The 246,663-nt window shown below is 38.8% G+C and overlaps 22 protein-coding genes and 2 pseudogenes across 29 annotated transcripts; 13 read left to right on the top strand and 11 right to left on the bottom strand.

Moving 5' to 3' along the window:
* Positions 1-7,265: 7,265 nt before the first annotated feature.
* Positions 7,266-19,153, bottom strand: LOC116261387 (mechanosensitive ion channel protein 6-like). Of its 3 annotated transcripts, none has more exons than XM_050079598.1 (5): positions 16,754-19,143; positions 9,202-9,325; positions 8,761-9,054; positions 8,472-8,674; positions 7,266-7,923 (listed from the first exon to the last, which is right to left on the bottom strand). In XM_050079598.1, the coding sequence occupies exons 1-5, from the start codon at positions 18,715-18,717 to the stop codon at positions 7,641-7,643; spliced, it is 2,868 nt and encodes a 955-aa protein (XP_049935555.1). In that variant the 5' UTR covers positions 18,718-19,143; the 3' UTR covers positions 7,266-7,640. The 3 variants fall into 3 exon arrangements, with proteins under 3 accessions (XP_049935555.1, XP_031495986.1, XP_031493593.1); XM_031640126.2 differs by lacking the exon at positions 16,754-19,143 and adding an exon at positions 9,432-11,654 and having other exon boundaries at positions 7,270-7,923; XM_031637733.2 differs by lacking the exons at positions 7,266-7,923; positions 8,472-8,674; positions 8,761-9,054; positions 9,202-9,325 and adding exons at positions 14,638-15,285; positions 15,768-15,970; positions 16,057-16,350; positions 16,517-16,640 and having other exon boundaries at positions 16,754-19,153.
* A 2,620-nt stretch (positions 19,154-21,773) lies between these two features.
* Positions 21,774-23,681, top strand: LOC116259822 (heterodimeric geranylgeranyl pyrophosphate synthase small subunit, chloroplastic). Its single transcript, XM_031637761.2, has one exon. The coding sequence runs from the start codon at positions 22,298-22,300 to the stop codon at positions 23,369-23,371; it is 1,074 nt and encodes a 357-aa protein (XP_031493621.1). The 5' UTR covers positions 21,774-22,297; the 3' UTR covers positions 23,372-23,681.
* A 1,946-nt stretch (positions 23,682-25,627) lies between these two features.
* LOC116261369 (glutathione S-transferase-like) lies at positions 25,628-26,812 on the top strand. Its single transcript, XM_031640097.2, has 3 exons — positions 25,628-25,889; positions 25,972-26,020; positions 26,106-26,812. The coding sequence occupies exons 1-3, from the start codon at positions 25,737-25,739 to the stop codon at positions 26,579-26,581; spliced, it is 678 nt and encodes a 225-aa protein (XP_031495957.1). The 5' UTR covers positions 25,628-25,736; the 3' UTR covers positions 26,582-26,812.
* A 458-nt stretch (positions 26,813-27,270) lies between these two features.
* LOC116261368 (pentatricopeptide repeat-containing protein At2g17033) lies at positions 27,271-29,502 on the bottom strand. Its single transcript, XM_031640096.2, has 2 exons — positions 29,027-29,502; positions 27,271-28,935 (listed from the first exon to the last, which is right to left on the bottom strand). Exons 1-2 carry the CDS (start codon positions 29,333-29,335, stop codon positions 27,835-27,837), a joined length of 1,410 nt encoding a protein of 469 aa, XP_031495956.1. The 5' UTR covers positions 29,336-29,502; the 3' UTR covers positions 27,271-27,834.
* Positions 29,503-30,492: 990 nt separating this feature from the next.
* On the top strand, positions 30,493-32,136 carry LOC116259990 (uncharacterized). The gene is made up of 4 exons (XM_031638039.2): positions 30,493-30,934; positions 31,022-31,131; positions 31,233-31,490; positions 31,758-32,136. Exons 1-4 carry the CDS (start codon positions 30,748-30,750, stop codon positions 31,908-31,910), a joined length of 708 nt encoding a protein of 235 aa, XP_031493899.1. The 5' UTR covers positions 30,493-30,747; the 3' UTR covers positions 31,911-32,136.
* A 5,778-nt stretch (positions 32,137-37,914) lies between these two features.
* Positions 37,915-38,926, top strand: LOC116261281 (plastocyanin). Its single transcript, XM_031639969.2, has one exon. The coding sequence runs from the start codon at positions 38,202-38,204 to the stop codon at positions 38,709-38,711; it is 510 nt and encodes a 169-aa protein (XP_031495829.1). The 5' UTR covers positions 37,915-38,201; the 3' UTR covers positions 38,712-38,926.
* Positions 38,927-41,011: 2,085 nt separating this feature from the next.
* Positions 41,012-51,432, bottom strand: LOC116260173 (protein LPA3). 4 transcript variants are annotated; one of them, XR_007574329.1, is made up of 14 exons: positions 50,818-51,431; positions 50,353-50,383; positions 48,493-48,585; positions 48,297-48,359; positions 47,348-47,459; positions 46,517-46,602; positions 44,456-44,514; positions 44,276-44,378; positions 44,095-44,155; positions 42,986-43,068; positions 42,823-42,903; positions 41,650-41,737; positions 41,437-41,576; positions 41,012-41,331 (listed from the first exon to the last, which is right to left on the bottom strand). XR_007574329.1 is itself a non-coding variant. In XM_031638305.2 (13 exons), exons 1-12 carry the CDS (start codon positions 51,150-51,152, stop codon positions 41,678-41,680), a joined length of 1,167 nt encoding a protein of 388 aa, XP_031494165.1. In that variant the 5' UTR covers positions 51,153-51,431; the 3' UTR covers positions 41,012-41,576; positions 41,650-41,677. The 4 variants fall into 4 exon arrangements, 1 of the variants encoding a protein (XP_031494165.1); XR_007574330.1 differs by having other exon boundaries at positions 41,012-41,576; positions 42,272-42,903; positions 50,818-51,432; XM_031638305.2 differs by having other exon boundaries at positions 41,012-41,576.
* Positions 51,433-53,200: 1,768 nt separating this feature from the next.
* Positions 53,201-60,768, bottom strand: LOC116260315 (U-box domain-containing protein 44). Of its 3 annotated transcripts, XM_031638561.2 has the most exons (5): positions 60,554-60,766; positions 60,336-60,433; positions 59,225-59,786; positions 58,824-59,133; positions 53,201-55,268 (listed from the first exon to the last, which is right to left on the bottom strand). In XM_031638561.2, the coding sequence occupies exons 3-5, from the start codon at positions 59,777-59,779 to the stop codon at positions 53,683-53,685; spliced, it is 2,451 nt and encodes an 816-aa protein (XP_031494421.1). In that variant the 5' UTR covers positions 59,780-59,786; positions 60,336-60,433; positions 60,554-60,766; the 3' UTR covers positions 53,201-53,682. The 3 variants fall into 3 exon arrangements, with proteins under 3 accessions (XP_031494421.1, XP_031494422.1, XP_031494420.1); XM_031638562.2 differs by lacking the exon at positions 60,336-60,433 and having other exon boundaries at positions 60,554-60,768; XM_031638560.2 differs by having other exon boundaries at positions 60,336-60,766.
* Positions 60,769-67,057: 6,289 nt separating this feature from the next.
* On the bottom strand, positions 67,058-82,205 carry LOC116260981 (alpha-1,3-mannosyl-glycoprotein 2-beta-N-acetylglucosaminyltransferase). The gene is made up of 19 exons (XM_050079655.1): positions 81,824-82,205; positions 79,775-79,825; positions 78,616-78,703; positions 76,439-76,501; positions 76,252-76,286; positions 75,958-76,034; positions 75,814-75,859; positions 75,631-75,693; positions 73,620-73,686; positions 73,469-73,537; positions 73,259-73,328; positions 73,104-73,165; positions 72,889-72,978; positions 72,690-72,784; positions 72,181-72,243; positions 72,054-72,092; positions 71,774-71,944; positions 70,014-70,142; positions 67,058-67,495 (listed from the first exon to the last, which is right to left on the bottom strand). The coding sequence occupies exons 1-18, from the start codon at positions 81,890-81,892 to the stop codon at positions 70,026-70,028; spliced, it is 1,335 nt and encodes a 444-aa protein (XP_049935612.1). The 5' UTR covers positions 81,893-82,205; the 3' UTR covers positions 67,058-67,495; positions 70,014-70,025.
* An 898-nt stretch (positions 82,206-83,103) lies between these two features.
* Positions 83,104-86,001, top strand: LOC116260153 (uncharacterized protein At5g43822-like; annotated as a pseudogene).
* A 1,508-nt stretch (positions 86,002-87,509) lies between these two features.
* LOC116260101 (uncharacterized) lies at positions 87,510-91,471 on the top strand. Its single transcript, XM_031638195.2, has 6 exons — positions 87,510-87,811; positions 89,029-89,158; positions 89,620-89,793; positions 89,934-89,992; positions 90,932-91,019; positions 91,106-91,471. Exons 1-6 carry the CDS (start codon positions 87,719-87,721, stop codon positions 91,198-91,200), a joined length of 639 nt encoding a protein of 212 aa, XP_031494055.1. The 5' UTR covers positions 87,510-87,718; the 3' UTR covers positions 91,201-91,471.
* A 7,998-nt stretch (positions 91,472-99,469) lies between these two features.
* Positions 99,470-101,670, top strand: LOC116261149 (amino acid transporter AVT3B-like). Its single transcript, XM_031639780.2, has one exon. The coding sequence runs from the start codon at positions 100,044-100,046 to the stop codon at positions 101,310-101,312; it is 1,269 nt and encodes a 422-aa protein (XP_031495640.1). The 5' UTR covers positions 99,470-100,043; the 3' UTR covers positions 101,313-101,670.
* Positions 101,671-104,821: 3,151 nt separating this feature from the next.
* LOC116260291 (actin cytoskeleton-regulatory complex protein PAN1) lies at positions 104,822-120,456 on the bottom strand. The gene is made up of 13 exons (XM_031638506.2): positions 119,909-120,456; positions 116,363-117,536; positions 115,761-115,979; positions 115,342-115,574; positions 112,961-113,035; positions 111,742-111,813; positions 110,702-110,800; positions 110,407-110,478; positions 110,213-110,327; positions 108,844-108,912; positions 106,388-106,700; positions 105,893-106,022; positions 104,822-105,508 (listed from the first exon to the last, which is right to left on the bottom strand). Exons 1-13 carry the CDS (start codon positions 120,053-120,055, stop codon positions 105,074-105,076), a joined length of 3,153 nt encoding a protein of 1,050 aa, XP_031494366.1. The 5' UTR covers positions 120,056-120,456; the 3' UTR covers positions 104,822-105,073.
* Positions 120,457-126,474: 6,018 nt separating this feature from the next.
* On the top strand, positions 126,475-130,454 carry LOC116260993 (uncharacterized). The gene is made up of 4 exons (XM_031639564.2): positions 126,475-126,787; positions 128,340-129,080; positions 129,707-129,754; positions 129,864-130,454. The coding sequence occupies exons 1-4, from the start codon at positions 126,554-126,556 to the stop codon at positions 130,272-130,274; spliced, it is 1,434 nt and encodes a 477-aa protein (XP_031495424.1). The 5' UTR covers positions 126,475-126,553; the 3' UTR covers positions 130,275-130,454.
* Positions 130,455-137,257: 6,803 nt separating this feature from the next.
* On the bottom strand, positions 137,258-138,770 carry LOC116261464 (protein EXORDIUM-like 5). The gene has a single exon (XM_031640235.2). It carries the CDS (start codon positions 138,710-138,712, stop codon positions 137,636-137,638), a length of 1,077 nt encoding a protein of 358 aa, XP_031496095.1. The 5' UTR covers positions 138,713-138,770; the 3' UTR covers positions 137,258-137,635.
* Positions 138,771-157,255: 18,485 nt separating this feature from the next.
* On the bottom strand, positions 157,256-159,683 carry LOC116261254 (putative pentatricopeptide repeat-containing protein At5g43820). Its single transcript, XM_050079732.1, has 2 exons — positions 159,308-159,683; positions 157,256-159,214 (listed from the first exon to the last, which is right to left on the bottom strand). The coding sequence occupies exons 1-2, from the start codon at positions 159,560-159,562 to the stop codon at positions 157,859-157,861; spliced, it is 1,611 nt and encodes a 536-aa protein (XP_049935689.1). The 5' UTR covers positions 159,563-159,683; the 3' UTR covers positions 157,256-157,858.
* Positions 159,684-159,792: 109 nt separating this feature from the next.
* Positions 159,793-167,262, top strand: LOC116261237 (uncharacterized). Its single transcript, XM_031639908.2, has 7 exons — positions 159,793-159,951; positions 160,961-161,079; positions 161,218-161,315; positions 163,392-163,491; positions 164,461-164,643; positions 166,654-166,791; positions 166,920-167,262. The coding sequence occupies exons 2-6, from the start codon at positions 161,023-161,025 to the stop codon at positions 166,774-166,776; spliced, it is 561 nt and encodes a 186-aa protein (XP_031495768.1). The 5' UTR covers positions 159,793-159,951; positions 160,961-161,022; the 3' UTR covers positions 166,777-166,791; positions 166,920-167,262.
* A 6,302-nt stretch (positions 167,263-173,564) lies between these two features.
* Positions 173,565-175,609, bottom strand: LOC116260584 (dnaJ protein ERDJ7-like; annotated as a pseudogene).
* Positions 175,610-176,924: 1,315 nt separating this feature from the next.
* LOC116260583 (polyubiquitin 9-like) lies at positions 176,925-177,674 on the top strand. Its single transcript, XM_031639037.1, has one exon. The coding sequence runs from the start codon at positions 176,925-176,927 to the stop codon at positions 177,672-177,674; it is 750 nt and encodes a 249-aa protein (XP_031494897.1).
* Positions 177,675-179,167: 1,493 nt separating this feature from the next.
* LOC116260582 (polyubiquitin-like) lies at positions 179,168-179,866 on the top strand. The gene has a single exon (XM_031639036.1). It carries the CDS (start codon positions 179,168-179,170, stop codon positions 179,864-179,866), a length of 699 nt encoding a protein of 232 aa, XP_031494896.1.
* Positions 179,867-186,205: 6,339 nt separating this feature from the next.
* On the bottom strand, positions 186,206-192,008 carry LOC116260948 (WUSCHEL-related homeobox 8-like). Its single transcript, XM_031639494.2, has 3 exons — positions 191,643-192,008; positions 187,028-187,552; positions 186,206-186,705 (listed from the first exon to the last, which is right to left on the bottom strand). The coding sequence occupies exons 1-3, from the start codon at positions 191,869-191,871 to the stop codon at positions 186,623-186,625; spliced, it is 837 nt and encodes a 278-aa protein (XP_031495354.1). The 5' UTR covers positions 191,872-192,008; the 3' UTR covers positions 186,206-186,622.
* A 10,820-nt stretch (positions 192,009-202,828) lies between these two features.
* On the top strand, positions 202,829-216,542 carry LOC116260478 (transcription factor IIIB 60 kDa subunit-like). Its single transcript, XM_031638858.2, has 18 exons — positions 202,829-203,156; positions 204,899-204,980; positions 205,065-205,143; positions 206,264-206,349; positions 206,435-206,511; positions 208,040-208,096; positions 208,264-208,376; positions 208,470-208,579; positions 208,671-208,757; positions 210,677-210,757; positions 212,262-212,426; positions 212,527-212,679; positions 213,817-214,110; positions 214,308-214,388; positions 214,465-214,599; positions 215,012-215,101; positions 215,241-215,294; positions 215,668-216,542. The coding sequence occupies exons 1-18, from the start codon at positions 203,095-203,097 to the stop codon at positions 215,923-215,925; spliced, it is 2,064 nt and encodes a 687-aa protein (XP_031494718.1). The 5' UTR covers positions 202,829-203,094; the 3' UTR covers positions 215,926-216,542.
* A 1,740-nt stretch (positions 216,543-218,282) lies between these two features.
* LOC116259925 (uncharacterized) lies at positions 218,283-231,886 on the top strand. Its single transcript, XM_031637933.2, has 9 exons — positions 218,283-218,541; positions 219,965-219,991; positions 220,694-220,773; positions 221,498-221,570; positions 222,318-222,381; positions 223,655-223,706; positions 230,076-230,100; positions 231,119-231,210; positions 231,560-231,886. Exons 1-9 carry the CDS (start codon positions 218,428-218,430, stop codon positions 231,603-231,605), a joined length of 573 nt encoding a protein of 190 aa, XP_031493793.1. The 5' UTR covers positions 218,283-218,427; the 3' UTR covers positions 231,606-231,886.
* Positions 231,887-232,444: 558 nt separating this feature from the next.
* On the bottom strand, positions 232,445-237,843 carry LOC116260739 (probable protein phosphatase 2C 27). The gene is made up of 4 exons (XM_031639187.2): positions 236,766-237,843; positions 235,382-235,576; positions 233,411-233,616; positions 232,445-233,260 (listed from the first exon to the last, which is right to left on the bottom strand). The coding sequence occupies exons 1-4, from the start codon at positions 236,964-236,966 to the stop codon at positions 232,705-232,707; spliced, it is 1,158 nt and encodes a 385-aa protein (XP_031495047.1). The 5' UTR covers positions 236,967-237,843; the 3' UTR covers positions 232,445-232,704.
* Positions 237,844-246,663: the final 8,820 nt, after the last annotated feature.

Genomic DNA, 246,663 nt, shown 5'->3' with positions numbered 1-246,663 from the left:
ACAATGGCTCTCCACTCTCCAGCTAATAGACATCCTGCCTAAATCCTTATGCTCTGTTAGCCGAATTTTAACGGTTTTTAAAATTCAATAAAAGTACAAACGTGAACTATATGATCAATTGACTTTGAAAAATATATATTGTTTTATAAAGATGACGTTTTCTTCAGTTTCTTTTGTTTGTCCCTCCAGCGGTTGGACTTAAAACTGTGGTTGCACGATAATCATAGCATGCCAGATCTTATCTTGGGAAAGAAAAGGTAATTTTTAAATATCAAGCTCTTTAACAATGGTAATGTAGAAGCAATTCAAGCAAACCTATATGCAACGTTTATAACGTTAAGTTCAATCGATGTCATCAATCAAGCATGCGAATTGCTTTTATATTCATAGAACTCAACCTTTATTTTCATTTCTCGTCGACCAAGCTTGAAAATGACGACAGTTGATAAGTTATCATATTTTATTTAGATTTCTCTAAAAAGAATACTTGCAGGAAGTTTATTCCTTGAACTTTTAGTAGATGCCAAGTGATTGGGCAAACCGGAGGCCAGAAACATTTACTGTGGGAGGCTTCCTTAATGCCGTGAGCGATATTTAAAGATCATTCACGATCACCAAAAGATATGGGCCCAATTTTTAGATCAATAATGCAATTTTTAAGCAAATTGATTCTACCTTGTAGAGCATTCTCTGATTAGACCCACTAGGAATTAAATTTTAATTAGGTGACGCGTATCAAATGGTAACTACTAAACCGGACCCATAAATGTGGGGTATCAATGTGGGCCTTTTGTTTCTAACAAGCTCTAGATATGAAAATAATGTGGAGTAATTGTGTACACTATCCTATAATAAATGCTTTATGTTTATATTGACACCTCCACAATTTTTTGTTTACAAGTCAAATTGTCAGCGCTCATTAACTAAAAATTAACCCAAATGTCCATGGATGTTTTAAGTCCGGGGTGGTAAGCGGCCCACTTGTCAATTAAAGTGCAACACATCCACCGTTTGTAGTTCATAAGAGTAGCGTCTACAGAAATCAAACTGATAACCTGGCTTTTACTGTCTTAGCGATCTAAGAGCGAGATATTTCTTTTGATTGGAGAGAATACTACGGAAGATATTTTACATGCGAAGACATGAAATGAAAGGGAAAGGAAAGCTGCGATCCTCTTAATACAACAGAAAAATCAAACCATGGTTTCCTCACGACCGTTCGTCACGATAAATTTATAAATTATAATCTCGGGCTTCTTTCTTGTAGTCAGACTTCCACGCAGGGGCCCGCCTTTCCATTATAATTGCAAAAACGAGCTTCGGAATCGGGGGGTTATATTTGTTCGTGGGTTGCAGTTACATACGTCGAATTTTTGTTCTGGCCTGGGACATATATAAATCGGCCTTTTATTTTACAATTATCTTTATATGTTCTAAGATGAGGATTCTTGAACTTGACAGCTCCGTAAGTGAAGTCCATTTGTATGATTACGAGTATATATTAGGATTTCAAATTTCTTCTTTTATGGGAAAAAAAATATAAGATTTATTTAGAGATGACATTAAAAAAACACAATTTTTGGTGGAATACAAAACATGCACTGAATTTCTTTTGTTTAACTGCCTCTCTAGAATGTCACTAAGCAATGTTTAACATATTTCAAATTCTAATTTTTATTTGTTTACATTTATTTCTAAATTTTTTTGTATATAAGTGGTATGTGAGGAGCAAAAGTCATGTCGTTCGCTGCCTCCCATTAGAGTATACAGATGTTAGGAATTTGGGTGGTCATAATGGTACACTCTTTAACTTGAATATAATGCATGTTATTGTTTGTAGTTCGGAAGAGTAACACTTATGAGAATTGAACAGAAGACATGCCGTCTGCACATTTCTTAAGCTGTTCAACTATATTACATGTGAAAATGTGTGTTGAGCTGTTCATGTCGGCCTGCAAAATTCCTTTATTTACCTACCAGGGCCTCAAACATTTGCATGTTATTGTTTACATATATCGGCACTCCCATAAATCTAAGTCTTTCTAGGTCCATTTGGTATCCAATTGTGTGGGGCTAACAATCACGTCCACAAGAGTGGAAGAGAATGAGGTCCCCCTTTTTGAAAAGTAAGCTGGAATCTGGACTCCATGGCCCTGGTTGTCATCCTTATCTTAGTAACTCCCTTTGAAATTATTCGGAGTTGTTATAATCAAAATAGGTCCCACGGCCATTTGATATCTTATCAATCGAATGGACAACATTTCTTTTAATCTGAAATCCAGAGTTTTTTAAAATGCAGTTCAAAGTTCTTTTCTGTACAAGAAACCATACTGAACCCATCTAAGAAACTTGCTTTAATAAAGATATACGCCTCACAAGATAAGTTTTGAAAAGATGATGCAAATTACAAAAGGCAGAGATGAAGATACAGACGATAAGATCGATACCTCAAAGGATTCAGAGTTCTTTTCATATGCTTGAAAGACAGGTCGTCACCATGCACATCATGTGAGCAATGACACGTGATCACACTTGGACTTTAGGCTTCAAGGGGACGTTTGATGGCGCAGATGTTAATGTAGATGAAGGACATTTGTCCTTATTTTCAATTTAATCAACACCTCTTAATGCATGAGATACTCACAAAATGTTCTGTTGCCAAATAATGATATTTGTCCATGTTTTTCAATTTTATACCCACCTCATAATTTATGAAATACTTACAAAGTGTTCTGCTATCAAATGATTCTTAATAGTTGCATGACTGACAATCACCAAACAAATTTTCTTTTTCTTTTTTATTTTTATTTTTTTTAGGCTAACAAGAAATAGCAGAGCCCATACCATGAAATCTTTTATAACAATAACCACATATGGTGCCCATACCTAGCTGAGTGACCCGTAAGCACTCATGTTACTAAGTCAGAGACGGGACGGGCCCTCAGCCAAAATTTTATAGACAAGATTGATTTTGGAAATTCGAAGTGCGTGAAGTCTTGTCGGCATCGTTGAAGATAACATGTACATTATTCATATATATATATATAAAAGAATTGAGTCTAGAAGTGACATGAAAAAAAAAAAATCTAAGAAAGCAATCGATAAGGAAAATTTTATTTATAAAATTTTGAACACGTCTTCTACGTACATGTTCCAACTAATATGATATCACTATGAATATTCTTATTAAATTCATCAAATGTTGGGTATAGTCACACATACATTTGTCAAAATGAGAAAAAAGTGACTTGAAGCTTCTGTTCTCAAAACACAATGCTCTACCTAAAGTAAAAATCTACCTACCAAAACATTGCAAATGTGTTGGATTGGGAATGACCGTTTTAGAGTCGCGGCATCTTTAGTACTAGTGGATTAGTCCAGCTACCGTTCAACCATGGACCATTTTGTTTTTAGGTGCCCATAGGGACCCATTTGAGTCCTCCATGTACCACATTCCTTGATTAGACCTAGATCTAGCTACACGGGTATATACCAATGTACTTTCGATCTGGATTTGGGTTTAGTTGGACATTTCATAAGAATAATTTATTTAAAACATTAAGAGATATGCACAATCAGTGTATACCTTGCAAATAATCTTTTAGAGGGTTGGTGTAATGGATACGGTGGGGTTGGTAATTAGCCACTTTCTGATTGAATTTTCAGGATGTCAACTTCTTATGTTGGAGAGAGCAGAGAAAAGTGGGCACCAATACGCAAATTAAAGCATAGTGGGGGCATCAACTTGAGTCACAAAAAGAAGGAGGACGAGATATTTTTGGATTGTAGGATGAGATATTCCTCCTACTCACCCAACCATACCCAACAATTAAAATGTTTGCTCTTAAAAAGGCATGTTATGCTGCTACCATCGGAAAGAGTGGATGGTAGGATCATTTAAGTAATTTCACAAGGGCATTCTGACTGTTTCTGTTTTTAGAGCAAGTGATAAAAGAGGGAAATGTGAATGGGTGATAAGTTGAAGCCCTTTGATTAAGTTATAGCCTTGACATTCTTTTGCCTCAGCAGAAGACTCGCTCCTGACACTTCAGAAATTATAATGCCTGCTTAAGCTAACAAATAAATGTCATATATATATATATATATTATATATATATATTCTCAAACAAATTCTTGTTTGAAGATTATGATCACGAATCCACTGTTGGAAACAGATATAAAGAAGAGTTTTACCATTTAAAGAATCATTCCGCCCAACAAATAATAGCTATAAGGGAAGTAGTTATGAGCCATATAAACCATCTCATATCCCGGGATTTGAGTTGCCGATGGACCGGTGGTTGAGCACTCAAATGAAAGTCGAGCATCCCCCAAATGTGGTTACATGCACCGCTGTGTACGGTGCATAGTTTGCCCACTTTTATTAGGACTTTGGCTCACTCCTATATGTCATGCACAGGGGCCAAGGGGCTGGGCCATGACTCCACCCTAACAAATTGAAAAAAAAAATAAAATAAATTAAAAAATTTAGTTGTGTCATGTATTATTTAGATTTGGGTTCAGTTTGGTCCCACCTGAATCTAGAGGTTGGACTGTTTGGTCCACCCCTGAAAAAATCCTGGCTCAGCCTCTGCACATGGACATGTGCACAATGCAAAAATGCACAAGTCTGTGCATATAACTACCTTCGGGGCAACACCTACTCACTGTGACATTATTTGGTAGGTCTGCCTTTCTTTGGATGAGTGTATTCCTTTCCCCGCTATGCACAATTAGAGTTGAGAATGGGCTTCGGCCGGCTTGATTATATAAAATAGTGGGTCTAATTGGGCCCGGTCCAGGGCTTTTGCTCGGGCCTAGCCCATGTGAGGCCAAGTAGTTGAAAGCCTGTCAAATACCCAACTCAATGGACGGTGGAGGAGATGGCAAGTTGGCCACATTGGTTGCAGTTTTTTGCAATATTCAGGCCAAGGGGGTGCGGAGTGGTTCTTCATCAGGGCAAAAGCCAACCCTCCTCAAAAGTATTTTTAAAAGTAAATTTTAGAAAATTTCACTTGTCCAGTATAAAAATTTTGAAAAATGATATTTCAGCCCTTGTTAAAATTTAAAAATTTTAGTTGGGTCCCTCATAAAAAAATTGCTAGCTCGGCCCATGTTCTTCACGGTGACATAACTAGAAGAGGGAGTGCTTCTTATGGTGATTAGCAAGAGGAAATCCCACTACCAGAGCAAAAGCTGAAGTTTCCCTTCTATTCTTTTTTACTCCAAGGTCCCGAGTTGTGTTAACATCTCAGGGATGTGCTTGCATTGAGCATAAACTAGCATATTGTTGTCTCGCGATGGATGAAGACCTGGTTTGAACAAGATGCAAAGCCACTTATTGGTGTGGGCATCCTGAAGATTTCTTTATTTTCAATTAATATTTTTAAATATTTGGTTTGTTATGTAATGGGTGCTCCTATAAAGAATGATCCCTCGAGATTTTTTTTTTTTGACCGAGCCACTAGTTTAAACATGCAACTACAATTTACTGGCCATTGTCACACCAGAGTGTCAATACCCAGGGGCAGACCCAGGATTTTTTTGTCGCAGGGGCCAAACTATAGTTTTTGAAAGCGGAGGGTGGCCAAAGCCCCATCATGCCGCTCTTGTCAATGCCATTCATGCAAAAGCAGAGCCAAGGGGGACCTGTTAGGCGGGTCAGTCCCATGCATCCCGATCTATAATACCAAAGTTGCCACAACTTTCATGGTCATGGCATGGCGGAATCAATGCATGAGAAACCCAAACATTGGAGGTCATCTATGATTTCATAAATGATAAGATGTCATTACTAGAATGTGAGGCTGGTTTTAGTAAACATACTCATAATTTTTTTATATATTTTTTATTAATCTAAGCTTTCCTTTAGTTTCCAATCTATGCAGCATGGATTCTTTTTGGAAGGACATGCAAACACCATTTTATTTTTCATTAGAACTTTTCGAATCTTTTCCTTGGTTTCTCTAGTGGCATGCTTTTATAGTTTGTTCTGAAGTAAAATTGTCCGATGCCTTATTTTGAAGGGATCTGCTCCAAGTATTCACTTGAGTGTTTCTATTTTAAATATTTTTGTTGAGAAAAAGTTAAGTGAAAGAACGATGTCTAAAATCACATAAGCATCTAACCATGGCCATCCATCTAAAGTAGATGGATGGTTGAGAAAATAAGGGAAAAAAGGTATACATTAATATGAAATGATGAAATATCCATCCCCTTTTTTTCTTAACCGTCCATCCTGTTAAATTGGGCAGTGCATATTGGATAGCCGAAGACTCATATATCGACGACAACTCAGTCTACTTTCTCTTTAACAATGTTTAACGAGATAAACTCTCTTGTTATGGTAAGTAGGACTTGTTGAGGTTATTTGTGCCTTTCAGTATTTAGAAATGCTTTTATATATTATAACGACATACATGGATATAAAATCAATAAAAATAAAGATATTTAAGAAAAAAAATCATAAGTTTGACGTTCGGGTTGGATCTTGTGAACAAAAAAGTGGTGACTATTAATTTTAAACCCTTATAAAATCAGTATGTATATAATTCCCATGATTTTGTTTAAATTTTATGAACTTGACATTCATTTATATGTTTAGACTTATTAAAAATAATCTACATATCTTTCAAAATCAGAAAACTATAATCAACATGATTATATGTATAGTACATGAGGTGGAGAAATTCCAGTTAATTGGATTCGGATTTGGGGTCAGATTTTTACATGTATTTAAAACAGACTAGAAATCCAACTTAACATAACATTAGACAGATTGGATAGATCGTTCCAGATCCCAGTTGAATATCAGACAGGTTCAGTTGCAAACCATATAATACTGGACTGAATATCTGGTTTCCCTCGTCGAAACGGGCTAAATGATTTTGGCTTCAGCTCAGATCAAATCAACGCTAGGTTGGTTCTATGAGCACCTTCCAGATGCGACCAACGGTTCCTTCCTTAAACAATCGTCGCTGCAAAGAAAATGGCCTTCAGTAGTGTAAGAAAACGTATCCCAAGATTGAACACTTGTTCTACGTTTGATTCCAGTACGCCTACCAAAGTTTTTATTCTTGCAGATTAACCCGATTATCAGTATTGCTAAAGTTTTTCTTCTTGCAGATTATCCGGATTATCAGCTTTGCTCCTTGCAAAATATGATAACAGGAATATGAAGAGGATGAACAATTCAAATAATACTACCATTATTGAGATTTCTAGTTCGAGTCGTTACTTCTTTGATTTCGGTAAAAGGCCGATCAAACGTGTACAGGAATAGCATCAATGCCGATAACAATGGGTAAAATGATTTCATTGACTCAACTGAACCAAACTACTACAAAGTCTCGGTAACATCATCATATTTTCCAAGCCGCGGCCATGATATTTCTGCAGTTCTACAGACCATCACTAACTGTACAAAACCGTAGCATATCCAGGGAGATGCATGCAGGCATCAAGCAGCAAGGACACGTACATTCAGATGGCCCAACGAGGAAGTAACTATAAGCACCCTAAGAATCTCTAGTTCACAAGGACAAGATTTGGTTGCAGGTTTGGAATCTGCCATGAGAATGAAACTTTACAGAAGCTGACACATGGATGATCGTGCATCGAAGCAGAGGAGGAAGAAGCCTTTATGCAGTCATCCAAGTCGATGGGAGCCTAGCAGACGTCACTGGGGGCATGCTCCTCAGATTCACATCCACAGGCAACAACCGGTACTCCACATCCAGTTCCCTGAAGATTTTCACCATTTCTTCTACTAGAAGAGCTCTCCTCTGCCATCTCTCCCCCATGTCCTGATGATTCATATGGTGTCTCAACCAGACCGCCATTTCCAATTTGTTCATATCTTTCACATCCTTCACAATGACCATCGGATCTGGGTACCAGTGATCCTTCCTGCTCTCAATGTAACTGCGCCATTGAAAATAAATAATGTCAACTCTGCCCGCAACTAGGGGTACAAGAAAACGGAGCATACCGATAAAAAGAAGATATCTCAAGCATGAGAAAGGTTCCAAAAAGACAAAATGACTACAGAATATTCATATATGGCGTACATATATCTCTCATCACACAATGTGCTGAAGACATTGGAACTATCAACTTCCAGGACCACATACAAACAGTTATTTGTTGCAGCTCAACAGGCCACGAGACGAGCTACAAAGAAGAAATAGCAGATTCTTACAGAAGCTTAACTTAAAGAAGGATGTGTGTTGATCATGGTCAAGTTTAATTTGCCGATATAGCAGAAAAATAATCAGGGAAATTTACAAAATATTATGGCAATTGTCTTCAAAAGAGCCAATAAATTCTACAAGAAAAGCTTATTTTACTACCAGATATGCGTCAGCACACTTGCAAAGAGGAGGTCTTACAGACAAGATGATTCTACGATATTTAGCAAACTTTTTTTGAATTAATCAAGATAAAATTAATCATGGGGTCGTTTCACTTACGATTTGATTCGCTCCTTCAAGATGGCGATCTTCTCGGCGGGAGTTGCAAGATGGACGCAGAAGTCGACTGCATCCCCCATGTCAGGACTGCGGTAGAAGTTGCTGATGGGCTTGGTACATAGTACGCTGTTTGGGTATGTGATCTTCTGGTTGTCATACCTCAAAAACACTGTGGTTAAAATGTTCATCTCTTCTACTATCATCTGCAATTGCAAAGAGCGAGTCACGACACAATCTTCACTATATCTCCCGAGAACATACCTACTCCCCAGAGCACGGCGGTACATACCTGAACTCCATCTATCTCGCAACGGTCACCAACATCAAATGGATGCACGGCAAACAGGAAAATAATGGACTCGAACACCGTCTTGCAGGTGTTTCCGAAGATGAAAACCGCAAGCAGAAGCTGAGAACTGACGAAGACAAGAAGGTGTGTTGTCGCAATTCCTAGAATCAGAAGCCATATTATCAGTATAATGGCGCCGACCACTATGTTAACCATCTGATGGAGCTTGTTCACTGCTGTTTTGGTATCGTTCAGTGTCAGAGAAAGTGCCCTCCTTTCTCTGAATGCGTTAACCTACATCCAATCAGATGGGTATCTGTTATTGATTAAAGAATCTTAAAACAGAAGAGTGGGGGCAGCAGGAGGGTAGTGCACAATAAGCCATTGAAAAGACCGAATAATAAAAAAGGATCTGAAAAACAGGAATCTTGAGAATAGTACCACCCAGTTTTTGAGAGCAGATTTGCCAATTTTACTTGCATCTTTTGTTCCTTCAAATAGACTCAGAGCCTTGACGGCCTCTTCCTCGGTCATGAAGCGCATAAGATCAATCAACGTTATATACCTATTCAAATCATTATCTATTAGAAAGGAACAACATTCAAGCCCACCAAATGAAAAATATCATAACAAAGGAATCATTGGAGAAATCCCGAGCAGTGAGTTCTTACTTGGCTCCCGGCTGCGCCACGTTGTGGAAAATCTTCCGAGCAGCGGCTTTGGCTTCGAATTCACTACGTATCTGCATTGTATGCTCATCTTCGTTTTCAGCCCCCTGTATCGATTCATGCAAAGTAGACAACACCCCAAGCCTCACGATGTTCATCAGCCTCTTCATGTTCCAGGCAGAGACGTTTTTCTGGTTGAGCCTATGAAGATGGTCGATTGTGATCCCCCCTTCCTGCTGACGCGAAATAGCGCCTGACATTCTGTGGCTCCTTCCAATTCGGGGGCTCCTCTCAAAGGTGTCGCCCTTATTCACTGGATCACCCTTACCACCCAGAGTAGCTGCATTGCCTCTAGCAGCCGCCTTGATGTCGATCGAAACCTTCATGCCCGCATTCTCCAGCTTTCGCACCTCAGACAACACCTTCTCCTCCTCTTCCTTGTTCTGTTGTATCTCCATCAAAGGTGGCCCCGAGAGCGTTTCGATCACATACTGATTGAACAACGAATCTTGAATCCGATCAAAGTAGGCGCTCACATGGAAGGACGAAGCCAAGACCTTAACGAGCAGAGTCTTCACCAGCCAGATGAATGTCGCCACCAAGAAGCAGACCAAAATTTTGGTGACATAAGTCGGAGCTTTGGTGTTGGCTTCCCTCTCCACCTTCTTATCAAACAAGAAATGCCAGGCGATGAGAATAAGCCCCAACCAGAGACAGTTCTGGACGGCCTTTCTCAAGCCATAGACGAAATAGAGCAGCCTCTTCCTCAGGATGAAATTCCTCTCTATGAAGAGGACAACGATCCTGATCCCCCAACCAGAAACAAGCCTACCACAAAAGACAACCAGCCCCATGAGCGCCCATTTCCAGATATGAAGGCCCCAAACAGTCCTGCTGCTCAAGAAGCGGATGCTGAGGCTGCAGACGAAGACAGCTAAAATAAGGAAGAACCCGAGCCATTCAAGGACGGTGAAGGCTCCGACCTTTTCACGCTTGAATTCGTCCGGAAGATCCTCATCGAGAAAGGGATCTTCATCTTCCTCAAACTCGAAGCCAGCCCCCTTCCCACCGCCACCACCTACCATCCCCGATTTCTTCACCTGTTGGCAACAGGAAGCAGGACGGCTTGGGTTCATCGCGTGCGAATGCTGCATAGCGCGAGGGGGGTCCATCAGCCTCGACTTTGTCTTCGTCCGCAGCAAGCTTGCCTTCCTCTGGAACGACGGCGGCCTCGCGCCCGTGGACGCCACTGACGAGCATCCCAGAACCTCCCCGTCTTTCCCATCTGAGAAGCTATCGCCGGATTCGTCGCCGCTGTTATCGGAATCCTTTTTTCTCACCGACCTCCGGCGGATGCCTTCGGTGGAAACGCGGGAACTGATCTCCACAGAGTCCTGGAGATCCTTCGAGTGGTGGACAGAGGCCGGCGGAGGATACCTGGGAACAGACGGCGGCTTCTGCGCGAACTGAGGCGGATTCTGACGGCCACCCTCGTCTTCCACCGCACCATCATCGAGCTCCACCATGTTGAAGTCCAAGTCCAGCGCCACATCGCCAGAAGCCCGCTGCTTGTGGAGGAACTGTCCGATCAACTTGGTGGGCGGGTCTTCCCCGGGAGGCGGCCGGAAAGCGAACCCCGTGCTATCTTCCGTACTGCTGCCGTTGGCGCCACCGCCGCCAAAGTCCAACCGGCGATCGTTCCGGAAACACTCGCTCGAATCCCTGCATATGGTACCGTTGCCAGCGACAGCGCCGGGTTGCTGCATGGCGTTGGCATTGCCGGAGTGCCGATCAATATCGAGAACAACGACCTCTCTCTCCATGCCCGGACCGTGCGACATGCCGGGACGGCGCTCGACCTCGAAACGAATGGGCTCTTCCTCCGCGTTATCGTCTCTCCCCAAATGGCCAGGCGAGTCGTTCGACTTGAGTGATTTCCTTTAACAAGCCCACACGGCGGTCGTCTTTCTTCCTTTTATTGTCTCCCTTTCCCTCACTGTCTTTTCCCTTTAGTAATATGCCATACAGCGGGTCAGGTGACGTGTTCACTGAAAAGCCAACGCCATTAAAACTTGCCAGTCCGTCCGCAGGCACCAAACAATGGACAAAGAAGACAAAGATTGTTGGACCGAAAAGCTGAAAAACGTCGGGAATCGTGGACGAGGACGGGGCTCGTGGCACGAGGAGAAAGAGAGAGAGAAATAGAAAGAGCCGGCAACTGAGCGATTAAGGTGGTGGTGGGGAACTGTCGCTTTTCTTGTTCACAAGTATTGCGATTTTATCTTCTGGACCTTTCTCTTCTATGTTGACTATGTTTGTTGAATCGCCTGCTACTGAACTCCCTCCTCAGGCGGTTCCTGCCGCACACCGGTGCAGCTTCATTACATTCTTTTTCTTTTAAAATCCGCCGCTCGGGTTTCTATTATTTTACTGTAGCATGTGGAAACGATGATAACTTTGGATTCTTCCAATGCAAGCAAAAATATTAAGAAGCAGCTTACAAATGTCGAAACTTCACAAATGCTGGCTCTAAAAGAACATATACACGGCCCTCTTGGATCGGCGAATGAATTGAATCAATTCTTTTCAAGGATTTCAAGAATTAAAATCTGTCTCTTGCAATGAGAAATGATGTCAGTTTCAATCAGGTAGCAGTTTTCCACACAAAATAGTTAAGATTGATAGAGTTTCGGCTCCCATTGGTTAAATTTTGTCAAAGAAAAAAAGAATATCAGGTGAACTGTCTCCGTTATGTTGAAAAGGAGTTGATTTTCACCTGATTCGGCTTTAAAGTGAAACGATGGCGTTTTCGGTTTTGAGCAATCACTCGGAAAATGATAGGCATCCAATTGAGTGACAGCTAAAATGAGACGGGGCAAACACGGCTCTCTTAGAATGTTGGCCTTACTGGCAAAGGCATATAACTAAAATCGCAAACAATCGTTCGAGTTAGCTTCAATTGGCTCTCAATGACAAATTAATTCCGTTCAGTGGCCGATTCATGTATCAGCTATTAATTATTTTTTAATATCGTTTATTAATTTTATTGATCTTTAGTTTACTTTTATAGAGCAGATTCCAATTCCAACCTGCTTCTTAGTAATTTTGATTTTTTTTTTATAAAAGAACTAAAAACCAAGACAACCAAGTACTTAACGATTCTCTTTATAAGTCCCTAGATTTCTCACAATCTTATATACGAAACTAAACTATTTGGGTGTTACATGAAATAACAACATCATGTTACATGACTTAGGCTTTTTTGGCAGTGATAATTTTGACATATTCAACAGTTTCCTACTTGAATCTTGATCTTTCACTCGGCTCCTTTCATTGAATAAAGATTAAGTTATCACCAGCTACCAGAAAAAATTGCATATGCATGAAAGAATAGCCAAAACTAACGCTGATCAAAGTCAATAAACCCATATTGGGATCCAAAGGCAAGACAAATTGCCCCCAGAAAACGGAAGACTGTGTATTATTAAAAGAAGACTTGTTACATAACAGCAGACCAGTTTATGAATTACGGGGACCCAAGCCCTGCGATGAAGTTTGTGTTCATTTCTCTCCTAATAGGACTGCACCAGGAGCGGGCCATGACCTCTCTTTGATTTTTTAAAATTTTAAAAAAGTTACATATAAATTTTAGTTTAATTTATATAAACAAATATGAAAAATTATATTTTGGCTCCTATTAAAATTTTGCTTCTGCAATAAAAAATTCTAGCTCTACCTCCTGACTGCACATAAGTCGAGCTGCGCTAGCTTGAGCTTGACTCGACTCAAACAACTTGAACTCAAAGCTCCATAGAACAAGCTCAAGCTCAACTCAACGATACAGTGTCCAGCTCTATTAGTTTTAACTTTTTTTTTTTGTTAACTTAACCATTCTCATTTTTTTTTAACTCATTTAACTAGTTTCTTTTAACTAATTCAACTATGAATGTCCATCTAACAAAAAATCCAAAGGAAAATGCACATACTACATCCAAATATTTCCTAAAGAAAAACTTAATAACAGAAAATGTCTCGTTCATGACACATTTATGTAGTTTAGTAGAGCTGAACTTGATTCGTTTAACATTTCCAGCATAAGTTTAAACTCGAGCTTCACTCATTTATAAATCAATCGAGCTTGATTTGAGTTTTTTTTAAAAAAAATCAAGTTCGATCCCAAGTTGGCTCGACTATGCAGCCCTATGTGCGTGTGTGTATATGCAATACAACATTTTTAAAATCAATATCGAATAAGAAGAGAATGGATGTTAGGACTCGTTGAGGTAATTGGTGTCTCTCATTATTTAAATTTAATTTTTTAAATGTAGCCATGTCGACAAACATAAAAATAAACGCATATCTACAGATATTCAAGAAACGTTCATCGTTTACGTTGAATTTTATGACCCGATTTAAGATGGTAATAAATCATTTTCATGATATTCTTAAAATTTGATAAAACTTAGCATTTAGTACTCATTTATATGGTTATATTTATTAAAAACGAAACTGAATGTCCTTTAAAACAAAAAATACATAAAATCAAGATGAAACTCCGAAACATGTATGAGAAAGGTGTTAATGGAGACCAGAAAGGCTCTAACAATATGATCTCTAGAAAGTTGCCGACAACACTCCCCCATTTTAAACCATCCACCAAACAATTCATAAATGAGATCGACTTTAATCTTTAATTGTTTACAGCTGCCATGCAGAGGCCGAAGTGCAGCATCTACATTATTATCTTTTTTGAAAATTTTAACTCACATCTGGGGAGATTTTGTGCATAGTTGTGCCGACGCGTCATATTTTTTATTTTCTTGATGTATTATTTTTGTCTAGATATCAATGTTTATTTTAGAGGCATTTTTTTTCATGAAAGTTATTGATAATCATGTAAATTTATTTTTATATGAACTGCCTTTGTGTATAAATAAATTATTCACTTGATTGTTATTTTAATATGTGTAGCTTCATTTTGATTGTTGTACCTTACGTGGTACGTTTAAAAAATCTGAAAATAAAAGTCCAGTATAGCAGCTTTGGTAAGGCACGATTTGCAATTTGAGTCCAACTTTCTCTATAGCCAGCAAATCTACAAAATTCAAATATTTCTAGCATTCATTGGTTTTTCTAGTTCAAAGTAGGGGACCTAAGCCGTTTCCTGTACGATTTCTGACAAAATACGCAGCAGAATAGAATCACAACGTTGGGTAACATTATTTCCTTTTGATCAACTGAATCAAAACAATTCAAGTTTCACGATACCATCGTCATGTTTTCTAAGGCGTTAATGCATGACACCTCTGCAGTTTTACATGCCATCATCATACAAAACTGTAGCATATCCATGGAGATAAATCCAGGCATCTAACACCAAGGATACGTACAAGAAGATGGCCCGACAAGCCGGACGAGAAAGTAATGGTTAGCAGCCTTTGCCTTCATCAACGAACGCGATTGAGAAGGAACTCGAGAACCTCTTTGCTCACAAGGACACGCTTTGGTTGCAAAAACTCTACACAAGCTGACATTTGGAAGATTGAGTATCGAAGCAGAGAGAGGAAGAAGCCCTTATCAAGTCATCCAAGTCGATGGGAGCCTGGTAGACGTCACTGGGGGCATGTTCCTCAGATTCACATCCACAGGCAACATCCGGTACTCAATGTCCAGTTCCCTGAAGATCCTGACCATCTCTTCCACCAAATGGCCTCTTCTCTGCCACCTCTCCCCCATGTTCTGATGATTCATTCTGTGTCTCACCCAGGCAGCCATTTGCAACTTGTTCATATCTTGTACATCCTTCACAACGACAAGTGGATTTGGGTACCAGTGATCCTTCCTATTCTCAATGTAACTGCTCCATTGGGAGAAGAGATAATATTAGTTCTGCCCATAACTAGGGGGTACAAGAAAACAGAGCATGATGATAAAAAGGAGATTTCTCAAGAGTTAGAAACGTTTGAAAAGAGAAACGAGGAATACAGGATGCTCTTGTATGGCGTAGAATAGATTTCTCTCAGCTCACACTGTTCGTTAAGCACACGGAAACCATCGATTTTCACGACCAACTAAAAAATTTACCTTTTGCAGCTAATGATCCCGAAGGTAAGGCGGATCTTGGTCTGCAAAGTTTATTTTCTTGATATAGCAGGAAGAGTAATCAGGAAAATGTACAAAATATTGTCCACTTATTATCTACCGAAACAGGCTATAAGTTCTGAAATTGCTAGCAGTTATGCCAAGGCAATGGTGTTATTGAAAAGATGATTCGAGAACATTTAGAAAAGTTGTTCTGATTCAAGATGGAACAATTAATCAAGGGATTGTTTCACTTACGATTTGATTCGATCTTTCATGATGGCGATCTTCTCGGCGGGGGTTGCAAGATGGACGCACCACTCGACTGAATCACCCATGTCTGGACTGCGGTAGAAGTTGCTGATGGGCTTAGTAGATAAGACGCTGTTTGGATATGTGATCTTCCGGTTGTCATGCCTCAAAAACACCGTAGTTAGAATGTTCATCTCTTCTACTATCATCTGCAAGTTCCAAAGTACAAGTCAAGACACAAACCCACTGGATCTTTGAAGAACAGGACCTACTCCCCAGAGCATGGCTCACATACCTGAACTCCATCTATCTCGCAACGGTCGCCAACATCATAGGGATGCACAACGAACAGGAAAATAATGGACTCGAACACCGTCTTGCAGGTGTTTCCGAAGACAAAAACCACAAGCAGAAGCTGAGAACTGATCAAGACAAGAAGGTGAGTTGTGGCAATTTCCAGAATAAGAAGCCATATTATCAATATGACGACGCCGACCACTATGTTGATCATTTGATGGAGCTTGTTCACTGCTGTTTTGGTATCGTTCAGTGTCAGAGAGAGGGCCCTTCTTTCTCTGAATGCGTTTACCTACAGCCAGTCAGACGGGCAATCTGATTAACAATCATAGAATCTTAAAACAGAGAATCTTGAAACAGAGAGGAGTTGAGGCAGCAGGAGAGCAGTGCACTATATGGCATTGAAAATGTTAAAAATGGAAAAGGGATCTGAATGACAGGAATATTAAGAATATTACCACCCAGTTTTTGAGAGCAGATCTGCCAACTTTATTTGCGTCTTTGGTACCTTCAAAGAGACTCAGAGTTTTGATGGCCTCTTCGTCAGTCATGAAGCGCATAAGATCAATCAACGTGATATGCCTATTCAAATCCCTTCGATTAGAACTTAACAAAATTCGAGCACCCCAAATGAAAAAATTCACAACAAATGAACAAAGGCAGCATTGGAGAAATGTCGAGCAGGGACTTCTCACTTGGCTCCCGGCTGCGCCACGTTGTGGAAAATCTTCCGAGCAGCAGCTTTGGCTTCGAATTCACTAAGTATCTGCATTGTGTGCTCATCTTCGGTTCCAGCCCCATGTATCGATTCATCCAAAGTAGTTAGTACACCACGCCTGACGATGTTCATCAGTCTCTTCATGTTCCAGGCAGAGACGTTTTTCTGGTTGAGCTTATGAAGATGGTCGATCGTGATTCCTCCTTCCTGCTGACGCGAAAAAGCACCCGACGTTCTGTGGCTTTTTCCGATACAGGGACTCCTCTCAAAGCCGCCGCTCCTGTTCACTCGACCACTCTTACCACTCAAAGTCGCTACATTGCCTCTCGCGGCAGCCCTGATGTCGATTGGTATCTTCGCGCCTGCGTTCTCCAGCTTTCTCACCTCAGCCATCACCTTCTCCTCCTCTTCCTGAGTCTGTTGTATCTCAATCAATGGTGGCCCCGAAAGCGTCTCGATCACATACTGATTGAACAATGAATCTTGAATCCGATCAAAGTAAGCACTGACGTGGAAGGACGAAGCCAAGACCTTAACGAGCAGAGTCTTCACCAGCCAGATGAGTGTAGCCACCAAGAAGCAGACCAAAATTTTGGTGACGTACGACAGAGCTTTGTTCTTGGTTTCCCTCTCCACCTTCTTATCAAACAAGAAATGCCAGGCGATGAGAACAAGCCCTAACCAGACACAGTCCTGGACGGCCTTCCTCAAGCCATATACGAAGTAGAGCAGCCTCTTCCTCAGGATGAAGTTCCTCTCTATGAAGAAGACCACTATCCTGATTCCCCAGCCAGAAACAAGCCTACCACAAAACACAACCAGCCCCATGAGCGCCCATTTCCAGATATGGAGGCCCCAAACAGTCGTTCTGCTCAAGAAGGGGATGCCGAGGCTTCCGACGAAGACACCTAAAATAAGGAAGAATCCAAGCCATTGAACGATGGTGATGGCTCCGACATTCTCACGCTTCAATTCGTTCGGAAGATCCTCATCGAGGAACGGATCTTCCTCCTCCTCGAACTCGACGCCAGCCCCCTTCCCACCGCCACCACCGAGCATTCCCGACTTCAGAATTCCCGATTTCTTGACCTGTTGGCCAACAGAACCGGTATGACTTGGATTCATCGCGTGCGGTTGCTGCATCATCCGAGGAGGGTCCATCAGCCTCGACTTCGTCTTCGTCCGCAATAGGCTTCCCTTCCTCTGCAACGACGGCGGCTTCGCCCCCATGGACGCCAATGACGAGCATCCCAGAACCTCCCCGCCTTTTGCATCCGATAATGCATCGTCGGAGTCGGAGTCGCTGCTATCAGGATCCTTCTTCCTCACCGACCTCCGGCGGATGCCCTCGTCGGAAGTGCGGGAATCGATCTCGAAGGAAACCTGAAGATCCTTCGAGCTGTGGACGGAGGCCGCCGGAGAATACCTGCGCAATGTCGGCGGCTTCTGTGCGGACGGAGGAGGATTGAGCCGGCCACTCTCGTCCTTCGCCGCACCACCACCGAGGTCCATCATGTTCAAGTCCATGTCCAGCGCCACATCGCCGGAATCCCGCTGCTTGTTGAGGAATTGTCCGATCAACTTGGACGGCGCGTCTTCCCCGGGAGGCGGCCGGAAGGCGAACCCCGTGCTATCTTGTAAACTGTTGGCGTTGGCGCCACCGCTGCCACGGTCCAACCGACGATCGTTCCAGAAACCGTCGCTGGAATCCCTCCATGTGGTACCGGTTGCAGCAGCAGCACCGGGACGCTGCATGGCGTTGGCATTGCCGGAGTTCCGATCAATATTGAGAACAACGACGTCTTTCTCCATGCCCTGATCGTGAGACATGGCAGACCGGTACTCGATGTCCAAAAGAATGGGCTCTTCCTCCGTGTTATCTGCCCTCCCCAAATGCCTCAGAGAGTTGTTCGACTTGGATGATTTCCTAAACGAGTCCATATGGAGATCGTCTATCGTCTCCCTCTCCTTCACCCTTTTTTCTCCTCAATAACATGACAGACTGCGTGTCCTACGTGAGTGGTCAGGCAAGAGACCAACCTGAAGATAATGCCATTAAAAAATGCCAATCAGTGAGACCAAACATTGGGTAAAGAGGTCGAAAGAATTGAACCGAAAGGGCGAAGAACGTCGGGAATCGTGGAGGATGCAGGAGCTCGTGGCAGGAGGGGAATAGGAGAGAGAAACAGACGAGCCGGCGGCGGAGGAGTGATGGCGGTGGTGGGGAAGCGTCGCTTTCTCTCGGCGTGAGTTCGTCCGCCTGGATCTTGCTGGTTTCTATTAACATTGTGTTCGATCTGGAACCAGTGTGGGGACGGTTCCGCGTCGTTCTTGGCCTTTCCCAACGAGCCCACGGAGCTTCTGCGGACCAATACTTTATGACACCCTTTTCTTCAGTTTTTCACTTTACTTTTTTGATGAAATCTGCTGGCTACCAAGCCGATGGTAGCAAGGGGAATGAAAAAATATATATAAAAAAAAATATTGAAGGAAAGTACAAGGACTCGGACAAATTTCGGATGTTTGATTTGGTGCAGGTATGAATTTGGCAGGAGTTTTTTTTTTTCAAATTTAAATTGAGGTTAGTGATTATTCATTATACACCGAGAGGTTTCCGGATGTGAATCTCAACCCTGTTGTTAGTAGCAGGACGTTGAGATCGAAATCCTTCAAATTACAACTTGTCGTTATTTAATGGTTATTATATGATGTTGTTTTAATTCATTACTACTTTTTCCTGTGTTTCAATTAGAACCTTGTACGAGTTTAACTCGATCAACAGGTTCTTCACAATACATTCATATTAGCCTTTCACAATTCCTTCAAAGACATCGCTTACGATTTGACTTTGGCACATGATTGAAGAGCCCCATGTATAGCTATATATATATATATGTGTGTGTTTAATTACTCCATACATTTAAAATTAAATATTTTTGATAAATGTACCTTCCATTCAACGTAATTGGAGAGGGACTGAGGGAGCGACAATCTCTCTTCACTGCCTCGGTATTGGGAAGGGTTCATAACTGCTTTTAACTTTTTCAATTCAACTTACTGCAAGTTTGTTTTGTTTGTTGTTGTACCTCAACTTTTTCAATTCAACTTATTCCAAACTTGTTTTGTTGTTGTTGACTAATTTTTTTTATATAAAAAGAATACCTTTAAATGATAATATGAAGGTGGCTTTTTTTTTTATGTTTGTTTTTTTAAGACAAGTGATTCATTTTACTGCTTTAAGAGAGGCCAAAGACCCCCTTCTATACCCGGCCCCTTAGATGCCCCTTAGATTTACAAAATTTGGTTAGGGCCCTTTATGGACTAGAGGTATAGTGCTTCCTGAAACAGGTAAGTGACGCCCTAAGTACTTGATCCTAAGTTATTAGCAAAGATGAAACACTTGTCCATCCACTGCGCTACCACCCCTTGTCCATCCACTGCGCTACCACCCCTTGGGTAATCTTAATGTGGTTGATTTACTATCTTGTGCAATCAGTTTTGCTACAACACAACACATTCTTAAGCAGTCTTCTCAAGCGTTACTTATATGATGCAGATTACCATGTCCAAAGCAATACATGTTATAGCTATTCTAAGTACTTACCTCAAAAATTAAAATAGATTCATATACATATAGTTCTCATGTTTTATGAGTCTACCTTAATATTTGGGGTATATTTTATTCATGAAACACTCACAATTTTTTTCAACTATCAAACAACCTTTAAAGTATCTTAAAAAACATACAACTTCCTACATGTAGACGATGATATCTAGATAAACAAACCTTAAATAGATGTTATGATAAAGTGCCACATGAGTGATATTCTAAACCATTGGTACTAGGACCTATTAAGGCCAATTTTTACAACATTAGAAATTACAATGAACATAATTTTTACTTAATTTATTTTGGCTGATACGACCAAATAAAAGCCTTTTCCTGCCAGCTTGCGGACCTTATATCTTAGGCTGATCTGAAATTTCTTTTATATAGTAGAGTCTTCGAGTGAACAAACACCGGGTTTCATATGTATGTAAAAATGAGATTTTGATATCCTTAGTTTTGCTAGAACCTCATATTTGAAACCTAGTGGAAGGGAGGTCTGACTTGAAATCCTCAGATATGGGAATCTTAGGAGGCCTTTGATTGCTCTCGATTTGAAATCCATGGATCTGATGGGTCATGCTTTTGCTCATGTGGTGTACAATCCATGGTTCATCAAATTAAAGATCTTGGTCTGACTTAAGATCCTTATTTTACTTTTTTGCATTGGAAAAAAAACTAGATTTAAGTTCGAAAAGTGAGAGTAGAACCTTAAATCTATGGTTCTCAAATCTCGATGATCTCAAATCAAGACACAAATTTAAAGTAAACAAATGCCCCCCAAACCTTCCCAAATTTGCTGCAATTCTGAAGGTGACGTTGCCAATGGGCTACCAGTTAGGTTCCCCATTTGGTATGTATATTTTTTATTCTCATAACTTGGAAAAAGAATGATTGGTAACTTTAGGAGGATATCAGAGTTGAAAGTAAGCAACATAATATTGGAACGTCAAAATCAACAAGCGAACAACAAGATGGAGATGTTCAACGATCATGCTGTTAAGAAATTAGGTAAACCGTTGCCATACTTATAAGGCTGCCTTAAACAAAGAAAATGAGATTCCTTTTTTGTTTTCAAGGAAAGCCAACATACAATGCAACTCCTGATCACATCCGAGACTCCTCATTCTTTTGTTTATGCACGTCTTTCTTCACCTGACTGGAACTTCGGAACCGCTGTGTAATTCCTCCTCCCCTTGCTTCGACTTTTTCCTCTTGTAAAATATCATCGACCTGACAGATTGTATAAAAGGATTCAAAGAAACAACTAAAATGCAGGTCCCCATAAATGGCGGTTCAAATTTAATTTACTTGTGCTCTGGTTCATGTTTGAGTTTTGGATTCAATTTGAATTTAACTCAGATTGGACACATAGTCAACACATACAAGATCTGTGTTTGTCTGTTGGTTAGATTCTATTTTCACGGATAATTAAACATTGGTTTCATACTCCGATCAGCTTCATGACATCCCCATGGAAAGATATATAATAGCAACTCGTTCCTTCCTTCGTTCTTGCGTGTTTGACGGCAAACACGGTTGCATGATCTTAGCAAAGTTGCAGAGGTTCGTTCACACTTCTGAACGTCCACCAGTTGCTTGAAGAAAAGTAAGCGAAGTTGTTACTGACAGTGAGATAAAGAAAAGAAAGGAAAGATAAGGCGAGGGCTACCTGAATAAGACCTGTTTAGCTTCTCGTGGAGAATGTTTAGGCCATTTTGTGATGATCCTTGGCGATGATCCACGTGCAGGATGATGGTCTGAGGTGGGACTGTTCTCGAAACCCGCAGTTCTTGGACCTGTCCCACTTCCTAAAGCGCCTCCCCCTCTCTGAACTCCACTCGTCTTCCACTTCCCCTTCATTTCTCTTCCTTTCTGAAAGCACCCATTCGGGAAGACACCGAAGGAGAATCAATGGCATCTTCCTCGCCTCTCCCTCCCCACATCTGCTTCCCATCCACACCAGGAAGGCGACGCCCTCACCGCCTTCACCCGTTGAATTCCTTCAGCAGAAGCTTTCCCCAACTCCAGACATCCAGACCCAATCTCTCCATTCCGGCATCGCTGTCATCGCCTCCGCCATCAACGACACGCTTCGATCTGCAGACTTATTGGACGTCCCTCATAGCGGAGATTGACCAGCAGCTGGAAAAGGCGGTGCCGCTGCGCTACCCAGAGAGCATCCACGAGGCGATGCGCTACTCCGTGTTGGCGCGGGCGAAGAGGGCTCCGCCCATAATGTGCATCGCCGCCTGCGAGCTCGTCGGCGGCCACCGCTCCCACGCTTTCCCCACCGCCTGCGCGCTCGAGATGGTTCACTCCGCGTCCCTCATTCACGATGACCTCCCCTGCATGGACGACGATCCCCAGCGGCGCGGCCGCCCTTCCAACCACACCGTCTTCGGCGTGGACATGGCCGTCCTAGCCGGAGACGCCCTCTTCCCTCTTGGGTTCGAGCACATGGTGTCTCATACCCCGCGGGAGGTGCCAGCCGACCGCGTTCTCGCGGTTGTCGCCGAGATAGCCCGCACCGTCGGCTCCACCGGCATGGTCGCCGGTCAGTACCTCGATCTCAAGCTCGCCGACGCCAATGGTGGAGAAGGACAGGACATGGACCTCGCCTGGTTCATCAAGGAGAAGAAGTTCGGAGAGATGGCGGAGTGCTCCGCCGTGTGTGGTGGATTGTTGGGGGGAGCGAGCGAGGAAGAGGTGGAGAGGCTGAGGAGGTATGGTCGGGCCGTGGGAGTGCTGTATGAGGTGGTGGAGGACATGATGGAGAGTGAGAAGCTGCGGGGAAAGGAGGTTGGTGGCGAGAGGAAGTGGAATTATGTGAGGGTTTATGGGTTGGAGAGGGCCAGGGAGTTGGTGCAGCGGCTGAAGAACGAAGCCAAGAGAGAACTCTCTGGCTTTGAGGGGGATGGGGTTGTTCCCCTCTACAGCTTTGTTGATTATGCTGTTGACAGAAATTTTCAGCTGATCACAGACTAGGTCATGGGTATGTCTGCTCACCAAGAATAAGGGGAGCTCTCTCCCGATCCCCATGGCTTCTGAATTTGGGTTATCGTATTCGTACTTGGCTCTGCTAATCTGAGAAGTATATGAGGGTTTTTCTTCATGAGGAGTCAAGCACTGTCTGGTTTCATTTAGCATCTGTAATAATTAGATATGAAGTGTCAAGCAGTGTCAAGAAGGGGAGTTCTCTCTCGATCCGCTTGGAGCTTCACTTGTAATAATTTGTAATGGAGAGCCAATCTCCTTGTAATTTAATTAGATATGTTGAAATTTTACAGTAATCTGATATGGGTTTCCTTTTTTCTTCTTTTTCTGGACTTACCTTTTTAGTTTCAATTTCCATTTAGCTTCGTAAAGACCCCATAACCATGGGCACCATTTTGTTTTCCAGGTCTCCATCTCAAAGTGCCTCTGCTGGCAATGAAAGAATTCTATGATGATTTGGGAACTCTAATATAAATGAGTACATCCAGAAACTATTGCCTGAACCTCTCTCTTTTCTCCTGACCTTGAGAAACTTTTTTTGTGAGGAGATTATGAAGCTGATTTTCATTACCTCGAGACGGTACTGTTCTTCTGCGCTTCATTTTTTCCGAAATGAAGATATTCATGATTACTTTTCATTATTTATTTTCAATTTTAATATTCAATTTCAATTTCATTTCTCTCTGTTTGTTTTTACTTTTCCACCTACCAGAGGGGATAGCACTAGGAAACTAAGTTGCTATATCCACTCATCTTCTTCATGTCATGCAAGGCTGTTATTAGGATTCTTCTGTAAATAGGTTGATGGCTCTACATAACTGAGTATGAACCTCCAGGAAAAGCAATAGCAGGTGAAACTTTTGATGAAATGAATCTAGCATGCTAGTCATCATACGTGAAGATTAATAAGTCTGCCAAGGGGAAGAATTCTCAACGTGTTAAAGCTCTTTCGAGTCTGTTTAGTTGCCAAAATTTTAATTTTTATTGTTAATCGTGAACACTCGTTTCTGCAATCCCAGAAAAAGAAAGAACAGAAAAGCGAGCTTACTTCAAATTGCAATCTTATAAAATCTCTGCGACTTGGGTTTGGAGCTGAACGTATTGGATAAATTTTTTGTCTTCGAGCAAACTCTTATACTGTGAATGACTTACACGAGGGAAAGGGTTACTTGTCTGACAGCTTTCACTTCCTTCCAATCTGAACCCATGTGGTTTGAAATGTGTTACAGGTGACATCATATTTTGGTTAATTTAATCATCAGGTATCATGCATGATGGGAATGTGTGTCGGCCCTCCTTCCCGATGCTTACAGGTGATGAGCTGTTCAGATCAAGTGCAGATTCAACAAGTTCATCATTTCTTTTAATGCGGGGCTTAGTTATGTGACTGATCATTGACTGTACGTGTCCTTATCTACTTGAACGTTGTTGTTCCAACTTTCAAATGGAACAGTTCAGATCAAGTGGAGATTCAGTGTGTTCCATCATTTCCCGTAAGAGGAGAAATGCGGAGGTTTGGTATGTGAACTGCACGTCCTCATCTACTTGAATATCTGTTGTTCCAGCTTTTGAATGACATTACAGTAGAAAATTAGTAATGGAATGAAACACTTTGGTGAGGCAAAAACTTTACACTGATCATTGGTACTCTTGACTATAAACCATCTGAAATTTGATTGATTAGTTAGTCAAGAAATACTGCTGGGTTTTTTTTTAATTTGTCTCTTCTGTCTTCCTGTTGTAACGGGAGATGTGAGTTGGAAAACAAAGGAGAGGACCTAGACTAGCTGGGAAGGACTGGACAACAGTCCCAGGTACATGACCAAGCTTAAAGATCAGTATACAGAAGGATGGAACGTTTCACCTGATTCGGTGACTTCGTAACTCAACGTCCTTCATAACTCCGCTACTAGAGGTATGTCCCTTTTTTCAACAACACTCCTTGTTTCAACAACACCCTTCCGAACTTCGCCGTGTAGATTTCGCCTGTCATGCTTACCGGTGAAAAAACTTTGAGCTGAAGATATCTTTAATCCAGGAACTTTGCAAGCACGGTCTAGAAAAGATCATCAGATACTTGATTATTGTTTAAGTTTCTAATTAATTTGTTATTAGATTATTGGCTGGTGCGAGCCGATATCGTGACTGAATAGTGGCCGGATTTCTGAGAAGGCCTGACGCGTGTCTCGGCTGACAGGTGGCCATTCGCGCCCATATTTACAACGGGTTGCCAAAGGATAAGAACAGGAAAGTAAAGATATGTGGTCTACGTTGAAACTGTAGGCAAAGTCGCTCTTCTCTCTCTCTCTCTCTCTCTCTCTCTCTCTCTCTCTCTGTGCTAGCAGATCCCCAAGCAATGGCTGCACCCATCAAAGTGTTCGGACCGGCAATGTCGACGGCCACAGCCAGGGTTATGGCTTGCCTTCTTGAGAACCAGCTCCAATTTGATCTCGTCCCCGTCGACATGTCCAAAGGCCAGCATAAGAAGCCAGAATTCCTCGCCATCCAGGTCTGCTTCTCTCCCTCTCCCTCCCTCTCTTTGTGGTAGTGTATTTACCCTCTTCTTTTCTCACCTTTTCAACATTCCACAGCCATTTGGCCAAGTTCCTGCTTTCCAGGACGAACACATTGTCCTCTTTGGTAACACCTTCTCTCTCTCTTTCTCTCTCTTTTTGAATAGTAATGCTCAATTCCTCCCTGCTTCATGGTGCTTTTCGTTGTATAGAGTCGAGGGCGATTTGCAGGTACATAGTGGACAAATACACGGAGAAGGGGAAGAGGGGTTTGCTGGGGATGGAGACCCTGGAGAGGGCGTCCATCGAGCAGTGGCTGGAAGCCGAATCCCAGAGTTTCAACCCGCCGAGCTCGGCGCTGGTCTTCCAGCTTGCCTTTGCCCCCAGAATGAAGCTGAAGCAGGACCCCAACCTGATTGCTCAGAATGAGGCCAAGCTGAGCAAAGTGCTCGACGTCTATGAGCAGCGCCTTGGCGACAGCCGATTCCTGGCGGGAGACGAATTCACCCTCGCCGACCTCTCCCACTTGCCCAACGCCCAGTACCTCATCAACGCCACCGATAGGGCCGCCCTCTTCACCTCCCGGAAGAACGTCAGCCGCTGGTGGGAGGAAATCTCCGGCCGCAGCTCCTGGAAGAAGGTGGTGGAGATGCAGCAGACACCTCTCCCCTCTTCCTCTTCTACTTAATAGGTTAATTAGAGGGAACAGATGGAGAATTCACTATTCATCTCTTTACAGGCTACTCTCCTGGAGTTTAAATCTTAGAACTTCCTCCGGCGTGCTGATACCATTATCGTTTTTGTGTTTTTTTCTTTTCTTCATGATCCGAAATTTTCCCTATCGGTTTTAAGGTATGTTAGATGAATCTGATATCGTCTTTCATATATATGCTAAGAGTATTTTGGATTCTGATTTTAATTTCTACTTAGATTGAAGATGTTAAACACGCTATAGCTGTGTTCTGAGAACTCCACTTCAAAAGATTCCTTTTGTGGAAACCATGTGAATATGTCCAATGTAATCACGATACTCTCTACAGTCTTCCTTCGCACCACCACCACCAACAATTTCTGTAGTCTTGCCCCTGCAACTCTATCCAGTCTCTACACAGTCTAAGATGATGTGGCTGCAGGCTTAAGGACGACAGATTTTTACGACAGCCGTAGTTTTTAGGATTTTTTATCATGTTGTTTTCTCATTCTTGGTAATCAGACATCTATTCTTACGAGTTACGGTTAAATTTAATCGCTGAGGTGATATTTGAGGGTAAAGAATGCTTGCTTAATAAGATGAAGTAAATATTTAAAAGGAAAGACCAAGATTTCTGCGACACCTTTGTATCACCTAGGAATGAATGAGCCAATAAAAAAAGTATCTTCAAATAAAATGGCTTCACGGAGATCTTCCAATAACATATAATCATTTTGCTGCTAGCCAACACATATACAACCTTCATCTTCTGTTTGCAAGATGGAGCCTCATGAACACAAGAGGCCGCCTGTCGATTCCGTATAAAGACTCGCCATCCATGATGCAGCTGTGCTGCTACTTCATACTGTCCGTCGGACGTTGCTGATAACTCTTATCTGTTAATCTGGCGTCACAAAGCTGCAATCCTCAGTAACACGGTAGGGAATGACGAACACTTAACACAGGAAAAAGGCTTGTATATTCACAGGGTGAGGTTCAAGAGGAACGAAACAAGGCCACAGTATCTCTCACCAAACCAATGCAGGACATCCAAATGCTCCCATGAAACAATCAAGAATTACCTTAACCGAGAACTTAAATAGCCAATCTATGATTCTAATAGGAGCTGAAAGACAATGGTGAGCTGAAGGGCTCGATCACAATTACAGAAGGGCAGCCTGCTTTGGGGCATGATCAGAGACACTATTCTTAGGAAACGAAGTTTCCACCATGATTAGTAGAAGTATGAATTAATCTCCAGCATCGTTAATCATGGTTGCTGCAGAAAACCATTCTTTGACAGCCTTTCCCTTTGCTATAAACCTTCCACCATTCAACCTGTCAATCTTCAAGGGACTCCTTGTCCTGAACATCATCCCAGAAACCAGAGACCTAACAGGAGACTCCCCTCTGACAGTGCTGTGCTTCCCTGAACCACAGACGATCGACACCTCGTAAGGTGGCCTTGCGCCGCCGTCATCAATTCTTAGCCTCATCTCTTCCAACCACTGCAACAAATTTAAATAAGCAGCACAAATGTGGAATCCATGGAGATCCAATCTCCATTCTGAGCTCGACCACCCAACAGTTTCAGGCAACAGACCAATCGCGGAAACAATTTCGCCAATGAGCAGCATCTCATCTTCGCAATCTTCGGACGACCGGAGCCTCCGGAATAGTCCATTCACGGACAGAGGAATCGGCTCTGCTTTCAAGATGGAGGAAAGCCGAGGGCAGGAATTGGATACAGAATTATACGTCCTGATCGAGAAGCCGATCCCAAGATGCCTCATCTTCTTTATCCATTCGATCATCGTGGCGTGCTTCCCGTGATCGCCGAGAGACGTCAAGATCATATTCGAGCAGACCGTGTCGAGGGCGGAGAACCCCAATTTCTTCTGCATTCTATCAACGACACATTGCATCTCAGAGAACCGGCCGGCGCGCCCGTAAGCGAGAACCACTGACCGGAAATCGAAGGCAGATGGCCCGAAACCGGAAGCTTCCATCTCCTCCAGCTTCTCCTCCGCTTGGTCCGGAAGGTCCAGTCGAGCCAAGGCGTTGACAATGACGCTGTAACAGCGAGACATGGACGACGATTGGCTCGCCATCTCCGATATGAGATCGAAGACCTGTTGCTGCAAGCCATTTTTAGAATAGAACTCGACCAGGTCACAGTAGAACTCAGCCGAGCCACTCGAGCCTTTCATTCCCTTCAGCCTGACTGCGCCGTCGGAGATCAGGCTTCGAGATTCGGTCGACAGGCCGTGCTTCTCCAGTAGGGCCGCGAGTCGGGCGACCGTTTTGGGATTCCACCGGTACCAAGGTGTCTCCAGAAGCCTCACGTACAGCTGAGAGACAGAAGAACAGAGCGTGAAAAGGCGCAGATTTCCGTTAAAGGGACGGACGGCCAAGAGAATCGGGGAAGTGGTAGCGGCCTACCGGTAGAGCAAACTCCCAGTGAGAATCCGAGACCAGAATATGGTCGAGAGTGGAGAGGAGGAGGGGGCGGGACGAAGACGACACCAACCGGCGGACGAGACGGGCTGTGGCCACTGGGTCGCCTCGCGTCCTCTCCAGAGTCGACAGAAGGCGGCCGCCGCTCTTGGACAGCGCGCAGAGTGGGAAGCCGGTAACTGCTCCATCTTCCCTCTTGCTCCAGGCCGAGATACTCGAAGGTGCTGAAGTGCATGGTGGTGGCCTGAGTGTGGTCAATGCCGGACGGCCGAACAACAGCGGCGCCGTCGCCATCGTCCAATCGCCGAGCCAGCAAAAGGCGGTGAAGGGCTCCCGAGCGGGGACACCGGATGGAGTTTTTGAACAGTAGCTATTTCCAAATTGCCGTTTATGTTTCTCAAATAATTTGAAATCCCCCCTCCCCACATACTATTTGCTTAAAAGTATATACCAAATGAACGTTAAAATTTCGTTAGCCTCCGTTTAAGTAAAAAAAATTACATACAAATTTCTGACACGGCCACTAGCAAAATCTGTGATGCATGTGGTAGATTTTAATGGCTAACGGTTTTTATTATAATTATAGGTTGTTTGGTTGAGTTGGAAAATTAATCTCATTGTTTGAGCGAAAGCCAAAGTTTCCATTCTTTTTATTGTTTCTAATTGTTCAGAGGTTTCTTGCTACGGAATGGTTAGATCTCTATATACTTCAACTTACACTTAGAATCCACCTTTCTTATGGTATAAGAACATAACCCCTCGAAAATTGAATCAAAACATACCGCAGTTCATTCGTTTGAGCTATGTCCCTTAAACTTTTATTATAAATGTTCATAATTCTGAATCAAACTACAATTATGGAAGCAGTGTACCTCAGAACCTTGAGTCAAAGTCCCAAATAAACGGTTGAGCTACCAGTTTTGAGATTTGGTAATACATCTAATGTGTCATGTTGGATTCAAATATAATAGGTGTTCTTTTCCTTTTTCTTGCCGACTGAGCTTTAGTTGTATGATTTAGTAACGATCTGCTACTGCTGCTCCAAAGAGATTAGGATTTCACCTCCGGTTGGTTTTGAAGAAAAGAAAGGCCCCATACTCGGCCAATAGATATGGATGTAAATGGTTGAGGTTTGGGTAAAAACAGGACTTGAGGTGCATGGAGAGGTGAAACTTCATCTCCTTCCTTTGTTCCCGGGGTTCAGAATTAAAGCCTGTATACGTTACACAGATGCACATACTGAAGATGGGGAAGATTCAGAAATTCTCAATGTGTACAACCCTCCCCAAATTTACCTATGAACAGAAGAGAAAAAAAACTAAGATAGCTCAAGTTTCAGATTTCTAGCTTTATCTTCATTCTTCAAATAACAGAAACCAAAAGTATAAAAATTAAAAATGTGTGATGCCAGATATTCTTCAGTTGAGCCCAAAGCTCAGCGCCAATTGCAGAGCGTCGTATGGGGAGGTCCGCAAATTAGGTGCTTGTTCACCATTCATCTTCAGAGATGAACGAGAGGAGGCATCCTCTCTCACGTGAAGTCGAAAACACCATGGCGGGTTCGATTGATTCCGTGGGCCAACAATAGAAATGGTTGGTGGGATAAGTGCAACCCCAAAGCGAGCCTGATATTTTTAGGCTGTTGGGGGGCACCTTGGACACCTTGATCTCCCTCCCTCTCTCTCTCTCTCTCTCTGTTTGTGGAAATGGAGGCTCTCGCTGCCCCTGTGGCAACCATCTGCCGATCTTCGACATCGGCCGTCAGAATTCATCGAAAGGCTACAACAGCGAGTGTCGTATGCAGCAGCCTCTCCCTTCCGTCATCTCCCGGTGGCAACCACCACCACTCCCATTTCCCTGTCCTCTTTTCCAGCAGAAATAACTCCTTTTCCGGTATATATCCCTCCTTCCCTCTCTCTCTCCCCCTCTCTCTTTCTTTATATCGACGCCTATGTTGTACCGTTGTTGAATATTTCTCAGGTCGGCAAGGTGGCAGTTCGGAGTCGGAGGACCCATCATCTCCCGACTCGGAAAACCATACACTTATCCCTCTGTTCAAAGATAAAGTTTCCTTCTCTCGCCTTTCCAAGGTCTCTCTTCTCCTGCTCTCTCTCTCTCTCTCAATCTCAACTGTCGTTCTGATTGCAAAAGGAATTGCTAAAAAGCACCTGGCTTGTTGGGATGAATACAGGACGAAGCAATGGGCTTGGTTCTGAGCGCCGCCCGTAGGGGATGGACAACAGATTCTGGGATGGAAGGCCCACCGATTCCGGCCGGTGCCAATGAGCCGGAATCAGGTGCGCCGCAGGTGTCGACCTTCCCATGGTCCCTCTTCACCAAGTCTCCTCGGCGTCGAATGAGGGTCGCCTTCACGTGCAACGTTTGCGGGCAGCGCACCACTCGCGCCATTAATCCTCATGCTTACACTGATGGCACCGTCTTTGTGCAGGTATCGATCCCCTTCTGAATCTTGTGGTTGTTTCTGGAAACCATTATTTGATTGAAATAAACACGAACCAGCAAAAAATTGCTTTTTTTGAATGTCCTGCTTCGTCCCGTTTGAAGCAAAGTAGGCAACACTTCTGCGTTTCTATAAGTTTATTGGTTTAGATTATGATAGATTGAATACGGGCACTCCTTTATGAATGCTTTTGTGTGTTACGGTCGTTCTAGACAGCCCGAGTTATTGTTTCAATTTTCCAATTCTCTTCAACAGTGTGCAGGCTGCAATATCTTCCACAAGCTGGTTGATAACTTGAATCTCTTCCATGAAGTGAAAGGTTTCGTAGACCCAAAATTCAAGAACAAAAATCCAATGGATGATTTGCCGTTCAATTACTTGGACATGGATGACTTCCCTCTTCCTTGAGAGCGTTTTCTGGACTGAGGAGAGAAGTTGATCGGGTGGATGGAAAAGTTGTGTACAGTTTTAAAGGGATCTTACTCTGCAGTTCTTAATAAGGATCTAGGTTTATATTACATATCAAATATACTTGTTTATTGGAATATGGACTGTAAATATGATCTTAAGGGATATTTTCTTCAATTTGTACTGTGATTAACAATATAATAATGTCATATTTTTTTTTATTTTCCGATTGATCTTTCTCGCATTAGAAGGTTGCACTCCAGGAAGCCTTATTGATTCTTTGCTTGCATCGAGTCCTTCCCTGCATTTTGATCCCTTCGTGCCACTTCCAAGATTCAGTGTCTTTTTGAGAGTCAAAGGCAGCATTCTTCTAGTGTTTTGTTACCGGTAAGATGGTTCACCTAAAGGACATAATTAATTTGTTATAAGAATTTTTCGGATGTAACCCGCTTCCTCCTCATCCTTTGTTCTGTTCAAGTGATCTGATCTTTGGTGATTTCGAATGGTGGCCATAACTTCATTCAGCATTTCGGTGACATCATGAATTCATATTATTTGTTTGTATATCAAAGGGTCTTAAGTTTATTGTTCCTGTACCCTGTTTGGAAGGGAGATTGTAATCTAGCCACCTGATGGAAGACAATTTCAATACTGCGAGCTGAAACTGGTAGTTGATGGATCAAGCAAGAACGACATTCGGTCATAGTTTGGCCTCTTTAACTGTAGATCACTACAATAGAAAAGCGTCGTCACGATTTTCAGTTTTGTGAGTATCTTTCGCATCACCTTTCTGTTCTGAAAGTATTTTTATTATCTCTTATGTTGTGGTCTGGCAGCTGTGTTGTGCTAAAAAAAAAAAAATGCTTGGTTCTTATTCAAATGATTGCCTGAGTCATGTCGTTGGCACCTTAGTAGCTGCATAACTGTAAGTTACGCTGCCTGTTGATCAGTTTGGGGTTGCTGATGTATGGGAGGACTTTCTCTGTTCTTGTTATTTGTGACATGTTAGTGCCATATATTTACATGTTGTAGAACAATCTTAGTAGTCAAAAAATGGGAAGTTGGACTCTGTTCGGTCAGTTGCAGATCGAAGATGCTCTTCATCTAATGCTTTATTAATAATCCATTTCTCCACCCTCATTTAGACGAACTATGTTTGGTCTAAATCTATTTTCAACAGAGAAGTCACATGCATTTAGTTTCTTAACTATTAGGAGGAAGGGTCTTCCTCATAAACAGAGGATGCTTGTCCATGACGTACTAATGGGCGTTTTGATCTTCAAAATAGTATCAAACACTTGCTATGTTGAGAGATTTAAAGAATATAAGATATTGGACCTATGGCGGTGTTATCTGACTGACTGTGTCTCCATGTCCACTTTCTAGGATGGACAAGCTTGATGATGGCTGGTACATGTAGCAGTACTTCCAAATTTCTTTCCTGTAATTGAAGTGCCTGCCTCAAGGTCATATCCAGCCACTTGTTTGATTTTTTGCTCTTTGAGGATGCAGAATATCACTATCAGCAAATGAGCCCGAGTCGGTTAATCATGTAATGAGGCGACTGACATCCATACATAATGCATTAGCTGAAGTAAGATCGGTCTAGGCTGAATTTCTCCTCCTGAAAGCACTTGAGGAGCTTAGGTCCTGCTATCAGCGAAAGATTGAAAATCACTTATGCATCATTACCAGTTTCATAACAGCAGAGCCATGGAATAGTGTTCGTAATGACAAACCATGATCAATGAGGTATTCTGATGTTTCTTTAGATCATGGCAATGGTAGAAAAGTTTGTGGTTGTTGAGAACAAGTCTTTACTTCGTAGTCAGTCTTGACAGCCGTTACCTCATGGAGCTTGGCCCTCTCAAAAAAGCAGCTAGAGGGACCAGTTCTCGTCGAATTTCCTCCGGAACCTGTGGCTAGATGTTTAGCCGGACTTTGGTGTCACCAACTGGGAAGAGACCTGGGCTACTAGATGGCTGGCCATACATTAAGAACCCATTGCACCCCCAGTCTGCACTCAAGCATAATTCAAGGAGCCTTAACCGTCTTTTACGCTGTCAAGGAGGCGACCGTAGGTACAACAGGTTAAAGATACACCAGTTGGGCGTCCCAACCAAGAGGGGTTTCTCTGAAAATGGTGAAAGTGGTTTTAAGCTGTTATTACAGTGAAGGCCTTCTCCTCTTTCGGTGGAAATCTTCCCTGTTCAGTGCATCCTGAAACTTTTTCCTGCGAAAGTTCAAACTTGCCAACAGACATAGAGTAAGACACGGTGAAAGTGCCCCTCATTGAAAAGACCTCTGGTTTCTTTATTGTGGAAAAGGAAAAGAAAGTCACAAGGTACTGGCGCCTTTGGAAGTTACGAAAAAGGTTAAACTTTACAATCAAGAAGGCAGTGCATCACAATGTTTTACTGACATTATTTACAGTGTTTAATCATCTACAGTGCTTCACAAATGACTAAAAAGAGTGATTCCTATTGACAAGCTGGGAGTAGGCAGATGGCTTAACTATGCACAATGAGCAGGGTGGGTCATTAAACTCTTGATTTCTTTTAACTCGAAAGTCTGAAATAATTTCATGGTTCTCAGTCATCCCTTCAAAGAAACTCATTTTGCTTGCTTTCGCAACGGAGCAGATGAATGACTTCATCGCTTATAACTTATCTACAATCTGAATTAACCATATTTAAGTTCCTCCGTTGAAAAGTCCATGGAAGAAACGGATGCAGATGTATCCTTCAGAAAAATGTAAGGTTGTTTTTCTGCTTTCGGTTACTGAAAGAATCTATATCACTTCAATGTGTCAAATTTTTGGCACATTAAATTACGATGCAATCCTGCTGAGGGGTATTATGAAAGAATGAAGGAATAAAACCTGTACGAAATCCAAAAGAACCAAACAACACAAAAAACAGGATCTGAAACAAGACAGGCCAGCAAGATCTCTTTTTACAAAGTGAATCCCATGACAAGAATGAATTAATTGGCACCTCAAACTCAACCAAAGGGTTTCGATAGCAGGATTGCTGTCCCAGAAGTAGAATCTTCCGTCCCAAAGATTATTATTGCACTAATGTCGGCTTCCACATTTCTCTTCTTACGTTGATTATTGCACTTAACAAGTGTTACCTTCCTCGGGAATAGCTTATTTTGACGAACAAGGTTCTGTGAAACAAACTGTGTTCTTGGCAACGTTAAGTAAAATAAAGGGGTTCCGAATGGAGAATCCATTTAGTTGAACAAGGCAATGCCTGTTTACTCGTGTGATCACTGTAGTGTAAGAATCCATTAGATTCGTTCAGGCAAGTGCAGTAAGTCTGTCTTGCAATGAGCGACAGCAAGATGCTTCAACCCTCATTACCCCAGCCCCCTTCGGTTACTTACAGCAACTTTGCAGCCAGCAGCCTGTTTACCATTGTATCGAACTTTCATAGATAAAGAGACTTCTTTGAAAAAAATTCATGCACAAAACTCAAAATTTTGAAGATTTCAGCTACTGTCAATGTAACAATGTCAAACGGTTAATATATGAAAACTTTTGTTTTCGTACCTTGGGAGACGTATTCCATCAATCTCATGTTCAATGGATTTCACACACTGTTACTGTGGACAACCTTTCACAGGAAAACATTTGTTGACAACCTTTCACAGGAAAACATTTGTTGACAACCTTTCATCGGAAAACTTTCCGCATTAGAAGAAGGAAAGTGGAGGGCTCACAGGACACGGGGAGAATCCCATCCCACGACAAATTTTCGCACAAACGAAATGGAACGACTATGCAAAAGCGTACTATACATATTACTTTACTAAAGCGTACTATTCTTTTCCGTTTACAGGACAAAAACCACTTTTCTAGTACTTTGCTCGTATTTGCCTGTTCTCAAATTTCCACCGTCCTCTCTCCTAATGTGAAGTTCATTGGACGATTCTTCTCTTCTTTAGGCAGAAAAGGACCAAGATTGTAGGCCATGCTGACCTTTCCATCGCTAAAGAGCTAGAAATCGTAAGTCTCTGAACTGGAACTGGTTGTAGTACAAGGAAGAGTACAGGAGGAGATACCTGTAATACTGTGAGCGAGAACATTCACGAGGGCACTTTTGTCTAATTTATAATGTACTGCAGTACTCTGATGAAGTACAACGTCGGGCAGCTTTCTCGGTATATCAACCAAGTATCTTGCTTCTACAGATCTTTCTTTATGCAGAGAAGAACTGGTAGTATTGTTTCCTTCTTGGCATTGGTGACTTTCAGAAAAGAGAAAAGGGAAAGAAAATGTTTTCAGTGGGCGCCGATGGAGTTCAGTTATCCAGTGAGCGTACTCCATTTCGCAAGTCAAATGATCTTTTTTACTATTTTTCTTTTGGTCAAGGAGATCGACTCCGCAGGACCCATGGAGACGAATTCTTTGTTTTTCTCAAAAGATCGGCTAGAATCTCAGCGACAGAAGCAAGCGAAACACCACCAGGTATTGAACTCTAGACGGACGCTCGAAGGCGAACTCTTTTTTTCTCAAAGGATCGTTTAGAATTTCAGCCGCAGAAGCAAGCAAAATACCATCAGGTATTGAACTCTAGACGCCACATTAAACTGTTTGGCTCAGCTGCTCAAGTGTTTTTGAATTGTTATAATTCTGTATGCCTTCTAATTGTTGGTTTTTGCCATTTCTTCATCCCCATCCCTGTTTAATTGACCATACTATGTCTGTCATAGATTTGGGGCAAAAGACCAGTTTCTGGTACATAACTGCCACGGCAAGGGGCGGGGGGGGGGCTCAGACCTCCCTTTTGAAATAAAATTCAATTCAACCTCCATTTGAACCAGCAGACGACTTCGTTTATATATTTATGGATTCTGTGGAGCTTCTATTTTTTGTAGCTTGCCTCACTCTTAAACTCGTTTACGCATATAAATTTACCTTCTTAAACTCGTATACTCGTTAAAATCAAACCATGAAGTCTGCACAACAGCCACTGCCTGCCCATTACACCAAGCCCTTTTGGGTCGAGAAGGTAATGGAGAAATGGCACAAATTTTGTTCAAAGTGGCGGATTTTGATCACAAACGCAGAAAGGCTTTCTATTTCAAGAGTAACAATGTGCACCCATGAAAGTGGTTCTAGTAATTTGAAAGTGCCCAGTCTGATCTCCATGTCTTGATGTTGTTTTCTTCCCTCAATATATGGTGGCTTCTCTTCATTGGAGAGGAGTCCGTGCCCTTTCTCCATTACTGCTGCTTGATTGTGAGAAATCACTAGTGTAGTGTTTACAGTAACTGTGCTGTTCCACTGTAACAGTCTCCATGGAAGGAAGAGGCACGCAACGAAATGCTCCACATGGGGATCTTAGAAGGAAAAGAATTGATCGTTCCAGTTCTGCTGGGTTCCGCCATGGACTTTTACTGTTGAAGAAGCCCAAACGGAGTGTAAAGGTGCATCGGCTTGAAGATCGTTGGCAATAAGGAAAGAAGACGGAGTTTTAACCACCGAGTAACTCAACCAGGCCATACATGAAGAAGGTACACAGTGCAGACAAATTGATGATACGAAGAAGACTTACCATAGTTACAAATAGTTTTGAATCATTACCACTCCCTCACAAAGAAGAAAAAGATCTTTAAAACTTTGCTTGGCCCCCTCTGGTTTTCCGGTTCGGTTACTGCCACTAATATCTAGGTTGCGACAGGTTTTTCTTCTAGGGTACCAAACCCAGGTTATTAATTGCCGGATGCTGTTCCACGCCTATCAACCTCTCAAAAATATTTTGACCACTTGATTTCTCTGTCGTTATCTTATAATGAATGTCTATATTTATATAATCGGGCAAACCACTTGATTTGGTAATTCCAGGGGCCTTTCTCTATCATTGTCTTATATGAGGTAACGACCATCTATATTTTTATGTTCCGGAAATGAGATTCACAAATTCTAATTCTAAAAGAAAAAGAAAAGAAAAGAAAACACAGTACAGAGACAAGGAGGACAAGAAGAACCAGAGAAGAGAAAAAAAGGCTGATATTTGTGGGATGACATTGTCTCTGCTCCACCCAATTGAATACGGCAATTCTTGAGCCACGTCATCCATCAACATCCCAAGCAACCAATGAGAAGCAATTGCGAGTGGATAACCAAGCAGCTTCCAGCCCCATACTTTACACCCGTTACCCAAACTCACTTGCAATATATCCCTCTCCACCCTTCCCTGCTGTTTCTCCAATCAGCAATCCATTCCCAAGCACCGCTCTGCTCTGTTCATCCTTCTCAGAGCCAGACAGATCAGAGAACCAATGGCCACCACCTTTGCATCTGCAGCCGTTGCCATCTCCTCCTTCACGGGCCTCAAGGCAGAGACCCCCAAGACTGTCTGCGCGAAGCAATGCAGCAGCGGCAGCGCAGGAGCCGTCAAGGCCGGCGCCATCAGAGCTTCCCTTAAGGACGTTGGTGTGGCTGCAGCCGCTGCTGCCGCAAGTTTGGTGCTGGCCAGCAATGCCCTGGCCATCGATGTGAAGCTCGGCAGCGACGATGGCGGTCTCGTCTTCGAGCCCAGTGCGTTCACAGTGTCCGCTGGGGAGAAGATCACCTTCAAGAACAATGCAGGGTTCCCTCACAACGTGGTGTTTGATGAGGATGAGGTTCCATCTGGGGTTGACGCCGGCGCCATCTCCATGCCCGAGGACGCTCTGTTGAATGGGCCTGGGGAGACATATGAGGTGACCCTGAGCACCAAGGGCGAGTATTCTTTCTACTGCGCTCCCCACCAAGGTGCTGGCATGGCGGGCAAGGTCACAGTTAACTAGGAGAGGAAAGGGGGTAATGCCATCGTCTCATTAGTCCAATCTTGTCGACCTTGTTGTTTCGTTTCTTCAAGAAGCCTGAGGTGTTATTTGGTTTTGTACCTCCATCATCATTGTACATTTAGAACCTTCAGTTCAGAGACTTTTGGCCATTACTGAAACTGTGAATCCTGAAATATTTTTGCGAAAATCCATTTTATCCCCCCTATTAATTCCAATATCTCTCTCTCTCTCTCTTTCTCTCTCAAATGTGCTTCTACTTTAGCAAGGAAGAAACTTATCTGTACTTCGTTGTTCTTTAGCAGCAAATGCAGCATGAACTCAAGCTCAAATGAGAGGCACAGATAGCTCCGCATATTAGACTTAAACAATCACAATGAAAACGTGGCGAGAGCTCGTGTTAAGCAAACACCAAATTCGATTGAAAAGTTCACAAACCTCAGTTACGCCTCAGGCAAGGGCATTTCTTTTTCTCATTGCGTGAAGCTTCATCTCCATAAGGTGTTTTGTATCTTTCACGGTTTCCGAATCGCGAGAGATGAACAAAATTCCCAGGCCTTGCAATTCTTCAGCAAATAAATAAACTCACCATGGATTTAGATATCTCCAGTCCTCAAGCCCATAAAGTTCACTGGTTCTACCTGCGAGATAATAGGTGCAGAAAGACGGTGATTGTTAAAAGTAAAAAAAAAAAAAAATCCAACCGTCCAATTAACTCATCTTCTCTGCTTACAAGTGTTTCATGAAGACCTTTCTTCAACATACCATTACCCAGACCGTGATTACCTTTTTGTCCTTCTTTCTTTGCCATAAAAAAATGCAAGGGAAAAGAAAGCACGTAGCACTACTACCACTGATCTTTTTCAAACAATACTAGTACCGCTGGTTTTTTTCATCAATTTAATTGATATTTTCCCGTGAAGTAGAAAGCATGATATGTTCCGTTACATTTAAACTTTATATTGGTAGTAAAAATTAGAACAGTTTTCGAGTAAATTTCTGAGAAAAGGTTTTAGTTTAAGGAACATAAAAGAATGTTTCTTTCTTCTAATTTCATTTGGGAAGTTCTTGGCTATAACAATTTTTTTTTTCAAAAATTGAAGTTCATTTTTTTCTTGATCTTTTCACAGAACGATTTGCTCATAACATATACCAATACTAAAGCAACGTCTCATGCATTGCTGCATACACTCTTGGCTCTTCCTTTTGCTGAGATACTCGTTTATTGTGTCCATTCAAACCGCTGCTTCTCTTACACAGCGTTCCACCTCAGAGACCATACTGCAGATTTCATGAGTACTCACCATGAGAGTTCAGCTCTAAGCAAGAAAATCGGTTTTCTCCTCATTATTCATCTGTAATTTGAGGTGTTCTCCAATAGCTTGACAAGACCTTTACTTTTATACATTGAGATCCGGAACAAGGGTCATTGTGTCCCATTTCTATGGTAAAATGGATGCAACATATTCGATTACCAATTTGATGTCTAATCGGTCTAGTTGGATCTGGTAAAGATATGTTGATCTCATTACTAATTGAATCCAAATTCAATATGTGGTTTCGTACCCAAACCTGAAACCTAAAATAATGTTCGACTAAGACCCAAAAAAGCTAGTCGATTACACAATTCGATTCAAATGTGAATCTGATTAGACAAAATCAAAAGATGAATTCAGTAAAGGCCGGATTCAACCCGAATCCAAACTGTTCATAACTCTGCCAGTTGCATGCGCATTCCAGAACATACGATCTAATCGCATACATAGTTGTGCGGCCCTTCAAAATTTTCCCCCTTTTTCTGGTTCAACGCCGTCACCATAAATCCGATCTACTGTTATTTATCAGAACATGGGTACTAACCATGGAGCAGTGTGTGGGTCTGACACTGTTTGTAATTTGGAGTTGGACTGTTGTATACTCATTAACTATCTCGATTAATCAGCCGCATAATAATTGAAAATAGAGATAAATATGATCCAAAATACTTGCAAAAATACATGACGATATCTTGTTCAGCACTCATGGGGTAGTGAGTGGATCATCTATTGTATGTCTTTGAGATACATTTTCTCTATTTCTGTAGCTAATTAATGCAAATATGCAAGATCTCTTAATTGATTCTTGGTTTTGTTTATGCCGCTCAATGAGCAAGAAGTTTTCAGAACTGGTTCCTATATTTAATCATAAAATCATAAAGAAAGTCAAGACAACCACAAGCGAGTTCTTCACGAATGCAAAAATTCATGAACCATGAAATGAAATTTCTCGTGACTCAAAACCACATGCTTGAGATTGTGAAAATATGACCCAAAAGCATGATTAATAAATGAGCTGGGATGAATACACCTAAAATGTTGGGTCAAGTCTGTTGCAACATTGCACCTGTGACAGTCTTACTAGATTACAGACTAGCAAATCCAGCACGCGTCCACACACACACACCGAGAGAGAGAGAGAGAGACCTTGTCCAGGTTTAATTATCAATTTATCATGACTCAAATTATCACCGATACTAAAGCTAATAGGCCCAGATGGATCTTGAGACATAAAAACAAGCAGGTGAAACATTCACGATTCTGCCGCCCGACACGAGGATAGCAGGCCTTCCGCATACCATGCAAAACTTGTGCCATGCAAAAATGGAAGAATGGGTAGACGCAAGAATGAGCATCATGAGAAAGGCAGCAGTAGTAGCATGGAACAAATACATGGAATCTCCGAGGGTCACCTTTGACCTAACCATATCGCTTAGAATGTGTGCCACATGAGAGGTTGCAACTGCAATGGCAGAAAGCATCACGAATCCCACACTTATGCTTCTTGATGTCAAGATTCATATTTCTCTTCCCAGGCTTCTACTGCTTTCATCTGTCATTTAGTTGGATTAGAAAATCCGTGATGGTGTTGCTGGCCACTTCGTGCTATTCACAGTTAGTCATACCAGTTACATAGAAGGCAAGATTGTCTTGTCAACTCCGCCATGCAGAAGATACCTCAATGTCATTATCTTCTTCCCACCATGTTGATGTCTGCAGGCAAAAGAGAATTTAGAATAAACAGGATGCTGAAGAATGCAGGCGGTGGAGAAATACTTTTAAATCCTCTGCAGATAGCCGGACTATGATAGAGAACAATAAAGTTCATTGCGGACATCAGTTTGTCCCTCCTGGTGAATCCAAGAGACAGAGCCCATGCACGTGAGGAAAATCATGCCCTTTAAATGCAACTAGTACTTACAAATGGAGAGCAAGGCAGTGGCAATCATTATACAAACTCTGTGCTTTTCTTATAAATATCACCAACTAAACCATCAGAATTATGGACAAAGCGCCCAAACCAAGTTGATGAACGTCTTCACTTTCAATAAAAATCCCATGGAAAGAGCAATACCTATTGTGACCAAAACATTGGAAGGCCTGAGCTGAAGCATATCCTTACAATTCACATTTTTCTCAAATATATTGTTTGATAGTTGTATTGAAATTATTCTTAACAAGTACGTGTCAAACAACAAAAGAAACCAAGTTTTTTGTAAAGACAAAAGCAGGTTAAAATTTTCTTACCACTACCATTTCTTTAATTTTACCACCATCATTTTCTTCACTGCCATTGCCGCTTATTATTTTTGTAATAACCACATCACCACTTATTGACCATAATCACCACCACCCCCTTTTCGGCTGCTGGTCCCTGACATTACTACTGCATCTCTAGGATCACCATCAACACCACCACTGCCACCATCACTGATTCCACCAAAAACGGTCACCACTTCTGCAAACATCATCACCACCACTAAAACCATAACTTATTTGCTACCAATGCCATCCAACCAGTTCTTAGTGGCCATCAAGTATCACCATACACGGTTCTCCACTTAATCACAACCCTTTTGACCACCATCACCATCAACACTATAACAATAACCAGCTACTTCAGTGAGACTGTTACCACTGCCTGACTGCTTCTTCAGTTCTTCTTTCTCACATTTTTACCACTATCACCATTTATCCTTTTTCCCTTTTTCTTCTAGTCGAACGATTTATGATTTAAAAAAATAAGGAACAATAAAGTAAAAGAAAGATCCACTAGGACAAACAAAGAACTAACAGACCCTGTAACCCCTTCTGAGAAACTCCAATGAGCTCCCCTCTTCCTCTTGCAGTCCAAGAACCCTCAAGAGCTCTTCCTTTGCCTGAAGAATCGCCAGAAAAAATTAATTTGCCAATCACAAAAAAAGACACAAAATGGGCATAATCCATGGTTGAGAAGGATACTTCGCCCAGTGTGAAACGGCTAGAACTTTCAGCAACACAAACATAGGAGCCATCAGCCTGTTTGAGCATCACCTGCCAAGGGCCTGGAGATTTTGGAGCAAAAAAGGAAAAATAAGGTCATTCAATGTCTCACCCAAAATTTTCAGTTATGATTTCCTTTCCCAGCATTAACTCCTCGTACACAGGCACAGATTTGAAGCTATATGAAAGTTGAAAATGATGACAGGGATTAACTATGAACTGTGTGCTTGAAATGTCTTCCAAGTTCCTCTTTTTTTGGATAGTTTAACACTTCTAACGTTCTACATGCTTGCTTGTTCAATTTTAAAAACATGGACTCAAAAAACCATGTCTGAATAATGCTTTCGATAGAACACTGTACTTACAGCTAGTAACTCTAACATTAACAAAAATGAATAGAAATCCAACAGATCCGGTTCAGTTAGAACCTGCACCAACTTTTCCAATGAGTGGTCAATATGAGCAGTGGCAGGAACCCGATCTGTTATGATAGATTTAGATCCTATCTAATTTTCTACATCTCACGGGCTCTGTATGTGTGTATGTATGTGGTGCACATTTTTGTAGTTATACGTACATACAACTAAGTAGATATCACTTTTATACTTTTCTTTCTATGCACTAGTCTACAAGTATAGTAATGTACCTTCTCATTAGAGAATAGACCTGATCATGTGCTATAACGTGTAAGCATTAAGCAGGCTCCTCTAAAATTAGTGTCACTGGCTCAGACTGACGTACCACAATTGACTGACATAAGTTGTGTTGTAAGATCAGTAAATACAAAATTCTCTTGTACTTTGATGGTCAGGAAGGACAAGGTAATCCAATGTTCAAAAGTAGCAAGCGCTCCAACATATCAGAAACATGCACACACACAATCTAACATGCGCCCAGTAACAAAGTATCAACAAAACTCCATTAAGAAATAAAAATGATCTCCATCCGTAACAAACACCCCTCTATCTATACTCTTGAATTACCATGGGGTGTACTTTCCTCAATGATATTGAAATAAGATTTCACAAAGAAAGAAATGATTTGGCTGTGTAATTATGGAGATAAATATTATTCATATTCCACCATACCAGGATATTGGCGGAACAAGGCTCCACTGTAGTTCACAATATAAGGTGCAACTGCCACGGTCTGCAAAGTTATGAGAAAAAAGAGAGAAAAAATTATTCTTCAAATAGAATTTCTTGAAAAGACTACTTCAATGGTGGTATATTCAGTTTAATTCACCAAAATTTGAACAACTAAACTTACCTTGGAGTAGTCTCTGATTCGAATATAGAACACAGGGATGAACTGCGAGAGAAACCGATAATGAAGATCCTTAGGAGGAAATCCAAAGAGACCTAAGTCGGCACTGCAAAGAGAAGTAAACTCTTAATGTAGGAACTATCAAGATACATTTGAAGGTGGACAGTCCACACGGAGGCATACCGCAAAGTCTCCAATTCCAAGTTAAAAAGAAGAACTGGTGTGGACACAGCAAAGTTTTCCTACAAATTTACAAGAAATTCGTGAACAAGGACATTGACATTTATACAAAAGCTATATATTAGTTTTTGAAGAGTGTAAGGATGTAAAAACTAAATAGAAAAGTTTCAATGATTGCAGGAAACAAAATTTAAGTTATGCTCTCACAACTAACAAATCCTTTTTGAACCTTTCTTTTCCAATTCTGCAGATGGTGATTAACAGTTTCAACAGAACTATAACTGCCAGGATCATGGCAAACTAATTTCAAAAAACATATGCATTAACAAATTGAGGAACCAGAGTTGAAACAAAAAATAGATGGACATAAAAGAAAGAAGGAAAAAGCTGAAGCACAAAAAGGAGTGGGAATGAAATATTGGCAAAACAACAATGATAGGTTTCTCCCACTGTGCAACTGTTTTCTTACATATCTGTCAATCAGAAAATGAAAGCAGAGTTGTGCACTAATGAACAAAAATTAAGGCATATTTATAATGAGATATTGGAGTTAAACCACCTTGGAAAAGTATGATATGGAAAAATAAATAAAATATTAGGCAAATGAAATTCTAGCAAAAAAAGTAGACATGTCTAAGAACATGCAGGATAGAAACCACTGAAAGACTATTTTTAATAGCTAATGAAATTTAATTGCTCCTAGATATCAAAGGAAAGTGTATTTTTAGTTTACGAGAAATATTGCACAGTTTTCACAACATAGAATATAGAAATAAACGAACACAAGCACAGATGACCAAAAGTCAAGATATTTTGCAAATGATTTCTAAACAAAGGGAGCTCAAAACATATAAGTATGTTAGGTACAAAAAACAGTTAGTATTATTGAGAACTTGGCCTTTGGATCAGGGGTGGAGCCAACGAGGGACCAGCAGGGCCCATGGCCCCTTCCCTCTTCAGTTTTTGGAAAAATCTAAAATTTTACTGTTAAATCGTCCAAAATTTTTTATTTGGAAGATTTGGAGATCATAACAGCACCCCCCTTCCTTAAAAAGATCTTGGTTCCACTACTGCTTGGTATTCTAGCCGACACAAAGAACTACCACTAGGAGTGGTTCAAAAAAGTCCACATCAATGTTGTAAAAGACATCATATCGCATATCAGCCAGACCAACATATGTGCCGTATCATAACTTATTGTAATATATCGTAAGATTTTGTCAAATTCATAAAAAAATAAAAAAAAAAAGGAAAATTACAGAAAAAATCGGGAAAAATCATAAAAAAATGTTCTATACAAAAACTCATAGACCTAATAAACATTCATGATTCATCGTTCCTAAGCCATAATACATTTATCTTAGTAACACACTAAGAATAATTTAATAACATCACATCACAACACATAGCTTCTCGCTGCCAAATGAAAATAAAAAATATGCTTATGATTAATATCATTAATCCATATGAGTCGGTCTCCCACAAACAAATCTTCCTTCAAGATGGTTGTATTCTCCCTGAAATCAACGATTTATCACTCAAATCAGCATTTCTCTCAAAAAACCACAAAGACTTCCCTGCCCAAAGCTCCTCATATTGTTTGGAATGGAGGGAGTGGTGGGCTTTTAAAAAAAAATGAAACAAAAGGGTGCATGTTCTTTTAAAATGCCCTAGTGCTGTATCATACAGGCATATCAGCTGTCATACGATAAGGCCGACAGACTACCAATACATTTATGGAAAGTGTATCAGTGGTCTATGACATATGTTTATTTAACCTATATGATACATATCATACGATATGGGCCTCTTTTATCATATGATACGGATAACATCGGCCTACATTGACAAAGCCTAAGTTTGGTGTGTAAGACCTCAAGGAAAGTATATCTTCCAAAATCAGGATGATTATTGAAGATCATCCACACTTACAGTAGAAGGATCACTTCCTAATAAATTTGGTTGGACAAAGAGACTGATCTATATATTAGCAAATAAAAGGTTCATCAAACTAAAGACCTGCAGTGTAGGTTACTCAAGACTGCCAAAGCAAACAAAACATACCACATAACTCTCTATAACGGGAAGATCACGAGTGCTGCAATTGATAAATACAAACAACGATGGTGGTTCACCAGAATCCTGTTCCTCTGCCTCAATAGAAGCACAAAAACATATTAAAAGGTGAAATAACAATTTTTTAAGTGCAGAAGTAATCACAGATGCTGGCATGAATAAATACACAACCTCTCGATCAAAAAGGAAATGAACGGACATATCACGGTATTAATTAAACATCTTATTTGACACCAAAAGGAAGACACATAATGCACAAAAAACAAAAAGGAGAATAAGGCATTCAAGCTTGTCTTTCCTAGTCAACAGTTATCATGTCAGAGGAGAACAACTATACTGTGAACAAGTACCTTTGTTATCATTTAAAAGTTGTCAAGATGCATTTAGAAGCATTCTAGCAGTAACTTAGATACTATTTGCTTAGACACATCATATTTTTGCATGCATTTTTCATATGGAGAATGATGAATTAGTAAATACAACCGAAACAAACATTTACAGGACTGAATCCAAAGCATGACTTTGTGTTTGTTCCTCTATGATGATAGATTGGAGTAGAACCAGTAAGGACTGATAATTTACAATTTAAATTTTAAAATATAATGGTTACGTAGACCTAGAAGCTAGAAGTTCTTTAATACTAACCACTAACATAGATTGAGAAGAGCATTACAGTTATCCAAACTCTGAAAGAGGAACAGTTTAATCAAATATTTCTAGTTTAGATATTGGTCCTAGCAGTACACAATTACTCAAAAGTTCGGAGAACAATGAACAAGAACAAAGGTGTTTCTGTCAGGCAGCCATGATGATGCCAACCTTGCTCATTATCATCAAAATCAAAATCCAGTGTATTTCGTACAGACTTGAAAAAAGTAGAAACAAGCCCAGCAGGTACATCATCCAAGCAACCAATACGTAAACCATTAACCTGAAACAAGCAGAATATTCTTCTCAGAGAATTATATATTAGATGTTCTTTATGAAAAGTGCATCCAAAAGAGAAAGATTATTGATCAAGAATGAAAACAAGCTACACAAGAAAAGCATTTTGCCTACAAAAGAAACATCAATTTACATGGTATGGTGCCTATCAAGTATCAAGATGATATGAACTGTCTTCTTTAAGTCATCTATGAAAAGTTCCTTCGGATCAGATGAAGATTTCATGCAAACAATGTAAAGGAAAGTTCATAACCTTTACAAACCCTCAGGCTTTGAAGTTCCAAACGTTCTCCTAACCGACACTAAGTACATCAAAAGTCGATCCCTTCAAATCCTTGCATATCCCTTCTTTAAGGACGCATCACCATGGAAGTAGCAACAATTAATGAATATTTTGTTGATTTTGAGCTATGGAGGGCCAAAAATGATAACAGCTAAATTACAGAAAAGCATGCTAGCAGCCTTGTCACTATCCAGCTAAAGCAGGAAACAGACAACAATCAACAATAACTGAAACTTCCTCCCCATTTAAAGCTTCCTAGAAATCACATGCAAAGGAAGTTACTTTTACAACATCCATTGCTTAAAGACCACAATGTTTCTTACAGGGCAAGGATCTTTTGTTTTCAAAGATCATTAGATCAGCCACTGTCAAGAAACAAAATAAATTTATCTGCTACATAAATAAGCATTGACATGTCTGAAGCTGCTCAAGATCAAGAGAAAAAGTACCTCGTAAAAAAAAGAAATATAGTGATTAGTTGATCTACTAAGTATCACATAGAGATTGTAAAAGGTTTTTAAACCATGAAGAAGTTAATACCGTTTTAAACGCTGTATTAAACAGCTTGGAGGCCCTTCTTTTTTCTGGTCTATCAGGGAAAACCTGCAAAGCAGCAATAAGTGAAGCAAAAGTCACTTGAAGAATGATATACAGATGTCATGTACTTTCTTGAATGTAAAGAGAAAGAGTAACGAAAACGTCTGGCAAAACCAAAGTTAAAAAGTACAAAACTTACGATGCATGCTTTGATACCCTTTGCTTCATTCAGCTTCTTAACAACGGCAAGTGCAAGTTGTATGTTAGCATCAATAAACTCGTCCGAGGATCCCTTTAAAAGTCAGAAAGTAGATATAACCATTAGCAAAAATCTGTCTCTTCATAAGAAGTTTATGATAGGTCAAAAGCTTCCACAATAGGATCACAAATTTTCGAGATCATGGTAGAGAAATAAAAGAAAAGTACGAAGTTTCTTTTTGAAAAGAAATGTCATTCCTTTTTTTATTTTTTATTTTTTATTTTTTTACATTTGATGATTAAGATACAGGTACCTAAGACCAAATTTTTACAGAATTTCTCACTGAACTAATTATTGGAGAAATAAGATAGTTAAATATATCAGAGAAAAGAACTTGATTCTCTTTAAAAGTGGAGAAAATAAAAGAAGAAATGTCAAAATATATAATTATATATTGCCCTGGACAACGCCAAAGGACCAAGATATATGCAAAAAATTGTAAATTGGAGTCCCTCATACCCTTCCCTTTGACAAATTCCATGACTACTGTTAACAAGAAAGACCCAGTAACAATAAATAGGCAGAAGGTTGGAGGATGGCAGAAAGACATTGTGCTCTTTTATAATATTTCACTGAAGGATTCTGACCAATGTCACATGGGTACGAGTGTGGGTATGGGTGCTGACAAAATTCAAAATCATGGGTACACGGGTACGGCTGGCCATATATATATATATATATATATATATATGCAATATGGAAACATACATTCTTTTAAGATTACAATCCAATTCAATGCATATAATTACATTGTAATGTATTGAATATATAAATTCTATGTTGTATATTGAACAGATAATTACAGATACAGCAATACACGGATGTGCCTGTGCACCTGAAGTGTCGGAGGCGTGTTCATACCCCCATCCATGTCCAGGCGAGTCGACACCAACACTTCAGGTGCACACGTGCACAGCCGCACCCGTGTATCAGAGCTGACCAGTAAAATAATCAATTCGGGGTCAAGGGGAGCTTCTAGTTTCTCACTAGGTTAGTTTTGTAAAGGGATGTCACAGATGGAGAAAAAAAATGATACAAAGAACATATTAAGTATCCCATGCATAAAATAGCATAGGAAATAAATAAGAAGAAGTTCTCAACAAGATGAAGGCACAAGGTTTTCCAACTACAAGAAACGCAATCCATGTCACTGGCATTACAATCTAGACGACCTGACATCCATATGGCAAGTTTCATTTTTGCAATCATCCTTGTAAAATTCTTTCTTGCATCATGTGGATATGAGATATGACAACCGGGACACAGAGCTGCATCTTGACAAAGTACAACGCTGCAACATTTGTCCAAAAACAAACCATCTATATGAGGAGGTTTACTGAAACATTGCATGAGCAGAAAGGTGAAGCAGATAACATCAGAAAGAACAGCTTTGCAAATCCCCTCTCCCCACAACCCCAAAAAAGGGAAAGAAGGGTAGAATGAGATCGGTTCCACCAAGTTCCATGGTTTTATCGCGATGTCTCATGCAATGCAAGTGGCATGACAACAAAATCAATGTGGGCAGGACAGAACAGCTGCATCGAGAAAACAACGGCAGATTTGGCATGCTAATCTAAAATGTGTTAAACAAAGAAATGTTCATCTATCGCAACGACCAAACAACGCACTAGCAGACAATGACTTGCAATTTTACCATTTTTCAATGTAAATCAGGTCATATTTCAACCATAGGAAGTTGAACGTACTCACAGGCATAATATGGAACCCGTAGGAATAAAACAACCACAGGAAATGGAAAGATTGACGTACTAGATAGAAAGGGAAGTCGAAGAATCACACCTTATATGAAGAGAAGCTGCTGGGCAATGGTCTGAAAACACAACCGAGAACACAATTAAGGAAAAGTAGATGTGCACCACACGACAGAAAGATTTTGATCTCAATTCGGAACAAATTAATAAGGGAAAGCCCAGAAAAAAACTTAACAAAATTTAACAATTCATCCATATAACAAGTTCCATTAAATGGAACAAGGAGAAAGAATCTGAGGGTGCAAGATTTCAAATCCACATAGCAGTAACCATTTTGGGAACGTCCAATCCGCCGCCAATGAACAAAGAAGTAGCAAATCCATAACAGAGAGCTAAATGTATCCAGCATTCATTCTCTAGCTTTACACATTCCGCAGAAATGTTCATCTTATCGACGTGATAACGCCATTCCTCACGAAGCATTCAGAGAGAGAGAGAGAGAGAGAAAGAGTTTAACATGACTAAAAACAACCAAACGATGGGAAGCACTCACGGAAAATCGATCTCCAGGCGAACCTTGCCATCATCCAAGGCATAAGCCAGGGAATTCGCAGCGTCGTTCACGAGAACCTCGTAGGTCTTCGGCTTGTACACTGCAACTCCAGCTTTAGGATCGGAACCAGAGGGGCGTTGGAAGGTGGTGCCCTCGGCTTCAGCCTTAGCATGCACTCTGGTGGAAGAAGACCTCAATATGGGGAAGGTGGGAGCGTTCAGAGGTGCATGCCACTGAACGGAGGGCGAGAGGGAATTGAGGGGATGTCCTGCTCTTATTGATTTTGAGAGACTTGCAGGGTGTGTTGAAGCGAGGTACCAAGAGCACGCGCTCATGGTAGAAGCAGAAGCGTGGTATAACAGCAGCTAATGGCACCCAAGACCAAGCGAGGTGTCTGATGCGCACATACAGACTGATCTCCCTCTCCCTCTCTCTCTCACTCTCGTTCTCCCGTGAGGAGAGGAGACGACGGAAGATATGGTTGGTTGGCGGGAGGGTCGACAGTGGGGGCCAGAGACGCCGTCGCCACAAGAAAGTAAATGGCAGATGAGTGCAAAGATAGGCATCAAGAACCAAGATCAGAGAAGCGCAAAACAAAAGAGTGCTTACTACAGAAAAAATTGTTGGGACAAACTTACGTTTGGTTGGAGGAAAAAGGACGGAAAGGAATGAAAAGGATAGACTTCGGATAAGCAAGGAAAAAGCAAAATCATGTTTCGATGTAGAGGAAAGGAAAAAGACAAAAAAAAAAAAAATTAATGTATTTCCAATCCCTTAAAAATAAAAAGATAGTAAAGAGAAGAAAAGAATGACTCTCTCTTTTTTACTGTTCTCTTTTCCTCTCGTTCGGTCGTTCCAACTTTTTTTTATTTTTTTCTTCTTTTTTTTTCACAACCAACATTAATATTGTTGTAATTTTACTCTTTTTATACGGACACACACATGCATCAACTTTTAACATTGGACCCACTAACAGTATGTTTTGTTGAACCTCTTACAATTAAATATTTAAAAAAATAAACATGTATATGATAAAAATTTTATATAGTAACTATATTTTATTACTTATATGGGACGGTCTGATAAAACATTTAAAAGTCATTTAAAATAAACAATAAACAAATAAATAAAGTTAAGCTACATAAAATAATTTTTTTAATCACTCATTTTCTTTTCATTCCTTTTTATCCAAACAAAATTTCACATTAATGCTTTTCCTTTCCCCTCCTTTCTTTCCCCTTTCCCTTCTCTTCCCTTTCTTTTCTTTTCCTTTTTTTTTTTCGCATCCATTCCTTTATCTCCCTTTCCCTCAACCAAACAGGGTGAAGAAAGGCGTCCAACATTTGGTGGGATAGATCAATTTTTAAATAAATATATTAATTAAGAAAAGAGGATTGAAGAAAACACGTCCGACATTGGGTGATATTACAAGTACGTCTCAATTTAGAATTTCTTTCATTAAGCATACTTTTTTACCTTCTTTTTTTCACTTGAGAGTGTGTTTTCATAATTGAAAACAATAATGAAAGACCAAGGTTGGGAAAAGGCAAATCCGGTCAATTTAGACTGATTAGACCCTACGCATATAAAATCTTGATATCAATTACTAAAAACGTGGACAAGTAGGAAGACATTCAATACTCTTCTTAATTAAAGAGTCATGGGATTAAAGCGTTATATATAAATGTATTTTAAATATTTATTGTTACTATTCTGGTATTAAAACATCTCTTTTTTGGACAACTCAAAACAAAAAGAGCATGCTCACTGCGTCCCAAATGGAGAGAAAAAATCAGGTTAAATTTGAAGGATAACCTCAAAAAGGTATTTTTTTTCCCTTCTCATCCAAACAAGCTAGCATACTTTCTAAGCGCAGAGAGGAATTTTTCCGGCGCAACAGGAATGGATTTTTGCTCGCAAAGGGCCGACTGTAGGTGAACTGTGAAATTCATCAACTGCTCCGTCGAATGCCGATGTAGTGTTCTTTGTTAATAAAAGGTGAAAACCTAAACAACTTGAAGGAGAAAAAGGAAAAAAAAAAAAAAAAGAAATCTCCCTAAAACGAAACTGCCTGATAGCCACAGGCATGAACTGTGTCGCAGATGTGCTGGAAAAGGAAAACTTTTAAATCTATTATACTCGGTGAGAGAAAGGGGTAATAGTAATATGATTTTAAATTTTTAAGGGGCATCAATATATAAGTAAGAAAAGTTACCCTTAGGCATCAATATGAAAATAAACACTTTTTGTGGGCCCGTGTGGGCACTTGCCCACCCACACATTCCTTCACCATTGAGTGGAGTTCACTTTCTTTCATGCTGTGAATGGTACATTAGAGGGCAAAACAGAAGACTGGAAACAAGAGTATCCCCGTCACAAAAAATTTAACCAGCACCAACAAACCAAAGCATTGTTATTTAATTCCACAGCACCAGCAAGAAATTTTTGAACCGTCAAAGTACAAAGGCTTCTCGGTTGCCTAACATCTAAATATAGGTTACAACATGATTTATACCAACATGAATAAAAATTATAAAAAAATTCACGCATTCACAAAGAGAGAGAGTGGGGGAGAGAGAGAGAGAGAGAGAGATTGCTATAGGTTGGTAAGGATATATTTCAGCGCCTTGGCAGATTCAACGAGGAAAACCAAGCAGGACTCGTGTGCAGCAATCGCCTAGCAGAGCAGGGTGAGGAAATTAAAGAGTAACAGTCTCCGCAAAGAATGAAGCTGGAGCTTCAGCTTTCGTCAAACCATGAAGCATTAAAAGCTACAGCCTCCAAAAGAGCCCATTCCGGTCTCTGAAATGTCAAAATCAATGTGCTTCAGCAGACAGAGAATCATTCACACCAATCACCATTACGCTACCGAGGAGGCTTCGGAAATACACTGGAGAAGTTTGGGATCCTGTCAATATGCTTCAGTGCTCTCTCGGCAATTTGACGTGTCCGAAAATCTCCATGTTTGAAGGCATCTACTAGTGCTGAGCTCACATTAGGATCGGTAGACATCTCATAGGCGATATCCTCAAACCTCAAAAGCCTCTCTACTGCCCAAACAGCATGGTGCCTCAACCCTTCTGTCTTGTTCTCATGCAAGATTTCCAGAATTTCTTTGATAGATTCTGCTTCACATAAGACCTGAACTCCCTGCTCAACATCAACATTGTCACTTATCAACGTGCAAAGTGCTTCGAGTGATGCCTGTGCTACCATCTCGTTCCTGTGGTCTAAGCGTGAGACCAACTTGGATATACAATGTTTTCCTTCAAGAAGACAGAAGCTCTCCTTAAAAGAACAGATTCCATGATGAAGCCGACAGAGACCGATTATACTTGGTGGTTTATTGAAACAGAAAAAGACTGACGCACATAAACCAGGACTAGGCACCTCCGGCTGTCTACTCAACCTCTTCGACTCCGCAGAAAGGTTCTTCAGTGCTAAAGCTGATACCCGCTGAACCTCATCAAGCCCACTGGCTTGAAGCTGGTCCATGAACAAAGATGCAAGGTTGTGCTCCTGTGCAAATGTTACTGCATCTGGTTCTTCTTGCAGCACATAAGTGATTCGTGAGAGGACAGATACAAGACCTTCTGTATATGGTGTCACAAAGCGGCCACCCCGTACCTCACCCAGTTGAATTCTGTTCAACTGATCAATGACACTCTTGAAGATGCCTTCATCCAGTAACCTCCTAGTGAGGTTGGAATCTTCAGATGGAAGATAAGCCAATACGCCAATAGCAGCTGCTTGCTCTTCTGTGACCCCACTACCATCAAGTGAGATCAACCTGAATAGGCCGCTCAGTTGTCCTGTTGTGGCCCTAAGGCCATCAGCAAGGTCTTGACCCATGTGAGTTGACAGGTGGCTAAGAAGCTTCAAGGCTGCAAGTCTTAGTTCCCTTTGTGGAGCTTCAATAAACTGGATCAGGCTGATAGTGGCACCAGAGCTCCTGATGGCATTGACGACATTGTCAACAGTTGCAGAAGAACCAGTCAGGCCAACAAGCACCTGAAGAAGCTTGGCCTCTATAGCAGGTCCGGTGTTACTGATAAGATGGAGGAGATTGTGAACTATGTCTTCAGATACAAGAGTCTGGCCATCAGGTCCAAGAGGGATCGAGTCAAAGTCAAACCCTGAGCTGACAATATTGGCAAGAACAGTTGCTGAAACCTCTTTTAGCTTCATTGGTAGATGATGGAAACCAACAGTGAATAGATCCTTCACAAGGGGAGGGAGGACGCCAGCCTCAATGAGAATCTTGGAACCGGCCTCACATGATGACACCTGGTTAAGTGCCTTCAAAGCAGATTCTCTAGCCTGAGGACTGCCACTTCCCATGATGTTAACAAGTGCTACTCCCACTCTTCTTGCAACAAGTACCTTAACATCATTAGTCAGAGGTATCTCGCTCAAATATGTAGCCATATCAATCTTGGTTTCTGTTGACCCTGAAATCGATAGAGAAATCTCAAATGATACCTTCCATTATAAAATGGAAAAGTACAATAATTATGTTAATTTGTATATTAGTTGTTAGCCATGAGAATGACACAAAATTTAAATTGGAAGCAAATGAAAGAAGGCATATAAAGAATATGAAATTTTTCACTAATCATATGAAATGTGTAACGTCCAATTCATGAACAGAACAAAAGGTAAGGTGCATTTTCAAAGGAAGCTGCTAGTCTAAACTCTAACCTGACAATAGAACCTGTCGAACCTGTCCGTTGACAAGGTATTAAAGTGGGAGAACCAAGTATATTTTTCTTAAAAAAAATATGATTAGATGCACAACAAATACAAGATAGATACATCTTACAAAATGAATAATAAAAACTTGGAACACTTTCTTTATGGTAATTGGACAAAATATACAAAAAAGAACAACTAAATTTTAGAGAAGACGAGCACACTATAGGTACAACAGCAAACCCACATAAGAACCAGGTGGTGATGTGATCCTCCTGATCCAGAACTTTTTACTAAAACCTACGGTCTTGCATAGGTGTGATCACCCCGAACCCAAGTTTGTGCCCCACCTTTACCTGACCCACATTGTAGTAAAAGAAAACAAATGGGGCATCATACAAATATTGACTGCAGTCAGTTCATATAAGGTCCCAAAAACAAATGGGGCATCATACAAATATTGACTGCAGTCAGTTCATATAAGGTCCCAACTTGTGAAACCAAATGGATTCCAATACGCTAATAACTGAAAAATGTTCCTCACCAATAATGTCATTCTCAAACAAGAGATGGTAACAAAAGTTAAAGCCTCTAGCAGTGATCATGGCATATTGAAATTTCTACATTGTACATTTAATGGAGACTGGAGTATGTCAAAGTTCTTCCACTAGCCCTGGCCCATTCCTTCCCTCTACAAGGAAGAAATCCGAGCTTCACCATATAGACTACTTCTTACTTTAAATAGTTAGGAAGATTATTACTTGATAAAAAAAAAGTTGGTAAATAAGAAAATAGTATGTGATGAGATCATCAATAATTATTAGCATCATTTTGCAGCCAAGATGCCATAACAATGTTTCACTTAGCACATCATGCAACAGAAACAGGCAATTCTCAGAAACTAGTTGCATACAGAAATAGAATATTATCTATCCCTACTCCTCCCTAGAGCGCAAATGGTCCAAGAAAGGCAAGTTGATCATTCCGCTAACAAATGAGAAGTCAATGAGATATGTTAATAGTTAAATCAGGAGAATGGAATAGAGAGAATCATACATTAACAACATATACACGTTACCTATCTTCACTTTCTTTTCGGATCATAAAACCACTTATTAAAAATTCAAAAATAATAATGTTTTATACTTCCAAGATTTTGAAGATCTAAAATTTTGTCTGTTCTATTTCTTAGCTGGTAAAATATTTTTATCGCTTAGCTGGTTTTGTAACACTCTTTTCAAGAAACCCCTTGCTTTCATATTGTCCTTAGCCTCACTCCTCATTGCTGTACAAATAATTAGGGATATATGGTTACATGATGAAAATAATATGTTAGGCTGCAACATTAAATACATATATGCATATATCGACATCATTGTCACAGATATCATTCTCAGGGATTTATTTGGAAGGTCTGCATAAGGTACTTTTCAGCAAAATTGTTTTTCCGGGGAAATTCTTGGAAAACTAAAAACAAAAATAAGAACAAATAAATAATGAAATCATGACTTTCTATTAATTTTCTTACAAAAATGGTGACAAATATTCAAAATAGGCTTTAAATTGAAAAAGAACAAGAAATGGGAAGCATTCATTTAAAATACATACAAGAAAGGAATTCCTCTTAAAAGGTAAATATATCATAGCATTTCCTAATAAAAACATGCCACTTTTTTTTAGTGGTTGTAACACTCCAAAACTTTAATCTCGTATCCACAATTATGGGGAATCTTGGGGAATTTAAAAATGAGGTTGTTAAGTGATTGGTTGTCCTGGTTTTTAGTCTTTGTTGGTTAAAACTAAAGCTGCTACAGGGTAGGTTGGGATCTACCAGACCAAAGGCCAAGCCGAGTGTGGAAGTGGGTCGGGTCGTTATAGTAGTATAAGAGTCAGTCTCAGACCTAGGTTCCACATGAGACCGTTGATTGTAACACCCCAAAGTTTGATTCTGCATCTAATATTGTGAGGACATGGGAAACTTATCAAAAGCGTTGTTAAGTGATTGATTGTCCTGGTTTCTAACTTTTTTGGGGCTATTAGGTTGGGATCCGCCAAACCGAGTCGTTACAGTGGTACCAGAGCCAATTAACACTAAGACCTAGGGTCCCACACACACAAACACATGTGTCTTAAAGAGAGTGGATTGTAACACTCCAAAAGTTTACTCATGTATCAAAAGTTGTGATGAATCTTGGGGAACTTAGAAAGGGAGTTATTAAGTGATTGATTGCTTTGGTTCCTAGCATTTTTGGGTTGAAACTGAAGCTGCTATGAGGCAGGTTGAGATCCTTTGGACTAGGAGCCTGAACCCGGTGTGGGAATGGATCAAGTTGTTATAGTAGCAATATTGCAATAATTTTTCATATATTGCCAATATTTCTAACCATGGTCTATATGTATATGTATATCCTAATCACCACACAATAGCACAGTCTTTAAAAGCATCAACCTGAAAATGTAATGACAACATGCTGAAATTCAGTTTTTGATGCTTCCTTATTTGTTTTAAATTTTTTAAATTGCTACTTGCGGCATGGACACAACCATCTTAAAGAGACCTAACCTTCCGAAAACATCCTTTAGGTCATCTTATCATGTCTAAGCAAAATTAAACTAGGACAAATTTGCTTAAGCAGTATGGACAGACTCTAAATAACGCTTTCATAAGGCATTCAACATCTAGAAACTTTTATTCTATATATTGAGTCATTGACTGTTCAGCTTTAGATATGATCTGGAATTCAGCTGTTAGCCTTTCATATCTGTGTTTGAGATAGAGATTTTTCCATGGTTGGGACATATAGTATGCACCTTAGTTCTGCTACTCGAAGACCAAGTGCACCGCGTTCAAGGCTGACTTAAAAACGAGACATATACAAGTGCATATAAATTCACTGTGAGTATCTGTTGGAAATTTTTCTTTACACATTAGAGTAATAATGCATGGACCCCTAGCAAGTAACAGGTTTGTCTTCTGTTGGATACAAATGCTTGTACATGTTCCCGATAATGAATCCAAGTGTTTAACCACTTCCAAATCAAGAAGATAAGCTTTTTCAGAATTCTAACGTAATGAACTAGTTACCAGGATCCATAAAGAGCAGAATTGAGCTGAGAATCATTGGATGGAAAAGCAAGAATGAATTTCCAAGAATTCGGCAAACAACACAGCAAAGGTTCAGTTAATCAGTTTATGGGCACTGCAAGCGAAACCAGCCATAGGCACTTGAAGCAAGGTACAAGTTGAGAACTACAGGAATGAAGGAGACATTTTGTGGACAACTTTCAGAGAAGCATGATAAGATGTGAAGTACCTTCAAGGAGCAGTTTAAGGAGAGGTTCAAGTCTACCATTTTCAGCCATCTGTTTCACATTTGTCTCACAATTTTCCAGGTTCTCCAATGTCCTCTCCGCCTTGTCAATAGTTGACACGTTCTCCGACTTGCTGCTCGACAGTCCAACCAACAAAAGGATCGCCCCGTTCACTGCACCAATCTTTTCGCACATGCTCTCAGATGTCGAAAGCTCGTACAATAAAGATACTGCTTCTTGCCGCTCCTGGGAATGTTCATGTGATAAGAATTTTACGATAGTACGTACATTATTTCCTTCTGCCAAAGCTTCCTGTAGGGATTCAAAAAGTATATATATAAGCGTGTCTGTTTCTCACACACACAAATGGTAGGTAAAGATCTTTAGTAAATTGCAGAATAACCTTATTGTCATCACTCCCTTCGACCACTATCCGAAGTGTTTCAAGTGCTTTATATCTCACCCTCTTGCTACCACTTTTTAACATGTCCACAATCTTAGGAATCAACTCAGCATTGAGGATAACACGTTTATTTGTTCTTCTTTTCTGGCATAATTGTTGGATGAACCTCAATGAGCGCCACACTTCCTTCTCAGGACTTTCCACATGTAACACCTTCTTAACGATATCAAGCTGAACAGCTTCATTTCTTGCATACCATTCTTCTATTGTGTTGCGAAGAGCTATACTGGGGTTTAATTCAGTAGTCTTCAGTTCTTGAGATGTTAATGGACACATAGGTCTCCTCCCATTCTCTCTACATTCCCTGAACCATTTCTCAATTGCCTCTCTCTCGAACGTCTGGCCATTTTCTAGAGTGACAGGGTCACGCATGACTTCCTTAGTTAGAGGGCAAATGAATGCGTCATATATCGGCTCTATGTGCCTACTTCCGTAGATATAGCTGTCATCGGACTGGCAATCAAGATCGGAACTACCACTCCAACCATCAGCCATTTCTTTCCTAAACATCAGAAACAAATGCAAGAAATTAGAAGAAATTTTCATAGTTGAAGACGCTTGACTGCTGAAACAACCAAGACTCACACAGATGTACGGAAAGCCAATAAAATTACAGCAACCTTATTTAATGGCAGATCTCTCGCTAAGATTTCCGAAGTTCCATCTAAAATGAAAATGGCACAACCACTAGTTCGTCCATTTCATGGGAAATGAATCAAAACAAGATACGCGTAAACGGTATCACAGACATCAGCCTTAAAGATGGAAAATATTTGCCCAAAAAGCTAGACTTCCAAAGTCGACTGGTTCATTTACGAAACAGAAAGTGCAGAGAAAGCGAACGCGTGACCAGCGATGTCACCAAACGTATACAAGAAGAACCATAAAATGGAACCAGTACCCAGCATGGTGAACCAAAACAGGACAATCCGAAAACGCTTCAATTTAACACCAACCAGAACGCGCACACACAAGTCTACAAAATCATCTCCAACAAAGGATGCCCAAATCATCAAAACGACAAAAACTCCAGAAAAGAACACTATGTCACCTTCTCTCAGCAGAACATCACAAAAGCCGATCAAAGTAGTAAACAATTTCGTTAGAGAGGACCAATCAATCTGCCGAATCCCCACGTCTACCTTGGTACTGGAAGGAAGGAAAGAAGGATAAATGGAGAAAGCAACACACGAATTTCAGCAAGCTTCCTCAAACCGATTAGCATAAAGGGGCGTGAAGATAGAAATTAGGAGGAAAACGGGGCTCTACCCAATTTACAGACGAATCCAGCTGAAGTACAGGAAGGATATTTTTCTCCTCCTCTTCTCACCGAGGGAGAGAGAGAGAGAGAGAGAGAGAGAGAGAAGGGGGGTGGGAGGGTAAGCCTGATGAACGTAAGGGAAAATGGCTTGGTCCCATCAATCATCACCACCAACCAGCGGGCCACAGCGACTAAGAGGGGGAGAGAGAAAGAGAGTAAAGAAGCTGGACAATTTCAGATTTTGGAAGATTTTCAATGAGTCCACGGAACAATTCAGTCATCCTTCATGCTCATTCATCTTCGTCATTATCGTGATCGTAGTCCGATTAAGCAAGATGAGAGAGAGAAGGCCGAGGTGACTGTATTGACTGTTGACGAGCTGCTAATTGGGTGTCGGCCAGTAGACTTTTCACGTCCGACCCCGGACCTTTCTCCCGTGGATACGTGTGGACCCTCCCCTACTCCCGCTAACCCCTTGTTTACGCTATCCAGGCCCTTTCTTGCACAAAATTTAGCCCCCCATTCATAACCTCGTAAACAAATATATACATGGATTGTGAAATGAAAATGTCGAGAGCGAGTTCGGCTTTTACAACTATTGAAATCCCTTCGCAATGAATTGAATGGATTGATGTACTAAACTATGCAAAACCCAATTGATTTTCTATAAAATTAGTTTATTTAATGGTTTTAAGATTATTGGCTCGTAAAATTTGACATACAAATTGAAATCTTGTGCTTTCTTGTCAATACTAGAGTTTTAGATACTTTGGATATAATAGTATAGTTAGATTTTCCTACAATAGCTACCGTGGCTAGAAAAATTCCGCACATTCTAATTAGTCGAGATAGTTTTTTTATTTACTCAATCTACATAGCCTTCATATCCCAAATTTTGGTGAAAATACCTGGTCCATCAATTTTGAGGAGATTAGTTGATGAAGATTAAGTTGCAAATATAAAAACTGTGATGTATTTTTAAGAGTTAAAAGTATACTTCAAAGAAGGAGAGGAAAGAGGGAAACGAACAAGTTTTATTAAACAGGACCTTTTGTCGCTTTTGAGGGGTACTTCAATCTATTTGAAAAAATAACTTGGCCTCTAATTTCCATCATCTAATCTTAGAATCAGTGGTCTACATTATCCCCATCAAATGATGCTGATGGTCCGGTAGCTACCTGTTTTCCTTCTATAACCCAATATATATAAGAGTTGTGGAATACATTGACTAATTAACTACTGGGTATGAGTTATTCAATCAACTTAGTTTATGATTAAAAAGATGTGTTGATTCTTCAACTTGTTCCAGCTTTTGCTGTCAAATTGGCAGTATACCTTTTAATCTCTCGGTGTACAATTCCATGAAACTGAAAGAGAGATTCTGTATCTTCGTTCTACCGTCGAAAGGCAAGCTCATCCATTTCTTGAGGAGACATGTCCATGTTGTTGGCTGCTTTGAGAACTTGAGGCAACTGAAAAGGAAATTATGAACTTGGTCAATTTAGTTTCTCTTGCTATGCTGGTCACAGTTAGAATTCTGCAATTCAAAGAGTATCTTTAGAGGCATTTATGAACATTCAAGCTATCAGTTGAAAACAGATATTTCTTGTGCCTGTGATCTCATGCGAAATAAAACAGAAGATCAAGCTGGATGAGAGAGACATGCGGTTTTGGACATGAAAGGAATCTCTCTTCTGATTCGGTTGCTTTCCCTTGAGCAATATGAACCATCTGAAAGGAACTCCTTTGACTGTCAAAGACGTTGTTCAGGTCCAAACAGTTGATCGCCCGAGGGAATTCCACGGCTCAAAAGATTCTTGGCAGGTGTGCTGAATCAACATGAAAAGGAGGAACTAAGTTGGGAAGATCATAGTGAACAATCCATCTTTCGTGGATCCACTTGGGAACGCATCAGAAAAAGAAGAACATTAGAGAAAAAGAAGTTGTAATATTTAGATGAATGGCGGTAATCCCGGGGTTGCATGGATTTGTATTGCTGGTAACAACAGTATAGATACTGAATCAATTATGCAGAGATTTGAAATGAATCTTGCCTCTAGCTAAACAAGTGCTTTGCAAAGAATGGTATCTCGCATTCAAGTTCATAGAACACATGTTCTAGTGCTCATGAATCTAACAAATTCGTGCAGCGTTCACATAGTGTTAGTACTGTCAAAAACGACTCTCATAGTAACTAATATCAGTCATAAACTGGTATCATTACCAACAATTGGAGGAGATGGAACTGCTTTTTAGTGTATATGTTGCTTGGCTTGGATTGAGTTGGATCATCAGTGACAATAACACGGTCGGAACCTCAGATTGTCTAGCCATTAACGTTGTGCTGTGATGGCAAGAAATCATGATCGACATTACCATGTAAATTTCATGGTGAGCTAAGTGAAACCGAGACTTGTAAGAATTCAAGCAAAAAAAACTCCAACCAAGTTTTTATTTTCTTAAGAAATTGACTGTTTCAGGCCAAAAAAAAAAAAAACTATACGTGTGTGTGTGTACGTGTGAACGTAACGTGATGGTCAATGCAAACATGCACGTTGTTTGAAAAAAGTTCCACCATTGGTTTGTCGTTTATTATGTGAAACAACACGATTTGACTTTAGAATATGGACAAACAAAACCAACGCTTCTACTTAAGAAATAGAATATGTCTTAATCATGATCATGTTCATGCTAAATCATTGAATCAAAACCTTAATTGTAGCGAAAGCATACTTGAATCCATCTGAAGAACACGGATGGTAGATCGCAGTAGGATCTTTTAGGGTCTGTGTAGCGCACGTGCGGTCTCTCTCAGATAAGGAAGAGACAACTCTAGAAACCAATGTTTCAAGCAACCGTTGCACAATGCCAGGGACCACTACCCTTTTATATCAAGAGCAATTACGAATTCAACCCATCAAAGAGTCCGTAATTCCGTACAGGTATCTATACATTATAAAATACCTCATACCATATAAAATGACGTAATATCCCAAAATGAAATCACTTAAATGGATATTTATATTAAGACATTCATAATGCATGAAATTCCTCATTGACATATATCGGCCCACCAAATGATTCTTACAGGGTGGCCATCGTCGTGGTTAAACGTTGCTTCGAAGACTGACATGTTTTGATCTGTTTGAATTGAACATGTTTGAATTGAACAAAGGTCTTAGAGCACTCTCAGAGTTATAATTTTTTTTTATGGAAGCACTAATTCAATTCCTTTAATTTTTTTTGGAGGCATTTATATATAAACAAATCAAATATATCAAAATACTAACATAATATTAAATTAGTTTTTTGTGGTTAGCCTTCACCAATCACCATGTGGTTCCACCACTGTCTTAGAGCCAAAGATCCAACAGATTTGAAGTCATTAGTCGTGTCAACCTAGGTGGTTTAAATTGATTTCACTAGGACCTGACATTTCAAGGTTTGGGGAAGAGAGGAGATCGTATTAATAACAGAATCATAGAAACTAGGTTAAAGTAGAGATGTCAATGGATCAAATTCACATTGGATGCATTATTAACTATATCTGAGATGTTTACATATTTGTACAGGAATTCGGATTTAAATATTAATGAAGAAAAGTCAATGTTCTATCCAAATTCGAGTCCGAACTGCATTATGTTATGTTAATAACTGAGTATGTACAACGGACATAGGATATTTATTTAAAATTAAATTCAACCATAATACTAATCTGATCGGATATTTGTTTAAATCTGGATTTGATTGGATGTCATTTTTTTTAATTTGAATCTGATCCCATTTCTCAACCAAATGTTATATCTATTTTTTTTATGCAGCTCAGTAAATCGGATTTATTGACATTTAAATCTCTGTACTCACCCATATGTGATTGCATGTTTATTTATTACAAATTTTTCGAAACGTGTCTTTCCAGTTCACCAATTTTGGAAATTTATATAACCATGACGAAATATTCACGTCATTCAAAACGAATCCTTATCAAATCAGCCATGTTGATCTCCAATATAAGTTTAATTTAACAAACCAATTACTTACTCGTGGTGTTTAAATTAAGGGCTTCTGTGTGCAATCCATGTTCAGTCCCCCATCATCAAATGAGTCCTCGCCATGTGCATCCAGCTCACAGACAACTTGATACAATACATGGACAAAGTAAAAACCAGACCACCACTTGGATAAGTGACAAAAAACAAATTCATTAAAATTAATTATTAAAATATTTTTTCTGACATTATATATATATATGATTTTAAGAATGATTTGATGAGAAACATATAATTAGTCATTTTTTACTTAAGCAATTTTATAATTGAAAAATAAACTGTTTTTATGGCATCAAAATTTTGTTTGTAGAAAAGATCAATTTTTTACAACAAATAACTTGAAAACATGATTTATTTTAAATTAATGTTTACTAACACATTAGGAGGTTTACATTTTGTTTAAAACACTTTTTAACATAATTTAAGAGGTTTGGTTTTTATCTCTTACCCAAGTGGTTTGGTATTTACCAATTGCTTATATATATAAGAAAAGTAATAAAAACCAGACCATTAGTTCATGGACAACAACCAGATCGTTCAAGTGCGATGTTTAAAATGCTTTCTTCGCAATCTAATCTTGCTAACATGAACCTTACAATAGGTTGATGCAAAGAATATATTAAGTTGATCGCTTTTTGGACTTTAATAGTGTTTTTATAACAAGCAAAAATGAATGGCTCACAAAGCATCAACATTTTCATAATAGAAAAATCCATATTTTTCATGTTTTAAACAACTTAAACCAAAGCATGTTCTATATCAAAATAGTTTTTATACATATACTAAGGTGTTTATATTTTATTTAAAATGACTTTTTAGCAAAAAATTAAGGGGTACTGTTTTTGCTCCTGACCTTTTTTTACCAACTTCTCTGTCTTTCTCTCTCTCATTATTTATATATATATTAATGAGAGAATTCTGTTGATGGACCAACATGACTATTGAATAATTTGCTCTTGGAAGATATTTAATGTCAACAAGTTAATGATTTGGTCTTCTCACAGCTGTCCTTTAATGCCAGGCGCCAGCTAAGGGAAAACTAAAGAGGGCCGAAGTTGTCTAGACTCTAGAGAGCTTAGCTGGAGATGTGAGATGTGATTTTCTTTTCTTTTGTACTTTTAATTGTCTACAATATGACTTTGCATAAGCTCCATATCTTTTATTCATTAAGCACAGAACTAACAGTTGAGAGCAGATAATTTATGGTTGATAGTTCAATATGTTCGGGTTTGACCCAGACTGGCCTCAGATATGGGCTAGATTTGTTAACAAGAAAGACAGAGTGGAGGTCCGGTTCATTACCATAAGTTTTCCCAGATATGAAAAATTAATGAGCTCCATTAAATATGAAAATATGCAATAACACGACAAATTTCTCATGGTAAAAATTTTGAACCCTGCCCCCAAAAACCAGAGAGATTTCCTACCCAACAGATTAAAAACAGGTTGCTGCATCAACCATTCCACAACAAAACCCGAAATCTATCTAGGACATATATATATGTGTATATATATATATATATATATAACTGACAAGTCAGTTCTCTCATTTATGAACGTCATGACTGTCCTGGATCACCTGCTCAAAACTAAACTGTAGCAGGTGGACCAAGATAGATCAACATTACACGGATCTCATTCACAGGTGCAATCTTTAAGAAGCGAAGTTGCTTAAAAGGTAGCTTTCTCTCGCTGAAGGACGGCTATCGTTAGGACCCCTACATTCATTAGGAGGGAACACAAGTATGCAGAAGAGGATGGTCTGCTGTTGAACGCCAAAACTCTGCCAATCGAGTTCCACTGTTTTTCCCAAACCTGGTTATTTCTTATCTACTTGCTGGCTGGAAAACGGCCCAACTAGGGCCACCGGTCTTGCTCGCCGACTCCTGTCATTTCCGAGCTAACGGGCGGCCAGAAAAATCGCCCGTAAACTGAATTCTCTTCTAACTTATTTTAACCTGAAAAATGGACGAATTAATCCGAACTAAGGTGACCCATCTTGATACCAGTCTTACCATTGCTGAGTTGATACATGGCTGAGAAAAGGTGACCAACTCTATTTTGTTCTTTGTTTGGGGAATATTTTGAGCTTTTCCTTTCAGCCACCCACTGACTGGCCAAGGAACGGAAGGTCTGAGGTTGATCTCCACACGTCTCAATGTCAGTGATTTCCTGGCCTGTCGGCGGGTGGCCGGAAAGGCCACATTCTTTCAGTTCTAAAACCATTTGCGTTGACCATTTCTTATAGCCTACGCCAGAAAGAGAAACGGCCAGCTGGTCACTCACGATGCTGGAGACTTCAAGGCGGGGATTCCCTGTCTAATTGATGGCCGATAATTTATTTATTTATTTAGGCCAAGAATGATTGGACATATGAAAATAAAGCTATAGTAGGTACATGTCTGGTATCTGATACAACTATGTACTTTTCGATATTGGAAACAAGACATCCTTTTGTCAGAATGGGGAAAAGGAAAGCAGGGGGAATTAGTTCTTATTTGCACAAGAAGAAGTCCAACATGTTGAGTGATATTGGATCCCCCGTTCAGACATGATTCCCTGTCATAGAAATGAACAAAGAAACAAAATTTCCGGAAAATGGTGATCCCTCGTTCATACATGAATCCCTGTCAAGGGAACCAAAATTTCCTAAACTGGCAGGACATGTATCACGTTGAAAACCTTGAGACTGACCAAGCACCTCGTAGTCTCAAGGAATTGTGAATCACATAAGCAAATACATGTGGCAACAAGCTTTACATGATCATACCAGAAAAAATCACCCATTTCTCGTCGAGCCATGAAAACTACAGTCCCACGGGAAATCATCTGTCAGCAGGAACCTGCGTAAGAAACATCTTGGTTTCATATGTGATGCAGTTCCGTTGTGGTGCAGACAACCTGTTTGCATGGGAACTTGGTTAGTTAAATAGACCAGCAACAGGCATATCAGAAAATAGACTAACTAAGCAAAAGACAATCACAAGCTTCTCCTTAGAAAATCTTGAAATTTCAAACTTTTGGCCTCAAAGACTTATTTAAATGTCCAGACACCCATCAACTGATACATTTATAATCTAGCAAGAAATCACAGGCTAGAGTCCAGCGGGTGACTAGTCACATGGAACAGAAGGTTAGGATCCTCTAGATGTTCATCGGCATCACACAATCTATGACCAGAATCACTTCTAGTTTTTTTTTTTTTTTTTCTATTGTGTTTGTGGGTGTGTCGGCATGCATGCATGCTACAGTGCACCGGAAACACCTTCTCCTGCCCATGAGAAACAACAGGTGTAGATTGTACCTTTTGGTCAAACTTGACAAATGTATTAACCATAATTTATTTAAAAAGTTTATACTTTGGATCACTTCTGGAGTTGCAAAGGTTTGGTACATTGTGGGACCATCAATTTCATCAATTTTGAGGGTTGTAAAAGTCATGCATGCATCGCACATATCATTCCACCATTGATTTTAACTATAGCACATGTACATTTCCATTCAACAGAGACTTAAAAACTAACAAAAGATAATGGTCTTTCCAGGGCCAAACAACATATCTCATCATTACTAATATAAATAAGCAATCAAATTTTATGTGTGCGCATGTGCGTGTGAGTACATGACAATCTGGAACAATGAAACTTGAATGGATTACAAGACCAAGTTAACAGGGAATCGAGACAGTGGGACAGCGAGCTACCCTGTCTTAGAGAGAGATTTGTGTAGAGAGATACAAGTGTGAGCAGTCATCAGTGAGTGACTTAAGGACTAAGTAACATGGACTCTTCACAAAGGTTCGCACACCTGAGTCACGGCTGGGGTGCAGCTTGGGTACGGCGTCGGCGACAAAACAAATTGCTTTATTTTCCACTAAACCATCAATAAAATCATAGTTAATAATTAATTGTTATTTTATTACTTGTGAAAATTTTATTGTCAGTTTTATTGTTTGCAGAAAATTTTATTTACATATATATACACATATACATATATATGTAGATATATAAAATATATCCATCCTCGCCACACCGTACCTATGTTTTTTTTTTTTTTAATGAAAAATGCCACAGCTGCACCTGTATTCACATTCGCACCAGCACCCACATCCCGCACCTGTATGACAGCTTAAGGAGAACACAGCTGGGAGCAGGACCACTCACAGAAAGGGCTCCCACCCTCTCTCTCCTATTAGTATTTTTTCTTTGTTACTCTAGTTATGGTATGGCTAACTAATTGTTGAGTGGATGGCTCACGAAGTACCAAATGATGTGGCACATGCAGCCAAAAACAAACATGCACACGTACACATTTGTGTGTATATGTTTGGGGGATATTGTACGTGCACACTTGCATGAGAGATCTAGTCCTTGGACTTGCATAGAGTACACTTACCAGGCTTTTGCCTTCGTGGAACTTCTGATAATTGTGCGATCACCAACATTGTTCTCAACAATTTCTAATCAAAGGTTTCCATTATGGTTTTTCCAAAAGAAACATTGAGAAAATTTGAACATAAAGATGATAAAAAGATTAAAGTTAATAGATTTTCTAGTAATGTTTATCCAAAAATATAATGAAAGTTATGAAACAAGTAAAAAAATGGAAAAAACTCATACACTTAAAACATATGAAAAAGGAGCTTTTTGGAACCGTCCATAAAATCTTGGGTAACCTCATGATATCTTCCAGTAATATTTTGAATAAATATTTTCCAATATATTGTGTGGCTTCAAACGGCGATAATAGTTTGAGACTCTTAATTCTTAAACTAAGCCACATAGGTAGATATGGGTGCAGGTATGGAGATACTTGTTTGGACTTGAGAATTTTAAAAGACGCAGGTGCGAGGAAATGGCAGGGTGTGTGTGTCTATAAATATCATGCATGACCTACAAGATTGAAGCAAAACAATTCATAAGTCAATACATAATGCGTTAAACAACAAAATATATCTGCTCAATAGTTTATGCATATGATCCAACTAAATTAATTTAAAAATGATGAAAAAGAAATAAGTGAAGCCCTTCATTTAAAATTTTGAAGTGAACTGGGTCTGACTCAGACTGATGACATGGGTACACCAAACATTCCCACATACCCATGTTAATAATACATTGCAAGTCCTTTCTAACATCATGAAGCATCTTTTCTGAAATAGATGACACCTAGTTGGTTACATAGGGTTCACAATGATATCAAGTGTATTATACTTTTTCTCCATCGCATAACAGAGATTGGGATCACTTCCCCAAGCTTCTATACCTGAAAGTAAACTTTGACAATTCTCTTGTATTAACTGCTTCAGTTATTGCAAGTTTCTATAGAATTCACAGAGTTACCAAAGGTCATATCTGAACTAATTCTTGACAGAACCAGGTGTCCTCACAAAATAAAATTCAGCTAATGACACACTCACCAGTTTTTCTAATTACAAGCTTTTGATCCCAAGCTGCTGAGGGGAATCTGGGCCCACAAGAAATATCCGTCTTGCAGTCTGCCATCTAAACACAACTACTCCTTTATATGCAGTTCTGGGTATTCCATCCTGCAAATTGATAAAAAGATTAAGTCATAAGAGCTGTACTTCTCTTTTTCTGGAAATGAGAAAAAAAGTGCACTAGGTGCATTACTATAATTACTATACAAGTAATGTTAGGGTGCTCTGGCCTCAAGGTGCAGCAGGACTCACCTTGAGAATATCAATACCTACAGCTTGGTTAATCTTTATGCCAATCAACTATGACCTCCTATTATATTCAATAAAACTTAAGGTTTACATCGTGTAACTATGTTGCCTACCTACAAGTTTTACAAGATCAAAAAATGAACAACTCAAACTGTATGAAAAATTTGTTCTCTGAAAAGACAGGTTCTATGTCAGAAGAACAGTTTAAATCATGATTCAATCATATAGATTATATAAATAGACATATCAAAGCTTGTTGCATCATAGTTTCTTTAGGTGGCAGTAAGCAACCTGATGCACCATAGCATTATCTCATGGGCACTGCGCACACACATGCCTTTGTACATACACATATTCATAAATAAAACATAGATGTAGTATATATTAGGTACTCATAATCGCATAATACATACATGTATAGTACTATATATCATTTACTATGTAGTGAAAAACATTAGGCAAGCCTAAGCCATAGACCTGAAAGGGGACTGATAGGCAGCACCCAGGCCAGAAAGAAAAAAGGTATATAAAAAAAAAGAGAAGAACTAAGAAGGAGAAGAACGAAAAAAAGAGAAACGAGATAAATAAAGGAAAAAATAGAAAAAAAAAGGAGAAAAGTTTTCTAAAAGCTTCTGAAGTGGTTGCCTAGGTACTACAGTCAAGTAAAGAAAAATGGTTGCCAAGGGACTAGGCATACCTGGGCACTCTTTTGACTACATACATGACGTATCAGCAACTTCAAAATTCAAATTTGATTGTTAAATAAATACAGTATCACGAGTGAAAAACAACGGCAATTCAATGCAACAATAATAATAGTCGGATGTATCACATGTACCAGGGTACAATTCTTCAGACCAACACAAATTGAAGCAAATCAACCTTCAAAATTCAATTCATGGAAAAAAAGACATCATAAACCTTCAAACATTGGTCAACATGAAAACAGAACATGCATTGTCTTCCTATTCTCATAAAGAAAATTAAAAAGAAAAAATAGATTAGGAAAAAAAGAGAAAAGTTTAACCAAAAAAAAGAAAAGAAAAGAAACAGAGGCCTTATATAAAAGTTTAGAAATTAATTGAGGAGCAAAAACTTTATCCTTCAATTTAAATCAATCAGAATTGCTAATCTTGCTTATCTGCATCATCTGAAAGACCAAAATTTAAAGGAACATGAAAATAATGGTATAAAGCTTGTTTGTGTCAATCTTGTATTAGCTGCCAGGATACTTTTTTCTTCAAGTTTTGGAAACTCTCAAGGATTCTAGCTAAATGCATATTTGCGTTATATATGCTAAGTATCACCAGTCATTACGATGGTGAAATCCTGATAGAGGGACCAAATGTCATTAGGATGCTACTTACAGAAGGCATTGAGAATTCCTAACAACTGCATTCAGTATTTAGTTTTAAGATAGTTTAGTATTTATGCAGAATTTGAGAAAGTGCTTGGGAAGTAAAATTCATATAGAGAATCAGCACAATTGCCTTCCATTCTTCAAAAATTCCAAATTGGCGTGCAATTTGCTCAAATTCCCCCTGATCCTTATATTGTATCCGGACATCACCATCAATGTTGTAAGCCTTCAACACAACATTAGTTCCTTGAACAAGGGTAGCATTTGATACAAGCGAACTGAAATGCTTCAGAAAATTTCCCTGCAGTTTCAAACTCAATAATTTGTCAAATGTTTGTGGTGGAGTAGGGAGGACAGAGAGGAATTTGTCCAATAATTTTATGCTTTAAGGTTGAAGGAGAAGGCATTACCTCCAATAGATAACTTAAATCCATAGACTTCCAGTCCACCTTTCATTTAGAAAAAAGAGAAAAACATATAAGACATCAAATACCAGAAAGGGCAATTTTTTTTCTAAATGGGATAACCATTACACACATGAACATCATTCAACTTGATTGGTTCCAGGTACTGCCTGAAGAACTGTCCCATGCTTGAACCCTGCCAAGGAATGGAAACAATCATCAACGAAAATGCATCCATAGATTCCATACACTCAAAGTATGTGGATGAAGATGATAAAAAGGCAACAGAAGGTGATCTGACCAATTAGTGATAATTGTTATCTAAAAGGAAAATTTTTCCAAAACAAATATCAATGGCCACTTCAATCTGATTTTGAGGACTCTCCTTTGAGATTTAAAAAAAAAATTACAAGTACAACAAAATAAATCTAATGATAACTAGTTGCATAGAAACACAACATATGATGGAAGGATGAATGATCGCTCAGACAGGAACACAAAGATTCTATCATTCTACAATTAATTATTATAAAGCTTTCAATATGATCACATTGACAAAATGATAAGCTATTGTCTATCATTCAAGCTGGTACCCTTTTGGATAACACGTTAGCAGCAAACAGATGAATTAGGTAAGCATACATGTTCCCCAAAATTGTATGTTCTGCAAACTTCCGGGCGGACAAACTGCCGGTTCTTGTGGTTCTCTTTCAATCTCAGCCAATCATCCCAGTAAGTATGCCCAGTTAAGAATTGCAAAATGCCAGAAAATAGAACACAAAAGCAAGGTCCAAAACTAAAGAATTTAACCCAATAAAAGAATTTAAATAGAAAGGATATGCTCTTGGCCATTTTGGGGACAATTCATCCCATATAGACTTTGACAGCATCCATCCAAGTCCAGGAAAAAAATCTGAGCGGTAAAGAGCTTCTGCAGAAAGTATCACAAGAAATTCAGACAGAAGACGACCAACTGATTGTTTAACCTGAAATGGCTGCATCAGGCACTGATACTAAAGCGTGAAAAGGTCCATAACTAAAGCATGAAATTCTCACCAGGATCTTTTACAAACTGCCTCTGTCCATTGTCATTCCAAGAAGAAACAGCCATAATTGTTCTTTTGAAATAACCAAAAAAGGAGAATTTAGAATGGGTCTTAGCATACTTCTCGTTTTAAGGACAACAAATTGCAAGGTTAATTTGCACATACTTATCCTTCTCCAGGAGCTTCGCTGCTGCCTCAAAATAATCAAAGAAATCTGGGGCAATCTCCATGTCATCTGTCTTCCACAAAAATAGGTTTCTTCAGCAAATTAGACCACATAAAATGGACAAAGGATCACAAAGGAGACACTGAGGCCAACTGAATGAGAAATCTTCAATACATTTTCTACAATTACATGAAATATACTGCATTTACCTTCTAATATAATTACATGTGAGAAATTATACTTCCCAAATAGTTGATCCAAGGCCCACTTGTAGTGATCTGAAGAAAGAGAAAAAGTTTAACTATGCTAGGAAAAAATTAAGTTAGTCCTGAAACTACGCTCTTGAGGCAGCCAACTTACTTGCGATTTTATAATATGCAATAATTTCACCAGGCCTTTCTGTTTTCACTGGTTCAAGTTGCAGATGCTGTATCAAAAAAGATATAATCAGTATCCACAAAAAATAACATTTAGCTAGGAATCTTAAAAGAACGAACCATGTTATATGCAAATGAGATAACACTTAAATCTTGTACTACCATAAATGGACTCGTCATAAAAATGAAGTTTGATCTTAAGATATTGTAAGCAAGGATAAAACTAGATAGTCAGCGAGCATAAAAATGCATCAATTCAGAATTGACTTCTTACATCCAAATTTTTAGATATGAAAGAGGACCCCTTCATGATTGTACTTAGTTATTGATATGGCATGAATATCATCATGTACATAAATATGTATATGCATGTGTACTAGAAGTTGGCATTTCTATCCAGACACTACGTAAACAATGAATCATCTTTTTCCCGAGAACTCAGTTTTGCTAACGTGGTTCCTACAATAACTCAAAAAACAGGTTGAACTGACATGATGAAATGTCGGAAACTAGGACATAGCCAATTGCATAAATGACATATTTGCCATTACAAGTATAGCCAATTGCATAAATGACATATTTGCCATTACAAGTATGTTAAGACACCAAGTAGCTTCTAGCTACTTTTTTTATATAGAGTCGGATGAATTTGAAAGAGTTTTTATCAATTTCATTAAGAACATCCATTACTTAACCACACAAACTAGGTATTTTTTCTTTATCACAGTATAAAACTTATAATGAATAGCATTTCTTTGCTCTATCTGCCCTCAGCTGATAAAATATTTCTGAGATTCACAGATCCTCCATAATAACATGTTTTTCTACATGAAGGATATCCCCTAGTGAGGTTTTAACAAAAATCAGCACAATGTTAGCAGGCTGTCTGAAGAAACAGTTGACAAATTTTGTTTAGGACACAACCTGATATCTGAATCTTCAAATGTCAAGGTGTTCCTACTTACAAAAGGACTGATTTCAGAAGCTCATACTTTCCATGAAAAGTTTGGAAAAGTGAAGTTTCCAGTAGCAACCGAACCAATGTATTATGCTCACATGCAAACATAACATTCAGGTCCTATTACAGGAATCCTTGACTTCATGCTATATCAAGGTAGAGGATCAAGGTTCCAAAGAAGAGAATATCAATAAGGCTCATGCCACTTCCAGATCTACTCATACATCCATACCATAATCCCCTGAAATAACAATAGAGCTCTGGTTTATGATACTGGAAGTGGTGAACATAATACCAACAGAACCTCGACCAGAGCAAGAATCAATTTTAATCTCAACACTAATAAGGAACTTTGGGAGAGGGGAGGAAGACCAGGCTCAGATTTTTAGGAAAAAAAATACAGAAAATTTTGAAAAGTCATGGCCGAAAGATGACAGACCAAACCTAAATATACATTCAGTAATCAGTCAGACACCTGAAAGCATGTTAACCATGTATCTTATTGGTGAAAACACAGAGGCTTGCAATTACGCAACCATTAGAAAAGTAAACAATAGTTGTCTTTGACCTTAAAATCATGCTACTTAAGTGTGGACAAAGTGTGATGATTCAAGCAACAAAACTAAAAAATATTGAACACCATAACTCAATTATGGCCATCTATCACTAGATTTGGCGACAAAACCGTTCCTTTAACAATATGGTAAATAAAAGTATTAAGTCTAGCACTAAGAAAATACAAGACCCTAGTAAATTCTGTCACCTAATTAAAATAAAATGGCATCCAAATTTTTCCATCCTAATAATATTCTAGCTTTTAAAGATTTTTCGATCATGAACAAAAGATCTTGTATAAGATGCAAAATAAATAAGACAGAAATCTCATGCCATTTCATTTAACCAGCGGAAAATTTTACTACAGAAACATTTCACAATAAGATTCTTCATATGCATGCAAGTGAAGGAGGTTAGTGATAACTGATAACAGCTATCAAATTCATCTTAACTATCAAAACTAATTAAGTGGAGAATTGACCTGCATATATTGTATTTCACCATAACTTAGACTTTTACTTTTGACATCTGGATTCGTTCCATCCTACAAGTACATTAAAGCCCTCACATCATTAGAACAAGCAGGCCAACAACTCTCACATTGCAGAGAGAAATATTAACACAAGAACTTTAAACGAGTTATAGAAGTTACAATAGAACATGCCTGAGATATAAAAAGTGGAAACTTTGAAGCAACAGGATTGTGATACCTGAAAAATAGATATGCGCATCAGCAGACAAATGTGATACCAAAAAATGAACTAATGAATATCGTATAAGGCAGATCAAGTAGAAAATAAGGACATACTTCAGTATGGATTGAACTGTCCTTTCTAAATAATCAGGACGATTACAAGCCATTATCACAACAGCAGCCACTGGCTCCTGTAATTCAGACAGAGATTAATGCACGTTATTACATTTTAGCAAATACAAGTGCTAGTAAAAGTGACTACAGTTTGCAGTGTCAGAAAGTGTTTTGCAAAAAAGTGACTCCAAAAAGTAATGGACAGATTGGGAATTCCACCAGTGCCTTATCTCAAACCAAGAGAACAGAAAAACATCTTATGAATGTATCAGGAAGGATAGCATCTATCTTCACCTTTATTGTATTAAACAGCTGGTTCATGCCTTTTCCTGCATGGAAAGATACGTGATTAGTGGAGGCACATTTACGAGGCAACAACACATTGTGTGATGCATGAAATAGGTAAGGAGTCACAATCTAGCTTTGTGTATAATCATGCAGCGTATTATCTGTAAAAGGTGAGGAAAAACTAAGGACAGACTTTCAAGTTCGTGGATAAGAGCCTTCAATTGCCCAAACTCCTCATCTTGGCGCCTTTTTTCTTCTGCAATTGAAGGGAAAACCAAGTAATGAAAGGGATATTGAATAGTTAAAAAAGCTGTGAGTCAATCACACAATTGTAAACTATGCAACTCAACAAAGAAACAACAATAAGAAAAGAATCAAGATACCATAACTATTCATGTTGAACAGACAAAAGAATCACCCATGAACATTCATTAAATGAGGGGCCCAAAGTTGTAGCACGCTTGGACAGACAGTATCATGAAACCTGTACTTGTCTTCTACTAGTTGGCCATGTTACCCATGTTTTGAGGAACACACGCATACACACATGTATCATAGTCACAAATTAATTTTTGTCATTGCATTGTTAAATGGGAGATAAATGAAAAAAATGTATTCACGACCTTTTGACCAATTTCATAAAATGTAAAAGTCGCAGAGAGAAGCCATGTAGATTATATAATGCAAAGGGTGACTATTGTAACACCAGATTATGAGAAAGTTTAGAGTCTTTAGACCCTTATAACAGATTTTCGGAAATCATTGAAGGATTAGAAGGGATAGGAGATTGGTTAAGTGAGTAGTTATCATGGTTCCAAATCTATGTAATATGGACACTTTTGTAAATCAGGCCCAACAAGGCAAATACTTCAAAATATCACTCTTGAATCTCCCACCAACTCAACAAGGCAATACACAAGAGACCTCTAACAAGAGGATAAAGAAACATGTATTGATCTTCAACAATAAAACAAGAAGTGGCTTAAAAAGCCATAAGCTAAAAAGAGGGGAATCTACACTATTTATAGAGGAGAGAACAAAAGCAAGAAGAGGGCTAGCCGTTGGGACTAGTTCCGACGGCTAGAAATCTAGCCGTTGGGACTAGTACCTTTAGGGAATAAAGAAAAAGAAAGGGGGTAAAAGGGGAAAAGTAAAAATACATAAAAAAGGAAAAATTACATAACTATCCTAATATCCAAATATAATATATATATATATATATATATATATATATATATATATATCAATGCATACATTCTAACATTCTAACAACTTTAAAAGGGAGAAGTACAAGTGTCAACACAGTCAATGCACCCAAGACTGAATCGGTGCAATTTTGCCGAGTCCAAACTCATCCAACACTTAGGGTTTTCTTTTATTTTTTTTATCTTACCAAGTATGTTAGTGTGAATATTATATGAATATGATTTGATTGGGTATTATAATCTTATTTGTTTGTTAATAGCTTGTTTTATCATATTTTGTTTATGCTTATCCGCTACTGTTGTTTTATCATACGAGAAGTTATGAACTGATTTGGCAATTGGCCCTTATAATCTGATTTTGAAGTCTGATCATCTTTTGTTCAAAATCAAATTTTTAACAACTTTTTGACAGTGTTTTTCATGTTCAGATGCATATAAATATGAATATCTATTGTAAAATCAGGTCATGTTGTTGATCTGTTTTAATAACTTTTATTATTCTACAAGTTTAGCTATATGTATATATAGCACCTGTACCATATTGGCATCCATAACCATACCCATGTGAGTCTGTGACACAATTTCTGATCTTTTTTAGACAGGAACTGAAACTGCTAAAACGCATGTTTCAAACCCACTAAACTAGGAGCATGAGCTCGGTGTGGGAGTGGGGCAGACATGTGCTAGAAGCCTAGAACCCTCTTTATGGCTGCCCAAATAATGAAGGAAATGAGGGGCCCTTCTATAGTTGAAAAGAAAGTAGCCACCTTCCCCACATCATAGAGACGGGATCAAGATAGTGAGAGAGGAGGCTTCCTTAGAAAAAAGACCGATACCATTTAAAGGCAATTTACACTTGAAGCTCATAGTATGAAAATACAAGAAATCAGCATCATATCTCACATGGGAAAGAGAAGCAATAAAAGCAACAAGGATCGAGAAGTTCATTTAGCTGTGAGAAGAAATTGAATTGTTAATATACTAGAAAAGGAGGGTCCATTGGCCTATGAGAACTTGTTGCCAATAAAAACCAAAATGATACACTTGTTTGGATTATCTCCATGACAAAGTTGCAAACTTCAGAAATGTCACAGCTATAATTTCCATCACATATGCATAGTTGGCAGGCCATGGTAGAAATAGGCAAGTCTGGAAAAAGAGAGACCTTCTAGAGCAACTATCTTTCCCTGCTGCATGCTTATTTGATCGATCAATGACCGCATTTGACTTGTACACCCATTCTCAGATTCCACCTGTTTGTGCAATATCAGAGATACATTGTGCTCAAGTAATTGCTTGCATGGTCTCTTCAAGAAAGCAAAACATGATCACTCTAAGATAACCATCAGAACAAGTGAAGCAAGAATGAGGGGAGAAAAACCCACCCCACCAAACAATAACTAAACCATATGGGCCAAAACATCAACCAAATAGAAAACAGAGACAATGGAAGAACATGACAACGACACTGCCCGAGAAAAGGTCAAATTTCTAAATTATGAAAAAAAGACCGTGAAACATGGAATAAAAAGCTCAGCACATCATTCTAGAAAAATGTAAACTAATTGAAAACAAAAGTGGAAAACTGTTTCTTTACCAAATCATGCTATTGTTTCTATCTGAAGTGAATGCCTCTTTCTGAGAAAATCACAAATAGCTATCCCAGATATTACAAATAGCATGTATATGTTCCTTGACTCAGTGAATAAGTATTCAGTCTACAGAACTTTGGCCTCATGGTTATCAGTGTCATTTCAGACAGCACAACCTGATTACTGGGAACGGATGGTTAGTGGAAGGAATAAAGACTTTCTGTAGATAAAAAATGTAAGCAAAAGATGCTTCTTTTAAGGTTATGCTGTTCCAAAATCTTCTTAGTTCATCACCAAGCCACAGAAGACATAGTGCAGATCAAAGTTCATTAAACACAAAGAATTAACTAAATCTATTTATCTCGCATGATCCATAAGCAGAAGCTATCCTTATCACATGAACAAGAACATGCTCCAAAAACCTTAAATTCAAGTTTTCAACTAAGCTGATACTCTTATGTAATAATGTATTTGGAGAAGCTAATTAATAGTGGATAAAATGAATACAGCACGAGATGGAACAATTTGTTTTCCTTTTTCTTTCTCCTCCTCCTTTCCCACCCTTTTCTTCTTTAGTGGGGAAAGGATTGTGGTCTGTAGTGGGTGGTTTGTGTGCTGTGAGGAGGATCCTCCAGTGAAAACAGAAATACAAATCAGAGCATGAAAAAAATTGTCACCACCTACATAAACAAAAAATTCCCAGCAATAGTAAACAAATGACACACAACATACAGCTGCTGCGAGACGGTCTGCATACTTCGACTGTGTTGCAAAAAGACGCATCTGCAGTGAAGTAAGAAAATCATTGTTACAACTCAAATTAAGAAATAAGCACCTCCAAGATCTAATTATTTCGTTCATCTTTGTACACATCCTGTATTTTAAATAGATACCAGTTTTAGATTTACCATGGCCATGGATATAAAAAGAAAAAAACATAAGACTGCGAATGTAGAATTTCAGCATTTTGGCATTCATAAGACAGAAGATTGAGATGGCATTCTTAGCAACATAACTTGCGGAAAGAAAATTTGTCTTGTTAAGGAATCCACCCAAGGAAATAAATATATCTAAAAGAAATAAGTTAAGAAGTTCATTAAATCCAACAAATAGTCTTAGTTTCTCCTTATCAGAATTTATTTTTATTATGAAATTAAATTTCCTGAATCCAGTGTATATTAGAGATAATATTTAGTCATTCATTCTTTCGTTCATTGAGTACAATGAGCATCTTTTTCCATGTCCATAAGAAAGTTCTATAATTACACCTATGATGTTGTATTTCAAATTTTTTGTGTGTAAAATTGCATGCAGTATGGCATAATCTTTTCGTATCTGTGGTTACTTGTGTAAAAGGTATGGAAAACATAGGAGACTGCCTTCTTTCTAGAGAGAAAAGGCAGGCTAGATAATTTTTTATCTTTTTAGTATCTCTTCATGCAGAGTCCCTTTTTGGTCATTCACCACATTTGGCCATAATATGGATGTCTCAAAAAATGTAGCTACAACAAATATGGATTACTATATGTAGGCACATAAATGCACATGCAGAGTTATTAGATCTCCATTTCTGAAAAACATTCCCCTGAAGATATGCATTCTATTGTTAATATGAAATAAAAAAAAAAAAATCACAAATCCAGCTATATTGGGGAATTCAACATGTCTATGCACCCATGAACGAACACATAATATGCAAATTTTTTTGATGCATTAATTTGATTTTTAAAACCAAAAGGTTGAAGCTGTTCAATTTTATATGCTTACAAAATTTTATTACATATTAGAGCATGTAATGTGTCAATTGATAGGTTTTCTTGATATGAAATTTGCATCCATGTAGTAAAAAAGGAAAGACTACCAACATGGAAGTCATTAGGTTCAGGTGTTCAAGATGTTATAGAGTGCATCTGTAGATAACAGAATCTAAGGGCCTTATGTGTACATACATACTTTGTATGTACATATGCTACATGCACAAACATATATATCTACTTGTACATGAGCAAAGTTGGTTCCTCCTACAGTTCCATATGATATGGACAACTGTTATTTGTTTTATCTTTTGATGTATTTTGTATGTTGACTAAATCAGACTCTATAGATGTATGCAAGATTTTTTTTTTCCTCAAAAAATAACTCTTGCATCACATTTTTCATGAAAGGCATGATTTTAAAAGTTTAAGCTATAGGATGTTTATGAGCCATTGCTTTTTAAAATTCATCAAATGCATGTAGGTGTTATAATGATTTAGACCACATCCATGACTACTACTCCTTATGCAGATGACACCTTGTGACTGTTCTGCTTCCTTTAAAACTTCTACGACCATCCCCGATAATCACCCACTGAACTTGAAGCATGTGGAATGTGAAAAAGATCTTTGAGTTACTCCAACGCAACCCAATCAAATGAATAAAACCCTAACTTCTATCCTATGCTCTGCCAAATTATTCTCGAAACGGATCACCAATCTCCCCTGAATACTTTGTAAGAAGGCTCCGTTTCACAACAATTGACAACAACGGGCCGTCATAAAGTAAAATAGGAAATGTAAGATCCAAAGAAATAAGTAATTATTCGGACTCAATTTTCATCGTCCCTTCGCGCACTCGCATCCCTAACTAAAAGCAGCAGAAACAGCCAAACAGACACAGCGATGATGAGAAGGAACCAAATGAACTGAGAAGGAACCAAATGAACGACATTCCAACTGAAGATTCACATTCACATTAACAATTCGACGCTGGACAGAAAAATACCGAAGGATAGTAGCCGACCTGGATGAAAATGAAGGCGGCCGCTGCGGCGAGAAGAAGGATCCTCGCGTCGCAGAAATTCCTCGCCATCGCTCCAAGCGAGGATCGAGATCTAGCGTGCCCTCCTCCTCTCTTCTTTTCAACTCTACCACCCTCCGATTGGTACCCGCGTTCAATTCTTGAGAAGGACCCAGAGAAATCTCCGCTTTCGTCGGAGCTCGTTCTCTCTACTCCCGAGAAATAATCAGTCCGCCTGGAGTCGGTGGATGTATGGACGAATCGTCGAGGCTCGAGATGGAGGACTCCCGAAGGTGCTGCCTTCTGCTGCCTTCTGCTTCACGCTTAGCCATCAACGCAGGGGAATCGGTCGTCGGGAAAAGTCAAGTCGTTTCTCTTCCCGTCTCTACATGCAATACGAGTCTAAAAGATTCGGTTCTTTAATTCGATCCATGTTTTTTGGTTGGGGTAAAAAGCTTAGTGTGAGAGGATAATGTACGCGTTCTTAATCATATGAATGCTATTTTCATTAGCAATTTCATAAGAAGCAATCTTCAAGACTCTAACGTATGAAAATTCTATGTTTCAACTCAATCTTTCTCCTCAATAGTTAAATTCTCACACTTAGCAGAGTTGATACTTCAGACCCTGGCTGCGTTGCGTAGAAGGTTTTTTTTTTTTCCAAAAAAGTTGTAAAATAAGTAAAATTATCATCACTACAACGACCGTTGTTGATCACATAAGCAATTTTTTCCCATAGCAAATGTTCGATAAAGAATGGTGAGTGAATCTAATTTGATGGGAAAAATTAAAACTTCCAAGCACCCACTTGCAAACCCTTCGTTAAAACGTAATTAGGCTGCATTTGATCTTCTCCGAACTAATATCCATAGTGATTTGAGATGCACACACGTTTGAAAACAGCTGTTCTCGTATCAACTTAGTGTTACATTAACAACTTGTTCAGTAATCATTTGTTTAATGAACTTAACTGAATATATACATAGATAGTTATTTTGAAACGTTGAGATCATGAGTTCACCAAAAAATTATACTCAGAGTTCATATTGGACTATGTCGAATCAAGATTAAATCTTTAAACAAGAAACCTCAAAAGGTGTAGCACAACTAAGCGCAAGGTGGTTCATTTAAGCAAACAAAAACAGGAAACCATAATAGACTCTTTAAGTTTTACTGAAACGACGGTTTCCCGTCAGTAAACTTAAAAAAAAAAAAATCTACCGCGCGAATTTCGTCGGATTGAGCGATTTTTTTTTCGCGAGAAAATGTCGAACCTCTTTTTGTCTGTTTGGTTTTCCACCCGCGCATTCTCCCTTTTCCGTTCTTTCTCCTCTCATGCGCAGCATCGTCTCAGCGGCAGCTCTCAGCAGCGCCCTGTGCTGGTGAAAGGTAAGCCCCCATCCCCATCCCCCTCTCTCTCTTTCTCTCTCTGTCGTTGTTTGTCCCTCTTTCTCTCCCTCCGCTATTTTCGGCAATCATTGCTGGTGGAGACAGCCGCTCCTACATTCTTCCTTCGTCCTCTATTTCTTCTTCGTGAATACTCGTCTCTTCGGGCCCCATTTACCTTCTTCTTCGTCCTCTGTTTCTTTTGCTCCAACCCTCATTTCTTATCCTCTCTACGATTTCTGCTCGTGGTTCGTGTCCCATTTGCAATGACAACATAACCATACTTCGCATGGAAATTCTTCACGTGCTGCTCTATTAAACTACCCTTTTGCAATGACTAACACAAGTGGTCTATTAAACTATTCATCTAATCTATTTGTTGTAGGCTCATCTTTTCCTTCCCAAGTTGGATGACCTGTGTCCGACACAGATTTTCGCAAAAAATTGAACACATAGAGGTGGCTACTCAGTTTATTGTTTTCCTTGACAATTCTGTTTTTGATATGCTTTTTTTTTTGTATTTTCCTCAGTTCTGGAAGCTTTTATTACGATGGTTCTTAAATTTACATGGGGCTTAACCCATTTTGATGAGATTATACAAGAAGCTGATGATATTATTCTTTTCGGGAAAATCTTGGCATAAGAATTGCTTTCCAAAAAAATTCTCCAGGGCCATCAAACGCTACCGTATGGTGTGGGTATATTGTTATTTTTTTCCACATGAAGAAGCTAATGAAGAAATATCAAAGCAAGTACAAACGGGCCAGGGAGGAAATGGATAGATGGGACAACTTCAGTCCCTATTTCTCACGCAATTTGGGAATGCATCAGCCATCATTGGAAGACTGCCGGTAACTAAATATACATTCTGTTTATCAAGCTCTTCTTTCTTTTTTAACTTTGAGTTCCATATGATTCATAGGTTCTACAAGATCAAAATAATTTTGGAATCCTATCCGGCAATCCGGACATTAAGAAGGAGCTTTTGGCGAAACAGTTGGAGTCCTTTGAAATGAATTACTCGGCGTTGCTTGGTACAATGTAAAGTTCTATATTTGATCTTAAGCTTATATACTTCTTTAAAGTTTTACATGCTCGTTTTTCCTCTTACATGTGGTGCATCCACACCCCACCTGCCCCTCCAAACACACACAACATCTGATGTCTAGATCAAACAGAGGTAAGAGTATGCGCCACTACAAATTGAAATGGTACAATGCCACCATGCGTGTTTCCCATTATAGCGTCTCTATGTGTCCATGTGTACGAGATACAGAAGGGCGACACGAGGTAAAGGAATAATTTACAGAAAAAGAACAAAACTATTTGAGTTACATAGCTAAACAAGGAGGGGAATGTATTTCTCATGAACATTGTAAAAGGAACGGTGAAAAATCTGTTTGATGTTCATCAGAAAAATGTATAATCAGTCAAATATTTTGTAAATAATTCAAAAAGTAGGCAGGTACTATTAAATTGTTCGTCCTGTCTTTATACCAATTTCACGATGGGAGCGGTTTTTCTTACCTACGAAAATGAACTTCGAACATTGGAAAAGGGCCAAAAGGCTAACAGTTTTTTCCACCATGTTTCCTCGTCTATCTTCAGGCATGTATATTCATGATTTGGTGCAGTTCCAAGCATTCTGCATCCTATGAAAATTTAAGGGCTTGTCATATGGATGTTCATTTGATGGCATATTAAGAATGTCTCATTTTATGGCACATAGCCTGATATACAGAACTGAATACTGTCCCTGTATTCAGTTCTGCCTTTTGGAGCACCTGAAGGAGGTTATTTTTCAAAATCTTCTGATCCAATTACAGTTTCCTACTTCTTTGCCCTACTTGTCTGTTTTGGAACATTGCTTTCCTTGCTTTGATGTTTAGGGAGGCACAACCTTCGCTTTCCTAAAGTGGTTGTCCAGCTTTCCAGTTTTTGTTTCTCATGCTATTTTTTGATATTTACTTTGGAAACCCTTTTTCTCTTGCCCCTATTCTTTAATGCAAGCTCCACATAAGTTACCGGTGAAAATTGTATAGTGTCCTCAAGAAGCCAGTTGTGAGTTGGGCCACAAGTAATCAGCATAAATCTCTCCTATATGGCATTCGAATTGATTCTGATTCTTTGCCATGACATCACAGACGTTATAAATGCTTAAGGTTACTGGTTTCTTCTTGACATGCTCATAATAGTATATCCTTTTCCTGTTGAAGCAGCCCAAGTGATTTAACTGCCTTCAGTCATCTACTTGCTGACCAGCCCAACATCCCCAGGGTTCAAGGTTGTCCTACTACAGAAGAATAATGTACTTGTAAAATTAAAAGTTAATTTCCCTAATGCAGTTCTTGATAACTAGAATATTAATTGTATGACTTCTTTGTTTGCAGTGCAGCTGATTTATAACAAGATATTCATGGACGGTGTTGATTGATCATATTCCTGTGCATGGGGAGGGTAAAGTGATTGTCTCCTTGTTGCATATGACAAGTGGCAGCTAAACAAGGAATGACAAGCATGTAGGTCCGCATGCATCTATGGTTGAGACCTGGTGTGTGGCTCTGCGAATTCCAGGATACATCATTCTCAAGTTACTCTCTGCTTTTATTGTCCTTTATCTTCTTGATATTTCTTTGTATATAGTATTACTTTTCTGATAATCATGTGTATATTAATTCTGCCTGTTAGTTTCCCTCAAATATCACACATAGATGATATTGACGATCCATTTGCTGTCGAAGGAGGGGATTTGCCCTTGCTGATGATAATGTGTTAACTAAAATTTTGCCATTTTAGTGGTGCTCTTTCTTATATTCAATTATGAACAATTTATAGAAACATGCTTCAAGAATGGGTCATTTTACAAAAGCGTGCCTAACATTTCAGAACTTATATTTTGCCTCTCAGGCGTAGCCCTATCTCACATGGCTGTATTTTCTTACTGATTACTACTGTCATGTTATCGATTAAAGTTCTCTTAATTTTTTTTTTTTTGAAAGTGATATGGTTTTCCTTAAATCTAATAAGGAAAACAAAGTCATAGGGACTTGCTTGAAGATACCTTATCAAGCTCAGAACCTGACCAGTCAAACTAAAGCTGCATGTCCAACCTGCAAAAATCACACATAGCCAACTAGCCAAGCCCTTAGGCTTGTGTGCGTGCTCAGTGATGTGCCAAATTATGTGCCATGACAGGATTTATATAAGCTGGATTTGAATCCATAGTGGCTAAATGCTGTTGGTAGATCAAATTTGATTAGCTTTCCTATTCTCTTTTGTAAACTAAGATAAGTTCAAAAAGGTTAACCGTTTTCATAAACAAGTCTTAGCACCCTACTTAGTTTCACATCCAATTGCGGTTTGCTTTCTATTGGAACGGTCTACAAGATGATGTTTGGGCCTAACTCGAGGTTTACTTTTCAGGGGGCTTATACATTATATCAGAGGCAGAAAAAGGATCTATCGCCTCTGTGAAAAGTGGAGAATGCTTGGAGCGCTGCAAGTTTACCTTTTTTGCTACATTATTTTCTCCCTCGTTTCTGTTAAAATCTCCAGCACCTAAAATTGTGCAAGTCTTCGAAGCTTTATGGTTTTGACTTCTTTGTATTAAGGTCCAAAGACTTGTTTGTATCATGACCTTGAAGACTTGCTATAAGCGGTATAGCATAGCTGGTGAGAAGAGGTGTCACCCTTTTGATTCATTTTAAGCTTCAAATCAAATTTCCTAAAAATGTACCACTTTTTTGCATCATCAGATTTTTCCAAGGATAATGAGGTCGAATGGCGGCACTTTGACTGTGTTGTAAAGCCATGATATCATGTACTTAAATAAGACATGAACAGTTGGTATATGTTATGATTCTTAACAATGTATCATATGTAATGGGCTTGGCTAAAATACCCCTACCGGTTAAATGGAAGAACCTCCTCTTCTAAGGGTGAAATTGGAGCCTCAAAAGATTCCCATAGAATTGTAAAAATGCCCTCTAATAAAATGTGAGAACGGTCTTCCCATGAGCAGCATAACATGGAAAAACTAGTCAGTCCCAAAAGGCCTTTCGATAAAGCGTATCTTTTGTGAGAAACATGAGATTGGTTGAGCACAACCTCAATGTATTTGCTGATGAATAATAAAGATGAACGAATTATATCAATTTAAATTCATACATATCAAGTTAGATAGTTTTCGAATTTACGATTTGGTAAAACCATCGACCTGTACCTGGCAAAATAAATGATTAGGACAGCTCTGGAGGAATAAACCTAAAATGATGGTTGAGCACGTTAGTTCTTGGAAAAATAGGCCGCTAGCCTTAAGTGCGTGTCTGCACAGGAAGAAGACTGCAACAGGAAAAATTTTCTCGTGTGTTCGGTTTCTCGATTCCTCGGTTGCATACACAAACACCCGTTTGGTTCGTTTAGTAGTTCGTGAGTTATCAACGCTTCCACACAAGCAAGAACCGTTGTTGGGATCCTGAAATCGGGCGATCATTGCCTTCTTTTACCGCGAGGATGGGCGATCCTTCCCTCGATGTCCTTCGGATTTTGGACTCCTTGGACGAGTACCTCACCCTGTCAGATTCATTGTCTTCGACACTACGGCAGGTATCTCGTGGCAAAATCGCTAGATTTCTTCCTGCATCTTTGCGGACTAAATCTGGTCTCCTTCATGATTCTTGAGATTGTTTCGTATCATTAAGTAGTCGAATTTAGTGAGATTAAAAGCGAAATGCCATTGGTTGTTATCCCTTTGGAGAGTACCCCAAGGTTGCTGACTCTACATGGCAATTGGTTGATTAAACGATTAAGCGAAAAGCTTTTGGTTTCTGATTTATGCGTCATTTCTGGTTCTACTTGTCTATCTAATACAAGGCAACATGTTTGCGATCATTATGGGGAGGCAGTTCATACGTTATTATATGACTAAAAAAGAAGTGCCCAATTGCCGGAAAGGGAAATATTATAATTGTGTCCACCATTCTTTTGGCTTCCTAGCTTCACTCAAATGGCTGATGAAGCCAGATCAGACATCGAATCAGTTCAACCTGTTAGTAAGAGGTGGAAATCAAAAAATGGCTTTCAGGTTTACTTGGAGGCACATCTTGTACACATTTTCTTTAAAGTGATAGTCCCCCCACTTAGGACCTAATACCTGGCAAGTCTGAGATGAGCTCGAAGGGACATTTCTGTTAGAAGCTTCTGTATAGTAAATGCATCCATACTGATTTTATTATTTGTAGATTCTTATGCCAGTGGCGTTCAAGTTCTAGTTGAAGTTTAGGCTAGAGTTTCTGGATAGCTATGAAAGTTGGTTTCCACATGCAACTACGACTTGGGAGAAGGATAAGTGGATGAAGTAGGAACTATTAGCTTTAGGAGGAGCATATCTGTGTCATCTGAAGCCTTTTAGAAGGAAATATTATTTTAGTATATTTGCTTGTTTATGTATTCAAGAATATACACGGTAGTACCAAGTAAAAAGTTCATTAGGTGCCTTCAAATAATTCTCTTCTGTGGTTTAATCATTCGAATTTTTTTGTGCAAGCAAGATCTACTGAGGAAAGAACTAGGTGCAGTCTGTGAGAATCACTATTCGCAGAAAACGTATCATGCTAGTTTTCTACTCACCTTTGGGAACTTTAGTTTATATAATGAACAACTTCTGAAGTTGATTTACTTGTGTTTGTAGAATATGCAAGCTTAGGATTGTACTTCATCTTCAAACAGTTTTTGGGTTAAGTTTCTTTTTTCTGTTTTCCTTGTATCACGCAAGATCTATCACATCCACAGTCACCAGCATCCATCTGTTATTCCATATGCAGGGATGGCTGGATCTAGCTGGTGCACGGCATGCTATGGGTACTTCGCGGGTAACTGGTGCAGTTTTTGACCTTAAACCACATCCTGCTGCTGCAACTTTTCATGTAAAGTTAGAAGATGAAAGTGTATCAGGTAAGTGTGGATTTCACGAGACATATATATGATGCACAAAAATATGATGGACATTGGGGTTGTACCACTTCTAGAGTGGCCAGTTTAGGCTGCAGCATGCCGCACCTGAAACCTGATCAGGTTTACAATTGTGAATCTGTCCTGTTCCCATTTTGGATGAAATGGATTCGCAGATGCTCTCACCTTTACATGTATTGGCCTAACTTTTGAATGTGTTGGTTCAATTGTATTAATCCCACCTGCGTACAATATAAAAGCTTAGCTGGATTAATGACATCTGTCTTTCCTAAGGTCTGTTACTCTTGATGATTTTCAAATTGGGAGGTTTACATTATTCCTTCATAGATCTCCAACCCTAAGGGAGAACTTCATTTTCTTCTCTTTTCTCGTTAATCATATGAAGTTCACATGGTATGTTGTTGTTATATTGATTCTCTGGATGTGATACTGGCACCAAACAGATACGATTGCTGAAGTTGAAGAAGGAAGCCACATCACACCATGTCTAAGGCATCCTTCTTTTACTCTTTCCAAGGAGCATGTAGACAGTGAAAGAGGTTTAGAACCAGAAGGACAGAAACAACCTAACTCTGTTGGTGCAGAGTTGCGATGCCGGGTCCCTTCGCGAACTTGTGGTGATATTTCCCCTTCTTGTTTTGGACTGATTTATGAGTTCTTTTTTTACTTGGTTCTTTAGTCACAAAGAAGATTCATCGTACTCCTTATGGAATCCACATAGTTCTAATAATATGTATCCGTTGCATGCCTTTACTAGAGGGCCACCAGAAAGAACAATCAGCAAACGATGAAGTTCAAGCTTCTCTGGATGCTCAGGTATGCAAGCTTCTCCTTTTTTGTTTCTTAGTGGCATGGAAACCTGTTTCTTTTGTATCTTGGTGGAAATTTGTGATTAGTGGAATGCATGTTGGCCCATGCAAGTGCAGGAAATTTCCCATTAGGTGGGGTTGATTTTTTCATGCCGTTTCTAACGTATTAAGGGCATCATTAACATGTACAATCTAGGAACATGCCTACCTTACATTGCTAGGGTGTGACGGAGGGGCTTACCCATGCATACTTTTGGCTATATGATGCACATAGCAGTGCATACACCAACAATAGTCTACATGTGCCCCAACTGGATATTGGTTATCCTGCCATTAGAAACCATTCGCCAAGCCTGTTTTGAATTGGGTTTACCCTCTTAATCTCCAATAATGTTGACTTGACTTGAAGTGAACTAAGTATGGTCTATATCTAAATTCCTAGAGCTTGCTTCCTGCAAGAAACAGCAGATCATCCTAGCTAGTTCTAGACATCACCAAGATAGCATGGGTTGCAGTATTTTCAGCCACCTGTTCGCGTGGTGCCTGCTGCTGGCTTCATAAAGACATCCAGCACATCCTTCAGTCAGTTCTTGGCTGAGACAAGTTCCTTTGGCTTGCCATGAGTCTTCTTTACTGTGAGACGATACTCTGACTGATTAGATGGTGTTGATTGCACTTCAGTTTTTTCGCCTATGGCTCGGTTTTGGTACCTGTGGATGAGGACCTGTCACCTAATTGTTCATCTTCTATTGAGGTGCACATACACATATATGCACATACATGCACATATGCACTTAGACCCAGTAATGTGCAGCACGTCATAGGTGGAGGGAGAGGGAGAGAGAGAGGTAATATGGCACCTTCACTTGAATTAGAATGAAAGCTGACAGGCAAAGAAGTTGTTGGTGAGTTTTGTTATGTTTACATGTTATTTTACGTTTTTCAGGTGCAGAAGCAAAGGTCAAAGCTACTCTCTGTTTATGGAGTTCTGGTCTCTCCAAAGCTGAGAGGTGCCCAAATCTCATTTGAGAGAGGTTAATCAACATCCCCACTGAATATTTCGTTCATCCTTGCTTCTGTTTTTGTGGAGTTGTTTACTGAACTGAACATTTTTTTCCAGCACTACAAACCATAGTAGACCTAGCAAATGCACGTGCAAGAATGATGGCTGCTTTTGAACGAATTGAAAGAGATATGAAGATAAATCTCAAATAAATATGGTTGTTGATTGTGGGGAGCAAAGTGTAGACCATTGTAATTCTGCACGGATGGAGACTCATTTAATGGCAATATTGAACGCAACCAAGGAATGTTGACTTCGATCATGCGATGTGTACAATTGATACTTGTGTTCCTATATGTCCTTGCAAGTTAGTAGGGCAATTTTCCCACAGGCTTAACATCATCCATCCCTTTTTGATAGCACAATCTATGACTTTCTCTTTAGATTATCAGTAAAGTTTGTTGTCACTTGTTAATTCCTTTATGTGATTTCTTGATTGAGAAAGGCTACCGTTTGGTAATTGCGGATGGCATTTTGTACGTTTTTCAGGTGGATGTTCTATGATGATTCTATCTAATGAAGCCATTTCAGATTTAGGCCCTCACAGCCCAACCTTGCAAAAGGGAAAGAACCTGTGCGAGTCAGTTGGGGACGTAACGTTGTCCTCTGCAGGCTTAGCATCACAATATAATCCCTCTTTGGAGGAACTGCATGACTGGTGATTGCATGTTCCGAGGGTTTGGAGAGTCATGTGTCTCTGTTCAATGCTTTCAAGTAATCATAGTAAAACCTTTGTCACGCTTGCAATCATGTGAAATTTAAGCTCTCTTTAAAACCAATTTTGAGGTATAAATCAGCAGTTTTGAATCTAACTAACCTGAAGGCAAATTTAAGTAAAAATTCCCCCCCTCTCTCAGAAGGACAGATTTACCTGTCCCAAACCCATCTGCTTCGATCAATTGTACCCATTCCGGTTTGAGTATCACCCTGTTGATGTCATAATATATAGGACCTTCATTTTTTCATTAATGAGATACCATTTTAGTATTTTTACATATATAATAGTAACTAAAATGTTTGATTCTACACAACGAGAAAAATCATAAATGTGCCCATCAACCGAATAGAAGTCCACACAAAGGGGGTAACACATTTGGATAAGCGTGTTACAAATTGGGTTTACTAAAATGGACTAGCTAACACCAAACCAAGTCCAAACCCAAACTTGCAAATAAGGCTAGGCATTAGGTCAGGTTGGGCCAGCTCAAGGCTCAACAAAGCGGGCTTGGGATCACCCAAAACCATTGCTGGCAGACTAATTAAGCCCGATCCACTTAGTTATCGGCCTGGACCTGACCGTGAATTTTATACCCATTGGGTACTCGGTTTGACGTCCATCCATATTTGAAACCCTTAACATTTCAAAATAACTCAAAAACCCTTCGCGATGTTTTTAAGGGAACCATCAACGGCAAGAGAGTTTTTAAGGGAGTCATCAGTGATGCATCAAGAGTTTTTAAGTAAGACGACTGCTAACGTCATATAGAAGAACACACACACACACACACATACATACATATATATATATATATATATATATATATATATATATATATATAGAGAGAGAGAGAGAGAGAGAGAGAGAATAAATGTGGAGTGATGGGTTTTAAACATATATATTGAGTTCAGTCAATCTCATGCCAAACTCGAACCAATGCCCGACGAACGAATTTTTTTTTACCGGGCCGACCCTTGTGTCAAATAACCATCCTAAGCTCGCCCCATCACAAGCAAGACACCCAACTATCTATCAAGTGCTTCTACCTTTTGAACTGAACCTGGATTTGAAAGGGGGGTTGCTGGAAGCTTTGTTTGAAAGAGTGATATAAGACGAACTGAATAAGATCCGATAGAAAACGGGTCCAAAACTATCCAATAAAAGACCCGAGCCCATCCGTGGGAAGATAGGTAAGGTGTACTATTTTCCTTTGTTCTTGCGGTCAAGAAGCCACCACCCACAAGCCACAACTTAAGTGGGACCGTGGAGAGAACACGCGGTCCGCGTTTGACTCGACCACCTCCCCCTGTGACTGACTAGGACAGGTTATCTTCTTCCACACATCTTTTCAAGGGCTTTTTCTCAAACAAAATCAAGTTTCTTAATGACTTTTTAAAACTTGGTTCATTTGTTTGGATCATATACCTAAAAACCTGGTTTCTAAAGGGATCAAGGTTTTTCACTGTTTCTTACAAAAACAAATTTTGTCAAAAACTGAGTTTTATTTAAATGAGTTTCAACGGCACCCAAACACTTCTTCATTTAGTTTTTCGAGTAATTGGTTCTGAGTGTTAAACAGTTTCATGAACTTGCCTCAAAAATTGAAACAGATTCATGAAACTCACTCTAAAAAGTAGGTATCACTCTAAAAGGTAGGTACATTGATTAAGGTCAAATTTCATTCCGGATTTTATATACGCTTGAAACAATAGAAAATAGACAGAAACAATTCGAGTAATCCAACTAACAAAGAAGATTAACGTTATTATATATATTTTTTGAGATTTCCTAAAAAATACAACAAGAATTTAAAATAAATGGGTGTGTAACTTCTGGCGTTCTCGATGGACAAAGATTTGCCACCAATTCAACTTAAAGCGGCCTATTCAAGTAGACTCTGAAAAGGATGTAACAAAGGTGGCCGATTGCAGTTCCCTTTTACATGACAAAAGAGAGAAAAGACCAGTGGTTTCTTTCAACATGAAAAGGAAACGAAGGTCGGCCTGTGACGTCTGTTCCTTTTTTGTTCAAAGTAACCTACTTTGGATAAGGACGCTTCAAATATCAATTTTTAAAATTTTTATATAAAATAAGTAAATTTTTATAAAATTTATATATAAATTAAAAAAAAATTGATGTGAAGCTCGAGCCCTCCGCCCAAATGCCTCGATCGTTCGGAACAAAGCAAAGACATGTGTGGTAACGTGTGAGGCAATTTGCCCACACAGGACCATAAAAGATAATTATTTTTATATAGAGATCTTAAGACAATTGATGCCCGTCAGCCATAAACATCTACCTCTGCCCCTAGTTTGGAACACATGGAACGGACGAGCCACCCGTCCAAATGAACTTGCTGCAGTTTTTCTTGAGAATCCGGCGACGGATTTGTAAGAAATTCTGGTTTAGTTTAGCGTCTTTCTTTTGGATACGTCAACTAGCTGGGGCAAGTGGCGACCCCATGCATGTTTTAGGTCCACACATAATTCAACGAGAGAGACTTCCAAGTTTTAGGTTCCTTTTGATTGACATTGACAAATAATTATGGGTATAATTTCGTGTCTGCTTAGTTAAGTCTTAAAGAAATCCAGATCCAGATTCAATTATTGATCAGCTTTGGATTCATGATGCAGCTTCAGCCTAACCTGAATCCGAGTCTCATATTTGACTGAGATCCGCCTAATTACATATTAGTCTCCAATCTTATTCAAGCTAGCTAGTTGGAATCAAAATTGGTTTCAAAATTATGGTTTAACTGGGTCGTAGCTTAAAGGGGCAGGCAGGAACACAATATGCTTCACGTCTCTAATTCAACTCGTTGAGAACTATGTTCTTGTATCTTATTCTGCTGTAACCCTAAAAACGCTGAAACCAGGACAACCATTCGTTTAATAACTCCTTTTATAAGCTCTTGAAGATTCCCTCACAATTTTAAATACGAAATTAAATTTTTGAAGCTTTACAATTCACATCATTTAAAGTGCATGCGTCCTTACATGTGGGACCCCAAGTCTGAGTGTTGAGGCTCTGTGTAACAATCACCCACTTCTAGGTTCGAGCCCTTGGTTTGACGGATCCCAATCCACCCCTAACAGTTTCAGTTCCAACCAAAAAAAATGCTAGAAACCAAGATAACCATTTATTTAATAACTTTCTTTTATAAACCTTTGAAGATCCCTCACAATGTTTAATATAAACTGAAGTTTTGAGATGTTACACTTGGTACCGATGTAACTATGGACCTTGTGGGCAAGAAAAAGATGAGAAAAGATTTCAACACTCGCTCGGGTGATAGAATCAATCCTCTTTCTCCATCCGATCGCAGGTCACAATCTACGTCCAGTTGCATGAAATCCACGTAGGTGAAAATTGGGTAAATGTTAAGATCAACTCAAATATGAACCGTTAATTTACATCCTTCCAAAGAACATTCTAGGATCCACTATACTGCTTATAAAACATGACATCTCTGAAGAGGAAGACCAGTTCCTGATCATTTCAATGCAAAAAAAAATCTTCACACTTGATCGTCTGCTAGTGTGCTTGAGTTGTTACAGCACCTAGACGAGGCATTTTAGGCAACAATCTTTACAGACTAAGAGAAATTGAGCCAAAGAAGTAGAAACACAGGCCTCGACCAAATAAGAATTTGTAATGAATAGTTGCGCTTGAGGAGAGAGATAGGAAGAGTTCAGTTGTCTAAGTCATCATGTTTGTATTGGCTCCTCCTGTCAAACTCTGTTTGGGTCCTAATGAAAAGCATGATGCTGATGTTTTCATGAGGTTGTAAACGTGTTTGTCCTGTCTTATTAATTAAAAGACAAATCAGCGGTTTTGATTTTACAAGATCTTGATAAAAAAAAAAAAGATTCTATGCTTTTCACGGAACCAATTTGTTTTATTTTAGTATGTTTAACGATAAGTGGCCATTGAAAAGACATATATGTTTCACAAAAACAATTATCTGTCATTAATGACTTAATATCAAGCTTAAATGATAACCATAAAGCCTTTCAAACACCATAAAAATTCCTTGCATGACGTTTTCATGCTAACTTGAGGTCGCCGGGAATATGAATGGAAAAATTGAGAAGGAAAATTGAAACACGAAATTTGAGACTCATTATGCACCACGTCTCTGGTTAACTCGTGGTATGTTGTATCTAAGGGGTGTGAATTCTATGTGCGAATAGAAATAATGTTTAGTAGTTTTAAAGGTCGAGGTTTTTCTCAGGTATAATTCGACGAGCTTGAAAAAAAAAAAAAAAAAAAGATGATAAATTTTTAAAATTTATAAAAAAAATTAAAATAAAGAAAAAAATAAGTGAAAAACTAATAACACAAAAATCAAAAGATAAGTTGATTTATAACAAATAAAAAAGTAAAAAGAACTGTTTGGCATTAAAAAATAAAAAAATGCAAAAAACACATTCGGTTTTAATGTTTTTTTCAAAATAATGTTTTTTTTAGTTTTAAACTGTAATTTAATTTTCCATGTTTTTTTTTTTTTAAAATACGTTCTCTGTGAATTGAAACACCTAAAGATCTCACCACCTTGTATTGACATAGCACTGAACTCTTGGACAAAAAAAAGGAGGAGAGCTTCAACTTTCGCGTCATGAGATTAATCTTCCAGTTCAGCTGAGATTGCATTCCAATTATTTATAAAGGAGAAAGCCCAACTTTTTGGGCATTATTTCTTCAGATTTATGGGGTCACAGAACCAAGACTGCTTTTTTTTTTCAAAAACTTCTGTTAGCTATTAATCCGAATCCAGGAAAAGCCAAAAGTTCAAAGTAAAAAGCAAAACAACGGAAGAAGGAGACGGCTGCCCTTCTTATCATCCATCAACCTCTCAACTCATTATCCTTTCTGCTCTAGTAAAAATCTTGTGGACCTTCCCCCAGCAGGTCTGCACCCAAAAAAAAATCTGGCAATTCTCTAGTTCTCTCTCTCTCTCTCGATCGACTTCTGTTATTGTTTTGTTAGCTATTTTCTCTCTTTTTTTTTTCTTTTTGTTGCTTTTGGTGTTTGGTGATGCTGGTCACCATAACCTGTTTTTTAATGAATTCTCATTTTGTCCTCTCTCTCTCTCTCTCTCTCTCTCTGGTGGACATGCTTTTTTTTTTCCTGGTTATAAACCAACTGTTAAATCTTCTTCTGTGCCAAAAAAATATAATTCTTGAGATTCAAATGGTTATAAAAAATTTACGCTGTTGATTGTTTAAGCTTTTAGAGACCTACCCATCTTATGCGTTTCTTAAAGAGTTTTTAATTAAATAGGTTACTTGTGAGGATACTGAAACATAAATCGCTCTATTTCTGTTGACCTAAACAAATTAAATGCCTCTGTCGTCCACCACTTTGGTGAAGAAGATACATGATATTATATTGTTAGAGAACATATTTTGGAAACCGTTGTCGGTGAACTAGTAAAAAGGTGAAATTTTTTGAACGGAATTTGTGAGTGCACTGAGACATGCACGTAGAAAAAGATTTCAAGTTTTCATGATTCAATTCAACGATGCGTTTAGGAAGACGTTCAGGCACTGAACATATCTCGATTTATGCAGGTCTCAACAAAAATAAATGAAAGAAGCCCATCTATGCTGCCTATTCAAAATTGATTAATCAAGATTGTGGTTGCAGCTTTCATCCACTCTGGTAAAAGATTAGGATCCGGTTACTAAGCGAGATTATACATGCATTTCTACCATGAAGCCCAAGATTTAACAAGGATCCGACAGTTGCATGTAAAAGTCAGCTGCAGGTTTATTTTTAAATTCTGATCCAAAGTTGAAGGTGAAACCAAATCCAATAAAGCTGGATTCAGTAGAGACTTTATCTAAGCCAGATCCCCAAATCAAGGAATAATCTGCCAGACTTTTGATTTAGAATTTTATCCAACATGAATAGAATTTCTTCTTTTAATTTGAGTTTTTTTTCTTTCTTTTTTTGGCAAATGGTAGCACAGTAATCCAAAAAATTTAAGATCTTGACTTATTAGGATTTACAAATGCATCTCTAGATTTTCGTGTCACCTCACCTGCCCCAAGGAGCTAGACGAGAAATTAGACTAACCGTGGTTAATGCCTAACCATGGTTGGATGCATATGCACAATCTATCAGTATTCATGTAGCACAGCTTCAGTGAAAAATGATTTTTGAAGTAAAAATCTCCATCTCTGGCTACTGCTTAAGGTTTTAGTGACAAACTTTGCAACGGTTAACAAAAGGAAAAATATAACAGTTGTAACAAATCACGAGCAGGAAAGTTATCATAAACGGTTCAAATCTCTAACAGCTAAATCTTGGAAGTTGGTTTCTCAACTTAAATTTAGTGCAATAAACGGCTAAAAGTTGCGTATCAGACTGAGCCAGCCCAACTAACAAGCCGGAACACTGCCCTATAAAAAATCCGGCAGGTTTTTCCGAACAAAAGTCCTATTTCCAACTGGCTGACCCAGGCCCTGCCCATTAGATTGTTGGGCCGAGACGGACCAACCCGGGCTTGACAAGTCAGAGCTCGCTTAGCCCTGCTACTGGGCCCAGTCTGCACAGGCTTACAAATGGGCGGTGCAGAACCACCAAGGGCCGCCATAATATTCAATGGTACCTATGGAGTCAAATCCTTTAAAAGAAAAACAAATAGAGAATCAAGCTGTCTGGGGCACATCTGATCATACCAAGATGAACTGGGCGGCAACGAAAGTTGGTGAATTTTTCTTTCTTTTAATTATGTTCCAATGAAAGAATGATACGCAGATCGGTCGATATGGTCTGGCTGATAAGTACCCATGTTGGTAATACTGATAACATGTACGCAGAGAAGAAGGAGAGAAATTTCTTCGAAGGGCTCAAAAAGAGGATGAAAAGTTAGTGGGTTTCACCAAACATTTGTTTGCGTCTCATTCAGTGGCAGTAAACTGTGCACCGCCGTCTTTGTCCTTATACGAATAATTATTCAGAGTCTGGACAAAACACGCCTGACACAACTTGCCTCTTTCTTGAAAAATTAAATTCCAGATTTTTTTTTTTTAAATTTCTTCCACACCTCGTTTTTCCAGTCAAATGATCTATTTGTTCGCAATATATCGTGAGTAGAACCGTTTTGAACTCACGAATGGATTCAAAAGATTCACAGGAATTGACCAGAAGAAACAAAAAGCTGTGCCTTGTCAACACCGTAACGCAGCTGATTTTAGGGGGTTCACATTGATAAAATTGTAATCTCTGAGACTGAAGAAAGCAAATCACAGGCAAACCATGAGCCAAGTCAAGTTGGTGATCTCTTAGTTTTACTTTTTACAAGAATATAAAGAAACCACAGTTGGGTGAGAGGCTTGATGACAGTGGTTTAAGTTGCTGCACCTATGATCACTCTTAACAATATAAGACTCCAAACCAAGTGTAGGAAATCAAATTCCAAGATTTCAGCCGTTAACGTGTAGGCGAGCTAAATCTTCGTCCTCCCCATTTTCGACAGATCCCATGGAAGGAGGTCCTATTTTAGGAAGTTCAGTAGCCAGGTTTTAGCCATAGGGCCAAGTGACACCGAGCTATGACGCAAGAAAAACTTTAAAAACTCAATAACGAGTTGCTAATATCGGAGTCGGGAAACCAAAAATGGGAGAAACGAAAATCTTTCGACAGTGAAAGCAAATAATTTTGCAGAACACACATTAGGCCTCTGGCCTACCCTCCATTTGTCCCATATATATGGGAGGAAGATGGGGCTGCCTTCTTCCCTAGTTTCTGGTCACCCATCCTTTCCACCAATCTTGTCCCTTGTTTTAGTCCATTACCCACCACATTCGACCCCTCTGCCTGCCCACCACCTTCTCCTCCAATCTTGTTGATGAATTATTGATTCCTTCTCAAATTGCTCGGGAGTCATCTATCACCCCGCTCATCCATTTCTAGTCCCATCCCTCGCCCTGAATTTGGTCTGCAATTTTTCAGAGGAAGCAGGGTTGTCATCTTCATATCCTCTGAGTTGGAGGCTACCATTTTCGGAATCTTCAGCTTCCGTGGTAGACCTTAAAATTGCAGAACCATCAAAATCTAAGCCCGTGTGGGGGTAAGAATCCAGCCATCTGAATTGCTCTCCCCCCACAGAACAATCAACTCGTAAATTCCAAGTTTTTCAACTTTATTTTTTTGCACCTCTTTCTCGCTCCTGCTTCCAAAATTTTAATCTAGATCGACGGGGCGACCATCGGCTTCTTTTTCTGTTCCTTCTCCGAAGAAACCATCAAACCCTAAACTTAGAGCAAGATGGTTTTCACAAAGGAAGCGAGCACCTCTACCCATAACCTCTCCCTCCCGAGAGAGAACACCCCACTTCTTCACAGTTCTCAGAAACTCTCCTCCGTTCCTAAAACCTTCGCCAACGTCTTCATCGCCATCGTCGGTGCCGGCGTTCTTGGCTTGCCTTACACCTTCATGAAGACGGGATGGCTCTCCGGCGTCCTCATGCTCTTCTTCATCGCGCTCCTCACTTACCACTGCATGATGCTTCTGGTTCACGTCAGGAGGAAGCTCGAATCTGAGGGCTACTGGAAGATCGGTAGTTTTGGCGATCTCGGATACGCCGTCTGTGGGTCTCCTGGACGGATGGCTGTCGACTTGATGATCGTACTCAGCCAAGCAGGGTTCTGCGCAAGCTACCTCATCTTCATATCAAACAGTTTGGTCTCCATCTTCGTATCTGGCCATCAACCAAGAGTTCTGGGTTTGTTGCCCAAATCCCTGTTTATATGGGGCATTTTACCCTTCCAGTTAGCAGTAAATTCGATTAAGAGGCTGACCAATTTGGCTCCTCTAAGTATCTTCGCCGACGTCGTCAATCTTGCCGCCATGGGGGCCGTGATGGCAGAGGATGTGGTCATCTTCTTGGAGAAACAGACAGAGCTACACGCTTTCAGTGGCGGATGGGGAGTGCTGTTCTATGGTCTCGGGGTTGCTGTGTATGCATTTGAGGGGATAGGAATGGTCCTACCTTTGGAAGCCGAGGCTGAGAACAAGGAGAAGTTTGGTAAGGTGCTTGCTATTTCAATGGCCTTCATCTCTGTAATGTATGGAGCATTTGGTGCACTTGGTTACTTCGCATTTGGAGACAAGACCAAGGACATAATCACCACCAATTTTGGCAAGGGTCTGGGTTCTGATTTTATCCAGATAGCCCTTGCCATCAATCTTTTCTTCTCCTTCCCTTTGATGATGAACCCCGTACATGAGGTGATGGAGAGGAGGATCTCTGACGGTACGTACTCCCTGTGGTTGAGGTGGCTAGTGGTTTTAGTCACCACATTAGTAGCTCTCCTGGTGCCAAACTTTGCAGATTTCTTGTCATTGGTGGGAAGCAGTGTCTGTTGCCTCCTGGGATTTGTGTTGCCTGCACTCTTCCATATGTTGGCATTTAGAAGGGGCCTGAAGCCGAAAGAAATGGTGTTGGATAGCATTATTATTTTCCTGGGAATTGTCTTTGCTGTCTCTGGGACTGTATCTTCCCTCATGGAAATATTTTTTGGCATTAGGGGATGAAGTTACAGTCTACCGTGCACTCAACCTTTTAGGGCTCTCTTGATGTTTTAAAAGTATATATACTTTGATGGTTGGTTGTTTGATAAGGTAATAAGAGTTGCAGGTTTCGGGTGATTCGCTTTGTTGTGAATGTTTATGGTGTCCCCTGTTTAGGTATTTCTTGCATTTCTTAGTCATCAGTTTCCTTCTGGCGGTTTAGTTGAAGTATTTATGCTCATCTCAACCGTCATTTCTTTCATAATCTGGAAGTAGATTTGAGAGGAATGTAGTTCGCTCTGTCTTGCCTGTCAGTGTTGGCCTTGTAAAGACTTTAAAGCAATCAATAATATAAGGCAGTTCCAGTGGGACTTATTTTTTACTTCGCACTTGGAAAGATGCAGTTGTTATGATGCCCATTTTCTCTGTAATTTTTAACCTCTTGCCGACAGCAGTGGCAGAAAATTATTTTCCTTCATTCTGGTTTGCTTGGAGAGCCGGAACGGAATCGCTGTAATTGGTTTGCTTTGGTCGACAGTTACCGAGCGTGGGCCTTGGGTACAAGGTTCCTTTCTTCAGCATTTTACACAGATCAAAGTGCGTCCATGGTTATGTTCAGGAGCCATGAATTTAGATGGATGTGTTTCATGTGTTTGCAAAGCATGATGTGCAAATTTGTGGTCTCCTTTAAATTTTCAGCTAATCTTTTTCATGCAAAAGAAGGGAGCTATCATGCTGGAAAACAATGAGGCCACACTAAAGAATTACAGTGCCAATTCAGGACTTATTGAAGCATCCCTTTGATGATGGAGTTGGTTTGTGAGCTCAATCTCTGTAAATGAGCGTTTGGGCGACAAGGCGTTGTGGACGCCAGAATTTGCAAACGGCGCCCAAGTCTCACTGCCCGAGTTGCATTTTCTCCGTAACCCAGTGCCGGTGAGGCTCATCAAACCACATATCAACAACCAAGCGGTGAACAGTGTTATTCCAACGTCAACACAATGAGAACAAATTCTGCAATAAAAATGTGAAATTGATCCCATGACCCATTCTGGTTTTTGTTTGTCCCCATTTACTGTTTATTGCATTAGCCTGCTGTGGCGGCACTAAACATACTACGATATGCAATGGAAATTCTGAGCTGTTGTTGCTTCTTGTATAGATTTATCACGCCTGGCGAGTTAGGTTATTCTTATTAGCAACATGCGGACAACTGAAATATGGTCTCTAACTTACGAATTGCAAAGCTCAGAGATTGTTTGGAGGGTCCTTGTTAGCTTTCAGGTTTCAGGGGACATAGAGAAGTTTGATGGTCGTTCCTGCTTCTTTGTTGGTGGTACACAAGACGCCTATCCTGCCCCCTCCACCCCAAGGCCCAAGGTTGTTTCAGGACTTGAGGGTCTTATAGTACACCTTTTAACTTTAGTCTTGTGCATGCCACTGTTTGCAGTTTAGTACTCATATAAGTCAAACTGAGGGTGTGTTGTCAGCATGACCCTTAGGCCGACCAGCTATACTATGTCTGTCTGTCTGTCAGGTCGCTTTGTTTTCATGGTTTGTGGGAGAGTTATATTGTTGAATTTCATTTCAAATGCAACCTAACTTATAGCAAGAATAGAGCTCCCAAACATTGGAATTCATTGTAAAAACTAAATATACTCCTGAGAGCCTGTAATATCCTGTCCCTCAGATGAGTGTCTGACTAGACACCCATCTGGCTAGAAGTTGGATTTGGAACTTTACGAGCAGGTGCGTCTTGTTCGCATAATGTGGTATGGATCTGCATAAACCCAGCTTGTCTGCCAGAAAGGAATATAACCAAAACAGCGCTAATTGTTTTCAACTTTCACATGAGAGGTAGTACATTCCAGGTGTGGGCGTTAGAGCATTGAGAGGACCTCTCGTTATTGTCTGATCTTTGCAACTATGCATTTGTTACTTAGATGTTTAGTTTTTTCCTTTTTTGTCCAGGGGATCAAGTTGTCAAATTAAATATGAAGCCCGTGCTAATTTGAAATTCCTTCTTGGCATTATTCACGCCCATGTTTGAAGAATTCATGGCTGAAAGGCGTCCAAGTGTCTCTATCATGGATAAACAAAAGGATCCTGGCAGGTTGATATATATATTTTCTATCTACAGGCCTTCTTTCGTAGACATAGCGCTTTCAGAACAGGGGTATTACGTGCTACTCGAAGGGAAGAAACGTGTAGATTCAGTACACTGTTTTTTTTTTCATTTTTCATGCATAAGGACAATTCGATATTCTATTTAAATCACCATGTAATTTTCTATTAGGCTTTATTAAAATAAAAACGTAAGGGAATCTTGACATCCACAAAGTGTGCAGCTCGCAAATCGAAAGCTAAACTACCAGAGTTAATGGCGCTATCTATAATAAAGCATTATCATCATGACAAGCGTGTGAGAGAAAGGGAGGATTGGCTTACAAATGACGGCATGGAAGGCACGGTTTAGATTCAGCTTCATTTTTCGCCGCAATCCTTTCGACCAACTTTTGAGAGGGCGTTCCACCAGTAGCTGCGAAAAGATTTGGAGGTTGTGGATTCTCTCTCTTTGGAATGCAATACGGGAACAGCAGGAACACTGCATCTTCCAATGACTTTTAATAGAATCCACTCTGACGTTCATACTGCTCTCTGCAAAATCTGAAAAGATGCTGAGCCCTCCTACTTCTCGTAAGAATCCCCTCTGGCGTCCATAATGCTCTCTAATAATTTGAAGAGATGGTGAGGCCATACGACGTCGTGCAATAGCACCGGGTAGTACTTGTCTTGGAATGGCTTGTAGTTGTGACCAATGTATTGTATGTTTTTTAAAACGTAAGCAATTGGAGTCCAAATCCTGTTACTTCTAGGTTTACAGTCTTTCGGAGACCAGAAAGACCAAGCTCGGGCTGGAGCAACCAAAGTTCGGTGACCATTGTTTGCAACGTTCCTCAATAATGTATTAGCCTCTCTCTGTTAAGCAACCAGCTCGTTCCATAATTGCGACACTGCTTGGTTCAGGCAGGTCTAAAACAAGGCCTTCTCTATGCGAAAAATCACCATGGAGGAACAACGTAATCAAAAGGAATATCTAGTGCGCCTTCACTTAAAACCATCTGCTTCATGCCTCAGGTTTTTTTTTTTTTTTTTTAAAAAAAAGAAGAAAGAAAAGAAAGAAAAAAGGTACTTGCAGAGGAACGTCGGATGCCACTTGGTAGATTTCACGTTCTAATGAAATCGAAACCTGAACTTGCAGTTTTTACTCTTTAACTTGGTAACGATGGTAGGTAGACAGCAGCAGACTAGGAAACCTATCCACACACACACACACACAAAAAAAAAGAAAAAAGAAAAAAGAAAAAAAAAAAAAAAGCACACAGGCCTTGAGGAAGTAGTAGGCAAAACAAAAAGATGATAATATATGAATCTGTATATAAATACTAATTAAGCAGATTCCGGCAGTGCTGCAATGTTGAATTATACAAATTCCAAAGTCCAAACTAGTCAGAGAACAAGCACAGTAAGGATGGCATAAAATCATATGGATCTTCAAACTGAATGCCGAAGGTAAAAATTACAGACCAATATTCTTACACAAAATTTGACCCACCAGAAAAAGAAAAAGATTTTTCATAAGAATTAAAGGAGGGAAAAAAAAAAGATATCAGACACAAGCATTTCATCCATGTAGATTACATCAACCGGAGCAAAGTTCCAGTAGAGGGGGAAAAAGAAATACAAAAAAAAAAAAAAAAAAAAAACACATTACAACGAATCTTCTAGAATGCATTCCAATTATCTGATCTCTTCCTTGGAGTACTATTATCCGATTTAAATGGCCCCGTTGTTCCAAAAAGATCCGTGTCATCAAAGGATGAAAAACCATGGCTGTGGTCAAAATCACTAGTACTTCGAATGGAGTCAAACCGAGCAAAGGTAGCGTTATGTCTAGGAGAAGTGCTGTCTTGCATGCTAAAAGAATCGAATTTTGTGAAGGTGCTCCCAAATTGGTGATCTTCAGAACTTATGCTGTATGTAGGTGAATTTGAATTAAAAGATGGTGAAACAGGTACCGAATCTCCAAACAAGAACGGGCTCTTCTCTTTCTTCTCGAATGAACTGCTTGCACCAGGTGAACCTGTTCTGATGGGGTTTAAACCCATGTCATCCGACCCAAAGAAAGAATCTTTGCTCCACTGCCCATGATCAGGATCCTACAAAGCCATGATCACAAACATAAATATGAGAGAGAGTCACTAAAAAAACTAAAACGTGGACAATAGTAGAGACCCTAAGTTTTACACATGCTAGCAAAACAAAAATAAATAATAAAGAAGATTCTCAAGACCCACATCGCTGTTGCCCTAATCACCAAGGATGATAAACCAAACCATACTTAGAAACACCACTTGCTAGGTAAAAAATTGCCATAACGCAATGAATTTTTGCTGGTATAACAACAACAAACAAGGCAAAATGAAGCCAGAGAAAGGTAAGTCCCAAAAGAGGCAGAAGAGCACATGCACTATCATTAGTGTGAGTTGCGATAGGACAAGAAATGAGAAGAAAACAACATAGCTATATGATAGACAAGTTACCTTGGAGCTAACTGCATTAAAACCCCACACAGAATCAACATCGTCATTTGCATCATTGAAGGCTGCTGCCCAAGAGGATTCGTCACCAAACATGTCACTAGTTCGGGTAGATTCACCAATATGATGATTACTGCAATATATGAAAATGATCATTTTCAGTTCCACCTATCAGCCCATGTATCCAGCAATCTCAACGACATGGTTCTGCTATGAGGTATGCATGTGTTTTTTTTCTAGAAACAAAATTCAACCGAAATGAAGGGAAACTAAACCCAACGAATACACCCAAGTATAAACTACAACTTGGTAGTTGGCACATGACAAATCTAAATGAAATAATGACAGCTATTTATGAAACAAATTTAGGCCTGAAAATCAGAATTCACAGTGCAGTTTCGCAATCTGCACATGCAGTTTCAAGATAAAAAAAAAAAAGACATAAAAACAATAAAATGAAGAACCACAATGACTAATTCCTAATATGATCCAACACACCTTTGGTTGTCCTTGATAGTGGGAGAAGAATCCAACCTAACGCTTTCATCATACTGTGAGGCAGAAAACTCCTGAGGTGGACTATCTGATCCACCTTTTGCAGGACTAAAAGGCCCACTTTTTGTTGATTCATCTTCACTTTGAGGATAAGCAGATCCACCTGCAGTGACATGTTGACCTGGAGCAGAAAGTTTTTCCACTGGACTATCAAAATTTGAGATTGACATGGCAGAGAATTCCTCCTTGCCTGTCGGTTTTGCACTGGTTGCTGCTATTGCTTCTTCAACTGTAAGTTCTTGTGCAATCGTGAAGCCTGAAGAACAAAGAATATCAAATTCTTCATACTGCAAATGTGAACGCAAGGCTGTATCCAAACCCAGCTAAATTATGCCTGGCTAGTAAAGCTTGGTTCTAGGCATTTGCAGGCCTGGTCTCAGCTTGAGGAAAAAATAGTGAGATTCTGTTTCCCTTTCTCCCGCACTCAAGGGCTGTTTGGGGCAGTATTTGTACCATAACCCCCCAAATGGACAAAACAATATTTCTAATACCATCGCGTCACACAGATATGCACATGCATGAACATTATTGGTACCCCAAACAACAACAAATTTCACCACTAAATCAGTTCACACTGTCCCTGAACTGAAACAAGATGGTAGACATACACATATGTGCAAACATGAATTCATGAACACAATTAAAACTTTACCAGTTACCACCCATACACAAGATTTCACATCCAACATAGATGGCCTGACAATCTATATAGAAGATTTCACAACGCAAGAATTTTGGTAGATATGAAAGCCCATAGACATTTCAGACACAAATTTATGCCCCACGGGCAGAGTAGTTCATTTTCTCACTTAACATCGGAACCTGTCCAGTAAACTGAGATTTTTTTTTCTTTCTCCTAGGAGCTCTTATCCAAAAACAGATGATAAATAGTACCAGGCTACCAGCATCTTCACTTCCAACAGAAGCTAATTATATGCTAAGTCACACGAACGCTTTATTTTTGCGGCCGCACCCACATTGACACGACTAAGGTGCTGGTGCGGCTTCGACTCGCACCTGCAATTGGTCAAGAAGAGTCAGGTGCGGTACCATTTCTGTCCATTTTTGACACGCACCCAACTCGCATTTGACTCGAGTCGGGTGCAGTCAACCCGTGTCAAGTCTATATGTGTCCTTTTTTGTTTTTTAATTATTTCATTATAAGTAAATGAAAAGGGGTTAGGGCTTCGATTGAAGTCCGTTGACTGCCCGATCCCTTTGGAGTTCGGCCTTCCGTGTGTGTGGAGAGACTTGATAGACGATGATTTTCCGACGATGGCGACCTGAGACCAGCAAACTGTCTTCCAGCAGCCACCTTCAGCGCTTCTCTAGCACAAGGCAATGAACATTCAGTCCTCTAACAGCCAGTGCTTTTCTTTTATTAGTTTTCAGTCCTTCGGTGACCGGGGCGGCAGCGACCTGAGACGGAGGGCTGTCTTCCAGTCCTCCAACATCCAATCCTCTCACGTTCTCTGTTGAGTTTTATTATCCTATCAAGTATCAACTATCAACCTTTTATGTTCATTTTTTCACTGTTGTCCAGTTTTTTTTTCAGTTTTTTTTAAATGTGTGATGACTGATGAATAATTGTTCTCTCGCTGCAACCCTATTTTTTCTTTTATATTTGCTGTGTGTTTTTCAGTTCTTATTTGTGATGTACCCTTTTTTTAGGATTTTATAATTGTTGTCTGAAATATGTTATTGTTTTATTGCTGTTTTCATAGTATACGATATACAGTTGTGTTGTAACTTGCCGTTTTAACATTTTGTTGTACACTTTTACTGCTGTTTCATATCGTGGTACACATTATACGCTATTGGTTATAATATATTAATATATAAGTTTTGTTACTTGTATTATATCAACCGTATTCTACTTTCCAAATGTTAATTTCGATTTCTGCTTTTGTATATATGTCAGTATCTTATGTTATTAAGTTACAGTATTTACTATTTACTATATATAATATATGCTGTTCTAAACTTCTAATATGGTTGTATATATTAGGTTCTATACATTAATAACTTAAAGACTGGTTGAATTGTTGATTTGCAATTTCAAATTTCTTATTCGATAATTTTGTTGTTTATAGACAAATTTGCTATATATATAATAATAATGATAATAAATTAATAATAATAATAAAATATTCTCGCCGCACCAAATCTTTTTGGGATGTGCCACTCCGGCACTTGCACCCCGCACCTATGTGACATAGATTATAAGAAATGAAAATAGAAGGATTCAGCCAGTCCAAATCTGAATATATATCCAACCAATTAGGTTGAACAAACATGAAGACTAATAATTGTTCAAGGACAGAAATTATGAATAATACCAACAGTGGCTGAAAATTTTTCTTAACAAATTCAAACATCTGTACTTTTGGCCAACGTACCTTCATCTTCAAATTTATCCCAGTCATCATCCCATTCTGCAGCATCCTCTTGAATGCCAGGTTGCCAACCTTCAAATGAACAACACATCTGAGTTAGGTCCATATGAAAGTAAAAAGTGAACCAATGAAACTATCACTTGGAGTGTGTAGAAATGCTGATTTCTGTTTATCTATCAGAATCTTTACTCCCTGACATGAGCTTAACTTCCTATGATGATCACAGCTGTAAACAAAAGTTTACTGTTAGAATTTAAGAAAGGGAATAAGGGTTGTACACCCTCCTAGATATAAGGAAGAGTGTTGTATGAGAAAGAGAGACGACCGAACAAAATCGGGGCTTCTTCTTCTCCCTCTTCTCTCCCTACTTCTTGCTTTCTATCTCTCTCCTTCTACTTCTTCTTCCAGCTTTTGCAGGTAATTGGCAGAATCCCTGCTGTTGGATCAGGGTTCAAAGAAGCAATTTTACTGTTCGGAACATATGGTCCTAACATTTCCAGACATGGGGTTCTGATTCCTGTCCTACTCTACATTAAATTTGCCTTGGATTCTCATTTTGAGTCTTCATTTGTCAAAAATTTTACTTATTTGTGTCAAGTTATTACTATTTAATACTATTCAGCATTGTCCCCCAAAAGATCTCATGTTGAACATCGCATATTCTGCTTGTTGAATTTTCTAAAGTTTGCAGGACAGGTTCTGATTCTCATATTGCTTTTGATTTGCAGAGCCGTCCTTGGAAACTGACATAGTAAAGTATGTTAAAATTCAAAAAAAAAGAAAGGATAAATGTTTTAGATGGTAGGAAAATCTCAGATTTGATCAACTAAAAGAAATGTGGTTTCCAAATGTTTCTTTTGTTCCATCTTACCTATGCTTTTTAAAGCCTCATCATTTTCAGTCTTGACAAAATTAAGAGCTTCCCAATAAGAAGCACTTGATATAACAAAGTTGCAAAAAGTCCTGATTTTATAAAAGAAAAAAATGGTTTCCACAGCTTTCCTTTCGCCATCATTTGACCTAACGCTTTCCTCAGGGAAACCTCATCCTTTTCCCGCTGGAATAGGACAGGAAATTTCTAATGAGAACCATTCCAAGAATAAAATTTGCTTCTTTGTTTTTTAGCCTGGGAAGGACAGGACAAGCTACAATACTACAACTTATAAAGCAGACTTCCACATTGCCCGATCCTTGTGACAGAAATAATTTTCTCTGGACACCAGTATGTTCTCATGCACATGAGAAATTTAATTACAGAAACATCATCACCACAGAGGTCCCTGGTATTTAACATGTTTCTTCCAAATACCGAGATCTATATAAAGTAAATCTAATGAAATGAGAAAAATATTTGGAAGCATTGCTGATATACCAGATGGAAGCTCCATTATGACCATTGGTTTAACTCGCAATCCATAGCGCTTGCATCGTTCTTTCAAGGATCTGACTAGCTCCTCCAAGTCTGACTGTATTTTATCTGCACGTGCCTGGGAAAAACAGCATCCGAAGTCAATATCAGGTCAGCAGAAGATACTTTCAAAGATTAACACCATCATAAAAATCTACCTGAAGCACACCATCAGCAGTTCCACCTTGCTCCATCTTAACAATAGCACGGTATATTTCCAATTTCTTTTCCTACAAGCAGATTAGAAATACTTTAGCATGCAGTTCAAAAACAGATTAACATGTGCATGCCAGTTATGGGGTTGATATTACTGAAGGCTGTACTAAAAAGAAATCATCAAGAAAAGCACACAAGCAGTACACAATGTCCAAAAATATCATAAGGCACCCACAATGATAAAAAAGAAAACGATTCTGAAACCAAGATTTTTTAGTTAAACAGGAGAAAACACACCTGGATTTCACGAAATGTAGCCTCCTCTACAGTCAATTTAGAAGCCACATCGCCAGTATGCTTGTACTTTTCTTCATATTTCTTTGCTAATGACTCAACCTGAAATTAGAATGTGTAGAAGCATGTTAGCTCCATAATACCACCCTATTGATTCTTGTCAACAAGAAAAAGAAAAATTGTTTGCCAACAGTTTCCTCATTCTTAAAGAAAGGGAAAATGCGAAGAGAGATAGGTATCTCTTGCAGAGTATGAGTTAACTTGAAAACCGCATATTTATTTATTTCTTTTTTCTTCTTCTTCTTCTTCTTCTTCTTCCTCCTTTCATGATTAAAATGATGATGTGACTCCACACACTTGAGTACCTTTGATGTACCTTCAACACTGACGCGTTCGACTAGCTAATTGATGCATTATTTGTTTGACTCTGCAAAAACCTGAGTCTCATCCTTTGATACATATCCTCCTGTAAATGCTCCAGACAGTGCCGCTACTACCAGCATCCATGGCCTGTGCTGCCTCCACCTTTTTTTACCTTCTTTGTCAAACCTTCCTCCAGTGGCATCTTGCCTAGACATCATAATCCTTTTCGCATGATGGAGGATTTGCAAGATCATGTGCTGAGAGACTCTCCCCTTTTCCTTCACCTTCTGTCTCATCAAATCCAATCTTCAGCTTGTTCTTTGACCTTACAATTGCATTGTTGCTTGGATCATTTGGGAGGCACTTCTGGTTCTATGTAGACCTTCATGGTCATGGGCTTATCCTTTCCACTTTTCTGCTTTCTTGATGGCTATCTTTTAAAGTGATTTTCAATTTCACAGAGAAACAGTAATAATGTGCAACATTGAAACCTTATGAAATTGTGGCGTGATCAAAACCAAAATTTTGCAAGATCTTTTCTTTTTCTGGGCCAGTCTAACTCTTCCCCTCATCATTCAATGATAATAATTGAGCCATAAGAGAGAAATCAGACTGTCCATCAGTTTCTGAAAGCATTCTGATTCCATATCAAGCACATAAATCATAAAGAGAACTCCTACCTCACGCTTATCAGCAGAAGCTCTTTCAATGATCTCATTCAGACGACTATCACATCTGCTCTTGTACAAAACCTGTAATAAACCAGAAGAAAAGAAAAGCTGATGAGTTCAGACCCTAGGATTCCTTGAACCCCAGTGAAGACCAAGGGGCCTACGTGGAACATGGTACGTAGAAATAATGGATGCGAATCAGCGATTTGTGGACAAGGACATGTGGTCAAAATCGGATTTTAAGGAAAACCTAAAAGTACAAGCAAAATAATTCTAAACTAAACTGAAGAGAATGCCAAATGGACAAGTGGACATGCCCAAAAGGCAGCTGCATGCATGTTAACACAGCAGGACACAGTCAAAGCCATCCCATCTGCAGCCAAATGCCATCTGCAGCCAAATGCATTTATCTGTTTCTTCCCAGTTTTGGACTCGCCCAACTTTAACTGGGTCCAATTTTACCTTTTTCATAGCCTTTTAAAATTTACTTATTTCTTTACGACATGTCGAAAGAGAGACATACAGATAGGGTTTTGAGGATTAAGAAAAAAAAGGGACAGGGAAAACCTCATGCAGCACTAAGTTAGTTCATTGACATTTTTCTGAAGCTTGAATCTCTTTTAAGGCTTATTGAATTTAAAATACTATGCAAGTGATGGTCGTCCAAGAGAGAGAGAGACAGACAGAGACAGAGACAGAAAGATTCATGCATTCTTTTTAGTTAGCAATCATGTCAATAATCTCTTTTTCTGGAAATGCAACCCTCTTGGAATACTCATTTCATAGTGAAACATAAATGCTCCTTCCCATTTTAGGCTGTTGGATTCTATTCAATTCAATCGCTTGTAAAGAGGTGTGCAGCACCATTCTCCCCATCATTATTCAGATATGCATAGTTGTCTCTGTGCCCAAGTTTCCGGAAATTGCATTGCTCACGGCTGCAGAAAGACATGATATAGGTCCAGTACTCTCAAAATACAGGAAGTATCTTGACTATGGTGTAGCCTTTTACAAGAAGATGTCATACTATCAAAAAGAAAAGCTAGCGACTTTCCAGACCAAAGAATGCATATAATCTGGAACTACAACCTTCAGTATAAAAACTTATAAGGCATGAAAAATTTTGCACGAGTGAATGAAGATTTACCATCGGTCGGAAGAAAAAATCTCTTATAACAGCATAGTACCATGTAAACAGACAAACCATTAGCATAAAAGAACAACTGACCAGCTCTTGCATTTTGGCCCGATAGAACTCTATCTTTTCCTTAGATTCAAGTATCTCCTTCTCTAGTTCTTCAACCTACAGTTCAAAAAGCTACTTCAATGATAACACTAGAAATTCAAAAACATGATGTAAATGAAGAACTTGGAAAGATGCAGCAATTAGCTGGAAAAGAGATCAACTTTGAAGTTTGCCCAAAAATACCCAAATCTATAGATAGCAAAATAAAAAGTATTACAGTTTTGGGGTTAAAATTTCTCAATCAGTTATTTCTGATAACTATCCAATAATGTTTAAATAGAAAATTAGACAGTATAGTTCTCCTAGCTATTTGAAACAAAAGCACAACGAAAATAAAGGTTCCAGTTCTGTCAAACATGGTAAAAGATAGTTGTCAGGGAAAAATCCCTTCCCACTACAGGGGATGTTGACAAGACCAAAGGCGGATAGCTAAAGGTGTCATCACCTACAAGAGAAAGCCATGCCTACAGTCTGATCTTGCATTCTGGTGTTAATTGTACTTCAACATGTAAAATAATATCTAAATGCTTAGTTGCAGGTCAAATCCTTGAAACCAGAAAGGCTCCACACCCTTGTTCTGGCTAAACATGCCCCTAAAAGTTAATATCCTGTCATATCAGTAAAGGACAGCAAATACTACTCCCTCGAAGGGACCACAAAATAATTGACATAACGACAGGAAAAGCTCACCCATCTTCTAGATCCAGAACTAGTAATATTATAATAAAAAAGTCATTCAAAAAGATCTTCCAAAGCTTCTTTTGCATAGCATCCCAAATGATGAATGTATTTAACATGGAAGCAAAAGAAACTCCAATTCAATGGATTGGCCAATTCAAATCCAATCAACACCAAACCAATCCATTCAGTTGCTAAATTAAGGGTGCCAAGTGTTATGCTTAACTATTTTTAAACATCTTAAGAATTTTCCTATTGTTACTTACTTTTACACATAGTTATAAATATCGTTTTTGTGTTTTAAACAGCTAGGTTCTTCTCGGGTATAATACAGCGAGCTTAAAATATGGTAAATTTTTAAAAAATTTAACAAAGTTTTGAAAATTAGGGAAAAACAAGATAAATGAGAAACTAGTAAGGCAACATCAAAAAATAAGTAGATAAGCAATAAATGGAAAATGGAAAAAGCAGTTTGGCATTAAAAAACGTGAAAAAGTGCCTAAAATAAGAAAGGGAAAAAACATAAAAAGAACATGAAAAAGCACATTTTTTCTCTCTTTTTTTGTTTTGGCGTTTTAAAAAAATTTACTAACTTTTTTTTTGTATTTTAACGCGTTTTTTTTCCAAACAATGCGTTTTTTTTGACCATGATTTTACATTTTCTTCATGTATCTTTTTAAAAAAGATTCTTTAAGTATTTTTTGCCAACTTCACAACCAATGTGGCTGAATTGGTGAATTCGCAGATTCAACAAATTGGTAGTTTTGCTGATTCAACCCATAAAGTTTAGACTCAGGATTAGATCCTCCCACCTACATATGAAAGTTAGCAGTGATCCATTGGATGCTCAAGATGGAGTTACTCAGGGTAAAAATCGTTTCAATGTGTGAAAAAAAAAATCACCAGCTAATTCAGAAAGTGATTTTGATTCTTAGTCAAAAACAGAATTCAATAAAGATGGACTTTGCAAGGTAAATTATTCCAATTTGTGCGACTGAGAATGAACGTCCACAGCTACATCAGAAAAATATTTTTGATAGTTCATCAAATATGGAATTCAGTAAAGATGGCCCTTGCAGATTTCCACCTGTTGTGATTTTGAGTAGCCCTTACTGTTGTTTTTTCAGTAGATTCCATCTTAACAGTGACTAACTACCTCAAAGGTTCTTCAGCAAATGTTACTCTGTTTATGTAAGAACCTAACTATCTTCTGAACCCTAACCTTTCTTCCCACATGAAATCAGTGTCCTTTTCTAGAGTTGATGCTGCCAAAAAACATGCACTGGATCTGCACTATTTTCCGTTGTCCCACAAAAACATCAACCATTTGATTGGGGCAAGAAATGGGTCCACAATACATGGTTTTCATTGATTTGTGCAATGGTCTGTCAGTGATTTTTCCTTCTTTTTTTTCCTCCACTCCCTAAACTAACAAGCATCTTTGTCCCACTTTTCTTGAAACTTCTTCTAACAACTATAGGGAATCAAAACATATCAGATACCTGTCAACCTGAGAAATTTTAACCAAGATAAGCTACTAAAAAACTCACTTCGAAAAGCACTGACTCTGAAGTCCATAATGGAATGCACAGAGTAGGAACACTATGTTATTTAGTTAACAGACCCTATGAGAAATAGATGAAAAGGCAACCATGAAACCAAGCAACCAGAAGGATAAATTGGACCTTTTTCTCAGACTCCGTAGCTTCTTTGCATTTGGAGTTTAATGAAGTTTGTTCTTCCTGGCTGAGTTGGTTCACAAGGTGTTTCTCTAACACTGGAACTTTGGATTTCTGCTGTAAAGGTTGTGTTGCATTAGCTCCATCACTTGAAGGAGGCATCTGATACTGCCCTGTTGCTTTTGGGACAGCTGCAGGAGCAACAGGATGTGTTCCAGAAGCCATTTGCCGAGGGATGCCTGCAATGGAGTATTAATCTTCAGATTGGTGAACAAAGTAGTAAGAAGGAGAACACAAACAAGATGACAAAAGAGACATGAAAAATGTAGTTGTAGAAATAGTAAAACTCCAAACAAAGACAATACATCTACATATAACCTTTTAATTTACTCTAAAAAGAAATAAGCAATAATCATAAAGCACACCATGTGTTGGCCGCCAGGCTGCACCACCAAAAGTCCCAGCATGTTGACTCACAGCAGGCAAGAATGCTTCGTCAAACTTCATACTATCTGGAAGTACTGCTGGGAGAGGTCGGCCTTCCCTGTATCTTTCCATCAAGTACAGTGCAGTACAAAATTCTTTCAGTGAAAGCATGCTGTCATTATCCTGATCAGATAAGTCCCAGACCTGCTTCAAAACCTCTGGAAGAGCATGACAGTAAACAAGTGTAGAATAAGCATTACAAGGACATCTTGATGTATGAAAAAAAACAAGGAATCCCTGAGCCAAAAAAAAAAAATATAGGCATGATCATTTATCAAACATATGCAAACGAGGCAGAGCCATCTCTTTGCTGAAAATCTTGGTAAAAGCCACATAGATCCCACCTCGTGGAAGTTACAGCTTAAGTACGTAATATCAGCTATTCTACTTTGACTTGAAGAAATAGTCGATATATCATCATGGCACTTTGTCTACTTTCTATGTGAAATTGAATATACTCTTACAATCATATTTTCTGACCAAGTATTTACAAAACATAAAAAATAAAAAAGAAAATGCTGATGGTAAGAATCTTCACTACCTCTAGGCAACCTCCAACTGAGGAACAGATTCCGAGCCTGCTCACCAGTAATTTTCCCATCACGATCTGTGTCTACCTCAACAAAGATGGCATTGTACCTCTGAATGTCTGATTGGGTTATTTTTGGCCAAGGAGTCTGAACCAGATTTGATACAGGACCAGAAACACCAACTGAAATTCCAGGTCCACGTAAGACTGGAGCAGTCTGTTGAGAATCAATCTGGTTCTGCTTAACTAAAGATAAATCTTGCTGCAGCTGGCCACCAGCTGGTGCATTTGTCAAAGAGCTCTGAATCATGTCAGGGCCCTGTTTTCCTGAAGTTTGAAACCCAGAAGAAGTGACTGGGACAAGTGCAGATGAATTTGAAACATTTGACGCAGTAAGTGTAGGGGATGGAACAATGTCCAGCTTAGGTTGAGATGGAGTGGCAGAAAACACATCACCTCCAAATATTGAATCCAACGACAAAGTTTTTCCAGAATGAATACTCTTAGAATCCTTGGTCATGGGCTGAACTACAGACAATGCCATATCTTGAGATGCTTGTGGAGGGATTGATGGCGTAACTGCAGATAAGGCATCCAGGGGTGCACTTGAGACTACAGCTCCTCTACTAAGAACCTGTGAAGTGGCACCTGCTGTTGAATTGATTGTCCGATTTCCAACCCAATCAGCTGATATATTTGAGCTTGTAATGTGTGATCCTGCCATACTACCTGGAGGAACATTTTGCTTAATCCCTTGAGCTGGAATAGAAGAAATTTGTGCACCTGGAGGTCTCATAAATTGATTGTCAAAGGATGGAGCAAATTGTTGGCTCAAATTGTTTGGTGGTTGTGGTCCACGGATGCCAGGATTGTGAGACACAGGTAGTGCTCCAGGATTTATCTGAGGCATAGTCTGTGCGACAGTGTTCATCTGAAATCCAGGTGTTCGAACAACATTCATTTGCACCGAAGATGGTGCAACAGCATTCACCTGAGGCACAGGTGCAGGCCCAGTACTTATCTGTGGTGGGGGAATTTTAGCCGAAGCAGGACCAACCAAAGCTGCCTTAACTATGTCTGGAGTTAATTCCCTCCCACTTTGTGCCACCGTCACAAGCTTCAAAGCATTATAGAACTCCAAACGACCTAAGAAACCTGTCCGGTTCTGATCTGCATGCATCCATATCTGGAGAACACCAGTAAATAGACTAAGCAGGATGTAGTTCAGAAAATTGATACAGATGATTTCATGTCATAATATTACATCTAAATGAAATAAAGCAACAAGAATGACATGATATTTGCATTTGAAATAAAACAATGCAGTCTTTTTTCCTCTTGAACTTCTGAATGTTATTCAGAATCAAAAGTTTGTCATGAGCAATTGATTCTATTTGGTCCTGCAGTAGAAGTGAAAAAAAAGGCAAGAAATCTAAATATGATCGCAATGTTTTATCCAACTAATTGGTTGCTCCTCCAACCGTCCGGTGCTAAGAAAAAGGGAGCAAAGCATCAGAGATAAGAGATGGATCTGTCCAAAATGAATCAGCATTGCATTTCGAGTAGTACTTAAATAACTAGTACGGTATTTACATCTTGCCATTCTACCTAAATAGATGTCATACACAAAGTTCTTCTAACATGAAATTACTGAAATGCACTTGGACCAATTAAATACACATCCTACTCCTACCTTGCCCCTCAAATTGTATGCAGTATAACAGATCCCAACCTGCCCCTTAGACACTTTGATCCGTACTTTCAAAAAGTTATAAAACGCAATACAATAGGTAGCATGAGATCAAGGTCTAGATGGCAATCCAAATACCCAATATCTTATTATTTTGCCAAACTCCACATTCAATGCGTTACAACCCATCCCTCATAACATATTTTCTTGAATGTTAAAGCCCAGGTCCATCATCCCAAGTGTATGGTTTGGCACGCTTGACAAAAAGCATGAACCAAAATGTGTTTGTATATCAGATATTTACATTTGCAAATACATAAGTCATGACAATTGACAATTATGGTGTATGTACTTTCTCTTTATGTGTGTAAGCATCAACAGAGATGGAGAGAGAGAGAGAGAGAGTATTGTCAAGAAAAGTAATATTGCTTATATAGAAGACCTGAATCTAATTTTTGGAAAATTTCTATATGTCCACATTAAAGTTGCACAAAATCACTATAGAAATTTCATAATAATCTAAGCTTTCAATCAAATACCAAAAAAAAAAAAGAAAGAAAGAAAAAACAAGGAGTAATAAGAAAATGCAATAGCAACTTAGACCAGAAGGGCTTCAGAAATTAGCAGGAGATCAAATGGATATTTGATCCAAATGTATTAAAAGCAGAAAGCCAGAAACATATAGACAAAAAATCAGTACTTATACCCACAAAGCTAAACATAAATCATAGAAAAAGCATAAATTTTGTCACCCTTATTGCCTTTTATAAACCTCAGCAACATTAATTATTGAATTTCGGTGATGACAACTATAAACAAGCAATCACCTACAATAGACTATAGTAAACCATGAGATAGCTCTAAAGCAACTTCCTCTGAAGCTTAACCACATAGTTTAACAGCCATTAGCAGAACAAGAAGCATCAGGAAATCAGATTTAGGTAGCAAGCTACATATCCTGAATAATAAGGATCAACTGCAGAGTGAATATGAAAAATAGAAAAAACAAATAAACAAATATATCGACTAAAAAGGAAATATAATGTGTAATAAGACTTGCCAACACTATCAGTGCAAGACATGAAACATATATTTTAAATAGTATATCACGTATATCATTTTAAAATAACTAAGCACGCTCCAATTATATACTTTTAAATAATTTGCTGCATTGTTAAGATCCTGAAGATATGCCCCTTGGATGCTTCTCCATCTAGTTAAAGGTAAGTTGCAACCCAAGGTCCATTCCTCAACCATGGGAACAGCAGAGTACCACCTAATTTAAGAATTCATATGCATCTCACCCAGTCATTTCGGGTATGGACCACAGTTAAGCATGAAAAGCACACGTATAATCAACCAAGGACGTAGAAGGCGCCAATTATTTTCACAATATCCACAAGTCTAGTGATAACCCCGTACTCCAATCACCGGAACTCCACATCTTGCAAACCACTGTTCTCGACACATTGAGTTCACCCAAATTAGAGCCTACTGAAGGCGAGGACAGTCCCTGAGCTCAATTTGGCAATGTCAAGAATTGAAATATTGAAGGCTGAACATCAGGTCATATTAACAAAGAAATCCCTACTAGAATAGCTACCGCCACGAGATAATTCTTCCTTGATCCAAACCTCACCAATGGAAGCGCTCGTGACTCCAAAAAAAGAATCTAAGATATCAATTAACATAATGCCGCATCTCGAATCGGATCCAACCTTAACATCAAAGAGTGAAACTCAATTTTCCAGCCGCTACATTAGAGATCAAAATTTAGTTCATAAGAGAGAGTGGGAGCGAGAGAGAGAGAGAGAGAGATACTGAGCTCGAGCAAGACCAGACAGATTCAAATTTCTTCGGAAACCTACCTGCGCAAGAATGTGTTTTGGCAGATTCGATCCTTGAAAAAACGCAACTGCCTCATTGCCACTGATCCTACCGTCCTGATCCAAATCCGCCCTCCGGAAGTACAAGTCGAACAAGTCCATATTCGGTGCTTGGTCTCGACGAGCCATTGGCGAAAGATCCCTCAGATCAGACGACGAAGCGGCCACCCGAAATCATTCCAAAACCGAAATTCCAGAGGAAACCCGAACCCCTGCCAAGTTTTCAAGAAAACCCAAATTCGAAAACGCGATTCACATCCAACTTAGGGCGCCGACCGAGAGGAACAACAGGAGGACACGGTGCCTTGAGGTCTGAAAAATCAGAGAAACAACGCCTCGAATTCGAGAAATCGGAGTTACGGGTTCTTCTTGGGCGGCGCAAAGAGCCCGACGAGTTCGCGAAGCAGGGATCCAGGCCGTCGGAATCGCGAGGCGGGAACGGAAAATTACCTGGATATTTCAGGAATTAGAACGAACTACGGGAAAATTTGCGGGAAATTATTAAAAAAATGCTCTGGCGAGCACCTAGTTCGCGCAAATGCAGGCCGACATTGACAGTGGATTTTATAGGTGCTTCATTACCTAGAATGCCCGCCCTTTCTTCAGAAATTATTTGATAACGTCTCGGTTTGTTCTTCAACCGAATCGAATCGTCCGAGTCTAACGTACCTCCGATGAGTCTTTGGTCCGCTCCTCGGTTCAACAAACCCCATGGTGTTGGAAGACGAAGAACAGGGAAGCGCATTGATAAGATTCATATTACATATCCAACTGAACCGCTTCAAAAGAGTTGGAGATGGAAAAAAAAATGCATCTGATTTAAGAAATCAGGTCAGATTCATATTTAAGAAATGGCTTCTCAACAGATTCAGTTTTAAAAGTAAACATTAATCGGATTTGGATTTAGTTTTAAACAAATACCCATTATCCATTATCCATATATTTTGAAATTCAATTGTTAACATAACATAATGCAGTTTGGATTTGGTAAAAGTCGAAATTGAATTTAGCTGTGAAAAATATAAGATTCATGAGAGTCTTGTAAAAGTGAGACAACGTAAACTGCGTTTTAGTTATGAAGGCTTGATGTAAATCCAATAAGATTAATCGATTTGGGTTGGTCAGATGTCCCAGTCGAGTTTGGTTTGTGAAACGGAGGTCACCCGCCCCTAATGGTGGAGACAAGTTTTTTTTAGTTAAGGGTGACTTGAGTCACCGAACTTAGGTGGATCTGTTGTCTGCACGAACTTGGGCTCAGTTTGATTGTAATGTAATTTTTGATCGGCTGGTGTGAGCGCTTCAAAGGGCATAGCGTAGCAGGTCGGGTTAGAGGCTTGTAAAAGGTAGGTCTCTAGTTCGATTTTCGTGGGCGTTATGTTCCTCTGTCTTAAGGCGGTAGGGCGCGGCATCCAAATTGAAGGATGTCTCGTTCTATCACTGACACCGACACAGCTCAGGACTCTGCAGGGAGGCTACAAGAAGGGTCACTTTGTTGCTTTTAAAGTTCAATTTGCAACTGGAACAGGGCTCAAAAAAGTCGACTCGTGTCGGGGCTCAATTCAGTCTGATTTATTTTTATTTAATAACAATGTATTTTATTATTAAAAATATGTTTTATATTTAAAATGTTTTATTTTATATTAAAAATATTAATCGAACCGGACCGAGCCAAGCCTGGACTTAGATTTCAGACATCGGGCCTAGCCTGAGCTTGTGTTTCGGGCATCAAGCCTGCCCGAACCCGACTCTTATTGGGCCTGGCCGGCCGGATGCATAGACATAATGAAACGTACCCAATGGAACCGAACAGAAGCATGCATTGAATTTAATTGAGCTAAAAAAACGTCTTTTCATCCCTCCCAAATGCCAATGACGTCATTGTAAACATGTTCCTTTTTTAATTCTTCTTTCTTAATGTAGAACCATATATATTTTATATTTTAAGAGGGTCAGGACAAGAGATGATGGAAGGAGGTTGATAGGTGGCCAGTATTCATTTTGAGTTCACAGGGTGTCAACTTTCTTTGTTATAAAAGGGAGATGAAAGGAGGGCACTGTAAGTTGAAGTATAATAAAAGTAAAATTAAGTTGAAGTATAATAAAAGTAAAATTAAAGATCGTTTGACAAACAAAACGCTTTTTTTTAGATTACAAGAATCTACCCCAAAGTTTATAATGAATTTATGCACACCTAGTTCTAGTGTTTCATAAATTGGTTCACATCTTTAAGATAGATTCATAAAACACTCATAGAGTGTTTCTTATGGGGTGTTTGATCGTGGTATGATCTAATGGTGAGATTAACCTTAAACCTACAACTTTAGCAAACTGCAGATTTGAAGACCAGGCGCTGTGATCCCTATTAACTTCAAATGAACTCTTGTTCTATTACTAAAATTTGGAATTTAACTGTATATTTGATATCTGTGGTGATAATCAAACACGTGGTAAGTGACTCCCTATCATCGCACCTTGCAAGGTGAACGCCAGGGGAAAGGCTTGTGCTGCAGGATGAATGAGGGCGAAGGGATTCGATTCAGGATCTCTTCAACTTACGAATCGGATTATAGGTTTTCCTAGTTGGTATGGTATTGGTACTCATTCTTTATGAAGACTTAAAATCATGCAAGAACAGCAAACATTCAATGGTCACATATATCTTATCAAAGTATCTGATCAAAGGGATTTCGACTTAAATGCTGGAGTCGAGCGAAGGTACATGAACATTAATGCTGATAATGGCGGCCATCTATAATCAGAATTATAGTCAACATTGCAATATCGCTTTCGAATGGTGATATGACAAACTGTATATACATGATCTGTTTGGTTTAATGCATCACTGTGGAGAACTAAAATAGTGCATTTAAATATATATATATATATATATATATATATATTTCTTTTTCAGGTGAAGTTAGATTTATGAATTTGGATAACGATTTTGACATTTAAGGCCTCCTACTTTGGGAGAGGCCACGGATAAAGATATACACAAAATTATATGAATTATTGAAAAAATAATTAATTACTACCTCAGCCTTATGCACTATGATTTTACAAACAAAAAAAAACTACAACTCGTGGAATTTTAAAATGGCCTAGCTTTTTCGGAAACTAATTGCTGAAGACCTCCTAGCTTGACTCAATTAGTGTTTCGACGAAAGTAAAATACACTATCTGTTCCTTGAATTCAGCTTCAGCGACACTGTCTTCACTGACGGAGCTTTCACGCAGATAGTAAATATGTTACTGACGGATTTTTGTTTGCTACTGACGTTTTCTGCCGTCAGTGGAATTAATATTTTTTGTAGTCCAATTTGATGGAACAGATAGAATGTGTTCATTTGAGTCCAAAAAAGGACGCATTTCCAGATTCACTTGCATGGTTCTGTCATGGGAAGATCACAGGTAACATTGTCAGGTGTTTTGCATATTCAAACAGTATCTTCTTAAGTGTATTCTGTTCTTTATTCTTTATTTATTTTTTTCATAATAAAATGGGATGGCAGCCGTCTCTCGCAGCAGCCTTGCATGGAAAACATTTTCTTAAGAAACATGCAAGCTATTAAGGAGTTCGTAAGAAGAATATTGTATTATTGGAACACTGATTTTTTTAACACCTTCCAAGAATGTTACATTGGTCAGGAATTGTAGTATAACTAGCGTTTGATTACTTGATCAAGGAAAAACTTGATACTCTTGACATGTTTTTTGGAACACGAACGCTATGTTCTTGGATGATGTGGTTTAGCGACATGTGGTTAAAGAATACAAGGTGGGGTTAGCTATTCGAATGTAAGAGGGTGTCAACTCTCTATATTATAAAGGTTCACTGATGCTCAAGTTAAAGTGCTGCAGGGGGGACATCTAAAGGTGTCAAAAGTACACCTTAAGAGAACAAAGGTTGGGTGAGAGCTTTAGATCCTTCTCGGACGACAGGTTGAGATACTTCTCCTACAGGCCCAGAAAGAATACGGTGTTCTTCTTTTTATTAAACTCATTCTACCTAGAAAACTCATTTATATGCGACCTCTATGTAAATACCAATATGTGGTGAATCAAACAAAAAACAGTGAGTTTTGGATGATGAGGTTTAAGAACAACTGTTTTAAAAACACAATATTGTTCTTCTTATCAAACACACTCCCAGTCAGGGACATTTTCTTTCTTCTCATCTTTTGTCAATAAAGATCAGGGGCTTAACTCTCAGCATATGGTTTTCCAGAGAAAACATCATTTCGGGATAAATGATCCAACAAAAACTGGAAACTCTGAAGTAAAGTTGTCTTGAACTCTAAAAACCTTCAATCCAAAGTAAAACAAAGAAGGTGACGGCCACAGGAAAATTACAATGAGATCTGAAAAAGTGTACCACGGCTGACATGTTATCTAGGCACTTTCCCAGTGCATTATTGCCAAAAGGGGCATCTGTCTCCCCAGTTTGCAACAAAACAATTACTTTGCATGTGAAATTAAGCTTTTCTCTCATGTGGACGCTGCAAACAAAGCAGGATAGAGTCCCTTTACCAGCATGCTTCATAGGGAAGTCTAATATTTGAAATCCGTCGCTAGAAGTATCATGAAACTATCATGGAACTGTCATTAAAAACATTGCCAACCGTTGCTACATGATAAACTGTTGATAATGTTCTATGGCTAAAGCTTTTTGTCCAAAGATTTTAAATATATACATACATACATACATATATATATATACACCAGCGTGAGACCATTGATCTCAATACAAGCGGCGATGGCTGGTGCCCTATATAAAATAATGCTTATTCCTCCATTAGTGCAGCCAAGTCTGTACTGTATTGTCGCTGGTGAAGGAACTTTTGGAAGATGATTTGTCTATTTGGTGTAATCATAAATTGCGTTAAAAGAGAAAATTTTATACATTATTTCTCTTTGCCAACAGGCCAAGCCAAATTAGATCAGCAATCCATCTTCAAGTGTTTAATATGATTTTAGCTTGTCAAAGTGATCGAATTCACAAACAGAGCATTTAACGTCTCCAAATTAGATTGGCATACCATTTTATTGCCAATGTGATTTTAGATTATCAATTTGATTGCATTCGTAAGCAATGTATTCAATGTCTAGAATCACCATTTTGGAAAAAAAGAGAAAAAGTGTTTTCTATTGAAAGAGAAAATAAAGGGCATGCCAAAAACTTAAGGACCAATAAATGAGTAGGTAATTAAGAAGGTGAGGACAAACTTGTATCAGGTAATTAGGTGCTTTCTCATGGAAAGATGGGATGCTCCCACTTTTCTACTTTCTTTTTGAAGTTGCAACCAAAGAGCTGGATATGTATTTTTAAGTATATTTCTCATAATGGAAGGCCTAGGCGTTTATGTGCTGCGAGAACAGCTTGAATGAGCAAGAAAGTTCTTCATCAGGAATCAAGTTTTGATTAACTCGATTCACGTACTGATCACCTTTCATTAATTAGTCTTAGTTTAGCTTATGAAGAGATCACTTTCAAGATTGATAGGTCTATCATGTCGATTGTGCCCGGAAAATCCATCATGATACACGAACTCTCAAGACAAATTCTTCCTTTTGCAGCTCATAACAACAGTTACCAGTTTACTACGATTATGGTCTCAATAAAATCTGATTATGTAATTCATACGACCTTTTCCTTAGAAAACTTGTTTCATTGGTGAAAAAGGTTCTTTTCTATCAGCAAAATTTAAACTTCAACCACCATTTTGGAATGGTTATCTGCGGCTATCAAGTAGGAATGAATATGCCACTGCCCCAAAAAGCAGGGATCAACATAAAAACAAACTCAAACAGTAATTTCTCGTGATAATTGAACTGACAGATATCTACTTAACCAACATGTATAAAAAGAAAGAAGAACAAGAGAGAGAGAGAGAGAGAGAGAGAGAAAAGTTGGCATCAGCAGGACCCACTGTACATGGACCAAAAACTCCAAATGGGTACAACAAATATAAGGTCTTTCTTTTTTTTTTTTTCTTTCGAGGAAACAAAAAGGGCTCATGATTTTCACATTATAAGCTATATGCCAAGATGGAGGTAGGAGTTTCCATGCCCTGCCGCATATCCTACTCTAAAACAAGCACAATCTGAACAACTCACTGATCATGACAGGGATCCTATGTGCAACTTTGGTCCCATTAAGATCTAATAGATAAGAAACCAATGCATAAATTAACGGGTTCGAGACAGATATCCAAATGATCCGATTCATATATAAAAACTAGTAGTTGGTCGGAGCAGATTATGTCTGTAGATAGGGATAAAGGAATTTGGTAGTGGGAACTTTTCAAAATCTGGTTCACGATAAAGCCAATTGGACTTGTTGATCCGAATTAAGGATCCAAACAGATTTTGGATTGTTGGGCATCGCCTTGCCGAGACCATCCATATGACAGCTGAAAAGACACTATTCTTGGGCTTGGGAGCCAATCAGAAAATAGAAAAGTAAGAACATATGGTTTTTCTTTTCCAGAATTAAAATATAAAAATAATAAAAGAGAAAGGGGAAGGAGACCAAACTGCTTGGATGACCAAATCAACCACCCCACTCATTAAGAAAAGGAACACCGAAGGGAAAGAGGAAGAAACAGAGGAGAGAGAGAGAGAGCAATGGCGAACAAATGGAACCAGATCTCTTCCATATACCTTTCCTCGAAGGAAGAAGAAGAAGATGATGATGAGGAAGAGGAGGAGGAGGAGGAGGATCGAGAGGAATACAGGAAGGGAGGATACCATTTCGTTCTTCCTGGCGATCAATTCTTTGGCTCGCGATACGTGGCTCAGAAAAAGCTTGGTTGGGGGAATTTCTCGACCGTCTGGCTCGCATATGACACCGAAACCAAAGTATCGCAGCGTCCAATTCCTTGTAATTTTACGTGATTGGTTGTTCGGAGGACGACCCACGTCTTTGTTTTAATCATTTCTTGTTCAATTGGCTTCTGTCCATGTTCATCGTTTGATTGCAGAGGCGATCTGATTTCAATTCCCTCCTTTCCATGATTGATTCTGCATGATCTATGATTCCAGTGATTGCCCATATCGTGTTTTTTCATAGTTGCGGTTCCCGTGGTATCTTGTGATTATTCTGTTATTGAATTAAGTTCCACGGCCGTTTTCCGGAGGAAAACTGTGTATACTTTTTGGCGTCCGTTAATAATCCTCTACATGCAGTCTATCTTGTGCTTTAATATTGGATAATTTTGACTCTCTTCTCTTTTCATTTTAATTTCCAGGGTTTCTATACGACAAATTTTCCCCTCTTCCCACATATACAATGTTAATTCCATTTTCTCATCCAATTATATTTGATTAGTCCTGGTGTCCTTGCACCATATTCCCTTGTTTGCAATATGGCTCTAAGATTGTCTATAGAGAATTCCTTTTCAGTTTTCCCTCTTAGTAAGTATATTTCTTTTTTTTTTCTCCTATTCGTGGTTTTCTGTTGGTTTGTTACCTCTGTAGATAATCTTTTATTGATCTGATTTTCTTCTAAATGGCGTGAAACGTCTTGTTCTTGTATTTCCTTAATTACGTTTACGCTGTTATTGCCTGTTTAGCCTGCAGTTCCATCAAAATCATTCTCTTCTTCATTTCTTACTGTTCTTTTATGTTTTTGCGTTGCTGTCATTTCGTCAACCGATTGTTTCAGACGTAGTCTTCTTTGTTTCCGACTTTAAGCATTTTCCCACCCGCCCTGGTTTTCGATCATCATGTACGCAGTAGAGAAGTTCAATGTGAATTGCCATTAGATTTACCTTAATCGTTGATGTCCAACGACTGTATGACCAGTATTTTTTTATTCTGAGGTGTGCAAAATTACAACTTTACATTTTCTTTATTCTTAAGGTTGCAAAAAAGAAAAAGACATTTCCTTTTCCTTCAATTATTCAATGATCCTTGAAACGTTTCTCCTCTTGTACTCATAGTTCTATGGGATTCAATTTAAGATTTTGAGAGTATTATTCATATCTCAAACAGAAACTAAGGTATTACTTTTTGTATACAAGCATGGGTCTTGCTCTCTAAAATTGTTGTTCTCCTTACGTATGGCGTAACTTTCATCATTCTCCTTGTTTTGGTTGATGTGTGGATTGTCATATTCCTTTCCCTCCTTTCTTTTTTATTTTTTTTTTTAATTTTTGCTTTGTCTTGATAACTAATTCCACCTCATCCATTTCTATAAAGCTTTATTCTAATGTTGAATATTATTGGTCACAAAAAGTTTCTGTTTGCTATTCATGATTACAACACCCTCTCTGGCCTCTTCTTTTCTTTTCTGTTTTTGACAAGCAGTTCGTTTGGAATCTGTCTTAATTGTTTTTATCTGTGCAAAAGATCATATTAATCACCTGTCTTCTCTTTCTCATTTTTTTGTTTCTTTCGATGATGTTTGCAGAAATTTGTAGCCCTCAAAATCCAGAAGAGTGCTCAAAATTTCACAGTGGCGGCACTTGAAGAAATTGAAATACTCCGCGCTATTAGTGATGGTGATCCCAAAGGCTCGAAGGGTGTTGTTAAATTGCTGCACCATTTTAATCACACTGGGCCAAACGGGAGTCATGTGTGCATGGTTTTTGAGCTCCTTGGAGAGTCACTTCTTAAACTTCTTAGGTACAATCGTTACCGGGGTTTGCCACTCCCTAAAGTTAAAGATATTTGCCATGGAATTATTTTGGGCCTAGATTACTTGCATAGGGAACTCCGGATAATTCACACAGATTTGAAACCTGAGAATGTGATGTTAACATCTAGTATTGATCCTTCAAAAGATCCACATAGATCGGGACTCATCCCCATTCTTGAAAGGCCTGAAAAAAAAATGAACGGTGGAACAATTGGAGTTGCGGGAAAGAAGCTGAGGAAAAAGGTGAAGAAGCCAGCAGAGACAGAAAAGGTCAGAAGCTTAGAAGGCATTGACTTCAGCTGTAAGATTGTGGATGTGGGAAATGCTTGTTGGAAAGACAAGAAATTTTCTGCCGAAATACAGACTCGACAGTATAGAGCACCTGAGGTGATTTTGGGATATGATTACAACGAAGCAGTTGACATGTGGTCCTTTGCTTGTGTTGCATTTGAAATAGCTACCGGTGACATGCTTTTTGAACCCAAGAATGGGGAAGGATTTGAATGTGATCAAGTAAGCAACCACTGATTTCTTTTACTCTCGTAATTTGCTAAGTGTAATTTCTTGTTCCCTTTCCTATAATTGGTGTCTAACAGCTTCAGACATGGTTTTGGTTTTCTCGCTATCGAACAGCTAATTACATAAAGTGTCTCCTTACAAAATTTCAATGTCTATGTTTTGTAGTGATTACATCATTATGACAGCATGAAGCTCAAATTGGTTTAGGAAGGTTTTGTAATGCGAATGCATAATCTCAACATGTTCTAGAACACTTTGACAAATTTGCTGTGTTAATGTATCCCCTTTCTCTCTCATATGGTATGGTGCTAAACTAATTCAAGGAACCACTCTTTTCTTTATGAAAAATTTGAGGTTGATGAAAATTTTTCCTATGGTCATCTTATGATCAAAGCACCTGAGTTCATGTGTAATTACCATATTAGAGTCTTTATTTGACCCTTTCGGTTTCCTTAATAATGCTTCTTTATTTTACTTTTTTTTTTTTTTTTTAATCGTCAATCTTTTGTCCCATAGTACAGTCTTTGGAAATTCATAGTTTCTGAATCAGCTTACACTTTTTGAGTTTTCTTTATGATTTGGTTGTTTTCTGTTTATTTACTAATTGAAGTGCATTCCAGGACCATTTGGCTCTGATGATTGAACTTCTTGGAAAAGTTCCTCGGAAGGTGAGACTTGCACACCGTTCTCTATTCAAAATTATACCACAATATGTCCCATGCTCTTTTTGCTGCATAATTGTGGTATGAATTGAAGGCATTGTTGAATGGGTTACAGATTGCAGTTGGTGGGTCACGGTCCAAAGATTTCTTTGACAGATATGGTGATCTAAAGAACATAAAGAGGCTAAGATTCTGGCCTCTAATCAAGGTTTTGATCGAGAAATACAAGTTTATGGAGGCTGACGCAAATGAGTTTGTAGATTTCTTGTCTCCTCTTCTGGATTTTGCCCCAGAGAAGAGACCAACAGCAGCACAGTGTCTGCAGCATCCATGGATTTTGAGCAGGAAGTCAGCAGCGGTTGCTGATAAGAATGCAAAACCTTTGGAGAACATAGAGGTTGGGGTGAGTAAATTAAATATCAAAGAAGTTGGGGTGGGTAAACCAAGTGTCAAAGAAGCAGGCCTGAGTAGGCAAAATATCAGAGAAAGCGGGTGGAGTAAAGTAAATGTCAGACTAGGCAAATGAAGAGGCAGTAATTGTGTTCGGGTCGTTTCGTCCTCTATCTTCCTAATCGGTTTTGGTTTGTAAAATTTGTAATATCTGTAATAATATTCATTCAATTGATTGAAATACGGAATATTGTAACTTCAAAACTGTTTCTTAATTATTGAAAGGCCTAACTACTTGCGATGATTCCTTGTTGAATTGGCAAAAAGTCTCCTCCTAAAGTGAAGAGTTGAACAGCCAAATTTTCAGTCTTCAATTTTATAAAGACATCATCCGCTGCCTCTGGCCATTAATCGGGTACATGGTCCGTTTGATCGTTTCTATCCCTATGAAGCATCGTTGCTTGTATCATGGTATGGGGTTGTATACATAGGGGGCAAGTATGTTGAGGAGCCTAAGGTTTTCACAATGAAAATTGAAACTTGATGATCCAGGAAAAGCTATAAATTCTGCCCTTCCATATGCACGACATGCATTACAACAAGATTTGGACAAACATGCAAAAAAAGAATGCTGAGTAAAACAAACAATAGAAATGGACAGATGCCTTTAGAAAGTAGGCGCCAAAGTGTTTGAATCTTCCCTTGTGGACGTTTGGTTTGCTGCTGAACTTGTTGCATTTGGCTTTTGTCTACTTTGATGAGGGTTGATGCTAGATTGAGGGGAGAGTAGTTCGCTCCATAGCGTTGCATTGCACTTTTTTCTTGGTCACTTTGTGACAGATCATGTTCTGCTGCGGAACCCACATAACGTTTCATGGAGGGAAAAGTTGCTGGTCTCTCGGTTGTTTGTTGTTCTTTCTTGTTTCTTCCTTTTGGATGCATGTGGACATGATCATATGTTTTCATGCCGCCATAATTCATCGTGGTACATCCTCGTTGTACATCGCTTGATCATGCTAACATTTGGAGCATATTTAGGTAGGATCCATTTAAGGCTAACATTACTTTTTTTTTTTCTTTAATGTGCTTCCTGAAACCTCCCGATGCTCATGTATCGTAGCGTTTGAACCTTTTTGCTATACTAAAAAGCTGATTTTTTGAGCAGTAAAGGTGATTAAACCTATTAGCATGGGAAATAAAATTATTTTAAATATATCTCCGTGCTATCTGTTTGCAAAATTCATGCCAAGAAAGAGCATAGGATAACATGGTAGCACCACCAAAGAACTCTCTCTCTCTCTCTCTTAAACATAAATATCAGGTCTCTGTCCTATCCTTCCAATAGTTTGTTGTTTTGATGAATATCTTCTCTAATGGGGCCATAAAAAGGACCACCCAGTGAAAATTTTCTGATGACGGTATTAATCTTAAAGATCATAATTTACTGCAGGCTACTTTATACCAAGAAGAGCTCATTGTCATGACTCAAAAGTTACATGCTATGCCCACACCAAACTTACATCACCAACTCAAGTGCCCCTTTCACAAAAAAGTTGTGGCTTTGCCACTGCTAGGTTCCTTTTGTTTTGCCAGCATTCACATTCCACATTTAAGCAGCACCATGAACCTAAAGGAGTTCAAGAAATTGTGGTCCTATTAAATTTGGTCCTAAGTCCTAATCTTTGCCTTTTACAAAGCGACTGCTCACGAAATCCGGACCTGCACCAAATCTACGAGTAATGGCCGTCTTCCACTTGAAAAGACATAAAGTCTAGTCTTCCTCTCAGCATTGTGGTGGTTGGTTGTTCTACAAGTTGCATTTCGTGCAAAAAATCTATGTAAACGTCTCAAAATGGAAAAAAGGACGTTCGTTTTGGTCCAGCTTTGGATCAGCACTAGCGTCCAACTCAGAAGGGAGCTACTGAACAGTCCACTGTTCTTTCTGCAAGTTGTAAAACTCAGTGTTGTGTTACTTTGAGTGGGCGAGAGGATAAAGTATTTTTCCTGCCAGAAAAAATAGGAGAAATTGTCCTTTCAGCTGACATTTTTTTAAAGATTTTTCAAGAAAAGCGATGTCAATTAGAGGGCGTTTGATGGCCCAGAAGAACTTTTCTGGAAGAAAATTCCAGAAAAAAAAAATCTGGAACAGGGTGGAAGAGGGAAAATTATTCCTTATTCCGAATAGAAGAGATGTTTGATAATTCCATACTATCCTTTTCATTGTTTGATGGGCATGAAAAGTTTATCTGGAAAATATTTACCGCTGGCTAATTCTGCATTCAGAGTGTTTTTTTTTTCCCTTCAAAAGTGCATGCACCTAAAAGGTGAGATTTTCACCTCTTCTACCATTTGCTTCAAATAAGGCATTTTTTTTCTTTTAGAAAAGGTTTCACTCACTTTTCTATTTTTTTTTTTCACTCTAAGCTGAGCACTTCATTACACTGCCTCGAAGAGATACCACTTCCTCCAACCCCCAGAGTTCAAGAGTTCAGAAAGCATGTGTCCAGACTTACTATGCTCCAGAGGAGGAGCACAATAGGTCGTGTGATAGCGACCATAGAAAATTTGACCACAAATCCCTTTTGAGGTGGACCGCCTTACGGCTCAGTGCGCTACAACCCCTTTGAGATACTCACTTTCCAACTTAATAACTTGAAAATTTTCAAAAAAAAAAAAATAACGTCATTATTGGGGCCTGATATATAGAGGAGAAATATTTTTAAGGTATACTGGGAGGATGATATTTTCACCTGCTTACACTTCCTCTACACTTTGCTCTTCAAACAAGGTGATTTTTTTTCCTGAAAAGTTTCACTCATTTTACAACCCAACAACTAAAAATTGCCAGGGGAAAAAGGATACTTAAGCATGGGAACTCCGACCTCCATACTATTTCGACCGCCATACGCATGAAAAAAAAGAGAGTTTATTTTCAACTTCTTTCACGCCATCAAATGCCCTCCTACGTTCAGGTGTAGGTCTCCTCTCTCACTCTTTCAAAAAAGTAGTTCTCCTCTCTCTCGCTCTCATCAGTAAATAGCCTCATAAAGGCAAGTCTTATTGCTCTGTGTTATATATAAAGGTCACCAAACTAATGTTTTCCCATAATCTGTTCTGTCAATCTGATGCAACTTAACATTAAACAGAATGAATTCAGGCATCGGTCGCCATACTCACCTTAAACCATTTCCACAGCCTCATGCGTGCTGTTAAGTAGGAATTTGGTCACTAACAATTATAGTAGAAAACGAGCTTGAGCTCATGTGAGATTGTCAAATTCAAGGTTGGTTCCAGCGCGTCCATTTAAGATCGTACACTAAGCCTGAACCTGTTTATGAAAAAAATTAACAATCATAAAAAAATATTCATTGGGACTGCTTAAACTTGATCAAATGAATTCACGTATAATATATCATAATATTAGAAAGCCAACAAAGGCACATGCACATACGCGTATACAAGCATGCAGACAAATCTCAAACAAAAAGAAAAGAAAAAACCTGCTGACTGGTCGGGGTTAGGCCTTTAAATGAAGGTTGGAGTTTTGTGGATTCCCGAGCAATGCAGCTTCACTGTGAAGTAAGATTCCGCAATAATATTGATCGATTCAATGGCAGAGTCAGAAATCTCTGGCTGAGAGGCACTAATGCTTCAAATTTTGGACTCTTTTAAGGGGCAACAGTATGTAAATGAGAAAATGGCTCAGAAATCACATCCCAAGTGCAGATCAATTAAGTCTGGTGCAATTAGATCCAACCGTGTTGAACTCCTAGCGCTAGCCCACTTACACGCGCATCTATAAACTGGTTCAACTCTGGTACTGTCAAGCTCGAATCATGCAAGCGACCAAACGCTTTGGCTGGCAAAGCTTGCAATCACCAGCGCAACAGCCAACGGCGCGTTGTCTGCATCCGATCCTCCCACCGTATTCTTGCAGAGGACAAAAGCCATTTACTTCACAGATCGTCCTGTCCCAAAAATTCTACGTTGAAAACTCATTCGCTTTCCCCTGCGTTTTTCTCTTGTGTATTAATGGCGGTCTTGAAAAAATGTAGCTGGGGATGCGTTGACAGGGAGCAGAAGACCAAAAAGTCCACAGTTTATCAGGCCGCAGCTTTTGTCTCTGTTTCCCTATTATCCATCTCTCACCTCATTCCTGCAGAACCCATCACTTTCGGGAAGCAGGATCCAAAGTTCACCGGCGGTGGCAATTCGACGGAGAACTCTTGTTTGGATTTCATTTTCAAGCTCACTAGTGAAAACAGAATCCTGTTTCAGTTGGCTTGATCTGCCATTTGTGAAAGATCAACTTTCCGATAAAACATATGCACATTGGTCCAATCTTGCGTTTATGAAATTGCCTGGAGAGAGCGTAACTGCGTTGGAATTGGGTAGTCGGAGGATCTTCACAGACATGTCTGTTTCAGGGAGTCTTTCTCTGAAACACCACCAGATTGACGGTAGATGATCAATGTGGTCGTCTTTCCCAATGCCCAAAATGTTTTTTATCACAGAATGAATCAAGCCAACGATTTCCCAAGTTTGTCTTCGCATCCAGCACTTCAAATGCTCAAAGAAAATTCTACATAATCTGCAATCTTTTCTATAGATAGTTCAGAGTGTTTCTGGTTTACTAAGTTTTGTGTGATTGTTTATACAGACAAAGGGGAATCTTGCTTGCCATTCGAAAGGAGACTTTTTTTTTACTGCAGCAAGCTGCCAATGTTCTGTTTACTGTATTCACCAAATTAAGTCTGATATCCTTGACTCCTTGTTGTTACAGAATCTTTTCAACTTTTTTATCCAGGAAAATTTCACCTTGTTTCTAACAACATCTCCAAGATGGTCAGCCGTATTCTTAGTTTATATAATTAAAAACCCAATAGGCTTATGTTATTAAACCTGTCCCTTTCCGTGTTTGCTTGCTGGTATCATCAGGGTTCAACCAATCTCATCATGCGCTAATCACAATCAAACTTTACCAACTCAACGCTGGGGAGCGCAGGCCTAGTGGGCAAGTGGGTCTTGTCTCATTGTTTTTAATCCACAAAAATAGAACAGAAAAGGTACAAACATTGGTGAAATTGCACATCAAACAAATCAGAGCTTAATTTTTTTCTGCCCTCACATTGCTTATGTAATGAACTCCAGAATATCAAGAGTCCAATTCAAACGTAAATGTAACTATTACCTTGCCCTGGAACTAAGGACCTCAACTTTTCTTTTTCCTTTCACAACACAATTTCCTTTCACAACTTTTCATCAATGTTTCCATGCGATAGCACCCAATAAAATGAAGTTTTCCCCTTCCAAGTTTGGACAATGGTAGTACTTGGCTCCAAAGATCTGCACCTTAAAAATTGAGCTGCTTAGAAAAAATGTTCAGAAATTTTTTCATGTAACTTGTTAATTTTGCTTTTGACAAGATGACGCTGTGCTTCATCTTTTTTGTAAAATCTTCTTAGTTTGTTAACCTTACTTTATATATGCTTAATATAACGTTTCTTAAACCAAATGGAGCTGATTCTAACAATAATTCTTAGAACCAAGGACAGGAATACTGCATTTTTTCTTCAATACATTTACTTCAGTCACGGGTTGAGAAATTACATGATTGTTGGTCACAAGACTAAAAGTTCACATTCTGGTGAGGAATTGCAGCTACCTACCTGAAGTGCATGTGACTGTCACAGGTTAAAAGGGTCTCAACATTTACAGATGGAATTGAAGAATGCACTTTTTTTCGTCTGTGTAATTCCTTAAGTCACCAGATCAACTCGAATTAAGGTAACACCTTAAAAGTTTAGTTTTGTATTGAAGATTGTAATGAATCTTTAAAGGTTTATAAAGGGAGACCATTAATGAGATGATTGTCCTGGTCCCTAACATTTTTAGGATTGAAGTCGAAATTATTAAGGGGCGGGTTGGGATTCGCCGAACCAAGGGCCTGAGCCCAGGAGTTGGTCGGGTTGTTTTAGTGGTATCAGAACAGTTTCAACACTTGGACCTGAAGTCCCACACGCGCGAACGCGTGTGCCTTAAGGGGGGTGATTATAACACCCCAGAAGTTTAGTCATATGTATCGAAGATTGTGATGAATCTTTAAGAGCTTATAAAAGGAGATTATTAATGAACTGATTGTTCTGGTTCATAGTCTTTTTAAGATTAAAGCCGAAACTACTAGGAAGAAGTTGGGATCTGCCGAACCAAAGGTCCGAGACTAAGAATGGGTCGAATTGTTATAATTAATCAAACATGTCTTCTAGGTTTTCTTATCAAGAAACTCATCACTCTTTAAAAGGCTTTCTTAGTAATGTTACTTAAGTCTGAGTTTTTCGTTTCCCAGGAAATGATTTAAGAACAAGGCCTAATTATGAATTATGAAAAGGCAAAAACAAAGATCGAAAGAAAAAAAATTAATAAAAAGTTCAACTTGTTTCTATCATACAACGTTGCATCAATCAACCCAATTATGGATTTTCAAAGTTAGCAAAACCTTTTCGTCAACAGGCGGACCAAAATCAAGAAAGACCATAGAGATTAAAAAAATAAGTTCAAAAATCTCATTGACTTTCTCGGTTGCTTTTATGGCGATTTGAACAAATTCATATGAAAACAATTTCAACTAAAGACATTTCTTTTCAGAGTAATGTGTTCCAACTGAAATCCCATTTCCAAACAGTGAACTACCCACCTTCAATAATCTAGGCATCCCAATGATTTCATATAAAAAACAGTTCTTCATTTATTTATTTATTCTTTTCATGACAGGAGTCCGACAGATCTAAGGACGTCGGAAAGAACGGATCAGATGCTCAGAAAAGCCATTTCTTGGTGAAATATAGAATAGGATTATCAGAACATATAGGTATATTTCCTGACAAATCATTAAAATAAAAAACAATTGAGTCTTGATCCAAAATCTCTGTCTAATGGGGTGCAGCCCACATTTGAAAAATCCCCACTTGGGCACAATCATAAATTAGAATAACTTCTTGCCTCCTGTCTTCCAAACACCGAAGTGTTTGAAGAAATTTGAAAGGAAAAGAAAAGATTGAGGTCACACAACTGTAGGAGTTGGTGTTTGCAGAAATTTGTAAGGAAAAGAAAAGATTGAGGTCACACAACTGTAGGAGCACAGTAGCATTGCTCATTCTATCATTATTGATCAACAAAAATTACTATACAGAGGAGAAAAAGAACAACAAAAATTCACATTATTTCTACCTCTACACCAAGAAAAAAGGAAAAAGGAGGGGGAAAACCCACATTTCCTGACCCCAGAAACGAGAGAAATGACAAAAAAATATATAAAAAGGAAAAAAAAAAACAAGTTCTCTTTTTTTTTTTAACCCTATTAACCTAATAAAAAAAATTTTGTTTTTTTAGGTTTCAATCCCAGCCCTTTGCGAATTTTCCACCGCCCGTCTCTCCCCTGCCGTTGCATCAAGTGGGCCGCGATTCACGAGCAAGCACAGAACCGTCCAAAATTGCCAATCAATCCAAGGCATTGGGCCCCACGCAGGAGTTCACGACGGGGCTCCACAGCCACTGAACCAGGAACCTCCGGCCGCCCTTTCCGACCATGTTATACTGCCTTCCGGCGCCGTCCGTCAACACCTGACCGATGTACGCCCCGCCGCCACCGGTCCCGTAGACGCCCTCGCAGAGGTCAGCGATCTCCGTCGGCGCCGTGGGGTCCTCACCGGCGTACCAAGCATTGATAAGCGGGTTGGACGACAGCTCGGCGATCTCGTGCCCGATCACGCTGATCATCCCATCGACGGCCACGTCGCCGTTAGGGGGACGCAGCGCCACCGTCTTGCCAGACATGTAGGCCGGCAGCGCGAACGGGAAGGCGCAGGTGTCCGGGCACTGGGTAGCGCTGTTTCCCACCCAGGCGTAGGGAAGGGTGTAACCGACGATGGACGGGAAGGTAAAGTAATGGAAGCCGCAGACGGCGCGGCAGAAGTCCTGCATCTGAACGTCCGGCGAGGTGAGGACCAGGTAGATGCCGTTCTTGGGGTCGATGGGTAGTGCGCCGCGGCTGCTGGTCACGGCGTTGCGGATGACGTACTGGACGCTCAGGCGGGTGAGCGACTTGCCGTTGGAGTACCGATAGTCGTGGAATTCGCCGGAGATGCGTACGCTGCTGCTAACGTTCGAGCCGGTCTGGTCCGTGTAAAGCTGCACCGTCCGCCACCAGTTCGACACCGTGGAAGTCGCCGGCTTCTTTCCGCCAGCAGGGTTAGACTCCGAAGAGAGCGAGACGATGAAGTCGCGAATGATCTGCTGGCTGGGCCGGGACCAGGAGCCGTACCATATGAGGTGGACATTGATGAAGTTGGTGAGCACTGGTCCCATGTGGTACCGGAGCTTCACCAGGTCCGACGACCCCTCGTACCGCTTCGACTCCGTCAGCAGCGAGGGGGCAGGGGCACCGCTAGGGTTGAGTTTGGCAGTCGTGAGAGTGGGCTCTCGCCATGCTCGCAGAGCGAAAGCCTCACTTGAAAGAAGGAGGAGGAGGAGGAGAAGGACGGTAATGGGTGGTGGAATCGAGAGGATTCCGGCCATTTTGGTGGCTGTCGGGTCGGAAAAGTTCTACCTGGTGGTAGTAGTGGTGAGGACAGGAGAGGGAAGACGAATATATATAGATACACATAAAGAGGAGGAGGAGAAGCGCGCCGAAGCAAGAGGGTGGTGGGCTGGAGACAGCTGCCAGTTGGATATTTAGTGGCGCGCCAAAAGACGATATAGTCGTCGACCAATGTCGATAATGGCGACTATGTCCCCTTAGTACGCCATCGGAGATGGTGCACAACGGGCTTTTCATAATAATTCACTGAAAACGCAAAATTTCATTTTTAACGTCCTTGGCAACGCAAGCTTATTTTATCGCTAATTTATCTTTCTAAAAAGAAAAAAAATGTTGTTGAAGTTTGAAGATGAGGGGAACGTCATAAAGAAGAACTCTTACAACCCGTCGAGAAGTATTGATCGTTCGATCTGAAAATAACGCGTTTTATATTCATGCACCGGAGGAGAGGGTTGTTGAATCGTTCAAATTCTTCCGGACGTACGCGTCGACTCCAGAAAAAGTTCAGATAACGAGAACGCCTTTTTTTTCCGTCGATTCACCGATCGAGGGTACTTTCGTCAAATCGTTGGAAAAATTTAAAAGGCCAGAATGAACAGTGAGGTGCACCAGCTACGCAGGAGACGTCAGGGTACGGCAATTGCATTTTTCCTACAAAATGACGCAATTATCCAACTGCTTTCAAATGACCGCGACGCCCTCACTCTTGGTGTCGCGACGAAAACGAGGGCAGGAACGGGAAAATGCCGCTGCCGTCCTCAGCGCCATCAACGCGAGGCGGGAGAACGCAGCCCGTTAGGTTTTAGGGCGACGGCCTCGTCATTCACGATAAAGGTTGGGGGTGTTTTCGACCTTCCTCCTGTATGTCCACAACGGTCCCCAGCGGCTTCAATGATAAACGACAAAGGGAGGGATCATATCCGTTTCAAATTAGGGGTAATTTTGTCCTTAAAGAAAAAAAAGACTACTCCGCCGCAAGGATTCCGCCCAGCTGGAGTCCTGTTGTCCATCCCCTCCGTTGGCTAAATTACAAGAAGGGTGAAAAAGTTTTCTAAATTGACAAGCAAGACCCCGCGGAACCTGAAAGGGTAAATTGGTCAAATTCTCGCAAAGGTTTAAGAAACGTGGTTAGTGAAAAACAGTGAAAGTCGCGTGGGCATGGAAGTGGGCGTTGACTGTTTTTTGACCACTTTGCCGTTGGGGGATCTCCGGTCTACTCTCTAGGGAGGGCATCCACACTGTCCAGACTACCCTTTTATTATTAGGTCATTTACGGGTGGTCCTGCAAGGATTTAAAATCTCAGGATTTTGGTTCCCGGAGACATTAAATCCCGGTGATGAAACATCCCGCGTTGCCTTGTTTGGATCCGGTTCCCAAGAGTAGTAAGCATGGACGCATCTTCAAACTATAAGAAGCATTGACTCTCCACGAACCATGCTGGATCCAACTAAAAAAAGCTCATTATAGAATCCAATCATGCCCAGATTGTAGTTTGACCCTGGAAAAGATTGGGTTTAGGTTGGGCCACCGAGTTAATCCGGTGCTAGAATGAGACCATTATTGGACCGGAGCTGGCCCATTTTGGGTCCTAATCCACCACGCTCGGCCGCCTGGGATCCGAAGCCATTCTCATCAAAGACCAAAATCCCGTTGGACCCACACGGCGCATGCGCCATCTAGCCACCCGGATTTGATTCCAAGATTAAGAATATAGTTTTCAATTCCAAGGGCGGCCAAAAGGACGCATACATGTATTCATATTAAGCATTTTGCCAAGTCAAGAAGGGTTACGTGGCTCCATGATTGGAGATGGAATCATTCAAGTTAGACTAGAAGGATGGGCTTCACATTCTAGGCTGATCTGAATTTCTTACTACTATTTATCACAGACTTTTTGTCACATCGGCTTCATATCAAACATACATGGGTCTCAAATATGAAACAAACAACGAAATGCCCTTTAAGGAACCTTGAATTTGAGGGCTGATTGAATGGGAAGAATGGGACTTCAAATCCTAGGATTCATGAGACGACGAATGAGACTTCAAATCCATGGATTTGTGATCCTTGCTACCTATAAAAAAACCATAAACATAAATACATGGGTCTCAGTATCCTTTTTTAAAATTGAGTACAAATCACACACATTTCTTATATGATGAAAGAGGGAAATTGTTATAGATATGTTATGTTTTTCACGCGATTGACTTTATAAACACTATTTTCAAGTTTAAAAACCTAGCAGAAACTTGTTTTTCTAAAAAAAATATATATATGTATTTATTTAAAATAAAGATTTGAAAATGGAGATGGATGGCCGAAAGTATGTGGGGAGGGGTGCAATAATTGGGGTGGTGCACGTATTGACATGGTCCACGCGCTTCTACCGCTCGTGGACGCAGAGTCCTTGCTTGAGCATTAAGTCTGTTTCGCTTTCTCATCCTCCTCCTCATCTCTCTCTCTTATCAATTCTCTGTACAATCTCTCTCTCTGAATTTGCCTTTTCCAAAAAGCGCTGAGGCCTGTTTGGGTGCTTGGCTCTAAAGCTTGACACATTTCATGAAGAATCGGGAATTCCAAATTTCTTCTCAGTAAATGAGTAAAGAAAAACGTTTGGAGTTCATGAACTTAGTTCTGTCCTTCACATATGAAACTTCAACAAAGTGGTCAGAGTTCATGAAGTTGGACCATCTTTGGCCATGTGATGCTCTCTTCGTGATATTTTGTCCATTTTAATGTGGAGGTTTCTCTTTATACCTTATGCCAACCTCCTTTCTTTCATCATACCACAGTTTGTTATCGTTTTCAAGCTCAAATTTGGATGTCTATCCCTTTTCTCCCCTTGACTCCTTACACATGACCCTCGTTTCTCTCCTTTCAGGCTGAGCTACAGGTGAGTCCAACATCGGTTTTGAACTCTTGAGGGCTTAACTTCATGTGTTGTAAAAGAAGATACCAATATACAAGTTGAAGCATCGCGAAGGCACCTCTTGGTCCTGGTGCCTTAAAAGGAAATGTGGGCTTAGTCGACAAATTTGCTCGATGTATGATAGTTAATATACTAAAAATGCTTTTATATTATATTATATATAATAATAATAATAATAATAGTAATAATAATAAGTGAAGGATGACTGGTTATCCAGAGTCATTAAGCCGTCTAATCAGGTTTATCCATTTGATTTATATAGATGGTTGAGCAAAAAACAAGAAAAAAATGTGTTAATTAGTACTAAATGATGAAATTACCCATCACTTTTTTCTCTTAACCGACAATTTTGTTGGATCAAATGGTTTTAATGAGATGGTTGAGTTACTTTGTAAAGCTAGAGTGTCATTTAATATTTCTTTATATATAGATATATAAATGTATATAGATGTTCAATGAAAGACAAGAATAGGAAAAAAAAAAAGATTGAAGAGAAAAACGAAAGGAGCAGCTAATGGGTTGGCAACATGAGAAGGATGTCTGCCTCAAAGAAAGACGTTGGTTTAATTGGAAAATGATTGGTTTGGTTGGAGAACAACGAAAGGCCGATGGATCACTGTAAATATGCCGACGCGCGTCGCCTATGAGGACCACTTCATCACAAATTTTTTTTTTTTTCCCTTCATTTATGAACAGCATTTGGTGCCCTCACAATGAAGTAACCTCACAAAGCTTCGATCCAGCTACGCCATGTCTTGGCTGCGCTGCCAACCCTTTACTTCTGGTTTATCAAAGCTCAGTTATTTCCTTGTCTTTTTCGGAAGCATATTTGGTTTTATGTCGTAAAAAACTGCTGTCTCTGCCTCACTTTGTCTTCTCTCCTCCATTGCCCTCAAAGACTTCAATGTCTCTTCTTCTTCCTTCTCCTGTCTTTGCCTTCCCTTGGTTGGTTCATGTTATTTCTCACTGCAATTTCTTTCTGTTCACCTCCACTGCTCCATCAACTATTTCTTTATATCCTCCAATAACCAATTTAAACCTTATGATCTTTAGCGCTTCACGTTTTGCTGTATTTATTTCTAAGCTTCTGAAGCTTGGTTTCATTCTTGTCCCTAGGATGTCCTAGACCCTCGCTTTTCCTTTAGTAAAAGCAAACAGCAAATTGGCATTCGGGAACAAATGCAACAAGTTCTTACTTATATTCATCGTCCCCGAAAAGCCATGAAGTGTCTAACACAGTGCAGCTTTATTCTAGAGAAAAGCAAAGATGTTGATGGATTCCACTTGCTTTCAAACCATTCAATTCCAGCGCCCTTTGACAAGTAAAGGTCCTTAGGCTGCCACTGATAATTGAATCGACTCCTGGTTCTCTCTCTTTCTCCCTCTACCAGCTGTTTAAAAACAAATAAGGTGGCTAGCTGCGCAAGAAACAGAATCAAAACTATAATTGTTTTCCGATGGAAAAAGACGATTTTAGTTTGCCTTGCATTAGAAAGGGAAATAAATCAAAGAAAAGAAGAAACAGTAAAGAAAGAAGAATTTCAGTTTGTCCTGAATTAAGCATGGTGGACCTAAAGCTGAGGGCGACTCCCTCTATATTTGATGGCTTTTAATGCTCGTCCATGACTGGTAGCACCAAAGTTGCTATTGTCATTACTGGCGTTCTTGAGTGGCTAGCTGCAAGGACATGTTGAAGATATTTGAGCCAAAAACCTCACCAAATTCACACTTCTCTGTGTGCTTGTGAGGTTGGGTGATCTGTCAAATTAATGCAAATCCAAGTCAAATTTTGGTCCGTAGGTCGGGTCCAATTCGACGGATCCACGTGGATAACTATGTTTATATGTCATTTATTTAAGGATGTCTTGTTCTCTTTCTAGAAAATATTTTCAAATAAATAAAAGAAAGAGAGAAAGATGAGGGGAAAGAGAATTGGTGTTGTATCTTTCAGCAACCTGACCAAAGTTATGAGGCGCTTGACCTAACACTGGAGGGAAGGGAAGGAAGGTACCACCACCTCTTCTGATCCTCAAGCATGGATATCATGGAGATGCTGTCAATTTACAACCCAAAAAAACAAAAAAAAGTGATGATAACTATCTAAATCAAGATGGTTTCAAAGTATCATGATACAATCAAGTAATTTTTTACATAGAGGTGTATTTTACTTTTGAAATTATTCACATGTTTATATTTTGATTTGATTTAGCGGTTTAGCTGGTAACTTTGATTCAAAATTTATTTAACAACATAATTAGTTGCAAATAAATTGGGTGGGAAACACACCAAAGCAGAAAGAATAATAGAACCCTAAAAGAAGGTTTTTTTTTTTTTGGTGGTAGTAGAAGACAAAATACTTTATCGCTCATCCGGCAGCGTAGACCCTTAAAGCTAGGGCAGATACCCTTGGTCCAGAGGCCTATTCCTACTTTTCATGTGCCTATGTAGTTTAGACTTTGAATGCATGCCAAATCTCTAAAATCACAAGATCGAAATGACAAGAATGTTCATGTCAAGTTCAATCTTCTTTTCATCCTTCAAGTGATCATGTTGTTAACAATCCACCACTCGAAAAAGACTAAAAAGCCCTTCCCGACCCTATGCCACATCGAGACCTGTGTAGAGTACGGTACATTTGTCAACTAGAGTGCCAGAATTCTACCTTTTACAGTCAGTCCATAAAAGTAGCACCCATGTACATCAAATAAGCAGCATGTTTTTTACTACCCAATGTGATTGGATGTCCAAAAATGCCCCATGTGTTTTTTACGCTTTCAACACTGTCACTGATTATATTTACATGCGATTGAATGTCCAACAAACAAGATAAAAATTATTAGTGCATGATAGTAAAATCAAGACTATTATGGTCATTGCTTTTTTATTCATTAATTACTATTATTAACACCTGTTATATATGGTCCTTGTTTTTGTTACGCAGCACAGCAAGGAGCAACATCAACAAATATCACATAAAGTGGAACGGTTGGCTACGCTGTGAGAGTTACACTACTTGCGTCAATGCAGCTCAAAGGGAAAATTCGATAGATCTGAGCAGACCCTGATGCCTCTTTATCCTCGTAAAAATGCAAGAACTGATCTAATAAGTTCTACTAGAAGAAACAACTTAGGAATACTGGGGAATGACAACGATGCTTACAATCTTTCAAAATGAATCTAAAACCTCATTTTCATGAGAGGACATCTGTTTGTTTGTTCTTCCACAATGGGAATCACGCTCACCAAGGAAAATTAAGTGCTTCCCCTAGGAATCCGCACACTAGCAGCTTGGACCCAATTACAGTGAGTAGCTAGATCCAGACCAAAACCCAGACTTCTTGTAACACCTTATTTTGAAAAGTTCAATCTCTGAAGGCTGGAGCCTGGAGTGGACCAAGCTGTTATAGTGGTATCAGAACTGTTTCAACATTTGGACCTACGGTACGATAGACTCGGCCGTATGTGCCTTAATAAAGGTAGATTATAACATCACCACTTTCAAAAGCTTACCCATGTATCTAAGATTGTGAATAATTTTAGGGGCTTTTAAAATTAGTTGTTAAGTAGTTGGTTGTCATGATTTCTAACATTTTTTAAGTCAGAACCAAAACTGCTAAGGAGTTATTGGGAATCTATCCAACTGAAACCCCGAGCTCGGTGTAGAGTGAACTGGTTGCTACATTTATTTTGGTCCTATTGATGCATCAAATGTTCCATTTACCATAATCGACCCATTTGGTAACTCACTAGCGTACCAGGAAATTGGTCCAAGTTACATGACGATGCAGATCAAACTCCAATTTACAGGTCTACTGCAATTGCCATCAACTTCTTTTTGCCTTTGGTTAATTAGATTGGCTCGTGCTTGCCTTGCAAAGATTTTATCGAATAGTAAACATGGCTTTCAACTTGGTTTGGTTCTGTAACATGGTATTTGTAGACTTTATGTTAAATGGTAAAAGTTAATTCTTTGAACTCTTTGGTTTGCAAATGAATATATAGGTTCAAAGTTCTTACTGCTCACTTATTAGCTCCGCGTTTGCGACGAGTTAGAGGTTAACTCAGTTGGACCGGGGAAAAACTAAACAAGCTGCTTGACCTTGTCAAAGTTGTTTCTTGCTGGCCCTTCTTCTTTTACCGGCCTTAGCAACTGCAACGTGTTTTTTTTTTCCTGCTGATTGAGGAAATGAAGTACTTCAGTCGTTTTCTTTTGTGGGTAGGTTAAGATAATGATCTGTATCTTTGGCGAAGGCCTTCCAAAATCGATGAGCCGAAAGTCATCGGTGCGCCACTTCCTCCAAGCAAGAAAATGGGGGGGAAAGCAGAAAGAAGAAATTGACAGGAATGATATTTCTTAGCGCAAGCGTCAAACATACTGACAAAGTGAATTCAGATTAGGTCAGGTCACCACCAGTTTTTATTATCTGCGGCAATCTCATCTCAACTCACAAGAGCCCTGTTCATCTTGGGAGCCATCTGTAAACATAACCAAGTTCATGGGACATCACAAGTTTCAGAGCCATGTCTCTGAAGCTGATGGTGGAGCACTGCATTCAGAATGGCGACTCAGCAGCGTAATGATTGATGCCATCCACGAATTGTTTGATTGTTTTAGTGGGCAAGGAGAAAAGGAGGCCACCTCGAGTTCTGCCTGATGCCATTCACGAATATTTGCCATTGAATTGGGGTTTTAGCTTCCACCCTCCCACCTATCATGATGGACGATTGATGCTGAAGATCAGGTCACATCACCCGATGCCGCTGGTATGTGCTGCTGCTGGTGGCCTTGATGGTCTACAATCAGCTGTGTGCGCGCACCCACACACACACTACGAATAGGTGATTGATCCTAGTACACGCTGTGATTGATCCTAGTACAGCGTGTACTATGCACACACAGTCTTCAGAGGTGATTGATCCTGTATACTGATCAACTGCATGTATTATACAGCGTTCATAGGTGATTGACCCAGCAGACTCAACTGCATCTCCTAAATACGCACTCACTGTTCCAGCAAGCGATAGATCCTGCAATAGACTCAAATCAAGTACAGAATAAAATCAGCAGTCTACCGGATGTTACCGGAGCGCTAAATATTTAACCTCGCACTATAAACCATGAACAGCTAGGACGGCTTTCATCACTCATCAGCAGTCATTTGACAAAGTTCTCTTAAGAGTGATGAGAATCATTTTTTCACATTTGGGGGCAACAAGAGTTTGGGAATTGTGGTCCTGGGGAAACCAAGAGCTGACAAGGTGATTCTAGTGGTCCTGGGAATTATTTTCCCAGAAACCTGATCGAAATGTGAATTCCCATTGCAAACGTGCTCTTTCATCATTTACTTGATAATTGGCAAACGTGCCACCGATTGGAACACAATGAATGCAACAAAAAAATCAGGAAATATGGAGGTTTTCCATGAATGCATAGTATTTTCCTTCTGTATGACAATATTGCTGGACAGTGCTGAAAGTCCAGAAAAGCTCTTTGTCTCTAATGCCTATCTGTCGTTCATGTCCCCATCTTCCTGCTCTTTTCACCCCCCTTCCCCAGCCAAGAGCTACAGCTAGAGAGAGAGAGATGGCACCAAAGTAAGGAAGAAAACAAGAGGGATACCAGCTAATGAGTTGGTAGCATGAGAATGACATGCTTCCATGAATGGCCAAAGCAGAAGAGGATATAGAAGGGAGTACCCAGCTCACAGTTTGGTTGTGTGAAGATGACATCTTCTCACAATGCCAGCCACACACTTCTGCCTGGAAAAGGATTGGCCTCTTAGTTGGACAATGGCACCATACCTTTCAGTTCACCACATAAAGTCCCATTGCATGTGCCACTTGCTTCCACAAGCCGCTTGTGCCAGCTTCTACCACATATATACAGGATCCCCTTACATGCATCATGCATGGATGATCACACAGCTTAAATTCATGCATCATCAAGGCTACCAATCTGGGAAATAGTCACTAGATTACCATATCCTCATCACCTTATCATCATTTTGCACGTCCTTGCATCAAGCTGCATCTTCTTTTAGTGAAACTGAATCAAGTTAATGATCTATATATTGACCCAGAATTATCAGCCTTGTATATATATAAGAAGCTCCAACCGTGATTTAAGAAAGCAACACGAAATTCTACTAATTTTAATAAGATAAAAGAAATCTAGCAAAAGAGAACTGTGAATCTTACACCAAGGCTGTGATTGGAACTGCTAGGACGACCTGCAAGACCGTCGTCTAGTATTCCTATGTGCTTCTATTATGTGTAGGAGAATCAATGCATCTGGCTTAATTTCCTATAGGAAGAATGAGAGACTGCGATTCAGTAGCCTTATCGATATAAAAGTTTAAAATTTGAATAATGTTCTAGCTCATGAAGTACGTTTACTGCACTATGTATTTGGGAAAATTAACTTGAGCAATAGACCAAGTAATAAGGCGAGGATCATTAAATTAAGCATGTTGGGTACTGAAGGAATGTTGATCAGTGATGAATGAGTTTCAGTTCAGCTGTACAGTGCGACAAGAAAGGGATGGTTTCGCCGTGTTCATTGGCAAGACGAAGAGACGACAAATTGCTCTTTCACAAAGCTGGTGAGGACCATGAAGATCAAACATGAAGTGTATGGTCTACGTAACATAAAAGCACCTCTCTCTCTCTCTCTCTCTTGTTTGTGTCTGTCTGAACGGTGATGCGTAGTATCGGTGGATCAACCACTTCCGTCCCTTGTAGTCCACGTACCGATAAAAAAGGTGCATATCACTCCATTTGCATCATTGGACTCTCTCGTCCCCACCCCCACGCAAACTGTTGAAATTCTTAACTCATGGTGCAGAGATCATAAAGATTCTTCAAGTCTTCTTGTCTAACTCTTCCCATATCTCAAGTGATGTCATTCTTGTAGTACCCACTGGTAACTGTATTTAATTCACATGAATGTGGTGCAGAATTGTATTTCTTAAGTAGACACATGAATTCGTTCAAGAGACACACGAGAAGAAAAGGGGAGAAAGATAAACATGGTTTCCTCACAATAATGGAGCACCCCACTACCTTCTTCAATTTCTAATAGTTTTTCCACCATCTCCAATAATTCAGCCCTGCCATTGCTCTGTATGATTTTGTCCAGCTCCATGGGAACAAAATTATTTCTTGCTGCTACCTGATGGCTGGAGCCGATCAACAGTTGTCAGATGGTTGGTTGGTGTCGGTAGATCCATTTTATAAGCCTTTACCTTCTTGACTGTCACTGCCACTGGAAATTCTATGGCCACGCAACCAAGCATGAATGGGTTTATCAAAATATAAGCGAGGGAGGCTTCCAAAATATGGATTTCTTTTTCTAGACTTTTGGCTGCATTGAAAAGCTTCACTTTTTTCAGAACTTGCACAACTGCAAGCTCGAAGTTTTGGAAAGCAGAAAAACCAGAAATTTGTATTTCTAAACCTACTGACAGGCAGGCCCTGAAAGTCTTCCCGCAGCACTAAGATGTTAACAGTCTCGTCCTTCCACTAACTAAAATGCGAGTCCAGCTTCCAAGTAACATCAAGGGAAAAAATGGCCAGGAAAACTAGGGCCTGGCTAGCTGCAGCAACTTTCAGGGATCACAAAGTCTCAACTGCAAGATATTTAATATGTAACCTCGAGCCTCTAAAAAACCATGAAAAGAGAAAATTCATAAATAATTCCTTCTGCTATTTAATTATTACATGCAGAAGCTGCACTCAAGTTAAGGGACTTGGTTGTACATGGTCTTTACTGCTGTACCTGTCGTCGCCAGTTCCAAGAAAATCGAAATGTCATGCTTGTTCATCTGGAGACTCAAACCAGATCTTCACTATGCTAACTCTTTTCGGTCTAGATTTACCACACTTCATATTTCTTTACCCCCTGAAAAAAAAAGTACATTTAAAGAATCAGAAGATAATAATGGCAACAGCACACCATTATTGTTGCCAACAATGTCAGTTACCTTGTTTTTTTCGAGGCCCCAAGGTAATAAATTGAAGAGGAAATCCGAAAATCTCAAAAAATTTCCTGATCTGAACCATGAAATCAAAAGGAAGATGAAACACATCCTGAATTGGCAGTTGTGGTTCTGAATGGGTAAAATTGACGAGGAGGCAGGAAAATCTAAAAAAAAAATCCTGATATGATGAACCCTGAAATGGCACTGTGACAAAAGGAAGATTGAACACATCCTGAATTCAGTACAAGGCATGATTGTAAATAGGTAAATCGGTGAGGAAGTAGGGAAATCTAAAAAATTTTCCTTACCTGAACCCTGAAATGGACACTGTGACAAAAGGAAGATAAAAAATATCCTGAATTGACAGTCGAAGGCATGCATGGTTGTAAATGGGTGGAACACGGTAAAAGAGTTTTACAAATCCGAATCATATGGTCCCACTGTCAATGCAATTATAGCTGATCATACACATCTGAGCTAATTGGGAAGGACCTCACTTTTTGCCATCGCCTGATTCTTTTTCCAGGATTTTTAGTTACCCTCTTAACTTTCCAGCTATCTGGGCCCTAGAAACGAAGAACAAGACATTCCCACCCATGATATGTAACAAACATGTCCTATTCCCGTTTCCATGGATCTGTTTGGATAAGAATTTTTACACAGTGTGAGCCGCTGCTCCATGATTGAAATTGGTGAAAAATTTGGGATGCATTCTGAATTTACCCATCTCCTTATGTATCCACAGATCTAGCCAAAAGCATATTGCAGAATATTGCACACCTGGCCTCAAAAAATGTATGACATTTAAGCCTCACCAAGTGTGGTCAGTCCATTTTTTTGTCTTTTCCTTTGTATTTTCTTCGCCATCTATAATGCCATGAGGAACAGCATGTAGCACGTGTTGATTAAACTGAAGATCTTCAATCATCAATGACGCGTTTGGCTAAAGCAGGAATCAGCAATTCTAATCGAAACAGTTTCAGCCGATCAGTTCTTCATTTTTCACCTGTTCGATCCTCTATGTAGCCAAAGTTCCGTTGAACTTGCTTAGGAAGAAGTTCTCAGGATCAGAAGGCCTCCATCTCCAAGTTTTACACCGAGCAAAAACTCATAAATATGTGAGGAGTAGCTGAATCTGCTCCCCACACATATGCATAGAATGGTGTTCTCCAAGTTTTGGTGCTGCCCAACTAAAGATATAGTGTTACGTAATCTGATAGTGTGAATGGGTCAAGCAAAAAGCTTTTTCTTGTTCAAAGTCATGCTGTATATTGCATGTCAATGGAGAAATAAAATCACGCTTTTTTAACCCATCAGAATTTGATGCATTTTTATGGTACTGCCCAACTAAAGATATAGTGTTACGTAATCTGATAGTGTGAATGGGTCAAGCAAAAAGCTTTTTCTTGTTCAAAGTCATGCTGTATATTGCATGTCAATAGAGAAATAAAATCATGCTTTTTTAACCCATCAGAATTTGATGCATTTTTATGATTTTGAGGCTTCAATTTCCATTCTACACAACAAATGATGCGATGCAAAATTTATTGCATGTTAAATAAACTATTCAGATCACATCCTTTAAGCTGTTTTGATAATTCGCCTGTTTAATTAGATGGGTGTGAGTTCTTGAGGCCAACTTGTCTTTTACCTACCTTTCTGCAAATGACCTCATGCCTGTTAATTATGAGCATTGGAACCAGCTCATCCAGTCGATGAACTGGTCGGAAGCAACCAGCAGCTCCTTTTCTTTAGTAGTCAAAGTCTCAGAACCTAATTTTTGGCATCCAAAGTCCAAATGATGAAGAAAAAATATTAGCCAAGGACACCGTATTCTTAGGTCCAACTCTGCATATATATAATGCAGCCAATTTAGTTGGCTTAAGTTGCACCAAAGAAATTCTGGTACCGTTTTCAGCTACTGCAGACAGAGAACCGCTTGCAAAGAAAATTTCGCTACCAGAAACAGAAGTGGCCGACAAGTCTCATATCGGGTATTCAGTCCCGCAAACGGTATCTGATTTGACATCAAAAAGAGGAGTGCAAGAAATGGCGCATGTAACATGGGAAGAGCACAGTTCAATTCTTCTGTCAGCTATTTGTATTCTGGTTTTAAACGGCGGGGTTTTGTATGGGTATAAAACGGCAAAGTAGGTTTTACCATAAAAAAAAAGATAAATTTTAAAACAGTTAATCTTTGGACGAGAACAAGAAAGGTGACCAAAATCTTAAAAACAAAATGCAAAAAATGTGAAAACAAAAATCTGCTAACTAAAAACTGCAAAAAAACAGGGAAAATATGAAAAAATGGTGAAAAAAAAGTAAAAAACACGAAATAAAATGCATTTCTTTCTTTTTAAATTTTTTAATAAAAAGTGTTTCATGTTTTATTCCGCTGACTAGTTTTTAACAGGTTAAACGTTTTTTTTTAATAATACGAGTTTTTTGGTCCAAAGACATCAAATTAGTAACCGCCTCGGCTCTAAGGAAACACGACAGATGAACAACAGGCAACAGTTAACCAACTTAACCTCGGTGTCCTCCTTCCTCTTTCCTCGAGACAATAACTAGAGAATGATTTAGACAAGCATGGTAAGGCACAATCAATGTTCTTCAAAGGCAAACCAGGAAAAAAGAAAAGCACGAGTGTGTCCCTTTTAATAGCAAAGGAAACCACCATACCTGTTTTCCTTTTTGTTGTTTAACATGTTGAGAAAGTTAGGAATTGTGCATGTCTTTCATCTCCAGTTTCATTGTTCAATTAGACCATAAATGGTCTCTAATAAATGCCGGGAGCAAAAGGGTTTGAACATGAAGGAATTCCTTGAATGTCAAGCCCCAAGATACCCTTCCGTTGTTCACCAAAAGTATGCCTCTATTACTTTAGCATGTTGCAAAAGACATGCAGTAACTATTTTAAGTACTCTGAAGGCTTTACGTCAACTTTGCAATGTTAGTCAGTTGCAAGGTGCAACTTCCCAAGTGTAAAAAAGGTATGAATGGCCCTATATCTAAGGTTCTTACAAAAAATTAATAGCTATGTATATATAGTGTCTAGATCAGGAACTACCATCTTGTTTTTGAAAATTGGAATCTCCTAATTTTTTCATATGGCATCGTTGATCTTATTAGAAGCCAATCCGCCAGAATTTTTGGTACAAGATGAAAACAAAGATGAAAGGATGCCAAGGACTACAACTCCAAACGAAGGAGGCATAAACCTCAATCTTTATTTTACATTCCTTAACAGTCGATAATCAGATTTAGACTAGATTTGAATAGGATTTAGACGATCATAAAGTTAGACAACTGATTCGTAAAAACAAACCATATCTAGCTTAGTAAAAGCAGGGCACTAATGCACTTCAATAATCGCGATATTCAGTGGGATCGTATGCTAGTTTCCAATTAAAGTACATAATTTCAACACACTTGGTATGCTTAATGGCTTACAGGCCTTTATCCGTAGCTACTTTGTTTAAAATGCCAAGTGTGTATTTCTGTTGTGTCAAGCTTAGGCCATCTTCGCTTTTATCCACCTCAAATCTCAGGAAATATTTTCTTGAATATTTGGCATAGAAGATGTTTCACCTCGCATATATGATCCTTTGAGCTTATGATAATTATCTTGTTGATATATACAAGCAACATTGATTGTAACCAAGCGATTGCATTTTTACCCCGACAACCAAGCAAGGGGTGTTCCAATAAACATCAAGAAACACCATGGCTTTGAATTTCTTCTTTTAACAAACAAGAAGTGTTTCGATGCTCTTATCAGATTTATGTTCCATTTGAAGAACGACTTACATTTAAGCACACTTTTGACATTGGAGGATCTCGGCACAATATCTTACATTTGACACTCGTACAAAGTTTTTATCTCTTTATTCATTGCTTCAATCCATCTGTCAGATTCTTCAAACTGGTGGAAGTCTACTAGCTCCTAGTGATATCCAACATGTAACAGAAAGAGATGAAATTTTATGCTGAAGTTCTCCCAACTGACTAATTCGCAAATAAAATGTTTGACTCTCCCTCATATTCTCTTTGTGAGTTGATTGCTTGACCCAGTGCTGGTATTGGGCATGTTTGGTTTTCTTCCTTTCCTTACACATACTTTGCCTTTGAGTTTTTAAACTCACTATCTCGGTCATGATCAATAATGGACATCACCCCTCAGATCGTGGAGTTATCTATCTGCCCACAAACTCTTTTACAATCCCCTGCAACGCTAGCGTGCATTTCCATATTTATCTACGGAGAGGACATTTCACTCTTACAAATGGACTTTAGGTGAACGGATGACGCACCAAAAGAAAATTTTTCTTTTATAAATCCTCATGCATTTAACTTTGGGATTATAATATCGAGACCAATTATAATCATCTGCATATCCCGGCAACATGCATTTGGCAACCTGGTTATGAACCCAATTCCTTAAGGAGTTGGCAATATAAACATAAATAATGCATCGATATTCTAATAAGTTGGATCATTATACAGATTTCCATCAAGAAGAGATCATCTACGCCATTCTGTTAAGTATAAAGGCAAGACTCTCTTCCATTTATTCCGTAATTTTAGAGAACTTTAATCAAACACTAAAGGAATATTAGCCTCCTCCATCACGTTGGAAATGAACAATATTTGATGAGAAGTGATTTTGACAAAAGCATGGAACATACAAAACAAACCAAACACTTCATATTTTCCCTTCATAAAATATATTCAAGTACAATGAAAAAACTATCAAAAAAAAAAAAAACTCATGACTCTCACAAATCTGACAGCTAAAACACATTTATCATCACTTTCAGGATTTAAACCAGAAGACAGAACAAATCCATCCAAAACAAGTCTCCAAGATGAGTCCTATCACAATGAGGAAGATAACCATGCCAAATGTTTGGTTTATTACATTTGGACAAACTAAAAACAGACTGGAAAGACGAAAACGAAGATGCAGATGAAGACAATATCAGCTTCATTACAGCTGAAATACCTGGAACATGAATAGGAGAAGAGTCTTCCTTGAAGACGTACATGTTTCCTTGTCAATCTCTTCCTGCGGCAGGTCACTCTGGTGTATAATGCAACGTTTGATAGGTTTGTGTAGCCATAAATCCTATTTCATGCATTTTTTGAGATATATTAACTTTGTAACTATACAATTCTTTTGCAAACAAATTATATTATTGTAAACCATTTACAAATCCATTACATTGAACCATCTTAAACCATTTACAACTACATTGTAAATAACAATCTTATCGTAAAGCCATTGAAAGAGACACACAAATTGAATGATTAGCATAGCTAGAAATATCGTTCTCGGGTTTTTATTGGCGAGGCTTTTCTCGGGTATTTTTTTTCGGCAAAGTTGTTTTTTGAGAAAAACTCAGAGTTTTTTTTAAATAGATAATCAAAATGTTAAGTAAATATACAAGAAATGAAAAACGAATATGTATTGTATTGCATTTAGGAGGTCATGTTAAAGACCTAAAACAAAAGGAAATAAAACAATGAAAAAAAATTTGAAAAAAAAAAATAAAAACAGAAAATGAAATAAAAAATAAATGAAAAAGTTGCGATAAATTCATTTTTAACGTTTTTTTCAACATATCGAAATATTTTCCATTTTTTGTTTTCTTTATTTTTTCATTAGCATCATGATATTTTCAAAAATATCACGATATTTGTGGCTATAATAATTATCATTTGCTGGCAAAATATAACTGTTTCACTTTATCCTGGCAATCAAAAGCACCACCCTGAAAATAGGAAAAACCATAGTAGAAAAGGTGAGCATATCCATTGCTTTCTCACAAACGGGAGGCTGAAAGAAGGATCTATATTGACAACGGAGTGAACAAAATACAACATGATAAATATTTCTCACAAATGGGAGGCAAGTATATCCTTTGCTTTCTCGCAAATTTATTGTCAGGGGAAGTTAGCAAGATATAGTATTAAAAAATATTGTTGGTGATATTTTGAATAACAAATATATTTAACACATTAAAATATGAAACTTGCTTTTCCATCAATGGAACAAGGAAAAGAGAAATCATATTGGAACGTATTCTAGCCATCTGCAGCAGTACACAAGGCCCTCCACACTGGGACCAACCCCCTTAAGGGCGGATGTAGTTCCTGCAAGCAAATCCTGGTAAATATATGAAAAGTACAAGACCTTCTCTCTCTCTCTCGGAACATAATTTCCTTAAGTGAAATTTAGACACATGTTTTACATGTAAAATAGACAAATTGTACCTGAAAAAACGAGTTCCAGTTTTGTATTTTCTCATAAAACTAATGCCAAGCTCCAGTATCAAATGGCTTTTGTCACATTTATTCACAGCAGGCTCGAGAATGCTGTAAAGCGTAAATAAGAACCAACCTCTCCTTCACTGTAAAAGAAAGAAAATTGATTTCATGGTCACTGCACCTAATTGACAATCACTAATCTCAGTGAATTGCCCATGCTATATTTATGAATTCCGTTGCCGAATTCATTATGTAACAATGCAAAAGGCCAGAAAAAATAAATAAATAAAACATTTAATATAATCAATTATAAGCATAGATTAGGCGTACAGTCAAAATAGCTAAAATAAATTTCACTGTACAAGGGCGAGAAGGAGGAACTGACCAACAAAATGCATTACCTTGCGGCTTGCGTAAAAAGCAAGAACTACTGCACGTGACGTAAACTGACGAATTACAAAACGGTGAATGTCAACAGTTACATTGTGTTGCGATCATGCATGTACATAGAACTTGCTGGTTGGAAAGAATGCTTCAAACATACTACAGCTTTTGAGAGAGTCGGCCTGTCAGCAGTACAGCCGAATAACTCTTGCTAACTATACATGGCCAGTATAAACAATTAAAGTGACTCCTCTGTTAATAGGATCCGTGAAAGCTTTGGCTTCTACAATTTTGTCTTGTCACCAATAAAAGCAAAAGAAGATGTGCCAGTATGTTCATTAAAATGTGCAATGCAACAGCAGCATATGAAGAAACAGTTTGTCTAGTGGCCACTACATTGAGTAACATATGGAGTATATACGATAGCTGGCTGAGTTTTTCTGTTCAATGCAACAGCTAACTGAGAAAGGTACCAACTTTAATTTAACCAAGTCAATATGAAAGCCTGAAAAACATGGGCAAAACTACACCCATCAGTCCAGACTTACAACTTTTTGATGCATCTTTGTGCAGATTATAATGTGATGGCTGAAAGGAAATATGACATGCCTTCAGCTCATTTTCCTAAAAAACTCAAGGAAGTTAAATCTTTTAATTAAAATTATTACACTCCTTATTACACTTGTTTAACCTTTTTCTTCATGTTAGATTTCTACACTTTGTTCCAGTTATACGAATAGTTAAACAGTTTACCATAGATTTCTCACCTCATCCAAATCATCTATTGTGCTTCCTGCTTTCTAACGCATATCATTGAAGACCTACTCTCTATCAATTTTCTTTTCCAAAGAGGACAAAAGAAACACAAGACACACATTGGCAAAATCAGCAAAATTTATCATCTTTCTTCCCTAAAATTGAACTCGATGGCAGTATTTGATATGATGATACTACAGGATCAGCAAAATCAATTATATTCTTTATTTCAAATTTAACTTAAAGGAAGCAGGTTATAAAGAAAAAAAAGCTTCGTAAAAGTTGTGGTCAATTCAAAAAAACATGGTCACAATGTCTCCACTTGTCCTTAGGCACCTTTCTCATGTTCTGCAGGGGCAAAAGTTCCATGACCAGAGTCTTCCGTTCAATTATTAAATATACAGGCAAATGTCCAAAATCTTTTTCATCATAAAAATCTAAACTGAATCACAAAAAAGTTTTCCATGAGTGTGATATTTGCGAGTAATGAAGCCTTTGATATCCAACTGAAGCCTGTTTCAACTTCATCCAACTGAAGCCTGTTTCAACTTCAATATGTTCTTACTTGTTACCATACACAACAGGTAAGCTGTCCTCTTGAAACCATGCTCAGTGAATTGAGGCATCAACAATTCCTCAAAATTAAGATTTGATACCTTTTAACAATGATCCCAAATTCTCTCAATTGTTATGAAAGAGCATCCAGAGTTGAACCGTATGTTATCTTGAATTTACTACGGCCAATCTGGTGGAAGAGATAGTTCTGTAACCCACTGCGGCAAGAGCCACTGGAAGAAACTCAGCCTCAGAAATGCCAACCATTTGAGCGCCAAAACTTTCTAGCATTTTCAAAACTGCGAGCACGCTTCATTTTCAAGAAAAGCCTGTATGCAATCTCTACCTTACAAGCATTCAGTAGCTTGTTATTTAGCTTGCTATAAATCACCTTATTTGGACAAAACCCTTTACTTAGTGACTCCTCCATGACATGTACAGCATTTTCTAGCTGCCCAATATTGCAAAACCCATTTACAAGGTACTCATACACCTCAACATCTGAAGACTTTCCTGATTCTATCATCTCCTCCCAGATTCTCATCATTATCCCACATTTCCCAAACCTAGCTAACCTCCTGAGTAGCAGCTTATAAGTTTTTATTGAAATTTCACATCCAGCGCCCTTTGACTTATCGTAAATGAGAAGAGCAGCATGAGGAGGGCCAAAACTACAGAGTGGCTCCATAAATGATGTCACCGTTCCAGTACTTGGAGCAATACCCCGACCCAGCATAGCGTCAAACAGTTCAATTGCATCAGCCACCCTCCTGGCTTTCAGGAAGGAGGAAATCAATTTTGCATAAGTGTCTTCATTGGGTGGGCAACAGTCTTTTTGCAACATCTCATGGTAGTATTTCAGGCACTCATCCAAAGCCCCTACTGCTGCAAAATTATAAATAAGTGCATTGTAATTCAAAGTGGTCTTATTGCACCCTTTATCCTCCATCGAGTGAAAGACATCAACGGACTCCTGAACTCTTCCTGATCTACCCAACCCTTCTATAAGGTAGCTGAACGTCGATGGTTCAGGTTTAAATCCATTGTTCACCATTTCATTCCAACTCCTTTCTATTTCCTTCACTCTCCCTAGTCTTGCCCAACCAGCAATCAGTATATTGTATGTGATCTTATCACATGATACCTTCCCCTGCATAGCTCTAACAAGTGAATCTGCCATTCTAGCATGAGACCTCAGGCACAAACACTCTAAAAGAATATTAAAATGTTGACAATCGCAGCTCAACCCAAATTCCTCTAAACATTCAATGAATTGGACCGCCTTCGACACTCGGCGTGCCCTAACGTAGCTATCAATCACGATTGACAACGTTTCCGAACCAGGGCAAAGCCCATTTTTCTTCAATTCATCAGTCAACTCTTCCATCTGATTCAGGAACCCTTTTCTTCCCAGTGCCTTGAGAACAATGTTGTAACTCCTCAAATCTTTCGGAAAGGGAGGTTGCTTCACGGCCCACCGGAAGAACAAAACCATCGCTTGCCCACTCAAGTTACCCTTATTAACGACCTCCTTCACTATTTTCTCCGTCACTTCCACTCCGGTAGCCGCCAAGGCAGACTCGACACGAGCTGTTCCCACCAATTTCTGCAAGAAAACGCCCCGTAGCTTCTCCGCATCAGATAAAAACCCGTCGACACCACTCAAAAGCCTTTCATCATCGCAATCGGAAGTACTAACCGCGGAAATTTCGCCTGGCCTCGAAATTCCAGGATCTATTGGGAGCAATTCAGAGAGTTGCCCAAGTACAAATTGCTCTGCGATTTTTGCAGATGGTTTCGAGCCATTATGGGCAAATTCTGAAGTTGAAAACCAAGTAAAGGGAAAGAAAAGGAAGCGACGGACAGGAGATAACGGATACCTGCCTCCGAGGAGGCCATAGCGAAGGGGATTCAGAAGAAAACGTAGGGATCGTTCGACGCAGACAGACGCCATGAAAGAAGAGAACGACGAGAAGGACGCTCTCCAGCGTCAGTGTTCATTGTTCGACAATCTCACTGCAGATAGGATGACTCCGGCGAACTATGTCACAGTGGTACGCCACTTTTGGTGGAGTACCCGTACCGGTACGCCGGTACTGCAATACCGGTACGTTGGTACGTCCCGGTACGTTTGGATCTGGGTTCGGTTCGGAACCAGGTCCAAAGTATACAAAACTCCAGTTAAAACTTAAAAACGAAAATGAAAATCGCAAGTCTTCCTCCCGACTTTGGAACAACGGTGGCCTTCCTTGCAGCACCTTGGGCAGCGGCCACGGACGGCTAACGGTGGCTGGCAGCGGACGGCGACTGAACGGCAACGGACGGCGGCGGGAGGGTTTTAGGGTTTTGTCTCTTGAATCTTGATGCCCAATATTGTGATTTTGTATTTTCATTGATTGCATTGTTGCTTTGTGATGGAATTTGGGCAGTTTTGTTCATGATTGGAAGGTTTTTAGGGGTTTTTAAGCCACTGATCAACTTTCCTTTCATAGGGGTTCGCCGTTGGTCGCCGGTTTTCATTATTTTTGGGGTTCATTATTGTTTTTGTTTTCGTGGAAGAACATTGCCACTCAAGCTTCATCCTCAGTTTTCAGATGCATTGTATGCTTCACAGGAAATCACTAAAACAGACCGTCGGTCATTTTAAATTATCTGTATTTTTTGTTGTACATACTTTGAAGTACAAATGAGATATTGAGATACATGCATTCCAATCTGCACACACTTACATTACTGAATCAGTCAATTGGCACATTATATTAGTGAATGCAGTAATCACTAATCTGTGAAGGGAATACTTACAACAGGGAGACCCCAGATCACTTTTCATAATAATTGATCTTTGTTGATATAATTCAACTCTTACTGTCTTACAGCATGGAAAGAGCATTGTATGTTTTATGAGATTATCTATGATCTATGGAAGGAACATTTGATCTTTTTTGTTTTTTTCTATGACTTATGAGATTATCATCTATGAATTTATGGAAGGAACATTGTATGTTTTCTTTATCTATGGATTTATGGAAGAACTTTTGTATGTCTTATGAGATTATCTATGATCTATGAAAGGAACATTTGATGTTTTTTGTTTTTTTATGACTTATGAGATTATTATCTATGGTTATCTATGGATTCATGGATTATGACATGTGAGAAGATTTTTTGGTTTTCTTTAAATTTTAGGTATTATAAGTTAATAATATTATAATAGTCGCCGTACCCGTACCAAGATTTACGAAAACACCGTACCAGCACCCGTACCCGTACCCGTACCATTGTGACATAGCTCCCGAGTCCGACGTGAGCGCGAGGCTCTCTCCTTACAGTTTACTCTCCACAATGTCATCAGGGGGAACGCGGACGAGAGAAATCGGAAAGTGCGGTACAATACTGCCGTCTTCGTGATCTTCTATGGCTAAGCTTGTTCCTCGATCGGGAGATGCCGTGTTCGCGAGCGTTGAGCGTGTGGTAGTTCGCCCTTCTGCCTCCTATTTTCTCTCTCTAGTTGGGCAATGGCGTTTTGTTAGCTTCTTTCAACTCCCTAATGTTCCGCTCATTTTTCTCTCTTTGTCGTTCCTTTGGCATTCGATTTTGCTGCTGGGAAAGAATGCGGAGTTGTTCACTCTCACATACGGAGCGATCGTGCGACAGCTCCTCACTGATCTCGAAGAGACGGAGGAGGTCAACAAGCAACTCGATCAGATGTATGCATCCTCTTCTTGTTTCTCTTTTCTTGGCCTTGTTATTTTAGATCTCTATTTATATGCTGTTATTTGTCCACGCGTTTTGATATCATCATGGTGCTACTCAATTACGACTGTAGATGTTAAATTTAGCGGAATAGGCCTTTCATGATTCAATGATTTAACGGCTTTTTTAGGAGAGTTCGGAAGAGGTATAAAGTAACACGAGCTCCATGACAGCGTTCTGTCTGATATTTCCTTGTCTCTGTGGTCAGTGGATACAGTTTCAAAATTCTTGATATCGGATTCTGTTTGTTACACCTTTGAACTTCAGGGCGCGGGTTGTTTTACGAACTCTGTAACCTGGAGGTACAATTGTTAGTTGCCGTAGCATTGACATCCGGATGAGGGTTTAGGCGAGCCCTGACTGGTCTGGAATTTTTGGCATAGGAGCGGAAAAAGTTGGTTCTTTTTTTTTAGGCTGTTTCCGTTGGTTCTCTTTACCTATCCTATGTAGTGGCGCTTTATAGCACAAATACCACCAATCGTAGATATATCATCGAATGTTGAACTTTTAATGGGCGAAAAAGTCTGGCCTTTCAAACGATTAGTTTCTGGGGACCTACAATCTTTTTGAACCGTCAACATGATCAGTAAGAAAATATATGGTATGAATGTTAAGACGACGAATTCGTTTGTAGCTTCAGCAAAAAGGAGGGTGTTCTCTGGATGAAGTGCATGGGACCTAACTGCTAGGTACGAAGAGTGAAGGGCGAGAAACGTGGAAATTAACAGAAGCAACGGCTAGTCGGCATTCCACAAGGAGATTCACTTCTCTTCCTCTTTTTTCTGGTTATTCTAAGTTTCAGATACTGATATTTTAGTAATTCCTTTTCTTCTTTAACCCTTCTTTAGTTCTAGAAAGAACTCCTACAAAACTTCTCACTCAAACTTGCTCAGTTGCTTGGTATTGTGTGATGAGACCTGGAGAATGGATCATTACACCAGAAGGCTTCTGTTGTTTCACAAAATTGTCCTTCTCTATGAATGTTTGTGAAAAATGTTTATGCGTGCAATGCATATTTGGCTGTCTATGCATACAGTGTGAGTTTCATAAATCTTCTAGCTTTTGTTTTCCTGGCCATTGGAAAATTTGCAGTTTTCAGTTTTTTTCCCAAAAATGCAAAAAATTTTAGGTAATAATAAATGCATCGACACATTAAAATGAACTACTAAACCCATTACTTTATCATATAAAATTAAAAATTCTTACTATGTGTGATCTACAGGAAGAAAATGTTTCATGAACTTTTGATGATAAATCATTTAGGTGATGCACCAGCTGGGTAATGTGGACTATGAATATAATTTAAGGGTTTGGTTCAGCTGTTTTCAGGTTTACATTATTAGCTTTCAACTTGTACCAATGTTCATGTGAATTTTGTCATGATACCCTTTTTCAATCACAACATAAAGTTTCCGGTTCTGTATCTTTCTGGCTAGATATGCATTACTTGGGCTGAAGATCCTGAATCCATATGATTGACAAAACATTAAGGTTTAAGCCATATTCATTTCAGAAACTTTTAAGGTTCTTTATGTCTGATTTTGGTCTCCAAGTAGCCATTCCCCAACAATGGAAGCTGGTCGTGAGTCTAAATGCTTAAGACACCTCTTTATTGATTCAAATTACATGATTGGCACCATGTTAAGGATAAAACCATATTCATTTTCAGAAGATTCTTTATTTCTTTTATGTGGGATTTTGGTCTCACAAGTCATGGTAGCCACTCCCCAACAATGGGTTCTCGTTGTTAATCTAAATGCTTAAGATACTGCTTTTACTCAAGGTCAATGATTTGAACTAAATGTCACTCTGCCATTAGCTAGGTCGTTTGCTGCAATTTTTACCACCTTTTACACTTTGAGTTTGTGCAAATCAATATTTTGGCTGCTTTGATGAAATTGTTTATGGTATTTGGCTTTTTTTAGTAGTACTGGTGCCCCCCTTCCATAATCAGTAGATTCCTCTCTTTAAAGTCTTTCTAATTCCTCATTGACCTAATTATATTGACAAAAATATTGCTTTTTATGCAGGGGATATAATATTGGAGTTCGTCTTATTGATGAATTCTTAGCAAAATCAAATGTTTCTAGATGTGTTGACTTCAAGGAGACAGCTGAAGTAATTGCAAAGGTAATATGGGAGGAAGTAGAAACCTGTTCACTGCTTTGTCTAAGTAGCTTGACATTATGATTATTCTTATATTCTGTAAGTCTATTTGTGATAAGCAATTTATGGCCATGTAAATGTGTTCCTCTTATACTGTTTTACTTGTTTATCATTTTCTTCTCTGTTCAAATGTGTCGTTAAAACAAGCCTTGTCATCACGTTTTTCTTATTTCAATCCCTTTACAAGGCAAGAAAATATGTGAATTATGCAAGCTTCTGTCACATTTTATTTCATTTCTTTTGCTTTTCTCTTTGATTTTTTCCTTTAATAGATGGTGTTGACAAGATATCTTATATGCTGTTTTACTTGTCCACATTCATATTGTTGTCTGTTACAAATAAATATGACTCCAAGGTTCAAGTATCTAACAGTCGGCTATAATTTTGTGTTTATACTATGGCTTTTGATGTTTGTTTTGTTCATATGGCATTGATTTCATTTGAAACTTGAAAGGTAAAGAGGACACTGAGAACTTCGGTGGAAGTGCTTACTGGCAATATGAACCATCAGTTATCATGTTAATTTGTTAGTACTTTATCTGACAACATATAGCTACCAAAAAAATTATTCCAAGCTGCTTCAAACTCACCAACTCTAATTCTTTATGACTTCATGCACCAACTCTATATACTGGTACTCATACAGCATTCTCCAACTCTCATGTACCAACTCTTGCAATGACATGCAAATTGTCCACCTCTAATTGCTCATGACTTCAATCCTTGGAACATGAAATTCTTCTCTCAAGTGCTTGTTCCACCATCTGTGTTCTTTCTGAATAAAAATTGGGTGAAGGAGGCAATCACAATTTGTTTTCCTTCCTTTCTACCTTAGTACCATTGTTGTACTACTTTCTGCCTTTCATGCCTTTCGTGGTTTTGGTTTTCCCTTTAAGAATTAATGGTGTCTTCATAATTCATATTGTCAAACAGGTAGGCTTTAAAATGTTTTTGGGGGTGACTGCAACTGTTACTAATTGGGATGCTGAAGGAACAAGTTGCAGTCTTGTTCTTGAAGACAATCCTTTGGTAGATTTTGTGGAGCTTCCAGATACCTGCCAAGGCCTGTACTATTGTAATATCTTGAGTGGAGTCATCCGAGGAGCACTGGAAATGGTAAGCTGTGTAACTTGTTTATTCTTTGAGTGTTATTCACAGCTAATTTTATTCCTAGGAATTGACATGCATTTATGAGTCCATGTTTGAAACTGATTTGGTATGTGATACAATGGTCTACTCTCTGTCTTGATATTCCGTATGCTTCTGCATGTTGTAGGTTGTTACTTGTTAAAGGGGTTTTCCTTTTTTAGCACCACTGTGAAATTGTTTGGGACGAGCATGCAGAAATATTTCGATAAAACACAGAGTGGTTAGAAAATGCATAAAGTGCTAAAAGATGATATATGTTGGTGTATGATCTTGCATTGTTAATTTGGGGTATACTATTTCTGCCTGCCATTTGTTTTTGTTTGTAAAGAAACTTCTTGGTCCAGCAGCTATGATCACTGGATGGATGTGTAGTGCTTTTTTTTCTGATTCCTGAAGAAAGCATTTTCTCCCTCCTGAATGAGAATTGAGAGGACTTCATGGTTATTGGGTTGGCTCATTCTCTAGTTTACTTTTTCTTTTCTTTTCTGGGTTTATCATGCTGTTGACAGATGCTGGTACTGTAAAAATTCTGAAAGTCATTTTCCTCAGATATTCCTGATAATTTTTAAAGTTTTGGTTTAGAACATTTATAAAATATAATTTCTCCTCGAGTCCTGAAGCTTTTTGAATGACACTGCGGCTAGGAAAACATTATGACAAAGTATTATCCTTTTAGTATTGCTTGTTTCATTGAAATATTTTCATCAGAAGAATGGCAGCGACACAGTTGCAGAACACATATCCATGCAGCTCAGATGGTCATGGTCTCTCATCCACCATTCAGCGTCTTTGTGATCTGTATCCTCCAATATAGATTATGGACTAGCATGATAAATAGTGTGCTTTGGCTTGGAAAAAAGGTGAGGTATTTGCCTATCACCAACATGCTCATGTGGCCCATCACTTTGTCGCTAGGTACTGGGCTGCTGGTTCATGGATCAGGAGTTGCTCCTTGCGAGTGACCCAACCAGAATAACAGTTTGGGCATTTCAGAAAATCTAACTGGCTATATGTGTGTGTGTGTACCATGGAAACTATAAAAGTTATTATTCTATAAAAGCATAAACTTTCTAAAATGTGTAGATAAGATTTTATAAACTTAAAAATCAACGTCTGATTTTTTTCTCTTGTACTCATCTGGCATGTTCAAGCGGCATGATTTTAATGTCTTAACATGCAAATCACATTTTTTCGGGTGAAGGGAAAGAGTATTAGCTTAACACACCCCCCCCCCTACACACACACACATGTCATTGTCAGATTGTTGCCATTTTTTTATAAAAGAATATTAAAAATGGAAATATCATGGCTGTTATCCTTTTTTTTAGAACCAACGTTTTTTAATATGTTTAGTTTTAAGAGGTTTCTTTTAATAATTTACTTCACCAACAAGTTAGATCAAGAACACAGCAGTAGAAATTGGTAGTTGTTTTAATCTTTGTCAATATTTTACAGCAAAATGAGCGAAAACTGGAAAAATTCATAATTTTCTATTATTTGTTAATATTTTTTATTTTTTGAGTTAATGGGATTTTCCCAAGGAAAAATAGACTTCCTGATTAATGCCTGTGAAGACCCTGCATATGGAAACCTGAGACCAATGTTTGTGATATATATATATATATATAATATATATATATATATATCTGCACATAGAATTTGGATCAGGAGTAGAACATATTGGATCATTTGGAAGCAGTGATACTTGTTTATAAGTCCTATATGCTGTATTAGATGAGATGGCTAGATGTAAGGTCCCACTATCATAACCAAGGGGTCTGAAGTCCAAATCCTTTAGGGGCTACACCAAAAATTTCTCTACTGGAATGAGAAAGAAAAATATTTCAAATACTAAATTTTGACCACCTGAAATTACTATTCCCTCTGATAGTGGATAGTTTGCGTGTTTGATCTTAAAACTACTTCAAACCATGTTATTCTTGGGGTTGTTTATAAACGTGAATTTTGATGTTACAGGTATCAATGAAAACTGAAGTATCATGGGTTCGAGATATGCTGCGAGGAGATGATGCATATGAAATCAGAGTCAAACTTCTGAAGCAAGTTCCAGAGGAATATCCATACAAAGATGATGAATAGCTTTGCATGCTGCAGGTGCCTGCTTTTTTCATGTTTTGCAGTGATTCAAATTCTATGTTTCTTTGGCTTGAAATTGAACAAAAAACGCCATCTAGGATGATATGATAACTATCTTAAAGTTGTCTTTTCTGTTTTTTTACAAGGGCCACGTTTACTGTCAGCATTGAAAATCGCTTCAGAATGTGATAGGAATTCTTATGTTGAATTCCTTCTAAAGGCTGAAATCGTATTTAGGTATCAGCAAATTCCTGTATAATTTTACCTTTTCTTTGTGGGCAGACACTGTGCTTTTTTTATGTGAACTGCAGACCAAAAACCAAAAGGCTGTACTTACTCTTGCTTTCATCTTTATCAGTATGCCTTTAAAGCATCCTTGTTTCAACAGGAACTGTGGCATACTGCCAAGTGTAACTTACTGGTCAAACCTGTCTTATGGAAATTGTAAGCATACCATTTTAAAATAATTCCTGTTAGACAGCCATCAAAGAGATTTATTACAGGTGTGGATGGTCATGAATTTCTTTCTGGACAGTGTCCTCTAATACAGGTAGACAAATTGTAATGTTGTATCTGCTTGGCGATTGTGTTTCCTTTGTTGATCCAGTCATGTTCAAGCTTTTTGCTTTGATCATTCACAGATTGGAGCAAGTAATTTTTATCTGATGTATTTCTGCCTGCCGCGGGATGTTCATAAGTGGTCTGGCATGGCCTGCATCAAAGGCAGATGCAACCACGAGCTTTTTTTTAACCTTCACATCAAAGCTTTTTCTCTCCTCTTTTCCTATATATTAATTGCATGGAATGTGGTTACATCTGTACTTGTTTATTTCATGACAAGCAAATGAGAAAAGCATATAATCCTTCAGATGGAACTTTCCATTAGGTTACCGTGTTTCATAATAGATACATGCATGGGAGGGATTAAACTTGTAGGTGGTGACGAATTCATTAGAGTACTTATCAAATCGTGCACTCGGACTCTGTTGGAAAATGTATACTATTTATGTACATCTATATTTATACGCAAAGGTGCGCATTAGGTGGCCTTTCGTCTATATGTAATCACCAGCTTTACATGTTATGTCCCTTAATAGAAAGGTTAGCTCTAGTTGACATTGTTATCTCTAAATGGACTTCCTCTATTAGGCTTATGATTAGGTAAATGGGCCGCGGTAGCGCTTATCCAACTTTTAGCAACACGGGTTTGAGTTTGTATGATGATTGCCACCTCCTTGTGTACTGATTTCTTAGCAGAGTTACCCATGACCTTGGGTTGTTCTTTTGAATTTTTTTTTCCCGCCTCGAAAATTTGGCGTCGTCAGCCTATCGTGGAATCCTCTCTTCAGTCCAACGAGTGTAACTGGACCGATGATGGCCTTCTCCTTGCCTAGAGGACGAACCTCTTTGTTTTGTCAAGGCGTTCAATCTCTTTTGTTATTATTTCTCTCGTCTTTACCAGCTTAACACGCTAGGATGAGCTGCTCGCGAACCAGGGCAAGGCAGTCCGAGCTTGGCTTGAGCTCAGGTACTTGCCATGCGAGCTCGGGGTGACTCACGCCTCGAGCTTTTGATACCTCCAGGAGGCTAAGTTGGTGAGGCCTGGTTCCGTGGGGTTGGTGCGGTCTCCTGCAGGATTCCAGGTGCTATGATCGAGCTCGCGCAGCAGGGTCAATTTACTTCTGCCCGCATCAATTAATTAGGCTGCTTGCCGTCCATGGCTGCTGCGCATGGGCTGTCCATTGCTGCATACTCCAACCATCCCCGCCCTTGTACGCGTGGCAAATAAATGTATGAGAATGAGAGGAGGCCCAGAAGACCAAAAAGCAAAGCGCTGCTGCCACCCAAGCACAGGCGCTTTTGCTTTTTCATTTTTTGTTGCGCGTTCAAAGGCATCCTCCCGATGGCTTCCATTTTTTTCTTTGTGGTGGTGGGGGGACTCCCATGATAATATTGGTCTCCCGACGACTTCCAAGTGGACGCGCCCGGAAAGCCACCATGTGCCCACCGCCACTAATGCCTTTGGATGACGATGACATTTTCTAGTCTCTAAAACAAACAAACTGGGAAGAACATGATTACCCAATTACATCTAGTTAAACGAAATACGGTGACGATATCCGTAGGGTATGATAAAGCAAACAGGAAAAATACGCATCCCAGACAAAATTTATCCCTTCAGTTAAGTGAGACATGAATGTCTGTATGAGTTTAATTAAAAGGAATATACAACGCTGTATCTACTGTCAAGGTCAGGGGTTACTTAATATTAGGTTACCTGCAGAAAAGGAATATGGATTTGGTCCTCGAAAGAAAGAAGGGGACCTGGTTTATCAGCATCCAGCTCGATCGTCTTCTCCACTGGCGACGCCCAGTTGTTGGACATTTGGCCGCAAAGGGTGTGTGTGTGCGCTAGTGGCCGGTGGGCAGCAAAGATAACCGATCCATCTCCCACCACTCATGGCCTATCCGTAGGCCCTTGCGCGCACATGCATCTGTTTGAGCTAATTGAGAAGTCCCTATATGCCTTTGTATGCATGCATCATGTACCAAAATAATCTTGCTTGCTTCATGATTGGGAAGGCCCCTCCCCGTCTGTGCCCAACTTATGCTATGAGATGGCAGGGATGTTAAAAGTCCCGAATCATTGGGCATGACATGTGCCATATGTTTCCCTACCTTGAACAATATTTTTCAAACTGACTTGCGGAGAGGAAAGCTAGTTCTGCAAGATTTCAGAGGGGGTTCTTTTTTTCTTCTTTCTTCTTCTTTTATGGGGGAAATTCTGGACTCAGCAACTTTTTGACCGAATATTGCTTGATCTAACCATTCCTGGAAGCACCATCCCTATACTTGGAGTTGGAACGGAATTGCTGATCATATGCGCGTATTTCTGTTTCTTTGTAAAAGCATTAGGTAAACATATACACAGTCTCCGCTCTCTTAGCATGCTTATCACAAGATTCTCCGAATCACACTTTAGCCTTGCGAGCCCCATTTTTAAATCTTGAAGCTGACACCAGCTAGCTAAAAGCTTTAGGGTTAGCAGCAATGGAAATGAAAATACATGTATACGCAATTATCTAGAACAATTGTTTGGTTTAATCAAGAAGTAGCTGATTAAGACCAACCAACTCCTAAAAGAAGCGTGAAGTCGCGCGAATATTAATGAATGCAACGCATGTTTATGCACGGAAGTTGCCTTGCAGCATGCCATAATAATGCTTCTTTTCAAGAACTTCCTCTCTAGAGACGAGACGCACACAAGTCAAAGCGGTGGGTATATATTGATCTAGAACTAGATAGATTCGCGAACTGAACGACCAACCCCTCTATCTTGATGAAACTCTAATACTTTTTCCCGCTTCCAGAATGACTTAATAGCTTGTTGTTTCTATTTCTCTAGGCATCGCCAATTTGCGATCGCACAACTGTGAACCGGGTTCACATCTTTCATCATTTATGGGTGCAGAATGCCAGTTGCCAATTTGCAAACATATTCCTGCCAAATTTGTCCATCCAATTTGTTTTACATAACGCCGAGAGTATCCATCCCAGAGCTTCCGAACATCCTTCCTTATTATATATAGTGATATTGGTGTGAGTGGGCATGCACATAAACTCAGACTGCAGATCGGCTCTTCGGTGTATTATAATTATTATTAAGGAGTTTAACAAGGAAGAATGAGACAGACCATACGGCGAATGGCTTTGGAACTGTAATTACTGCACTCGTTAATTACTGTTCATCTTACTTTGGAACTTTAAGTGTGTAGAAGGGTCATCACCGACTCTCTTGGATTGAATGTCGGTGTTTAAAAAGACTAAAAACTAAAAATAAGAAACATAATTAGATTGTGCTGGAACTTTCACCACCAACCTTCTCAATCCCTATAAACAGGGGTGCTGGCCTTTGTGTATAGCATCAAAAGAATGGTAAGTATCTTGAGCAAGAGTTTAGTGAGTTCACGTGCTCACTTCGTAAGTTGGTGTGTGAGAGTTTCAAGTGTGTGTGCTCAAGTGCAAGGCGTTGCTTGCTGAGGTGAGTTATTGTCCCTCACCTTTGTCAGTTTCATCTCGACAACAAATAATGCAAGTATATTATTTAAATATACTTGGTGCATTTAAGTCATTACTTGTTGAGATCATTTTGTGAACTTTGTTGGTTTGGTGATTAAGCTTTTATTAAGTACATTTTGTCAAATTTGTTATTAAGACTGTTTTTTAACACTGAGACTCCTAAATTTTTTCTGCATAAATTGTTGATGTTTGAATATAAATTATATCTAGAGCCCACATTTTCGCTTACAAAGCAGGGCCGTGCGAGCATGGGAATAATTATTGCATATATAATATGAGCATATCTCTTTTACATATTAATTTTGCGCAGTTCTTGTTTTTTTTCTTTCTTATGTGATGCTGAGGACTTGCGCCCTAGAATGGGGGCACCCGGGACACCGGCTGGTCTCAATCTCCATATCAAACGATACCCTCTCCCTCTAATAACTAAGTTCGCCGTGTGGATGAGGTCCACAGAGCTGACTGAATAATGATCATCGTTTACGTGTGACATATATAGTTGATTAAGCAACAATCCGCTCTAATGTCAACCACTAGAAGTTGACATCCATGGAGGAGTTTAATAAAAAACGAGTGGTCATCGTGAAGGCGTAAAAGTTGGTTATCGAATTGTTTGCGGATTAGTTCTTAGCTTCTTGTCAAATCTAATGCCACCTGCACCGACGTCAGTCATATCTAGGACAGGATTGAATTCGATCTACAAAAAAGCATTTTACATATCCTTGTGGATAAGTTTTTACACATCGAAGGATCCTCCTTGCGCAGAGCGAAAGTGGCAATAAAGTATGAGAGAAAGCACCTATAGAACGCCCACCATGCAGTACTGGAGCCAACGTCAGTGCTATGGTTAATCAATTAAAACCTCAGCCAAGATGAATTTGCACCGACTTCGTGAGCATAGACCACTGGGGACGCAACGAAGGATCATGGTGGGCTGCCTTCACAGTAATCAATAATGAATACGAACCCTCGACCCTGCATATGCACGTGAGGCAGGAGCTAAGGCGTTCATTAGTCCTTTTCGGAGGTGATTTTCTACTGTACTGCGTGAAGTTGGTCGGCGCAAGATCGTGTTCAAAGTATGTAGGCAGTAGGCACTCGATTTAGTGTAAGAAGATGAGCCAAAAATAATGAAGGGCCACTTTAGTTCTTCAAAACTGTGATTATGATTGAAGATGATGGGCATTGACCACTGATTCTATGACGTGTTTCAATTATTGATGAATACATTTTCTCCAGCACACGCAAGAGGGGATTCTAGCTAACCAGTTGACAGAGATGGACGATACCATCTACATGCAAACAATCAATGATTAATTTGAAAACGAATCCATAAAGTAGAATTTTCTTTGAAATGTGGATTTGAAATCATTGAACTGCCTTTCGGATCAATGTTTTGTGCACATGGATGGAAGATCCTTTCTTTTCTTTTTCTTTTTTTCTTTCTTTTCTTAGTTCTCCACCCCCGCCCTCCTCCCCACGGAAAGAGAGAGAGAGAGAGAGAGAGAGAGAGAAAAAAAAGAAACGTACCAAGACTATCGATCGATGGTTATAGACATCGGTTGATATTCTTCTGGCCTTAAGGTAGAAAGCGACCTTGTTAGACATGAACTTCAGGGTTTCGGGGCTGCAGCTGGTAGCAATATCTGCGAGAATACGCAAAAGAGGGGAAACGTATGAAAACATTTTTTATTTAGTTGTTTCCAGAGAAATGATTAACATTATATAGCAATTTAGCTCAGACCATATATAATTAGCTTTACTTTAATTCATGAAGAAGGAAAGGAGCACCCCTTTATGGCCATTCACAACAAAATGACGTTACACAGGCAATTGTATGGCCATTTATCTCTAACTTGCCGCATGACTTCGTATTGCGCCAGGAGGTCAGCTACCAGATCGGCAAGGGATTCCGGCGAGATTTTGGAAGGAAAGATCGATGTCAAGGAAAGGAGGAAGAGAAGGACGAAGGGTCGAGCCATTTCGCCCACTCAAGCAGAGAGAGAGAGAGAGAGAGAGAGGAGGAGGAGGATGAGGAGGAGAGGGGGATCAAAGACATGGAGGAGAAGGAAAGAGTGAAATAGAATGAACCTTGTTGACTGGACTCAGGCGTTTACTTGCCTAGCTCCTCTTGATCTCCAAGTCGGGAACCCTTGACAAATCGGGTTCACGTTTAATCAAACCTGGCTTAATCTAATGGGATGGGAACCACAAGCTAAAAGACCAAGTAGCCAGACCCTATAGGTCATTTGTTAATTTGTTCCAGCCCACATGTGTGTTGAAACAATTATTGTAATTGTTAGTAGAGAAATATGCATTCTTCTCCAATTGTCTCCTTTGAAACTATAAAACTAGCTAATCTCTTCTCCAATTAAAGCCTACATCAAGTTTTCATTAGTTTTGGCACGATTGACCATTCTTGAAATTTTGCGCCAGTTGGTTAACTATGGCCTTGAAAACAACCAGCCACTCTCCTAATTCTGATCATAGCCGGCAAATTTGCAGTCTACTAGCAGCTTATAGCAACATAAAATCAACAGCAAATGAAAAGAACAATTCAAATGACAGTCTTAACTGTTGGCAACACAAGGAGAGTAGATAACTAAAATGGATGGCTAAAATGAAAAGGAAAGAAAAGCACACACACACACACACAAAAACCGATAATCTTTGGTTTTGCTGTTTGCATTATTACAGATGACAAACTTTTCTTACTTGTTTGTCTGTTTAGAACCCTTTTTCTTGTTAGATAATCCTCCATTACGCTCCAGAGCACGGAGCTTATTTTTATAAGCTGGAGTTTGCTTCACCATCGCAACAGCCTGTGCCAGCAGTAACAGAAAGAAAAAAAACAATATTATTTTACCTGCAAAACGAAGAAACATAGCTCCCATAGTATGTTAGTGGATACCAAAGACAAGCAAACTGAAACACCAGAAACTGTACAATATGCTTTAAAGTTCAACCATTACTTTGTTTTAGTAGATGATGATTACCCTGTTCTATAAACTACTTGCGCTGTCTGTTGTGTTCTATGGGATTATAACTAAAAAACTGACATATGAATATTTCTTGGAGTAATGGTTCAGAATGCATGCAACGTAAAGGGAAAAAATTATAGCAGTCTCTTAGTGCTTAATAGAATTTATACAGCTTAGAAGTCCACCAAGATACTTGCATGTATATGATTAACAAAACTGAACCCTTCATTGTTCAATACTATATTCCTGCATACTAGAATTCACATAAACCTCTCCCGCAGATGGTCTCTGAAACCACAGAGTTTTAGAATCTTTGCAGGCTCAACAGAGACAAGCATTAGGTGATAAATCCAATTCCATGGTGCGTTAACCTTTTATGGCTATATATCAATATAAGCTTATTATTTTATACTCTCAATGCATAAAGAAAGGTCTGTGAGCAAAGTCAAATAAAGCATCTGCAGTTCCCAACAGAAACAGAAGGTAGCTGGAAAAGCTGAAGACATGATCTCTAAAGTCATTAATTCACATAACAGAGTCACTCTATTTTCAAACATCTTAGTACCTGCTTGTACCTGGACCATCCATTCAGGTATTGAAACGCTGAAAGAACTGATAGAAGACCAATTAAAATTGCCCGCAGATCCTGCCCAGGAAAAATAGGTTTCAGAAACTTTCTGTATTGTCTTAGAGAGCCCAGAAATAAAATTTCCATTATTTGAGTACAAAGAAAGACAGTCAAAGAGGTTAATGTCGAGTTTCACGGTCTTGTGCCCATAGTATGCCCGATCATATAACGTGCTGTATTGTAAAACACCTGCAGCAAGAACTTCAATGTAAAATCGCACTAATTGTTTATGACCAGAAAACTAGTAAACAATCACTATTTAAGATAAACCTAAAAGCATGTTGAGTTTTTTTTTTTTTTTGCACTAATGTGAATAAATCGGAAACAACTGGGAATTCTTTTGTTCACTGTCAGGTGATTTTGATGAGAACCAAGAGTTAGAAATAAAGTAGTAGAGAGCAGCTTTTACCTAGATGCAGTGAAAAATAACTGACTGCAATGATTTTTTGACCAGGCATCCATAGTCCTAAGTAAAGAGCCAGCTGACCCACCTATGGGGCCAAAATCCATGGCACTTACCAAGGGGATATATGTGAGGAAAGAAATATGAAAGTCATGAAATGGAAAAACAAGAACTAAGAACAAAAATGCTATCAGCATGGCGAAAATCAGATTGGAAAAAAAAAACTTTTCGACGAATTATATAATGTCTCCTTGTTATAGAATCACTTACAAACTGAAGAAAATGCCATTTTGGCGTACCTCCTCGGGGTGTGCGATAGCATAATCATACTGCTCTCTGGTGGTGTCGTCCTTCAAAATCTGCACAAGTTAAGAACTTTCATCAATTATTGAGCAACAGCTTCCCCGCTAGGCAATCAAATCAAAGCAAACAACCACAAGGAATTGGGCACTATGTAAGAGGATAAAAATAAGCGACATAGTAATTAAGAAAAGCATTTCAGCAATGATGATGGAGATGAGTATATAAGAATCTGAATTTGATGTAGACTCCACAGAATTACCTCATAAGCATTGGCGATTTTGATAAACTTCTTCCTCGACTCCGGATCTGGATTCTTATCAGGATGACTTATCAATGCAAAACATGTTCCAAAAAAAAAAAAAAAAAGAATAAGAATATAATCACCGAAAAATCTAATGAACAACAAGGCTGCCCGCACCCCTCGACTCAAAGCAACGGCATCAAGTCGCAGAGAATTCTCAAGGCTTCGGAGTCTTCCGGGTGGGGAATGCCCGGTTTAGTCGGATTCGAAATTCTGCAGTCAGTCAAAACTCGGGGCTTGGCTCCGGTTGGAGACCAAGATCGAGTCTGTTCCGAATCTGATCGGTTTGAATCCGTAGTGCTCCAGAAGAATTGAGTATTTTCTTATATGCATGTTTTGTTTATGCAGAATATATATGTATAATCTATTGCAAGTAGTTAAACTTGTTTCAACCTAATCCTAAACTCTCATTTGAGCAGCCTTATCGTCGTCTTGCTTTGAGGTAGCTTCCAAAAAATTGATGCCCCAGGTGAGGTGAGGTGAGGTGAATTGACGACTACATGAACCCTTTTGAGACTGCGCGCAATCTGAGTTTTTCCTTTACTATTAGTGTCTTATTATATGGGTGGTTTAGTGTTATATTTATTTTTACTGCTTTTGTTATTTTAGTCTGCCATTTTCTTTTATTGTTCTTTCAAAGGCTTTTTATCTCATGTCCCAAAAGTACATTGTTCCGAAACTCAGATGCTTGATGCATTCTCCTCCAAAGAAGTGGACGCTTTAACTACCTTATTTATAAGAAACTTGTTTTATTTAGAATCATCCTCTAAAACTCATATAAAGATCGATTTCGTGGCCAGGCAGATGAAGCTTTAGGATTATTTCTTCAAGAAAAAAAAATAAAGCAGTAAAAGATCTGTGGAGCATCAATAAAAGTTTTCATCAATAAATTTATTTAATTATTCAACAGCTCTTCCTTTCTTCTTTTTGGTTACAAAACCGCTGTGCTTGTGGTGTGTTGCCAGCGTTGCACGCATGCATTTTGAAAACGTGAGGTACTGATCTCAGAACTGTTTCCAGAAGTGTCAGAAGTTTGTTACTCATTTTTTGGGTGCTCAGGCGACTGCCTCTGTAAAACAAACTTCTAAACACTCAAGAGCTACGTTCTCTCGTCCATGAGCAGAGTAATCGTCCAGTATTAGTGCTAAAATTGGTGGTATTTCTTCTGCAACTCATGTAACTTCATTTTATCACTGCTTCATTAATGAATGTAATTAACAAAACACTACGTAAGAGGACTAATCATTATAGAATTCCCGCCCACTAAAAATATAAGAAACTCGTGGTGGTTTGTTGGTTTTCTGCAACAGAATATATAGTCGTGAAAGCGCATGAAATTCCTGTTGTTCTGTATGTATCAACAGACTTGGTGCAGAGAGAGAGAGAGAGAGAGAGAGAGAGAGAGGCCTATAACATTCCAGCATTACTCCTGAATATAGTAGTGTAAACAAGGCAATGGAAGTCGATTTCGAGCTGAGCAATGGAAGTAAATACAGGATTGAGATTGGCTTCTTTGACACAGTTCTGGACATAAAAGAAAGGCTGGAAAAACGTTGCGGCATTCCTGTCAAGCAACAGAGCGTTCTCTTCAAGGGCACAGTTATGGATGATGAGAAGGAGGTTCACCTGTATGGGCTCTGGGAAGGTTGCTGCGTGGAGGTTCTCGTCAAGCCCGAAGCCGGGAAGCTTCAGATGCACGTCAAAGGATTAGAGGACCCCATCTTCCTCAAATTCGACATATCAAACACCATCAACTTCTTGAAGGAGAGAATTCACGAGCGAATCGGAGTGCCGACTAACAGGCTTCTTCTTGTGCATCAGAATAGGAAACTTTCAGATCCAGTGCTCACTCTGGGCGAGTATGGCGTCGCTGATCAATCTCGGATAGATGTCCTGATCAAGCCGGCCAAGCCTTTATCTCCGAAAAAACATAGCACCATGAATATAATAGTGGAACAAGCAAGGACTAATAAGAAGGTGTCTGTGGAAGTGAAGTCTACCGACACAGTTAGTGGTTTGAAGGAGAAGCTTCAAGCTCTGGGAATTCCGGCCGACGAACACTTCCTTATTCACAACCAAAGTCCCATGTCCGACAAGAAGACACTTGAATGGCATGGAGTCGAAGAAGGGCACGTGTTATCCATCTTCCAAGGTTATGTCACTTCGTCCGAGCCCGACTATACCGAGCTGGAGGAGGATATATAGAGCCACGGGCATCAGCGGCCATCAACATGCACAGCTAGATTGAAAAGCCGATTCCTTCATACAATGCACCTGTTCGTGGCAATGGCTTGGTGATGATGAGCCCTGTGAGCCCTGTGCGTGTGGGCAAGAAGCGCTTTAATGCCCGATATCTTTTTGTCTGCGTGTATGTTACTGTCTGGAGTAGCTCCGTGCGTTAAAACTTCAGGACTGTATTCATGCTATCCGGTGTTTGTGCGTGCCTTTGCGTCTGCTGTTCGTGCCTTCGTGTGCTGCTTCCTGTCGTCTTAACGTGTTTGCTAATCTGGACGAAGGTTCAACCTCCCTCTCGCCTTTGATTATGTTGCACTGGAACTTTCAGCAATACAAAGAAGAGCCTCGAAAAGAAGCCGGGCGTTCATTTTCGTAAGTTAAAACTATAGTTCATAAACTAAAACGATCTTGCACGCGCGAGGAACTGATGCAGAAATATCCCATTTATTTTTCCAGCGCATGTTCGTCAACGTTCATGTTCATCGGGGTCAAATTTTGAAAAGAAAAAGGACTCGAAGTAATTGAAATTCTAATATGAATCCGTAGTTTTCTGTGCAACTAAATTGTTTAATTTCCTGATTAATGCCGCAACTTCATCTACGTATCAAAGTAGGCTGATGATCTAAAACTGTATATATAATGTATATATAAGTTGCCTTTAAGACTGTAATGGGGGAGTCTTTGGTGTAACAATGATGTTGCACCCATCTCCAATATTCGACTTTGCATTGGATCATCTCTCTATAATGTTTTATTTAAGCCTTTCTTTTGTGGTTTTAAGATGTTTTTCAGGAGTTGTGCCATTCAGGTTCTGTAACTTAAAGCCGCACCAACTAGCCTTCATTAATTTCTATGGAGCATCTTTTTAACTATATATACGAATCACCGCATAGAAATTGGCCATTTAGAACGCAATTGCGAGATCCATAGTTCAAAATTGCTCAAATGGTGGTTTTACCGTCTAGACGATCTGGGTCAAAAAGTTGGATCCCTGCGCGCTGTTCAACTTTTAGTTTTCTTAACGCGTTCTAACAAATAGGATAGGAAGGCGATCTTCTTAACAACTTTTACTTGCTGATGATGACCACAGGCAGATCTCCCCGCTGAATAGACGGATTCAACCCACTGCCAGTGGTCATTTAACAACTCGTCATCAGCTTTTGAGAGGAACGGTTCTGCGAGGATAATGGGGAAGAAAGGCGATAGGATGCCTGCATTTTAGGAGGGTAGGTACAGCTAAAAACGATTGACAGCAAGGTGGATCTATCTTTTGATTGCTTACTGCCGCTTTGTTTCTCGCTCGCCTTCTCTCTCCAAAGTAGCTGCGGGATGCATCCTTGGCGCGCGCGGCAATAATATCATCAAGACTACCGTGCAGTAACATATTGCAACCGTTGGTCTTCTTGCTCATGTTTGCCATCAATTTTCCCCCGCCATGTTGATGCTGTGTGAAGGGTGAAGTAATGGATGTGGTGTTTGAGGTGTGCAACAACAAGTACACCATCGAGATCGGCTTCTTTGACACGGTGCAGGAGATGAAGGAGAGGGTGGAGAGAAAGCACGGTTTCCCCATCGCCCGCCAGACTCTCGTCTACAATGGCAAGGTGCTAAAAGACGAGCACTACGCGGAACACTACGAGTTCTACGAGGGCTGCCTCATCCGTGTGCTCCTGGAGCCCGAGAGGCGGAAAGTGCAGGTCGTGGTGAAGAGGCCCACCCGGCAATACCCTCTGGAAGTCGATGTCTCCGACACCGTGGGCCTCTTGAAGGAGAAGATTCAGGAGTACGAGGGCGTCCAGCCCGGCCGGCTGTTGGCGTCGCACTCAGGCGTCGAAATGGAGGATAACCGGTGCCTCGGCGAGTATGGCGTGTCGGACCAGTCCGAGATCAGCGTGGTGTTGAAGCCCAATACACCCACCAAGATGATGAGGGTGTTCGTCGAGACGTCAAAGGGAGGACTGAAGATTCCGGTGGACGTGAATTCGTCGAGCACGGTTCACGACCTGAAGATGAAGCTGGAAGAGAAGGGCATCGCGCCCAACGAGCATTTCTTTGTTTACAACCACGACGTCATGTACGACAACCGAACGCTGCGTTGGCATAGGGTTCAGGATGGAGACACTCTCTCCGTTTTCAAGGGCAGTGTTAGTGGTGGAATGTAGACCATTTGATTTACAAACAACCCCAGGTTCTTTTTGGTAGCTAGATGGAGATTTTACCCTTTTCTTCTTCTTCTTCTTCTTCTTCTTCTTCTTCTTCTTCTGTTATAGAAAAATCTGTATTTGGAAAACTAAATTAGGTGGGCTAGCGCTGTAGAAATAACTGAGTCATTTAGCTTTCATGTTCCAGTTTGCCGTCTTCCCGCTTTTATGATTGACGTTCAATCCCCGCAATATGCCTCTCGTTAGCCAGTAGGACGAGGCTGCGTGAACTCCTCGACCCTCATATTCATAAATAAATTCAATGATCCTGCCTCCAAGATATTGACGGGAGATTCCTTCCCCTAGATACAAAATTTTTTTGAACAAGGATGTTTCATTTCCACATTAATTAGCGCACAGGCAGATCAGATCGGAAACAGGCAGTGCTGAACACGGAGGAGGGAGAAACGGGAAACGGATGTAACGTCGGCCGGTCCAACTAATGCTCGATCGATCGGAAGGCGCAGTCGAACGCACGCGTCGATGGAATGAAGTGAAGGTACATATACGATGTGGACTCAGTCTAACGGGAGTTGGACCAAATCTATGTCATCATCCAAAACAGCTACGTCCTCCCATGCCATGTCTCATCTGTTGGTCCTTAGTTTCATTACCCCAACAAATTATATATCCTTCAAAAAATGCGTCATGTTTCGCTTGATCGCTTTCCGTTTTCTCTTCTTCTTATTTCTCTACTTTCGTTTGAAACATCCTCCACCATGGTCGAGCGGTCGATGACAAGATGATGATGAGTCTGGGATGCTCGTGATGAACCTAGTGCCGTGCTCTGTTCATATTAGTTTTCTTCTGTTGCATTGTGCATCTTCTTACGCTATTTGTATATCTCGAGTCTCTATTGGTTGCAGTACCGTAACTAATAAGTGTCCTTGAGAATTCTATTACTGTATATAACTTTCATGATAAATAAATCTATTGACCTTTAGTTGTTATTTTTCTTCTTTATGCATCAATCGGACAATACCATAACGTCCCATAAACATCAATTTAGAAATTTTGTGTGTAATTTACATCCCTAGTAAGGTGAATGAAGGACTTGATTGTGGGTTCGGACCACAACGTTGTGATTAGATTATTTACAACTTGAAAAGCATAAAGACCAAAGTTCGCAGCATAGTTTCATAAAAAATTTGGAAAGCATTGCACAGCACACATATTAAATCCCTTTCCTTTTATATAACCCGTGTTTGGATACAAGATCGTAGTTGCATCACGGGAACATCCTTTCGTTTCTCTCCATCTAAACAGGCCGTTAAGTCAAATATGGACGCAATATCCAAATAATATATAAAACTAGCTAAAAGTTGCATTCGAAAAAGCAAAAAAAAAAAGGAAATACAGATTGAGCAGTTAGCCGTTGGATAACCTTGCTCCCGTGGAGAAGGGCGTCATCTCATTCCCATCCTTCTGTCCTCATGTTGGCATCCATTTTAAAGCTCATACCTTGGATTTGTATAATTGTATTAATCCCTTAATTAAGTATTCCAAAACTCAAGCATGGAACTGGAAAACGAGGGAAAAATTGAAAGGTTGCACGTGTAGTGTAGCACTGGTGGTTTTGAGATCCTTTTAAGTAATAAATTGCAGATTCTTTCTCATGCTAAAATGCTATTCGGTCGGAAAGAAAAACAAGAAGCATAGCAGGAGATGCAGCACACGATACTTCACCATCTCTGTCTCTCTCTCAACTCCGAGAAGCATGCTGGTGACTCAGAGACGCATGCTTGGCTTTTTAAGTGCTTCATATATAGCCCATTTGTCGTGTGCGAGACAGCAAAAAGACAGCGGTGAAGTAGTCATGAAGCTCTTCCACACCAGAAAAAACTCCACCCAATGAAGTTCTTCCGCAACAGGAAAAATTCCACACTTGATCTTGCATTGCTATTGTGGAGTTTTAATTTCCTTTCGTGGAAGAGCTTCATGACTACTTCACCGCTGTCTTCGCTGTCTCGCACATGACAAATGGACTATACATGAAGCACTTAAAAGCCCCAGCATGCGTCTCTGAGTCACCAGCATGCATCTTTGAGTCGAAGCCATTGGAAGCGACGACCTTGGATGTGGGAGCATGGTAGAGCTAAAAGATTATTATACCAACTCAATGGGGCACATTAGCAAAGCAGTAGGCTCGCCATCGACAACTCCACGGTACATGGTAGTCAAGAGATAAAGACATGTAGAAGGAAGCTGCACAGCTCTAGACCCAGATTGTCCAAATCTCAGGTTCATAAACCATATACAATTTCACCATATATATTCATCCAAATCAAGATCATAATTATCTAACGTAAGTCACAAATAGAAAAAAGAATGCAATGACCAAGAAAGGAGTACACCAGAGCTATTCGCAAGGATAAACATACAAAGTAATATGACATACGACAGCTTAAAATTACAAAGGGAAAAGCAAGATCTATGGTCAAGGTTAATACTAAGAAAGCATATAACTAAAATCACAAAAACAAAACACAACAGAAGCCATGAACCATATATCATATAAGATAAAATTCTTTTAAAAGAAAACAACTGAAACGGATGCTTTTATCATCTACCGTAATTGGCAAAACTTAAGATCACCATTACAAAGCTTAGTAGGTTACTGGGACTTGTTCTTCAGCAATCAAATTTATAGAGAAAGTATATGTGAGCAGGAGAGGTACTAGAAAATAACATTTTAGGCAACTCTATACATATAAGTAAAAAAAGCTCGGTTCTCGATGTATCCATATATATGGCAATTTTAGGTTCCAATATTGCTATATTTCAATTTCACATGTCACCTAGCATTTAGCACTACCAACCGCATATTCAAAGTTCAAGTATTTATATCTAAGTTTTCCTAACTTAATGCTTGTGGTTTATTTGAGGGAATAGAGTTGGTGGTAAAACCTCTCATATCCACCATTTTTTGAAAACTTAAATGTCATAAACTTATAAAAGATATAGTGACATAGCGCTAGTACTAGGACAGCGAATTATTCAAACTTGGAAGCTATATATATATAAGTGAAAAAAAGTTCTTTCTTGATGTATTCAGTAACAAGGATGGAAATTTTAGGTTCTAACGTAATGTCTGCATTGAACGTTGCCTAAATTTTGCACTAGCAACTGTATATTTTAAAGTTTGGGCCTTTATATTCAAGTTTTCCTAATTTAAAGATTTGTGTTTCATTTGGGAGAGCAGAGTTGGTAGAAAGACCCTTCATATCTACCATTGTTTGAAAACTTGGATGGAAAATGTGACATATTGTGCTAAAACTAGTCCTGATTGATTTAAATTTGGGAGCTACATGTATAAGCACAAAAAAACTCTAGTCTCTTGATGTTCTCGATAATAATTTAGGTTTTAATAATAATGTTGACATCGGATACCACCTAAATTTAATGCCAGCAAGTAGCAACTACAGATTCCAAAGTGCAAGTCTAAAGTAAATTTTTCCTAATTTATGCTTATGCTTTATTTGAGATAATAGAGTTGATGGAAAGACCCAATGCGCAGCCCTACTATGAAATGGAAGCACACTTACATTAACAAAAAGATTAAAACTCGTGAAAAAATTCATGTTTTCCAACATTACACATTCCTCCGCTCAAAATAATGCCTTTAATCGCAGGAGGAGGAATCATATCATAGTTAGCTGACTCGTCGAGTTGGCTCGATAATCACCCGAGTCAGTTTGGATCTCCAGAAAACTTGGCCCCGGGTCAAGGTTGACCCGGTTCACCCCTAACTCAGCCCGACTCGCCCTAACTTGGCCATGACTAGCCTGATTCAAGTTATTTTAAAACTCAAGCGAGTGGACGAGTCAACTTGGTGACCTGATGAAAAAGAGAGAGAGAGAGGTTAGAAATCTCCAGGACAAGAAACATATGATTCAAATATGCCTATCCCATCAGGTGAATTCACAGCTTGGTTTGTGACCTTATCGTGCTACTTTGTGTGTATGGTTCTTTATAATAAATAAACATTTACCTATTATCTGTGCATGTAGTCACTCACTCACACACACACAGAGTCATATGGGGGAATGTATAGTTTAGAGGCAACAACCAGATAGCTTAAAATAGATTATTGATATCCTTCTTCTGTAATCTAACATTATAAATATGATTTTAAGAGTGATTTGATAGGAATATATAAATGACTTTTTTGTTTCAAATATGTTATTTTTATTATAAAAAATTAATAGCTCCTAAAACACTGAAATTTTGATGGTAGAAGAATCAATATGTTTTATGAAAATAGCTTGACTAAAAACATATTGTTTTAGCAATCACAAACATGTTAGCATGTTGATTTTCTGTTTTAATTTTTTTTTAGTAAGAATTATGTGGTCTGCTTCTTGTCCTTGTCCTAAATATGGCACATTGGTTTGGGTGCTGCACCTGCATTGGGAGCTTCTTGGGAGTGGCATTCTTCACAGAAAGAAGAAAAAGAAGAAGAAGAAGAAGAAGAAGAAAGTGGAAGAGGGGAGGACCTGGCTTGTGGCAGTAGGAGGAGAGGCACAGGCACAGCTGAATTAGGTTAAGGGTTATGCAATTAAGGACTTACCGTTTTTTTTAAACTTTAAGGGTTTGGGATTTTATGCAATTAAGGACTTATAATTTTTTTAAAACTTTCCTTTGCGGAGCGAAACTCATTTTACAGAGTGTCTTTTTTAACGTTTTACTTTCTCACTTTTAAAAGTCTTCTTTGATTACGGTAAGAGACTTACTTTATGGTTTATCAAGTGATTCTTTTGACTTCTAACTTTTTAATATATGTATACGTACATGCATATACAATTATACATGTATATGTATACATGTTCATAGGAGAATTTGAATCTGCTGGATGTTTCCATATGACTAAGTAAAATTTCATGGTAACCATTTTTAAAAGCACCATAAATGATTGCTACATCATAACTGTTGGTAACGTTTTGCGGCGACTGATTTTTAGGACACATTTTAAAATTTTAGCTATCATGTAATAACCATCGTTCCATGTGTTTGATCACACATTCACACACACACATATATATATATATATTCAACCAAGTTTTAAAAAAGACTGACATCCCTAATATAATGACTGACATCCCTAATAAGAAAGAGAGAGAGAGAGGGAAGAAATAGTTAGCAATATGTCAGGGATCGGATTTGCTTAAAATGTCTTTGGAAGTTCAGCATCAATAAAATTTGCAACAATTTTTCCATTAATGTTGAGAACAAAATATCAAGAAACATGAGAAACCTGTTCATTTGTTCCATGCATGTACAAGTGTATAAATCTTCATTGACAGTCTAATCTTCTCTGATCATGCATGAGTGAAAGAATCTTCTGACATTCTACTTCTCTACGATACGTATTGACATGGAAAATTTGCAAGTGAACCAACTTTACTCACTAGATTTGGATAAATATTAATAGTCATAATTGGGGAGTAGGTATGTGTACCACAATTTTTACGTAAGTAGTACATATATATAATGATACATATAGACTACAACCACTAAGGGAGTACTTGAATACTTCGAATCACATCTAGGATATTCAGATTTGAGATCGATGGATTTCCCCTTCTCTTGCTTGTTTCTAGATGAATGCACGTGCATGACATTCAGCATACAAATGTTTGTGTTTGTACACGCAAACACCAAACAGCAGCCACACTCTGGAGGGTTCAGACCTTCAGGGCTGCGTTTTCCCTTCGAACTTGTATCTCAGTGGAGATCGGGTGGCAGGCGGAGACTGGTAAAAAGGAGAGGCGCCCCCAGGCGGCAACGGTTCTCTCTCATGAGTACAGGGTCAAGGCTTGGCAGGGCAGGGAGAAAGGGATTCTGAATCCATGGTGCAAGTGTGGACGGCAATCAACTTGATCGATCATAGCTGCAGTGCCCAAGCAGAAAGCCGGCAGCCGGCGACTGCCAAAGCAGGAGTAGGTCGCCGCATCCAAAGAACTAAATTTTAACACATACTACGTTTAGCTTTGGCACTAACAAAAAACGACATCCAAACCTCCCATTCTGAAATCAGCGTAAGCAAGGGAATCTTCGAGATGTTATGAAGTACAATAAATGATAAATCTGCTTCCTCCACATGTTTTGGCTAGAACAAGAGCAGGCAGATAACCTAAGCAATCCGTTGCTCAACAGTTCGGCCCATCAAGAACCTCCATCTTGTTAAGTTCATTTTCCTAATGAAGACGTGCGTTTGCTAGTTTTAGCTCCCATCAGTCAAGGCGAAAAAGAAAAAGAACTTGTAGTGACTAAATTCCATATACTGTGGATGAAGGAATGTGGAAATAATGTTAACTCAAGCCCAATTAAACAGAATGGCAGCAGTAGAATGATCAAAATAAAGTCAAGTAATTCTACCAAATTAAGGATTCTGTAGGGCCGATACCACAGCACACTATCAGACGTCCAAGTTACAGTGCACACAAGTCATCCACTCGGCTAAATTCAACTTTACATCGACCGAAGGAGGCAGACAATGATCAAAGAACAAAAAACACCCAACTGGAGGATTAGCTGCTACTGGATACAAAATCCAGCAATCTCTATCAGGATGCACTATATACCAACTGTCATACTCATGCTGATCTATGTTCTCTGACATGTATGTATACCAATATCTCAAAGCCATCTGCTCTATCAACTGTTAGGCAAAAGCAAAGTTATATGAAGGCAAAAGAATTGATTAGGTGACTAACATCACCCAATCACATCAAATCCATCGTTTGTGTGGAATGGGCTAAAGTCTTGGCTCTCCATCTTCCCCATAAGATGCTCAATCCCTGCATTCACCCACCAAAAATCAGTAAGGAAATGTTAAGAGCATGTAGTTAACAGACGATGAAAAAACCCTTAATGATATCTAACTAAAAACTGGAAGAAGATCGAGCCTTCAAGGAAAATTGCTAATGGGATACTGATCACAAGAAATTGCCAATACAATTCTTTGAGACCTCGTCATAGAGAGTAAATAACTAAAAATACTGAGCACTTTATCCCTCATTATCAGATAAACAATGCATCAGAGTCCTCAAACTATCTGGTTTTGAAAAATGGCCAAAAATTAAACTTATAGTGAGCTGCTACAAAACTAAAGTAACTTACTTGGATTTGCCAGCATGTTCTCAAAGAAGGAGAAAGGACTCAGACTTCCGGATGACTTCAGGCTGTCACTTGACTGCGTGTGCTGCATTTTACTGGACTGAGGATCCAGTGAATAAATATTTGAGCTGACTTCTTGACCGTGGTAGCTCATGTCATCCACATGAAGAGTCGGCTTGTCATGAGAATGAATGTTCTCCACTTTTGCTTTCTTTTCCTTTGGTGATTCCACTTCTGTCTCTGCTGCCGATTCCACGTTATTTGGTGCACCTACTTGTTGTTTTCTCTTTGACCGTGCCCGCCTGTTCTGGAACCAATTGTAAACGTTGGTCTCAGAAATTGGTCCATGTTGCATCAGTTCAGAGGTTATCTCTTTTATTTTTTGCTTGCTTGGTGTTCCATTTCCCTGTTCAAAGATATTCTCAAGCATTTGAAGCTGCATCTGACTTGGTGTCCAACGCTGCCTTGTGGTGATCTTATGGCCACCACCCATCAGTGGATCACAATACATATTTCCGAGCCTTATTCCTGAAACATGATAAAATTGGGATCAGAACGACAAAAGGGCAAGTAAAAAAAAAAAAATGAAGTGTCCCGATGAGTATGTCATAAGAGAAGGTCATTTATCCACAATCAATCTGACCAATCAGGCATATGCTCGACCCAGCTGTTGGTTATCTATCCTGTCATGCATTATGCATATTATAGTTCAAGGGAATTTTTCATAATAATCTTACTGCTGGAGTTAATGAAAGGGATGAAGGTCGACTCTAGGCCTCATCCAGGTTTCTTTTAAATGACATCTTCACACAATTTTTTCCCCTACCAGGTAATAATCCAAGAAAAGTTTCTGAATGAAACAAACCGGAGATAAATAGCTGCTCTAGTATTCCATGCCATCATGTAATAACAATGTGATATTAATATTGAAGAAATCATACACTAGATGCTTAATGACAGGCTAGCTATGTAAACATTTTCATATTTATCAAGCCATTACTGTCAAAACAGATCCTCTAATCAGATTGCATTTGCCCGAGTTATCAACATTACATTTGTGGAGAAGATGACACAAAAACTGCAAGAGTAGACAAGTTGCTGTGTCAACCAGCTAGCAGACTCATACACAATTGCTTGTTAGAATATGGTGGGTTTCAACAGAAACCACATCATCCAGGCATCAAAATTTCAGCTTGGGAAATTGACTTTCATCATAGTCATAAATCTATTGCAATCATAAAAGCAAAGATGACAACCATAAAGGAGATTTAGTTCGCCACTTTATTTTTTATGCATAGCAATTAATGCAATAAACATGTTTCTTCCTTGATGCACACATGTTCCACTCAAAATGCCCATGTCCAATTTCATAATGAGTAAATGACAGAAGGCATCAAGCAATTTGTAAAAGATTGATAGATTAAAATATTTAAGAAATTAAAGGACTAAAGCCAGGATATGTCAGTTGACTAGACCTCAGGTTCTCCTAGCCCCCACTGACGCAACAAGATGATGTAGCATTGTTCACTGAGACAGAGCTTGCTGTGCCATCCTTGGGAAAAACTGGCCATCACCTCATATAAGGACTACTCTGGAGAATCTTGGCTGATTAAAATTACACATGCACCTTTCGTTTTACTGCCTTATTTTCCTTTCAACTGATACATAAACTGAAACAGCCTTCTACATCCATTACTGCCTTGTGTCTTTACCAAAACAGTCGTGTCTTAAATCCAACAACTGACACCACTTAAGAATTTAGGTTCAATTATCAGATTACGACAGAACTTCTGATACAAAATAGTTCTTATTTATCTCAAGTATAAAGCTCCATAGATCAAAGTTAAACAATAAACAACTCGTCACATAGAAAATTAATTGACTAAGACCAGAAGACTGCTTGACTAGCTGGTTCTCCAGGAACTTAACTACCTACTGTGAGACTTGGCAGAGTGAAGTAGCAATAACTGTTACTAGTCACCTCACCATTAAGGAATCAACTTCACCGTGGGGACACTAGGTCAAGTCATCAGGATCAGTGCTGAATCTTCTATTCAACAGCAGTTGTGCTATGACAGTTTGTTCATTGGTGCCTTTCAGAATGGTCTATTGTGAAGGTATGCAAGGTCACAGTCAAAGTAGCTCAGCCTCTAACGTTATGTCTTTGCATGGAATCACAGAGGACAGAAACTGAAGTCACAATATTAGCTCTACATATAGCCTAATAATTTGGTCTTAACTCATCCTTACTATTTCACATGCATAACTGTGTTCACTTAAACAAAAAAAAAAAAAACTTGCTTCTTATAGAACAAAACAATTTATATGGATTTAAAATGTAAAACTCAATTTTGCTTATGAACTGCCCCAGTTTCCTGTAATGAGTGTCTGCAAACAAACACCTGGTTTTAAAGCTTTAGTTCCAAACTACTAGTAACAAAATGTAGCTTGAGAGAATTTCCGACAACTATCCAATCTTTTAAAAAGATTTAGACTCTTGTTAAAATTAGGTTTCTATTTCAATGCCAAAATAACAGCAATTCCTACAATCTGGACCAGAAGATTTTAATTACAAAGTAGTGTATCATGCACGTAGAATATAGTCAATGAACTATCGTTCTGTGATCAAGAAAATTATTCGAAAGTTGATTGTAACTTTTTCACATTGTTCAGGAATGTCTTGCAAAGAGATATTAATATTGATATATTGATACATGAAAGATGAAGGTCTGAAGTTTTTAGTAAGAATAGCAATGCAATGTATTACATAATTGATAAATTCGACCTTTGCAGAGGACAACAAGTTACTCGATGACCTAGAAGATTTAGTTAGATAGTGGACTGTGAAGATTTAGTTGGATAGGGTTTGGTTAATGTATAAATCCAGGAAACTAAATGAAGAGACGACTAGATGGCAGCCGTAACTTCTTGTCCAAAATAGTAAACAAGAAGATTTAGATAGATATCAGCTAAGTAATAGCTTGATTAGCTTGATTGAGAACTCGAAGTTGACAGATGACCTTATCATTAGAAAAACTAACGGTAGTGGACAAAGATAAAAACAACACCAAGCCATGTTTGACAAACTTGGCCACTTTTTTCCAGTTTTCTCCATTGAGCAGAATGAGTACCAAGAGTTGGTCATCATAAGAGAATTGAATGCAGACTACTCAACCATAAGATCTCAAGTTCACTTGTAACACAGAATGGATAACATATAGAAATATTTCCCACCCTCAACTTTTCCTCCTCCCTCAGATCTCAACTTTCAACCTAGAAATCTCTGTCTTGCTTGAGAAACTCTATTCAAGCTGTCTTTGTATTAGGCCGAGAAAAGGGGAATACTGCTAAAGAACAACCGCTACCTTTCTAACAATAAATTCTAATGAATCAACTGTAAAATCAACATATCAAGTTGATCAGATAATTTATCATTTGTAAACGACATTCGTAGATATCGTAAAGAGAGAGAGAGAGATCGAATTCTGCTGACCGGATGGACACTTTTTAAAAGATCCAGCACTAAAAATTTCAAAAGGCGCTGTTAAAAGCCTTGAAAAACTGTGGCCAACAAAAACTGTTATTAATGCACCTTTACGACAGTTTTTAACAACCGATTACTTAAAGCCCGAAAGAGAAATCCACAAATTATATATATATATATATATATATATATATAGGGAGAGAGAGAGAGAGAGAGAGATACCACATCATGTTTAAGAAAAGGCAAACAATCAATGAAAATCTTCTCTCGAGGAGATTTATTCAACGAGAGCAAAAAGGGGTTCAAGACTCTCCTGCTTCTATGGAAGAAGACATAAAAGCAAACCAAAAAAAAGGAATATATTTAAAAAAGAATTTGAGGCTTTTTCTATAATAGAAGCATGATAAGCCAATACTGGAAAATAAAAACCACTTAGATTTGCTTCTTCGCAGAGAAAAAAGAACCGAAATTAAGAAAAAGAAATATATATAAAACTTGGTGCCATCATCATAAAAAGGAAACGGAGTGCGGAGCTTCATAATGCCACAAATTCCTTTAGGCAAATCAATTTCCCGGGTGCATAATTATGACAAAGGCAGCAGCCACTCCAAAGCTGAGAGTTGTAACTTTAATAAAATGAAGTATGGTGATACCATCAAACAAAAACCAGAGAGCTTACACCAATCCACCAATTTAATTATCATAAACATAACATTAATTTCTAAAAACATTAGATAAGAAAACCGAAAATGGGCTTTGCGTATCAAAAACGACCACATGAGTTACATAAAGCCATCATAAAAGGATCACAACTCCACAATCCCGAAGAGCCAATCTCCTTCTGCTCCCCTCCACCCACCCCCAAAAAATAAAAAATATATATGTTATATTTATATATATGGCGCGAAAACTTAGAAAGAAGATAAAGAAGCAAAAAAGAAATCCTCTATATCAGCAGTAAAAATATCTCAAAGTTAATTTTCTAAGCCCCCAAAAAGGAAGAAACCAAAAAGAACCAGGAAAGCAAAAGTAAGTAGCGGAGTCAGCCGATAAGAAAAGGACACTAGTTTAGAAACGGCGATATTGCAAATAATAAGAAAGAAGAAGCAAGGATGGTGGTGGTGGGGAAGCGACCGGCAATGGAATCCTGTTGGGCAGTGATGGCCTTGTGCATCTCCACAAGCTGCTCGCATATGGTGGCGTAGACGGAGATTTGCCGTCTTAGCAGCTCCATCTGCTCGTCCGTCATCACCTTCACGTACACGCCACCCCCGCTGCTCGCAGCAGCAGCGCCGCCCCCGCCATTCTCCGGCTGCCGCTCCTCCACTCCCTCCATGACGCCGCACCCATTTCTCAAAACCATTTTCCGCTCTCTCTTTTCTCTCGCTCCCTTCTCTGAACTTCGTCTCCCCTCCCCCACGATCGACGCTTCATTCTTAGTCAGTCCTCCCACATGATTTTCTTTCCTTTCTTCCTCCTCGCACACTCTCTCTCGGTCTCCCTCTAAAAAGGTGAGCAGCCGCAGGAGAGAGAGTGAGAGGTCCGTTGATCGCACGGGTGAGTAGACACGCGAGAGTACGGTTCGCTCGTGCGAGGCTCGGGGACTCGGGCACAATATACGAAGACGGTTGGCTATTTACCGCAATGACTATAATGCCCAACAGATATCGCGGGTCTCCACTGACTTGGTAAAGGTAGAGATCTAAAAGACCGATATCATTTTCCTCTCCTCAAGATATACTAAATATTTCTCTATGGCATAACATTTCACATCATTTCTAGCACCTCCCTCTCGAGATGTTTTAAATCATTGACGAAATTATGTTTGTCTAATCAATATAGAATTCTAACTGGAAATCAAGAAAGAAAAAAAATATCTATATAACGTCACATTTCATATCAATTGTGCAGTTCATTGATCAAGTCTGTATTCTACATCGTAATGTTTTAATGTCCGATCTTCGAAATTCTTTTATCGTTTCTATACTTTGGTGGTGGAGGAGGGTAGACTTGGAAGGAAACGAGGACCTTTTGGTCATTTTCAAGCTGATGGAAGTTATTATTGGTTGGTGTCCTTTTTTTTTATTTTAAAATTTAAAAGGTTGCGGTTTGGGGAGGATGGGACCTTTTTTATGTTGTCCGCCATGCCCACCGTCTTCGAGAGTCTTGTTTTGAGCATCTAACTAAAGCCCACTCCTAACCCTCGGCCCAAGGGTAGTTACACTCAAGCCTCCTACTTAACGTCATTTGGATTCAATTCATATTTGGTAAATGACCCGGATCCAGATCCATTTGACGGGGGAAAATAAGCAAATCCAAGCTTGAGTCCAAATCCAAATCTCTCGTATGAAGTCCAGGATCAAGTTAAATTGGATCAGATACATGTCAGAAGCATAAACCCCGGCCGGTTCCTTGACCCGATTCAAATCATAAGCCTCTTGCTTGTGCATAAAGGAAGAAGAAGGAAAGGCCAGCCCTAGTGAGGCCAAGCATTAAATTGGGTCTTATGGGCTCAAGGTACCTACCAAACTTAGGGTGGGCACGATCAATGCAGACAAAACTTTATAACGGCAAGATCACGATTTTTCATGGGCAATACATATTTTTTAATCATACGCTATGGAAAGTTACTTGGTCGAACAAATTATTCCAAAGTAAAAATGATAGGTAAAAGCATAGTATGAGTAAACTAGAAAGATTTTTTTAAAGCATCAGGTCTTCTTCAACATTGAATTGAAGAGGTCTGCATGTTGTAAGTATGAACTAATTTATTATCGGGAATATGCATCTTAAGACAGTTTGGCAACCATAACAATTTGTTACTATTTCATAAACTTGCTTCAAAGATTTTGGTAGATAATACAGTGTTTCACGAATATGTCTTAATCTTTGAAGTATATTCATAGAATGGTAACAACCTCTTCCTGTTGCGAAACATCGGGAGTTTAACATTGACGAACACATAATGGGGGCATAATGCTTGCAGAACAAGCTCAAAATTTTCAGTTAATCATGGATAGTATATATATATATGTACAATGAGATTACTTTTTGGCTAGACCATCCAGCACAAAGATCTTTGTAATAAATCTTGTCCTTGACCGGCAAGGTGCACGTGAAGCCGAACTCATGTTCGGTCCGAGGGGCCCAAAATGATCTTGGCCGGGGCCAGCCTAGGTCCACCTCCAAAACCTTGTGGTCTTTTTTTCTTTAATATCTCCTTAAGTACCTTATCATAGTTTTCTTCTTGAGACTTTTCATTTGTCATGAAACCATGTTCAAAATAATGTTGTCGGGAAAATCTAGAGCCCGTGACACTTGAAGAAGAAAAAAATAAAAAAGTGATTTTGAACACCAAAAAAATGGGTTACAATGTGCAAGAAAATAAAAAGTGTATACTTGAAATACAAGTAACACATTTATAGTGTAAGCATGATAAGATGATAACATGAAATGTGTCAATTGGAAGAACTTGAATAGTGGAATTATGAGAAAAAGTTGAGCACGAGACGAGAAAAATTGGGCAGTCATTTTATCATTCCTCCGATGGTAGGCCGCTTTTTGTAATATTTTCTTATCTCTATCTTTGTCCGAACGAAAAAAAAAAAAAAAACTCATGGACGACATCGCCTTATAATATGGAGCCCACGTCACCTTCCTTATCGGTCTGATTCTCCCAACGGCACGTTATAGTTGAACTATATGAGGGAACAAGACAATATTGGACGTTGACAACCATGGGGGCACAGATTTTCCTAGTTTAGTAGTTAACCAAAATGTCATTCTTGCCCTTGCCGTTCTATAAGTCTGACAACCGCGAAAAGAGAATTTTGATTCCTCGTGAATATTTTGCAAAAAACGTGCACAACTTTGTCAATTTATACGTATGTGCTTGTGTCTATATATATATAAATATCAGAAAAACTAATATCCAATAAACCAACCTTATATGTATTACATATCCAGAGATAGAATAAGAAGATGAAGAGCATTAAAAAAAAAAAAAAAAACAGCTCATGTATGCCCGAAATCCATTCGCAATAAAAGCGTGCTTGGTGTCTAGCTAGGTACAAACGGAAAGTTACATATCAGACAGGTAAATTTTGCACATTGGATAAAGTAAGTCCACATATATATATATATAAATTAATGTAGCACGTTCGTTATGATGGAATGATACGTTTTACATATTTTGCCGTAAGGTTGAAGTTAGAAGGAGTAGAGTACCAAGTACACGGAAGGCTCCAAAGTGGCTTGGAATGTCTCCTTTCACCACGCTAGAAGCCAATTTATGGACCTTTAAATTGAAGAAAATCAAGAGTTCTAACACCTTGGCTATCTTCTTCTGGGCATTATCCCGTAGGCATCACCCTAATCCCCTACTTGCCAACTAAAGTGAAGAAAAAAAGATTACGAGACTTGTCTCGTTTCCTCATCTCTGTAAAAATCTTTCAGGCGTGAATGAGATAATATCCGCTCTAAAGAAAGGAAAAGTCGATATCCCCTAATCATGTTTCTTATCATGTAAAACACATTCACATCGCCACCCAAACTGACTGTTGATAAAATTGACTTTGAAAAACTATTATCTGCTTACACTGTCTTGTTGGCCTCTTGACTCGTTGAAGCGATTGGGAATGCTTCCGTGTTTTTCGGTGAGACAACTCTCTCAAAATCAGGCCTATTTTGATTTTTTCTCACACATTCTCTTAATTTTTCTTTCTTCTCCCACTTGTGTATATTTTGGCTTGTCATTTTCACAACTACCGCGATTTTAAATCATAAGAGGAAAACTTATTCCCATGAGACATATATATATATATATATATATATATATATATATTATAGAAAGAGAGAGAAGTTAACAAAAACTAGACCAATAGGTCGAAGACGAAAGCTAGACCCTTTAAACAATAAAAGATGAATGGGTGTAATTGTTATTGTTACAGGTCAGGCGATGATGCATGAACGTAGCACATAAGCTAGGGAAGACAAGAAGGACAAAGTCTACGTTGGCGTGGCTAAAGGGATAGCCACTCGTTCCTCATTATTGATGTTGGTGGCTTGGGTTGCTTCAATTCTTATCAAATTCTTGATCGAACCTCACTTTTGTTTTTGTTTTGATCTCCTAAATATATTGATTGACAACCACTCAAACTTACTAAGTGCGTCGACCTATTCGGACGAATCGAGATGTTTTATTCAGTAAAGAATATGTAGACAGGTTAAATGATGTTTATCATGAAACTCGATGGGCAACTTGTATCAGATATGAAAAGAAAATCTTTTCTCGAAATTAATTCCGGTTATCAAGTTATCTTTTTCAGTGAACAAGTAGTGAAAACCCCCACCTCCACCTACGTATTTGAGTAAGTCGAATACAACATTATAAAAAACAATGATCGCAATAGAAAGTGAACAAATTCAATTTTGAAACACTTTGAATCTAAGTCTTATCATTCTATTGCTTGAGTTTTTGAAAGGATTAAGCTTGTTTTAGAATCGGTGTGGATTTAAGATGCATCATTCAATTCAATTCAGGTGTTGTACTTGCCATTATTTGCAGCTAAGAGAGGTAACACACTGAAGCGTGACAGTGACCGTGAAATTCAAACTTGGAATCAATTGAGTGCGAGTCTGACTTGTTGCCTAGTTTCACTATGCTTCTTGAAGTGATTTAATTAATAATTTGGTTGCTTTGCTGAAAGCATGGTACTGGACGGTAAGATCCTACTCACGCCAAGATAGACAAAAAAATTAAAATAATGGCAATAATAGTGGGTAGGGAAGGACAGTGGAGATTGAATGAAACGCATTTTCATTAAAATTAAAGAAGTGATAACAAAGTTTTTCAACGTATTTCGTTAGAAACCACATGGCTTCTCCGCTTTTGTAGCGCTAAGTGGCTCGCTCTTATGTGTGATTAAGAAATATACGGAGGAGGTTTCATTTGGTGGCACATGCTTCGTCTCACTCGTCCTTCGCTCTCTCTGCGCGTCAACCCACCGTAAGCGCGTGTTTGAATGGAACGCTTTGCAACAAGTCAAGGCGCAATCATGTTCCGCACTCAATGACTAGACTTGCGAATGGATCGGATCGGGTTTTGAGATTTTGTAATATTTTAGTGTATTGGATTTGATTTCGATTCGACCTCCAATATAATCTTTGCTCAGCTGCCTTTTGCCACTCTACTCAAATCTACATAATTTTTGTTATATTGCTATTTCACCAAAAAAGAAGACCTTTATATTATTTTATTATTTGCATACGTTTTTTCCGGGTAGAACGCTACTTTTAGTAGCAGAAATCTTGGCGCCGAATGAGGTGGGCAGATGGTTAGGTTGCACTTTTTTTCCTTCTGATTTTCAAAGCAGATGAGGTTTCCCTTCCACTTCTTTATGAGAAAAATGTAGCCATTGTTGAATGCCGCGCACGCACATACAAACAAGTCGAAATTTATTTACATGGTTGCGTTGATAAATTCAAGTTCGTGACTACCAAAAATTATAAAACACAAAAAATGTTAAATTCGAACTTTGGATTTGATTGTTTAAGCGATATAAATGGCACATCTCATCAAAGGGAGGGAAATTAAAGCAGAAAGAAGGAACATTCTTCTTATTTAATGTCACCAAATTGCAGTAAGGTTGCCATGACTGCGGCCACCGGAGATGGATGGCAGGTAGAACGCCGTCTATGGATGCCTGCGGCTTCGTTTCCGTGATTAGGTGAGTATTGTTGACGTCCCTCTTGGCCCTATTTGCCCAAGATTAGAGAACCTCCATCCTTGACCAGCGCCACCCGTTCAATACCTAATTCTTTGAAATTATTTGGCACCACCGTCCGTTAATATCCTTTTCTTTTTGTTTTGGCTTAACTTGATTGATGTAAAATTGGTTTCAATCACTGTCACAAAAAACGTGTATGGGTATTAAATGGCGTAGAAAAATATGAGTATAATACTGCAAAATATGGCAATCTTTAATTTGCTGCGCCCAGCATATATGTATGTAGTACAAAAGATTTTTATCTTCAAGAATAACAACGCTTAGTGATTTCATGGATACCAAGTCTTACAGAGATGACAACACCACTAGAGCAGTGTCATGACTTTTGAACCAAAAGAGCGTGGGATAGAAAAAAGAATTGTATTGTCGAAACACATGTTCTTATAATAAATATTTTAAAAATACCATGGCATAATATAATTACAGCCAGTGAGGTATCCTATTTCCTGGAATAATAATATTATACTTTTCTAAATCATGCATTAATTTAAAAACATGTGTTTCAATAACATAATATTCTTCTTATCAAACACTCTCTAAGGTTGGTTTTCATGTCGGCACAATTTTACAATTTCCATGACATCGGTAGTTTATCGCCATGGTGGTACGAAGCGTTGGCGATTTTAAGATCCGGAGCTGCATGCATGGTGAACACGCGGAAATTTTTAGCACTAATAATTGAACATGGCACCTTCTTGTGCCATGTTGCGATCATATTTGGCTTAAAATTTGAAAGCAGGCGGGATGAATTGGGCTATAGTTCGTTTACTTGGAGATGAAACTTACAAGCAGATGGTCTCAGTACTATATTTACTTAAAATATTGCTTCGACTGAAATTGTGTTAAAAATGGTTAACTTTTTTCTTTGATGTCACGGCATAGTAGACATGGATTTTTACGATTTTCTTTTGGTATACATGTTTATATATATATATATATATGAGACATGCGGATAGACGGAGAAATCTAATAACCATATGTTTATATCCACACACATCATACGTTGTTGGGTAGGCAATCACAAGTGGGGAAGTAAAATTGACCTGCAATTGTGGCGAATCCTCCGATAAAAAGGAAAATCACGGGATTAGGAAGACCAGTTTCAAGCGTCGATAGTAGGACGTTGCACCTTCTCATGTGTCACTGAATTTGAGAATTTGTTGTCGCCATAATTTGCTACAACAGGATCTCGTGAAAGAGCTAAAGATTGCATCGATTTCCTCTTGTCACAAGCCGAAGAATCGTAACTCTCATGTCTCGTTATCACCTTGAGCTTGCGACACGCAGTCGCAGGCTTGCAGAATCTCAGCTTTGAAGAGCTGCACAAGAAATGTTTGTTAGTGATTGTATGATTACAATTAGCGTTGGCTTCGTGCTCTTTGAATTCAAACTTTTCGCTTACACTGGTGATTTCTCATCACATGCACCGAAACAAAATCACAGGCGACACAAGCAAACGCAAAGTTATGTCCCGTGAATTGAACTGAAAATTATCAGCTAATGTTGCGACTCCTAAGCCAAGAATTAGGGTTGTAAAGGGGCGCAGAAGATTTGGTATGAGGGTTTTGTCATTTTTGGCTGTATCATATTCAATTCTGATAGTCCATATAAAAAAATAAGTACTTAGTCGGTTGTTTTCTACAACTATTACTAGTTCATTAAGCAACTTCAATGTTATATGAATTTGGAGCATATTTATGAAACAGTAACAGTTTGTTTTTACTATACAACACATAGGTATCTCGGAACCAACCTATTTTGTGGCCCTAGTTATAATTGCCCAGCCAACCATATTCTTCGGCCTGCAATCAGGGGCGGAGGGACGGGGTGGGCCACCTAGGCCATGGTTCCACCCCAACTATTTAAAAAAAAAAATACATTGAAAAAATTAAAAATTTTTAGTTGTGCAATGTATTTTTTAGATTCGGGTTAGGTTTGGCCCTACTCAAATTCGAAGTTGGACTGTGCCTTTGAAAAAAATCCTTGCTCCGCTCCTACCTGCAATAGACATACAAAAGTATCCAAGAAAAGCTAATAAGAACATGAATCTGGCAGGCTTGAAAGTTGGATTTTAAGCATTCAAGTTGAGCTTAAAAGAGTTTCAATGGCCTCAGAATATTGATTTGGGGGCACAATCTGGTGGGAGCCTGCCTAACCTCATCTTAAAAGAAAAAGGACAAAAAGGCGCCCGAGGAAGAACCAAGCGAGTTGAAGATCGCAGGCATGTGGGACTGCCCTGCCACCAAACAAGTTAGAAATTAGGCAAAAAAAAGGTTCTCCAAGCTAGGTAATTAGGCTATGAAGTTCCTTTCTATCTGAGTACTGAAGTTGGATCAACATAAAATTTTGGGTCGTTGGTTCTACTTAGCAAACCCTTACTAGGTTGGCGTAATCGTATGAAAACGACATTTGGTCGTAAATCTTACTGACTTTATATTATGTCGTAAATAGAAATGAAATATTTAAATTTGCGTCCAATAAAAGGGTGAGAAGTGGGAAGCCTTGATAGAATCTTATCAGGAAATTAATGGAATGTTTAGAATTTTAACTTTGAAGAAGGTTTTCTGGCGACCGAGAGAGACAGTTTATCAAAAGAGATCGTCCAATAAGGCATCCCAAGACTGAACTGACCTTTATCTTGTGCCAATGGCCATCATTAATTATGTAATCTGTCCAAAATTATGCGTATTCTAAGGAATGGATTATTGGTGGGATTCATGCATAGCTGCAAAGAGGAGGCACGATTTCAAACTTGTGACAGATTCTCTCCCAACCAGATGCCAGCCGCTGCCAAACAAATATGGTGGATGATCATGGAGACTTCCACACGACGATTGTGGTGGCGATGAGGTGAGCAAAGACAACAGCGACGACCATGCAAGAAACATGGTAGATTTATCACTATATATATATATATATATATATAATGATTCTAGCTATTTACAGTCAACCAGCCATTTAATTAAGGTCGTTCATCTAATGCAGATGGATGATTGAGAAAAAAACATAAAGAAAAAGTGAGAACAAATACATACTAGATGATGAAAATACCCATCGCCTTTTGTTCATTACTTTTTTTCTTAACTGTCTATCATGATTGATCATACGGTCTCAGTTAGATGGCTGAGTAACTCTACAAAACTTGAGTCATCATTCAATCAATTTTCAATAACAACGACTTTGATTATTTAGAGTTACTCAACCATCTTAACCAAAACAGTCCATCTAATGCAGATGGATGGTTGAGAGAAAAACAATGAGAAAAATGTGTAAACTAATATTAGATGATGAAAACGTCCATCAATTTTTTTATATTTATTTTTCTCTCAACTGTTGATGATGTTGGATTAGACAATGCATATTATATGGCTGGATGACTTTAAAATGCTAGTCACCATTCTATATATATAATGCATATTATATGGCTCGATGACTCTAAAATGCTATACTCACCATTCAATATATATATCTATATATAAGGAGTTCATTGATGAATTAACCATTTCATTGTTAAAACTCCATTGACTACTCAAGGGATGGCGCCTTGAATATTTAATTTGAGAGCCATGAATTTAGAACCTCACATATGCCAAAATAAGAAACAACTTTTGTGCTGACTTCTGATGTATTCTTGTGGACTTTCAAGTGCACCTAATTAGTTTCCGTTAAGAAACCTTATTATATGTGTCCATGGAGAGAGATATACCAAATTAATTAATATTTTGGTCCAAGGAGCTTACCTTGTTGCATATGCATCTCATAATATGTCCCATTCAATGCGTGCATTCATGTTTGAAAATGCAGCCTAATTCAATTCCAGAGAATTGTTGCTTATAAAACTACCAACCATGGATCGCTCTTTCAGGCTCAGCCCCTCGCCTGAAACTGTATCTGTCACAAAGAAAGGAAAAAAAAAATAATTGGAGCAACAAAGCTGTGTGAGAGCAATAACATGAACGTCGAGTATCACTACAGGTAGAAATTAAGCAGGGACAAAAGGGGAATGAGGAAGGTCATTAAGGTGAAGACTCTAGATTAAGCACTAACATGTATGTAGCTAATTGAATCCCACTACTTTTGATATTCATGTATGATCTATTTCATGTAGGATGTTTCTTCTGGAGAAATTGAGCCATTTCGTTATTGAGAGGTTCATTCAAAAGGATTCATGTTTGCACCTAGTTCACTCAATCGAGTCCTCTAAACATTCAAATTAAGATCATCCAAACACATGATTATGAACGCTGCGATTACACTGGCTTTCTGGTTCCTTGTGCCTTCAACTACCAAATTAAGTTGAGCCACGGGAATGACGAAGGTATTAAGTTAAGCCTATCGAAAACGGGAAAACGGAAATCGGAATACTCCACTACATCCTATATATATTCACCAATATCATTAATAACCAAGGGAAAGTTCAATGTCTATAAGAAGATATATGCATATATAAATATGGTCAGAGAGAACTATTTCTTTTCCATTTAAAAGGTGTTTGATTGCTTCAAATCTGAGATCCATTGGTCCAACTCTGCATTGGGGGCGCACTTCGTATCTAGGGTTTCATCAATCTGCAGATTTCAGAATACTAGTTTTGATATTCATTTTGTCTACCAAATTAAGCCATGGATCTCTTTTTCTAAGTGGAGAGGGGGACGAAAGGGGCACGTGACTTCAAATCCATGGACGAAAGTAGTAACCCACGTCCCTTTTGGACAAGCGCGAACTGAGAATCCTAGGATTTGATATCTGCTGATCCAAAGTCCAAAGTTTTTACATTAGAGGGAAGAAGTAGTTCTTCCATCAGTCATGAGGTGGACTTCCCGATAGATTTACCCAATATTATTATCGTCTTTTATGATCATTACTATCATTACGCATATATTTTTGTTATGATGGTGATGATTGTCGTGATTATTCTTAAATTAGAGATGGAAGATTATTTACAATTTTTGGTCGAACAATACTCGTAATTAATTATTCAAATATTCATGAGCAGCTCTTCATCTGACATATTTCATATTTGTAAACCCCCAATAAGTTGAATATGGTCGTCAAGTCAAGGACTGTTGTTGGGCTCTGCTCAATTCATAAGAGTTCGTCAATATAAATGCCCATACATATGTGCCCCTACTATCTATTTATACATACATCTTATATTTTAAACTCACTCACATATATGTTATTTATGCAGATCTTATCATAAGAAAATGCACTTAGGCTTGATTAATCTCTTCTGGTTTCCATAATTTAAGGTCTGAACAAATGGATGACGCCATTGACTAATATGAACCAGGGTAATGTACATTCAATGTGTTTTCGAACTAAGATGCTCGGTTTGAAAGATTTCCCGGCAACATTATTTCCCTTTCTCTCGCTTTTCGCGCGGGCGCGCTTTCTGTGTCCACCAAGCGAAGTTACTAATTCAGATCGGTTTTCATCCCTGGAAAGTCTTTCGGCGAAAACCGAATCGTTCTGGAAACCGATTTTTAGGGCGCGGTATAAAACGGATAGGTCCGATGCGCGTTTAGTCTGTCCCGTCACAGTGATCCCTCCCGTCACAAAGTTATCGCTCGTGTTCCTCACTGGCTGGTGCCTTCAGTTCCTTTCGTTCCCTCTCAAAAAAGGGAGGGAAAAACCGTTCCAATTCTAGGGTTTCCTAGTGCCCACCGTCCGCGAGCCTCCTTCTTCGTTGATTGGAGGGTTGCTGATGGTAATCTTCTCATACATGTTGTTGGATTCTTGATCGCTTCGTCGTTTCCGGTTTGGGGCGACTGGGGGAAGGTTGAGTTGGCGGAGAGATGTGGTGTAAGCACTGCGGGAGAGACCAGCCTGGGTATACTGATGAGATCAATGGCTACACGTACGCAATCTCCCTTTGGCTCCTTCATTTTCTTTTCTTTCGTGGATCTGATGTCTTTCTCTTCCATTTGTTGTCTTGCGGATTCTAGTGAATCATCGATGAATCGGGTTTCATGGTTGACGAGCTTGGTTAGATTGTGTGGAGTTTTTCGATTAATTCCATTTCCTTGTGAACGGGGAATTCACATCTAGTTGCAAATTATTTGCATATCTTGTGTTTTGATTGGTTGACCCTGATTTTTGGTTCAGCGGTTATCTGTAAGTTGAGCAATCTTGTGCCTGTCTTTTAAAGAGAACAGCGACTTAAGCCGTGTAACTTATTGTTTGCCAAGTACGTGTTTAACCGATGGCTTCTGTGACGTGCAATTTAATCTGATGGGTTACCCGTAATGGATACGGCAGTTTTGGATGCTTTTTCGTGGTTTGGACCGCGACATGCTTGTTGTCAGCCAAAATCTGAGGTTTTACTGTATGATAGCTTGAAGATCTTCTGATTTACGATAATCTTGCTGTCTCATTATTGAAAATCGTCCAGCTTATTGTGCTTATGCTGTGTTATTCTCTACTCACCCTGTTCAGGTTTAGACTTTAGCCAATTTAGAGTTACTCGTTGGTGACTTCCAATAGAACCATAATTTAATTTATATTTTTCGTTCTCCATAATTCTTTTTCGTTTTAATTTTCTTCCAAAAATTGTTGGAAATTGGACAGAAACATTAAAGCGATGAGTTCCATCTATTCTCCCTTTCTTTTGGGAATGCCATACGAACTTTATATCCTTTTTTTCTCCCATATTTGTTTCTCTCTTTCATAATTTGAGGCGACTGTGTTTGTAACATTAAATTGCCTTCATTCTTTATTAGGCATAAAATGCACAATTTAGAGCGAATTTGAATATTCAATATTATGCTCATTTTCGTGCATGTGCATATGTATAAATAATCAAACATGCTTGGCTATAAGACTATTGTCTGTCATTTGCACCTTTACTAACATCTTCTTGGTTGTTTTCTTTGTTTAATATTTTCTATTGAGAAGTCAAGCCACCAAAGTAAGTTCCTAAAGAGCTTATGCAGACTTGCTTTATTAGTTAGCTTCAATCAAGATCAAATGTGGATTTTTTAGTTGGGGAAGACATTAAGCATGCAAAGCTTAAGTAAAGCAAACTTGAGTTGCATTAGACCAATAATATTTGTAAGTATTGGGATTTGGGTGTGTGCATGTGCGTGCAAAATATAGACACTTACGTTTGCTGTCTTCTTTAAATAGACAATATAGCATATTATATAGGCTGAAAAGTTATAACCTGTTTGTCACAATCCTTGTCTTGCAATTTTTCTTTGCTAACAGCTAATTTGTTAAGCTCAAATGGTTGGATGTCCTTGATTTGTTTGTTTCAAATTTAATTACTTTTCAATTGCTTAAAATAGAATTTGCCAAGTTTGACACTGATTTGAGGATGCAAATTTTGTAGAGCTGAAGCAAACCATTTCAAGCTCGATCTTAAGTTCAAAATAAGTATTCTGAAATAGCCCAACTCTGGGCAACTTAAAGTGTACTTCAATAGTTCAATCACCTTTTTTCACCCCGTTTCTCATGCTATCCTATTTATTGCCTAATAATCCAAAAGCATGATGCTGTTTAAGTGATTCAGTAAATGCACCTACCATTACACGACCACTTGGAAACTAACAGCTGAATAGTTTGTCAGACAAGTAATGTAATCCTGTTGCTTTTTGTCAGATGTTGTACTGGATGTGGAAAGGTTATTGATCAAGATTTGTTCTCCTCAGAAGTAACCTTTCTGAAAACAAGTTCTGGACAAGTATGTTGGCCTTACTCTCTTCATAATTCATATTGGAAATTCTATCGACAGTTACTGATGACTGAGAATTATAATTGAATACAGAGCAGAGTAGCAGGAAGTTTTGTGAAGAGTGTTAGAGATTCTGGAAGTTCTGAGTCACATGAAAGGACTCTTGCAAAAGGTATTGCTGTATGTACAAGGAGTAGTCTGACGATATCTTTCCTTATGTTTCTTTCTTATTTTTGCTTATTTTTCTGAGTACCTTTTGTGTGGATGAAATATCTGGCATTCTTATGTATGAAACATCACGAGACTTAGTTGTGACTTACAAAAAGAAAGAGCATCTCAACTACATTTTATTATAAATATATGAAGTCTTTGATGCTATGGTGCATTACTTTTTTCTTTGTTTTGTTTTTGTATGTGTCTTTTTAAATGTGAGTTGGTGCACTTTGTCAAATCTCAAATGAGTATGTGACCATATTTTTACACTTCAAACTGAAAGAATAGGTATTAAGTCCATTGCACAATTTACCAACTGCATTGACAAATAATCCATGAATCATCTTGATAGTTGCTCCATCATTGTATTTGCTGACTAATTATGGTAGAGTAAGATACATCCTATGACTAATTGCATGAAGAAAGGACAAGCATTCATCTTTGAAGAACAGCAGCTATTCATCCTTTTTAGGTTGTAACATGCAAATATGTATATTTTGTGAATTAAGACCCATGGGCATGGTGTGCTCTTATCACATTATAGCTTCAATTGCTGGAAGTGTGAAGGTGAAACATTCGATTTGGATGCATGTAAATTTGCTCTTGGACTCATGGTTGAAGGCCTAAATAAATACCAGCAATGAAGTGAAACGTGATACTGATAAACGTAACTCAATATTATATAATAGCATATGATAGTTCAGTATAGCAGTGGTTGCTGATTTGATGCTGGGACTTTGAAGTTTGAACCGTGAGCATGTGTGCTGTGGGCATGTTAGGTTTACTATTTCCTTTTTACTCCATTGTGAAGTTGTCACTTCTATACCACACAAGAAAAGGAGGAAAAATTAACTATGTTCTATGATATTAAGTGAAGATTAAGTCATTTTCTAAGATAAAGGTATCAAATATGCTGTAAATTCATATATGATTTGTTGCGTCCAAATTTTTATTACTTTCTTTGCTCTATTGGATTGTGGGTTTTTGAGTTATGCATGTTATTCTTTTGTATAAGTGTATTTATAATTAAATGTTTCTGTATGTGGACTTCATTTTGAAGGCTTTGTCATCTTTTCCAGGTAGAAATGAAATTAGCGATATTGTTTCTGGCCTTGAAATGAGTGGTGGAGATTCCCTTATTGACCAAGCACATCGGTTATACACAGTATGTTCACTGATTTTTCTCGCTCGCATTATGTTGTTAATCTATACATAGTCACCATGCTTTGGTGTGTGATGCCTGGAAAAAGATTGCTGTTGAGCGTAATTTCACCAGAGGCCGCAGAACTAATCAAGTTGCAGCATCATGCATTTACATCATTTGTCGGTAAGAGACCCCTTTTAGTTATGCTGCAGAGTTGGTGTACTGTCAAATTTGTCACATATGATAGTACTATTTAGTTACAATGGTCATGATTTCACGTTTAACATCTGGGCTGGGCCTTGTATACATATGTATGACCTCTTGATTACTGTCTGCTTTTGATATAGCAGGCTATACTTCATCCTTTTGATGTGGGAGACCATAAGTCATCCAGTCAAATTGATTGCGCTACTCACAATGGTTCTCAGTTTGTTCAACCCACATGTCTATGTGTGAGAGTGCACATGTCTGTGATGTGTCTGTGTGGCTTGTGTACACTCGTACCATTGTGAAGGATTAGCAAATATTCTTATGTAAAAAAGATGAGCTATATTAGACGTCATAACCAAAATAATGTGATGCACGCTTTACAGGATCTAGGTGTCTTCCTTGACAGAAAAAGGTTCTCTATGTCATGCTAATCCATTAAGCCAGCTAGTCAGCTAGAATAGATGTTATACGGTATTGCTATTATATTTGTCTTTAATTAACATTCAGAACTTATAAACGTGGAAGGTATTTCTGGTGAATCACATTGGGAATGCACAACAACCATTTTCAATACCTCATGATTTTCTCAGCCGCTTTTCTTTCTGCCTTTTTCATATTTATCTTCTATCCAAGTTTTTTTCAAGTAATCAAGTTTTATTGTCACTAAAAATCATTTTACAACCATGTTTCTATTATCTGTCCTGGTGTTTTTACCTTATTTGACAATACAATAAATTGGAATGCAAACTTCATTACATGCAGTCTGCTATGTTTATCATATGTTCTATTAAGGCCATGGACATCAAGTTTAGAAGGACAACAGCAAGTCTGTAATGCTCCCATTATGTTAGCTTTTATTTTTCATGTCCAAAATTGTATTTGAGTTATTGTACTTTACTGATATCTCGGCAATATGTGTCCTTTCTTCCCATTACAAGCTTTCCTTTTTTCACTAGATTGAATATGGTACTTTTATAGGTGACACACGGCACTCTTTTTGTGTCTTTGTATGACTTTTTATTTCAATTTGAATACCTGGAGTTGTGTCAAAATTTGTTGATTTGAGGAATCATCGCGAATTAATGCGAAGAAATTGTATTCTTCAAAAGCTACTTTTGAGCCCGTTATTTTTTTTTTTTTTGAAGAAACCTTTTAGATGATCTTGAATGCTCAACTAGAAGCGTGCTTGTGCTTCATCTACTTTCTTTCTTTTTGCTTGTTTCGGTCTTTCAGCTGATAGAGTCAAACCGTGCTACCGTTGTAGTGCATTCATTTGTTATTATCCTTTTCTTCGTTAGCTCATCTTACTTCCTAAGTATGAGACTATGTATGAAGCATTTCTCTTTTTATAGAGTCTATTATTTCTTGTCATACAGCTTTTGTTGATGTATTTGATATCATATTATCAATGATGTTATCTGATAAGAGTAATTCATATATTTCTTAGTTTCAAGTTTCATAAGGGGGAATCTGATATCCGTTATACATGTTCTCTTTGCAGGCTTGAGAAAAAACCTTACCTCCTTATTGACTTTTCAGAGTTCTTGCAGATAAATGTGTATATATCTCTGTCTTTTACAACCGTTTAAGTTCCCAATAACAACAAGCCATATTCATATTCATACTATTGTCTCTTTATTGCCTCAAAATTGTCTGAGTCTGAGGCAGCTGTACTCCTGTGCCCATGATTGAGTTGCCCTTCTCTCTGTCAAATATTTGTTGCAGTTATGTGCTAGGTGCTGTATTTTTGCAGCTTTGCCAGCTATTAAGACTTGTCCAGCACCCAATTGTTCAGAAGCCTGTTGATCCAAGTCTTTTTATGCCTCGATATGCATCCAGTAGGTTCCTGCATAGCTATCTGCTGTTCTTTTATTCTAGCCTATAATGCTTATATATTGCTCAGACTTTTGTTTCTTATTTGTTGATTATAGTGCTAGTTACCAGCAAGGAAATGGAAAGGAAAGACATGCACACATTATGCCGTGAAATTTCAGTCACAGCTGTGCGCATTATAGCAAGTATGAAACGAGATTGGATACAGGTAAGCATTGCCCTAACATCCAAAAAAGAAAAAATAAGAGATTTACTATTGTAAACTGTCACTGATGCGTTCTTTTTGCTATTGATTATAGACTGGGAGAAAACCTAATGGGTTATGTGGTGCCGCATTGTACATATCTGCACTTTCATGTGGTATCAGCTGTTCTAAATCTGATGTTGTAAGTTTCAATGATATCCGTTTACTAGGAAAACTATCCTTCATAGTACTGATTCTGTATTTCTTTCACGGATATCTAATTGATCCTAGTATTCCAAAAAAAATTGGAGATAAGTGAAACACGTTACCACATTTTGTGGTTTAGTTGACATAGTTTTGGGCACATATATTGTTCATTTTTAAACTCTTATATTACTGAGTTGGTACCATCTGTATTCTCATTGTGTATTTTTCTCATCCACCTCCGTTATGGGAACATAGGTTTAATATTCAACATCTTGTTTTGGGGGCAGTTGTCACTAGACTTATTTGGATTTTTTGTTTCCAACAGAAGGATAAATTTCTACTAAAGAAAACACAGAAATTTCAAAGTTAAAGCAAACACATAAATTTCAAAATTCCTATAAAGCGATTGGCCAACAATGCAGTCTTAGCCAGTCACATTATGGGAAGGAATATCCTTTGTTATCTTTTCAGGAATTAAGTTTTTCTCCAAAAATATCTGCAAGTTAAAGAAACTAAACATAACCTTGAAATTAAATAGAAGGGCTGGTCATATGCATAGAGCGATGGAGCTAAAAATGAGGTCTAAGGATAGGACATAAGTGTTATGCCTTGGAAATAATTCCATATAAGATTTGTTGCGACTTGAGAGCACCTTCCCATGTTATAAAGGAGAGAATTTCCCTCCAATTTTTTTTCCAAAGTACGTCTGTCCTTATCATCTGCATGGTAGCTGCATCCAGTGTCTTCTCGAAATGTTTCCTTGCACTTTGTGAACATCTTCTGTAATGTTTGAAAATTTTGCAAGCATTTTGCAGCATATTAATTTAATACACTAAATTACCAAATCATTTTTCCTTCTTTTGAGTTTGATGAATATGTCATCAGTTTTTTATTTTCGCAACGAAGCTCATATTATGAATAAAGTTATTGAATAATAATAAAAAAAGCAGTAAAAACAAAAAATCAGACATTCAGCTAGAGTGAAAGCAAGGATCAATAGGGACAGTGGGATGCAAATGGACATGGCGGCAGATTGATGTCTCCTGTTTTTCCTTTTGTGGACCAGAAAATTTGGGACTGGAGCATTTCTTTATGAGCTTAAAATCCATCTCTTCCCCTTGAAGATATAATTGGCCCTTTCATTCATATGTATTACCTGATATTTAGTTAAAACTGGTAATTGTGGACCCTAAAAGGCATTTTTGGTGTCAAGCTAGGTGTCCTAGCCAGTGCGAAGGAAAAAGATGAAAATATTATAAAACAACATAATTAAACATCAGAGAGACATGTAGAGAACTAATTTGTAGATGACTCTGTATGGGATTAGAAGCCAAGAACAAAAGAAAGTGCTTTTTCTTCCAAGATGAGTTTATCTTGTTACTCATTTGGAGTAGCTTCTTTTAATCATAACATGCCCTAACTTAATAGAGTGAATAAAAGCAGACATATGGGCATGATTAGCTTTGCATGGGGGCTTTGGTCGTTGGCGTCAGCCCCTGCCAACTCTAAAAATAATGGAGAGGCTAATTCAAACTAGAAATAGATATGGTTGATTAAAAGAATTTGCTAACTACAAAGGACCTCTAAGGGATTGGACACCTGAAATCTATAATTCTACATACAAAGCATATATTATTAATGATTTTTAGGAGCTTAAAATTCTTGAGTGGCTGCTAGGCAGTACCAGATTTTTTCAAGAGCTTGAATTTAATAACTTTTTCATTTCTCACTTGTTCTATTTGATCCTTTCAAAAATTCGAAAGAACTTGCTACTTTTTGAAGATCACTGTTTCTAGACTCTGTTTGTTCATATATTTTTGTGTAGACTTTGGCTATGCAATAGCAAAGTGCATTTGAATCTCTTCCTTTCACAATTCCATTTCTGATTATTTGCATGTATCTTTTCTTGACCAGGTTAATATTGTTCATGTTTGTGATGCTACTTTGACAAAACGGCTGATTGAGTTTGAAAACACGGAGTCTGGGAGCTTGACAGTATGTCTTTATCATGTACTTGATATTTTTGTATTACTGTCAACCTGAGAAATTAGGTGGCATGTTCATTTTTTGTCATTGCATCTTTTGTGACAAATTCTCACATCTCCACTAGCTTATTCAATGTTGAAGGTAAACATTTCTCTTTTTTCGCTCCTTTCTATTTGGTTAACATTATGTTATGGACAGATACAAGTCATAATGAAAAGCAATCTAAACATACTGCAATGGTCGTACTGAATAACATAATGAATGGAAGAAGAGGGTTATATGCTGCATTTCTTGAAGTATGGCTGTAAGTGAAATGTGTTGCAAAAGCCAACTAAAGTAGCAGTGAGTTAAGTACTCTTAAAACTTGAAGGAGGAAAAAGTTGTCTTTCTGTCATGGAGTCTAATGAAGGTTTCTCTAACATGAGACCTTGTAGAAACCTACTTTACTTGCTAGAGGATTTCCTCGCAGATCTTAGGTTTCATGAGGAGAACTATGATGGATTATCTGTGTGGATTTGCTATCCTAGTTAAAAGCCAACTGGAAATCCTGGCTATACACAAATCAAGATTTGGGTTTACAGGTCTGTGTTTCAGAAGAACCACCTGTGGTGAGCTCTAGGCTGAAGAGCTATAATTTATGGTATTTATGAAGAGTTATTGTTGAGGCCTCTGTTCATGGATCCCAAACTGGAGAATTGAGCAGGTTACACTTAGATGCCTGGTTGTGACAATAAGATATTAAGATAAGATTCAACTTTGTTTACCATGTGAGGATAAAACATAATTAAATGGAGCAGCAGAGAAGACCGAGGATATAATTGTTCTCTTTGTTTGATATTAGCGCACTAGTTGTGAGGTCTGAATAAGGTACAACTTCAAGGTTGTGTTTGATTATCCAAGATCTGACCTCAAGGTCCTTGCATTTTGAATTCCGTGAATTAACATCAGGGCTTGCCCCTAGCATCTTTGATCAGACCTTTGGGCAGTATAAACTTGTAATATATATATCTTAGATCTGTTCTGACATCCTTAGTTTGTTAAACCATGGATTTCAGCGTGGAGCCCTTAATGCATCGGTACATTTATGCCACAATAAATCTATGGATTTATGATCTTTGGCTTTCAGCACTCCAAAAATATTTGCAGTTAGTGGGGATAAAGATGTCTTCCCCCAACTTGAGGAGGAGCTCAAAGGGAGTTGGTTTAATATTCTTAAGCCCAAAGGCATCAAAGTTTATGGCTCTTTATTAGTTTATGCGTACAACTCCATATCTTCTAAAGAGCAATTTTTATCTATTTCCACTTTTCAGAGGGAGTATTTACTGAAGAACCATAGCAAAGTTTACAATTTAATAGTCTTCTTTCTTGTTTCTCCTCCTCCTCCTTTTTTGTTTTATCTTGCTGATGGAATCATGATGGTTTACCTAGGGGAGTCTGAATGCCGACAATTATAGATAAACTCATATTGAGTATGAGAAAAGACGTAGTGTTGATACTGTGATAACATTTGCAGATTGACACTTTCATTGAAAAAGCCAAGGAGTTTGAGGCTGATGTTTCTAGAGTGACTGCAAATGTTGGCCTTGGAACCCAAGGAAGCTCAGAGGTTCTCTGTGAACATAAAGATAGAGGCGCCACTAATTTCCTTCATGGGCTATGCAGAAAGTGTTACGATGATGTAAAGCAATTGTCCTTTTCTTTATCAGCATCTTCTTTTATTATATTTACTTCTTATTTCTATGAACTTACTTTATTTTTGTTCCTCTTGTTTGTTGCAGTTCGTTGAAATCTCTGGTGGGATTCAGGGAGGATCTGATCCTCCTGCTTTCCAGCGTGCTGAAAGAGAAAGAACACTGAAGGCATCAATAGATGAAAATAATGAGGGCCAGAGTAGTCAAACAGTTGGTGACAAGCCAAATATGCCCCACAAAGTATCTCTGGAACTTGCGCTTGTTTCACATACATACTGTTTTCCTAATATGTTGCTGAAGGATTTGATAGTTTGACAGAGAAAGTGCATAAAATCTATTGAAACCGTGTAGTTATCATGTTATTGTAGTTTTTAACTTCTTTCGATTATTTTCTGGAAATGCTGGGAAAGTGATTTTGTTGACTTTTTCCCTTTTTTTTGCAAAATTTTATTTACTCGGATTGCATTTACTGACAATTCTTACCATTGTTGCTATCCAATGATGGTAAAAATAGCTCCCCATTTTTTAGCTATTTTCTAGCCCATAATCGTTTCCTTCTGTGTCTGTGGCGGTGGGTATCTCAATGTCTTTGAGTTGTTTGCTAACAAGTTCTAGATCCATCTTTGGGAAGATGGACCTGGTTTCAGGAAGATAAAGAGTTGGTTGTGTCTCTCTGTAAGGTCTGCTTAAACCTTGGTTGCCAATTGATATTAAGACATAGAAATACATACATAGAGAGCTTTATCAGTGTTGATCGTGTTGTGATGTACTTTCTGTAAGAACAAAAATATCGGCATCATAAACCTATGTACTTGAAGTCTTCTCAATGAGTACAACACCCAATTAACACAAGAAATATTTGAATCTATATCCCACTCACTAAAGATTTCTCACAATGTCAAGAGGAAAATGGTGCACTAAGGCACAAAGGAAATCAGTGAATACCACAAAGATGAGCTTCAAAGAAGCTTATATAGAGAGGGCTAACCAAGCATATAAATAGGAGAGGGAAGCTGTTTGTATCCTCACCAGCTAGAAAAATTAGCTGTTGGAGACTCCAACTTCTCCTTTTGGCTGAGCTATTCTCAGCACCAGCATAATAAAAAAATAAAAATTACAGAAAGATGAAGGAAAAAAGTACATAGAAAAATAAAGGAAAAATACAAGATACTATTGAGCTCGACATTTTTATGCCCATATATTGGCTTGGAAAGGAGGTTCTTAGGTTTTTTTTTTTTTTTGGTTTATAAGACATTAGTTCTTCTCTTTCCTTATGTTCTTTTTTAATACAAACTGATAGTGCCAACTAGATCATCTGGTGCTGGATCAAGTAGAACTACTTTAAAGTAAGGGCTGTGATTTATGTTGTCTTGATAGGATGGAAAAGGATCATGCTCTCAAGCTGGATCAGAGTTTTCTGCAAGTGAAAGAATGGCCTCAAGCAATTCTGAAAGTGCTGATCATGTACATGTAACTGAAGATCCGACTTCCAGCAAGAAGAATTTAGATGGTGGAGAGGACGGTGGAGATAAAGAAAATTTAATGAACAAAAGAAGCCCAGAAAACGTGGCTGTTGATGGGAATTCTCCTGTTAAGGAACGTCAACATGAGGATGTTGGAAATCTGGAGGATGATGAAGCCGAAACACTTTCAGATATAGATGATGCAGAAGTACATAAATCTCTAATTCGCTTCTTTATGTTTTGGAGTTTATTTTGTAACCTGGATATATTATTGCAACATTTGCTCATGTTTCACATGCTTCGGCTTGAGGCCTTACAATTGATAAGTTGCACATTTTTTTTTTTTCACTTTCTCAAAGGACTTGTTATTTCCTGCTTTCTTTTTTTGAATTGATTGAACTATAGGTTGATGGTTACCTTCATGATGAAGAAGAAACACGCCTGAAGACTATCATTTGGACTGAAATGAACAAGGAATATCTTGAGGTCAGAGTATTCATTCCATTCTTCTAGGTCGAGTAGGATGATGAGGTCAGACCATTCTCACAATGACTTTTTACAGGAGCAAGCAGCTAAAGCAGCGGCTATTGCAGCTGCTCAAGCAGCTTATGAGGCCAATCTCTCAAATTGCGCAGACATGCCTGGGGCATTTGAAGTGGCAGCAATGGCAGCTGCAGCAGTTGCGAAGTTTAAAAAGGTACGTCATGTCATAATATGTCATCTTTTTTTGAGATTTGGAATTGATTGGAAGCAAATATTTGCTTCTTTAGCAAGTTCAAATTTTGAATTATATCATATAAACATGGTATTGTTTGTCATAGGAATTATCCCTACAAACAAACTGACCAGTCTACTGTGGGATGTTTTTATCTTGATTGGGCTGAAGTCCAGATGCAAGAAACTCAGTTTGTGAATATTGTTTTCTGGAATAAATTGCTTGTTTAAAAGGCAGAAAGATAGGCTACTATAGCTTGCATACCATGGAAAATAGAGAATAGAGCACCAAAACCTGTTCAAGCAGAGAAGCAATGGTGAAGCATTAGTCAATGAACTTTGAACTTTGCACTTAGCTGCATACTTCATTGACTCTTTGATGGTCTAACATTTAGGAAAGACAACAAAAGCGTGCTGAAGAGGCCAAAAATAACACCCCTGCTCAAACTGCTGCGGAGGCCACTCGTAGAATGTTAACGAAGAAGGTAACCTTTTTCACCTTTTATATGTGATACTTCTTTTTTTTTTTTTTTCCAAATTCCAAATGTTGAAGCTTGCACATCTATAAGGAAATGTTATGCAATTTAGAATTGCTTCTTGAACTAATGTGTGGTTTACATGCAGAGGCTCAGTTCAAGGATTAACTATGATGTACTAGAAAAACTTTTTGATGACACGGTAATGACTGTCTCCTTGTTTCTCTACATGAATACTTTGGTTTCTGTACATCTCTAATAAATCTTAATATTTTTTTGTTATCTAGTCAATGTTATTGCTGATATGTTTTAATATGTATAGGGATTTCTCGTGGCTTTGAAATTTGAATGCATTTTTTTGGAGATAAACTCCGAAACATCCTCTTACTCTTGCCACGATGAATTTTAGAATATAAGATGGCTATTTAGGTTTGTTGTGACTTCTCTTTTGTCCAGTGCATGAAGAACTATGGGCAACATAAAAGATTCACCATGTTGGTCTTAGATTATCAAAACTTTTGATGCTTGAAAATGTACATTTTTTTCCCTTCACCTGTTTGGGGTCTTCAAATCAGGATAAGGAGCAGTTGCATAAAAATATGGACACCACAGCCAAGGGAGATGTGAAAAAACAAAAGATTGAATCAGCAGAAATTGATGGTTTCTCTCAACCATTGGATGATGTGGATGATCAAGCGTTCAAGTCTGATGTTTTTGATGGTGATGGAGCCGATATTGGGGGTGAATATGGAGAGTATGATACATATTCATATCATGGAAATCAAAGTTATGGCTATAGTTATGACGATCAGTATGGATATGATGATTACTGATTGTAGTTTAAACTGGGCTTCAGACCAAGATGCATGTTGTGGTAAGCTTACAATCTCCTGTTGTGGTAAATTATGACCCCAAATCCCCAGTAAGCCTGGATGCAGCTCGCTGTAACCTTGAGCACAATATAGTGAACAGACAATTGAGCTGTACTTGAAATAAGGAGCAGGATGGACGTCATTTTGACAGGCATAGCTCTAGAAATGATTAACAATTTATGTTGATCTAAATGGCAGTATGCAGTTCCAGGAAGCCGAAGAGAGGCCACCAGTGCTCCTATATATGTATTATTCTGTTTCTCCATTCATTTGCTACTCGGAGTTGGAGCCGCCTTATTAAGAGGCCCTTATGGGATAGTAACCTGAGGAAGACCCATTGGCACCTCTATGGAAAGGTGTTCGTTGCCGACATGTAACTAGTGCGTTTTGATGCTAGTGGATATAACCACATCCCACAGAGGGCAGGCGACAGTTCTTGTTCTTTTGGTGCTTTGTGGCACCATCTAACTTTTAACCACAATTCTTTGCCATAAATGTAATTGTGATAAACCAAGTTCAGTTGAATCATCATTTCTTTTGCTCTAATGAGATGCTAATATATTATGCTGTTCTTTCAAGCTACCTGGTGCTTTCTCCTTATGTGCATGTACGTTAGCGAGTTCATCCTAATTCCTACCAGGAATTCAAGCAATTGTATCTCCAATTTTCTGTCAGCCATTTAATCATAACAGACTGCCTTTAGGAAATACATCCAAAACTGACTGAAGGCCCAGTTATGGTCCCTTTTGTGAGGGTCAGGAAAAGCAATGGTTGCACTGCTCTGGTTGAGTAGGAACTATGACTGCTCATGCGATGGCCATGGCCTTCTGCCACAAACGGGCGAAGGTTGAAATATTAAGAGTGCTTCTCGGTTGGCAAAATTTGAGGATATGTCCCTCACTATTTTAAGAAAAATCGCTAATATCTTATTTGCAGATGTAGCTGTCTTCGGGCACCAAATCTACATGTGAAACTATCTGATGCAAAATTGGTCATATCTGGATGGTATTACTCGATCGGCTTGTTATTCTTAATTTTAGAACTAACATCAAACATAATCTTGACGGTAAACCCACATCTTAAATATATTGTGTATAAACCTTATTAAACTGAACTGTAGCAACTAAAATGTCTAAATGCCTTTCTTGTAATTGTTCTATTGAAATAAAATAAAGAAAATACAAGAAAGTACGTAATTGGTCCGTAAAAGACGGCTCACGTTTGAACGGTTGCTATTACCGTATTACTCCTTTTTAGATTGGGAATTGAGCGTTTTTCCTTCTTGAAATATGCACATACATGTTAACATTAAAATATATTTTTTTACAGAAATCATGCTAACTTGTTTGACATGAGACCTTTTTCAGTAGAGCCAATTGCAATTTTCATTTTTTAAAGAAAATCTGTTCCTTTTCTTTTAATCAAGGGGGAGTAACACTACCGACCTCCGACCACGTGTTCTTTCTTTTCCTTTTTTATGAAAATAATGAGTGTAATTTGTTGGTGCCACAGTACTGAACCTACAGATAGAGAGATTCTTGCGCAGTGGTAACTAAGGCGTGATATTTGGAGCACAATAAAGAGTAAAATTTTTTAAAAGAGGTATTCAAATTGGATCATTGATCGATTTTTAGGTTTTGTCGTAAACTTAACTGGTTACTTTCAATTCAATTAAGTAAATCAATAGTTCAAACCACACTCAAAGACTTAAATCAATAACTCAAACCGCACTCAAAGGTACGGCATTTTCCATTGGTATAAGAACTTCTGTACGAGAAACCCTTTATCTCAAGTCCTAATCCATTGACACAAATAGTTAAACTTAAAAAATTGACTACAGTTAAAAGACACCTAGTCATTTTAATTAAGATGCTTAAATTTTTAATGATTAACTAAAAAACTTTTAAAATAACGGAAGAAATATACCGAACTTTTGAGTACTCATTTTTTTTTAAATCTTTTTACCATTGAAAAAAATGTTCACTTAATAAAAATTAACTTGTATGGGTATAGTTAACCATGCACTAGTATTATTGAGTAAAGTTAAAAAACTAACCAAATTAATAAATTCGAAATTTATTTTAATTATGAAGTATTGAAGACATTTTTTTTTACAACTATTTACGAACTTAAAGTTAGCCCATTGAAAGGTTGATTTATTAACAGGCAATATCGAAAAAATTAGGTATATATTTTATTATCGTGAAAATCTTGAATGTGCTTTTTAAATTTTCCTCTAAATTAATAATCGGTAGAGAAAGTGCATTAAAGTATGACAAGAGCGACGTTAACCAATCGCAGCCGTTGAAGTCGACTTCCCCTCGCAAGTATATAGCAAAAGCGCTGCGATCCGGTCGGAGGGAACCGCGCGCGGATACCATCCGAGCTTCCCTCTCGTTCCGTCCAAGTTGTACGTTCAGAGGCAGGGGCGGAGCAGGAGGGCAATTGGAAAGGGGGTGATTAATGGGGAAGGGCGACTTCCTCAATCGTTTGGTTTCGTGGACCGTCGTCCTTTTGGCCATTTCCGCATCTGGTGTCTGTATCGAAGACAAATGTGGAGCTTGCAATGCCGTGGCGGTAACTCATCTCTCTCTGTCTCGATCTTTCCCTCTGCTGGGTTCTATTTTTCTGCCTTTTTTGTGTATGAAGTGAGATCTGTTGGTCTATGTGAAATTTGGTCACCTGGTATTTTCTTCCAGTCATTGGTTTTCCTATTACCGAATTCTTAACTTTGTTTGACACCCAACGGGTTTCATAAGAATGTTGGTATCATCCTGGTGAGAATTAACATAAGTAGCTGACGAACACATGATTAGTTTCTCTGGGAATTCTATAACCATATGCGGTAGTTGGTATAGGTATTTGGTGGGCATGAATAGATTGGCATGCGTCTACTGCCTGTAGATCTTACTAAGATGATGCGGATGCTGTTCAGTGTTACTCCTCTTCTTGATCTGCACTATTGCTGTGGCGCTGTTTTTTAATATCACCATTCCTCGCATGTGCATCGGAAAAATCATCACAATTCGTGCGGGTTTATATGCCATTGCCTGACTCCATGCACCTAAATATTATTTATGTCTGTTGTATTGCGTATTGAACACATCTTAATTCGGCCTTCGAACAAAAGCCATTGTCCACGTGGTTACTGTTTGCATGTATTTGAAAAAAATGGTCCTCCTGAATAGCTAGTGCCGTCTTTTCTTTTTGGTGGTCTTTCTTGTTCAGTTTCGTTACTAAAGAATGCTTTGTGAAGTTTAACATAATCGTATATTTTCACATCCAAATTCAGCATTCGACCAAAACCCATTGTCCAGCACCATGGTTTCTTATATTTGAATCAAGTTATCTTCGTCAATTTCTAGTGCTGTTTTTCTTTTTTTTTTTTACGGTCTTCCTTGTTCTGTTTCTTTACCGGAGAATCCTTTGTGAAATTTAGCATAATCTTCTATATTCAGTTTCCACATCCTAATTCAGCGTGCAATCAAAATCCATTGTCCACGACTGTGGTTTTATATGTTTGAATCAAGTGATGTTCATGAATTTCCAGTTCTGCCTTTTCTTTTGGCGGTGTTTCTTGTTCAGCTTTTTGACTGAAGAATCTTTTGTGAAATGTGACATCATGTTTTATTTTTAATTCACCCTTCTCTTGTCTTCACCTTTGTACCCTATATATTGTTAACACTCTAGACAAGACATATCTATCCTTTGGAAGCGTACTAGTGTAACTGCATCATGTGTTATGGACTAATAAGGAAATATAATAGTGTTAATTATCATCTGTATATAAAGTTTATTTTTCTTCTACTACCATTCACTTAGAATGGTGCTTTATGGTGCATTCTTCTGAAGCATGAAGTTTGTAGTTGGCTCATTATTGAGCATTTCTAGCTTGATATTTTTTGCTGTGAATTTCAGGTGTGTTTTCTTTTCTCTCTTACTGTCTTACATTATTTGGCCGGCCAGTAAAATGTCTAAACTTTCTGATTTCTCCGTGCAGGCCGAACTACAGATTGGTCTTTCCAATGTAAGGGCCTCTTACATTTTCGTATTTTCTTGTTGGGATTAGTGAGCTGTCTAATGTGGTTTGCTTAATTGAATGGACCATTGCTTGCCTCATTTTGTTGCCCTCGAATGGGTGGAATACCCGCAGGCTGTCATGTGTCTCCAGTCTAATTCTTCCAACACCATAGTCTCCCTAATCCTTTTAGCAACTTGGTAGTGGACGTTGGGAGAAGCTTCCTATGATAATCTTGCACTGTGCTGTTGAGTATCTATTTCTTTGCCTAAAGTTACAACAACATTTGAAGTGTCAAACTTCAAGTTCTTTATAATACTTCCCTCTTCAGTAGGTTATTTGAAAGATTTTTATCGTATTATATTGCCTTTATTTCAAGAAAAAGGGAACATAAGTAGACAGTAGTTCAGTTGGGTACATGGAAACAGCTCTTCTTTGTAAGCCCTGAGTAGAGTTGTAGATGTTTGATGGCTGTCTACATGTAAAGAACGGCATAGAAAAACTGATATCATTTTACAGAAGTATTGCTTACTTTCTTAAGTTAATTGACTTGTTGAAATTTGTCTAGCATAGCTTCTTCTTGCAACAAGTTAAATCTGGATTTACAGCTGAATTTTTCTTTAATGATATTTATTGGTAACTTTGTGATTGCTTAGTAGTTATTAATATAGTTGGCATTTGTCCCTCTTGATTGTGTTATGTATTTTGTAGGAAAAACCAAAAAACCATTTAGATATGCGGCATCGTCTGGATTCAAAGGGACAACGAGAAGGAAAATTGATTGATTATAGGTACAATCAAGAGTATTGCAACTTGGTAGCATTACTGCATTAGAAGTGCAGAGGGTTTCATTATGTTTGTCTAATATTATATTTTGAGGTTCATGTGGAATAAATCAATAACATTCTCTAAATTTAGTTTCTATTTTCTGCAGTTCCAAGGTAGTCAAGTGTGTATGTGTGCATGCATGTGCTTCATGCTTTCGCATTCAATATAACATGATCTTTTGATGTACTCATTTTTCCTTGTTGGCAATATGATTATTTGATTAAACACTGGTTGTGGGTTTCCTTCTCTGGCTTGTTTGTTGTCCTTATAACAACTTATAAAGGTATCTCCAAAATTTTTGTGCAACAATTTGTGTATGCTGTTTGTGTTTTCTGTTAAATAAATGCCAATATGCCTGCTCAAAAGTTATCTGGGAGTATTACATAGCATGTTTTACTGGTTCCCTAGTAACTTCTTAAAGGGTAGGCTGTAGGGTCCATTTTTTGTATGTCTAACAGAGAGAAATGCATGATCAACCAGTGAAAAACATTAAATCTGTTGCTGAATATGTTCATTTAAGTTTTTTGCTTGATGAGGTAGTAAGTATGTAAATTTAATTTTTGGTGACAAAAGTCTGTGGGTCATGTGACTACTAATGCAGTAATGCAGTGGTTGGATGATTTAGACGTTTTTATAAATTTTCTTACCAACGTTTCAAGTTTGACATTTGAATTACTGTCTGAATAGAGTGAGCGAGCTCAGGATTGTTGAACTCTTGGATGGCCTCTGTGAAAAGGTGCAGGACTACACTTTTGAAAAGGTATAATTTTAAACACTTGATGATGACCACAAGTTCTAAACCTAGCTAAGTTGAAGTTACTTGTGACTTTGCATGCTTTCAAGAGCATGCATTTATTCGGGTGCATGTGCATGCTCTCTCTCTTCATATGTATGTATACATATATATACGTTGATATGCAATGCATACATATGCATATAATACCACACACACACACACATATATATATATATATGAAAGCATGCATTTATTCGGGTGCATGTGCATGCTCTCTCTCTTTATATGTATGTATACATATATATACGTTGATACACAATGCATACATATGCATATAATACCACACACACACACACACACACACACACACACACACATATATATATATATTGGTGTCTATGCTTGTCTGACACGTGTTGTGAATTCTTTCTTCATGCCTAAATTTTTGGTCCAATATTACTAAAATGTTGGAGACTTGGAGTGTCACCATTTCACTCTATTTTAGTGCTTACAATTTTGACCTTATTTTCTTTTTTGAATGATGGTCGCAAACTTACTGGCCTTTATGTAGGTTTTGCTTTGGAAAAGAAAGAAAGATCAAGAATGTGTTAAACATCTTTGGAAATACAGGGGTATCTTTTGTTGATTTGGTCTGTGCAAATCGACACCACCTGCGTGATGATAGTTTTAGAACTGCAAGTCTATAATGGAGTTGGTTGTGTCTCTTGTCAGCACTGGTATTGCAATGCTCATGTCTTTGCTTTCTGACAGACTGATTCAGGCAAGCGTGCATGGATGAAAGTTGATGATTGGGATAATTATACCCTCAACATTGGTAAACATTGGTTATCCTTTCTTTAAATAGTATAATTTTTAAAGAAGTGTGGAAGGGATCAGACTTTAAAACGTTAAGTAGCATGCCATTTCTAATAAATCCTAAGATAGGTTTCTTGCATGTTTTATGTATTTCTCGTGTCTCACTTTCAAGAAGTTGAATACTTCCTGCAACAATGCAAATTGCTGCTTGAACTATTGAAAATTAAAAAAATCAGTACAGGGTCTCTTGAACAGAATTTTGAGATCATTAAATTCAATTTTGTGACTAAAATTACTGCTGAAGAAGATAAAGTAGAAGACCTATGTCCATATTTGCAAGAGGAAGAGAATTTCTTGACCTTAGCAGATCATCGATTGTCAGTTGATTTGCTGGTTATATTGGCTTCTCTGCACCATATTTATTTTCCCGTTTGTTGATTCTCAAAATATGCAAGAAAGAGATCTCCTAGAGCATAAACTTTTGTGGGACAGTGCTTTTTCTTTGTATATGATGCAGCAAAATTTTTGACCTTTTTTTTTGTTATTAAAAAAATTGTGTATTATTTTGTGTTTGGGCTGACTATTATAATGTGGGTGAAATAGTTCATGTTCATACCAAAGTAACATCTTAGATGTTTACTTGTTATGGAGGCAGTAAAAAATTTTCAAATTGCATTTACTCATTTGCTGAAGTGACAACTTTCATAATCCAGCTGTTGAATTTATACTTCTTGATTGACATTTAAGTTTCCTATTCCTTATAGATGTTTATTGAAAGACAGGGAGAACTATTTCCACACGCAGGTTTTTCTAATTGAAAAATCACGAAATATAAGAACAACTCCATGTCCTGAGACTTGAAGCATTGTCTGGAAATAGTTCGTGCATTAGGCAACTTGTGGATAAAATTTGCATGGGCTGTTTGTTATACCCTCCATCTTTTGAGGCTTTTTCATATAAGCATTTTAAATGTACAACAGTACAGAAACCATTGCATATTGTTGGGGATGATCTTGGAGGTTTAGGACTTCAGCTGTATTGGTGCTTCCTAATATATTTATTGTCATTGAACATAATTAGAAAATATTTTATCAGCTCCTTTGTTTATGTAGACTTTGTAAATCTCGCACATTTTCAGTGTTTATCATCTCAAAAGTTTCACAAAAGAAGCTTTTTGGTAACAAATTTCTATCTTGGTGCAAATCATTTAAAAAAATTCTGTTACCATCGAGTGGTAGTGACTCTCTCTCACTCTTTCTCTCTCTGAATCTGGTTTTCATTTTTTATGTTAGATAAACAAGAAGCTCGTGCTTATTCAAAGGATATATCCTCCTATTGTGGAAGGTAGGTGGTGCAATTATTTTGACTTTGTTTCTATACTTCCATTCTACTTTCCTTTTTCCGCTTTTGGGACTGGCTTTTGTAGCATCTGCTGAATGTTGCCAAAGTAAAACTTGTGAAATTAACTTCAGGTATCATTCCTGGAAAATGGAGGTGAAAGCACACATAAATGCCCAAGGGAGTAGGCACTACGTGTTAGCGTATGGGGATCGGGTCTGAACAGACCCGATCCATTCTCCTTATATCCACACGCCTAAAGCTACTAGGCGGTGGCTCTCTTGTAATTTTTTATCTTTTTATGTACAAATCTGTTGTACCCTATTAGGGTTATTCTTTAATTAAAGATTAAGGAACCCAGGGCTAAGTTAAGCCGGCTGCTCCCTTTCCTCCATCGTCTTCTTTCATCCTCTCTTCTCAACATATCTGTTTTGCATACGGAGAGACGAGTACTTTGTGAAGATTCTTACATGGTATCAGAGCCAGGTTGCATCGTCCTCCGGTGAGTGATTTCAGTTTGATGTGATTAGCCCTAATCTGCCCTAAATTCTTTCTTTTCTGGCGTGATCATCCCTCTTTTCAGTTTCTGCCCTAAATCTTGCGTGATTTGCCCTAATTGGTTTGCCCTAATCGTTGTGCCCTAATCTTCTCATCGTTTTGCCCTAATTTCTGTCGTTGCCCTAAATCAATTATGGATCAGCCGACCCCCTCTCTTCTATCTTCCAGCTTTCTCTCCCAACTTATTTCACAAAAGCTGAATCATAGTAACTATTTGACTTGGAAACGTCAAATAGTCCCTTTTATCAAAAGTCATAGACTCTACGGGCATATCGATGGGACCACTCCAGCACCTCCTATGTATATTGACCGTGAAGTGAAGAAAACTGTAGTGGGAGATCAAGCTGCTGGGGCTGCGGCTATGAGTGAAATCAGATTTGAATATGAAACCATTACTGAAAATAATCCTGAGTATGAAGCTTGGCTGGCTCACGACCAGTCTCTTGTTGCCTATATTACTTCTACTTTGTCAGAGGAAGTATTAGGAGGTATTGATGATGATTTAACAGCCCTAGAGTTGTGGTCTACCCTTGCCACCACGTATTCTCAAGTATCCGAAGCACGTTTTCTGCAGTTAAGAAGGCAATTTCAGGACATCAAGCGTGGGACGCGTACTGTTTTGGAATATTTGAATGAAATTAAAAGTGTAAGTGATCAACTTGCTGCCATTGGACATCCCGTCAGCGACAAGGACAAAGTGCAACAAGCCTTGAGTGGACTGGGAACAGATTTTGATATTTTTTGCACAGCCTTGGAAGTCCTACCTATTCTTCCATCTTTCGAAGATCTCAAGGCTAAGTTATTCCAACACGAAGCTAGTCGTGTTCAGCGACAGAATTTGATTCCTTCCAACAGTCACAATGTACTGATCACAGGGACACATGCATTGCAAGGGAATCGCACTCGTACTTGGATTCCTCAGGCAGGAATGGGAAGAGGGATTCTCCCAACACCACAGGGCATGAATACTACATCTGCCACATCTAGAAGGGTTCCGACTTGTTTCTATTGCAACAAGAGGGGGCATGTAAAGTCAGAATGTTGGCACAACCCACAGAACAAAAATAATCAGATTAGACGTGAGAACAAGGCAGCAGCAGGGTCAGCTTCATCATCATCTGGATCTAATGTTTCAGCAGACGTACAACAACTCCTCATGACAGCCCTGTCTAAGCTTCATTTGAAACAAAACGAGCAAGGAGAATGGTATGTGGACTCTGGAGCAGCAGCCCATGTTACTGGTGACGCAGGTAATCTCTCTAGTGCTCTCCCTTATTTAGATAAAGGCTCAGTTGTCACGGGAGATGGTTCCCATCACACAATATCACACATTGGAAATGTACAAATTTCTATGGGCTCTTCTTCGATTCCATTAAAGAATGTTCTTGTTGTTCCAAGTGTCCAGAAAAATATTATTTCAGTGTCCAAGCTTATTGATGATACTCAATCCTCTGTTGAATTCACACCCTCTTCTGTTTATGTCAAGGATGCTCGAACCAAGAAGACATTCGCTGAGGGCACTCGCAAAGGAGATATGTATGTCCTTGAAGGAGCTCCACAGATGTCAAAATCTCACCCTTCCGATTCATGTTCTCCAAGTCATAGTGAAGTCAATGTCACAGAGTATAATAAACCATCCATTTGGCATGGTCGGTTAGCTCATTGTAGTCAATCTTTTGTTCGAAGTCTTGTTGCAGACGGGCTCTTAGATAAGTCCAGTCTGAGTTCTGTCAGTGAGTCCAGCATGTGCTCGAGTTGTCATATCTGTAAGAGCCATGCCCTTCCTTTTCAATTAATAAATAAAAGAGCTCCAAAGGTTTTTGACACCATATATTCTGATGTTTGGGGGCCTGCTCCAGTTCCTTCTTCTTCTGGGAGTAGATACTATGTCATTTTTGTTGACTCATATTCCCGATATACTTGGATCCATTTCATGAAACACAAATCAGAAGTTTTTCGCCTATTCACTCAATTTCATGCCTTAGTTCAAAATAAATATTCCAGTAATATTGTGCATTTTCAATGTGATGGTGGTGGTGAATTTATTTCTAATGAATTTACTGAGTACTTACTAGATAATGGGATCACTAGACAAATTTCATGTCCGCATACACCTCAGCAAAACGGAATTGCTGAAAGGAAACATAGGCATATTGTTGAAAGTGCACTTAGCATGATGCATGAAACAGACTTACCTATGACATTGTGGACCGAGGCTTTCCATACGGCTGTACATGTTATAAATCGATTGCCATTGGCTTTGCTTGATGGAAAATCACCATTTTTTCTTTTACACCAAGAGCAGCCACGTTATGAGGAGTTGCGCGTTTTTGGATGTGTGTGCTATGTGCATGTTGATGTTTCCTTGCGAAACAAATTTCAAGATCGTGCTGTTTTATGTAGATTTATAGGGTATGCAGAAAATTACAAGGGTTATAGGTGTTACAATCCTAAAACTGGGCGTGTACATATTTCACGGCATGTTGTATTTGATGAGAACAGGTTACAGGATCCCAAGGCTACTTCTGTGACACTCAAGGACAAAAATGAAGTTTATGATACTTGGCTTCATGCTGAAATCTTAAGACAAGGGGCATCAATGTTGACTGAGCACAATGAGCAAGTTGTTAATGAGCCCGAGACATCTGTAAGTAGTTCCTTGAGCAGCACTACTTCCTTGGACAGCATGCCTTCATCTTCTCAGCCCAGTGAGCCACCTATGCATAATCGGTTCTCAGGCCTGGTGTATTCTAGGCGATCAGTTCCTACTGCAGTTCCACGCCAATCACAACGCGTGCGACATCCTATTGATAGATGGGTGAGCTATAACAGTTTTTCTTTGGATTTTCAGCTGTTTATGACAGAAGTCAGCAAAAAGGTGGAACCAACATCTTATCACAATGCGAGTAAGGAAAAATGTTGGGTTGAAGCTATGAATGAGGAAATGGCAGCCTTGCATGAATGTCAGACTTGGCAGATTGTCCCTCGTCCAGCTGATAAGAATGTTGTGGGATCCAAATGGGTTTATAAACTGAAATATAAACCAGATGGTAGCATTGATCGGTATAAAGCACGACTTGTGGCGCGCGGTTTCACTCAGCAATATGGGGAAGATTATGATGAGACATTCAGTCCAGTCATCAAGATGGGAACAATCCGTGTCATTATTTCTCTTGCAGTCTCGTATGGATGGCCTCTCTATCAGTTAGATGTCAAAAATGCTTTTCTTCATGGAATTCTTAAGGAAGAGGTATACATGGAGCAACCTCCCGGCTACACTACTCATGATTCTCAAAAATGGGTTTGCAAATTACACAAGTCTCTATATGGGTTGAAGCAAGCTTCTAGGTCATGGTTTGATCGTTTTTCTCATCACATACAACAAATTGGTTTTCTCCGAAGCTCTCTCGATCACTCTTTGTTTATCTATCGCACTGGAGAAGCTACCACCTGGTTACTTATCTATGTTGATGATATTGTTATAACTGGGAATTCTTCTTCACATATATCTTATGTTAAAGGTATGTTGAAGCAAGAGTTCAAGATGAAGGATCTGGGAGAATTACGATATTTTTTGGGTGTCGAACTTGACAGGACAAATGATAGTTTGACTCTTACACAGCACAAGTATACCCTTGATGTTTTGGATAGGGCAGGTATGACTAATTGCAAACCCATCACTACCCCCAGTGTTCTGAATACTAAATTGACTGCATCTGATGGAACTGCTGCATATTCCACTCCCACATTCTATCGCAGCATTGTTGGTATGTTACAATACCTTACCTTTACTCGCCCAGACATAGTATATGCTGTAAATCAGATTTCTCAGTTCATGCATGCACCCACTGAAGGACATATGGATGCTGCTAAGCGGATCCTACGGTATCTCAAAGCTACTCTTGGAGATGGACTAGTCTACACCAAATGTTCCAATGTTTCTCTTGGACATAGCATATATACATATACTGATGCCGACTGGGCAGGCGATCCCGATGACCGACGATCAGTTTCAGGTTTCTGTCTCTTTCTTGATTCTAATCTCATTTGTTGGAGCAGTAAGAAGCAGCGTGCTGTTGCACGATCTAGCACTGAGGCAGAATATAGAGCAATGGCTGCAGGGACGGCTGAAGCGTCATGGTTACGTCATTTACTTGGAGAGCTCAATCTTCCTATTGTTCGGTCATCATTACTATGTGACAATCAAAGTGCGATAAAAATTGCTTTCAATCCCATTTTGCATAATCGCACCAAACATATAGAGATTGATCAACATTTCATTCGACAGAAGGTTGAAGAAGCCGAGATCTTGCCTACTTATATATCTACCAATGAACAGATAGCTGATCTTTTTACCAAAGGTCTCACAGGGCAGCATTTTTGGGATTTGAAGAACAAGTTGTGCATGATCAAATCTCATGCACAACTTGAGGGGAGCTGTTAGCGTATGGGGATCGGGTCTGAACAGACCCGATCCATTCTCCTTATATCCACACGCCTAAAGCTACTAGGCGGTGGCTCTCTTGTAATTTTTTATCTTTTTATGTACAAATCTGTTGTACCCTATTAGGGTTATTCTTTAATTAAAGATTAAGGAACCCAGGGCTAAGTTAAGCCGGCTGCTCCCTTTCCTCCATCGTCTTCTTTCATCCTCTCTTCTCAACATATCTGTTTTGCATACGGAGAGACGAGTACTTTGTGAAGATTCTTACACTACGTGCCTTCCTTTTTTCTTTTTAAATTTCAGTTCATATTACTTAGTTAAAAATTGAAATTAATCTTAGCTTTTGGGTCTTAATCTACGCTTTTCTTATTTCTCATACAGTGATCACTTCAAAGTTCAAACCTGTGCTGTCAAAGGCTCACATAGGCGCTGAGGCTGGGCCAAAAGCTTAGGCTGTTTAGGTGACCTGCCATATGAAAATGCCTGAAACATTGCATAGGAAGGTTACACTCACTTAGGAGCTCAGTAGCATAGGGTTTTTTTCATCGACGACCTAAACTTTTGTTCTCTAATCCTCATTCCTTTTTTCTTCTTTCAGGATTTTTTTTCTGTTTATGTTCATTTTTTTCACTTTTTTGTTACATGTGATTTTGCATTAAAAGCATATGTGTGTGTGTGCATGTGTGTGCATGCACACTATAGTTACAATTACAATTCATGTACTATTATAATTTGAATATTTTATGTTATTTTGAGTTTCTAATTTGCATCTATATGTGTCATTTTCTTGGTACCTTCTTATTTGTTAGAATGATACTAGGAGACCATTTTACTGAAGCAAAATTAACAGGAACTCCTTTTATATTGAGGGTTTATGTTCCCTCTAATTAGCAAATTTAGTTTTCTTTAGGATTTTATTGCAGTTAAAAATTTAGCAGTTGGCATTTAGGAAATGTTAAGATTTTTCATGATCTATAACATTGAAAAGCATTCATATTTTACTTTTATAAGGTTTTCTCGTCCTTTTTTGTGCTATATAACTTAGTTGTTCAACTTCCAAGTTTGAACTGTCAAATATTTAATTGTGTTTATTATCATGTTTGTGAAATGTTTAAATTATTTTGTATTATTGTATATTTTAATCGTTTTATTGTTGTAAGTTGATAATTGTAGGCTTTCCATTGAGAAATGCTTCAGTTTTATTATCAATTTTATCAGTTTTTACATTTTTCTTTTTCTTCGTACAGCTTAAAGCGCCTAGTCTAGCCTATGCTTTGTTCATCGCCTAAGTTCTTCCTATGCTTTTAACAACATAGCTTCTTTCTAGTGACTCCTACTACTGTGCTTAATTCTAGATCTCTTGATTTTTGCAGGTTGTTGGAAGAAACAGAAGATGAAGTAAGTTGCAAAAACTTTTCCCCATTTTCCCTCCTAGAATGGTTTTTTTGAATTGCTTTGTAGCATAACTTTGATGTCAACTAGTAAATATGCAACAGTGGGCACAGTTTTCCTTTTACAAATCATGTTCTAGATATTTTTTCTTTTGCAAAAAAATCTTGATTTTCTGATCTGTCAAGTTTTCATGGATTTTGAGCGATTTGTTCATGCTCTTGATTTTTCATTTTATAGATTTAGAATCTGTACTTCATTAGTTTTTAATTGTCAAATAAACTTATGTTGATCAAAACCAAAATCTGATGTCTAGATCAGCTTCTATTACATGATCAACCTAAGTGACTGAGGCCATTGATTTTGGTGATTTTATGAGATTTAATATGCACATCAAGTCTCGGTTTTTTCTTTTTCCTTTTATTGGGGAAGCTTATACTTTTGAACAGTTTGAGTACATCTGTGCAGTTAGGTTTGCTAAAAAACAGCTAGCATCTGGCAAAAATGCCATCTAGTCTATAAGGTGAATGAAATATGTGGATTAAGTAAATACGAAAACTATGTACAGAAATTATGATCTATCAATGAACTTGATCGGTGGTTTATAAGGTGCCATATATAAAATTAGCAAACTACTAATTGCCATCTTTCTTTTGAAAATGTATGTTTACGTTGTGGCATCTTATTAATTAAGTTGATACAAATAACTTATAACCAGTTCGTAGTTCTCACATTTACTTAGCCTATATAGTTTGTGAACCAACTATATATATATATATATATATATATATATATATATATATATATATATATATATATATATATATATATATATATATATATATCTATCTTAGTTTCTAATTTTCTGGTCAGTCAAGTACAAGAGTTTCAGTTACATTAAACAGTAAAAACCAAGAAAACTACTTTTTTGCAATTTAAATAAACAGTTCCCACAAAGTATATGGAGTTATGCATTGTTTCTTCATGTCTGATTAATCTTATGCTTCATGTCCAAATCTTTTGCCAGTTGGCTGAAATGATTAGACGAGGATCTGTGGGACCATCGAACGTGGGAAGAATTTTGTGTGAAGATTTAAGCAAGCACTGCGGCAAGTCAAGGTATCGGTTACCAGCACCTCGGAAGTAACATGACCATCCTTTGGTGTACGTTTTGATGGGCCAGATAATTTCTCATTTGCAAGAAATCATCTCTGCAGTGCAATCACCCATCAAGCACGGTCACCTCTTCTTTCAACTTTGTGTTAAAATGGAAGGAGAAAAAGTCGGACTTAAGGGGTCCAACTTTTTGTCCCACCCTGGATGAATATATCAGGGTATACATCCTCATGGATTTGAGGGTTCTATTTTCTTAGGAAGTCTTTGCATTTCTTAATCCTACTAAATTTGACATAATTAACCATTGTCTTTTTTTTTCCTACGGCATTTCAATTGTATCGAATGCCAACAGCAAGTCCAAGTCATTTGATGGAAGGTTCGGTGGAGAAGAGCTCTAGTGTCATTGACAGCAGCCATTCATTTTTTCCCCACCAGACTCGAGAATCTCTCTTGCTTTAAGATGGCAGAAAACATCACACAGTATAAACATCGCACAGTTCATCGTGGTGCATGGCGAAGCCTTCAGAATAGCATTATCGATTATTTTGCCCGAGTCAAACTTCCAACAATTGAGGAATCCGTAGTCCTTGATCCTCGACATTTTCATGTGGCATTTTATGAGTTGCCTGTTGGATAAAAGATTTTGTGTTATGGTTTCTAATGCAATTACATACTATCATGAGGACATCCTGTTATAATGAAAAACACTCCCGCTGGATCGTGGACTTGAAAAACTTTTCGTCGTGCTTCATGCTATATTGTTGAAAAAATTAATAGTAGCCTGATGATCCGTTAATGACGCTCAAGTAAATTGTGAAAACTGCCGTCGACTGTGGGTTTGTTCCTTTTCAGAAAGTCCTAATCTACAAATAGCTCTTAATATGGCTTACTTTTGTGTTCGTATTTTATAACAGTTATGCTATTTATCATAAAAATAGTCTTTAAGCTTCTCATTACATTTTTTCATTTTTTATTAATTTGTTTCTGCTGCTACCTATAGAGACAGTAGAAAAAACAAAAGTTTTAATTTTCTGTTTTTAAATTTTGCCAGAGAGTGTGTGAGGGGCCATAAAAACTTCTTCCAACACCACTTCCCTTTGGTTCAGACGGTGGAAACTACTTGTACCAAAATCTACACTCCAGAAGAAACTTGTCTGACAGAAATGTGTAAATATGAGACAGGAGGTAGACGACATCTTTGGTGAATATGAACATTTGCCCTAAAGGGCAGCTCCTATAGCGAAGAAAAGATGGCGCTTCCTATTGAAATAATAGTGCAACCTCCATGTACAGTGTGGTTATTTCCAGATTCATCTGGACCGAAAAAATCGTGATTCACAAATTTAGCTCTTGATGGAGCTAATTGTCAACGAAGGTTAAGAGAAGGGGATAATACAATCCACAACCCCCATTTTAGACAATCTGTTCCAAAACTAAGAGGAATAAATGAAATGGGAATACTAGAGAAGAGGCTGTTCTTGGATGCATATAATCCCTTTAACTATAACTGTCCAAAACTTCTCTGAGGGAATTCAACGCCTCTGCTGATAAACTTCTCCTAACTAGAGGTTTTGGCTCAAGCCGAGGCGGTGGATCAGCTGAGAAACATATGACAACAACGGTCAAGTTGTCACATGTATTGCGCTTCAGAGCTTCTCTTACCAGTTCCCTCGAGCACCTCTCAGGATCATTATGTAGCATGAGCTCTTTCCTAGCCATTGTCACTGCATACTGGCTGCTCATCACATCCCAAAGTCCATCACAACCCATTATCAAGAACTCGTCTTCATGTGTGAGGGTAGCCGTCCGCAATTCAGGCTCTGCACTCAGAGGGCCAAAAGAACCTTTTGAGCCCTTCATATGCCAGTCACCAAGAGCCCTGGAAACTGATAATTGACCATTCAAATATCCATCATAAACAGTCGCACCTAAGCTCTCTATTCTCTGCTTCTCGATGCTACAATTGGGTTTGTGGTCCCTCGACAGTTCAACAGCTTTACCTCGTTTCCCCAGCACTGCTCGGCAGTCACCAGCATTAGCAACAAGAAGAGTCCTATCGAGCACAGAGAGAGAGAGAGAGAGAGAGAGAAACTGTGAGACGTCCAATTCGTTTTTAATCGCAAAAACTACAGTTGGTCTCTATGCAGGTGCAGATAGAAAGAAAAATTAAGAAATTGTCAATTTCATGGCCAAGATCTTTTACCTTCCAAAAGCAAGTGCAGTCAATGCAGTAGTTCCAGAGGTGTTGTCGAGAGAGCGCGTATTCGCCAACACATTATCAGCTTTCAGAAATGCATTTTTGATTGCTTCGTTTATACATGTAGGGAACTCTGCATCCTCGACTATAAACGTGAGGATATTCTTTCTAACAAAAGCAGCTGCATCACAACCACCGTGACCATCAAATACCTGTCCACATGATCAACAGGTCAAAACCGCAAATAGTGGGAATCAATTGTATGCATGTGAAATCAAGTAATGATGTACACGTTGCAATCAGGGTTCTATTTAGCAACTGATGATATTGTGCCTATTTTGATCCACATACAAGTATAATGGCAGCATCCTGCAAATAAGGTTAAAGCCTCGCACCATCAACTAACCAAGGTGTCTTCATGTAAGAGTGGCACAGAAGACCTTCTCTTTGAGAAGGAAATGTGTTTTCTGCTGTTTCATTCATCTCATAATTTTTGAAACCACAACATAAACAACTTAGTAGGCTGTGTCATATAGGTACGGGTACCGGTGTGGGTACGGGTACTGACCATTTTCAAAAAAACTTGGGTGCGGGGGTACGGCCGTATATATATATATATAAACAATAAGAAATACTTAGAAAATACGTATCAAAATAAAGAATATACATCAACATGAACAAATAAATAACATAGAAAATATATATCAGCGGCTCTTGCAGCAGTGTGTTTAAGAAACCTATGAAAAACTTTAAACATATGAACAACCAAGCAGCCCCCTAGCCAAATATGAACATCAATCGAATTTTCACATCCAAAGAATAGAATAAAAAGTAAGGTGAAAAAAATTAAATTAAAGTAAAATTAAGCAGTTTGGATCTATAAGTACCCATTTTGGGTACGGGTACGGCGACACAGGTATGTGGACCTTACTGAAGTACCCATGTGACTTAGTTAGCAGGATGTTTACAGAAAGATGCATTCAACAACAACAAAAAAAAAAGGTAGTTTGTATCAGGAAGAAGTTTTTATCAGAAGATTAATCTTATGTTCCTCACTGTTGTTCACTTCGAGCATAATCATCAGGGCAGCAATAAAAACAAGTTTCAGTATATACAAAAATGACAAGGATCATTATCACAGGTAAACAACATGATAGCAACAAATCTCCAGCTGCCAGCTATCAAAATTTTGACCTCTCATACCAACTCAGCTCCCTTATTCCTTCCACAATTTAACTCAAATGATTGCCTAAATGAAAATAAGCTGCAAACAATACGCTTTCAGAAGCCTAAACACATATGGACTGTGTATAACCCATTCGAAAAAGTAAAAATTTATATGTCCGGGTCTTTTCTAATAGGTGACATAATATTGGTTCAAGTGCCCAAATTTGACAGTAGCCATATTTTGTTATATCAAATTGGACCGTGGTGTGTGTCATTGGCAGTGTCATGCTAATCATGAAGCCACTCATAGATGTTTACAATTGAGCTAATCTTTCTTAAATCCACATGCCAGTCTTCCTCATGGCTTTCCATCCTCACTGGAACATTAGAGGTTGTTGATGAGATTACCTTGCATGTTCGAAGCTTTCCCTAGGTCCAATGGGCTTTGGAAGAGCAGAAAGAATGGTCCAGGTAAGATCGATTGTAGTTTTACTTATGAATTTATCTAGCAATATTAGACACCATCAAGGCGAAATGTTCCCTCGATTCAATGGGTTTTGAAAGAGCAGAAAGAATAGTTGAAGAAAGATGGACTGTAGTTTGACCTGTGAATTTATCTGAACAGTATCAAATATCATCAAGGTGAACTCAATATTTTATTTTTTACCTTATTGAATTAGATCCTTTCCAAGATATTCATTAGCTTTTCGGTTTTCTCTTTCTGGAAATTCAGAGATGGCATTCAATTATCCAAGATTCCAAATAATGTCAACTACTGACGAAACAAATAGTGGTTTAGCATTGACTCACCCCATAGAAAGCACTTGACGATGGGAAATCTGCTACAGTTCCTATATGCTCGATTAAATTATCAATACAAATGTGTTCATCTTCCATATATGGTTTTGGCCCTATCTCGCTACAACTCCCAGAACGAAATATAGGTAGAAAACTAGCCTTCTCATCAGATGATGGCGTCAATATCAAGCTTCCTACATCATCATCCTGCAAGAAAATATCTGAATTAGTGAGATGGCTGATGAGCATAAGAATTTTGTAATCACAGTATGTAACTTAGAAAGCCTCACAACGTTCAGTGCAAATAGAACATACAGCACATCACGAAAGCATTCAGTTTAGGTGGGCAGAAAATATGCTTCAATGCCAACCGTGAAAAACCTTCAAGTCAAAATAATTCATAAGAATAACACTGCCACTATCATCAGCGCTCACTTGGAACGTGAAAAAGTAAAGTTCATAACACATTAACATGTTGACAAGAGCTGCAAGAACCTGTTTAATAATTTAAGGTCCTAATATAAGTAAACTTAGAGCCATCTTTATTCATGTCTACTTGACTTAGCAGATCCATCCAGATGAATCTTTCCATTTTTAGACATCCCACTTCATTTATGTAGAAGTCCCGGTTCAAAAACACACACTCACACACATACACACATGAGGGAAAAAGCAACCAATACCTTAGACAGTAAGCTAGAGAACCAAATCATGCACGAAAACCAAACTATGTTGATATAAGCAAAACAGGGAAAAGTATGTAACAAATGCATAATTGATTTCAGCATTAGTGGAGCTGGTGAAACTTCTCTGATTTCTTAGATCAGTATCAAGAAGCAATATTAGCAATAACATGGTGTTCTTCATTAATAGAGAGCCTTGAGAAACTGTAAATGGGAACTCAGAGAGGCTCCCCCCAAACCCTCTTCCCTCTGAAAGCATTTCAAAATATGGTTCCAAATCTCTATTGCAGCTTATGTCTACCTGAAAGATGAGGATATGCATGTGTTATGCACTTTTATTGGATCCAGATCCTAACTGGGGCGCATTACACCACTAAATCATCAATAAATTTATTGGATTCAGAGACTGACTGGGAAGTATTATATGAATTCAAGACATAATGAAAGGAAAAATAATATAAACTACATCGAGTAGGCAGATAATTAGAAATCCAGTGACGTGGCCCTAGAAAACGAAAAGACTTTAATTGTACCGTTAAACAACCATAAACACCAACAAATAGCCAGGGACCAAGCATGGCTAGAAGGTAAACGAGTATCATACAGATATCACTGTGAGTCCAAGGGAAATAGTGACTATTTCAATGAGAGATATCATCTCGAAAGGGTGCAGATCAAACGCACTGAAAAAATAAGAACATGCGCGTACTCACCAAGTCCTCTGAATTAGCCAAGCGGGCAGTGCTCACGCAATGGCGTATTGTAGGAAGACATCGAGGTGGCTTTCCAGCCTTTGGTTGCCTCATGATTGGTTGATTCTCTGAAGTTGAACCATCTATGAAAGCTCCATTATCTTTGCCATATCCACTTTCAAGAACTGTTAATGGTGGTGAAAGACCAGCGCCAGCAGCCATATCTCTTTCCTAAACATAAATTGCATGCCCTTGTTCTCTGACCAAGTTTTGAACCCCACAGACTTCAATTATTGACGATATCCCACTCTCCTCCGAGTTGTCGCAAATGATGAGCACGTTTAGTCGCTAAGAGCTCAAGCAAAGTCGAACACCACAGAATTTGATCCGCAGTCTCTCCTCCTTTGTTTCAACAAATGCAGAACCGGAAAGAAAAGCCCAGAAATCATGCGAAATCTCGCAGATCCGACCGCGAAGGCAGACTTAACTAAAATTTAGGAACTCTGAAGAGCGTCAATTGCGATTCAATCGGAGATTTATCAACTTTCCCAACAGCCCAAATTCCTAACAATCTCGAGATACCCAACAAATCACCAAATCCAACAATTCAAAGCAGCAGCGACGGAACTCACCCAATACAGGAACTCGAAGCAATGAAAGCGAAGTGAAAGGGCCCAATTAAACAAAAAGATCAAAGAGAAAAAGACTCTCCCCACCAGAAAGAAGAAAACTCAATTCCCCAACAACCGATTACAATAAACCGAGTAAATTACTAACCACGCCAACAGAATCTGACCATGAAAATGGGAAAAAGAAAAACACCAACAGCTCAAAAAGATCAAAAAACTCAAACCTTCTCAAAATAACCACACAATTTTTCAGACGACGAACTGAAAGTCGACACCGACTGAGAAAAATCTCATCCAACACCTCGACAGGGCAACCAGGAAGCCCAGAAATCCAAAGCACCAGCCAATGATGTCAAGACTCCCACCAAAATAAGAAAGCCAACAAATGATGAGAAATTCTGACTTCCGGCAAAGAAGACCCCGGCCGCTTCCTCCCTTATTAATAATAAAAATTCAGACTGTTATTTAAAAAAAAAAACTATTTATTATTTAATATGAAAAAATGAACGAAAAAAATTGCCGTGTGCGCTGCCACCACCTTTTCCTTTCTGGCGTCCACCTTTTAACCACCGCCCCTCTCTCTCTCATCTCTTCATCGTCGATCGCCCTTCTTAGTTAAACACGTGACAGGTGCCCACCTAACCAAACACTCGGCTTCTGGGCCCGTCCCCCATCGCTTGGACCCGATCCATTCGCTCTTGGCTGCTCTCTGAACCGCGTGAAGATCCAATGTCTTAACTCATTTCGATGAGCTGTTGAATCAAATCTTCTTCTTCATTTTCAATAATTTAATCTGTTTTTGGTTTATTATTTAAAACAAATGCCCCCCAAAAAAGTTTCTATAGGATTCAAAAACAATTCCGGTTTCATTCATATTCTCTACATCTTACTCTTTTTACAGTAACAACAGGTTTCAAATCTTAAGCTGGACTAGAATCAAGGCAAAAACCCAACACGGTTCTTAAAAAAAAAAATATATATTAAGACTTAAACTGTTTTCAAGTCCAACCAAAGAAGCGAAAAGGTCAAGAGCTAAGTACCGGCAAACGCGTTTGTTTGCATGATTTGGTAAAATAGTTGTCCAACCCTTCTTCTTTTTTTCTTTTTCCGAAAAGAGGAAGTCGATGAGAAAAGAGTGAGTGGATTGATTGATGGTGGGAAAGAGGGGAAGCCCTTTGAATTTGGGTTGAACTTTGACTCCATTATTGGCGGGTTGCTTTCCTCTTGTCATACCATTACCGTTTCATCATCTATATCCTGCTAGGGCCGGCCGGTTTTAACCAGAGATAATGTATCCCTGTCTTTGGGGATAACTTATCAGAAGATTTCTTTTCCATGTCTACAAATTTCCAGAAGTCGATTTCGCTGTTCAGGTGAGGATGAGCTAAACAAGTTGGATAGGTTTTGGTTTGATGAGGGAGAAAAAGTCTTAATTTTAGGTGTACCTTTTAAGAGGAGTTTATAGTTCGGTCGTTGATTCAATTACCATGAGTACTACTTCTTTAAATTTGCAATAAATGTATGACACCTTAGAGGGTGTTTGATGATTTGAAATTTTAATTCAAGGACGAAATTTCTAAAAACATAATTCCTCGTGAACTGAAAGCAGAATCAAAATTTCATGTTTCAATTTCTTAATTCTATAAACAAAATTAAACATTTTGACTCTAATTGGTTGTATATCCCCTCCTCACCCTACATATACTTGAAAAAAGAAATTCTTGAAAAATTTTATTTTTTACGAGGCATTTTATACAGGAAGATATCATATTCGTTCCAACAAAGAAAAAGATGCATAACTAACGCGTCACCGACCAACTAATCCCTTTTCTTTTCTTGACAAGTTGTTGGATTTGGACCCGATGATCGAGTTCCAGATCTGGGTCTGGGATCTGGCTTACCCGCCTGGTTCCCAAGTGAGGATTCAAATGGATCGGGCCGAAGATGAAGGTCTCATGGGCTGATTCTGGATTTTGAGTTCTCATGTGTAATATACTTAGCTGCTTTGGATCCGACCCGCTTCGGTTCACATCTGGAAAGGTCAATACAAGTAATGATGGCGGGCGTGGTCATCTTCGGGCGAAACTCCACAATTTAAAACTGGGTGAAACAAAACTGACTGAGCGCCCAACGTTTCCATCGGACTCTAGTTTCACCGCTTCAAAACTAAAGGCTCTTCCAGTTTTCCATTTTCGAGAGAAAAAAAGTTACCGCTGTCGGGTTCACAAAAAATAGTTCATATAAAAAAAAAAAGTTAGAAAATTACAAAATTAAAAGAGAAAAAAAAAAGGAAATAAAAGCTTTGAAAAGCAATATTATAGAACTTCTACTACATAATAAAGTAAACAGATTCATGTGAAGTTAAATTGCATGTAATTTTCCGTTTTCAATAACCAGCTCGCGGGATCGAGCCCCCGGTTTTTGTCGTTGTTTTATGCAGAGTAAAGATAAAGATAGGATTGAAACTAGTAGCCTCCTCGAAACTTCAACTTATTATTGATGTACAATTGATCTCTCGATCATGTCGTCATTTTCAAAACAATGACGTTCTCGGTGCGTTGTATGTAATTTGTGGATCACATCCGCACGTCACTAGAATTAAGATAAAAATCGTAATATCGTAAACATAGTCAATATACTAAACGCATTATATGTCCCATCAATTATCCTCTGGACTTTGAGATACGCAGGTTATAATACCGAGGGCATCTCTCCTCTTCGCCTTCTTTTTTTCATGGGGACAAATATAATCTCATTTAATTAATTTGGAAAACTCGGCTTGTTCATTGATATCAGTTGTTTAATAAATCTAGGCATTGAGTTGGATCGGATCGTGAGGTCCAAGACAGTTTACTTGATATTTTCTAAATCCGGACATCCCGTGGTGTTCAAGCATATCCAGATAATTAATCAAGCGTGGCGGAAGGTCGATAACATGGAGTCCAACTCACAACTGTTTCTTTATTAATTTCCATCAGACCTTGCGGATGTGATCGATATTCTTTATTTATGGCTTCCAAAGCTCAACTAACTATAACCCAAATTTCACAGCAGGGAAGAATAAATAACTAAAACCGGGGCAAACCCCCAGCATCAGTTCTCCGGAACTAAAATGATGATCACATTTATGCGGTCAGACGCGTTGATCTAACTTCAGCATCAGATTTATAAATACGTAAAGCCATAGAGCAACTGGTTGAGCCATTGGCTTGTAGCCTGCTAGTCGCTGCTTCAAATCCTAATGCCTTTCCAGGATCGATGGGCTGGTAAATGGTCCTTAGAAGTTTATGCTTTGGGAAGGGTTAAAAAAAAAATAATTGGAAAGAATGTAAGGCTTCACGTGTAAGCCAACTTGGGCACATGGTTACTTGGATTTCTTGATCAGTAAAACCTTTACATTATTATAACGAAATTTAGGTCGCTAGAAATGCGGAGCCACGTGTAAGCCAGGGTGGTCACATGGCTGCCCTCCTCTTGCATCTCCAATGTATTGATGTAAAATAGGAAATGAATTCACACAATAATATGAGCGAAGGTCAATTAGTTAAAAATGAGTGAGATAAAATTCATTACATGTTTCGACCGATTGTCCAAGAAGCAAAGCATAGACTGATATTAATCTAATGCAAGATGCAGCTTGCTTCAATCTTCACAACCTGCAATTGACTAAAAATTTCTAGAAAAGGGAGAAAGATCAGGGAAGAAATGAAATAAATAAAAAAATGAAACAACTTCTTCTTGATAAAAAAAAAAAAAAAGAACCGGTGAAAATCTGACATCCGAACAGTGGCTAAGTTGGTACTTGGTAGGAGGAACCCATCATGTGGTGTTATTTCCTTGCTTAGAAGGCGTTTGAGGTAATTAGCAAAAAACTTTTCCGTACTCTTTAAATACGAGGCCCTTCTTTGGTATTAGGGGTAGTATGTTGTCCATGGACGGAAATCTTGCGATTTTTTAGGTCGAGCCGGATTAGAGATGGTTGCAAGAATGGAGGTTGGAGACTTGTTACTAATTCATGGTTTTTTGAGTATTTCACAATATGTGTGTATTAAATAAACCAAAAGGCAATTTCCAATAAAACCAGTACTACAATTTTCTCAAGTTATGAGAATCACATTTTCATAAAGATGCTTATGTAATTAAACAATTATTGTTAGGTTATAATTACTCAGACAAATGTTTCATTTTTTTTTTATAAAGCAACAGGGTCTCCATAAGCATTATTACGTTTAATTTCTCATATTTTAAGCCGGAAGGAATTTATTGACCCTAATATCATAGTCGTTCGTTTCCAATCAGCGTACCTGGGATGAAAGAGCATGGGGTGGAACATGGAACTGGGTTCGATACTGTGTCTACAAGTCCAACCTAACCTACCTGGATCTGATTGAATCAGATTTGCTATGAAGCTCATATTCCATTGATATGCATCTTTATATTTTTTCTGAATGAAAATTTAAGACGAAGGCCTTCAAACCCCAAGAATCTTCACTCTAAGGAAGTAGAACTGAGATCAGGTTGCCACCCGTTGGAGTTGTATGCCCAGTCCAACAACGTAGGCCCATTTTCACAATGGCACAGTGGCAGGCAGATTAGAACCAATTTTTATCAAAATCTGTTTGGAGTAAGAAGCCCTAATGATTGAACGATGCAGTGAATCGGAATCAAAATCGTCTGTGAGTAGGATTGACTAAAATATGTGTTTCTAATTAAAAAAAATAAAATATAAATTTGTATGAATATATATTTTTCTTGGTAATATTTTCCTTCCATGATATCTTCTTGCCCTAAAAATTTTGGCGTTGAACTTTGCATCATGCTTCTCATTCATACTTTATATATTGCCCTCTCAATCGGATGGCAAGATGAAATACTCCTTTTCCTTTTACTCACTCTGTGATGAAATGAATGCATCATTAATACCACCAGATCCGCCATTGCATGCATCCACTGCAGTTTTAAATGCTGGAAGCAAAGAAGAAGATGAGTCAATGAATCAAGTGATGGAGTAGAGAAGGACAAAATTGAATGTGGTGTTCCGGTACTGGATGGTCTAGTGGGTGGGAATGCTATTAGTGCGTGCGTGCGACAAAGATCAGCATGAGAATGGAAATGGAGACAGTAGTGCTCCGTGTTGAGGAAAACCACAACATGAGCAGCTAATCTGTGCGTAAAGTTGAAAGTAGGTGTTTGCAGCAGATCCATGGTTTCTACTTTTTGCCAGAATGTGTTTCTCTTTAGTAGTTTCATGTCGTTTTTGATTCTTATGGATATAAGTATGAACTTGCAGTTGATCTATATCCGCCTTCTGCAATTTTTTTTAGAACTGCCAAGACAGCTCTAATACGCTTCTTCTATGAAAATACAGTGGAAGAATGAGTTTTGTTACATGTGAAATCATATGTGAAAAGAAAGTAATGGAGATTGGAATCATAAGAAGTCTTTTCACCTACACTTACTTTTCTGATCTTGTGAAAGCTAGGGCATATCTGAGCACAAAAATTGCACTTTCGTCATTTGGGATCCATCGTTAAGGTTGCAGAATGGTGAAACGTGGATAAGATAACGAGAATTGAAGAAGGATGGATTCGATTGCAACTAAAATGTTTAAACCGTCAGGTTGCAGAAGGGGGAAACCTGGATAAGATAACGATAATTGGAGAAGGATGGATCGGTTGCAACTAAAATGTCTAGACCGCACCATAGTCCTTCTTACATAAATCAGAAAACATAAAAACTTCTGCCAGGGCGACGCTTCTATCATTTCTTCTTTTTCAATCCCTTGCCTATCTTATCTTTCTTTTCTCATTTTCTTTTCTTTGTTCGATCACTTCCCAAGACCTTAGAATTAGAGAGGAGAAAGAAGCTTGAAAAACTAATCTCAGAATACCATTCAACTGATTTTCCCTTTGGGTACATAAAAGGAAGCGTTTGGACAAAGGAATGCGAGTGTCCAACTAATCTGTCCTAAAAAATTAGGGCAAATCCAAATCCTAACTTTCCATGAATGTTCTCCAATTTTTGGGCCAGATCGGTTAGATACTCAGAAATTGTTCTGAAACAGGTTTTTCATTTCAACTTCCATCTTTCCCTCTTTTCTTTTTCCCGGTGAGACTCCGTATACAAGATGACCATAAAAAAGAACCGCCAAAAAAAAAAAAAAAAACGAGAACCAGAAATTAAACAAAAGCCAGCCTCCGTTCCTGCTGAGGGAAGGAGTGGGCAACTTTCCTGTTCACATATGAAAAAGAGAGAGAGGGAGAGGGAGACAGAGAAAGGATTCCTGGAGGCTGGAGCAGCTTCGATGGCCGAGCACATTTTCACCAACGCGCACTCAGGTCCAATTCTTGCAGATGCAACCCACGTATGCGCCTTGCATCAGCCGTGACGTCAACCACCTGGCCTTATTATTTCTCTCCACCGTATGACCACAAATAATGGAGGGAGTCGGTGCAGTTGCCTACATTAATTATGTTATCAACACTGTGGAAGTGTCATGTCCTTATATGTATTTCACATTATTGTTCAAAATACTGGACACGAAATTCACGTGCACTTGGATAGCGAAGATCAGGTCAGGCCGGTCCCTCGTTGCATTAGGAATGAGAAGCATGCCCGGGTTTGAACTTTTGACCTTCCGCAACTTAATTTCGCCCAAGTGGTGAGAGTTCTTGTCCATATATGTTTGTTTGATCAGCTGCTTTTCCAAATTAAGTTTGGCAACCATCCACCAACTTCATAACGAAGCATTCAACTAATCCAATTGCATTTGTGACGTTGCGTCATAAGCATTTTAGTTGGCAAGATCTTTTGGGTGCACTGTGCACTGCACAAAAGAAGTATCTTATGAGTCTGCGCTAATCTTTAAGACAGATTCATATAACATTAACGTAGTGTTACCTAAATGGCCAAATGCTAAGTTGACGATCAAAAGTTTTAGAAACATAGCTAGAAAGTACTGGCAATGATCCATTTAGGAGAACAGTTTTGCTTCCAAGTTGTTCAGAATAAAAAAAATTGGCGAAGATCAAGAAACAAGAATCCAGATCTATCAGATTCTTTTCTAATCCCCTGCTTCTAATTGGTCCCAAGGCAAGATCAACATGCATGGCATAGATGTGGGTTTGCTTCAATTTTGTTTTCAGTGGGTTTGCTTTTGGGATCTCTTGTTGCGGTACTTGCAATATCTATATCCCACGGCATGAGAGCCATTTTTGTTGTAGACATTGCGAACAGCCGGGGATTAAGTCTAGTCCACTGTGAATATGAATGGGTCCTCTCCTGCTGATGCTAAAATCAACGAGGAGGAACTTAAGTTTTCCCTCAAACAAGAGAAGAACTTTTTCATGTTTGATATATCCATTTTTTTTTATAAGGATCAACCAACTTGCATATTAGTTTAATGATCGATAATTTTATATTAACATATTCGTTTTCTTGTGACTGTATTTCGAACAATATGTTTACAATTCTAATAAAGTATATGTAGCGCCAGCACCAGGTATGACCTCAATCCAATTTCCTATACTTAAGACACTAAGAATTGATTCACATGCACAAACAATCTTTTCATTGGATGCCTCAATCTATTTAGGCGCATGTGCAAGCAGATAAAAATTAAGGCACATCATCAATTAGGTGACTTTTTTCTTAAGGACTTTACCTGGAATCCCAAAATCTATCATAGGTAACAACCCGACCTACTCCTAAACTCGAGCCCCCTGGTTCGACGGATCTCAACCCGCCCCCTACCAGTTTTTGGCTCCAACCCTTTTGTTAAGACCCTCTAAAAGCTATTTCGCTACCGTGGTACCTAACATGCAAACATCATTATGATTTGAACCAACAACTGATCACCTACCATATGCAGGCCCACATACTGCCCATCAAGTATGTCGAAGACCTTAAAGCTAGCTGACGATTTCAAATATGTATATATATATATATATATATATATATATATATATATATATATATATATATATATATATATATATATATATATGAGGGCAAAAAAATAAAAACAAGTCCCTTATTTTTATATTGGAAAATGTTTCACATGCTCGCTTGAGAACTGGAGTTTTGTCAAATATGGGCATTCCGCAATCTCACAGCAGCCATCACTTAAATCATGAGAAAAGTCATTTTCAAAACATGACCATAGAGAAAATGATCCGAAGGCTCCGTCATGTGTATGTCGTGTTTATATCATTTATGCATGCCTGTTTGGTGCTTAAAAAATGAATCAAGCTCACACAATCACATCAATGCAAATTTATGTGTAGGGAAATTAAATGTGTCATTGAATAAGATAATTTGCTTGTTTGGAGTCAAATTGTAATAATCAAACCCCTTCGGTACCAATGCGAATTCCATTTGTATACCAATCTGCCAAATAACGAAAAAAAGTGAAATTTGTCAATTACTATTTCAACATATAAAATAACACGAGTACTACTTGAAATGAATGCAAAAGTATGAATTTGTCAAAGACTATTTCAATAACTAAACACGTACTTTTCAAATGACATGAACCTATTATGCTGCTAACCATCCTCAAAAGAAAAAACAAAAGGGTTGTAAAAAATGCAGAGGTTGTGCTTGTCAATTATAAATGAAGTAGAATGGTGGACCCTTTCAGCCTAAGCTTGGGCACCAGCCCGGGCTACCTGTTGGTACTCGTATCCATGGTGCCCAAGGGCTACATGTGGGTATTCGGTATCCGGCCTGATTCAAGCTTTGTTTGAAAAAAGGACATCAAATTATAATATATATTTTATTAACTTATATATATATAATTATAATATTTTATTACAATTATTTATGTATATATATTATTTTATATTAAATATATATATTTTTAATTTAATCGGGTCAGGCAGGGCCCGAGCTTAGGTTTCGAGTGTCGGCTCGGCCTGAGCCCGACTCCTTGTTGGGCCGGGCCGAGACGACCCGATGACCAGGCTTATTTAAGTCTGCCGTGGGTTCTCGAGACCAGGGTAGAGAGGAACATCAGTTAAATAGAGTGTTGTGCATCCATAATTCACAGTCCAAAGAAATGGTGCCTATGAAAGTCAAACTAATGACCGAAGTCTCACTATTCCACCAACCAACCGAACCAATTATGCCTATAAACGGTAGCAAATAGCAAAAAAGATGAACCTACATAATTCTATAGATCATGATATGGTACCTGCTTAGAACCTTACCTGCTTAGAACCTTACCTATTCATATCATAATTTTAATTAGTGATCTTCACCATTTATCTTTTTTAATTTTCTTGAAACTT

Source organism: Nymphaea colorata, chromosome 9, assembly GCF_008831285.2.
Source record: "Nymphaea colorata isolate Beijing-Zhang1983 chromosome 9, ASM883128v2, whole genome shotgun sequence".
Lineage (NCBI taxonomy): Eukaryota > Viridiplantae > Streptophyta > Magnoliopsida > Nymphaeales > Nymphaeaceae > Nymphaea > Nymphaea colorata.
The sequence above is the reverse complement of the archived record's forward strand: the minus strand, read 5'-3'. Positions and strand labels throughout refer to the sequence as shown.

Coding starts and splice junctions, on each gene's coding strand:
- LOC116260478 (XM_031638858.2), top strand. CDS start 203,095: ATGTGGTGTAAGCACTGCGGGAGAGACCAGCCTGGGTATACTGATGAG. Junction 206,350..206,434: donor AAGCACATCGGTTATACACA/GTATGTTCACTG, acceptor GCCTGGAAAAAG/ATTGCTGTTGAGCGTAATTT. Junction 214,389..214,464: donor TGAACAAGGAATATCTTGAG/GTCAGAGTATTC, acceptor GACTTTTTACAG/GAGCAAGCAGCTAAAGCAGC.
- LOC116260582 (XM_031639036.1), top strand. CDS start 179,168: ATGGATGTGGTGTTTGAGGTGTGCAACAACAAGTACACCATCGAGATC.
- LOC116260291 (XM_031638506.2), bottom strand. CDS start 120,055: ATGGCTCGTCGAGACCAAGCACCGAATATGGACTTGTTCGACTTGTAC. Junction 113,036..115,341: donor CTACGGAGTCTGAGAAAAAG/GTCCAATTTATC, acceptor TTTGAACTGTAG/GTTGAAGAACTAGAGAAGGA. Junction 110,328..110,406: donor CTGCTGATGGTGTGCTTCAG/GTAGATTTTTAT, acceptor TGTTTTTCCCAG/GCACGTGCAGATAAAATACA.
- LOC116261464 (XM_031640235.2), bottom strand. CDS start 138,712: ATGGCCGGAATCCTCTCGATTCCACCACCCATTACCGTCCTTCTCCTC.
- LOC116259822 (XM_031637761.2), top strand. CDS start 22,298: ATGGCATCTTCCTCGCCTCTCCCTCCCCACATCTGCTTCCCATCCACA.
- LOC116260173 (XM_031638305.2), bottom strand. CDS start 51,152: ATGAGCGCGTGCTCTTGGTACCTCGCTTCAACACACCCTGCAAGTCTC. Junction 47,460..48,296: donor TTAATACAGCGTTTAAAACG/GTATTAACTTCT, acceptor TGCTTGTTTCAG/GTTAATGGTTTACGTATTGG. Junction 42,904..42,985: donor GCCGTTTCACACTGGGCGAA/GTATCCTTCTCA, acceptor GCGATTCTTCAG/GCAAAGGAAGAGCTCTTGAG.
- LOC116260948 (XM_031639494.2), bottom strand. CDS start 191,871: ATGGTTTTGAGAAATGGGTGCGGCGTCATGGAGGGAGTGGAGGAGCGG. Junction 187,553..191,642: donor CCAACAGGATTCCATTGCCG/GTCGCTTCCCCA, acceptor ATCATGTTTCAG/GAATAAGGCTCGGAAATATG. Junction 186,706..187,027: donor GAACATGCTGGCAAATCCAA/GTAAGTTACTTT, acceptor GGGTGAATGCAG/GGATTGAGCATCTTATGGGG.
- LOC116261387 (XM_050079598.1), bottom strand. CDS start 18,717: ATGGACTCGTTTAGGAAATCATCCAAGTCGAACAACTCTCTGAGGCAT. Junction 9,326..16,753: donor GTGGCGCAGCCGGGAGCCAA/GTGAGAAGTCCC, acceptor TGATTTGAATAG/GTATATAACGTTGATTGATC. Junction 7,924..8,471: donor TTGAAGGAGCGAATCAAATC/GTAAGTGAAACG, acceptor TCAATGGCGCAG/TTACATTGAGAGCAGGAAGG.
- LOC116260583 (XM_031639037.1), top strand. CDS start 176,925: ATGGAAGTCGATTTCGAGCTGAGCAATGGAAGTAAATACAGGATTGAG.
- LOC116260315 (XM_031638562.2), bottom strand. CDS start 59,779: ATGGCTGATGGTTGGAGTGGTAGTTCCGATCTTGATTGCCAGTCCGAT. Junction 59,134..59,224: donor AAGGGAGTGATGACAATAAG/GTTATTCTGCAA, acceptor GAATCCCTACAG/GAAGCTTTGGCAGAAGGAAA. Junction 55,269..58,823: donor CCTTAAACTGCTCCTTGAAG/GTACTTCACATC, acceptor TATCGATTTCAG/GGTCAACAGAAACCAAGATT.
- LOC116261369 (XM_031640097.2), top strand. CDS start 25,737: ATGGCTGCACCCATCAAAGTGTTCGGACCGGCAATGTCGACGGCCACA. Junction 25,890..25,971: donor CAGAATTCCTCGCCATCCAG/GTCTGCTTCTCT, acceptor AACATTCCACAG/CCATTTGGCCAAGTTCCTGC. Junction 26,021..26,105: donor CGAACACATTGTCCTCTTTG/GTAACACCTTCT, acceptor TTCGTTGTATAG/AGTCGAGGGCGATTTGCAGG.
- LOC116259925 (XM_031637933.2), top strand. CDS start 218,428: ATGGGGAAGGGCGACTTCCTCAATCGTTTGGTTTCGTGGACCGTCGTC. Junction 219,992..220,693: donor TACAGATTGGTCTTTCCAAT/GTAAGGGCCTCT, acceptor TGTATTTTGTAG/GAAAAACCAAAAAACCATTT. Junction 220,774..221,497: donor GGAAAATTGATTGATTATAG/GTACAATCAAGA, acceptor CTGTCTGAATAG/AGTGAGCGAGCTCAGGATTG.
- LOC116261237 (XM_031639908.2), top strand. CDS start 161,023: ATGGCTAAGCTTGTTCCTCGATCGGGAGATGCCGTGTTCGCGAGCGTT. Junction 161,316..163,391: donor AACAAGCAACTCGATCAGAT/GTATGCATCCTC, acceptor CTTTTTATGCAG/GGGATATAATATTGGAGTTC. Junction 163,492..164,460: donor CAGCTGAAGTAATTGCAAAG/GTAATATGGGAG, acceptor ATTGTCAAACAG/GTAGGCTTTAAAATGTTTTT.
- LOC116260993 (XM_031639564.2), top strand. CDS start 126,554: ATGGCGAACAAATGGAACCAGATCTCTTCCATATACCTTTCCTCGAAG. Junction 126,788..128,339: donor CATATGACACCGAAACCAAA/GTATCGCAGCGT, acceptor TGATGTTTGCAG/AAATTTGTAGCCCTCAAAAT. Junction 129,081..129,706: donor AAGGATTTGAATGTGATCAA/GTAAGCAACCAC, acceptor AGTGCATTCCAG/GACCATTTGGCTCTGATGAT.
- LOC116261368 (XM_031640096.2), bottom strand. CDS start 29,335: ATGGCGACGGCGCCGCTGTTGTTCGGCCGTCCGGCATTGACCACACTC. Junction 28,936..29,026: donor ACTGGGAGTTTGCTCTACCG/GTAGGCCGCTAC, acceptor TCTGTCTCTCAG/CTGTACGTGAGGCTTCTGGA.
- LOC116261254 (XM_050079732.1), bottom strand. CDS start 159,562: ATGGCGTCTGTCTGCGTCGAACGATCCCTACGTTTTCTTCTGAATCCC. Junction 159,215..159,307: donor GGCCAGGCGAAATTTCCGCG/GTTAGTACTTCC, acceptor GTTTTCTTGCAG/AAATTGGTGGGAACAGCTCG.
- LOC116261149 (XM_031639780.2), top strand. CDS start 100,044: ATGGTTTTCACAAAGGAAGCGAGCACCTCTACCCATAACCTCTCCCTC.
- LOC116260739 (XM_031639187.2), bottom strand. CDS start 236,966: ATGGCTGCTGGCGCTGGTCTTTCACCACCATTAACAGTTCTTGAAAGT. Junction 235,577..236,765: donor TGGCTAATTCAGAGGACTTG/GTGAGTACGCGC, acceptor ATTTTCTTGCAG/GATGATGATGTAGGAAGCTT. Junction 233,617..235,381: donor CGTCAAGTGCTTTCTATGGG/GTGAGTCAATGC, acceptor TCATGTGGACAG/GTATTTGATGGTCACGGTGG.
- LOC116260101 (XM_031638195.2), top strand. CDS start 87,719: ATGGGCGATCCTTCCCTCGATGTCCTTCGGATTTTGGACTCCTTGGAC. Junction 89,993..90,931: donor AAGCTTCTCTGGATGCTCAG/GTATGCAAGCTT, acceptor TACGTTTTTCAG/GTGCAGAAGCAAAGGTCAAA. Junction 91,020..91,105: donor CCAAATCTCATTTGAGAGAG/GTTAATCAACAT, acceptor ATTTTTTTCCAG/CACTACAAACCATAGTAGAC.
- LOC116259990 (XM_031638039.2), top strand. CDS start 30,748: ATGGAGGCTCTCGCTGCCCCTGTGGCAACCATCTGCCGATCTTCGACA. Junction 30,935..31,021: donor CAGAAATAACTCCTTTTCCG/GTATATATCCCT, acceptor AATATTTCTCAG/GTCGGCAAGGTGGCAGTTCG. Junction 31,491..31,757: donor ATGGCACCGTCTTTGTGCAG/GTATCGATCCCC, acceptor TCTCTTCAACAG/TGTGCAGGCTGCAATATCTT.
- LOC116260981 (XM_050079655.1), bottom strand. CDS start 81,892: ATGGCGAGGAATTTCTGCGACGCGAGGATCCTTCTTCTCGCCGCAGCG. Junction 75,860..75,957: donor ACAGTTCAATCCATACTGAA/GTATGTCCTTAT, acceptor TCTATTTTTCAG/GTATCACAATCCTGTTGCTT. Junction 73,687..75,630: donor GTGAAATACAATATATGCAG/GTCAATTCTCCA, acceptor TTTTTGATACAG/CATCTGCAACTTGAACCAGT.
- LOC116261281 (XM_031639969.2), top strand. CDS start 38,202: ATGGCCACCACCTTTGCATCTGCAGCCGTTGCCATCTCCTCCTTCACG.